This window comes from Neoarius graeffei, chromosome 10 (genome assembly GCF_027579695.1).
Source record: "Neoarius graeffei isolate fNeoGra1 chromosome 10, fNeoGra1.pri, whole genome shotgun sequence".
Classification (NCBI taxonomy): Eukaryota; Metazoa; Chordata; class Actinopteri; order Siluriformes; family Ariidae; genus Neoarius; species Neoarius graeffei.
The window spans coordinates 64,328,976-64,551,475 of record NC_083578.1 but is presented as its reverse complement, the minus strand read 5'-3'; the positions used below and the strand labels follow the sequence as shown (position 1 = coordinate 64,551,475).

Below are 222,500 nucleotides of genomic sequence, written 5' to 3'. Positions count from 1 at the left end.
TGAGATAAAATAGGTCATAACAGGGTCTGATTACCACAGTTCTAATTACGCTAATGGTTTTATTACTGGCATTAATTTAGCCCTCATCAGTCTTTTGCCAGTGATTAGCGTAAAGTTGAGGAGATGTTCAGTATGCTGTTCTCATAGAAAATAATTATCTAAATAGCCTAATTATTAATGTTGAATTGTCAAGTCAAGTTTATTTGTATAGCGCTTTTAACAATAAACATTGTCGCAAAGCAGCTTTACAGAATTTGAACAACTTAAAACATGAGCTAATTTTATCCCTAATCTATCCCCAATGAGCAAGCCTGTGGTGACGGTGGGAAGGAAAAGCTCCCTCAGACGACATGAGGAAGAAACCTCGAGAGGAACCAGACTCAAAAGGGAACCCATCCCCATCCGGGCAACAACAGACAACATGACTATAACATTAACAGTTTTAACATGAAGTCAGTTTCGTTGATGTTATAAACTCTTCATTGATGGAAACTTGAGTGCAAAACTGTTCATGACAACTGCAGTCCTAAAGTTAGCAAGTCAACTGTAGTCCTCAGCCATAAAAGCATTACTGTAAGTGTCCAGAGCGTCCTCCAGGTGTGACTTTCAACTGTCCACATGGGGCCGTCCTCCACAGGAGCGATGCAATGAGACTCCAACCAGACACAGGGCACCAGGATAGATCAGGCAGGTCCGAAGAGCAGAAGAGGTCAGCATCTCGATCTCAGGATTGACATGTAACTCAGAGGGACAGATTTCTTTTTTTTGGGGGGGGGAGAGAGAGAGAGAGAGAGAGAGAGAAAACACAGGTTGTCAGGTATGCCCAATGTCACCTGAATAAGTAGGAACAGTATACATATTGCACTGAGTACAAGTAGGGACTCCGGCAACTAACTATGACAGCATGACTAAAGGGGAGAGCCAGAAGGTAACACAGGCATGAGGGAGCCCCGGGACATAAAGCAGCCAGCCACTACACCGTCAACAAACTCGAGTGAGCAAGCGAGTGGGGAACTGACAGCATCCATACATCCAGAGGTGGAAAGAGTACTAAAATATTATACTCAAGTACAAGTACTGTTACTCTGATGAAATTTTACTTAAGTACAAGTAAAGTTACCAGACAAAAAATCTACTCAAGTAAAAGTAAAAAGTAGATCATTTAAAATGTACTTTGAGTAAAAGTAAAACGTTACTTTTAACAATGGGTGTTTTCTGCCTCCATTGTGTTGTGCAAAAATGAAAAAGAAGAGGAAACAAGGATATATGTACATCTCAACCCAGATGTTTTATTTAAAGGAAGTGTATCAAATTGAATGCTTAGGATAATGCTGCATTAAAACTGAGACAAACAAAAAAGGTCAATACACATAGTCATGTCATTTACATCGCCCTGACCACACACACAGCATTGTACACGAAATATGAAAGTGAAATGTTGCACCGAAATCTCATAGCTTGCCTGTGTGCACTGTGTGTTATTGAACAATTCAATTCAAACATTATTTGTTTTGCTTAGTATTCCTTTCTGGCCTGTTGGATGTAGAATGGTAGGAGGACTGATCACGTCAGGTTGGCGAGCTAACTTGCTTGCATGATTAGCCAACCGAATAACAGACTAGTTACTGTTATGTTACAGTACCAACAGGTTGCTACTTCAACATTAGCAATGCCATCCACTATTTTTGGAATATAACCAGCCTATTGTCGGTTTTACTATGGAAAGGAAACATTATGATCAGGGGCGCAGATACGTTTTTTGAACTGGGGGGGACAAAAAACTGGGGGGGACAAAGCTGCCAGCAAACCAACCCCAACCCCGATATGCCTGTCAAACTTGTTGTGGGTAACCATAGCAACCAAGCTCGAGCTCGCAACCTGTGCAGTCTGCGCAGCTCAACCAACCGAATATCAGTCTTTGTTTTATGTGAGTTGTTGCAACTATGTATGTACTGCTGTGCACCTCAATAAACCAAATGGTAATTAGTCTTTTGATTTTTCCATGAGGTTTGCCTTATGCAAAGAAAGACAGCATAGACGTTTATTCCTCCCTATAAGTGGGGGGGACCGAACGAGGTGAATTTAAATCTGGGTGGGACGAATCCCACCCGTCCCACCCTCTATCTGCGCCCTTGATTATGATGCCAATGACAATACTTACCTCAACATGCTTGCGCAGATTAGACATCGAATTTTTGTATGCCGCAATGGTTGTCTTCTTGGGCACACATAATCTGCATTGCATAATGAAACTGTCACGCCTTTTCTCTACGAAGCTGAAGTGATCACGCATGTAGGGCCAGGGGTGCACTTCATTACTGGAAGAAATTGCGTTTTCTGCAGGGTCGTCCACCACAGGTTCCTCGGTCTCCTCCATGTCCGCAGGGGCGCTTTATCAACACCCGTGGCCCAGGGGCTAGGCCCCTCATAGGCTACCTGTCAACCCTACCCTTACCGTTGGCCAGGAAAACACTCTTATTTTATTTGCAATACGTGTCAAGCATTTACAGTGTAAGCGCGTAATTAGCCTAGAAGCCTACGATAGGTTACGTTTGGCTCAGCGTAGCTGCGCAAGGCCCACACTCACATCGCTCAACACATCCGACCACAGAGGGAGAGAAGAACGCACGCATTATCATTACAGAGCCAGTTCTGATTATTACCACGGACAGGACAGTGATACTACGTAACTTTCACGCAGGGGCATGGCCAGAGATAACCACACAAGCGCGCGTGCGCTAATGTAGACCTATGTGTTGTAAACATAAAACGCACACACCTACAGACAAGTCCTTTTAAAAAATAAAATACATAAAAATAGCTCGGCGGCATGAAAACAAACATTCACTGCAAGACAAGGTGCCCGAGAATCGCCATCAGTTTTTAATGTCTATATGGACTTTGTTGTCAGGATTGCACAGCATGAGATATCAAAACTGTACCCAGATACAGGCTTCAAGTTCAGATATTGCATTCCAAATGAGGTATCCACAAGAGAAATGCGTACGAAAGCACGAGCATCAGGAGAGGGTTGCATAACAGAGATTCTATACGCAGATGATCAGGCCATACTCGCTGGATCCATCGAGGAGCTTCAGAATATTCTTCAGTTGTATGATAAGACCTACACCCGCTTTGGTTTACAAATATCATATGTCAAAACAGAAACAATGGCTTTTAACGTCAATGAGGATATCAAATGTAAACCAAGTATCATTTCCCTTGGCGGCACTAATATTAAAAACGTCCACACCTTTAAATATCTTGGTTATAATGTCAGCAACTGTGATGAATCCTCACACTTCCTGCATGCTAGGATAAGTGCTGCATTCATGAAATGGAATGAACTGAAACACGTTTTAACCGACCACCGAATACTACTAAAAACCCGTATAAAGTTCCTAGTGGCATGCGTTCGATCTCGTCTCCTGTACAGCACACAGGCATGGCAACTATCATCCAGTGAAATTCACAAAATTGAGGTAGTGTGGCACGGCTTCCTAAGGAAAATGATTAAAGGTGGATATAAACGAAAGAATGCCCCTGACCAAAAGAACACTACAAATGAAGATATAGACTGGAGCTACAAGATGTCCAATGCTGACCTCCGGAAACTGACAGGAACCCAGGATATAAAACTATCCTGCTACGTACAACAACTAAAATATATTGCTCACGTTTGCCGGATGGGCAATAACCAAGTGCAAAAGCAGCTCCTGTTTGACAAAAATGGTTACAAATGGACGAAATGGGAAAATCTGCTGGGCATAGACACCCAACAGATAAGACGTATGATGATGGACAAATCAAACTTTGAGCAACTGCTGCAACTGCTACAGCAGAAGCACCCCTAGAGAGTTTAACTTTTGACAGGGGAACATGATGATGATGATGAAGGTACTTGGCTCGGCGGCCACATGAAACGTAAACACCATGGACAGCGGCCAAACTCATAACTCTACAGACCGAAATACACAAAACCAAGTCCTACTAGGGTCTATTTTACCGATCTATGTTCAAGCATCATGCAAGTCTTCCTTCTCCTTGAATAAGACCGTGCATTCAACTGCCTTTTTGACATGACTGCATAGAAATACCACTTGCAACAATATTTCACACACTCCATCAAGAAAAAAGTTAAACATGATGAACACGGGCATACTGTTTTGAGCATACGATTTTTAAAAAAGAAACTAGCTACATCAAAGTCCTTCAATAAACCCATCCTTTAGCGCAAATGAGCTTAACCTAGTTCAAAGCATGACACTAGCAGTAGCTGCATAAGGCAAAATCATGTGGGCCTTTCGTCAACAACAAGCCACGGCGGGCAAACATTAATAATCAAGTGTTCTTACCTTAAAACGTTGTCTTGACCACAGAACTTCTCAAGTATTTCACTTAAATCCACACGGGTTAACAACACACCCAACACAGCTAGCGAGAAATGTGGATCTGCGCTAGCTTTGTATTGCTATTCCCCTCAGTATGCTTACTCTGTCTGCTGCCCGAACTGTGAACATTATAGGCTACAATCTTTTCATCAATTTCTTCAGTAGATGCCGTTTTAGACATTTTATTATCCCCATCGAAATATGCTATTATACTAACAGGACTATAACTCAAATCATACGACACGTATTCAAATCACAACTGATTTATTTTACTGTTGGACAGATCATAGCATATCTAGCCTAGCTGCACATAGCCTAGCTGCTGGTAGGCTGATAACTGATAAGTAGCTGATATTCTGAACAGATTGGTGATCCTTACCTTAAAAAAGTCTGTGACTTTAGGCAACGAGTCTATCATTACCTGCATCTCTCTCTTTTTTTCCTTTTATGCGCCCCGCTAACATGTGAATGCTTCATCTTTCAAAGCCTCTAAATTTGTCTCAGTAGTCTGTAGTCTGCAGTCTTTGGCGCGCTTTCGTGCGTGACGTTACATTTTATTCTGGTACAGTTGTGGGTGTTCGTTTCATGAACCACATCCACCATGTCTCTTACAGCAGGCTACTGTGCGCTCATTTATTTCTAACCTTATTTCTATCCGTACATTAATGTAGGCCCACGATTCCGATAGTTTATTATTTTATTAATATTACAAGGCCCCTGATTGGCTGTGGCCCAGGGGCTTGAGCCCCCCTTAAAGCGCCGGTGCATGTCCGCCATCATCTGTGTGAGACTCGCGCGCGCGACAACTGTCCTTCCCGTGATTCATTTCCAGAACGCATTTCCCCTTCTCCGTTTTAGCCTTTTTTTATTTTTTATTTATTTATTTTTTTACTCAGTAACGGTTGTGATGTAAAATGTACCAAAGTACACTACTTAAAAGAAAACATACTTAAGTAAAAGTACACTCTTTAAAAATTACTTGAAAAAGTATAAGTACACAAAAAAGCTACTCAAGTACATTAACGCGAGTAATGTAATTCGTTACTTTCCACCTCTGCATACATCCCAGTTTACCAAAACACTATATCTGAGTGTCGGAATTGTCTTTTAATAAAGGTAGAATTTGCAGTATATTATTATACATCATAAACAGTTAACCAATAAAAGTAGTTTATATTGGTTTGTGAATGTAGTCCATTCCTAATCTTTTTTCTTAGGGACTGTTAATTATGCAATCCTGATTCTCAAACATTTCCGCTGTGTATTGCACTACTTCCTGTTAGTATGTTTGGCTGTTTTCAGTACTGCTTCAATTTGACCTTTTAAACTTGAAGTGGTAAAAAAAAAAGTGAATTAATGACACCATGCACACATATTCACACTGAGTCACTCTGAAGCCTATTCATCACAGACACACTCCTCATATACAGCGCTGCTTTAGACACTGCGGTATTCCATTTTCTCTTGCAGGAAGCTCAAAATGAAAGATAGAGACAAGAGAATGTGCAGAATAAATCTACTCATACACATGGAACATCAAAGAGCTGACAATAAGCCCCTACACACAGACACACTAGCCTGTGTAGGCCTGAGAGCTCCTGAAGGAAAGCTTTCACCCAGAAAAAAAAAATCTAGCGATAAAAAGTAGTATAATGCTTCCTTCAAGAATGCTATTTATTCTTGTATTCATTAGTTGTTTACAAAAATGTCTATATTACATGGACATAATGAGTGATATGTGATCATATACATTGCATGTTGCACAGAATGTTTTTCTCGCTGTCCAACAGAAGCATCTCAGAACTTTTGGAAGAGTTCTAAAGCGAAAGGGTAAACAGTACTAAGTGTGTTGAAAAGACTTCCCATATAATCTTTATTGTGAATTATCATTGTTCTTTTTGTCCCCATTGCACAATCTTTCTGATTAACCCCCTCGGACACAAGGAAAAATGCGATGGAACTTCATGTGTACAACTGTACACATTGTGTCCAAAAGGGATAAAATAACAATGTTTACGAGTTGCAAACAGGTTTTTAAGAAGTGCCCGTCTTTATGGTGTCCATGTAAGAGCATCCAAAACAGCAAGACAAAGGAGTTCTACAGTCACTCGACTTTTGATTTATATGCAAGCAATAAAATGTGACTAGATGTGCTGTTATAGAAAATAATCTGTGACACAGAGTAAAGGGCTGTCATCTCCCTGAAGTTGATTATTTTCCTATAATGGCAGATCTCAAAATGTTTTTTCCTCTTACACCACAGCTAACATTTTTTTTAATCTATTAAGGAATGACAAATCATACTTTTTTTATCCATTTAGAGTTGGTTTACATCCATGAATAACAGATAGGTGACCTGCCCAGGGTGTATTCAGTCTCTCAGCTGGAATTGGCTCCAGCTTCCTCTGTGGCCCTGATGGATAAGTGGTATCGATAATGGATGGATGTTAAATTACTATTAGTATACTTTCTAACTATCTGTTCTGCAGTAATATGTGAGTTTCCCTCAATAATAAATAGTGATCTATCTATCTATCTATCTATCTATCTATCTATCTATCTATCTATCTATCTATCTATCTATCTATCTATCTATCTATCTATCTATCTATCTATCACTTCCAGTATTCAAACTCTGACACCAAAATTTAAAAAATCAATTAACAAAAACAAGAGTAACAATTACATCTGTGAGGAGGAGAATGTTTATTTAAAATTTACTCTGTGCTTTGTATCAGTCAAATATAACGATGTTTCTTTCAGTTTTCCAGAAGAGGTAAAGTCTTTAAGAGAAAGTAAAAATAGAGAAGTGAATGTTAGTATGGAATTGAGTCTTTACAGCTGCTATGATGCATTTGATAGCAGGGGCTAACCTCTTAATGCTTAATAAACATAAAGTGCAATTGTTAACATGTGTCACAGAAGGATGCTGGAGGAGGAAGAAAGTGTGGAATATACTTAAAGAAAACGTGGGCAAACAATCACTGTGAAAAACAAGAAGCATAAGCATGGACTAAATGCTGACAACAAGAGGAAATCACAACAAAAGCCTGACAAACACAAACACAGAAACTGGAACTTACATAGGGTACAAATCAGGAAGAACAAGTGTTGCCAGGCAAAACAAACCTCACCCGGCAGCACTTATTTTATACCTATATGTTGATAATGGCAATATTTCTCAATCATCAGCTGTCAACTTATAGCCCTTTGAAAACCCATGACCTTGAGTTTGACCTTTCAAGGTCACTCAAGGTCAAAGATCATGGTGCCAAATGAAAGCCCATATGGCACTTCCTATAAGTTGATCATGGTAAATATCTGTCTACCATCAACCATTTTCAAGTTATAGCTCTCTGAAAATCCATGACCTTGAGTTTGACTTTTCAAGGTCACTCGTGCCCCTTTTCCACCAAAGCAGTTCCAGGGCTGGTTCGGGGCCAGTGCTTAGTTTGGAACCGGGTTTTCTGTTTCCACTGACAAAGAACTGGCTCTGGGGCCAGAAAAAACGGTTCCAGGCTAGCACCAACTCTCTGCTGGGCCAGAGGAAAGAACCGCTTACGTCAGCGGGGGGGGAGTTGTTAAAACCAACAACAATAACAAGACCACGAAAGGTCGCCATTTTTAAGCGATGAGAAGCAGCAGCTGTACAAACGCGAAGTCATCCATTATTATTATTGTTGTTGCTGCTGCTGCTTCTTCCGTGTTGTTTTTGCTTTGATATTCGCGCCAAGGTTTATGTAAACGTAGCGCCGTAACTTCCGTATACAGCGACGTAATGACATATACAGCGACGTAATGACGTGGCTCCACTTAGCACCGCAAGCGATGGAAAAGAAAACTGGTTCTCAACTGGCTCGCAAGTTGAACGAGTTGTGAACCAGCACTGGCTCCGAACCAGCCCTGGAACTGATTTGGTGGAAAAGGGGTATCAAAGTCAAAGCTCATGGTGCCAAATGAAAGGCCGTATGGGAGTTCCTACAGTATATGCTCATAATAGTAAACATCTGTCTATCTGCAACCGTTTCTGAGCTATAATGGAAAATTTTATTTTGACTGATGACCTTGAACACCCCCCCCCCCGACTTTTAACTCCCAACTGCAGCATATAGTTGGAAGCAGAATTGAAATATGCACATTTTGGTTTTGGTTTGAAGTCAAAATGATGAATTTCAAGAAAGTTATCGCAAAAAAAACAAAAAAGAAAAGATTTTGACCTTTCTGGTGACCTTGACCCAATTACCTCCAAAATTTAATCAGGTAATCTATGGACCATTACCCACCTACCCTGAAAATTTGAAGTCAATCGGTGCAACTGTCTAGATGCTAGATTGTTAACAGACAGACACACAAACAAACAAACCACACTGATTACAATACCTCACCCCACTTACTCCTTCGCGGGAGAGGTAACTAGGAACAGGTGCATGTGATCATGGACATATGATGTGCTGGGGCTGATGGGTGATGTACGGTAGTTCTTGGTGGCCATGTTGTAGGCTGCAGTGCAGTACAGTCCAGAAGCAAAACTCAATGCCACTTTTGGCACTCACGTGACATTATGTTGCTGTGGTTTACACAGAGTAAAGTATGTTGGGCTCCATCACACCACCCAGTTTTTGATTATTTTCCTACAACTTCCTTTTTTCCTACATTCTTCTTGTTTTGTTCCTCACTTCAAAAATTAGGGTTTCTCCAATATTGTGAAATAAGTTTTACAAGGAAAAGACTGGGCTTCCCCAGTGATAAAATATGTTTGGAGAAGAAAAACCTATATGATTCATTTAGAAAGCTAGCCAAACTTTTCACATTGTAATTAATGTCATAGCATAAGGAAGACAGTCCTCAAATTTTACAGACTCAGCTTTACATATCTTGCCAATTTGAATTGAAGGACTGCTGAAAAGTCCAACATCGCTTGATGCTTAAATATTATGGATGGCTATTTGATCATTTGTGTTAACCATGGTATAGCAACTAATCATACTATATAATTACTCATTTTAAGACTAATCCCAGAAGACTATCTTCCTTCTTGTTTCCCTTTACTTTTAGTACATTTCTCTTAAGAATCTTACAAATCCATCCATACAATTAGATGTATCCAAGTCATCTCTCAGCATCTGCCATCTTTCTTACATTTTGAAAACAATCTAAAACCAAACTTTGTGTGCACTTTACTCTAAAAAGGCCATCAAACCCCCATCTATCACTTTACCCCAGGTTTAATACATTCCTTTAAGCTCAACTCCATCTCCCACCTACTCTTTCTCTCTGCCCCCACAGTCCTCTCTAAATCCCGATTCATCATTGTCCAGCAAATCAATAATCAATCTACAGTGGGCTCCTCCACTCTCAGTCTATCCATCTCCATTGGCCAGTGTGCTCCTCTCTGTCTGGATGGATCATAATTTGGAAGGCTGTAATTGCTAGTCAGATATGGTCGAGGCCATTAAGGTCAATACGGCCCAATGCTCCTCTAATCTCCTCTCTTTTTTATCTCTCCATCTTTCTATCTTTTTTCTCTGACACACTATGTTTTCAATGCCATTTTTACTCACTCTGGTGCTCTAGAAAACTAGTCAAGTGTTAGTAAGAGAAAAAATGAAAAAGAACAGTGTCTGTTTTGTGAAGGCATTATTTCCCTAGGAACATAACTATGATAGTATTAAATTAATGTCAATTAAAACAAAACATTAATTGTATCAACTCTGTAGTAATATGCCAACACCGCGTTATAACATTTGTAACTACAATGTAATAACGGTGTAATGCCACTATTGTACCATATAATCATGAGTTTCCCTATGTAAATCTCATGGTTTATAATTTAATGTTGTGTAACATCTGCAGAAGTTAGGTCCTGTTATCAATTACATTATAGCAACAATAAACAGTTGTTCCCTCGCCCACATCTTTTCTATGTCTTTCCCAAAAAAATGCAGCCTGTCATTTTTCAAAAAAACCGGAAGCCATGGCCTAATGGTTAGAGAAGCAGCTTTGGGACCAAAGGGTCATTGATTTGATTCCCTGGACCAGCAGGAATGGCTGAAGTGCCCTTGAGCAAGGCACCTAACCCCCAACTGCTCTCCGGAATGCTCTGGGTATGTTGTATGTCGCTCTGGATAACAGCATCTGCTAAATGCCTGTAATGTAATGTAATGTAAATTCCTCAATCCTGAAGATTTTCCCATGCTGGAAATTTTCATATAGCATGGTGACCTTAAAGCGTTGACAGTCAAGACTCCATCCATAAATGTTAAATCAATATATCCTAACAAATAATTTTCACCAGATGAATGATTATATATTTCTTTGTTAAACAGGGGTCAGGTTTTTTTGAAATTTGTTTATTATTAGTCGAGGATTATGTGAAGCATCCTCCATACAAGTCCCTGTGTATGCACTGTTAATATAGTAACCAAAACATATTAGAACAATTAATATGTTCTAATATATGAATTACATTAATATTAATTTATCGTGCGGGAATTACTGTCTGAGCCGAGTCGTTATACAAATGCAATGCACACCTATCAGATTTGAGAAATGAACTGTTCAACTGCACTGTGGTATGATTTGATAAAATGCATAGCTTGTAAGTAGACTCGTTCCAATATAAATAGTTCTGTATTGCAACAAACACAAAACTGTGAGGTTCTGACTTGAAGCCTGTGGTGAACGGTCTGCTAGTGGGACTTCAGAACGGTTTTCTCAGAAAGACAATGTTTTCTCTGCTGTGCCACCAGGGGAAACAAAATCAGTGTGTTCTTTCCTGAAGAAGTGAAGCATTCAGCCACAACCAGTGCTTCAGCAGAATGATGTGCTGTTAATTAATTTACTTGGAGAAAACAGCATCCCAGCACTGTGCTTTCTCACTGCTGTTGCCCATGCAAACATGCAGCTATACAAGCATCAATACGGGATGTGTTATCATATCTACAAAGGCTACTGCTGGCCAGAAGATAAATAGTTATTCAAATGCCTTCTTTTTCAACCCCTCTTTTAAAATTTTAATATAAATGTTGCATAAATGTATATATTCCCCATTGGCGCTGGTCATACAGCCATGGACAGCTCACAAAGTGTACACACAAGCACAGCTTCCAAGCTATGCAGTCGCTAATTTACCACCAATGAGTAGGAAGAAACCCTGGCCTTCATGATTCCTTCACAGCTAATTGGCTGCTATGAAAAGAGGCCCCCCAAGGAAAACAAAGGGCTCTTGAAATATTAATGCCCTTAACAACTTTGGAAAAGCACCCACTCCAAAAGCCACTGCCATCCAACTCCCACCTGATTTTTAGCTCTTTTTTCTTTCTCTCAAACTCACCCACTCTCTTTCTCGCTGTCTCTCGCTTGTTCTGTGCACAGCTTGGGAGCCCAGTGAGTCATAGCAGACCCAGTACTGGCTGCTAAAAAAACAGTAAGGTAACATATGCCATGTCAGTGCACCAAGTACACTATGTAGCAAACCCAATATACAGCATTTTAGACTGAAATGATAGCACCATCCTAAGAACATTGAAACATTTGCTATGACTTCAAGTTATATTTTATATATTACACACACCAGTATGTTATTATATAATCCATCTACATATGAGCAATCGCATGCTCTGATAGCCTAGTAGAAGACTAGCCAATCAGCTCATATACTATGAGTAGAGAAAAACAAAAATGGCGGAGCGTGTTGCTGAAACAACTGAGGATGAAAAATTCTACTCAAAAACAAGACCCTAAAAAATTGTTAAGTATTCGAAAGAAATAGCTAAAAGAATATAGTTTTGTTTTGTCCCCCCCCCCCCAATATTTCCTGTTCCACACTCCAGCCCAGTTGGTGGTGGTAATGCATCTTTAAGTTGGTTTGCCAAAAACCCTAAACAAGAAGACTCCCTCCCCATAAATTAATATGCAACAAAATATGGAAATGTATTTGATGGTAAGAATGTATCTTTATTTTTCCAGGAACGATTAACACATTTTTCACAAATTGGTACAGCCATTTTGCCAGTTTGTTTACATTCTAAACAGAAATTATTTTCAGACATGTTGTATAAAGTTTTTTAATTAATTGACTTTGCAAATAAAATGCTCTGTTTCTCAAAACGCCAGTGAATGTCCATCCATCCACTATCCATAACCGCTTTTCCTGTGTAAGGTCGTGGGCAAGCTGGAGCCTATCCCAACTGACTATGGGCAAGAAGTGGGGTACACCCTGGACAAGTCATCAGATCATCACAAGGCTGACACAACCATTCACATTCACACCTACGGTCAATTTAAAGCCACCAATTAGCCTAACCTGCATGTCTTTGGACTGTGGTGGAAACCAGAGCACCCAGAGGAAACCCACACAGACACGGGGAGAACATGCAAACTCCACAGAGAAAGGCCCCCGTCAGCCACTGGGCTCAAACCCAGAACCTTCTTGCTGTAAGGAGATAGTGCTAACCACTACACCACCATGCCACTCCTCCAGTGAATGTGGACATAATAAAAACAATCATTCCACTCAATTTTGTCGTACATGGCTTATAGCCAACTCAGCATTCCATGCTTTATCGGCTATCAGCTCATGTATGACTCGATTTCGAGGAATAACCAAGATATATTATATACACATACAAACACACACCCTGTCAGAATGCAGGCACTTATGGATGCATGCAGAGGGGAGAGCGGGAGCATCGCAAACTGCAGCCAGAGCTGAATCGAAGAACGGGAATCGTAGTCAGGGACGGGCGGAGGTCAGTTGACTAGCAAAGAATACAATGTAGAGAAAGTGAGAAGATGAAGTCGAGACTAAATGTAAGCACTGGTCAAAATGGGACCTCAGGCAGCCGCCAAACCGCTCAGTAAATCAAGTACAGGACACTAAACAATACTTCACACTGGCTGTCTGTGAGAGCTGAGTATTTATAGGCAAGGTGATTACTGGTGTATTGGAGACAGGTGATGTTATTTAGAAGTCAGGTGACAGAGGGCGCTGTGACTCTTGGGAATTGTAGTCCGGAGTGGCCATGTTTGGAGGCTGCTCCGAACTCAGGTTTTCAGTGCCATTACTGACACACCCTTTGTAAAGATTAGTAAGAAGGGTTAGGGAAAAAAATCATACTTTTGGTGAAGTAGCTTCATCTCACACTGAAAAAAATGAGAAAAATCCACCCATTAATTGAAATAAGTTTATTCAGAGAAAAAGAAATCCCTCATCAAGAAATAATTATTTTCAACAAAAATACATGTGCAAACATTATTGGTACGCCTCAAACTTATCATGAACACAATGTAACTGAAGTATGTTTCCCTTTTAAATTGTACATTGTTGAGTTGGTTGGAGTGTGGAGGAATTTCTGGCTATGATAAAAAGGTGTCAAAACACACGATTCACTCCAGCTTGCTATGTATGGGGCTGTGTAGCCACAGACTGGTGAGAGTGCCCATGCTGATCCCTGTCCACCACTAAAAGCACCTATAATAGGCATGTGAGCATCAGAACTGGACCATGGAGCAATGGTAGAAGGTGTCTTGGTCAGCTGGGTTCATGTGCATTGCTTAAGTGAGGAAGAGATGGTACCAGGATGCACTATGGAAAGAAGGCAAGCTGGCAGAGGTAGGATGAAGCACTAGTGTTCCGCTGGGAAAACTTGGGTCCAGGTATTCATGTGGCTGTTACTTTGACATGTACTGTAGCACCTACCTAAACATTGTTACGGACTAAGTACACCACTTCATTGCAACAGTATTCCTACTGGCAGTGGCCTCTTTCAGCAGGATAATGCACCCTGCAACACCACAATAATTGTTTAGGAACATGATAAAGAGTTAAAGGTGTTGTCTTGGACTTCAAATTTCCCAGATCTCAATCCAATTGAGCATCTGTGGGATGTACTGGACAAACAAAGTCTCATCCATGGTGGCCCCACCTTGCAACTTACAGGACATAAAGGATCTGCTGCTAACGTCTTGATGCCAGATACCAGAGCACACCTTCAGAGGTATTTTGGAGTCCATGCCTCAACAGGTATGGGGTGGGTTTCCGAAAGCCTCTTAAGGCTAAGAGCGTCTTTAACTGCTTCTTAAGAACCATAGTTAAGCTGGACGTGGCTTTCCCAAACAGTGTCACAGTCAAAGTAGTACTTTAGTTTGCTTTTAACTTATGATGGACCTGGATCACTCTTTCACAAGAAAGAACATCTCACTCACAGCCGAATACACAGAATGCGGATGCGCCTCCAAGGGACTCTCACAATCAATGGGCAGAAACTGGTGTTGAATCTGCTGCTGGTGTTCAATTATTTTTCTTGTACATTGCAAGTACATCAAGATAATTATTAAATAAATATACACAAAACATGAATACATTTCAATATGTTATGGACTTGCGTATGGATATCCTAATGTCACATTGATATCACAACATTTTAATCAAATTTAACTCCATTAGGCAAGTGATTATCTAATTTAGTGTCATTAATGAGGCACATTTCTGCACCTGTAATATAAGGGGCAAAACATTGCCAACTTGGAATTGTGAATAACAGAAAAAAATAATCATGGCTGCACTCCATTGAATCCACTCTGAAACTCCACTTGTCTGGCCAGCAGGTCTAGTTTTGCCCGTTTAAGGCCCCTTTGGTCATGCAGGTCTTCTTTTCAATGTGATCAGATCCCAGCTGCGCTGATACTCATGGCCAGCTGTACTCTGACTGACTGCAGTCTGGGAAGCAGTCAGCCGAGAGGGTCAGAGGAATGAGGAGTCAGCGGGGCCATGGGGGGTAGGAAGGCACTGCGATCTGGAGAGGTGATGGGATAGATACTGTACCTCCTTCATATGCCAAATACCACTCAGCTGCATGCCAATTCATAAGGGAAGTTAAGCTCTTGATTGGGTAACAGTGAAATGAGCAGGCACAGGGAAAACATTTTACTGAATTATTTATCATCTTATTATTTGCTCATTCTTTCACATGTACATTTGTTCATTTAATTAAAATAACATACTTGGAATAAAAAATGTTATTGTCCAAAAAATGTAAGAGTTTCAATTATTAATTACCACATTATATATGTAATGTTTAGTGATGATACAATATATAAACATATTTTAAGCACTTTATATTTCTTTTTTTTTATTAAAAACGAATGCCACGTGACCTCATCAACTGGATTTAGCAACTACTAATGCCTTTAGCAACTACAGTACAAATGCCTTTAGCAATTACTCATGTCTATATCGAGGATGTACATTGCAAAGAAGCTCTTAGCAAAGTTGCTCTTAAGACTCCTTCTTACAAATGTATTTGGGGAAACTACATACAGAGACACTGTTCATTGCTTAAGAGCGTCTTTAAACTCACTCTTTAGCCTTAAAGTGTAACATTATTAGGAAACCTGCCCAAGAGCTGTTTTGGTGGCATAATGGGAAGCTACACAATATTAGGCAGGTGGTTTTCATGCTATGGGGCTGACCAGTGTATATTCTCAAAAATACACGTTTTCAATATCCAAACATTCTTTTCCCCAGTTCAGCTCAAGCATTTTTTTTTTCTTTTTGACTACTCTATAAATTCCTGTTAATTTACTGTTTATTGACTCACCTATTGATTCAGAACCATTGATAAATCTTAATTTAATCCCCTCACTGAACAGGTGCAGTGAAAAAGGCCTAGTTGAGTAAAGTTCCATTTTCAATCATCAGCTTTATATCCAAATTTTGAATTCATGCATGTGACAAAATGGCAGACACTTTTATTTATATATAGTTTTTTCAAAGCTTCTTGCTGTTACTCATCAGTGCGTTCTGCTGAAATGTACTGTTTGCAATATGCAATTAATGAGTTGTTGAACGCTTTGAACGAATCCCATTCTAAATGTAATTGTCTCTGTTCCCCAGAGGCACAGGGACAAGCCTGGAGACGAAGCTGTCAGTGAAACAGGGCTGTCTTTAATCTTCATTTGATGACTTTCACTCACATTCACAAGCCACGCTATAATTTAACACGAGAGCGGTTGGTGTGTGTGTGTGTGGGGGGGGGGGGGGGGGGGGGGTTGAGGGGTGGTGTGTTTGTGTGTATGTGTGAAAAAGAGTGAGGGAAAGAGAGTGGGCTATAGGCAGGGAAGCTGCAGTGTTTCAGACAGACCTACTTCTGTCAGTCATGTCCCTCCTATTTCTCACACTTGGGGTGGAAAGAAAAGGGTTTGGGGTTTCAAACCACTTTGAGGTTCTGAAAGTGGTATAACAGTGGTAAAACAGAAGACGAGTACATGACTTAGAATGAACAGATGTGTTCTAAACAGATATGCACACAAGCACTTTTTATACAGATATTCTGCAATATTGCCAGAGAGAAGATCCCTCAAGACACCAGCTTTGGTTGTTTATACTGAACCAAATAAAGCTGCACCAGTGTGTGTTTTTACACAGCATGTTGGTGTTCCAGAATCACTACAGGTGTGACACGTGACACAACGGAGGATCTAGGGTGACATATAACATACTACGCTTTGGAAATACGAATATCCCGAGCATATTGATGTTGCTTTCAAAACAATAATGGCAGGTGAACAGAGTGTTGAGGTGCTTTTGTTAGCTGTGCACATTGACACCACTCGTCAAAAGTAAGCAATGTTGTGGTATGATCAGAAATATGCTGAATGTAAAGAGAGTAAAGAGAAGTAGGAAGCAATTTGAGGCAGAAAGGCATGTGGACCAGAGACACTGTTGATGGAGACGTCTGAATTCATTTTGGTCTTGGAAAGAATAATGTCAAAAATGTCACACCCCTGTTCCACCATGCCGGCTGTCCCTTTTACACAAACGTTGACATTTACACAAATGTTGCTGCGCAACAGAGCGTTTTTACTTTCACATGGGCACAAGACAGTAGTCAGATATTAAGCTTGTGGGACAAACAAAGACCTCATGAATGAGGTGGCACTGTGCAATACTTTCATATTGTTCCTAAAAACTAGACTGTCTTTCAGATTTTTCAGGTTTAGGTCATCTCATCTCATTATCTCTAGCCGCTTTATCCTGTTCTACAGGGTCGCAGGCAAGCTGGAGCCTATCCCAGCTGACTACGGGCGAAAGGCGGGGTACACCCTGGACAAGTCGCCAGGTCATCACAGGGCTGACACATAGACACAGACAACCATTCACACTCACATTCACACCTACGGTCAATTTAGAGTCACCAGTTAACCTAACCTGCATGTCTTTGGACTGTGGGGGAAACCGGAGCACCCGGAGGAAACCCACGCGGACACGGGGAGAACATGCAAACTCCGCACAGAAAGGCTCTCGCCGGCCACGGGGCTCGAACCCAGACCTTCTTGCTGTGAGGCGACAGCGCTAACCACTACACCACCGTGCCGCCCCAGGTTTAGGTCATAAAAAGAATTTTCCCCGACACCCAGTTATTTTTGCTTAGTGGACCGAAAGCTACTGAATTTGAATCACAGACTTCCAATTTTATTAGTTTTTTTTAACAAAACAATTAATGAATTTAGGGCCACATGGCCCTAAATTCTCTGCTTTTTTTCTTGCTTCACCATGACCCAATTCAAGATACTATGTCATGCATCACATGGTGGGCTTTCCCCATTCACACAAGGCATTGTGGGATACAAATTTGAAACAGGAGAGAAAAATGGAGGATGCGAATGAAATGTGAAAGACCAACTACAGCAGTGGCGGCTGGTAGTCTTTCAAACAGGGGAGGCTGGTCAGTTACGATATTTCCAGATTTTAAAAGAAAAAAGAAAAAACATCAATTTTGCCCATACTCTTGCCTCTGATCTGGCTGATTGTTGGCAGGGTCACAAACTGTGAAATAACAGGTTCTTTTGGCCCATTAGCCTACTGTCCAATATACATGATGGTGGTGTTGGGGGGGGGGGGGGGGGGGGGGGTATATTTTAACATTTTATATTTTAAAATTGTGGCATGTTGTTTAAAAATTGATCATGATTGAAAGCAGCTCTTTGTCAGGAACCTCAGCAGTAACAGCAGAGTGTTCTGGAATAGGCACAAGCACTGACCTTGGGGAGCCAAACATAGAGCTGGGTGCCACACATTTCATTCAATAACACTTTCCCTATATTTTACTTATTTTGACTGAGAAATGTTTTATTGACAATTTAATTTTGATAACCCTTCACTTTTAATCCAGGTCTGTAGTGTGAAATGTTCTCGGCTGTGTTTTTGTTTAAAAATGTTTTCCAAATTGTAGCTGTGTTTAATTCATATCCAGAAAAATATATATTCCAATATAATATACTCAGCATAAACATTTTAAATAGATTCTATATTTTTGGACCATCCATGACATATTGCTAAAGTAGCCTATTTACTGTTGTGGATGTGGGTCACTTGCTGTTAGCCAATTCACTTTCTCGTACCAGGAGAGTTGAGAGGAACGAGTATTATTCCCTACCTTTTTCACCAAGTCAATTTGAGGCGTTGGTCTACCCTGCTCTTTAATTTTAAATTTTTCCTCGAAAGGAAGACTGGCAAATGGCTTTGCCAAAATTAAATCAGCAATGCTTGGCATCCGTGCGCAGCTTTCTTGTTAGCTGACTAGCCCCCTCAAGTTCAAGTTCAGTCACTCAAATAAACGAAATTTCTGGAACTAAGATAGCAAACTTGACAACACTATATTTACACTTTATTTACAATGAAAATATATACAAACTAAAAAAGCTGGTAGAAACCATATGTAATGAATGAAATCGAAATGTAAGCTGATCTCTTACAATACACCACAGCACTTGCGAATCCGCATGGGACTGAACTGAAATTCACAGCTGCCTGTCTATATTTGAAACGAGCTGTCAATCAAAGAAAATATCCGGCCGCTTTCACCAATCACCAGTCTCCTCGCGGAAAACTTTGCCATGTCTCTCCCATGTGAGGCTCGGAGTCCGTGGGTGGGCATTTTCGCAGTATTTGTCCAATAATCATCTTGCATTTTGAGATTGAAAAGCGCACCGCTCCCAAATGCCATTGAAGTCCACTGAGGCTGGGAGTCCGGTGGGCGGGCGTTTTCGCAGTATTTGTCCAATAATCGTCTTGCATTTTGAGATTGAAAAGCGCATAGCTCCCAAATGCCATTGAAGTCCACTGAGGCTGGGCTGCATCGCGCTGTCACGAGGGGGAAAAACTCACGCACACATTAAAGTTATAACGGAATGATTTCGCACTGTAGTTGGGTTGAGCACATATATTTCTATGATTCTGGATCTGAAATAGCAATGTTATAAGGTCGGCTATAACATAAGCCTAGCGCAATTCATCCTACACGATGTTCGTCATTTTTAGAGGAGGCTGAGCCTCCCTCGTTGTCTTAGAGCAATCGCCCGTGAACTACAGTAACAGAAAGTGAGAAGAAAAGACATAATGTTGCGAAGGAAAGGAAACACAGGACCAAACTAATAAATATCAGCAGTCAATGAGCACCTCGGTGCGATCAGCTGTTCGTGTAGCCACAGAATGATGTAACTGTCAATGCACGATCAAGGTAAACCTGTAGATGGCAGTGATGGAACACTGGATGCCAGCTGCCATAAAACCCAAAAGAAGAAGAAGAAGAAGAGGAGGAAGAAGAAGGAGGTAAACCTGCACATGCGCACACGGACTTCCTCTGTCTGCTTGACTGTGCAAAGCGAATGATTTCATGCACATTATTTGCTAGAAAATTTCCTCAAATTAAATAACTTCCCAACCACAGAATTGCCTGTTTTGGGTTTTTTTTGTTTGTTTGTTTTAAATATTGCAGAAATAAACATGTATCACAATGACCAAATTTCAGAGGGAAATAAATTTCACTGATTTTATGAAATCAAAAGGTTGTATAGCTTTAATTCATCCTTCATAAATGCCTGGTCAGGCTACTAGTTTGTTCACATTTTAGGAAATAAAATAAATTTCATAAGTAGAAAATATCACTGGCAGGTAAAAACAAAAATAAGAACATGCTTGAGTAGGATTAAATAGAACAGTCACGTGCACATCTTTCGTTCTGTCAGAGACAGAAAACACAGCCCATGCTGACAGTGAAAAAATAATAAATTAAACAAAAAAAACAACTTTCTGGCTTAGCCTGTGCCCACTTCTGGTTTAAATCTCAGTACAAATGCAGATGAAGATATGTCTATTTGGAGCACTATACACATCCAGATCCAGATATTGGTATTGTGTTACACCTCTAGTATGGAGATGGATGTAGGACAGTGCTCATAATATGCGAGATATTTGGAAAGATGGCACCTCAGCCCCCAAAAACCACTTACAGCAGTCCTTTCTATCGTATCCTACCACTCTCGCCTGAGTTTCCCAAAAGCATTGTAAATTTAAGATCATCTTAACTAAGAGAGAAAGTGTTCAATGTGATGCTCACACTACCATTTAACAGTTATCTTTGTGCTGTAATGCTTTTAGAGAACTCGAATTTCATCTTTTAGGGGAAGGCGGGCTGAAGATTTGTGATCAGTTGTTCTCTAATTCTCCCTGTAAACTGGGAGGACATAGTGCTGTGTACAGCATGATAGAAAAAGAGCACAGATGAATGAAGAGGTCAGGAAGAGATGTAAGGACACACTATATTCTGGTGCATCTCACTTGTGAGACCTTCATCCCTTCGAGCAAGCATTCACACACACACACACACACACACACACACACACACACCCTCCTTATCGGCACCCACACAGTTGACAGTGGTCTCACTCTTGGAGTGAATTAATAACCTCATGCAACACAGTCACAGCATGTTGTCCATTTAATCCCAAAACTCCAAACAGCCTCATTGCTCATGCCTACAGCCCTCCTTATCCAACCCAATGCTGATTTTCTGACATTTAGATGGGGTCTGGATTCACAAGGCTTATAAAACCTACTCTACTAAAGTAGGCATATAAATCCTGCAAAAAATATGATGAAACATAGCAATGAAATAGTTTCAAATTTTACACAGTGCCTTAGGTGCTAAGGTATAAAACTACTCTTGCATGTGACCGAATCTAGTTCCAGCCAACACTCACATGAAAAAAAAAAAAAATATATATATATATATATATATATATATATATATATATATATATATATATTAGTATGTTTCACTGCGAATCACCCTGATTTCTATTAATTGGCTGGTTATTTTGGCATTCTTATCTGTACTGTGTTTATGTTTATGCAAAAACACAGTGACAATGTAAGCAGCTCCAAAAGCCCCCACGCTGGGAAGTGACAGAGAGAAGTAGACAGGACTTGTGAAAAGACTCTGACTATGAGACCATGATTCATTCATGTAAGACTGAGTGGGAGACAAAAAGATGGATCTCTGCCCTCCTACTTCTGACAGTCTACAAAACCAAAGAATTAAAATTCCACCACTGGTTCTCTCAAGACAAGACTAAAAACCATTTTTACTTTGAACAAATAGCAGCGCAGTACCGTTTAATATTCTCACCCATGTACTTCTATTGATTTTTATCAGATAGTCGTTTGTAAATTTGTCACTGCATTGCAGGGTTGGCTGGTATAAATAGGTTAGAAGGGCGAAGACTCTCCCTCTATTTCATGGAAAATAAATAAAGAAAAATAAGGTTACATTTTTTGCAATTCACATCATCTTATTTGTTGTCAACAAATGTCATGGATATGCTACAGGTCAGGATTGTAGGTGAGGTGGAATTTTTCAACCTAGGTTAGAATTTTTATCCTAGTTCATAATTTGCTACTTGTATTAGGGAGACCTACTCTATCTAGGGTTAGGTTGACTTTGTATTTTGAACTACTTGATAATGTAATAGGCGGCACGGTGGTGTAGTGGTTAGCGCTGTTGCCTCACAGCAAGAAGGTCCTGGGTTCGAGCCCCGGGGCCGGCAAGGGCCTTTCTGTGTGGAGTTTGCATGTTCTCCCCGTGTCCGCGTGGGTTTCCTCCGGGTGCTCCGGTTTCCCCCACAGTCCAAAGACATGCAGGTTAGGTTAACTGGTGACTCTAAATTGACTGTAGGTGTGAGTGTGAATGGTTGTCTGTGTCTATGTGTCAGCCCTGTGATGACCTGGCGACTTGTCCAGGGTGTACCCCGCCTTTCGCCCGTAGTCAGCTGGGATAGGCTCCAGCTTGCCTGCGACCCTGTAGAAGGATAAAGCGGCTAGAGATAATGAATGAATGAATGAATGAATGAATGAGAATGTAATAAGACTGGACTCATTTTATATATATATATATATATATATATATAAAATGAGTCCAGTCTTAATCATAATGCCTACATAATCTTGTTTAAGTATGAAAAAATATATTTTAAGAAAATGCTAATTCAGTAGATAGGAATAGGTCGACAGACAGACAAGAGGAAATACTAGGTAGGTGTAGACAGAGAGGAAGTGGATGGAAGAAAGAGAGAGACAAAAGAAGTGATGGAAAATCCTTTTTAAGAATCTTGGATAACCCAAAATTTTACCGAGGTTGGAAATTATGAACTATGTTAAAAAAAAATTTAACCCAGGGGGAAAAAAAATCAGGGCAGCACGGTGGTGTAGTGGTTAGTGCTGTCGCCTCACAGCAAGAAGGTCCGGGTTCGAGCCCCGTGGCCGGCGAGGGCCTTTCTGTGCGGAGTTTGCATGTTCTCCCCGTGTCCGCGTGGGTTTCCTCCGGGTGCTCCGGTTTCCCCCACAGTCCCAAGACATGCAGGTTAGGTTAACTGGTGACTCTAAATTGACCGTAGGTGTGAATGGTTGTCTGTGTCTATGTGTCAGCCCTGTGATGGCCTGGCAACTTGTCCAGGGTGTACCCCGCCTTTCGCCCGTAGTCAGCTGGGATAGGCTCCAGCTTGCCTGCGACCCTGTAGAACAGGATAAAGCGGCTAGAGATGATGAGATGAGATGAAAAAAAAATCACCTAGGTTGAAATTTTTGGACCTGTAACAGATATGTTTTCATTTGGTAGAACCACAAACAACAAAGCCAGCAGTTGAAAGAAAAAGAAACACATATGGGCCTGATTTCTTTCTAGCTCAGACAGTAGATTCAAGTATCCTATTGTTGACTGTAGTTTGAGCATCCACTGATGCCAATATATTTTAGCATGCATCGCTGTCACGTCCATAATCTGTTATGATTGGCAAGGCACATGTGAAATACAGTAGTGAGGGTAATGAACACAAATAATGTGATCACTTTCATGATTTTTTTTAAATGCTTTAGGAGGAGATACTACAAATAAACCTACTAAACACATGTTATCCAATCAAAATACAAATTACTCAAAAGGTGTAAATTATATTACATTAATGGCATTTAGCAGATGCTCTTATCCAGAGCGACGTACAACATACCCACAGTCGCCTGGAAAGCAGTTGGGGGTTAGGTACCTTGATCAAGGGCACTTCAGCCATTCCTGCTGTTTCAGGGAATTGAAGCGGAGACCTTTTAGTCCCAAAGCTGCTTCTCTAGCCATTAGGCCATGGCTTAAATGAGCAAACAGTAAATTTTGTATTGCTTAGTTTGAATGACAGTTCTGAAAAATGGCAAGCCTAGCCTTTCTGTTTACTGTGCTTGCTATTCAGTGATGCTATAAGATGACAATCTGTGCTATAAGGCTCAACTCAAGATTTCATAATAGCACCTGCAAGTTACTGATGGGTAATAAAAATTTGTTTTCGCCTTTCCATTCAATATACCACAGAGACATCACTGATTCCATGAATATAGCATTTCAATCAAAGGTTTATATGAATGAAGTGCAGTGACATACATGGTGAATTGGACCATACAGTGGTGCTTGAAAGTTTGTGAACCCTTTAGAATGTTCTATATTTCTGCATAAATATGACCTAAAACATCATCAGATTTTCACACAAGTCCTAAAAGTAGATAAAGAGAACCCAGTTAAACAAATGAGAGAAAAATATTATACTTGGTCATTTATTTATTGAGGAAAATGATCCAATATTACATATCTGTAAGTGGCAAAAGTATGTGAACCTTTGCTTTCAGTATCTGGTGTGATCCCCTTGTGCAGCAATAACTGCAACTACACGTTTCCGGTAACTGTTGATTAGTCCTGCACACCGACTTGGAGGAATTTTAGCCCATTCCTCCGTACAGAACAGCTTCAACTCTGGGATGTTGGTGGGTTTCCTCACATGAACTGCTCGCTTCAGGTCCTTCCACAACATTTCGATTGGATTAAGGTCAGGACTTTAACTTGGCCATTCCAAAACATTAACTTTATTCTTCTTTAACCATTCTTTGGTAGAACGACTTGTGTGCTTATGGTCATTGTCTTGCTGCATGACCCACCTTCTCTTGAGATTCAGTTCATGGACAGATGTCCTGACATTTTTCTTTAGAATTTGCTGGTATAATTCAGAATTCATTGTTCCATCAATGATGGCAAGCTGTCCTGGCCCAGATGCAGCAAAACAGGCCCAACCATTATACTACCACCACCATGTTTCACAGATGGGATAAGGTTCTTATGCTGGAATGCAGTGTTTTCCTTTCTCCAAACATAATGCTTCTCATTTAAACCAAAAAGTTCTCATTTGGTCTCATCTGTCCACAAAACATTTTTCCAATAGCCTTCTGGCTTGTCCACATGATCTTTAGCAAACTGCAGACAAGCAGCAATGTTCTTTTTGGAGAGCAGTGGCATTCTCCTTGCAACCCTGCCATGCACACCATTGTTGTTCAGTGTTCTCCTGATGGTGGATTCATGAACATTAGCCAATGTGAGAGAGGCCTTCAGTTGCTTAGAAGTTACCCTGGGGTCCACAAACATGTGTTGTGAAGATCAGACTTTGATAGATCCCTGTTCTTGAAATAAAACAGGGTGCCCACTCACACCTGATTGTCATCTCATTGATTGAAAACACCCGACTCTAATTTCACCTTCAAATTAACTGCTAATCCTAGAGGTTCACATACTTTTGCCACTCACATATGTAATATTGGATCATTTTCCTCAATAAATAAATGACCAAATATATTTTTGTCTCATTTGTTTAACTGGGTTTTTTTGTCTACTTTTAGGACTTGTGTGAAAATCTTATGATGTTTTAAGTCATATTTATGCAGAAATATAGAAAATTCTAAAGGTATCACAAACTTTCAAGCACTACTGTACATCAGGACAGGACTGCACAGTATATCAGCCAGAAGACCAACATGAGAACTGAGAAATGTATTACTGCTTTGCAGAAGGTTTCTATTAAGCAGGCCATGTAGTGTGGGTGAAAACAACAGCCCAAGGCATACAGGCAGCAGATGCACTGATGCAAAGCTGACCCCACTGGACCTACAGGACGCATAACTCCGAGCAGTGGTCAGGGATAATACAATCTATAGACAAAAACTGTCTGGAAGCAAATAAGAGAGAGAGAGAGAGAGAGAGAGAGAGAGAGAGAGAGAGAGAGAGAGAGAGAGATTCAACAACCACTTTCCCAGGGGCTGCATTGAATTACTCCTTTAAACCAATCTATCAAATTACACTCTTCAATCAATATTTGTCAAGGTGTTCCTATAAAAGGACTCAGGGTACTGACCTCTGTTCACTCCTACTCTGATCTCTTCTCACCAAGGCCATTCACACACCCTCTCTCTGACAGCTTCCCTCAACTCCTAGCAGAAATTGATGGTAATAAACACTGACAAAACTCAGCTGATACCTAAAGCCCTGCTCCCAGTGGGAACTGCAAAGCCTCAGGCCTGCACACGGCCACCCTGTCCCTGGGGACATGGACCACTTTTCCACTATTCTCCATCAAGGAGGATGAAAAGTAATTGTATTCTTTTTGTTTGTTTGTGTGTTATCTGTTTGTTATTCAGCATGGACAGTAAAGGCAGCTCTTAGAGTGAAAATGGGTTTTATGTAAGGAGTAATAACCTAAATGGATTTCCTCAGCACCAGCAAGGCCTGTGGCTATTTATCTCCCCCCTACACTAATTATTCATTACAGCTCTGCCGGAGGAAAACAGGCAAAAACCCACAGCCAGATAACGGCACGAACAGCTTGCAAAAATTACTTTCTGCTTTCGCCTCTTAAAAAGATTTGCGCACTTCAGCGCCTTTCGTTCCAGAAGAGATTTCTCGAGGAACGCCCACAGTTGATAACTCTAACTTCTATTCTCTACGCTGAGAGAAACAGATTTGCATTTATCACACAGACGCATAGGGGGAGAGACACAGCGCTTTTCGTGATTGTTACCAGTAGGCTTAATGTGAAATGTGCACATGCTAATTGCCATCAAGCAAAGCGATGATTTGTTTAACTGTGTTCTAGCATGAGCCTACAGTGTAGCCTGAAGACACTGACAGTGTGCTATCAATCTCTAGCCAGAAGGTGGGGCTGCTGCTCTGCTTTCACTTATGTTGACTTGTTCCAACGTTATGATTAACCTTCACCTCATGGGCCAGAGTGTCACTGCTCTGACACTTTTCTCTGGTCGTGTCCCCTGACCCTTGGCTAACCTTTCCCCGAAACACACACAAGTCTTGCTGTACCAGAGACACCAATCAGCTCGGTGCTACAGTGTTGTCAGGGTGACAAATAGACATGATGGGCGTAGGTCAGGCGTAGGTCATATCTCTACAGGAAGTAATAAGGCTACTGTATAGAGATGTGCCTTATGTTATGTCATTTATGTCAACGTATAGATGTATGGTAAATTTGTAGTTTAATAAACTGTACTTGGAGAACATACCAGATCATAAACATTTACTGACATGGTCATCAAATTTCAAAAGACCTTTTTAAGACAGAAGGAAAATCAATAAATGCTCTGACTGTGCCTACGCTGGTTCCAGCCTATCAAACGTAAAGTGAATAATCGTGTCCTTATGTACTCAGCTGAATTATGTAACATTTTAAAGAAAGTCTCAACAAACTGAGTATATGACTCTGAGCGTTATAACAAAGAGAAACTTCTGGTAGTCTGAGTGCTTGATCAAAGTCCATGAAGCAGTGAACCACACGTATGTTAGCTGAACACAAGGTTGGGTTTGACCTTGTCTCAAAGCTCCCCAACCAGCATGAATGCAGCTCTGCAGTGGACACAGAGCTTATAATGCTCTCATGTAGCAAGACTGCCATCCAGTGTTTAAAGACTGGCCTGCAACCACAGCCAATAGGGCAGCTCTTTTTCTAATCAATGCTTTTTTTTTTTCCAGTTTCTCTCAGTTGCATCAACACACATTAAATGTAATCAATATTTTTTGAATTACTCATTCAAAACTCATAACAGAAGTGCATTTGGCAATATATTATTCGTCCTACTTCAAATCAATAAAAGCCATTTGTGAAGACAATGTTCTCAAAAGGTTAAGGAGTATTCTAGCAAATGGTGAAATCCCACATATCATTATTTCAACACGATTCCTTGTGCTAAAAAATGAACAGATATTTGTTGGGGCAGTAGTTGAGTTCAAGGTAACTTGGCATTCTCTTCTTTTTTACAGAAACGATGTATATGATTCTTGAGCTGACGCGAGTCTCCCTGACAATCCCATCATAGTAACTCACTGTAATTCAGTCAAAGCTGTCAGGTTCAAATTGGCACTAAATTTCAAATGCCATATTAAAATATGCTGACAGAAGTAGAGTCAAGGACCAGCCCCCAAATTTCTGGTCTGGCTAAAAACTATAAAAAGAGAAGCTTTTACACTTAAATTATCTTTTAGCCAAATATTTCAAAAGGATTTAATCAGTCTCAACAACACAGAGTCCTGCATGAGAGACATGTTGCTTTTTCATATGGTTCTGACAGTCACATAGATTTGTACAAAAAAGATTTTATTCTCAAAAATATCTGATACTTGAGAGTTCAAGACCATACTAAGTGGTATGTCAATACTGATGTCTATACTATTTAGGTAATGTACAGACAGAAAGTGGTTTGGGACATGTGAATGTCTTTTATCTGCTTCTCGCAGCTTTCAGATGAATCTGCATAGTGAAGAATGCAGCATAACCCACAATGCAAAATGTTCTTCTCAAGATTATAAGTATGGGGTACTAACTGAAAAAATGTTTAACAGTCTTTTCTGACTGTTTTGTACATTTGAGGACATTTTAATACATTTGGACAGTGATTAATGTAAAATAATGTTACAGTGTAAATTAGTCATAACAATAAAAACACTGATAGGTGAAGTGAATAACATTGATTATATTGTTACAGTGGCACCTGTCAAGGCAACAAGTGAACAGTCAGTTCTCAAAGTTGATCTGCTTGAAGCAGGAAAAATGGGCAACCATCAGGGTCTGAGTGACTCTGGCAAGGGCCAAATTTTGATGGCTAGACACCTGGTTCAGAGCATCTCCAAAATAGCAGGTCTTGTGGGGTGTTCCTGGTATACAGTGATTCGTACCTACCAAAAGTGATCCAAGGAAGGATGACCGGTAGATTGGCAACAGGGTCATGAGCACCCAAGGCTCATTGTTACATAATGGGGAGCAAAGGCTATCCCATCTGGTCCGATCCCACAGAAGAGCTACTGTAGCACAAATTGCTGAAAAAATTAATGGTGGTGATGATAGAAAGGTGTCAGAACATAGTGCATTACAGCTTGCTGTGTATGGGGCTGCGTAGCCAGAGACTGATCAAAGTGCCAATGGTGACCCCTGTCTACCGCCAAAAGTTACTAGTATGGGCATGAGAGTATCAGAACCATGGAGCAATGGAAGAAGGTAGCCTGGTCTGATGAATCATGTTTTCTTTTACATCATGTGGATGGCAAGTTGCCCAGATCTCAACCTAATCAAGCATTTTTGGGATCTGCTGGACAAATATGTCCAAACAGTGAAGGCCCCACCTCACAGAACTTAAAGGATCTGTTACTAACGTCTTTGTGCCAGATACCACAGAACACCTTCAGATGTCTTGTGGAGTCCATGTCTCAAAGGGTCAGTGGTGTTTTGGTGACATAAGGGGGAGTTACACAATATTAGTCAGGTGGTTTTAATGTTATGGCTGATCAGTGTACATATTGGTGTTGAATATTAATATTAAAGGTAAATGTTCGATATTAAGGCAAATCGGGGACAGCACTGTCTGCATTGTGTCTTCTCAATGATGCACAACTCTGAGAGGGTGGGGGACCCTGCGAAAGGATGACACACAGCTGGCATATGACTGACACTTTTTACTTCTACATTCAACCTTTTTTTGTTTAATAATTACATTTATACATGATATGGTTGGAGTGGAAGAACTCGAGTGGCCTGAACAGAGCCCTGACCTTAACCTCACTGAACACCTTTGGGATCATCAACATGGCCCAGGCCTCCTTACCCAACATCAGTACATGACCTCACTAATGCTCTTGTGACTGAAAGGGCACAAATTCCCAGAGTCATGCACCAAACTCTAGTGGAAAGCCTTACCAGAAAAGTAGAGGTGCTTATAACAGCAAAGGAGGAATAAATATGGAATGGGTTGTTCAACAATCACATATGAGTATTATGGTCAGGTGACCATAAATGTTTTGACCATTTAAGCAATATCACATGAGCAAGAGTGCAATAACAGCTCAATTGTGAGTATGATATTGCTTTTATACAACAGTTTTATAAATAACATTATCAAATAACTGACATTTCAGACACAATAGGACCAAATAATTTGTTTATTTTTGCTCAGCAAATGGAAACAGAACCTGAAGGATCCACACTCACTGATAGCCAATTGGCTAGCAGGCTAGCTAACTCATAATGATTTGTACATTCCAGTTAAAGGTACATCTGGTGAAACTGGTGTCCCTTCTAACTTATTATCTTAATCTAATGAGTTTTCATATTTTAAGTCAGAAGTTATATTCATGAAAATGGTACCATATACAGTACCATGTCTGCTGAGGATGTCACTAACTCTACTGTAGTAACGGTTTCACTGGGACTCACGCTGGAACTGGAATTTTACACTGTGAACATAAGACAAGTGGAGTGATACAAACAGTAAAACATCCCAGAGCAGTTTTTAGTAAATACCCGTATAAGCACTCTTGGAATGCCATTCGCCCAATCAAATTAGTGGACTGTAATGAACTGTTATATAAATAGTGTATATAACATTTACATTTATATTTAAGGGCGGCACGGTGGTGTAGTGGTTAGTGCTGTCGCCTCACAGCAAGAAGGTCCGGGTTCAAGCCCCGTGGCCGGCGAGGGCCCTTCTGTGCGGAGTTTGCATGTTCTCCCCATGTCCGCGTGGGTTTCCTCCGGGTGCTCTGGTTTCCCCCACAGTCCAAAGACATGCAGGTTAGGTTAACTGGTGACTCTAAATTGACCGTAGGTGTGAATGTGAGTGTGAATGGTTGTCTGTGTCTACGTGTCAGCCCTGTGATGACCTGGCGACTTGTCCAGGGTGTACCCCGCCTTTCACCCATAGTCAGTTGGGATAGGCTCCAGCTTGCCTGTGACCCTGTAGAAGGATAAAGCGGCTAGAGATAATGAGATGAGATTTATATTTAACATTTACATGTAATATTTAACAATTAGATTTACATATGTTTACATTTTTTTGCTGAAATTTAAAACTATTATTGGACATGAATAACTTTCTAAATGCTTCAGAATGTCCTTAAATATTTAAAAAAAAAGTCAGACAGAAGAATTAAAATTTTACATTTGGAAATTCATACATACAGTGCCCTCAGCAATTACTGTTAACTCCACAAAAAAAATGGTTCGCTGACCACAGAATCAAGCTTCTGCCATGGCCATCTCAGTCCCCTGACCTGAACGCCATTGAAAACCTGTGGGGTGAGCTGAAGAGGAGAGAGCACAAGAGAGGGCCTTGGACCCTGGATGATGTGGAGAGATTGCGTAAAGAGGAATGGTCTCAGATACCCTGCTCTGTATCTCTAACCTTATAAAATGTTATAGGAGAAGACTCAGTGCTGTTTTACTGGCAAAGGGAGGTTGTACAAAGTATTAAATGCAGGGGTGGCAATAATAGTGGCGCATGTGGTTTTGCAGAAAATAATTATTTCTTGATGAGGGATTTGTTTTTCTCTGAATAAATTTATTTCAATTAAAAGGTTGGATTTTTCTCGTTTTTTCAGTGTGAGATGAAGTGACTTCACCAAAAGGCGGATTTTTTCTAACCATTTTTACTGATCTTTACAAGGGGTGCCAATAATTGTGGAGGGCACTGTAATAGTATTTTTCTCCCAGAGATGACAAAATTCCAAAATGTTACATCATGTAGCTTTAAGTACTGAAAAGGATATTAAAAAGATTGTTCCAGGATTAAGTAATAGTGACAGCAAATCAATTAAATCTTTTATTGAGAGAACTCATTAGACTTATCTGAATTCAGAGTTATCTGAATAGAATAGCATAAGGGTTTGATTCCACTCAACACAACCTGACTTGTGCAACCGGTGTAAACTATTCTTTGAGCAAAATGCATCCTTGGAATTCAAAATGAAAACAGTACTGTATGTTACATGATACTTTAACTGGGTATAAGGCTAAACTACCACATCAAGACAATATTGCATGCATAGGCAATGCTTGTGTCGTGGCAGACTGTGTTGTAAAATATATTTTAAAACTTGGAGCAGACCTCATATTGCCCATTCATACACCAGCTGATGCTTATGCTTTTTTCTTCTAGCTTACAGCTGGCCTACACTATTGCAGTCGATGAGGGCAACACTGTTATTTATTCATTACTGTATTCATTGCAATCCTGCACAGCAACACTGGATTTCATTAGGAAGGCACTACAGCTCTCCATGCACAGAACTCAATAGTGAAGCCTGGGATTACATTTTAATTTAGGAAAGCCACAAAGCCGAGACACTTGCTTCTGATGGTATATGGTACAGGCAGTGATTGCACAGTGACACAGTTTTAGTTGTGTTCTATATTCCAGCACACTGTATTTGAAATGAAACAATAACTATGATGTTAATGTGCAAAATGTCAGATTTAAATTGATAGTCTACACACAAATGGTGCACAAAAATCTACACAAACCCAGTCAAACAATCCAATGAAACAACATATCCAGCCTGACTAGTTCTGCTAAAAGTATATCCCTTAAGACTACGCATTTGTTTTACAGGAGAAAAAGCGCAATTTAAAAAAAATTATTAATTTCCTTTCTTACTCTCACACGTTAAATGTAGAAAAGTGTCACTGATCTTTGCACTACTACATGAAGTAACAGCAGTGCTGATCTGAGAATGACAGCTTGTGTATAAGTATATGCAGTCTGCCTCCACGTTTTTGGAGTAGGCAAAAAGAACTGTCAAGCACCTCACTGGGCTTGGAGGAGGAGACCAAGAACTGTCACAACTATTTCAATTACCAACAGCTTCATCCATCATGTAACACTAGGACACCAGGAGTCTGTCAGCATTTGTGACTCAGTATATCTGTATGGAACCCTATTCACAGACAAATTTAACACCTGAATCCTATATCCACTTCAGTACCACTACACGGATTTTAACTAAATGTACAGAACAATCAAATATCCCAAATGCAAGACAAAACAGACACAGTAGTGTGCTTTCTTTTGTCATATTTGAGTAGCTAATCTAATTAATATTGTATGTAGCTATTATTAAGTACCACATTAATACCACAGGACACTATTTAGATCATTTCAAACAAACAAGGATGTTCTATAAGAAATTCAAACAAACTCAAATGAGAAAGCATGATGTGGTTTTATTTTTGTTGGATTTAATACAAATGAAGCTCATATAAGAAAAGGTAAGAACACAAAACACTTTTTTTTTATCTGAATTTAGTCATGTGAATATTACAATTCAAAATTGAGGACTGTAATTTTATTTCACAAAATAAAACGTGATAATGAATGGTACAGTAATACTTAATCTTCTTGTTCTTCCAGCTTGTCCCACTTATGTGTGTGGGGTCGCTGCCATGTGGATCTTGACATGTCATATTAATTGGAGCATAGTTTTACACCATATGTCCTTCCTGCCACAACCCTCCCATTTTCCAGGCTTGGGAAACGGTGGCTGGGTTCCCAGACAACCAACCACTCACACATCCACACCTATGGGCAATTTAGAGTAGCCAGTTAACCTAACTGCATGTCTTTGAACTGTGGGGAGAAACCGAAGCACCTGGAGGAAGCCCATGCAGACACGGGGAGAACATGCAAACTCCACACAGAAAGGCCCCCGTCAGCCACCAGGCTTGAACCCAGAACCTTTTTGCTGTGAGGTAACCGTGCTAACCACTACCACTATACCATGCTGCCCTGTATAGTAACACTTAACAGTAAGGAAAAACAGTAAATTTTGTGAGGCATTGTGATGAACTTTTATTTTAAGCATTTTTAATGTTGTGTTGATGCAATACACCAAACTCATGGGCACCGCCATCTTGGTTTTTTTAGCGATATTCATCACCGGTCCAAGTGTTTTGCTGCTGTTGTTTCCAGCTCGCTCACTGTTGGTTCAATCAGCTTGAAACTCATAATTCCCACCTAGTGGTCGAATCGCTCATGTTTACTTGTTTTTCCAACAAAATCAGCTGTACACTTTGCTGTCTAGTGCCCGCGAAAGATCGGATCACTGAGGAAAATTGTATCCTTCCTAAAAATCAGTGATTTTCCTGTTTTTTTCATGGAGAAAAAATGAGGAGGTGTATAAATATCAGTAATACTGTTTGGAAGAGAATTAACAAAAGTTTGACCCTATTATACACAGTGCATTCAGGCACCACCATCATTAGTCATGCTTGGTGTCCACAATTTAAAGTGAACATACCTGCTCAATTCTGGCTTTTATGTTTAAACACAAAAGATGGACCAATTTCATTGATGTATTACTTTTAAGCCTTCTAGGTACATAATTGTGATCTACAAGAAGCAGCCTTTATCTGTAATTCTTACCCTGATACTCAAAAATCTAAATCTCTTTTTTGGTTTATTAATTTCTGATTGAGTTTTTTTCTCATGAATGGAAAATTAAACCAGTGGAAAATGATTGCTGGTTTGTGACCAGGGCAACAGACAGAAATTTTATAAAAACACTGGCTTTTCAAATGTTCACAACTTTGGGGATTTTTTTAGACATATTTACAAAATTAAACAAGTCTTCCATTCAGATCTTCATGTTCTTTAATTTGATACATTACACAACACTATGACAACCACTTAAAAAAAGGCCCGTCATTGCTACTTTAAAGGTCTGCCCAGAGGAAAACTCAAAAAGTATCCAGAAGGATTCTAAATTGGATCTTTTTTCTAAAAGTGTAGAAAAGGGTGCCAATTTTGTTGCCTGTCAATTCCCAATAACCAGCCAGCTCTCCCCAGCATACAACAGCTACCAACTGAGGAGAGAATGAGGGCTCTTCCAAGTGCTTCTTCCAAGTCAGTTACATGTTTTCAAACTGCTGTGAATGAAATTGTCGCAAGGCAGCATAACATACTCAGAGGAAAGCGCCATCTACCTTCTTCCACATACATGAGCTAACAGACACTGATGATTGGCTAATGTCATTCTGATATGCCATCCCTCCCACCCAGACAACTTATACAATGCCAAATCCATATGTTCAGACACAAAGAACTTCTAACTGTGGATGGCAAAGCTTGGGAAATGTCATCTGTCATGAATAACTGAAAACTACTGTAAAATGCTACTTGCCAGTTATTGTGCCTTTAGTGTGACATATGAGGTCCAATTTAAGTAAGAACTTAGCTGAGAAGAAAATAAAAGTTCTTTTTTTCACCACTGACTGATTTCAAGTTATCCAGCTTAGTCTGCAGAGTGATGTACGAGTTGTGGCTGATTCCTTCTTTTCCAATGGCAAAGTGATTGACAATGAATTAAAAAAGTTATTTTTTGACTACATGCTAAACCAAGCACAGTTTTTGGCTCAACTTTGGGTTCCACATCACATTCCATATTGTTTAGTTCATGTGCATCTAAAAAGTTGATTAAGGCAATCAGGTCCTCTTTTTGACAACCAAGAGTTTGTTTTGCTCCCTTTTTAAACAAACATCTTGTGTGTTCATTCCTTGAACTACTAGTGAACATGAAGCATCACCTGTAATTGTCCTTACTACATAGCAGATGGTGCGAGGAAATGCAGAGGAGTTTGGTTGTCTGACAGTTGTTAGAATGCAGGCACTTACACATGTATGCGCAGAGGAGAGCAGGATACAGACTGACAACTAAGCCAAGACGAGAGACTAGAATCAGAGTCGATAAACTAGCAAGGGTCAGGCGATCGCCGAACAATGTAGAAAAGAGAAGGCAGAGTGAAAACGTGAGAGAAATAGCAAAAGTCAGAAAGGCCTTTTCTGACAAGAAACAAGGCTTAGTATGAACGGAGCAGGCAGACCAATACTTCACACTGGTGTGTTTGTTTGAGGAGCTTAAATAGAGGGACAGGTGATTAAGGAAATGAGAAACAGCTGAGTTTCAATAGGCTGGAGACAGAGGGCACTGTGTTTCATGAGAACTATAGTTCAAGGTGTCCATGTTTGTAGTTTGTTCCTTTTCAACAGGTTTACTGACAGAACCCCCCCCCCGGAGGAGCTACCTCCGGGAGCTACATTCTTTCTCAGATGACCCCTACCTCTGGGTACTGGTTTGTCGGGATATTGGGCATGAAATTCTTGTTTGAGAAGCGGGTTGAAAATGTCTTTGGCCATGACCCAACTTTGTTCCTTAGGTCCATATCCTTCCCAATCTACCAGGTACTCAACTTGGTCTCTTCTTCGTCTTGAATTGAGGATCTTATTTACCTGGTAGATAGGCTCTCCCTCTAGATTGAGTGTAGGGTGCTTCTGGACTGGTGTGTTGCTGGCAAGGGGGTCCAGGATAGCAGGTTTCAGGTGTGATAAATGGAAGGTAGGGGATATTCGGCTGTGAGGGGGAAGTTCAAGATGGTACAATACCTCATTAATGCGGCGCAAAACCTTGAATGGCCTGATGTAGCGTGGTTGGAGTTTTCTACAGGTGTTGAGTTCTCTCAGGTTCTTTGTCGCCACCCATACTCTGTCGCCAGGGGAAAAGTTCGGAGTTTCTCCTCTATGTTTATCTGCATATTCTTTATACTTGGCGCTGACTGATTCTAGACGCTGATGGACCTCCTCCCAGATAGTTTGACTACATGTGAAGCAGTCAGTCATCGATGGCTTGTACCTGGCTGGGTGTGTCATCCCAGGGAAAACAACAACAACAACAACAACAACATTCCTCTCTGCATTTAACCCATCTGAAGCAGTGAACACACACACACACACACATGCGTGCACACACACACACACACACACACACACACACACACACACACACACACACACCCAGAGCAGTGGGCAGCCACACTAACAGTGCTCGAGGAGCAGCCAGGAATCAGGTGCCTCGCTCAAGGGCACCCCAGCCCAAGGCCGTCCCACATCAACCTAACCGCATGTCTTTGAACTGTGGGGGAAACTGGAGCACCCGGAGGAAACCCACGCGGATACAGGGAGAACATGCAAACTTCACACAGAAAGGCCCCCGCTGTCCGCTGGGCTCAAACCTAGGACCTTCTTGCACCACTACACCACTGTGCTGTCCCCAAACAAGGGTGGTTGGTAGCTGAGTATACACTGAAAGTGTTAACTGGGTAGCTGAGTGTTTGAGCGAGTTCTGTGCATATGGCCCATGGAAGGAAGAATGCCTAGTCCCCCTGGTTACGCATGCAACAGATCCTCAGGAAACAACTGATTTCCTGATTTGCTCTCTCTACTAGGCCATTTGACTGGGGGTAATAGATTGACGTGAGACTTACAGATACTCCCAACCTCTCCATGAAGCTTGTCCAAAAACGTGAAATGAATTGGGAGCCCCGCTCACTGACTATATCCTTGGGGATGCAATAGTACCTGAAGACTTGTTGAAACAAAAGCTCTGCAGTTTGAGAAGCTGTGGGGATGCCTGGCAATGGGATGAGTTTCAGTGCCTTTGAAAATCAGTTGATAGTCACCATTATAGTGTTGTTGCCTTGTGAGGGAGGGAGAGCCATGATAAAGTCAATGGCTAAGTGTGACCAGGGTCTTTGAGGAATTGGGAGAGGGCACAACTTGCCAGTGGGAGGTCTCGGAACCTTCACTTGGGCACATTCAGAACATAAAGTGATGAACTGGTTGATTTCCATGAGCATGTTCTCCTACCAGTATTTGTTTTTTAACATTTGGTGCATGCGTTGACTGCCAGGATGCACTGTAGTGGGAGATGCGTGAGCCCTGGTGATGAGTCTGCTGTGAAGAAGACTCATCAGTGTGGGAGATGAACAGGGTTGGTTTGAGGTTGTGACTTCCTTATTTCCTTGTCCAGCTCCCAGGGTGATGGATTGTATGAAACACTGTGGTGGGAGGATAGGGTGAGAAACTGAATCTTGGTGGGATGGACCAAAAGCCTGGGATAGGGCATCTGCTTTAGTATTCTTGGAACCTGGACAGAATGAAATTGTGAAGTTGAAATGGGTGAAAAACAGTGCCCACCTGGCCTGACGTGGATTTAACCTTTTGGCTTTGTTGAGATATTCTAGGTTTTTGTGATCCGTGAGGATTATGAAGGGGTGAGTAGCTCCCTCTAACCAATGTCGCCACTCCTCGAGGGCAAGTTTAATGGTGAGCAGTTCTCTGTTCCCCACATCATCATTCCTCTCTGCTGAAGATAGTTTCTTCAGAAAGAAAGCTACTGGGTGTAGCTTCTGTTTTTCCCCCAAAGTGTTGGGAAAGAATTGCCCCTACTCCTGTATCCAACGCATCTACTTCTATGATGAACAGCTTAGTAGGGTCGGCATGCTGGAGTATAGGGGCTGAAGTGAAGGCAAGCTTGAGCTGACTGAAGGCTTCTTCTGTCTCTGGGTTCCACTGTAGGCGCTTGGGCCCCTTCTTCAGCAGCATAGTTAAGGGAGCCGCCAAAGTGCTGAAACCCCAAATGAACTGGTGGTAGAAGTTCGCAAAGCTCAAGAAACATTGAAGGTCCTTTATGGATTTGGGTGTTGGCCAGAAAGTGACAGCTCATACCTTAGAGGAGTCCATGCTTACTCCTTCTGTGCTGATGATATAGCCAAGGAAGGAGATTTGGCTTTGATGAAACTCACACTTTTCAGCGTTGACATAGAGATGGTTCTCCAATAAACATTTGAGAACTGCTCTGACGTGTTCCTGATGACTTCTTATAGCTGAGGAGTATATCAGGATATCATCAATGTAAGCGATGGCATATCTACCCAGCATGTCCCGTACCACGTCATTGATAAGGCACTGGAACACACTTGGCGCCGAAGAAAGGCCATAAGGCATTATCCGGTACTCAAAGTGTCCAGTGGCAGTGCTGAAGGCTGTCTTCCACTCATTGTCCTCCTTTATCCTGATCAGATTATATGTGCTGCATAGGTCAAGCTTCAAAGAGATCCTAGCAGACCTGAGTTGCTCCAGAGCCACTGGGACAAGGGGAAGAGGATAAGCGTATTTTACAGTGACCTGGTTTAAACCTCTGTAATCAATGCAAGGTCTTAGTTCACCTCCTCGTTTCTCCACAAAAAAGAAACCAGCAGATGCGGGAGACTTGTAAGAGCAGATATATCCTTGCTTGAGGGCCTCCTAAATATACTCCTCCATGGCAACGTGTTCCTTTTGGGATAGAGGATAAATATGACCACGTGGTGGTGACATACCTAGCAGTAGGTCAATCGCACAGTCATAAGGCCGGTGTAGTGGTAGCCCGCAGGCCTTCCCCTTACTGAAGACCTCTGAAAGATCCCAATAACAGTCAGGAACGTTGTCCATGGAGTCTGGTTGAGGACTTTCCACTGAGGTGGAAGATACTTTGATGTGAGGACAAGAGAGACAGCTCTGGAAGCACGTGGGTGACCACTGAAGAATTTCCTTACTTTGCCATGAGATCAGAGGGTTGTGCAGCTGTAGCTAGGGATCTCTAAGGATAATGTCATGATCAACTGTTGTGGTCATGTACAGGGAAATTAACTCCTTGTGCAATGCTCCTACTTGAATCTGAACTGGATTGATGCATGTGGTGACGAGACCGTCGCCTATGGGTCCTCCATCGATGGTCCTAATGCTGAGTGCACTGTGCAGAGGGGTGGTAGGCATGTTGAGCCTCTGAATGATGGTACTGCCAATAAAGTTCCCCTCTGCCCCAAATCAACAAAAGCAGAAAGGACGTATGTGGAGGACACCACCTTTAGTAAGACTGGAATCTTAAAGGATTTTGAGTTGAATTTCTCACCAGACACGTAGGTCTTGCTGGTGTCTCTGCTCAAGCTACACGGGCTGGACGGATAGGACAGTGCCGAATGTTATGCTCGGAGCTCCCACAGTAGAAGCACAACCCCTCCTTACATCATCTAGCATGCTCAGCATGGGTTAACCTGGTGCGTGACACCTCCATGGGTGAGCTGTCCTCAGAAGGCTGAACAGACCTGGCACTTTCTTGTATAGAGGGTCAGTGTTTTAACAGTTGGTCGAGACAAATAGCTAGGTCAATGAGAGAGTCCAGTGTGAGGTTCTCATCTCTGCAAGCCAGTTCACTAATGATCTCAGGGCACAGACCTTGGCGAAAAACTGCTTTCAGGGCTGGATCATTCCATTCACTGGCAGCCGCTAATGTCCTGAAGTCCAGGGCATACTCAGCAACACTTCAAGAACCTTGAGAGCTGGCAAGTAGACTTTCCCTGACCTCAATCCCTTCTGGTTCATGGTCAAAAACTCTCTTGAATAGGGAAAGGAACTGTTCATATGACGTAGTCTGCTCACTGCCCTTGTTCCAAATGGCAATTGCCCAGCAGAGTGCTTTGCCAGTGAGAAAGGATAGGAACTTACCAATCTTGTGTTTATCAGATAGATTAGGCATGGTGGCAAAATACATAGAACATTGCAGTAAAAAACATTTACATGCAATGGCATCTCCGGTTGGGCTAGGAGGAGACTCAGGGCATACTAGGAGGGCCTGTGAAATCACAGTTGCGAGTTGTGTCATCCAAGTGTTGAGGTCGGTGAGCATCTGTTGATGTTCTCCTAGCAAACTCCCCTGCGCGTTCAGAGTAGCCTGTTTAGCATCCTTCGCTCCATCCACGTTAGGCGAAGTATCCTGTTAGAATGCAGGCACTTACACATGTATGCACAGAGGAGAGCGGGATACAGACTGACAACTAAGCCAAGACGAGGGACTAGAATCAGAGTCGGTAAACTAGCAACGGTCAGGCAATCAGCGAACAATGTAGAAAAGAGAAGGCAAAGAGCAAAAACGTGAGATAAATAGCAAAAGGTCAGAAATACAAGAAGCAGTCAGAAAGAAACAAGGCCTGTTATGAACTGAGCAGGCAGAACAATACTTCACACTGGTGTGTTTGTTTGAGGAGCTTAAATAGAGGGACAGGTAATTAAGGAAATGAGAGACAGCTGAGTTTCAATAGGCTGGAGACAGAGGGCGCTGTGTTTCATGGGAACTGTAGTTCAAGGTGTCCATGTTTGTAGTTTGTTCCTTTTCAACAGGTTTACTGACACCAGTTTGGTACAGACACATAGGAACACAGCAGAGCTACTTTATGTATATGACCACCAAAACTGGCAGATACGCACAAAAAATACCCAAATGAAAATATACATTTTACACAGAAGTTTTACAAAACATAATTTCAGTTTGAATGCAAAAAGTGGGAAGTCAAAAACCGTCTAAATAAGGTGCTCATTTTCAAAAGAAAGAAATTTTAATACTTTTTTGTTGTCATTTTGTTTTTTCCAGTGAAATTTCTTTCTTTCATATGATGTTTCATTCAAACTGCTTGTGTTATGTGTTTTTGCAGAATAACCACTGATTTATAATTGTAGCAGCAGTCACTCAACTAAAGTTTCCTAATTTGTTGTTTGTAAATATAACATGAACACTGGAATAATTGAATTTTGAAACTGTAATGTAAGGACTTTATTAAGACATTCTTGGAACATTGTGGAAAACTGTGTCCTTCACAGTTTTCTCCATTATAACTTTCTTGTATGTTCAGAAGTCCTGTGGCTGTCCTTATGTTAAATAAGAAATCACAACCTCGTTCCTACAATCACAGATTTGACAGGAAATTAACACCATATTCATTATTCTCAATCACAATTTAATAAAGAACCAGTGAGACAAACTGAAATATGCATGTTATGTTTTGTTTGTGAATGAAAGATCAAGCCCAGGTGTTGTCACAAGCCATTTTTTAAACTACTAATATAATGCTAAAAGTGTCCCTTTTTATTAATTTTTATGTATTTTTTTCTCACTATTTGGTCATGGTTGACTTGCAGAACAAAAACAGAAAAAATGTAGTTATATAGAACATAACAAGCTCATGCTCTGGTCTACTGTGTGTTGCCTTTTATATTTTTGATTGCCATAATAGCTCCAATGAAAGGTCACGGCAATGCAGGGTGGAGCCTGAGATCAAATGGATTAATTGAGCAAGTTAGCTAATCTTACAGAGATAGTTTAAAATTAGTTTCGTTCACATTTGTTATCGGCATTGTGAGGGTCATAGCTAGCCAAGCTACCTGTCTTGGTTCATGAGAACATTTTGTAACCTGTTTTTCTCTTTATACTTACAAGGTCATATGACCATGGCTTCTGGAGGGTTCCCCTCTCAGAGCAGCTCACCAACACCTTGTTCCTCACGGAGCACAGTATGATATATTTACTCATTTATCAGTATTGACATATTATATGTGCAAAGCCTGTGTAATGAAGAAATAGCTGTATTAGAAATAGTATAGAAGGAATCATTTTTGTTTTTGCTATTATGTTTTGTATTATTTGATTTAATGTATGAGCCGCTCTTCATCTTTAATGATGGCAACACCAGGCTCTTGTTGAACCTGATTTTTAAAAAAATTGGTGTGTAATAATTAGTAAGCAATAATTATAAAAACAATAAAATATGAGATAAATCATGAGTGAATGTGGAGTTTAAAATAAAATACTTAAACCTAGAACAGCCAAACTTTATGCCATAGCAAGTACACTATATGGCCAAAAGTATGTGGACACCTGACCATGATACCTATCCATCCATTATCCGTAGTTGCTTATCCTGTACAGGGTCGCAGGCAAGCTGGAGCCTATCCCAGCTGACTATGGGTGAGAGGCAGGGTACATCCTGGACAAGTCGCCAGGTCATTGCAGGGCTGACACACAGAGACAAACAATCATTCACACTCACATTCACATTTACGGTCAATTTAGAGCCACCAATTAGCCTAACCTGCATGTCTTTGGACTATGGGGGAAACCGGAGCACCTGGAGGAAACCCATGCAGACACGGAGACAATATGCAAACTCCACACAGAAAGGCCCTGCTGGGCTCAAACCCAGGACCTTCTTGCTGTGAGGCAACAGTGCTAACCACTACACCACCGTGCTGCCGACCATGACACCCATATGTGCTTATTGAACATCCCATTCCAACACTATGGGCATTAATAAGGAGTTGTTCCCCCATTTGTTGCTATAACATCCCCCACACTTCTGACACTAGGCTTTCCATTAGATTTGGGGATTTGCTCATTCAGCCATAAAAGTGTTAGTAAGCTTGTGCACTGGTGTTGGCTGAGGAGGCCTGGTGCACAGTCAGTGTTCCAGTTCATCCCAAAGGTGTTCAGTGGGGTTGAGGCCAGGACTCTGTGCAGGCTCTGTGCAGGTGAAGTTCTTCCACATCACCCTGGCAAATCATGTTTTTATGACTTCACTTTGTGCATAGAGGAATGGTCATCATGGAACATGTTTGGACTAAGCACCTGAGCTACAGTTAAGAGAAACTACAGCATAGAAAAACATTCTAGATAATTGTACACTTCCAATTTTGTGGCAACAGTTTTGGGTAAGACCAACATATGGGTGTGATGGTCAGGTGTCTATCACAGAAGTAGGCTGACTGTAACTTCTTTGCAATAACATGATTATAACATTTCATGAAGTTCTCCTAATTTCAGAGTGAAAACTTTATTTTCAATCATAAACATGTGGATGACACTATCATGCTTAGCTCATGTTAGCTGACTGTCACCAACATCACCTTTAGCCTCACAGAACTTGGTTGACACCTTATGTGATGATCTATAATTCATCTAAAAATATCATAACTCTAAAATCAAGGCAAGAATTCATAAAGAGACTGGTAACATATACACTCAATCTGAAATATACTCAGTGCTGACAGTTGCATATCTCGGCTTGTTAGCAAACTGACGCATAAAAAATGCGACAAAATTTGGTTTGCAAACTAGCTCGCTAGCTACATGGTTAATTGACTGACAAGATACTACTAGCCAAACAAATAAAATAAAATAAAATGAACCTTTCATGAGGTTGAGGTTTTTCTTCACATACAGCTTCTTATTTTTTTATTTTTACAGCAAGGATAGCACTTTATCTCTAGGGAGGGTATGAGGTGTTCAGGTAGAGATAGCACCTTTGATTCTTGGCAGCAGCACCTTTTGGTGGATGGGAGCACTTGTTCTCACCTGGCACTCAACTCTCACAACTGGTTCCAGGTCCTCTTCCCAGCCACCCCCTGACTAATTGGTTCTGCTGGTGGGCAAAATGTTGTGAGAGGCTGGCACATCATGACTTGCCAGTTTTTAGACCCTTGGAGAGATGGGCTCCACCAAGCTATTCCCTTTGCCCTGCAGTCAATTTGGACCCAAATGTACTGCTTTGCTTTCCTTTGGGCCACACCAGTGAGGCCGAGAGGGGAATCCTGAAGACTGGGCTCCAAACATTTTTCCCAGGCATGCACCCTGAAGAGACCACTCCAGTGTCGCTGTGTTCACAGCACCGAAACCAACATGGGAGGCAACAGTTTACGAATTATAAGCCAGGACCGATTGGCATAAGTTCAAGAGCTGCAGGTTGTCTCCAATGGTGGGAGGGACTATTGCATCCCACTGGTCAGCTACTGCCTGCCTCAAGCTGGGCATCCCCCAGACAGTAAGGTGCTGACCTGCCACAGCCTGCCTACTTCACTGGGTGTGTGGAGCTCAAGAAAAAAAAAAAGAAAAACCGGCAAGCAGACTGTAAACCTTGCACCAGGCAAACAAAGAAAGAGGAACCATCCAATTCTATGCTTTGCCAGTTGGAATGTCAGGACAATGTGTCCTGGCCTCTTCAACAACCAGGTCGATGACTCAAGAAAAATGGCCATCATTGGCCAAGAGCTCAAAAGGCTTAACATTGACATCACTACACTACAGGAAACTAAACTCTCATCAAATGGCAGCCTAAAAGAACAGAACTGCACATTCTTCTGGCAGGGAAACAAACCAGACGAACCACATCTTCACGGCATTGGATTCACAGTGAGAAACTTTCTCTTGTCCTCAGTCGACCTGCCATCTAGTGGCAAAGCCCACATCCTCTCTGTCCGCCTGTCAACCCCCTGAAGTCCAGTGAACATCATGAGTGCCTATGCTCCCACGCTCTGCTCTTTAGCAGAGACCAAAGACCAATTCTATGAGGAGCTCGACACTGCCATCAGAGGTACTCCTGCCACAGAGCACTTCCTCTTACTTGGAGATTTCAATGCCCAAGTGGGATCAGACCATGAATCTTGGCCCTACTGCATCGGTTGCTTCAATGTTGGCAAGATGAATGAGAATGGTGAGAGAGTGCTAGAGCTCTGTTCATACCATGATCTCTGCATCACAAACATGTTCTTCTCCACTAAGCCGATCCATCGAGTTTCCTGGCAGCACCCCAGATCCCGCCACTGGCATCAGTTGAATTTCATGATCACACGGAGACCCTCACTAAACAATGTTCTCAAGACACACAGCTATCATAGTGCTGACTGCGATACGGACAACTCTCTGATTGGCAGTAAAGTTCGTCTTCAGCCTAAACAGATACGGAACATCACTTCAAGCAAAAGGGACACCCACGCATTAATATATCCAGGACAGTGATCCCTGACCTGTGCAACCGTTTCTCCCTCTCCATTAAGGAAGCACTCAGGCACTGCTCTGCTGATAGTGCTGAAGGAAGATGGAGCCATATCCGTGACGACATCTACAACACCACTATAGACACCTTTGGCATGAGTGAAAGGTGGAACCCAGTTGGGTTCAAAGAGGGCATTGTTGATCTACAGCCAATTATCGCCACCGATAATTGCCGTCATATGTATGATGCCATTAAGAAAGCCTTACGCCCAAGAATCAATAAGCTTGCTCCACTGAAGTCTGCTGCTGGCAAAATCATCAAAGACCAGAGCAAACAGATGGAGAGGTGGGCAGGACACTACCAGGAGCTGTAGTCTAGGGAGAATGTTATCACCCACCTAGCTGTGAGGAAAGGCAGGTAACTGAGCAAAGAAATAAAGAAATAAATGTGACTAGTGTGGCAGTGTGCAGCACTGCTTAGCCAGAAAAATATAATGTTGTTTGGTTTTGTTCTGATCAGTGATGACTTGTTCTTTGTATCTCTTGTGTGTAATAAAATTAGGAGTAGTGTGATTTAGGAGAAACAGGGTTGGAAGATTTTTTTGGGGGGGTGGGAGGCACAGATGGACACAAAAGCGATGACAGAAATGTATTGTAATCTGTATTTTGGGAAAAAGTCAGTCGTGAGGTAAGAGTCTGATTATACGCTGTGACTAACCATGCAGTCGTGACACTGTACCAGCTCATCAGACATCGAAAATTTTGTATAAAGCAAATATTTTGGTATGAAAAAAATACATATTTTATTTCCATTAATGAAGGTTCAAGAGCCAACAAACAGTTATCAGCTAGCTGGTAAGAGTTTGGAGGGAAAAACTCCAAACCAAAAATACTGAAAAAGGCTTCAAGAGTCACATGTGACAGTCCCTCAAATACAAGATGAACTGATTAAACAGGTAGAATCAGCTGTAGCTCCTGCTCATGAAAACTATATCCAGAACAACTCACTGTGGAGAGGATGATGGATAACACACACACACACACACACACAGAGAGAGAAAGAGAGAGCGAGACTTGATGCACTCTTGCACAAACTTTTAAAAATAATAATTTAATAAAAAGACATTATGAAATAAAATCAAATTTGTTGTTGACACAGCAATATAGCTTAAGTTGGGCAACACTAAAAAAAATAAGCATCATTTTGCTTTCTGTTGTAAGATATTATTATTTAGTTAACAAATCTCTCTTTTTTGGAGAAATTATTCATGGTACAAGGTAGTTTTTTTTATTATATGCTATTTATTCATGAACATTCTACTGATTTACAAGCAAAGTCTGTACATGTAACAGTCTGGGTGTAAAAGAGAAGATAAAGGTTTATTTAACACATGGTTGTATTTCACCATTACTTTTGAAAGTAAACAGTATTTTATGTCGCAAAATTGTTTTAGGTTTACAAATTGTTACAGTAAAAAGAACAGGATTGGTGTGTGTTCCTATTTATGAAATCTACAGGGTTTTGATAGTTTGGATTTTGTTTTTTCATTTTTCCATTTGCAGGTTTTGTTTGTTTGTTTGTTTGTTTGTTTGTTTACTGTTGCTATTTAACAGTATTTCCCTGTAAATTTCACACTTCATTTTTTTGTTTGTTTTTTTACAGTGTGAAAAGTAATTGTTGTTGAAAGGTGACATACTCCTTTTCCACAAGTTGACACAGTCCTTTGAGGTCTTAATGAAATGTGTGTGACATGCTTTGTTCAAAATACCACAAGAAGTTTTGGTCAAAAGCACCACAGCTGCCTTCTCACCCTGTTAAACAGCCCTGTTCAAACCAGCCAATCTGAGTGCCTGTCGATTTCTCACCATGTACTGTAAATTAACAGGGTTCATACCAGTGGCGGCTGGTAGTCTTTCAAACAGGGGAGGCTGGTCGGTTACGATATTTCCAGATTTTAAAAGAAAAAAGAAAAAACACATCAATTTTGCCCATACTCTTGCCTCTGATCTGGCTGATTGTTGGCAGGGTCACAAACTGTGAAATAACAGGTTCTTTTGGCCCATTAGCCTACTGTCCAATATACATGATGGTGTGTTGGGGGGGTATATTTTAACATTTTATATTTTAAAATTGTGGCATGTTGTTTAAAAATTGATCATGATTGAAAGCAGCTCTTTGTCAGGAACCTCAGCAGTAACAGCAGAGTGTTCTGGAATAGGCACAAGCACTGACCTTGGGGAGCCAAACATAGAGCTGGGTGCCACACATTTCATTCAATGACACTTTCCCTATATTTTACTTATTTTGACTGAGAAATGTTTTATTGACAATTTTGATAACCCTTCACTTTTAATCCAGGTCTGTAGTGTGAAATGTTCTCGGCTGTGTTTTTGTTTAAAAATGTTTTCCAAATTGTAGCTGTGTTTAATTCATATCCAGAAAAAATATATATTCCAATATAATATACTCAGCATAAACATTTTAAATAGATTCTATATTTTTGGTCCATCCATGACATATTACTAAAGTAGCCTATTTACTGTTGTTGATGTGGGTCACTTGCTGTTAGCCAATTCACTTTCTCATACCAGGAGAGCTGAAAGGAAGGAGTATTATTCCCTACCTTTTTCACCAAGTCAATTTGAGGCGTTGGTCTACCCTGCTCTTTAATTTTAAATTTTTCCTCGAAAGGAAGACTGGCAAATGGCTTCGCCAAAATTAAATCAGCAATGCTTGGCATCCGTGTGCAGCTTTCTTGCTAGCTGACTAGCCCCCTCAAGTTCAAGTTCAGTCACTCAAATAAACAAAATTTCTGGAACTAAGATAGCAAACTTGACAACACTATATTTACACTTTATTTACAATGAAAATATATACAAACTAAAAAAGCTGGTAGAAACCGTATGTAATGAATGAAATCGAAATGTAAGCTGATCTCTTACAATACACCATAGCACTTGCGAATCCGCATGGGACTGAACTGAAATTCACCGCTGCCTGTCTATATTTGAAACGAGCTGTCAATCAAAGAAAATATCCGTCCGCTTTCACCAATCACCAGTCTCCTCGCGGAAAGCTTTGCCATGTCTCTCCCATGTGAGGCTCGGAGTCCGTAGGCGGGCATTTTCGCAGTATTTGTCCAATAATCATCTTGCATTTTGAGATTGAAAAGCGCATAGCTCCCAAATGCCATTGAAGTCCACTGAGGCTGGGAGTCCGGTGGGCGGGCGTTTTCGCAGTATTTGTCCAATAATCGTCTTACATTTTGAGATTGAAAAGCGCATCGCTCCCAAATGCCATTGAAGTCCACTGAGGCTGGGAGTCCGGTGGGCGGGCGTTTTCACAGTATTTGTCCAATAATCGTCTTGCATTTTGAGATTGAAAAGCGCATAGCTCCCAAATGCCATTGAAGTCCACTGAGGCTGGGCTGCATCGCGCTGTCACGAGGGGGAAAAACTCATGCACACATTAAAGTTATAACGGAATGATTTCGCACTGTAGTTGGGTTGAGCACATATATTTCTATGATTCTGGATCTGAAATAGCAATGTTATAAGGTCGGCTATAACATAAGCCTAGCGCAATTCATCCTACACGATGTTCATCATTTTTAGAGGAGGCTGAGCCTCCCTCGTTGTCTTAGAGCAATCGCCCGTGGTTCATACGAACTGGTGTAAAGATTCACAGATGTTAAATATTGCACTGGTACATTACAATTACAAAATGCATAAGAGTTGTGAAGCAATTATGACTGAAAGGGCATGGGCATTTCTCTACTGGTAAATTCTGATACCACACATTCATCTATGTTTAGCTGTTCAGTAACTCGTGAACAACAGACCCAGTGTACTTTTAGCTTTGGGTTCACCTTTTGGTCATCTGCCCTAAATAACTATAAATGATTTTAACATAATGGCATTTAATCGATTCATGACCTCATATGCATATAAATAGGGCCACACTTCTCACCATATCATCAAGGCTTTGCAGATGTGAAAGTCTTTCAAGGAGATGTAATTCTGTCAAGCAAAAAAGGACCAGATGCTAAAATAAACAAAATCTCTTCATGAGCCATGAACAGCACATTCTCTCACACACACACACACACACACACACACACACACACACACACACACACACACACACACACATTACTAAGCGGTTAAAACTAAATGCATTTACAATTTTATACACTTAACAGATTTTTCTTTTGCTGCTTAGGTTTGTCAAGTATAAAGGTAGTCCAGCAGGTGGTGCTGCTACTAACAATCAACTTATTTTGAAATAATTTCCTTTCAAATTAGTTTTTACTGATATGATTTAAGTTTCATAAAGGGATCAAAATGACTCTTTTAGGAGAAAGGCTTGGGGGTCAGGGTACGTGGTACTTCAGTTCCGTTAACACATATACGTACCTCAAATGTACTCTCTTATATCACATTAGTAATACACCTTCTTAATATTTTGCATCATATCAAATTTTTGTCAATCCAGGAAGAGTAACTGTGCCTGATTTTCACCATTATTTCACCATTGCTCATAGCAAATTATTTCAAATTTTCAGACAAAATATAATAGCCGAGCTCCATACTTAAGAGAATATCGTAATGCATCAACATGATTTTTGATGGGTTTTGAGACCGTACGACATCTGTATGCAGGGACGGACTGGGACCAAAAAAAGGCCCTGGACTTTTTCCCCAAATAGGCCCACCCACCGACCGGGGCGCGCCAGGGCCCGCCGGGGGGGGGGGGGGGGGGGGGGGGGGGGGGTCTATATGGTTTTGAAATAATTGAAAACCCACACATACTATTTTTTTCAGTATTTATTTAAGAACTGTTTGAATGTATATTGAAGACAGTAGCACTGATCATTCTTTTTCAGAATTTTCAAATTAAAATCCCTCACACATTTAAATTTGAGGGTACACTGGCGTGTCTGAGATAGAGTCAAAATGAATGGTGGCCTAAATCTTTGTGAAACTCAATTTCATTCAATTGTTATTCTGTAACATCCCATCTGTCATATCAGAAAATAGAATATCTCAACTTTCATTTTATCAAGGAAAGGTTGAAATTAGGTAGGCTAACACAGAAATTAAATTGCCTAGGCTACATCAAAGCCTATAGCCATAGCCTATAAAATCAAATGTGTAAATGTGTGTTATTGTTTGTAATTTTTTTCATGATACAAATTAGTTTTAAACTCTATAGAAGTTTGATTCCCCTGTCTTCCATTACAAGTTATCATTGCTGCAGTTTTATTAGGTTCCAGGCCAATGCATTAATTAACTTGCGGCGCATAAAGAAATTAATTTGCGGTCATTTACCGTGTTTCCTTATTTTTAATGTAGCCTATTTGTCAAATTCACTGCGTGTTTCTTTTGAGGACAATAAGCCATTATTTATCATCATCACAACACAAATCAAATAAGTAGAAGCTGATTATCAGAGTAGTCAATTGAGTAGCCTACATAACGTCACTTACCAGTACCTCCTCTTCTTCCTCCTCCGGCAAGTAGCCATGCCTACGTTCGTGCAGTGAAGATCCCCTTGCTGTCTCTCCCTCCACATCATGATCCGCATCATGTTGCTCAGAATCTGATTCGCTGTCTATCTCCACATCAACGTTACTGCTGCTGCTGGCGGCACTAGCCCCACCACCGCGGTCAAAAAGCTCTGTAAGCTTCCTACATTTTGAAGCTTCATTCTCCAACAACTTTGTTTTTTTCTCTTTTAATTTCTGCCATCCACCTTTTTCTTTGCGTTTTCTGCTCGTGTCTTCTTTGTTGGCTTTTTGACAGAATGTAGGCCTATGTTTGATTGACAAATTATCGTTACAGCACCATCTGCTGGTAGGCCTAGGCGTTAGACTGTTAGACAGGGCCGGTCGACCGAAAAAAAAAAAAAGACCAATTATCGGCCGTAGACTGGACGGCCGTTCTGGACTTTTCCAGAACTCACAGATTACCAGTCCGTCGCTGTCTGTACGTACATACAAACAATGTCCGTGTACCACCACAGGGAACCTGATCATAAGTGCAAGGCACCATATCTCAAACACTTGACTACCGGACAACAAAATTTGTATCTTTATTTATATAAGATAGATGGGGTTTTATCCAGTGCTTATTTTTAATTTGCTTTTTTTAATAACATAGGATTATTTACTAACATATTTTATGGAAAATATTCACGACAGTTTCATATAAAACTAGTTGAAACAGTTTTATTAGTCCACTAACTTGTTGGACAATTGGCAGATGTAACCAGACATCTGTTTGGCATATCAAGTTTGATATTCAATCATAACTATATAGTGTAGGTACAGTCCCTTTTTGAAACTACATTTCCCATCAGCCCACTTCCGCGTTGGCCTGCGTCATCCCGGGGCGGGATCACCAACACCACGTCCTCTATGAAGACATAAATAATGGAACGACACTTCCACTCTTCCTCTTTCCGTCGCGGGACCAGCGGTCTGCGTACACAAAGAGGCTGCTCACCCGAGCAAATTTAAAAAGACGTCTTTTCTTTCTTGCAAGAATCAGAGTTTCGCGCTTTTCTTTGTTTACCTTTGGCCACGGTAGACTCTAAGATCGCGTGATTTTAAACTCAGTGATTTACAACCGGTTTCATTCATTAAGTACGTACGACTGCAGCTCAAAGCAGTTAATTTATAATTAGGAGCGACCAGAATTCCTCCTGATTGAAGCGCTGTGCACATTGTTAATAAGAGTTTTTCTTCCCACGAGCCACAAAGCACCGGATCAAGAATTCTCTGCTTTCCACAGACGTGCTCCACGGGCTCCTGTGAAACTCAACTTCTCCACGTAATTCCCTGTGCCTCACGTGCTCCACAACGGTGAAAAACTCCAAAGTCTCAGAAAATCTTCTCATAATCTCGCGTAGAAGTGGGATATTAAGTAAGACTGGCATTTTTGGGCATAATTATAGCTAGTCTTAGGAATTTGCTTTTATTGAAATAGTGTGAATTTAAACCCAGGTTTATTTGTTACACTGTTAAACACGCAGCGTGTTGATTTATTTTGTTCTATGTTCTCTCAATTGTTTAATAGATAGGCTGTGCATGCTTCTCTTTACTCCTACTAACATATTTAGTTCTCTTATTATACATCTGGACCGCATCAAGACTTCAGTGGATTTAGTAGCGTTATGAGCTAACATTCCTTTGTCTACTTAGCAACACAAAGCTAATCTAGGCCTCCACCATGTGGAATTAGCTCCACAGGCTAATCTAGGCCTACACAAACACACCTTTAGCTAGCTCCCCTTTGTCTTAGCTTAGCCACATGAGGTTAATCTAGGCCTTCACCATGTGGCCAAACACACTTCAGTTAGCATCCCACGCTAGCTTCTTTCTTTTGCTAGGCCATAGGCCTAGCCACGTGGTCAACTCCTTCCCCACAAACACCCTCCTTAGCTAGGCCATAGGGCCTTTCACAGGCCAGACACACACACACACACACACACACACATACACACACACACCTCACTGTTTGTATATATTCCATCTGCTATTATCCATTTTTATCTTTGTTATAATAAATTCATTTATTATTGAAACTGTGTGTTTTGTGTTACAATATACTCGAAGTCCCCAATCTCCCAAAGAATTCAGAAAGGTGCATATAAGTTATGTAATACGGTAAGTGATCATAATAATTTAAGTGATTCACTTGAATGATTCACTTGAATGATTCACTTTAAATGATTCAATTTAAACGATTCAAATGAGACTGATTCAATTTAATTATTAGCCTTCAAATTTAATATGAGACTGATTTAATGAGATTGATCACTCAATTACCCAAATGCACCCACATATTAAATTGGTGCCCCGTGTGAGGCGATTGGTTTGTTGACTTCTTGAATATTGTTGCAACAACAAATAAACTATCAGTTTGTTTAAGCAACTGCTAAGGTATATCCCCAGGTGTGTTAAAACGGTTAACAGTAGTGTGATAACCATATCACAAAATACTAATAACCTATTGATAACTTAGGATAAGAGAGCACTGTCAGCAAAAACAGCCTTATCAACTGATTAATTAATTACATAGTTAATGTTAATTAATAAAAATTAATTAATAAATTAACTCATTGATTAATTAATTATCCAATATCCAAGCTAAGCAAAATGGCATCCCCTCGTGTCTCAAAAATTGACGACAACGCTCAAGACGTGTCTCTCCTTGAGGTCATCGCAGACCTCATTCACTGCTCTGCCTCCGAAAAGGCAAACATTAAGTACACGAGTAAGAGTGAATGCCAAAACAACATAGATAACTCAATAAAACATATGAGAGATGCAAAAGAAACAACTTTTAGTGTCCAAGCGGCACTCGGTAAGCTATTCCTGTCATACTTCCGAGATACTGATTCAGAAATCAGACGCCTCCATGGAGAGGTTGAAAGGCTGACCACCAGCAACGCTGAGCTGGCGGCCAATAATAATGATTTACATAGGGAGTGTGAGCTCTTGAAGAACTCCCTTGAGGATGGCGCCAAAAGGCTAGAGAAAGCCGAAATGGCTGCCAAGAGGGCTGCCGAGGAGCAGACCCCCCAAGAAGAGCGCGAGGGGCGTGAAAGACCCCCAACAATGTGCCAAAGTTCAGAGCGGGAAGAGGCGTCCAAACCGGACACCGTAGATTACCTGGTCGAGGACCAGACACCCCGCCAAACTCCATCAACTCGCTACACGACTTCGTTGCTTAGCCAGGGTGGAGCCATACTGTGCTCATCCCGAGCGCAGGACCATAGCACACCCAGGTCAGTGTGCTACAGTACCCCTGATCAATCTTCGGATGAATCAGGCTATGAATCTAGTGCGAAACGGGAGCAACACTGTGGCAGCGGGGGCGTGGTCTAGCATCGGTCTGTGACAGGAGGGCGGAGTCAGGGAAGGTAAGTGGCAGAATCACTACACCTGTTGTTAATTAATGTGTTTGTGTGTCTTCCCAGTGACCGCGCCCTATTTAAGGGGAGAGAGCGAGAGCAGAGGGAGCTCTCTCCACAACCAGACGGCTGATGTGTGTACGTGTGTCTGAGTGTGTGGGAATAGAGATAAAAGCTGAAAAGCTGAATAAAAAAGAGTTTTGTGAAATCAGTTCTGTCCTGCCGTCCTTCTGTGCTCCACCCACCTACACGAACTGCTACAGTGGTGCCGAAACCCGGGATGAGCACAGAAGACAACAGCCCCATGGAGTCCTCCACCTTCGCCGACCTGATCCACGCCCTCGCCACGGCCCAACAGAGCCAGCACCAGGCGCTGCTCGCCCTCCGAAAGGAGCAAGAACAACGGTTCGAGGCCCTGGTGCTGGCGCAACAGGAAGATCATCAGGCGTTCCGGCACCTCCTCATGTCGGTGGGGTCCACCATCTCCACCGCCACGGGCCCTTCCCCCCTCACCCTCACGAAGATGGGCCCACAGGACGACCCCGAGGCATTCTTCACGCTCTTTGAGCAGGTAGCAGAGACCTCAGGGTGGCCGGTGGAACAGCACGTGGCACGCCTCCTCCCCCTGCTAACGGGAGAGGTGCAGTTGGCCGCGCTACAGCTCCCCGCCAACCGCCGGCTGGCCTACGCGGACCTTCGCTGGGCCATCCTCCAGCGGGTGGGACGCACCCCGGAGCAACAACATCAGCATTTCCGCGCTCTGCGCTTGGAGGAAGTCGGCCGGCCATTCGCGTTTGGCCAGCAACTCTGGGACGCCTGCTGGCGGTGGTTGAGGGCCCACAGCTGCAAAGCCGAGGGACTCATCGACCAGGTGGTACTGGAGCAGTTCGTCGTGCGTTTACCAGCGGGAACCGCAGAGTGGGTCCAGTGCCACCACCCGGTGTCGCTGGATCAGGCAATCGAGCTGGCGGAGGATCACCTGGCGGCTGTCCCGATGGCAGGACAGCAGACGACCCCTTCTCTTCTCTCCTCTCTCTCTCTCTCCCCTCCTCCTGTGTCTTCTCCTCGCCCCATTCCCCCACCGCGGAGGCAGGGGCCGGCGCCACCTCAGCTGGCCCACCGCACCCGCGGTGCCCTTCCGTGTCTCCCTTCTGTGTCTGTCTCTCCCCCCCCCTCAGGTGAGTGAGCCCCAGAGCACTAGTGCAGAGAGGAAGCCCAGGCCGGTTTGCTGGTGCTGTGGGGAACCGGGCCACCTCCAACAGCAGTGCTCGGTAATGGAGGTGGGCGCTGTGGCTTGGATCCCCAACTTGCCAGGAGCCGCCCTCGATCGGGCCGGAGCGTATCGCATACCGGTGAGTATCCAAGGGGATACATATCAGGCGTTGGTGGATTCTGGTTGTAATCAGACCTCAATCCACCAAAGCCTGGTGCAAGACGAAGCATTGGGGGGAGCACAATTGGTGAAGGTGTTGTGTGTGCACAGGGATCTTCACAACTACCCTTTAGTGTCAGTCCACATTTTTTTCCAAGGGGAAAAATTTATAGTGAAGGCGGCAGTTAATCCTCGCCTTACTCACTCTTTAATTTTAGGGACTGATTGGCCGGGATTTCGGGATTTAATGACACACTTAGTAAAGAGTGGGTCCTGCCATTTGACAGGGGGAGGTCCCGGTGTCGCTTTGGCGGGAGCAGCTGTCACAGAGCCGTCTACGTCATCTCCACGTCAGAGGAGCCGCTGGCTCCTCCTCTCTCTATTGGGGAATCCCTCGCGGATTTCCCATTAGAGCAGTCGCGAGATGAGACTCTGCGGCATGCGTTTGACCAAGTGAGAGTAATCGATGGTCAAACGCTCCAGCCGAACGCCACCCCATCCTTCCCCTACTTCGCAATTATGAAGGATAGATTATACCGAGTGACGCAGGACACTCAAACTAAAGAGCGAGTCATGCAGCTTTTAATTCCGAAGAGCCGCCGGGAATTGGTATTCCAGGCGGCTCACTTTAATCCCATGGCTGGACACTTAGGGCAGGATAAAACACTAGCCCGAATAATGGCCCGATTCTATTGGCCGGGGATTCGCGGCGATGTCCGTAGGTGGTGTACGGCATGCCGCGAATGCCAGTTAGTAAATCCAGCGGCCATTCCAAAAGCGCCTTTGCGCCCTCTACCGTTAATCGAGACCCCGTTCGAAAGAATTGGGATGGATCTCGTCGGGCCATTAGATCGGTCAACACGAGGGTACCGCTTTATATTAGTTCTAGTGGACTATGCAATGCGATACCCAGAAGCAGTGCCTCTTCGCAATATCTCAGCACGCAGTATTGTGGAGGCACTCTTCCGTGTCATCTCCCGAGTTGGAATCCCGAAAGAGATTCTGACTGATCAAGGCACCTCGTTTATGTCACGAACACTGAACGAACTGTATGGGTTATTAGGTATTAAGCCGATCCGCACCAGCGTGTATCACCCACAAACGGACGGTTTAGTGGAACGGTTTAATCGCACCCTTAAAAACATAATTAAAAAATTTGTAAGTGAGGACGCACGTAACTGGGATAAATGGCTCGAACCCTTGCTCTTTGCAGTGCGAGAGGTCCCCCAAGCCTCCACAGGGTTCTCCCCGTTTGAATTATTATATGGGCATTTTAGTTGTGCTGCAAGAAAATTGGGAGGAGGGACCTTCACCAAGCAAAAATGAAATTCAATACGTTATTGACCTGCGCGCAAAACTCCACACACTCACACACCTAACCCAGGAGAATTTGCGGCAGGCCCAAGAACGGCAAACCCGCCTGTACAACAAGGGTACGCACCTTAGAGAGTTTGCACCGGGAGAGAAAGTACTCGTACTGTTGCCCACATCGAGCTCTAAATTAGTCGCCAAGTGGCAAGGACCCTTTGAGGTCACATGGCGAGTCGGGGACGTCGACTATGAGGTGAAGCGAACGGACAGGGGTGGGGCACTACAGATTTACCACCTCAACCTACTCAAACTCTGGAACGAGGAGGTCCCCGTGGCGTTGGTATCGGTGGTTCCGGAGAAGGCGGAGCTGGGGCCGGAGGTTCAAAAAGGAACATTAGCATCACGTCCCTCTCCGGTCCCCTGTGGAGACCACCTCTCCCCGACCCAACTCGCGGAGGTTGCCCAGTTGCAGACCGAGTTTTCGGACGTGTTCTCGCCCCTGCCCGGCCGCACTAACCTCATAGAGCACCACATTGAGATGCCCCCGGGGGTGGTAGTGCGTAGCCGCCCTTACAGGTTACCCGAACACAAGAAAAAGGTGGTTCGGGAAGAACTTGAGGCCATGCTTGAAATGGGCATCGTCGAGGAGTCCCACAGTGACTGGAGCAGCCCGGTGGTCTTGATACCCAAGGCCGACGGGTTGGTCCGGTTCTGTGTGGACTATAGAAAAGTCAACGCGGTGTCTAAATTCGATGCGTACCCAATGCCTCGTATTGATGAGTTGCTCGATCGGTTAGGCACGACTCGTTTTTACTCGACAATGGATTTAACAAAAGGTTATTGGCAGATCCCCTTGACTCCATTATCCCGGGAAAAAACGGCCTTTTCCACACCGTTCAGCTTACACCAATTCGTCACACTTCCTTTTGGGCTGTTTGGGGTGCCAGCTACGTTTCAGTGGCTGATGGACAGGGTCCTCCGCCCCCACACCACCTATGCGGCCGCGTACCTAGACGATATCATTATTTATAGTAATGACTGGCCGCAGCACCTACAACACCTGAGGGCCGTCCTTAGGTCGCTGAGGCGAGCGGGTCTCACAGCCAATGCGAAGAAGTGTGCGATTGGGCGGGTGGAAGTACGGTATCTGGGCTTCCACTTGGGTAATGGGCAGGTGCATCCCCAAATTAACAAGACCGCAGCGATTGCGGCCTGCCTGAGGCCCAAGACCAAAAAGGGGGTGAGACAGTTCCTGGGGCTGGCTGGCTATTATCGTAGCTTTATACCTAATTATTCAGACGTCACCAGCCCGCTGACTGATCTGACTAAAAAGGGGGCACCAGATCTGGTCCAGTGGACGGAGCAATGCCAGCGGGCTTTTTCTAAGGTAAAGGCTGCACTGTGTGGGGGGCCACTTTTACACTCCCCTGACTTTTCTCTCCCCTTTATGTTGCAGACGGATGCATCGGACAGAGGGCTGGGGGCCGTTTTGTCCCAGCAGGTGGAGGGGGAGGATCACCCAGTCTTATACATTAGTCGGAAGCTGTCGGTGCGTGAGGGGCGCTACAGTACCATCGAGAAGGAGTGCCTGGCGATCAAGTGGGCAGTCCTCGCCCTCCGGTACTACCTGCTGGGACGCCCTTTCACCCTCTGTTCGGACCACGCGCCCCTCCAGTGGCTCCACCGCATGAAGGATGCCAACGCGCGGATCACCCGTTGGTATCTGGCACTCCAACCCTTTAATTTCAAGGTGATCCACAGGCCGGGGGCGCAGATGGTTGTGGCGGACTTCCTCTCCCGTCAAGGGGGGGGAGTCGGCTGCGGGCCGGACGGCTGCCCGGCCTGAGTCGGGCAGTGGGGGTATGTGGCAGCGGGGGCATGGTCTAGCATCGGTCTGTGACAGGAGGGCGGAGTCAGGGAAGGTAAGTGGCAGAATCACTACACCTGTTGTTAATTAATGTGTTTGTGTGTCTTCCCAGTGACCGTGCCCTATTTAAGGGGAGAGAGCGAGAGCAGAGGGAGCTCTCTCCACAACCAGACGGCTGATGTGTGTACGTGTGTCTGAGTGTGTGGGAATAGAGATAAAAGCTGAAAAGCTGAATAAAAAAGAGTTTTGTGAAATCAGTTCTGTCCTGCCGTCCTTCTGTGCTCCACCCACCTACACGAACTGCTACAAACACCAGAGTAGCTTAGATAGTGAGTGCTCAGAAGAGCCAAGAAGGTCGCACAAGGATGTGCACCAAACCCTTCGCTTACGGCAAATTGACCTACTTGCCCAAGATGTCGAGCGATTCGATCCCGACAATAAAAGAACTAATGTAAATGATTATTTACGAGAAATAGACCGATGCCTGATGGACCTACTGAACGCCACAAAGCGAGAGAAACTCAAACTGATCTGGAAGACCTCCAGTAGCAGCGTTCGTGCCTTTTTAGAGACACTACCCCCAAACGTTCGCGATAGTTACTCGAAACTTCGCAGTTACATGAGGGAAGAATATGCGCCGTACACGGATGAAACCTCTGCGACATTGTGTGCATTACAAATCAAACAAAAACGGTCTGAGGCGCCTCGTGAATATTATAGACGGCTACGTACTGCCTATTTCCAGGGTAGTAGCGCACCAGGCTTGGAAGAAGATAGAGGTTTCAAATCCCTCTTCTTACATAACCTCCACCCAAGTGTGCGGACTCAAGTCACACTGACGTGTCGACAGGGTTTCCACTCGATGAGGGAAATTAGGCGACTAGCCCAAATGACCTGGGAGACCATTGTCAAAACCACAAACGGAAACGATGATGAACCCAGAGTCCTTAGTCTCCAGAGTGCAGACGGGCCCCCGCTAGCCTTAGAAGGAAGCGAAGCTCCAAAAGGGGGACCCCCCTGGAGAAATCCCGGTCCAAACCGCCCCTTGCCGAGCCATCACAAGGGTGAGTGGAAAAATCGGCAAGGTAAGGCCAGGAAGGACCGAAGGCAAGTCCATAGTGACTATGGCAACCGCCCATCATGTAAAAAGGGTCGTAGGGAACAAGGCGGTTGGCAGCAAGACCGTCATCCCTGCTCTGGCCAGAGACGGCAGGAGCGTTCCGACCGTAACTCTAAACGTAGGGGTAGAGATGACTGACACAGTGACTCAGACCAACCTGGTAAGTTCCGCGCAGAGCTGGAATCTTTAAAAGCCCAGTTGGTTGAGATTAAAGAACTGTTACAAAAGAGGTCAGACCCCTCAACAAAATAAATCGAAACGAGCGTAAAGAACAAAAAGCCTACTATGACCGAAAAGCCTCCCATCACATATCAAATAGGCGACAAAGTCCTATATTTTAACTTTATCAAGCCAGTAGAAGTCTCAAAAAGTTCCTACCACATTGGTCGGGACCTTTCGATCGTAGGAAAACCGTCCCCCATTGCGTATCGCATTAGGACATCCAGGCACAATCAAATGCTCTCATATCGATTTCCATAACAATCAAATCAAGCCTTTTGAACAGTCCTCACTCCAAGAGGGGGGGGACAACAGCTAGGCCCATCCTGTCCACCTAGCTTGTACGCCTCACTCATCCATAAGCATACACTAACATTCCTGGTCAGACTTACCAACCCAATAAAGTAATAACCCTTCGGTATAACATGGTAGATAAAATACTAAAATCCGCTATTATTACTAGTGTGTATTCATCGCAAATACACCTGGCATATAGTCTTGGCAGTGCTATCCTCATTTTTGTGAATCCACAAGACTTTGGGATGTGCACCTCCACTAAAGACATCCATCCACTAGGTCTGTCCAGGCAACCCATACATAACACTACATGCCAAGATGGATAAGATGGTCTGTGTCCCTGACAGCTTTAGCCGCAGTAGCGCACGCTTTCTGGCCAGACCACCCACTGCTATTACACCCTCCATATGATTAGGTTTACCAACACAAACACTAATACTTCTGTTCTTTCTTTCCTTCATTTCTTCTCTTTTCTTGTTTTTTTTAATATGCATAGGAAATTAAACACTACATGTTTCATGTTTACTGTTTAATTTTTTTTTTTTTAGATGTGACTTTGACCTAGTTAGCTAGAGTGATTATATGCCCAAAATGCCCATAGCCTGAGTATATGCCCAAAATGCCTCTGCCTCCAACTGTCTTACTGGAACTCATGAGTTTACACAGTTTTCGCAGGACACCATGGACTGTGCAGAGCAAGGCTACCTCAAGGACTACGGACATGCGGACTGTACAGTACTGTGCTCTCAGTGCTATGACTCCATCATACCCCTGAGACCAAAAGGGGGATTGTAGGTACAGTCCCTTTTTGAAACTACATTTCCCATCAGCCCACTTCCGCGTTGGCCTGCGTCACGCCAGGGCGGGATCACCAACACCACATCCTCTGTGAAGACATAAATAATGGAATGACACTTCCGCTCTTCCTCTTTCCGTCGTGGGACCAGCGGTCTGCGTACACAAAGAGGCTGCTCACCCGAGCAAATTTAAAAAGGCGTCTTTTCTTTTCTTTCTTGCAAGAATCAGAGTTTCGTGCTTTTCTTTGTTTACCTTTGGCCACAGTAGACTCTAAGATCACGCGATTTTAAACTCAGTGATTTACAACCGGTTTCATTCATTAAGTACGTACGACTGCAGCTCAAAGCAGTTAATTTATAATTAGGAGCGACCAGAATTCCTCCTGATTGAAGCGCTGTGCACATTGTTAATCAGAGTTTTTCTTCCCATGAGCCACGAAGCGCCGGATCAAGAATTCTCTGCTTTCCACAGACGTGCTCCACGGGCTCCTGTGAAACTCAACTTCTCCACGTAATTCCCTGTGCCTCACGTGTTCCACAACAGTGAAAAACTCCAAAGTCTCAGAAAATCTTCTCATAATCTCGCGTAGAAGCGGGATATTAAGTAAGACTGGCATTTTTGGGCATAATTATAGCTAGTCTTAGGAATTTGCTTTTATTGAAATAGTGTGAATTTAAACCCAGGTTTATTTGTTACACTGTTAAACATGCAGCATGTTGATTTATTTTGTTCTATGTTCTCTCAATTGTTTAATAGATAGGCTGTGCATGCTTCTCTTTACTCCTACTAACATATTTAGTTCTCTTATTATACATCTGGGGCCTCATGTACAAAGCTTGCGTACACACAAAAAAGCTACGTACGTCACTTTCTGCGCAAACATTCGTATGTACAAAGATTGACTTGGCGTGGAAAAGTGCGGTACTCTACGCAAACCTCATGGCTGGCGTACGCACATTTCTGGTGCATCTTGGTACTTGGCGAAACTTAGAGGCAGAGCAACGCAACTACATTTAGGCCTACTCAGTCAAGAGTCATGACATGGCGATAAGAGGCATCCAAAAATGCATCGGAACATCAGGATGCGTGAATTGAAATGTATGTCAGTCATACGACATTGTCGAGACACATAATGCGAGACTGTTGGGTAAATGCCAACAGATCCATCAACCATCCCTTCCATATTGTAATTACGGGAAATGAGAAACCCCAGCAATATCATTTCGATATTATTCCCATTGACTATTGGTTAATTAATTAAATTAAAGAATGCACATGCAGGACCATGCATTGCAGCTAGCTTAATAAATCTTCCTCGCGCATTTGCCGCAAGGTGTCAGACTGAAATATTATTATTAGTTGATGTTGCGTGGGGTAGCCTTATCACATAATTACCAAGATCAATATATGAAACGATTTTCAAGTGCGTACAAATCAGACACAACCGCGGTGTGTGGGGACCAATCACTAGCATGCATCAAATTAAATGAGGATATAAAAGCATGCGCAACATGTGGCGATAACCGATAGGATGACAATGGCGTGGTTGGCCTTATTGGAAGACGCTGAAAATGGTCAGATTAGGAGGGAACGGGTGTTCCGTGATTACACCAATTTCCTGGCTCACGATGATGACTGGCTTATCAGCCGATTCAGACTTCCAAGAGCCATTCTTTTGGAGCTCTGTGCTGAGTTGGGCCCGGGGTTGGAGAGGGAGACGGCGAGGAGTCACGCCTTACCCGTTCCTATCCAAGTCCTGACCACACTTGGGTTCCTAGCAACAGGCTCATTCCAGAGGGAACTGGCCGACCGGTCGGGAATGAGCCAGACAGCTCTCAGCCGCGCTATTCCGTCTGTGTTAAATGGGATCATCCGACTGTCAGCCAGGTACATACGGTTTCCCTATGATGTGGCAGACCAAGCACAGATAAAAGCGCAATTTGCAGCAATAGCCGGTTTTCCAAATCTAATCGGAGTGATCGACTGCACGCATATTGCTATAAAGGCGCCATCTGAGGGTGAATATGCGTAAGTGAATAGGAAACATTTCCACTCTATAAACGTACAGATTATATGTGATGCCCAAATGCGCCTGACAAATATCGTGGCAAGGTGGCCTGGGGCGACCCACGATGCATTCATCCTGGCGAACAGCTCGGTGGGAAACAGGCTGGATGCCGGCAGAGTGCGTGATGGGTGGTTACTTGGTAAGCAATCTAAAACACTTGAAGTGAATTCACTTGAAATATACACATGTTGGATAGCTTATGCTGGACCTATCCCAATTGCTCATAGGAGACAGCGGCTACCCACTCCAAAAATGGTTACTGACCCCCCTAGCCAACCCACGGACTGATCAGGAGCAGCGCTACAACAACCTCCACGCACGGACGCGGTCAGTGGTGGAGCGCACCACTGGCCACCTGAAAAGCCGGTGGCGCTGCCTTGACCGGAGTGGGGGGGTGCTGCTCTATCAGCCCGACAAGGCGTGCCGTATTGCGCTGGTGTCTGGCGTGTTACACAATGTGGCGCAGCGGCACGGCGTGCCAATAATGGAGCGAGACCTGCCGGAGGACCCAGACCCTGGGCCTCACAACGAGGTGCCACAGCGACATGGCATACAAACCCGGCAGCGCTTAATAGCCACAATGTGAAAAGGTAAGAGCAGACGGGACACGGGACACCATTCATTTTTTAAGATATTCTTTTAATGTGTTATTCAGTTCCTTCAATTCCTCGCGGATTCCCTCGAGGTTGTCATTAATCGCCTCTATCCCCTTTAAAATTTCCCCCTGGGACTCAAGGACCGCGCGCGTCAGCACCCGGCCTGTGGACCCGGCGACAGGGGCAGGCGGTGGAGAAGGGGGGCAGGTGACAGTGACGCTGGATCCGCTCGGCTGGGGGTCCTCTTCCTGCTCGGGTGGGATGGACTGGGGGCCTCCTGTTGTTCCCTGGCACCCTGCTAGAATACATTTGTCATTAAAATCCTATTGTGGAAAATATGTGCACATGTTTTATTTCTGGTTACATGTGGCTAGGAATATTGGGCCTACTAAGAGAGGAAGACATTTCCTCAAATACAGGGTGTCCCCGAAAAAATGTACACATTAGAGCACTAAAGGTGTTTTTTTGTTTTCAAAACCCATGTAACTCAAATAGACACTCATTGTGGCGCAGGCACTGCAGACGATGCGAATCATACCGTTATCTTGGTATAGGCTACATTCACATTCAATGGCATACAATCAGTGACCGTTGCATGTCTCATAGCATACACTTTGAACATCACTTTAATTGGAGGTGACAGAACAATTAAGTGATGTATGTGAATTCTATTACACTGTGCTAAAGGCAGGGATTAACGCGAATAAATGTTAATGTTAAATGTTAATAATAAATGTTAAATGTTAATTTGATTAACGCAAGATTTCTAACATTTAATTAACATTAACGCGTTAGTAAAAGTTGCCATGTCTTTTACCTAACGCGGGCCTTACTGCAGGTCTATTTATACTAATTAACATATTCAGTGTGGAATAATTGAGGGAGGAGACGGGGCGGGGAACGGGGCTCGTGCATGTGCGCCAAATTCCACTTTGATTGGGATGTACAACAGGAGAGTGCGTGGAAACCTTCGTACGCACTGATTGATACATCCGGATTTTTTTGGTCGTACGCAAATTTCCCGATTTTGACGTGCGCACATATTTAGTGGGAAATCCACGCAGGTCTTTGTACATGAGGCCCCTGGACCACATCAAGATTTCACTGGATTTAGTAGCGTTATGAGCTAACATTCCTTTGTCTACTTAGCAACACAAAGCTAATCTAGGCCTCCACCATGTGGAATTAGCTCCACAGGCTAATCTAGGCCTACACAAACACACCTTTAGCTAGCTCCCCTTTGTCTTAGCTTAACCACACGAGGTTAATCTAGGCCTTCACCACGTGGCCAAACACACTTCAGTTAGCATCCCACGCTAGCTTCTTTCTTTTGCTAGGCCATAGGCCTAGCCACGTGGTCAACTCCTTCCCCACAAACACCCTCCTTAGCTAGGCCATAGGGCCTTTCACAGGCCACACACACACACACACACACACACACACACATACACACACACACCTCACTGTTTGTATATATTCCATCTGCTATTATCCATTTTTATCTTTGTTATAATAAATTCATTTATTATTGAAACTGTGTGTTTTGTGTTACAATATACTCGAAGTCCCCAATCTCCCAAAGAATTCAGAAAGGTGCATATAAGTTATGTAATACGGTAAGTGATCATAATAATTTAAGTGATTCACTTTGAATGATTCACTTGAATGATTCACTTGAATGATTCAATTTAAACGATTCAAATGAGACTGATTCAATTTAATTATTAACCTTCAAATTTAATATGAGACTGATTTAATGAGATTGATCATTCAATTACCCAAATGCACCCACAATAGTAATGATGTGGTTCACTGCTGAACACCAGGGCCCCAGCAGAGTCACACCATAATAAATGTCGTGGTGTTGTTTCTGGCACATGGCAAAGAAAGGAATAAATATGTATTCGTAACTGTGATGCATATCTCATTATTGGTATCACTGTCACAAGACAATACAGTAATTTATTGATGCGAACTATATATATATATAACATTACACAGTGGCGCAAAGATATGAAGTTTATCTTCAAGTGGTGAATGTATATTTCACGAGTGATGCTTCGCTCACTAGTGAAATATTTTTCAACACGAGAAAATAAACTTCATATCTTTGCTCCACTGTGTAATGTTCTTTATATTATATAGAAATATCCACAAAAATACTCAAGTAAATCAAAAGAATTTTAATTTTGAACCGGTTCACCATTTGGACAACGTGAGTCTTGTCAGTGGGAAAACACTGGGAGTGACATCATCGGAGTGAAATATCAGAAATTATTATACATACAGGACACATTGTTGATGGAATAAAATCATGTATTCTATTCCCTTCAAGTAGGTTTCATTCATTTGGTTTGATAGCATGGAATATTGTTAGCAAATCACTTATCCTACATATGTATTATATCACTCTACCCAATGGAGAATGAGCGTTGAATATAGTTTACGATATTGCATGGTTGTCAAGACAATATGATGTCACATGTCGGAGCTGATGCGAATATTCAATGAGAGAGTTTTCTGCTGCACATGTGCAGAAGCATTTCTTTGTTCGCCGTTGGCACCCACAGTAAACTGTTGCAATGAATTAAAAAGCCATAAGATACATATTACACATAAAACTCCCACACTAGTGAGCGACTATGACAATTTGTAAACAAACATGGCCACCAGGTTTGTTCCATCGAATGTATATGTATAATAATAATAATATTGGCTGGCTTTTTTCATGGCATATCAGATATATTCCATTCAACTAGCATGATTCTGAACTCGTCTTTGACTCATTCTATATCATGCTAGCTGAATGGAATATATCTGATATACCATGAAAAAAGCCAGCCAATATTATTTAAATATGTCACTCAGATTCGCATTGTATTTTGTATGAAAAATGTGAATTTTTCAAGACAAGAAGATAAACCTCATATCTTCATGTCAATATGTGATGTTCTTTTGATAAAAAGTACCCAAATTTATCAAAACAATTAATCGATTTCTTCATGAGTGAGGCTCTTAATCAAATATACCATGCACTGAGAGGCTCCGGTTGAAATTATGGATTCTCTGAGATGATTGACATAGTACTATTTTGTGAGGGGCACAGCCAGCCACTGAAGAGAATCCATAATTACTGGAGCCTCTCACTGTATGGTATGTTTGATTTATATCCGTCATTAAAAAAAAAGTCCAAACTAAAAGTGTTGAGATTGAATCTAGGCATAAACTCACTGGAGGCAGCCATGTTTGTTGTTTACATCAGAGTGACCTTCGACCTGCGCGTGTGCAATGTACCATGCTATCGCCTGCCTCGCTAAGCATGATCATGATACATAGATCTACACACACAGAAATATTCACAGAGCCACAGCTGTGACTCAAGTTGGCCGTATGGCTTGAAATTGTGATGTCAGTTCATGGTATATCCAGGACATACCATGACTGACTCTCACCATATCCTTTTTTTTTTTTTTGATGTCACAAGATACATTGCTTAATCAGTGGTGGAACTATTTTATGTCACGTGAGCCATCCTTGGCCAATCCCTGCACGGGAATTTTTTGATGAGGGATATAATTTAAAATATGTTACAGCTCTAGTTCTCAATGTCCCAGATGTAGTTTGTATGAAAAATACAAGGGGCATATTTCCCAGTAAAACACTCTTGTCTTTGTAATACACTACACTACGCAATTCAATTGTTCATATGCTAAAATATTATTATTATTATATTCACGTTGATTTTGTACCCTTGTATGATTTTGCTCATACACTCATCAGAAGCTCCATTTTTAGACAGTGACTAAATATCTATATTAGGGACATAGTACCTGAGCAAACACATAATCCCAAATGTACATTTTAAAATTAGTTTTTCAGTATTATTTTATATTATTTATTTTATCTAAAGAACAAAATTATTTGACACTGTAGGTGAGTCTAGGCCCCTACTTCAGCCCCCATTATTTATCTCAGCCCACTTGAAATGTTCTCAGTTTTTCTCCAATTCAATTAAATTCCTATCATTTTGAAGTGTGATAGTTGACAAAAGCAGCACTACAGCAGTAACCTATCCACAAACTTTCCCCACACTCTTCCCCCTCAATGTGTAATTGCTTGGTCTGAACTGAAACAAAGATGAGAAGTACAAATCTCTCCAAATTTTTTTGCTCATTAATGAGTGTTTCTATAAAGCTTACCTGGATTTGGTTAAGGTGACTTAAAAACCTTCCTCTCTATGAAGTCCTTGACTGATTGGCTAAACGTAATGCACAGACCACAATTATTTCTGTTCATTTGTGTTAGTACAAGGAGCTAAAAGAAGAACTTTGACAGCTGGAGCTACGAAGATGCCTTGATAGATATCTCCTGGATTTATGGAACAGGTTTTTTCTAACATTATACCATGCCTTAGGTCTTACCTAATATTATTACTTTGCATTATCTATAGCTAGAACGCTATAGTTGTGTTGTTTTGGCCAGATAAGAAAATGAACAGGTAGTCAAAACAAAATAAATAGTCTGATGAGTAGAGTGCCTGTGCTATCCATACTAAATAGAGTTCATGCTAAAATAGTTTTACTTCTTTATTACTTTATTACCATCACTTTATTACCCATCACTGCTTGGGGGGCTTGATTTACAAGTTCAGGTGCCTGAGAATGGAGGCTCATACACTATGGAAAGAAAGTCAGTCATTTCTTTTTTGAAATCTCATTTATTTTGAAAAGAAAAGGCCAAAATGTCTGCTTGCTTGTGATAGTACATGATCAAGTCAAATGAAAATCTAAAGAGGGCAACATAATTTTTAGAGGACTTTTAGAGGAATAAAGTGGAGATTATGGAGGAAAATTATACACTTGTCAGACCTACTTGCAATGCAAAATGTAAAAAAAGAAAAAAAGTGTTTCATTAGATTCACACTCAAAAAAAAGTGTAGGAGCTGAAGTGAGAGTGCAGGATGGTGAGGCCTGAAATGCAGAGAGGAAACAGGGGAAACACCTCAAACTAGCACCAGATGAGCAGTAAAGGCAAAATTACCTTAAGATTGTGCTTGTAAGTAGTGTGGTGTAAACAGTACCAGCAGTTTACTGGCCTCTCTTAAGTAAAACAACCTCCATGAAGAGCATTTGTAAAGCTGACTGACCCCCGTTTCATTGCATATGGAGAGATGCTGTTTGCCAGTTTGAGAGGAATGATCCTAATGATGTTCTTCTTTAGAGGAACAGTCTTTATTTCAAAATTTATGAAGTGTATATATGGTATGTAGCATATATATATATATATATATATATATATATATATATATATATATATATATATATATATATATATATATATATATATATATATATATATTTGTAATTATATATTTATATAGATATTTATGAAGTGTATGTATGTATATAGTATATATATATTTTTGTACTTATATATTTATATAGATATTTATGAAGTGTATATATGGAATGTAGTATATATTTAATTTTGTAATTAAATATTTATATAGATATTTATGAAGTGTATATATATATATATATATATATATATATATATATATATATATATATATATATATGGTATGTAGTATATATTTATTTTTGTAATTATATATTTATATAGATATTCATGAAGTGTATATATGGTATATATTTTTATAGGTGTATTAATGTAGTTTGGATTTCGGGGTAGTTAAAAAGGGGTGGGAAATTAAAAAAAGGATTGTACTTCTTCCCACTCCTTTTTCGAACTATGTGCGGTGTTTTATAATGTCTTAGCTCTTTATGTTATTTTATTTATTCTTTTTTTGTTGTTGTCACTTTCTCATTTTCTTTCTTTTGTATGTACAAATAGTTACATACATTTTTTATACATGTTCGAAATAAATAAATAAATAAATAAATTCAAATAAATTCATTCATTCATTCATTCATTCATTCATAATTACAAGGCAGATTCTGATCAATATTTTCTGGTAAAGAGTAGATACAGCGCCCTCCACAATTATTGGCACCCCTGGTTAAGATGTGTTAAAAGCCTTAAAGTGCATATCCTGGACCAATTTCGGGGGGGTTTTTTTATATGAAAGTATGTCCCTTTTCACACTCATCCAGAAGGGTAATTTTGCACAAGGCCATCTGCATAGGAGAGGACCCAGGACTCTGGATGATTTAGAGAGATTGTGCAAAGAGGAATGTTCAAATATCCCCCTCTCTATATTTTCCCGTCTTGTGAAATGTTATAGGAGAATAGTAAGTGCTGTCTTGTTGGCAAAAGGGAGTTGTACAAAGTATTAACATCAGGGGTGCCAGTAATTGTGGCACACATGATTTCATGTAAAAGAATTTTTTCTTAATGTGGGATTTTTTTTCCCACTGAATATGCACTTGAAATAAAGGTTGGATTTTTCTCTTTTTTTGCATTGTTGTCCTATATTATTTTTAAAAAATGAATTTATTAGAAGCCTAAGAACATATCTTAACGAGGGGTGCCAATAATTCTGGAGGGTGCTGTACATGGTTCATCAATCGTCATTAAAGGGGCTGGAATGAATTCCCAGAATCCAGTTCATTGTTTTTGTTTTGAAAGCACATGACCACGACCTGCTAGCTCTCAAAACATCTGCAAATATATTGTTAGTGATCCCTTCAAAACCCATCTTGAACTTTTTCTTCATCTACATGTCATATGCGGAAGCATTGTACAAAATATGCCTTATTTGCTTTACTTACACTGTAAAACATTTCAGCCTTGTTTAGTTATGTCCACTTCTCTTTAACTCAATGAGCTCTGAAAAGTGTTTTAATTTGAACTAATCTGTGCAAGTTTTCAAAGGTTAGACTTGAATTACTTAGTTGTCTTGACTAACTGAGACTTTTTCTGAGTTGAAACAAAGATAATCGTCAAATTGAGTTAACTTGCATGTTCAAGGCAGCAGATGCACTTGCGTTTCCAAGTTAACCCATTTTGAAATGTTTTACAGTGTACTCACCTTAATTGAGACTGGAGAGGGCAGCAAGACCCTGCATGTTCCTCTAGGATCTTTTTCCCCCCAATGTCCTGAATGAACTGTTGCTTCACCCTTGTGAAAATATATAAGTCACATAATCACTGTATGTACGTGCATATGTTCAGTACAAAACATGATACTGTTCTTTAAGTGTGAGTAATAGCTGCATTTCACCACAAGGTGGCAGTACTGTCAAAGAAAACATACATATATACATTAATACATACATCTTGACTCAGCTCGTGTCGAGTGAGAAATCATATTAGGGTTTTTCTAATTCGTTACCATTATAGAGTAATAAAAACACAAAACAATTTAGTTTATTTGAAAAGTATTATGATTTACCTTGGGAATGGAGAGCCAATGGTGGTTTGTCGTCGTCGTCGTCCACAGAAATGAAAAGAAACCTTTTGTGACATTTCGCCAAAAGAAGAAGGAGAAGCTGACGATGAAGTTCAGTTGGAATATATAATATCTATAAAATATACAAGTGGTTTCGTGTTTAGTTTGAACATATCATGATTACTGGATCACACAGGTAAGTAATGAATAATACATTCCTCATTATGTGTGTTCAACAAAATTAATCAACTTCCAATGCACAATAATTATTAGGGCTATACGTGCTAAAGAATGATTCCAGTTTCAACACTAAATTGTCTCCTGCGATTAGCTGCTAATTATGACTATATACATTATAGATTTGCATTTGTGTTGGTTGAAACCTGAAGTGCATTAATCTATAATAAAGGACTAATAACACCCTGTTTATTAATAAAATATCTGTTTATTGTTGTTAGTCAGATGATTAACAAGAAAACAGCTTGATTTTTATTCCTGGCATATTTTGTAGGACAATGCTGACTTAAGGTTCAGTTGATTAACCTGACCATAAATAAATAAAATTTCATATTATTCATTATTAAATTATTCTACCGAAATATATTTTTGTCAGTTTCAGAACTATTGGACGAACCTCACTTTCAGTATCCTTAAAAATTTGCTGACAGGTTCTGGGCTGCATAATCAAATAGGCTATTATTTATCTCTCAGACTTTTTTTTTTTCGTTTGTAACACTCTATTGTTAAACATATTCTGCAAAAAAAATAATTAAATTAATAATAATAATAATAATAATAATAATAATAATAATAATAATAATAATGTTTGGGAAAGGAAACAAATCTGTCTAATATAAAATGAACCCAGTAGGCCTCGCCTGTTTTTCTATTGCTTCAGTTCCACTTAATCAAGTGTGTATTGCAAGATCTCTCGTGCATCTGGTAGAAGTGTATAAGTTTAAGTATCAGTTTCCTCTCCTATAGGCGCTGAAATACACTACCAGCTTCACCCTGATGTTTCAAGTATGAAGTGAACACTCCAGCTGTGGAATGAGGAGACTGACAGGGATTCAGTTTCCATTATATTCCATGAGATCCACCTTCAGTCAGCACTGGGCGTGAATTACTCATATGATAAAACATATGAATTACTAAAATAATCTCGCATCTTGTTGAAATGACAAACATTTTATCTGACGAATAGTCTATTCCATTTAAAAAAATTAAATCGTATGCTTTACTGTGCTCGGATTTGTACTTTCAGCTAGCTATATTAATAATTATGCAAGATATTAGTGTTTATTAATAATAATAATAATAATAATAATAATAATAATAATAATAATAATAATAATAATAAATTGCACCATTATTGCTGTTGTGGATGCTGTATTTAAATTTGGATAACATCATAAAGGTTGGATATAGAAATAAAAACACAAGATCAGAATCTAATTATAAAATAACATTTATTTCTATCAAAATTCACATAGATAAACGTACAGCAGTAACAATGAAGCAAGATTTCATTCACCACGAACAAGTTTTCTTTTTTTTGTACGGTTTTCTTCGCAAATGACGTTGAACTTGATATGATAGTGTTTCGGGATGTAACATATTTTGTCATATTTTTGTAGGAGCACAACATATCAACATAGCACAAAAAGAGTCAGAGAATCTACTTTAGTCAAGATTTTTAACAATAATCTTAACATGTCTTGGTAATTTAACATGGCACAATTTTACAGAGTGTCAACTAAAATAATGACGTTTGAAGACCTGTATAATAATAATAATAATAATAATAATAATAATAATAATAATAATAATAATAATAATAATAATAATGTCTCTTTTTAAATGACGGAGAAAATTATTATTTTAATTGCACCATTATCTCACGGAGACTTGATCCGTTCAGTAAATAATCTAATAGAATTGTAACAGATATTTAAAGAATTCAAAATAGGCAATTTACATGAAAATACTGGTTACTCTTTCAATTGAACTCCATATGATTAGTGTGAACCAGGTGAGATCTGTTTAAATTAGAGCTTTTTGGTAACCATTATCAGCACAAACGTCAACAAAACCCCCAACACTAGATGTGTCACTTTATGCAAGTTGAATAATTCTGTCAGGTGAGTAAATCAGAAATCTTTATGTACAAAGAATGTCATTAGGAGTCATTAAGTAGCCTATATAAGGGATTTAAGTCTTTCTTTTTTTTAACACAGAACACTTCTCTCAAGAATGGGCCACGTTAGCCTTTCCACTTTTTTCAGTACTGTTTTTACTCAGTGAAATAGCTGCTCACTGTTTTTCTGGAGTGTTGTTAACCAGGGGACCATAAAGTCCATTTGTGTAGCTCTGGTCCTTATGTAAAAGAGTCCTGTCTCTGATCAGGTCACTGAAAGCGTAGTCCATTGGTGGCCTAAATCCCAGAGTGGGCATCAGGCCTGCTGTGGAGTAAGGGGTCATAAAGGTGAGCCCTCGGCCATGTGCCGAGTAGGCCAGGCGGAGTGGATTCAGGCCCAGAGGTGTGCCGAGTGGGTATGTGCTGGGGTCAGCGCCAAAGTGTGGACCATTGGGCTGCAGTGGTGAAAAGGCTGACCGGTTGCTGAGCGTCATGGTTCCAGGTAACACAGGCCTTGGAGCAGAAGACAAGGGCTGCTGGACACTCTGGAGCACCCTCTCTGCTGACCAGGTTTCCTCTGGAGGTTTAGCTTGTCCACTGTTGTTGAGGATTTGCTCAATGGCCTGGACAACATCTTTCCCACATCCCTGGAGGACGAGCTCCAAGACGCTGCGTTTGTGCGTGGGGAACACCCTGGTCAGGATATCAATAGCATTCATCTGACGGGATGAAGTAGAGGATGGCGATGGCTCTTGTTCATCTTTGTCTGTGTCTGAGTCTGAGCCAAGTGGACTTATCGATGGTGGTGTATCCTCGCCATCTTTTATGGGTTTGGGAGCTGGAGAGCTAATGTATGACTCTCCATCACCGTTTTCAGACCCAGAGCCATGGTGTACGTCTGGGGATGAGATCCCAGGTACTGATTCGGTGTCAGCAGATACAGACTTTCCAGCTGCAGGCTGTGGGGTCACAGATCCTGACAGTGGAGTCTTAGGGAATAATTCAAACTTCTGCATGTTGGATTCTGGAATAGGAAAAGTCAGGGAAAGGGGTGGGGGGGTGTGGGGAGGGGGAGTAAACACTGATTAGATTGACACTTTGCAAAGACACTTTTTGTCTAAGTTGCCAAAAAAATATTGATCTACCAAAAGACTTTCTTATAATGAAGAAAGTTAAGGATAATATTGTGCTATGGGGAAAAGTAAGATGATCAAGATAAGACGCGGCTTTTCTCACCAGAGTTGTCGTTGCTAACTTGGCCAAACACTTCGTAGTTCTGTCGGGGCGGGATGATGCCGTTGGCTGCGGCCAGTGCGAGTCCTTCTGCCGTGCCGTAGAGGAGCTGAAGCTCTCGGGCTTCGTTTTCTTCCTGCGCCTGCTGTCTGCGGAGCGCCACTTGCGCGGCCATCACTCGCTGCCTCTCGGCTATGAGGGTGCACTTTGCGCACATGCAGTCCTTCCAGCGACAGTAGCGTTTGTGTCCTTTGAGCGCCGAGACGACGCCGTGATTACGGCAGCGCGCGCACTTGGGCGTGCGGGGATATTTCTCCGTGGGGCGCAGCAGCAGCGGCGGGCCTCTCAGCAGACTGCTGGCCATGGACACGGGGATGGAGGCGGCTGCAGCGGCTCCGGGGTGAACCTGTGTGCCCGCCTGAGCGCCAGGAAGCTCCGGACGAAGATCCATGATCTGCCCCCGACTGGATTTAGCTTAATGTGATCGTCGAGGTTAAACAGCAGCAAGTGATTTCTTCAATTCAAGAAAGTCGGACGGAAAAGAAATGAACCGCACAAGCATCCGACAACAAAGATTGTGAAATCAATCAATCAATTATTATTATTTTTTTTACAAAACCTGATCTCTTTTTAAAACCACGTACGTCACCAAAGCGTTTCTAGTATTTGTCTCAATCAGTCCATTAGTTCAAAATGATCTGATTGTTTCTCTGCGTCCTTGCGTGTGCCCAGAGTGATTAAAAATCACTTTCACAAACAAAAGTTTCCAGCTAAAGATCGATCAGCCGAGGGAAGGGCAGTAAGTGTGAGTGAGCTTGTTCTCTCTGCTCCAGCCTGAGACACTAACTTCCTCCAGAGATCGCCAGTGGATACAGATCCCTCTCTCTCTCTCTCTCTCTATTGTTGCTCTCGGACGTTTTCATTAGACAAATTTGACAACAATGTGGCGCCTGTCATTGGCTAAAAGAAGAAGGTGCAATCTGATTGGCTTGTCTGCTTTTCAACTGTGTCCACCTGCGTCCTTTTCTCAAATAACAAGCATCACGCAGAGCAAAGATATAAAACTTTTATGACAGAAATGCCAATACCAAAAAACAGGACAGAAAAACCAGACAGAAATTTGAATTAGCATGCATCAATAAATATCACAATTTATGACTTTTCGTCCACTAGTGTTTGTTTGTTTTTTTTAAAATAGGAAACAAGTCTAATCATAACTCCTAATTTTACTTTTCGACCAGAAACCTCGAGTGATTTTTTTTAATTTCCATGAAACAAAGACATTTTTTAAATAAAAAAAGGAAGACCAGACAGATAATGACGTCAGAGTCAGAGAATAAGGTAAGTTGCCAGTAATTTATTTTAAAGATTGAATTTGCTGTCTCATATTCTGTTGAGTTTATTTTGATATGACGGTATGCCAAGAACAACATTACTGTTTTCATATTAAAATTAAACCGTATGAAAATGCACTTACAGTTTGCACAATTTTATTTTAAGTATTTTTAACTCGGACTGATTATATTTGCAGGTATAATAAATCGTACTATTTTTTAAACGTGTTTTTAACGTGTTGTTTGAAACTATGTTTAATGTAGATATAGATTTATTTAAATTCCAATTTTATCCATTTAGCATGACTCACTCTCTTTCATTTTAATAGCCTGGATGCAGCTTTATTTTCGGTAATACGGTGATTTTTTTTTTCAAGTTGTGCAAATACTGACATGACAGTGATATCGTAATTTGTGGTTTATTATGAGAAATGTTCGTGCTAAGTGTCATATCAACCCTAAAGCCGCAACCACAGTTAACTTTACACATCGATCAAGGGCTTCACCCACATAACCTATTATTATTATTATTATTATTATTATTATTATTATTATTATTATTATTTCCCTGTTACAATAAATATAATAACATACAATAAATACAACTAAATACCAAAAATATAATAGAAAAAAGTTATAATATGGTAAAATACTGCAGATTAATTACAAAGGAGTATTCACAGAATTAAACTCTCAGTTGTTACTCTCAGCCTTTTTGTTTTCAAGTCGATGAATTAAAGATCAGGTTAAATAATCACCTAAGGTGACTATAAATCATAACATTGTGATTCCACTTTCGTTAAGTGTGAATTCATCTGAATACGAAACATGAGGAAAGGTTTGTTTTTAAATTATGGCTTAAATTCAGGTATGAAAATGTGAATAAACGAAGCCTACTAAAACGGATTTTTGGATCTTCACAGACTGTGTGTGTTGGATAACTGGAAAATAAACAGCTTGTTTTGGGAGAGAGCTAAAAAAAAGAGTCGGGTCGATGATTTTTATTGAAAGAATTAAATTTCACAAGCATTATTTTAAAAAGATATATATTAGGGTGCATCAGTTGCCCTCACTTTCATAAAATCTGATGCATTTTTGTTTGGATGTTCCTTTTCACCAGCAAAGACATCCTGTAAAATTTTTTGACCATATTCAAAAGTCTAATGGCGGCACCATGAGATTCATTTTTTGCCAAAAAACGCTTATTTTATGTTTTCGCGTAAGGTTTGAATCACAATGTTGGACTCCATTTATTGATTTCTTGTGAGCCAGAGATCATGTTAAGAACCTTTGCAAGGGATTGAGAAGCATTAATGTGATTCATAATACATTTGTATTGTTTAAAAGTAGTTGAACAATGATTCAATGAACAGCTAAAACTCAAACTGTGCTTGATAATATATTTAGAATATAAATGTGTATCTAAGATATTTGGTATACTCTATAAGGTGCCATAATGTTTCATGAAAAGTGATCGAAATTTTGTCATAAAAGTCATAAAATAGCAGCTTTTTCCATAACTTTGAGCTCCTGGTGCCACCATTAAACTTTTGAATTTTGTCAAAATATTTTACCCAGTGTGTTTTCTTACCAAAAGGAAGATAAAAACAAAAATGCATCATGATCGGAGGAACTTTTCATTTTTAGGGGGCAACTGATGCACCCTAATATATAAAATACACGACTCGAGACATTTTAACTACTGTGTAATTTAAAAGGTCCTGGTGTAATGGGAATGTGTAAACCGAGCAGTTTGTGCTTTTGAATGTTGAAAGCATGTAATATACAGCACTGATGATGCAGAAAGGAAAAAAGTCACACTTAGCCAAGCTCAGAAATTTCTCCAAACAAACTCCCCCTCTTTTTTATTTGTTTGGCGATTATTTTTATTTACAGAAATATAGAAAGAATTGTTGTGCTCTGCATTTATTAAATCTGTTTCATAGCATCTTTTCCACTTGTGTATGTTTTTTAAAGCCTAAGCTGGACTCTGCCCATGTGCTCCTCAACTCGCTCCCCTGCGCCTCCACTCGCTTCTCTGTGTTTACATACGGAATCACAGTAAGCAAATGCCATCTGTCACAGCGCCACTCTCATCCACACCTTTAATTACTGAACCAGCACCACTAATAGAGACGATATTAAACTAAATCTTTTTGACATTCAAAGTAATTATCTCGGCAGCTCTCTCGCAAGGCTGAAAATAGCCATCAGTAGAAGCAAGTCGGTGCTGACTGTTAAATCGAGTCTGTCTCACTGTCAAACTGAGGGCAGATCTGTTTACAAACACTTACTTCAACAACAAAAAGAGTATGTATGTATGCATGCGTGTGTGTGTGTGTGTGTGTGTGTGTGTGTGTGTGTGTGTGTGTGTGTGTGTGTGTGTGTGTGTGTTGATTGTTAGGCCACTAAAGGTTAGGAAAAAGGGAATGTTCTCATCGAACAGACGTTAATATGACAATTATAGGCAACATTTTTATTTGTGTGTATAACTACAGTAATATACAGTTATATGACTAAAAATGTTTACTGTATTTAGTTAGAACACAAATGCAGTTCCCTTCCAAACTGTAACTATTATACAGAATAAATATAGGATAATTATTTTTCATTTTAGGCTCATCAGATGTAAACTCACACGCATGTTTGTTTGGGGTTTTTTTAACCTTCATTTTGAGGAGTATTATTTGGATAATTAATTATTTTTTTTTAACTTCCAACAAAGTACAGACACGGAAACAGTGTTCTGCAGAGAACCTTTAAGAATTCCCTCAGAGGGAGGACCAAAGAACCTTCAAGGTTCTTAGGAAAAAGGAACATTCTCAGAGAACAGACGTTAACATGACAAATAATTATAGGCAACATTTTTATTTTTGCGTGTAGTTGTATAACTTTTTTTTTACATGACAAACTCTCATAACTTTCTCATAGTGTGTGTAAAAGATTCCAACTTACACGGACTACTTCAAAACTTAACTGAATGGGTATCTTTGAATTCCAATTAAATGCCCCCGGGGCAATTAAAAGTGACTGTGAGCACTTAAGAAATTCAACATTCTTTCAAACAGTTCATCAGACCTGTGCATCAAAAACCCATACAGGCCTTTCATCCCCTTTAGAAACTCCACAGATGACTGAGTTTTACACCTTTTTGAAAGAGGCACAAAAGGGATGCTTGACCCAACATATGTAACAGCATGTCTCTGTTCCTCTAGTACCCTGGTGAGCCTTTGTGGCGACCTTTCTCACCGCCGCCGGCCGGCCCGAGCGCGCTTAGAGCTGCATTGGCTCCCGGGAGCTCCTGCTGAACCGGTGAGAGTGTGCGAAGCGCAGCAGAGGTTAGAGTAGCAGATCCAGGGGGTAGACGAAAAACCGGTGCGCATTTACACGCTTCATCTCATCACCAAGTCCTCATTAGGTTGTTAACCTCTTGTTCAGAAGAAAAAAAGCTGCCGCTCGGTGCAGGCCTCTCACCCGAGCTCAGGCATCCCCCTCGAGGCACAGCACACAGCATTAATAGTGCGCAAAATAAGCCTTTACAATGGCTAAGAAGGAAGAGCATGCAAGCTCTTTTTCCCCCTGATTTTATTCAAAGTTTAAAAATAAATCCAATAAGCGAGCAGATCATTTTCTCTTCGCAATGGCTGATTTTTATTTTTTAACACTGGTCTGTGTATGGTCCAAAAGCTTTCCCCTGCTGAGCAGCATTGAACATTTTAATGCTCTGTACAGTGTCTTGGGTTGTCCTCCAGTGGCATGCTATCTGAAATTAAGGTATGTATTAAGGTCATTTGGGAAGCTTTGCTAAATTAGCAGCAGGAAAGCTGCGCGCCTGCGTGCGCGCGTTTCAGGTACCAGCCAATTAAAACTGTCCAGTCCTCCACATCTGCCTCCCTTTACAAAGCGAAGCGAACAGAAAAGAAGGAGCTCGGTGAAAGAACGCTCATTGAGATCACAGATGGAGTATAGGTTTTTGCTAGAAATTTGAGAAACACCATTGTCCTCAAATCCAAACTCAATGTGTTCCTGCACAATGGCTGCGGCTTTGAGCTCTGCCGACTCAATTGCCCTTGTTTTTTAAACTTGAAGTGTTCAGCACAAAGACTGGCCTCCTAAATGTCACAACCGCTCTGAGTGGGGCTCCACTGCGCGACTCGCTCAAAAAAAAAGGAAAAGAACACAATTATGAAGCAATAATTACTCTGCTTCAGTTCGCACGCCACTGCGTCCATTCAAACCTCTTTAGCCCCATTTAATTCTTTATCCACGCCGCCATAATCCGAATACCACAGCTTGATTTTTTTCCCCTTTTCCTTCAGCAGAATTTTCTCCTGAGAGGAGACTGGGAAAGGGAACTGGGAGAAACTGCAAGAACTAAACTTTCAACTCCCCACAGATGTTTAGCAGATTATACAGTATAAAGACAAAACACAAACTGCCAGTGAAATTACCCAAATAATAACAACTTACATTATTATTATTAACAACAAAACCTGCTTGACATCACAGCCTATTATGTTCACACTCATATTTGTTATTCACTGATTTCGGTATTGCTTGTAGCAGGTTACAATTATTATTATTTTTTAAATCTGGTACTTTAAAAAAAAAAAACATTCAAAAAAGTCAACACACAGCAAAATCCCCACTACTGAATGAATACTTCTTAATTAATTAATTAATGACTTCCGTTTTCTGTTGACTCCAAAATGTGACTAGAGTCATTTTTTTTTAAAACACAAAAACATTATTTATTTCAAGACCTATTTGTCTGGTTGGCTGATTAACTAAATCACGTGTGCTAGATGAGGTGTTAAAAGTCTATGGTAAATATGAAAGACTTATTAAGACTGGAAGTTTTTTTTTTAATTAACAGTTTTATTTTAACAACAGTCTCTTATAAGAACATATTTTAAGAATTTGTGTAGACAAATACTTGTTCGTTTTAAGCATCTTGAAATAAAATGCAATAACCTGTGTATTAGCTCAAAACTATAATAAAAGGCTAATAACTGAATTGCATTTTGCAATTTTGGGGGATAGAAAAATATTGCACTTACTTTTATTAATTAAGATCTTGACATTGGATTTAGTAAAATATTTCTGAAGTAGCTACAGATTGTAACATGGGCGTAAAGTATGATAATACATTCCCGAATAAATGTGGAATGATGTGAATTTTTCTATCGTAGGCTTAAATGTGTGTGTGCATACCACATACTGTATGTATCCTTAGTATGCAGTTAGGCTCTGCTTAATCTCAAATACACCGTTTCACTGAGGCAGCACATTATATATTATGCCCCAGTAGTTCTTTTTTCTTTCTTTTTTTTGGCATTTTGTTATTTTTAGACGATCACATTCAAGCTTTACTCAGTAAGGTGCAATGTATAAAAGGATGTGTAATTTGGGAGAAGGGATTTTCAGGAAGAGGAGCGCAGTGCTGTGTGCACCATGGGTAAGTACATTATTAGTAAACACTTAAATTAAATAATTGAGAAAAATGTTTACTGCAGAAATGTGTATAAAATATATTTGTCATGTTGTAGTAATGCAGTGTATTGTTTTAAAGATGAAAGAAAAGTGCATATTTCTCTATATTAGTCTGGGACAATATTATTTGGCAGATGTAATGACTAATGATGCTTATAGTTTTAATTTTATTAAACCAATCTATCCACAGAATATGGATACTCACACAGAAGATAGTACTATTTAACTATGAGTTTGTCAGTCAAGTTGCATTTGGATGTGACTGTAGTAGAGTTGTTAAATCTCACCCCTTCTCTGTATATTTAATTATTTAAAGCCATTGAGTTAGGTTTATTTTTGTATGTTAAGGAATTGAACCATCTGATGACACACATCATTGTCTGTGTATGTATGTATTTTTTTTAATGTTATGAATTAAAGCTTTTTGATGTATTGAAAGTTGTGTTTTTCGTACTTGCATGGTGTTGCCTTGAAACGACAAAAATCGGATAGGGGAAAGCAGAACAAACAAAAACAAACTTGATGCCTAAAGCATTTGTTTAAAAAAAGATCAGAAGAAAGAACGACGGATAGGATGCATATGGTTCATTTGGACGGATGGATGGATGGATGGATGGGTAATCCTACATCCGATAAGCCGACAAGATTGTCCAATCTACACATGACTATACAGAATAACGAAATCAATAATAATAATAATAATAATAATAATAAAATGGCACATGGCGAAAGTCGCAGAGAAATGAGCTGCTTTGTGTTCGGGTGTTTAAGCCGCATAGATTCCGTTTCTTTGAGGGTCTTTGACATCCAGCACGTCTGAGAAAGTAAACTTTGAGTGACCCGCCAGGTTAGTTTAGTCTGGGATTTTAGCATGGCGGCCTGTGTGGATGTGAAAGGCGCGATGCTGTGGGATCAGGAAGCCGCTTCAAAGGGGGGGTAGAGCGCCTGCCTGAGGAATTGTGTTCTCCCACCGAGGGCCAGCATTCTTGACCCTTAAAGACTGGTTAAACATTATTGAACGCTTCCCCTTTGTCATTGGAGCATCACGCAGCCACCCCAGAGTGAGCAGCTCAGTCCGTGCTGAAGGAAGCTGCAGTGTGGGACAGAACTGCATGGTCCAGGTAGTGGGCGGGGCCTGCACATGATTGACAGATGCCTATTCTTGGCGCTGATTGAGATGTCCAAGAGTTTGACTGCTGATCACTTATAATATGGAAGAGAAGATTAAAGATCACCAGCGTTCAAAGGCTGCTTCTCCATAGCTTGAAAGGACTTCTTGTTCTGCCATTGTGGTTAAAAAGCAAATAGTTCCCAAAGTGTAAACAAGTTTTACTTGATATTGATTACTAAAATGTGAAACTCGAGCACGTTGTTCATCTTATTGTGTTGGCAACTAACACAAACGATAAAGAAGTGCAAGATGCATGTGCAGCAGTTTTATTAGCAAAATGTCTCAAAGTTGTTCGGCGTTTCAAAAAGTGGTTTTGAACTGCAATTAAAAATAAACATCTTTTTTTCCTCTAGACTGTGAAAAATTTCTAGCTTGCTACCAATAAAATCATATTAGCCTTGCATATATATCAACAGCACATGCTCAGTTGAAGCTTTAGGTCTGTGGCATGGGATTTCACATCATTAAAAGTATTTGAACAATTTTGTGTGTAATTCTACTTTAATGGTTTTTAACACGTCATTAAAAAGTAGACTGTGACTTTTAAACACCAAGCTTATTATTAGAAGTGTGGAAATATCTGGTCTCTCTTCACTTTGCTCAAAACACATCCTCCCTCTGCAAATAAAAAGACAAGTTGGATCAAGTTAAATGTAACATCAGTCTATTCCATTATCAGTACTTCTGACCAGCCCATTAAGACTAGTTGTGTCTGTACAAAGCCCACGTCTGCACATATTAGTGAAACACTCAATGATTGAAACAGTAATATCACACATGACAGGAGCTGCACAATGGGCATTAGTGCCTCAGGTTAAAGGAGTTACCTGTCACTTCTGCACCAATAAGCATCACAAACTTCATCTTGACAAGCTGTGTGGCTTATGTGCCAACGCCTTTTCCTCTGCACGCAGACATGATACTCAGACAGACACACACACACACACACACACACACACACACACACACACACACACCCTGCAAACCAGCACACAGTACTAACCATGCAAAAGCAGGACAAATGAGTTAAAGCCTAGCTTTTGTTATTTTCAGCATATTTGAGCAAGCAAAAATCACAACACATGCTGAAAAACTCAACCATTTTTCAGTAAAGAGAAATGCTTATTAGGAATGGTCATCAAGCTTTTGATCATAAAGAGCATGAGAAGTGTTTAGTATCAGGATCTATTTCCATCTCCTGACTTGATGAGATTTTGGCCTCAAATACTGACAGAATACAGTCTAATACATTCACTTCATGTTCACAGACTATTTCTAATCTTAAACACTGTCATTTTTGAGTTTCTCTTGCTCACCTGTTAAACACTGAGAAATGTAAGACTGGTTTTGAGTCATGTGAGTGATTGAAGGAAATGTGGGAAGGATTGAGACATGAGGAAAGAAAGGAAAAGGGAAGACAGAAGCCTGATTCAGTGAACAAATCTTGAAATTCTTTGCATGAGAACCATACTGAGGCAGCTTTGGAGTGAGAAGTATATTAGGAAGAAAGGTTTAAGAAATTTCTTCAAAATGAAGATACTGCAAAATGGCAATTGAGAAACTCCTGATTTTAAAAAAAAAGAAAAAAAGAGAGACACAATCTAAATAAAAAGTGTTTAGGTTATGACCCGATTATTGCTCTCAGTTGCTCTAATCAGCAAAGCATTTTACTACACACTACACTTTAGTTACATTTTGTACATCTTCTTATATGAAAACTTCATTATCATAAGTCATGCAAAACTACTGGCACCCTTGATGAAGATGAACAAATAAGATATTTAAAATAAAGTGCACAGATGATAAATTCAGGCTTTAATGCAAAAAAAAAATTACTATGGGAGAAATGCTATTCTCAAAACCAAGAATAAGGAAATAAATAGATTCAAGTGTATTTCAAGAAAAAGCTTTGTAGCAGCTCCTGAGTTCAGGTTTCACTGTGGTCTAAAAATGTGTTTGATCCCAAATATTTTTCATCCATCACCACTGTGGAGATACATAAAAAGTGATTGATAATTTACCCAGCAATTCAACAAACACAAGCCCAGGAACATATTGCCTTACCTGGTGAGGGATCTGGTTAATAATGCACAGGAAGGAGTTAGAAAATGCATATCTAGTCACATATTGGTGTTCACAAGTTTCAACAGGGCTTCATCACCACATCCACTTCAACAGACCATTAGGAACAGTTGCCTGAAGAAAGACTTTATTGACAGTTACAAATAAACTAATCTACCTTGATTGCCTAAATGTCGCTGGGGCTTTGTTGTAAAATAACATCAAAACGGAAATTCATTTGGAAAAACAAAAAACAAACAAACAAACAAAAAAAATCACACTGGTACACACAACGAACAATTTACAATAAATACATTACAATATATGTGTTTCTCATATTGTGAAATGTAGCTTATTCATACATATCATTTTTGTTCATCTTTATCAAGAGTGTCAATAATTATGGCCCTCACTGTATGAAACATTTCTTGTAAAATAGCTCCACCGTGTAAGGAGGAGCACGCAGGATACATTACATTTTAGAACATTTACTGAAACGGTTGCTGCATGCTAAATAGAAGCATCACCCCACACAAGCTAATGTGCAGAATGCCAAACATGTTTCCCCAACCTCTCTAAGCTCCACACAAGGTCGTTGAGACAGGCTGAGGACTCGCACTTCATTTCGCTCACTCAAACTTCTTCTATTTGGTTGTGCGATGAACGGCGCTGCAGATGGTGCAGTAAGCATTTAATCTCTGAGCTGAACAGGGAAAATTAGCCTTTGTGGCAAATAATAGACAGAAGTCTGGAAAAACACAGCTGAAAAACAAGACAATGAATCAATTTTATCCAACCATTTGTTTGACTTTCATATGGGCATATCTGTCTAAACCCTCCAGCACTTATATATATATATCCACAGTCACTGAATATGAGCAATAGCGCATTCTGATTGGCGACTCTACTACTAGGCTATCAGCTCATATACCATGAGTAGAGAAAAATAAAAAATGGTGGAGCATGTTACTGAACCAACTGAGGACGAAATAAAAACTCGAAAACAAAACCCCCCAAAAAACACAAAAAAAGGCAGCAAAATATGGAATAAAAGTATTTGATGGTAAGAATGTATCTTTTTTTATTTTTCAATAATTATTATTACAGCATTTTTCACAAATTGTTACTGTCATGTTGCCAGTTTGTTTACATTCTAAGCAGAAATGATTTTGCCAGACGTTTTGTCTAAAGTTTTTATTTACTGAATTTGCAAAAAATAAACATGCGCCATTTCTCAAAATCCAGTGAATGTGGATAGAAAAAAAAAGTTATTCCATTCAATCTCATTGTACGTGACTTATAGCCAACTCTGCGCTCCACGCCTCGTTGGCCATCAGCTCATATATGACTCGATTTCATGGAATAACTGTTGAAAAAAAAATTATATATAAGCAGAACTCATTTTAGTTATTCCCAATGACGGGTCACTGCAATTACAGGTCATAAATAAAACAAAGCCTCCATTCCAGGTTCTGCTTCATATGAGAACCTAATACATCTTTTTCACCAGCTTTACAAACAAAAGAAAACATTGTTGCCTCGTCTTGATGAACCAGAAAACTTACACCCGTGACGAAAGAGGTCATTGCAAATGGAAATGTATTATCTCCTGCCAGCAAATCATATTCCTGTTGAAAATACAACAAATGAACTTCAAAGATTCCACTTTGCTCATTTCCCAAGTGACACCATTAGATCTAAAGGTCATTGTGTAACTTATGATTGGAATTAAGTTACACAAATAACTATAAGCTAAGGCACAATAAATGTCCCTAATCCTTTTGCACAAGTTCAGCCACAGATGACCCTACAGTGCACGCCTTTTTAATTTGATTGTAAGGAATCAACCTTTTCTCTGTATTTCCGAAATCCAAATTATTAGCGATCTCTCAACTCTTTTATTGTTACCAAATCCCACAGTGCCATTAAAAAATAAGCACCATGAAATTGACAAGTTCATATGTACATTTTATAATGTATCCACCTAAAACTAATACAGCATCAAACCTAAAAAGGGGAAGGAACCAAAGCCATTTCTGATCATCAGTGAAGAGGAGATGCAGATAACTGGCACTCCACAGGGCTTGGCCAAAGAACAAAGGAACCAATGGAGTGGGGGGGGGGGGAATAGTCCAGAGTTCTTCAGGAAATATCTCTTTGCTTGTCATACATCAACATATTTGGGTATTTATTTATTTACTTATTTGTTTGCTTGGACAAATCAGGTCTAAAAAGCAGCCACAGTGGATCGTTCTCACCTGTAATGCCATTCTGAGTCTCCACGATTGTTTTGGTTTTTGTTTTGTTACCTTTTCAGTGGTTGGAGAAAAAAAATGACAGTTCTGTGTGTGAGTGAGTGTCAGTATCTCTGTGCTTGTGAAAGCTTCAGTGTGAATCATAACAAACACTCATTATTCATGTACAACGTACTGTGAGTGTGTTTGTGTGAGGCTGTTCTCTGTGGACACCATGCTAAAGTTCTTCATTGTTTGTGTGATTTGTCCAAGTGCACTCAGTCCTACTCTTTGGCCTCCAGAAAGAGGGTCTCTTGAGGGAAGAGTTTGGCTTCTGACAATGTCCATGCCGGGTCTAACTGAGTTATCTGGTGAGAAAGAGAGAAAACATATTTGAACTACTGTAATTTAGAAAAAAAAAACACAAAGACAGTCAACAGTATTGTAAAATATTACATATGCACAAATAAAATTTACATTCATTAATCATGTCATGGTCAACTTCGTACTATACTTCCGTCTTATATGTCAAATCTATGTGTAGGTGATTGCCTGCTGTGTGTGGGCTATGGTGTGCAATGTGTGGGGTCTGTGTCTCTGAAACCATGAACCAGAGTTGCAGTAATCCGATCACATCACCATGAGCGCCGAGTGTCCCGTTTCCCTCCGAGATAGACCCTGTTTGTTATTACACATGCACCAATCCAAAACAAACACACAGCCAGATTTTTTTTTTGGGGGGGGGGGCATGTGGTGGACCTATAACAGTTTAATCCATGCTAACCTACATGACAGCAACTCTATGGTGTGGTGCCATGATCACAGAGCAAAAGTCTCTGAAGAAACATACTAAGATTTCTCAGACCTAGATCTGAGAAAGATGGAGAGAGAGAGAGAGAGAGAGAGAGAGAGAGAGAGAGAGAGATATGCAAGTTGATTGCAGTGAGCTAATAGCAGGAGGTTCTCCTCTTACATAGGGCCTGTGTTCACACCTGTGTGTTCCAAACTGTGCGGCCACTGACAGCTCATCACAGGGCATTAACTGCAGCCTGATTAAGACCTCTATTCCAAGCTCACCAGACCTCCTAATCTTACCCTCCACTAGCATTGAACAGAGCGGGTCACAGAGTGACCAGAACATGTAGGGAGCAGGAAGCCGTGCAAAGCCTAAGACTGAACTGTACTTTCAGTGTTACAGTCATAAGGCATCACAGCAGAACCATCAAGGAAACTTTAAAGAAACAGATGAAACACTTTGTTTACTTGACCTCAGTAGTTTACTACATTACCAATAGGTGCTTTCGGACCAAATATTTCTAGGGACTCATTGAAAGAAACTGCCCTCTGGAGAGCTCCCTCAAAAACTACATACCGGCAAGGGCTTTTTTTTTTTTTCTGTTTGTATTCACACTGCCATTAGGAACGCTGAAGTAATGTAAGGCGGCTTATTAAGAGTGATGTTGGCAGGAAATGCAAGCAAACATTTTTATATTCAAAATCACGATGTTTTTCCTCTGTCGCATATACACTCAACAAAGCCTGTCCAAGGTGGGGTTTTTTTTCTATTTTTTATGCTAACATTAAGAACTGTTGTTTACACGGCTAACATTTTACATGGATTTTTAAAAAATGGTGGTTGCCGGTGTTCCACTGGCTCATGTTCAACCAATCGACGTACACTTGTGTCTGGACCCTTACCCTCACAGAACACTTACGTTACTCATGGTTCCTCTTGTGTTGAGAGAGTATCTACCCTGAAGTAGGAGCTATGAAAGTCCCTCAAAACGGCGTTCTAAAAACTATGACTGTTCTCAGTCTCTGCAGTGTGGACACACAAAAAACGAGAAACTTCCTACAACAGTTCTAAGAACTATGAAAAAGTTCCTCCGGTCTGAAAGCGCCTAATGTCACACCCACAAATTTCTATGATGAATGTAACCAGACACTTTAAAGATATGCTTCAGTGTTTTCAATTTAATCTGCAACTGTATATCTGTTTACTAAGGGAAAGAATATCAGTATGCTTTCCTGTATTGAGGAAGGAATGGAAAACCTGTTTATCCAGAGTTGACATTGATGGTTATTTTTCACCTTAGCTACAAATTACATAGCTAGCCATAACACGTGCAAAATCCTGCTAACTACGAAAGGTCTTGCTCACTCTGACCACAAATCAGGAATGTATTATTGCTAAAAATAAAAGAAATCTGTGCAGGGTATCATTGTCTATTAGTGCCAAATATGTTTCCTCATCACAGTTTACATCATCTTTGTGGCAAAAATACCACCATCATTCTAGCGAATATCTGTGACAGCAAATATCACTGGTTGGTTTGGGAACTGCAACTAGAAACAAATAACTGGGAAGGATAAAAACAAACATACTGCTGTTCCATCAGTCTCACACAGTCACAACATAATTTCATGTCTTACTTGCATAAAACTAAATGCTGCTCAACATGTTCGCATTGCTCAGTCCCCCCCCAATTTCACCAGTTCTAGCTGAAAAGGAATGAATTCTGGCCGTTTTGTGACATCATTGCCGGTGTCAGCAAAGGGTTAAAATGGAAGTCTATAGGCATGGTCGATGGGTTATAATGGAAGTCTATTTTGTTTAAAGTGCACCTGACAGCAAAAAACATGTTAATTTGTTAATTTCAGCCATATTGAGTTGAATAAAATGACATTTACTTCACACATCGTGCAACAGAATAGTAACAAACATCGTTTTGAATGGCCCGCCACGCAGATAAATCGATATCATTGCGAGCCAACCCACGGCCGAGGAAGAAGGCGGGTATGACGTCACATGCAGAACCGCTGACAGACATTTTCTCAACTTCTCGTTGTTCACCAGTGCTTTGCAAGTGAATATTTTTGTGTCCAAGTCTTTTATTTTGGTGAATATGCCTGCTCGTTGTGTGGCTGGATTTTGCTCCAACACCAGGGAAGCCGGGTATAGTCTGTATACCTTTCCCAAGGATCCCATCAGACGCGAAGAGTGGGCAAAACAAGTGCGCCGGACACGGGAACTATTTGTGCAAGTATCAATATTTATAACAACAAAATGATATTTTCATTTGAAAACAGACTGTATCTTGGGAGGAAATGATGTCAGGATAGCTTTGTGTATAAAATCAGTCTATCATCTAAAATTTCCAATCACCGACGATATTAGAGTAAAGTAGGAATTTCATGAACATGACCAGATTGAATGAAGTATGAGGTTTTATTTACATGTAGTATACAGAGCCTTTGGTCACAAAAATATAATGAAAGATACTCCCAAATTATTATATGCAGTAATCCTGTTATATCATCACAAATTACAGATTGAATGAAGTCTGAGGTATTATTCACATGTACATAATATTATAGTATACAGAGTTCAGTAAAGTTGGAAAGATATTGGCAGATTCGAACTTCTGGGATCAATAACTCTTAAGTGAAACGTTGTTAAAACACAAAACACGCATATTTTCAACCGTAGTAAGATAGACAACGAGCTACAACCTAACTTTCATCAAAACAAGCCATCCTCGGAGCCACACCAAGAACATTAGTGTTTACGTGCAGCCGGCTGTGAGAGCAGTGCGCAGGGACCGTCTACAAAGTGCAACACCGAAAAAAAACATTACAAAAAATATTCAATAACTTCACTATGATACAGTGTAGTGTCACCAAACTCACTACACACTTCATTTATCCCCTACAGATTACACTACAACACTTATTTGGACAAATAATGCATTTGTCAGGTGGTGTAGTGGTTAGCGCTGTCGCCTCACAGCAAGAAGGTCCGGGTTCGAGCCCCGTGGCCAGTGAGGGCCTTTCTGTGTGGAGTTTGCATGTTCTCCCCGTGTCCGCGTGGGTTTCTTCCGGGTGCTCCGGTTTCCCCCACAGTCCAAAGACATGCAGGTTAGGTTAACTGGTGACTCTAAATTGACCGTAGGTGTGAATGTGAGTGTGAATGGTTGTCTGTGTCTATGTGTCAGCCCTGTGATGACCTGGTGACTTGTCCAGGGTGTACCCTGCCTTTCACGCGCAGTCAGCTGGGATAGGCTCCAGCTTGCCTGCGACCCTGTAGAACAGGATAAAGCGGCTAGAGATAATGAGATGAGATGCATTTGTCATAATTTCTGGGAATTTTTAATGGGAATATTAATCAATAACTTCACTATGACACAGTGTAGTGTCACCAAACTCACTACACACTTCATTGGTCTCCTACAGATTACACTACAACACTTGTATCATAATGAAGTTATTGATTAATATTCCTATTAAAAATTCCCAGAAATTATGAAAAATGCCTCTCTTTCAAACCAAGTGTTGTAGTGTAATCTGTAGGAGATCAATGAAGTGTGTAGTGAGTTTGGTGACACGACACTGTATCATAGTGAAAATATGCGTGTTTTGTGTTTTAACAACGTTTCACTTAAGAGTTATTGATCCCAGAAGTTCGAATCTGCCAATATCTTCCCAACTTTACTGAACTGTATACAGAGCCTTTGGTCACGAAAATATAATGAAAGATACTCCAAAATATTTATTATATATAGTAATCCTGTTATATTGTCACAAATTACAGATTGAATGAAGTCTGAGGTATTATTCATATGTATTCTGTGTCCGAGTCGGAAATCTAGCCTTCTGCAGGCAAATTGTCCAGATACGGCTCAAAACGATAAGGCAAAATGCCACCCACTGCTTTGTCTTCATGTAATCCGACATGTCCAGTGTCAACCTCAAAAAGGGCCTCAGTTTCTGAAGACTGGTCAGAAAATCGCTCCATTTCGTCGGCCATAGCTGCCTTGAAGGCCGAGCAGTCGTTCTGCATGTGACATCATGGCAAATATGGCGGCCACTGACAGCGGCTTGGTGTTTGGCCAGATTGACACAATTGCACACAAAGAGTTTCGTTCTGTTGGTGGTTAGTTCTATCATGAAAGTGATTAGTGGTGTTTGTAGTTTTATTACAGAAACCTATTTTAAAGCATAATTTTGCTGTCAGGTGCCCTTTAAAATAAGTCAAAAGCGATCCAGTGAACTTCAGTTTGGCATGTGGAAATGCCTTGTTGATGAGAGAGGTCAAAATAGCCAGAATGATGTGAGCTGACAGGAAAGCTATGGTAACATAAATAACCACTCCTTACAACAGTGGGAGCAGAAGAGTGGATGGGTTACAACATTGTGTTCCGTTCCTTTCAGCCAAGAACAGGAATCTGAGGCTACATGAGCACAGACTCTCGAAAACTGCAAGCTGAAGACTGGAAAATGTCATCTGGTCTGATGAATCTCGATTTGAGCTGCGACATGCAGATGGTAGGGTCAGAAGTTGGAGTTAAAAGCATGGCTCCATGATGGTGGTGTAGTGATATGAAGAATGTTTTCTCAGCACACATTGGAACATATCAGACCGGTCAAACATCATTTGAATGCCACAGCCTGTCTGGGTATTACTGTATATCCCTTTACAGCTACAATTTACCCATCTTATAATGGTTACGTCCCGGATAATAACCAGCATGTCACAAAGCATTTCACACTGGTTTCATGAACATGACACTCATGTTCAGTGTACTTCAATAGCCGTCCCAGGCACCAGACCTGAATTTAACAGAGCTTTGGGATGTAGCAGAATGGAAGATGAAAATGCAAATGACAAATCTGTGACAATTATGTGATGCAATCATATCAACCTGAGCCAGAATCTCAAAAGAAATGGTTTCCAACACCTTGTAGAATCGATGCCATGAAGAATTGAGAGCAAAGCAGGGTCCTACCCAGTATTAGTGTGTTGTTCTTTAAAAAAAAAAAAAGCCCAGTGAGAAGAGATTTATTTTTATGCAACTCTTCAACACTGAAGCGATACAATAAAAAGTAGTTCTGCTCCATAGTTTAAAAAAAGTTGTGTGTTATTTGGAACATTTTCTGAAGAGGATACCTTGTGTGGTTTTTCAATAGTCTTGCATGACAGCATTCTACAAAAATATGTATTTTCCATAAACATTTGCTGCCTGCCGCAATAATTGTTTTCTCAGTATAGGGACATGTACATGAAAATATTGTTCAAACAAATTAAGTCCACACACACACACACCGGTCCTCTGATTGTTTTTTGAACAGCAATAAAAAGAGAGTCATTCATGTTCATATCAAGGTGTCCCATTAGAACAGGGCTGCAAGCCCTCTAACAGAGATGCTGTTCTGCACAGCCCTGATGGATGTCGGGAAGATCAGAGAGGCTCCCAAGCAGCTTGGGTCTCTCAAGGGATACAAGTGAAAGTACACCAATAACAGCACATTTGCTTTGTTACCCCCAAAAGTCACAAGTGTGAGATAGCTGCCCTTTGTTCCTGAGCATGACCTGAGGGTGCAGTGCGACACGGGGAGGAGGTGGCACTTGACAGCAGGAGAAGGGTGAGACAACACCAGCACAGGCTGGCAAAGGGAGAGAGAAGGATATACAAGACAGAAAAGATAGAAAGGCAAGATGGTACTGCAAAAAAAAAACACCACTCCACACTTTCTCTCCCCTCCTCCTGTGTACCACTTCACAAATACTACCAATGCAAATGAACCTGAAATGCTGCTATAACACCCAAGCATCAGGTAGAATCAAATGAGGATAGAGGGGGGCACAAGTGTGGCTGTGTGCTTTGATGACTGTTCTCTTTAAGAGGCGGGGAGGAGAGAAACAAGGTGTCACTCTATGGCAAGAGACAGATGCCATGGGTGATTGTTTACATTGGTATCCAATTAACAGACCATAAGAGCAGAAGCATCTGTCAACAAACAAAGCTGTTGCTTTCCTCTGCTCTGCGCATCTCGCTCTTTATCTCATCTTCTCTTTCTCTCTCTCGTCCCCACATCACTTGTTTGTTTCTCCAGAACCTTCTGCTTGCCCTTCACCAATTATATTAGACTATTCTAGGTAACAATGATCATAGCAGAGTAACACACACACACACACACACACACACACACACACACACACACACACACACAGAGAGCAAACATCTGAAGTGAGCTCATTTCAGGATGGGCTCATTCATCTCTCCGTAATCCTGTGAAGGGTTATTTAAAGGAAAGCAGTGGCTGTGTGAGTGAGGAGAGTCTTGCATGGGTGCGAGCTGTTTTATTTAGGCTCTGATGATGTTGATGGCAGGTAATCCACCTAAACCTTTAACAAACTTATCCCGAACAGCCCCACACAGGCCAACAAAAACAAGACCGACAGCCACCCTGGTGACCCAAGAGGCTGAGAAAAACAGCAAGGCAGAACTAAAGAGAGAAATAAAAAAAGAAAGAGTCCTAGAATCTGACCTTCGCCAGGTACACCAGTAGTATAATGGTGTGTTTACACGTAGCCGGATATCTATGAAGACGCATATTTATTTATGCGGTTGCACCTCTCATTTACACGTAAACGGAGGTTTCAGTCACTGAAAACGGATCTCTTTGAAAACTCCGGGCAAAGTGGAGATTTCTGAAAACTCCGTTTTCATGCCTGCGTGTAAACAGTGGAAAACGGAGTTTTAGGTTTTCCCAACGTCACGATATGCGTCACAGAACAATATTTGCGTCAGGCGCTCAATATTTCGGTTTGATGGTCTCATGGATGCAACAAGGGTGGTTGTCCTTTTTACATATTTGCAAACACTTTTGGTTTGTTTGCATTTGCAAATAGGACTACAACTGCTTTATGAGGAGCAGAGGAGAAGGACTGCGAGGAGGGTCGCAGTTTTTCAGGCACTTTTCCTCCCACCAAGACAAATTCAAGACGATTCTGATAGGCTAATATGGCTTTATACTTCTCCTTATACTGCCACCTATATGTTTGGCATGCTCATAATAGCACTTAGCCGCGCATCTATGCAGATCCGTGTAAATGCAGATATTTTGGAGAACGGTCTGGTGTAATCGTGGATATTTTTGAAAATGGAGAGGCGGGGTTATCCGTTTCTGTACATACCCGGGTACGTGTAAACTAAGCATAAGACTGGGTTAAAGTGCACATATACTGACTCCTACAGAGTTCAATTTACATCGACAGAGTTTAATTAGGTTCAGCCCTGTTGGAGCTAATTCAGTCCTGCTAATTTCACTGTGTAGGCTGTGAAAAAAAAAAAAAAAGGTTTGATGAAGGCTGTATCTAGAATCTAAAACACCGGTGTTAAAAACATCAAAGAACAAATAAATGAGTGCGAATATTTGTTTTATGGAGAAAGTCAAACAATACACTTTTATTTTCCGGCAGTGACGTAGCTTCCATGCAGCAGAAACAGGATTTACTACCGTCATCTGCAGCTGCCAAAGCGGCAAAATTAATTTCAGTAAAAGAATGTTGAAGGATTACCATGGAACAACCTAATTAAAATCACAATACAGTTCTTTCACAATAAAGCAGGTGGATATTATGAAGACGAGTCTACAGAGCAAACCTACACAAGGCAGACTGAGGAAAAAACAAACTAAATTAGAATGGCACAGTTGAAGTTTAAACTAAATTAACAATGAACTCAGCAGCTGAGCTCTCAGTGATGTAATTCTGGCTTTGTTGAGCTCGGCACCACCACTTCAAAAGGCAGTCAGATAAATATTGCAGTTCATTAGGCTGAATCAAAAGAACTGGCCCATACACTGCAAGGAGTCAGGGGAAAATAAACAGCGCATGGGCAATAAACTGGCTTTGAAACAGGGCAAAACGTGCAGCTGAAACAACGCGTTTGTAATGAAGCCATTTAGGGCCCTTCACCATTAATTAAAATCCAATACGCAGGTCTGACTTAGCACCGTGTTGTGAAGTGTTTATTTAGCCAATTAGGAAAGCAGTAGGGGATCATTATCAGGCTGCAGGAGGGTAGCAAGGGTGTCAGCGGTAGCTGAAGTTGGTGCACAGCTAAAGCGGGGGTCACAGGCAAGAGAACTTGTTCCCTGGCAGAGTGCACAGCCTTGCCTCCTGGCTAGCCTTTAGCATGGCTGCGCGAGAGGCTCTACACATCACAGGCGAAGGGCCAATCTAAACACACAAACAGAACCTCATGCCAACATCAGAGACGCCAAACTTAAAACACACATTGAATCATGCTGGGATGGCTTCACTTTCAGACAGTGAAAATAGCTGCTCAGGACAGAAAGAGTATGGAGAAAACCGTTTTAAAAACCATTACAGAAGTCATCACGAACATCAAAAATGAGAACTTGTACGGACTCCCAACAGCAGCCGAGATGGCTGCGCCACGGTATTGAAGGCAGTATGAATAGGGTATGACGGCCTATGGAACTCTGGCATTGCATTAAAGAGCATATGAATAAATGGAGAATGCAGAAGCTAGTGCTAATCCCTCCTCGAGCTCTCCCTCAACGAAGGCAGGTGCTCAAAGAGAAGGAGAGAACAACCAGGACCTGACAAAAGGACGAGCACCAATGCAGCAAGGACGGATAGAGAAACAACAGCGTTCGGCCACTAGGTACTTCCCCCACCTCACAGACCCCATCTCTGTTTGTTCACTCACTTATTGCTGGCAATTAGCTTGGTTTCTGGGTGTGGAGCTGAGAAAGAGAAAGAGGGTGAGATGAAGTTTAAACATTTGTGCTGAATTACAAATGCAATAGTGCTGCAAGCTCTAATCCTGAGGGAAGGATGGGGAGTCTGTGGAAGAGATGATTTTAATTACAGCAAGGAGAACTAGAGAGAGGGAGAGAGAGGAGGAGGATTAAACTTGGGCACTGTGTTCACAGCGAGAAACACTGCCAGTCTTTCCGTGCTCAACTCTGTAAACTCACTCCAACGCTGGATACACTTTTCACCACACACACAGCTCTCCTCCGATTCTTAAACAAAAAGCTCATGTGGATGCAACATGAAGTGGTGGGTTAGCTTTATATTCTATATATACACACATACCAATAAGGTGCCTAAGACTTTACTGTGCAAAAGTCTTCGGGACCTTATTGTTTTTAGTACAAACTTTGTTAGAGACTTATTTTACGACCTCTGCATTATGGAACCAGTGCAAAACACTCTAGATTTCCAAACATTAGATTTCCAACACAAAATTAAATGTTACAGAAAAAACGTGTTTGTATGTCAGTAAAGAAAGCAGCATACTACATAAACCACTTTTCAGACAAAAACATAATGAAGGCTACTGGGTTTTGCTGCAAAAATATGAAGGAAGTGCGACAGTCAAAGTCTCCAGAAGAACTGCAGCTGATTCTGTAAGATTCTCAGCAAAACTTGCAGCTCAGTTCCTTATAAAACTGCACTAACTGTACCTGAGACGACCATTTTTTTTTTAAGCAAAGGGCCGTCTCACCAAACATTGAATTTTTTCATGCACTACTGCTTACTGATCTTGATGGTATTTTTTTTAATGTTGAAACATTTATTTTCATTATTTTTGAATGCATCTTTGCTCGACAGCATTTCATTGCATGTGCCTAAGACTATTTGCACAACACTGTGCGTGTGTATATTTATATACGTATAATACTCATGGTATATGTATATTTATGTAAATATTCATTAATATAGTGTTAATATTTTGCTATATGATTACACGTGCCTAATGAGAGTGTTGACTTGTGCTTTTTTTTCTTTCCATGTGTGTGTGTGGGTTTTTTTTTTTTGTGGGGACCGTCCTCCAGATCCCCATGGGCTCAGATGGCATGCTGTCTGGGCAGGCCTGCACACTTCTCCTGATTAATGGAAAGCCCATTTCTGTTTCCATGCTGTTAATTAGTCAGGTCGTTAAGGGCAGTGCTCGTTATCTACCTGCCGCAGAGCAAGCACACCCAGCTCTCTAATGACTCTGTAATGTTGTAGAAAAACCTACTCACACAGGAGAAATGTGCTGACTGTATCCTAAGTAGCCAGTGTTTTTTCCTCCATCAAAGACCCTAATTAATATTCTGAAAATTATGCATGCACTTGTGGATAGATGTTTAAAAAAAAAACACGAAAAATGCTAATTAGTGACGCACAGATTTTAATTACTGTGCAGGTGTGTGAGTATTTGTAGTGTCCTACAGTACAGAAACACATGCCCGAGCGCGCATGCACAAACACTAAGGGATTAAAGTCGAGCAACAAACTCTAGCCACATGGTGGAATTAACTAGCCAATTATACACTCTATTTTTCCTGCTGAGCTGTAACACTCGCACACACAATGACGTGCGCACACACACATCGAGTGCCTGTACTGTAATTACTGCCCCACAGGTGGACAAGAATTAAAAATGATTTAGCATTAAATATAGACCTTCTAATATCACCAAAGAAGATGTTAAGTTTGTTAAGGGTGAAGGAGGACTTATGGCTGGAAAGCGATGGTGTGTGTGGGTGTATGCAGACTCACATTTCTACGGGGGAAAGTGGTGAGCAGTTTGAACTCATCTGATGGATAGCCTTTGGAGGCCACAAAGTCGAAAAGAACCTGGAGCTTACAACTGCCCAGGAAACGCCTCTCCAGGAACTCTCCGCTGGGCGTCCGGATACGTAGTTTACTGATTGGTTCTCCTGCTTCCTCCTTGGGCTCTGGCGGTAAAGTCTGCTCCAGTGAAAGACGGATGGCCTGGAGATAGGTATTAAGACAGCAAATTTCAGTTACTATATACTCAAATATTGTAGCAAAATTGGCAAAAAAAAAAGGAATATAAATTACATGCTCAAAGGTGAGTCTGCTGTGTTAAATGCATCACTACTATTTAAACATGGTTATTTATAGCACATGCTGGATAGTGTACAATAGATTCAGCTTGAAAGGGGTAAATTAAGTCAGAAAGCAGAATCATAGAAAATGAAAACTAAACAGATGGGTAAAGATGAGAGGAAAAGTGACGGTAAGAGACAGAGAGAGAATGGAGGAGGAGTGTAGTTGGGTCTCCTGTGGCTCAGAGCAGGACCTTCTGCTCCCTGGGGATTTTCACCTCCAGCTTGTTGTTCCTGTTGTGACACTGGGTAGCATATGCTGTGACAACATGTGCAGCCTTTATTTACCCACCGTAATGCAATTATATTTCATCAAAGTGTACAACAGTAGCTCATTAGCAGCTGCAGGCTTTGTGCTGCGCGTGTGCTGGCCCTGCTCCCTCAGGTAGCGGCCCGCGTGGTAAGGGCTCTTTGGGGGACAAGCAACATCCCTCTCTGGACCTAACCCTCTGCATGTGTGCGTGGGAGTGCGCGCGCACGTGTGTGTGTGTGTGTGTGTGTGTGTGTGTGTGTGTGTGTGTGTGTGTGTGTTGTCCACCCAACCTTGCACACAAAGAGCACTTCGGAGCATCTCTTTCAATGCCAAAAACAAACAGAGCATATATGTGTGTTTGTGTAGCACCTGACATAAGGCAGAATAACGACATTACCACTCCCCTCTTCTTTTTCCTTCTTTCATCTGCATCGGACACAAAGGAGTCCGAATCACATACAGCATTTCTCTCTCTCTTGTCCTACACTGTTTGCCTGAATCCATTGTCACTGCACATATGCAGAGAGGGGGCCGCTGTGTCTGAGTGCGAGAGTGTGCCGGCAAGTTTGGAGAGACTCCAGGTGGAGAGCATCATGCTGCTTTTGTTTATTCATGCACAATGTCAGAAAAATGAAGCATTAGGGTAGCCAGAATGCGTGCGCACACACACACACACACAGTGCCTATAAGCAGCTGCTGCCCACTACACGCTACGCAGACTCCCTTTAATATCTTACATCTCTATCTTTGGCACCAGAGATAACCGGAGCAGCAGAGAAACAGATTCTAGCACGGCTGGTTTATTTCCATTTGGAGTGATGCAGGTTAAATGTAAACAGGAGTATCCTTGGAGCATGTTCACAAGCACGATTATTACATCACATGAACCAGGCCCAGAACAGTAAAGAACAGGAAAGAATACACAAGCTTTCACCCATTTCAATCTAGGGATTCACAGTGAAAAGGCATGAAACTGATGTCATATGCGTGACAACAGAATATTTCACAAAACTGGCAGAGAATAAATAACTACTGCAGGTGCTGGGTGCAGGTGATTTTATCTGTGTGCGCGTGTGTTTCCTCTGTGGTGTGCACTGTAGTGAGTCCCTTAGGGTTCATTACAGACAGCAGGTGAGCAGCCTTAAAAAGTCTCCCTCTCTCTCTCATTAAAGCGCATGCACACATACACACACACAAACGAAAACGACCTGCCACAATTACTCCAGTACCATCTTTGTCGACGTGCTTTATACATTAAAAGCTTAATCGAAAAAGGGCCTAAATGAAGCTAATGCAAGCCATTGTGAGGTATCATATATCTGAAAATACACTGTTGCTTACAAGGGGTTGAATACACCATGGCAATAGAGGGAGCACTGAATGTAAAAGAAAAAGAGAGACTGAACTAAGCTAATTATAAAAGTCTTTGTGAAAGCCTGTTTAACTAATGTGACAAATCATCTCATATAGCAGGTTCACATCAGCGGACAAGACGCTTTATATTACTGAGTAAACAGACAATAAGCAGGCCATGGGGAGGGCCAGGAAGTCTGGGTTATCAGCTTTCCCTTTAAACTCAAGCCTGCTTTGTGTGTGTGTGTTGTGCTGCCATTGTGCAGCAGGGATTTAATATGAACCTGTGTGTTGTGCTTTTCAATTCATTAAAGGGACAATAACATTTGTGTGTGCCACAAACAGCAGAATGGTGGCTTTCTTGGTCTGGAAGAACTGCTTTTCCGGCCACAAGCGATTGCCTGAAATCCTTTTTAGTCCCGGCTTTAACATGTACATTTTAGTGCTACAGTCTTTAAAAGGAATGCAAACAACCAGAGAATCATATACATTTATACATATTGAGAATGTGCTGTCACAGGATAACCAGCTTACAGTGCTCGGCGTAAATAAGTGCACCCCCTTTGAAAAGTAACATTTTAAACAATATCTCAATGAACACAATTTCCAAAATGTTGAAAAGACAAAGTTTAATATAACATCTATTTAACTTATAACGTGAAAGTAAGGTTAATAATATAAACTTAGATTTCACATTTTTCAGTTTTACTCAAATTAGGGTGGTGCAAAAATGAGTACACCCCACAACAAAAACTACTACATCTAGTACTTTGTATGGCCTCCATGATTTTTAATGACAGCACCAAGTCTTCTAGGCATGGAATGAACAAGTTGGCGACATTTTGCAACATCGATCTTTTTCCATTCTTCAACAATGACCTCTTTTAGTGACTGGATGCTGGATGAAGAGTGATGCTCAACTTGTCTCTTCAGAATTCCCCATAGGTGTTCGATTGGGTTCAGATCAGGAGACATACTTGGCCACTGAATCACTTTCATCCTGTTCTTCTTCAGAAATCCAACAGTGGCCTTAGATGTGTGTTTAGGATCATTGTCATGTTGGAAAAGTGCACGACGACCAAGGGCACGGAGTGATGGTAGCATCTTCTCTTTCAGTATAGAGAAATACATCCGTGAATTCATGATGCCATAAATGAAATGCAGCTCCCCGACACCAGCAGCACTCATGCAGCCCCACATAAGGACACTGCCACCACCATGTTTCACTGTAGGCACCATGCATTTTTCTTTGTATTCCTCACCTTTGCGACACCATACAGTTTTGAAGCCATCAGTTCCAAAAACATTTATCTTGGTCTCATCACTCCAGAGTATAGAGTCCCAGTAGTCTTCATCTTTGTCAGCATGGGCCCTGGCAAACTCTAGGCGAGCTTTTTTGTACCTGGGCTTTAGGAGATGCTTCTTTCGTGGACGGCATCCATGCACGTCATTCCTCTGCAGTATACGCTGTATTGTGTCACGGGAAATAGTCACCCCAGTTTGGCTTTCTACTTCTTTAGATAACTACAGTGAACTTGCATGCCGATTTTCTTCAACCCTTCTCATCAGAAGACGCTCCTGTCGAGGTGTTAACTTCCGTGGACGGCCTGGACATCTCTGTGAGATGGTTGCAGTTCTATCTTTCTTAAGTTTTTGTACCACTTTTGCTACAGTATTCTGACTGATAAGTAAAGCTTTGCTGATATTCTTGTAGCCTTCACCTTTGTGGTGGAAAGAAATTATTTTCGTTGGGGAATTCTGAAGAGACAAGTTGAGCATCACTCTCCATCCAGCATCCAGTCACTAAAAGAGGTCATTGTTGAAGAATGGAAAAAGATTGATGTTGCAAAATGTCGCCAACTTGTTCATTCCATGCCTAGAAGACTTGGTGCTGTCATTAAAAATCATGGAGGCCATACAAAGTACTAGATGTAGTAGTTTTTGTTGTGGGGTGTACTCATTTTTGCACCACCCTAATTTGAGTAAAACTGAAAAATGTGTAATCTAAGTTTATATTATTAACCTTACTTTCACGTTATAAGTTAAACAGATGTTATATTAAACTTTGTCTTTTCAACATTTTGGAAATTGTTTGTGTTCATTGAGATATTGTTTAAAATGTTACTTTTCAAAGGGAGTGTACTCATTTACGCTGAGCACTGTATGTAGAAATATTTTAAATTGTATTTGCCAAACATTTATGCAAATATATCCCTGGGCTGAAATGTACCCATCATACACAATCTACGGTACTTATGCATATCGCACCTAGGAATTTTATAAATGGATCATGGCCTGGCCCCCAGTACCTACTGCTAATATCTAGAATTCAAACCAGACCCATAGTGTAATGATGGCCCATGTTCCACATGCACCACTGTACAGCACGCATGGGTTCACATCTCACTGGACTGAAACTTAAAATCGACAACTATCCGCTGCATTTTAATCACACCCACTTCTGAAAACGATTCAGAAATTCATTGGGTATGGCCTTTAGTGTCATTCTGTGACTCTTTAGTGAGATTAGGCATCACTTAGCATAGAAACCTATGAATATGTCAAAGGAAGAAAAGTTCATGAAGTGTGAAGATAAGAGAGCAGTCATAATGAGTGACTCATGTAGACTCTTAGCAAAGATAAACCTGTGTGAGATCTTCCTAAATATCTTAAAAACATTTTTGGAAAACACTAAATTTGCCACCTCTTCTTCTACTGACATCTTCTCCAACTTCTATATGGGCTCAATGGATTTGATGAGTCTCTTCCGTACTGCACAACTGCTCACTTCTTGTCCAGACAGGCCTCTCTCTTTTAATTCCATTCTAATACTTTTCTAAACCATCCTCATTTCAGTCTACCTCTTTTTCTTTTTCCTTCACCTCTATCACTCTTCTACCAACATACTCCTCCTCTCTCCTCATCACATGACCATACCACTGCAACCTCCTTTCCTGTACTTTCTCTGATCTCTTCCCCACTTTCGTTATCCCTCTAATTCTTTGGCTTTTAATCTTGTCCCTCCTCGTCACTCCACACATCCACCTCAGCATCCGCATTTCCGTGGTATCCAGCTTCTGCTCATGAACCTTCTTCACAGGCCACGTTTCTGCTGAATACAGCATCACTGGTCTAACCACTGACTTATACACTTGTCCTTTCACTCTTGCACTTATTCTCCGGTCACACAACACTCCTGATGCTCTCTTCCAGTGTTTCCATCTGCACTGTATTCAATGCATTACTTCTTCATTCAATTCACCATCTCTTGGCACTGTTGAACCCAGATACTCGATTTTTTTCCACTCTTCATTCTTTCTCCTTGCAGCTTGAGTTCGAGATCTTGATCTTGTTGAAACTACGGTATTCAAGTTTTCTTTCGGCTCATCTTTAATCCTCGGTCCTCTACTGCCTTCCTCCAATTTTCCAACTTTTCTTCTACTTCATCACCAATCAAAACAATGTCGTCTGCAAACAGCATACACCATGGAGGCCAATCTTGTCAAAGGAACTTGAGGAAAATATTGCAGGAATAAACAGGAAAAGTAAATTTGCCACCTCTGCTTTAAAGATGAGCGTCAATGCAAATAATTACAGTTCTTCTGACTGATCACCTTTATAAATGTTTCTACCTTGATGGAGAGTGCTCTGCCAGCATCCACAGGACATGAGGGTTCACCTAATGATTTAAAGTGGATGAAAATGATGAAAAATCATATGCCACGCTGTTTAGGGTCACTGGATCTCAATCTGATTGTACACATTTGGGCAATTTTGAAGCAACCGGTCAGACATCGCTCTCCACCACCATCTCCAAAACACCAACTGAGGGAATACATTTTGGAAGAATGGTGTGCATGGTTTCAGAGACTCTATGCCAAGGTGCAATCAAGTTATTCTGATAGTTTGTGATGGTCAAAAATCTTACTAATACTTTTTTTCCCCTAATCCAACAATTATCTCTCCGTTTCATTACATTTCAAATAAAGAAGCTGACCTTTAAATAATGACAAGAGATGTAAGAATTCTGAATCATGCCTGTTTATCTAAACTGTACTAAGTCAATTATCTACACACAGACATTGCCTTATCCTTAATCAGCCTGAACTGTGTGGCACGGTATTTCTTCTGTAGTGCTAGACATGTGCATCTTGCTGGACCCAATGGAGAAGGGTATGACCTTAGCAGTCAGAAATTAATCTCTCAAGCTTAGACAGTTCTTTGTTTATAACAGCATTCCTCCAAAAAGAAGCAAGATGTTTAATTAGCCACCCTCTTTTATTCTGTCAGCTTGAACCTTCTGAGGTTCATTAATTTACAAGGTTAAAGTTCACCTAGATGGTGAGCTCAGCACAAGGCACGATTAACACTGCAAACAGAAGTAAATTCTTCCTCAACAGCTCCTGGTCCACAGAAAAGTACCTACTCTGCAGCAGGAAATTAAAAAGGTCCTGGAACTATGGCCTCAGAATTAAATTCAACCCTGTTGGAAAAACCTTTGAAGTTTCTCAAATCATTCTTGGGTGAATCCTTGATGAGACCATGTTTAATGGGTAACTGCACGGTCCATCTTATTGCATAGTAATATAATCTAGAACTAAGCTTTATCTAAGGAAGGTAACTGAAGCTGTAAAGCCAGTCCTCACCTCCCGTTCTTCTTCTTGCTCTTTCCTGATTTGTTCTTGACGTACTTGTTCTGCTTCTTCTCGCTCCTGTGCTTCTCTCTGCGAAAAGGTAGAATTTACAGATCCATATAACTTGCACCATTATATATGCACGTTTAGATAAAATACAACTGCATTCACAAACCTTTTTGCGATCAGCCTCTAATGACAAGCGATATGCTTCATCTTGCTCTCGCTTCACCATTTCTCTAGCCTCACGCTCATCCTGTGAAGGGAAAGTGAGCCTGTTATTTCAACAAGCTAGACAAATTACAGGAATTCATAATTGTTTATGTCCACACATCACACAACAAAAACATTCCTGATGGCAAGAACACATCCAAGCCATAAATTATAACCGAGGTACAAGACAGGCATCAATGAGACTCTTTGATGTACGAAGCAGCATTGTGTGGTTGCTATTACTCACAATAGAGAAAACATCTGACTGACAATCTGAAAAACTGAGGAAGACTGAAAGAGTATCATATGGGTTCCACGACATACACTAGAGGGCCCTTTTATTCTATTGTGTGCGTGTGTCTATTGGAAAGATTCCTGTTTGTTTGAGGCCACCCAGCTGTGCATCGGCCTGCTGAGTTGTAAAGAAGTGGAAACTCTACTGTTGCCTTCGTGTGGTCAAGCCCCTGCCATTGTTTCTGGGCTCATGAAAAGCTGACAGATCAGTTCTTCAGGCCCAACCTTGTGGTGATATGTGAAAGAGTGTGACTACAGAGGATTGAGGAGGAGGAGGGTGTGAGCATGCTGGGTGATCAAAGACAGGGCCAATACATATTGAAATTTTACTGAGTGAGGGGAACATGGCAAGGCCATTTTTTCCTTGCTCAACTCAGAAGGACTGGGGATCATGTCATAAATTAGGTATGACATGTTAAAGGAGCATTTTAATGAGCCAGAATTATTAATTAGTATAAATACAGAGGTGATTATAGAAAATCTCATGTACTAATTGGTCGAGAAATTCAGATTATTTCTCGATGATCACTTCAAGCAACTTGTCAAAATGGCAGCCAATAGCTTCGTCACCGTAAGTGAGGAAGAAATACAAATTATAAAAAGAAAATGCTGTTCCTAAAAGCATTAAAGATACTACAAAGTTTGGTCTAAAACTATTCCAAGGTAAGTTGGAATTGTGATTTATTTTATCTATTTCAAAACAAAAGTATTTTATGCGAGTTGGCATAGATGAGTGACAAGTCTGCATGCGCCTTTATTACATTTGCATGCCACTTTTGAAGTTTGAAATAAATGCTTTTTTAATATATTTAAGTCAGTCACCTGTATATTTATACTGAAACAATGATCTGCCACAGGCTCAGTGAATAATGACAGAGACGAAGTTGAGATTATTATTCAATGATATTCACTTCACCTTTCACAAATAACTGTTAAATAATCACTTTAAAAAAAAAAAAAAGCCCCTAATGCCATTTACAGTCTCAATTAAAAAAAAAAAAAAAAAAAGGAAAAAAAAAAAAAAAAAAGCATGGTCCAGTGTCCTGGAGAAAGTCCGTTTCTAAAAACGACTCCATACACAGTACCAGTCAAAAGTTTGGACACCTTCTAATTCAGTGTCTTTTCTTTATTTTTATTCATTAAAAAAAAGACACTTCATGTCTTAAGGTAATGATGGACATCATTTCTCATTACTTAGCTGAGTGGTTCTTGACATAATGTGGATTACTACAGTTGTGGAATAGGGCTATTTAGTGTATTTTTATTTACTATTTGATTTGAAACACATTAAGAAGGCAAGAAATTGCACTAATTAACTTTTGACGAGACACCTGTTAATTGAAAAGCATTCCAGGTGACTACCTCATGAAGCTGGTTAAGAGAATGCCAATAGTGTGTAAAGCATCATCAAGGTAAACGCTGGCTACTTTGAAGAATCTAAAATATGAAATATTTCTCATCTCTCATCTCATCTTCTTCCGCTTATCCAGGGCTGGGTCACGGAGGCAGCAGTCTGAGCATGGAAGCCCAAACTTCCCTCTCCCCAGACACCTCGGCCAGCTCCTCGGGAAGAACACCGAGGCGTTCCCAGGCCAGCCGAGAGACATAGTCCCTCCAGCGTGTCCTGGGTATTCCCTGGGGGCTCCTCCTGGGGGGACATGCCTGGAACACCTCCCCAGGGAGGCGTCCAGGAGGCATCCGAAAGAGATGCCCGAGCCACCTCAGCTGATTCCTCTCGATGTGGAGGAGCAGCGGCTCTACTCCGAGCTCCTCCCAAGTGACTGTGCTTCTCACCCTATCTCTAAGGGAGCGCCTAGCCACCCTGCGAAGGAAACTCATTTCGGCCGCTTGTATCCGCGATCTTGTTCTTTCGGTCATTACCCAAAGCTCATGACCATAGGTGAGAGTCAGAACATAGACTGACCGGTAAATCAAGAGCTTCGCCTTTTGGCTCAGCTCCTTCTTCACCACGACGGACCAGTAAAGCGACCGCATCACTGCGGAGACTGCACCGATCTGCCTGTCGATCTCACACTCCATCCTTCCCTCACTCGTGAACAAGATCCCGAGATACTTAAACTCCTCCACTTGAGACAGGACTTCACCAACCTGAAGAGGGCAAGCCACCCTTTTCCGGTCGAGAACCATGGCCTCGGACTTGGAGGTGCTGATTCTCATCCCAGCCACTTCACACTCGACTGCAAACCGCCCCAGTGTATGCTGAAGGTCCTGGTTTGAAGAAGCCAACAGGCCAACATCATCCGCAAAAAGCAGAGATGAAATCCTGTGGTTCCCAAACAGGATTCCCTCCGGCCCCTGGCTGCACCTAGAAATTCTGTCCATAAAAATTATGAACAGAACCGGTGACAAAGGGCAGCCCTGCCGGAGTCCAACATGCACTGGGAACAGGTCTGACTTACTGCCAGCAATGCGAACCAGACTCCTGCTCCGTTCGTACAGGGAACGGACCCATACTCCCGAAGCACCCCCCACAGGATACCACAAGGGACACGGTCGAATGCCTTCTCCAGATCCACAAAGCATATGTGGACTGGTTGGGCGAACTCCCATGAACCCTCGAGCACCCTATGAAGGGTATAGAGCTGGTCCAGTGTTCCACGACCAGGACAAAAACCGCATTGTTCCTCCTGGATCCGAGGTTCGACTATTGGCCGAATTCTCCTCTCCAGTACCCTGGAGTAAACCTTCCCGGGGAGGCTGAGAAGTGTGATTCCCCTATAATTGGAGCACACTCTCCGGTTAATATGAAATGAAAAATTATATTTATATATATATATATATATATATATATATATATATTTTTTTTTTTTTTTAAACACTTTTTGTTTACCACATAATTCCATATGTTATTTCATAGTTTTAATGTCTTCATTATTGTTCTACAATGCAGAAAATAGTTAAAATAAAGAAAACCCTATGAATGAGTATGGGTGTACAAACTTTTGACTGGTACTGTATAACTTTCCCTTTCAATCATGTGCCAAAACCTAGTGGAAAATTCACAAATCAAACATTCTCTGTGGCAAAAAGCGGAATAGGTTATGTGACCTTGTATCTCATAATAATATCTATTGATGTAACAGACATTATATTGTAATGTACGATCTAATTTGTGTGTGTGTGTGTGTGTGTGTGTGTGTGTGTGTGTGTGTGTGTGTGAGAGAGAGAGACACCCATTCTATTTCAGGTCCCACCCATCAACACGTCAGTCAAACTACCTGTTCACACCTTCTTTTTTCAATGTCAGAGTTCTCATCAAATACCATCATGTTGTAACATACCGTGCATTCGTGTCATTCTGCTCCAGGTCCTATCCCATCAAAATGTCAAACAACCTGTCTGTTCATACCTCCTTGTCTTAATTTCCCAGTCGTAAGGGAGGTTGAAGGATGAAAAGATACATTACAACATACACTCATACAATTAAAACATTGTGAAGTGTCTCTCTTATGACTGTCAGGATTGTTTGCATGTTTCCATTTTACCTGGTGTAGACATTTCACATTCTCTTCAGGCTGAGAAAACAAATCCTGAGCTGCCCATTGTACTGCACTGGTTTTACTGTTTAAGTACATCTCTTTAAAACATATGTTACTTATTTTAATTACGGTACACAGACAGGGACATGCCTCGCTCGTATTCTCACACATTGAAATGTAGGAATGCAGTTGGGATTTTGGCAGGTAAGTGGATGCTGTCTGGTTATGTTAGCTGGCCCTGTTTGGAAAAGAGCGCGCGTGCGTGCGTGTGTGTGTGTGTGTGTAAAATAAGCTAGACATAAGCTAGACAGCCTGAGTCAGCTGAACACACATTACGCGTAAACGCAAATAAAAATAGATGTCTTGTATCAGCAAATTCATTTTCCATTTCCAAATATGTCTATAACAACTTTTATTAATTTAAGGTACTTGTAAAAGCTGTACTTCAACTCTTCCGGCATGAAGCGCTCTTAGTGGCAAGCAAAACCGTCGCACTGCAAATGTGATCAGTTCACACCCAGTGCACTTCAGAGTTCAACTCCCAGCTGATGCTGGACTGAATGTGGCAGCTATCGGAGGTGCTGGAGGACTCTTGCAGTAATTACCTCCGCTCCATTACCCAGATAACACTCCAGCACCCTATCCATCACTTCACATTCCCTTCCCAGCCAACTGAAACCATTAATTACACCCAGGGAGACAGTGCAGAGCCTGGGCAAGTGGAGCTGGATGTTTCCATCACAAACCATCCATGTATCAATGTGTGTCAAAATCTCACTGCACTCTGAGGAAAGTTAGCCTGATAGAAGGGCAGCCAATGGGACCTTTCACTGGCATTGGTGTTAATGGCGTCAATGTTCATGAATAACAGAAGCGTATAAGAAAGCGTATAATCTCGCACCTTTTGCCAAGTGTTCCTGGGATGGGCACCACATCCACCAAGACCCTGAACAGGACATGCAGGTACTGAAAGTGAGTGAGTATATTTCCTTTAAATTTCACCACTGGCAGCTGATGTGTCTTTTAAATGGTGGCTTAATACTGTGATACTGTAAAACTGTGTAGGTTATCACATCATGAAAATTCCTAACCATAACACTTCAAAATTTCAGATGTATAGAATTAAAGCCACAAAGCAAACATGGCTTCTGCTACTTTTCATATTTAATGATTGTCTGAAAACTCAAACACTGTTGAGGTGTTTAAGACAGACAGATGTCATCACAAATCAAATCACCTAAACAGCCACAGGGGATGACTAACCCATGCTTGTTATTTGAATATTTCCCAGTAAACCACAGACAGCTCCAGTCACCCACATGGTATGTAGACTGAATAAAAACACCTGGGTGCTTGTGGGTGGAAGCACTTAAATGAACAAGAAGTTTTCAACCCACGCTGCCCGTTTCCAACTGCTAGAAAATGTATTGAGCAATGACTTGATTTCTTAGGAATACTGACCAAGATACAGCTCAAATGACAGCAAAACGTAGTGCTGAAAGCTCAAGTCTAGTAGTTAATATGACATGTAGAGAGCTCAGTTTCTCTTTGTAGTACTCCTCTCATGTGCAACAGGCACAAAGGGTAAAGCCGGTCCTTTAAAATCCCTTAATGCAGATTTTTGAATGGACATCCCACACATGCATGTCTTATCTTTTTGTGCGAGTTTGTTTGCACAGTGCCCATTGATTTAAAGCAAGCGGTGACCATACGCAGCAAGCGCATATAGAAATGACATCCTGTTCACTTTGTCATCACTACAGACCTCCACATGATACCAAAGTAGCTAATGCATTGTGCTTCTTAATACTCAGATGAAACACACACACACTCTCTGAGCTTGTATTGTTTCCCTCTGTATGACTGGGACAATTCAAATTCTTCAAAACGGTTGCTTTTTTGTTCCAACTTGCCTACAAAGCTTTCTTCTACTATACGTTTGTATGCAAGTGCCGAACAAACAGAAGTATCCGTCCTCTGTCCCTCAGTTACACAAATTTTATATATACAGTATATGCAAATAATTTAGAACACTTAGATTCAATCATCAGTAAGAAACTTCAGGAAGGACACGATCACGGCTGTGCCTCTCACCTCATCTCGGATGTCCTCTTGCTGCTGGGCTGTGAAGATTTCCATCGCGCCCATCAGCCTCATCATCAGGTCATCCACTGTAGTGTTACCTGTAAAGACACATACACACATTTAACACAGTTGACTAAACAGAACAAGATTGCTTACAAACATTACTTCAGAATATTTCTATACTGTACTATTAAGCAGAAAGGTAATTCTAACCCTAACCCTAGAGTTCCAGCTAGGAAGACATGTAACCCTGCACATTCATATAATTATTCAAGTCAGCCAATCATGCAACAGAAGTGCAACAAATACAAGCATGCAGATAAAGGTCAAGAACTTCAATTAATGTTCACATCAAATAAGACTGGAAAATGTTTCCTGGTCTTGTTCCAAGTTACAACTGTCCAGTTTTGGCAAGCCTGGGCCTGCTGTAGCCTGGTTCCTGGTTGACGGCAGTGGAACCTGTTCTGGTCTTCAGCTGTTGTAGGCCATCTGCCTCAAGGTTCAATGTGTTGTGCATTCTGAGATACTTTTCTGTTCACCATCATTGTAGAGAGTAGTTACTTGAGTTACGGTAGCAAAACCAGTCTGACTGTTTGGCACCATCAACCATGCTCCAGTCAAATCCACTGAGATCACATTTTCCCCCATTCTGAAGTTTGATGTGAACAGTGCCTGAAGCTCTTGAGATGCATCATCTGCATGCACACACATACACACACACACACACACACACACACACACACACACACACACATACATACATACATACATACATACTATTCAAAAAAGGTAGGGGATATTTTATTTTGAGATCCAAATTTTCACATATACAAAGGGATACGAAAGCATGTTGTATAGTTCCTTACTGAGGAAGCATTTCCAAAGAAATTCATCACCCAAACACATCAATGACACTCTCATGATCAGCACGGGATGCTACTGATGATCAAGGGGGTCGTGCCACAAATTTGCATGACTCTGAATTGGAAGGTTAGAGCCACTCCAAAGGAAGATTTTGAAGAGAAAGCATCAGATTATCAGTGGTTGAAGTCGTTAATTAAACAGAGACCATGCGCCGTCTAACACAGGATGAGAGGTTACGTGCCCTTGGCATGCTACAGGTTGGCACAAGACAGGTCGTTGTGGCAAGAGCATTGAATGTTTCCCAGTCTGTCATCAGCAGATTATGGTCCAGACATCGTGCTACAGGGTCTGTTCAGGATAGACCACGATCCGGTCGACCAAGGGCAACAACTCAGGCTCAGGACAGATTCATCCGCACTATTGCCTTGAGAAATCGTATGGTAACAGCAAATCAGATAAGGTCTCAACTTCGAAGGGATACTGGCTTGGTAGTGAGTGGCCAGACCATCAGGAATTGACTGCACAGATTTCACTTACACGCCCGACGTCCTCGTGTCATTCCCTGTTTGAGGGATCGTCACATTAGGGCCAGACTCCAATGGTGTCGTCATCATCAACGCTGGGATAATCGCCGATGGAACCACGTAATGTTCTCAGATGAGTCGAGGTTCACTGTGGACTTCCTGGACAGACGCAGGAGGGTTTGGCACCGACGTAACGAACGTTTCCATGACGTTAACGTCATTAGACATGATCCGTATGGGGGTGGCTCTGTAATGGTGTGGGGAGGCATCACTGCTGCCGGCAGAACAGACTTGCATGTTGTTGCTGGACGTGTCACAGGGCAGTACTACCGGGACAACATCTTGGCACCCCATGTTGTGCCGTTTGCACGTCGTTATGGCCGCCGTTTCATTTTCCAAGATGACAATGCCAGATGTCATAGGGCCAGGATCGTTACAGATTACCTCCAGCAGCAGAATATCACCAGATTACCATGGCCAGCACTCAGTCCGGACCTTTCCCCCATCGAGCACGTCTGGGACATTCTTGGACAGCGGCTACGCCAACGTCAACAACCTTCTGCCAATGTCCAAGAACTTGCTGCAGCATTGCAACAGGAATGGAATAACATTCCCCAAAATGACCTGGGACGTCTCGTTAGGAGTATGCCACGCCAAGGGGGTTTTACCCGCTACTGACTCGATTTCAAAATGGTGGTAAATTTGCTGTGTGACCCTGTGTTTGTGTTGACCCTTATTCTGGAGAATCTGTCCTTTACTGACTGTACACAGGGTTTCGAATAAATTGACAAATGTTTCCTTAATGCTTTTCTGTCATTTGTTTCCTTCCTGACCTCATGATCTGCATTTCATTCTACTTGTAAATCCAATATCCCCTATTTTTTTTGAATAGTATATATACACATATACACACACACATATAGATGCACACATACATATTACACACACACACACACACACACATACATATTACACACACACACACATGCATATTACACACACACACACACACATATATATATTACAGACACACACACATATATTTACATATATGTGTGTGTGTGTGTGTGTGTGTGTGTGTGTGTGTGTGTGTGTGTGTGTTAGTACCAGTCAAACATTTGGACACACCTACTCGTTCTCAGGTTTTTCTGTATTTTGACTATTTTCCACATGGCAGAACAATACTGAAGACATCAAAACTATGAAATAACATATGGAACATGCATAGAATTATGTGGTAAACAAATACGTTTTTTTTAAAAATGTTTCATATTTTAGATTCTTCACAGTAGCCAGTGTTTACCTTGAGGACGCTTTGCATACTATTGGCATTATCTTAACCAGCTTCATGAGGTAGTCATCTGGAATGCTCTTCAATTAAGTTGTCTCATCAAAGGTTAATTAGTGCAATTTCTTGCCTTCTTAATGCATTTGAAATCAAACAGTAAATAATAAAAATACACTAAATAGCCCTATTCCACAACTGTAGTAATCCATATTATTCTATCCACATTCACGTGCGCCGATTGGCTACTCTACTACTAGGCTATCAGCTCATATACCGTGAATAGAGAAAAACAAAATGGTGGAGTGTACTGCTGAACCAACCAGGAACAAACTTAAAAACTCGACCCAAAAAGAAAACCCCCCAAAATACAAAAAAAAAAGCAACAAAATATGGAATAAAAGTATTTGATGGTAAGAAATTCTTTTTTTTATTTTTCAGGAATTATTATTGCTGCATTTTTTACAAATTGCTACTGCCATTTCGCTGGTTTGTTTACAATCTAAGCAGAAATTATTTCGTCTGATGTTTTGTATAAAGTTTTTATTTATTGAATTTGCAAAAATAAAAAAGCTCCGTTTCTCAAAATCCAGTGAATGTGGCTAGAATAAAACAGTTATTCCACTCAATCTCGTCGAACATGGCTTATAGCCGACTCAGCGTTCGCACCTCGTTGGCTATCAGCTCATGTACAACTTGATTTCATGGAATAACTTAAGAACTGCTCAACTAAGTAAAGAGAAACAGCATCCATCATTAATTTAAGACATGATGTGTATTTTAATTAATAAAAATAAAGAAAATCTACTGAATTAGAAGGTGTGTGCAAACTTTTGACTGGTACTGTGAATGCACATACACACAAGTTTTTGTTTTTAATGACAATGTTTGAGTCTAAGCCGCTTATTTGATGCAAACATTATCACTTTAAAATGTTGATTTTTACTTCTTTTTTTTAATCCCCCCAAGTGTTAAATAATATATCTGTGTAGATATTAAACACAAGCATTATAACATTTTCATTGTTTTTTTAAAGCCAACACTCCTGTTTTGGTGATAGGAGACCTATACTTGAACCTATATTGCTATAAATTATGAATCATATAAATGTCATATTACCAGTTGTTAGTGAAAAGATCTTTTTCTTGATGATAAAAAAGGGTATAATGTGTGATCAATGATTTGTTACTGCACTTGCACTGCTTTCATAGAAATGTACTAATATACTTTTGAGTAACCCTGTTTTATATCATATGCAAAAATACAGAAAATGATTTGAATTGCTTGCATGAGAAACCTTTCCGCATCATCCACACTGCACAGTTACCTTGAATAACGTTTAAAACTTCATTTGATGTCCTTTTGCCCATGACTATCAGTAAGAGGGGGAACTGGTCAATTTTGTACGTCCTAATGGTCTGTGCAACAACACTTCCAAAATGCCGTGTGCACATAGTGAGTAGTCTGTAAGGGAAAGTGAGAAAAGAACAGAGATGGATATACTTCAGAATCACTCTTGGATAGGTGGAATAAAGACAAACAGCTATATAGCAATATGACCACACAAAATCACACATCTCGAGAAGAGGGCTCAATGTATTAAATAAAACTATTCTGGCTTTTCTCTTGAGTGACACCTCTCTCGCTCTAAACATATCACACAGACAAATTAGTATTCCACTCCTGCCTTGTTGAATTTGATAGGCCAAGGAGGATTTCTTATTCCATTACAAAGACAGAACTTTAAATTAACATTTCACTGAAGGAAAAGGGTAGCGTGCAGGCTCGCAGAGCTCACAGTAAATGTCATAATATTAATGAATTGCTATAGACTGAATGCAAATATAGATTAGATTCTCTCTTCTTCCTTTAATAAGTGCAGCCTTAATAACAAGCTGGTAAAATAGATTGATGGAACAGAGAAGAATGATGGGTCAAGGAAAGAGTGAAAGAACAAGCAAAGAGTACTTTATTACAGGAACGAATAGAAAGTTGGATGAAATTATTCAGCATTACACTGAACAGGAATTAAAAAGTGAAAGAAAAAAAATCCCAAGAGTGCTCTGAAAGCACAATATCCCACGCTGGCAACTATGCCATAAATCTGGTAAAATGTGAAAGAATTGAACGAAATTGCAGTATGCGTATTACTGACATATAACAAAGAATCCTGTCAAGTCTCATGAAATTCCTCCAAAGATTGTGAGAGGAGTTGATTTCAGAAGGCAAGTACCCTTCCTGGGACAGAGGGACAGACATCGCCACGACGTAATCCCCCTTCGGGCCTTTCGGCCAGTGGGGGATAAAAATTGTGAGGGGAGATGATTTCAGAAAGCAAGCACACCTTGATGAAATTGCCAAAGTACAAGTTTGTTAATAATGAAGGGCATAACTCTGGTAAAATCTGCCCAAATTAAACGAAATTTCAATATGCGTATAACTGTCATATAACAAAGCCTTTTGCCAAGTTTGGTGAAATTCCTCCACAAATTGTGAGAGGAGTTGATTTCAGAAGGAAAACACACTCATGAAATTGTCAAATTATAATTTTGTTAATCAAGGGCTGTAACTGTGGTAAAATGTGACTGAATTTAACGAAATTACAATATGCGTATTACCGACATGTAACAAAGAATCCTGCCAAGTTTCGTGAAATTCCTCCAAAAATTGTGAGAGGAGTTATTTCAGAAGTTGAGCACCCTTCCCAGGACGGACGGACAAACGGAAATCGCTACGACATAAGCCATCTTCAGGCCTTTTGACCAGCGGGGGATAAAAAGCCAGACAAAGTGTGTGTCAGTAAGTGCGAAAAGGTATCATAAAGAAGCATTTAATCTACCATTTTCTTTGAGAAATGTGGAGTATCATTCCTGCAAACTAGTGGAACTCAAACAGGCATTGGAAATATTCGATACAGTTTGTCTCAGAATCATTTTTCACATACCTAAAAAAAAAAGCCATCATACAAATACACTTGCAATATTTCCAGGCATGCCATCCACTGCTGACTTTTCATTTTCATGACAGCGGAAGAAATACGTGAGAACATAGAGTTTTCATAGCTCCTTGGGGTGGTTCTTTTTTTCCCCCCCAACACGGGCAACACCTGGCATTTTAATCGTCTCATCATGCACGACTTCCTAATGGAAATGACAGCTTTGCCCTCTTTCAGATATTCTCATTTCTTAGTTTCATATTTGAGTGACAACTGTTCCATGAATACTTTTCTGTACTGTTGCATGACAGGGTGAGGCAAGTTCCATTACGAAAAAAAAAAGCCCTTACTAATGAAATAAATCAACTGTTCAAAGTGATACAAATATAAAAACAACTTAATATAACAAGCATTCTGTCTCAGGAGTGTTAATTACACAGAGCTATACTCAGCAGATTTATGCATAATTAATCTACAAGTTATAGTGTGTTAAAAGACTCAGGTAGAGAAGCACAGCAGTTGTTCTTACAAAGATGAAACACTGAGCCTCAGAGTACTTTTCGTACACACACGCGCACACACACCACCAATAACTGAGAACTCTGCCAATCATCATTCAGTTAAACTCAACTCAGGAGCGTGAGAATGTGTAAGTGGGTGTCTCAAGACATGACTTTGTGTGCGCACACAAAAACACACAGTCGTGTGTGAGTGTGTGTCACCGTTCCCTTCATGAATAGGCCCAGATGTTGTCCGCCTTTAATCTGCGGTAGAAAGGCTCAGCTGGGGCAAAAAGCACTAGGGGAGAGTGGGAGGAATGAAGGTAGGGGCCCAACTGAAGGAGCTCCTGCAGGAGAAGGGTCACTCGCTGCCTTTTGGAGACAACCTGCTCCAGGAGGAGGCCTTTGGGGTGAAGCCTAGTGGAAGGAAAAGCTTGGGCCTGCCCTGCAGCAAAGCCTGCTGGGACCAATCAAGACTCCATCTGCTGCCTGGCCAGGCCCTCCCTCCCTTTACCTCTCTCACCTTCCTTCTTCTCCTCCTTAGTCATAGGAGAGAAAAATTCCAAAATTAAAATGCAAATCCTAATACAAGATAGTACTGCCAGTAGCTAGCTGTTGGACAATTAGTCTACAATTTAAAGTGGAGACACCGTAAAGACGAGGGTTTTATTTTTAGTAGTTGGCGCCAACTCCTTACACTCAACCACATAGTAATAAACAGGTCTTCTCTATTGATCCAATTCCCTGAAATTAATGGAAGTTATTTCTTGTACCAAGATAAATTTAAAAATTATTAAAAAAAAAAAAAAGCCTCATGTACAGAACTATTTCCGTGAGTGATAAGCTGGAAATAAAGTGCTGGTGAATTTTTTTTTCCTCTAGTGGATGTGCTAATAACTCTTTCAGATCTCCCTCATAGTCCAGCGATCTGAAATGCCTGCTGCACACTAATGAATGTAGCTCATTTTTATTATGCGTGTTAACATTCCCTTCCCATAGCCACAAGCATATTGTATAGTCAAGTTTAGTTTTTGCCATTCATATCAGTAGTGCTAATGACTGGTTGATCATAGTGATAATCACCAAAAAACTTAAATGACATAGTAGCATGGGTAGTGATTGTACACTGTAAACACAGCCACAATTCCAAAAAGATGGATTCCACCAAAATAACGAGGCTAAGGAAATAATACACTTAAATCAACAACCACACTACAATTACAGTTACAATTTCAAATACGTGCCAAAAGAAAAGAACGAAAAAAAAATCAATCATTCAAGATACCAAACCATGTCACCCTCCTCCACCTTTGCCACAATGAAGAGATTCATAGCAGTGCAGTGAATAAGACCTAGGAGTATAACTGACCCTTTACTGGGGCAGATTAATGCAGATTGCCCTGTCGGGGCCTCAGAGAGTAAACACAACTGCTTTTGTTATAGAAGTGAATAAGAAGGGAGAGAGGCGAGAGAATGGGGGAAGGGGAACACCTCTCATTAAGAGATCATCCATTTTAGGTGTGAAAATGCTTCCGATCTCCATTTTTCAATGGCCTCTGAGGAAGAGTGAGCGTCAGTGCATGTGTTACCTGGCTTTGTTAGCTTCTTTAGTGACGTCCCAGGCCCATGTGATGAAATTCTGGCTCAAATATGACACTATGGACTCTGCACACATCATTTGGGAGCAGAAGACATTGCTGAGAACACTGTCATCATTGTGGAGGTAGATGGCCAACAGCTTTCTCTGAGGAACAGAAAAACAGAACAATAAAAATAGGTACCCTTTGGGTACATGTGGCTACTCCTTATGAATAAAACTGTTTTCTGATACCATGTCCATATAGTAAATACAGTATAGCATATATATTTACTCGATGAGGCAATAGCCACAAAAATGAAGCGCAATCCAAAAATGAACAATTTTTTTTAATCACTGAAGTAAAATATACCAAGTGTCTGTACTTTATATTATTCTACTCTTACCTCTACAGTTTTTGAAACTGAAACCTCAGAACCGAGGCTGACATACACGCGTTATCACAATGACCGAAACTCTTATTTCTCGGAAAAAGGTCCGGCGCTAGAGCTCAGTGGTCTCAATACTCTTTTCGACAATTTCCTGTAACAACTCGGAAGTGCGTCAGATCTACATCACACATGGGACCAGTAGCCGAAGAAGGAGAGGAAAGGGGGACAACCTGGAGTATATTTTAAAATAGAAACGCACTTTCCCTCTGTAATAAGCATAAACATGTCTGAAAGCGATTCTTTAGTCTAGTCCAGGGGTTTTCAAAGTGTGGGAGAGTCAGCCCCCCCTCGGAGAGCAAATAAACAACAGCGCTCCCCTTACAATTTTTGTTGTTGCTATACTTAATGTTCCAGTCGTATTTAAAAAAATGGTTGTTGTACACATTTTTCTTTTTCACATTTTAAACATCTGTGCTTTTTAAAACATCTTGTTTTACACATTTTAAACATCTCATAGCATCGTTAGCTAGCACCTCTTGGCAGACAACACACTGTGGCAGTGGAGCATCTTCAGATCCAGTCCATGAAAATCCAAACTTTAAATAATCGTGGTCATACTTCCTTCTTTTTTCAGTCCCCCCAGGATTTCATGGGCCTTTTTTGTGATTGTTGCAGGCTAAAATGTCTGATGTTGCGGGGGTTTCCAAAAAATTGCGATGAAAGTTGCGGTGTGTTTTAGGTTTTTGTTGCGTTTACATTGCGTGAGGAAGTGAAAGTTGCGAGAAATTGTTGCAATTTTCTCTTTTTGTGATTAAAATTGAGTGATATGTTAAATATTCAGTTATTACTGAAAAACTATTGATTAAAAAAACAAAGACACTGAGAAATGGTCCTATAAACATCTTTACCAATATAAAAGATTACCAGGACTACAAAAATGCAGAAAAATAGGCTTTACTTGTCCAAATGCACCTGTTGGTTCAAAAGTTAAAGTGCAGAGAACCTCACAGCACAACATGAAGTTACCTTAAAATATAATATAAATGCCTCAGCTTTCATGCAAGAAAAAAAAAACTATTAATACTAGTACTGTGTGCAGGCAGTCTCTCCTGAAGACTAAATTAAACAAAATAATTATAAACTAATAAAATAAATGGCTCAGGCTTCATAGAAGAAAAAAAACAACAATTTGAACAGAATCTCACAGTATGATGCTGAAGCTGCCTAAACAATGGAAAATAAAATATCATTTTGGCAAAAATGTTGGCATCCATTAATTTTTTATATTAAGTAAAAAAAAAAATAAAGTGCACACAGTGCTTCACTGTAAACATAACATACTTTCAGTAACAGAATTTAAGCCTATATAAACACTGACTCGGACATCATGCAATGTTGCCAGATACTGCTGACGTTTTCCAGCCCAAAATATGTTCAAAACCCGCCAAAATGCACTTGAAACGGCCCATCTGGCAACACTGCGCGCATGCTGCTTCTCTTGAACGTATACATGGAAGTAAGGCAGAAGGTAGTTTGTCAATGTCACCTCAAGACGACGCCAACGATTGGTCAACTTTGCGGGAAAGTTGCGGTGATTGGATATAATTGCAACACCGCCCTGAATTCGCGGGGATTGGTTGAATTTGCGCTGAAGTTGCAAATCGCAACATCCTGGAGGCTCTGTTTTTTTGCTTGGCCCAGACTCTGTCTCCTCACTCACTGTAGCTTTAGGTACTAAAAATCGATCCATTTTGTCTCTGGCAAAGGCTAGCTGAAGTTTGCTAAATGTCCGCAATAGTAACTTATTCTGGTTTATTTTTCCTCACGTTGCGCCCCCCCTGAAGAACTCTGGCGCCCCACACTTTGAAAAGCCCTGGTCTAGTCCATTTATTTCAAATGGTGAACCGAATTGTATACACTCACCAGCCATTTTAACAGGAACAGCTGTATGCGTATGCGCAGTGCACGACTGTTACACTCATTCTTACAACGCGATGATATAGTGGCTCCCGCCTCTATGAGGCAGTAGCCACAAAAATCTCTCATTTATAACAGTCAAGGTGGAGAACTTTCATTTCACTAAGGCCCTGTTGAGAGTGCCAACCAATGAAAGCCAAAGTCTCAGTGGGCCTATGAAGACATTGCTTTCTCTAAGCCCGGCTCAGCATTCCTCTTATTGTAGGAAGCTTTTCAACAGCATCACTCCGAACATGGCGCACTAGCATCCATATGCAGACAGGTAACCCCCAGCACCCACAGAGGCCAAACAAAGAGTCAAGCTAATACCCAAACCAAATCAAATCAACACGAGGTAAATAAAACTTTCTTCAAAAGGTGTTGGCGACAAAACAAAAAGCGAACAAATCACTTTATTTGTTTTGCATCAAATGCCAACGGCCTTCCTCTGCGACGCAGGTTAGTGGAGAGTGCTGCACGCAATATTGATGGACACTGGAATCCGCACATGTTTACACCATCATGCAACGGACTGAGCAACTAATTAAAAAGCAAACACCGTCTCAAACATGAAAGGTTTCCCGGGACGATGTAGGGGAATAAAAAAAAAAACGCCAAATCACAAAACACTGGATGGTTTTCTCTCGCTGACCCCCTGACGTTTTCTCTTCGTCACCGCTGAGGGATTTCTGAGCAGCGCGGTGTGGAAAGCAGGTCTAGCCGTGACACGAGGGAGTGTGAAAGGAAAAGAGAAAGTTGGGGTATACAGTGGTGTGTATGGAGCGAGGGCTAGAGAGTGCTGCTGTGTTTGCACAGCGATTAGTGCTTTAGAATAAGCAGCATGGCTCCTAGTGAGAGAGAACTCGGGCCTCTTTCACTTCTTCAATTCATCACTCTGAAAAGATTAAACACTCATGCTGGGTAGACAAGCAAAAGCAGTCTGGACGGAGAGAAAGTTTCTGCACACATACAAAATTACACACACACACACACACTTTTCTCCAACACTTGCTGCCTCCAAAGAAATACGTACGGAGTGTGAGAGAATGCGTTCGCCTCGAGCTGTGAAGACGTTTTGACCTATTGAGGCTTCTAAGATTTCCTGAGCGGAGTGAGAAAAGGTATTCTCTCTAATAACACTCTTTAGCTAGCTCCCTACATTTCACACCCCTCTATTAAGACCGGCCCCTCCTCACCACTTTCATCACATTGTTGTGCCGCACTCTCTGAGCTCATCTTTTGTGGGGCTTTTCTCTAACCTGCAGAAATCAGGGCTCTGTGAAAATTACTAGGTCTGTGCAAGGCTAGAAACTGACCCAAAAGCTCTCGTCCAAATCCTGACTTCCCTGCACCTGCTCACGATGGCACAGGTAGAGGGGCTGAACAAAATGAAGGAGGGAAGAGGGAAGGAAAAAGGGAGGAGAGGAAAAGAGGAAGTAAACTGATCTGTCTTGTGAGCAGGCGAGCGCTCGTTTTCACACACAGCTGCCGTCTGACAGTGTTCACTTCCCAAGGCCCCTTTAATGGCGGGCACTCTGAAACTGCCAGCGGCAGTTAGGCTGCTCCAAGGATTAAACCTAAAACAAAAACTCACTGCCAGGAGACTTTGCACCTCAAATACAGCTTATTATTATCTGCAACATGAGAGTGAATTCTCCCATAAGGGCACTCAGGCCAGATACACCAACTAAGCTAGCTAATTTACAGAGCAAAAAAAAAAAAAAAGTTTACATGCAAAGGCATTCCGCATTCAAACGTACACTAAATAACATAGAAGATCCTTTAAAACCTGTATTATTGTCATTTTAGCACAAGGCTTTAGTGTCAGTCTTGGAAAAACAAACGGAGAGTATAAATTTAACCCTATAACTAGAAATAAAGGGAAAATAAACACTATACTAAAGACTCATTTTCACGCACCTGCACACATACACACATCTGTGTTACCTTTGACAAATATCTATTTGAACGCACTGCACACAGAGTTTAGTCGAGGACATTTTTAATTAGTCAGCACAGTGCAGCACGAGAAAGACGCTGGGGGAAAAATGATCGGTCTCTACAGCTTGCAGAAAAGCAAACAGTGGAAATTGAGGAGTTCGTATTACTGCTATCTCATGACCTCAGACCAGCAAGTACGCAAGTCCTGATCGATTATTTTAACAGACGCCACTTGGGGCAGTTGGGGGTGGGGGGTGGGGTGGGGGTTAATGATCAGCTAATATTTAAGTCACTATAGATGCAGATATACGGTACACCTCAAGCATATCAAAACACAACTGTCAAACAAGATTGAAAGTCCAGAGGAATTTCTTTTTCTTTCATCTGCCCTTATCGTTCTGTGAATGCAGAATCGTGTCTTGTGTATGACGGAGGCGCTGGAGGAGCAATGAATTTTGATGCGCGTCTTTGTGTAAGCGAGAGTGGGGTTACTGTGATTAGCTGGACGTTAAGGGGATTTGGGAAGAAGCTTGCTGCTGATGGGTGGCCTGATAGGAGAGCCTTACTGCTGATCCCCAGGGCTGAACTCGAGGGCCCTCAGCATTTTCATTAAGGGCGGATTGGGAGCATCTCTGCCTCTTCAGAAACACTTCATCAAATGTAGTGTTTTACTTAGTGATTAGCTTCGCCAGCCTTTGAGACCATGGCAAGGACACCCACACGCACAATATATCCGTTTAATGAGCAATCGGAGAAGGACATGGTCTTTTATCAGGGGACTGGGGTGAAAGTTATTACTAGTCGTCGAGGGAAAGCAAAAGACTGGAGAGGAATGAGAGAAGACGACTGACGAGCAAGGAGAGATAGATGAAAAGAGATAGATGGTAAAATGGAAGATGATATAAAGGGTCAGAACACTATTTTTTCCCTGTCAGGTTTATTTTCATTGACACTATGTACAGTTTCTTCAGAGAAAGCAGCAGCCATATTGAGGGCACTACAGGAGTTCAGCTGGGTAGCGGGCAAAATGCCAGTCTAACCTCCCCCTTGTGCTCCGAAACCCCCCTAACATCTTGCTGCTTCTTCCCTGTCTAATAAAACTGTAATCCACACAAGCTGTCAGTTGATACAAGCCTCCTTTTGAGACCGCGGCCAGAGAAGCAGCACTGAGCCGCTATAAATAAAGCTTCATCTGTTCAAAAGGGAAACAGGCAAGTTTTAATGGGGAATTATAGCAACGAAAGGGACTCGCTGTCAATCAAACCATCAGCAAGGTTTATACACCTTAAAAGGTTAGAAAACTCCATATGTGTGAGGTGTAGGGATTTGAAAAGATTTTAGATTTTTTTCACTAAAGTTTGTGAAACAGACATGAGTCAGTCTCTTTTTTACAAACTCCTAACAATGCTTGACAGGTTTTCTTCATGCCACATTACTACAACTGCAGAACACAAGATCTTGTATTTATTTCTCAGCTAAGTGCTGTTATAGGAGAGAGTGAGATGCAACACTGAAATGAAAACTGAACATTTTTGTCATTCAGTAGACATATGCAGCGTGTGTGTGTGTGTGTGTGTGTGTGTGTGTGTGTGTGTGTGTGTGTGTGTGTGTATAGTTTGACACAAGCAAGCGTTTTAATGGGAAATACTCATTTTTTCATATGCGCAACAACCGGGACATGGAGAACCAAAACCTTGACATAAATCTCTATGTGTCATTTGTGAGGATATCAATGAATTGTTTTGATAAATTTGGGTACTTTTTGTTTGTGAATGTTTCTATATGAGTGATTCCACGCTTATGGGTACTGAAATGGAGACATGAACTTATTTTTAAAAATTCACCTAAAACCATTTCTTTTTTTTACCATCAGGTCACAAAACATGTAATCTTTAATGAATGATATGTTAAAAGATAACTTTAATTTTCTGAGATGTAATAAAAACATATTTATATGCCAAAGTCAGAACGTAACAGAAGTGTTGTGGACATATATATTCTCAATTTTAACAATGTAGAATTACTTTTTGAAACATAGGAAGGTGATGTTTTAGCAAATATAATTAATAAACATGTGTAGTAGAATAAACATACACATTCTTTCAATAAGATTAACATGGTATATAGCTAGATTGTAATTAATTTGTAACAGACGCGAGATGGACAATCGTAACAGAAGTAATGTAACAGACATCATTTTGGAACTCATAGGCTTGACTTTGGCATATAAATATGTTTTTATTACATCTCAGAAAATTAAAGTTATCTTTTAACATATCATTCATTAAAGATTACATGTTTTGTGACCTGATGGTAAAAAAAGAAATGGTTTTAGGTGAATAAGTTCATGTCCCCATTTCAGTACCCATAAGCGTGGAATCACTCATATAATAAAAAGAAAATCACATGTTGGCTTGAAGATATGAAGTTGTTTATCTTCTTGTGTTGAAAAACATTTTTCATACAAAATACATTGCGGATCTGAGTGACATATTTGAATAATATTGGCTGGCTTTTTTTTTTTTCATGGTCTATCAGATATATTCCATTCAGCATGATATCGAACGAGTCAAAGATGAGTTCGATATCATGCTAGTTGAATGGAATATATCTGATAGACCACAAAAAAAAGCCAGCCAATATTATTTATTTATTATATACATATACACGGGCCACTTTTTCCATGGAATAAAAATATGTCTTCTATTCCCTTCTAGTGGGTTTATTGATAGCATGCAATATTATCATATCGCTTATCCTCCGTGTATTACGCCACTCTACCCGATGGAGAATGAGGGTGCAATATTGTTACAATATTGCACGTTGTCAAGACAACATGACTTCACACATCGGAGATGTAAAACTTTCACGTTAGCAAGCAAGTGACAATTTGTAAACAAACATGGCTGCCAGATTTGCTTCGTTAAGAATGGAAGGTTTTGAGAGAATTTTGGCTGTCAGGTAGCTCCGTTCTGGGCAGCTGTCAGTGTTGATGTGAAAAGTAACTAAGTAAATTACACAGGGAAAATAATAATCATAATAATAATAATAATAATAATCAGCTTGACTGCGCTAGCATTGGCCTTCGCTAACACTACACCAACTGGAAGATAACAGGACTGCCACGTTAACAGCACCAGTTTGCGGGTCAGCTCATATTGGCCTTCATTAATGCTCCTGCTACACCGACTAGAAGGTAACTGGACTGCCGCACTAACAGCACTGAGTCACGGGTAAGCTAGCGTTGGCCTTCGAGAATGCTGAAAATGAAGTGTACACTGTAAGTATAATAATAATAATAATAATAATAATAATAATAATATTGGCTGGCTCTTTTTCATGGTCTATCAGATATATTCCATTCAGCTAGCATGATACTGAATGAGACGAAGACGAGTTCAGTATCATACTAACTAAATGGAATATAGGTGGCACGGTGCTGTAGTGGTTAGCACCGTCACCTCACAGCAAGAAGGTTCTGGGTTCAAGCCCAGTGGCCAACAGGGGCCTTTCTGTGTGGAGTTTGCATGTTCTCCCAGTGTGTCTGTGGGTTTCCTCCGGGTGCTCCGGTTTCCCCCACAGTCCAAAGACATGCAGGTTAGGTTAACTGGTGACTCTAAATTGACCGTAGGTGTGAATGTGAGTGTGAATGGTTGTCTGTGTCTATGTGTCAGCCCTGCGATGACCTGGCGACTTGTCCAGGGTGTACCCCGCCTCTTGCCCATAGTCAGCTGGGATAGGCTCCAGCTTGCCCGCGACCCTGCACACGATAAGCAGTTACGGATAATGGATGGATGGAATATATCTGATAGACCACTCAAAGCCAGCCAATATTATTTAAATATGTCACTCAGATCCATGATGTATTTCGTCTGAAAAATGCAAGTTTCCCAGTTAAAACACTTGAGCATTTTACATTTTATATATATATTTCCATTAAGTTAAACACCACTTCATTGCAAAAAGAAATGGTACCAATTATGCAATACTCCCTCATACTCAATTTCTCAACTACACACTGAAGCTATCATGATGTACTCACATCTCTGGCTTTGCCATAAAAGGCCTCTTGAGATGCTGCCTCCAAGGAACCAATGAAGAAGACTGGATGGCATTCTCCATATCTAACACACACACACACACACACACACACACACACACACACACACACACACACACACACACACACACACACAGGTGAGACCTATGAGCTTTTAGACTAAAAATAGTTAGTTAAAGTAACATTCAACAATAACAAGACAAACACTGCCTTGTGACAGAAATGTGCCAAATTCATGAGTTTATTAATTTGATACATTTTTGTCAAAAGCCATTTGTATACAATAATTCTAAATACACAAAATAATCTAATCATGTTCCTGCTCTTTAGATAGCATGAAATGCTGCCAACTAATCACTTTTATTCAATACACAGGTGTCAATCAGGGACAGCTATATTGTTATCCAAGATGGTAATTTGCACAGTGAAGTATGGAATAAAATAGTAGATAAAACAACAAATCATAATAATAAGTAGATCTAATCTAAAGCTACAGACTACATATTTAAATTTGAATATGTAGATATATATAATTGAATATCTCCAAATTCATAACCATTTTTATATGTACAATGTACATCAAATCTAATTAACTGTATTTCCACAAACATTAAAAAACAAAGTTTTTTGCATTTTCCCCCTTCAGTCTAACTCCAATATGTCTATTTCTGGACATCCACATACTTGAAGTATGAATGTAAATAATTCACAGGATTCAAGTACAACCCCGATTCCAAAAAAGTTGGGACAAAGTACAAATTGTAAATAAAAACGGAATGCAATAATTTACAAATCTCAAAAACTGATATTGTATTCACAATAGAACATAGACAACATATCAAATGTAGAAAGTGAGACATTTTGAAATTTCATGCCAAATATTGGCTCATTTGAAATTTCATGATAGCAACACATCTCAAAAAAGCTGGGACAGGGGCAATAAGACGCTGGAAAAGTTAAAGGTACAAAAAAGGAACAGCTGGAGGACCAAATTGCAACTCATTAGGTCAATTGGCAATAGGTCATTAACATGACTGGGTATAAAAAGAGCATCTTGGAGTGGCAGCGGCCCTCAGAAGTAAAGATGGGAAGAGGATCACCAATCCCCCTAATTCTGCACCGACAAATAGTGGAGCAATATCAGAAAGGAGTTCGACAGTGTAAAATTGCAAAGAGTTCGAACCCATCATCTACAGTGCATAATATCATCAAAAGATTCAGAGAATCTGGAAAAATCTCTGTGCTTAAGGGTCAAGGCTGGAAAACCATACTGGGTGCCCGTGATCTTCGGGCCCTTAGACGGCACTGCATCACATACAGGCATGCTTCTGTATTGGAAATCACAAAATGGGCTCAGGAATATTTCCAGAGAACATTATCTGTGAACACAATTCAGCGTGCCATCCGCCGTTGCCAGCTAAAACTCTATAGTTCAAAGAAGAAGCCGTATCTAAACATGATCCAGAAGCGCAGACGTCTTCTCTGGGCCAAGGTTCATTTAAAATGGACTGTGGCAAAGTGGAAAACTGTTCTGTGGTCAGCCGAATCAAAATTTGAAGTTCTTTATGGAAATCAGGGATGCCGTGTCATTCGGACTAAAGAGGAGAAGGACGACCCAAGTTGTTATGAGCGCTCGGTTCAGAAGCCTGCATCTCTGATGGTATGGGGTTGCATCAGTGCATGTGGCATGGGCAGCTTACACATCTGGAAAGACACCATCAATGCTGAAAGGTATATCCAGGTTCTAGAGCAACATATGCTCCCATCCAGACGACATCTCTTTCAGGGAAGACCTTGCATTTTCCAACATGACAATGCCAAACCACATACTGCATCAATTACAGCATCATGGCTGCGTAGAAGAAGGGTCCGGGTACTGAACTGGCCAGCCTGCAGTCCAGATCTTTCACCCATAGGAAACATTTGGCGCATCATAAAACGGAAGATACGACAAAAAAGACCTAAGACAGTTGAGCAACTAGAATCCTACATTAGACAAGAATGGGTTAACATTCCTATCCCTAAACTTGAGCAACTTGTCTCCTCAGTCCCCAGACGTTTACAGACTGTTGTAAAGAGAAAAGGGGATGTCTCACAGTGGTAAACATGGCCTTGTCCCAACTTTTTTGAGATGTGTTGTTGTCATGAAATTTAAAAATCACCAAATTTTTCTCTTTAAATGATACATTTTCTCAGTTTAAACATTTGATATGTCATCTATGTTCTATTCTGAATAAAATATGGAATTTTGAAACTTCCACATCATTGCATTCCGTTTTTATTTACAATTTGTACTTTGTCCCAACTTTTTTGGAATCGGGGTTGTACAACCAAATATCCTGGTTTTCTGAATATCATACATCTCTAGACATCTCATATCCACTTCACATGCTTAAGAGCATTACCCATCAGAAAATCAAAATGATAAAAAAAATTGATTATCAAAATAAGAACAGGTCTTTTTTGTGCGTTACGTTTCTTCAATAATTAATAGGTTTTTAAACATGTTTAATATAATTCTACATCAGTAGAGCATAACATGACAAATTTAAACTCTCTCAAATTTTATAATAAATGGTAAACTGCCATCAGACCACTAGGTCAAACATATACGGATTCCCATTTATTTATTTAACAGTACAACTGCCCCAAATAATGTCGCACCTTGCTTGTATTTAAGACCATTTCTAAACAACCTCCAGTAAAACTGTTGAATGTTGACTTGTCCTGCAGACTCACCTTGATGAGAACTCGGAGGTAAAGTGCAGTAAAGCATCGCCCTCATTTTCACTGTTTTCTGGCACTGAGAAAACAGAAAAAGGACAATTCATTTTATCCTGAGATACATTAAGCCACCAGCACTGATATTCATGAAAGAGAGTAACTGGGAATTGTAATTTACTCATTGGCGACTTTCGACAACTCGAGCTTCCCATGCCAAAGATTTCAGACTCGTCTACTCCAAATTCAGGAGCATCCTCAAAGTCGTCTCCTTCGCTGTCACTGACCATGTGGACATCTGTACACTGTAACATAAACAGTCATTTGCATTAAATCTATTTCTATTTGCATCCCAAAGACTAAGTTTTGCTGTTGTACGGTGTATGCTCTAATCTATTTTTAAACCATTAGGGGCAAAAAAAGGATACTTGTTTGCCATTGATATTCAATGGCCAGAGTGGGGGAAAAAAAAAAAAGTTCCACAAGCTTTAAAAAATCTTGGGGACTGTAGTATGAACACAGAGCAACTCAACTGTGACATCACAGTTGTTACGCCACCCATTCGTGCAATAAACACACTTGTGTTCCCACAATCAGAGCTGTGAGGCAGTCTTGGTTCACCCGATACTAAAACAGGACAAGTGGTGTACAGGCCCAAATAATTGTTGGAAGCCCAAACCAATTTAGATGTTGTAATAACGGTTTTCTTACCAAAACGCACATCTGGCAATGAACACATTGTGGTAAAAGTGAAAAAAAAAAAAAAAACACCACCACTGGTCAGGGCAATCCTTGTGTTTTCCTGAAGGAATACTTGGAACGAGTGAATAATTCCAAAAACAAAACGAGACATAATACAGGGTTTCTGCAGGCTTGAACAAGTTCAATTTAAGACTTTTTAAGACCTTTTTAAGACCATAACAGGTTAAATTTAAGACTTATGCCACACAAAAAAAATAAAGAAAATTGGGGGAGCCTGAATTACTTTCGAAATAACAAAATTTATCATCATTCACCAATGAACTCATTACATCCCTAGGGTGCGCTCTTGCATTAATGAGGAACTAAGTTGCAGTGGAGCCAAAGACATCCCGCAAATCACTTGAGGATGAGGCATTCGATTCCGTACGGTTTGCGTGTTGTAACGTTACAGTTTGCACGGAGTTAGCTGATACACCGCCTCGAGATGTGCTTGGACCTGACAACGGTGAACAAAATTGAGTGATGACATGCGAATGTTGCAGACTTTTATGGGCAGCCTGGTGCTTCTCCGCTTTCGCGTGCGATTCCGGTGCCTTTACACCCAGGGTGCTGAGTTTGAGTGTTCTTTTGCACAATGTGCAGTACGCCTCAAACGGATTGTTTGGTACACATTTTAACCAGTCTACGAAATCATTGCGTTCAAGCCAGCAGTCGTTAAACTTGCCTTTGCCCATTTTGCTACAAACCGTGACAATAGGGCTGTGCGATATGGGAAAAAATGAATATCCTGATACATTTTCTCCATTTCACGATATACGATATACATCTCGATATATTTAAATCTCCTCTAAAGGACCCCATGAAATCTAACTTTTACTCTTTACTGTTTTCACTACAATCCCTGCAGATTAAATAACATTCTTGGTTAACTTTACAGGTGGTTTTCAACAACACATTTTAAATTTTCATGTTGGTGATTAATCACAATTGAATTGAAATAAGACTATTTTTATTCAACAAAGATGTGGCACAAACTGCAAAAACAATCTTGAAAATTGCAACAAAGGGGCAATACAGAGCTGCTCAATTCAATAAAGTGCAAGTTCAACACTGAGAAAGACATTTCGCTTAAATTTCGCTCATTCATTAAATTATTTTAAAAAATAGATCTCCAAGCTATTAATCTGACTACTGAGAACCACTGGAACATTCACAACAGAGAGAGAGATTGAGGGAGAGAAGAGAGAGATCTGCAAAACATAATTTTTCTCTTTGCACACTTTTGAACTGAATGTTTTCTGGCTCTGCCTCTCAGATGTGTATAATTCCGGTATTGCCTTCTCTGTAAAATGTCTGCAACCAGGCAACTCATGTTTGGGATCGAGTGTGTTTAGTAATTTTTGGAAGCCTGGTTTTTCCACTATACTAACTGGGATCATGTCTTCGGCAATGAAGTTAGTGATTGCATCCGTTATAGCGCTCCATCTCTGACTCGTTTTCTCAGATGGGGTGGCTTTGGAGAACGAGGCCGCTATGGTCATTTGTTTAGCTCGTGGGGGGTTTTAGCTCGTGGGCAAGTAGTTCGGAGTTTAAGAGACTCTTCATACTGTACCGGATGAGTTTTCAGGTGACATTTGTCGTGCTGCTGCCTTTCGTGATGACAGGTTTTTTTTGCACACTTTACAAACTGGCATTTACTGTTCCACGTCCTCCTCGCGATATCCAAAAAATGCCAGATGACTGACCCCTTACTAGTTCTTGTAGGAACCAATTCGTCCGCTTCCATTTTTAATTTGTCTCTGAAATTGACAGAGCTTACACGGTAGCCTACGCAACACCAGCAACTGCACGAACTGAATCAGCACTGTAAACCGGAACCAGGAAATCTTCCCGCCGGCAGTGTTGCCAGATACTGCTGACGTTTTCCAGCCCAAAATATGTTCAAAACCCGCCAAAACGCACTTAAAACCGCCCAATCTGGCAATACAACCGAAACTAGAAAATCTTCCCGGAAGTTCCTTTCAGCACCTAGATGCCAACCAATCCCGGGTGACATCTAGGTGCTGAAAGGAACTTCCGGGAAGATTTTCTACGTGCAGAATTATTCTGCACGTAACCTAGGTCTTAAATTACCCAAATGAGATTTTAGACCAACAGTGCAAAATATCTCTGTATTTTAGACTTTTTTAGGCCTAAAATTGAAAATGTGTAATTTTAGACTTTTTTTAGACTCCGCGGACACCCTGTTAATATTTAACTTACTTCAGAGATGAATGACAGGAGTCAACAGTATCTGCTGGTAGTCTTCCCTTTTACTAATTTCAAACTTTATATATCAAGCAACTTCTATCATCAACCTTAGATATCACAAAGTACAAAGCTTTAATGAAATTAATTCAACTGTAACTGTGATGAAAATAAATGGGGCTTTTCTCACAATTTTCTCAAAGGCCGTGAGTATTTCTGCTCCAGCGTATTATTACTTATTCTATCCACATTCACTGGATATGAGCAATCGTGCACTCCGACTGGCTACTATACTATGAGGAAATCAGCTCATATACCGTGAGTAGAGAAAAACAAAATGGCCAAGCGCATCAAGTCAGATATTTCACTTTATCAAGTATTTAAAAGAAACAGAAATAGCTAAAATAATATGTAGGGTTTTTTTCCTGCCCAATATCTCCTGTTCCACACTCTAGCCCAGTCGGTGGCGGTACTGCACCTTTAAGTTGGTTTGCCAACCACCAAAAAACCCTAAAGAAGAAGAAAATGGCGCTCCGCCATTTTGTTTTTCTCTACTCACAGTATATGAGCTGATATCCTCGTAGTACAGTAGCCAATCGGAGTACACGATTGCTCATATCCAGTGAATGTGGATAGAATAAGTAATAATATGCTACAGCAGAAATACTCATGGCCTTTGTATATATGTATAATTAATATTTTATATTTATATAGATATATACACACACACACACACACACACACACACACACACACTAGTGCATCTCAAAAAATTAGAATATTGTGAAAAAGTTCAATATTTTCCATCAGTTATTTAAGAAAGTGAAAATGTTATACAACCCCAATTCCAAAAAAGTTGGGACAAAGTACAAATTGTAAATAAAAACGGAATGCAATGATGTGGAAGTTTCAAAATTCCATATTTTATTCAGAATAGAACATAGATGACATATCAAATGTTTAAACTGAGAAAATGTATCATTTAAAGAGAAAAATTTGGTGATTTTAAATTTCATGACAACAACACATCTCAAAAAAGTTGGGACAAGGCCATGTTTACCACTGTGAGACATCCCCTTTTCTCTTTACAACAGTCTGTAAACGTCTGGGGACTGAGGAGACAAGTTGCTCAAGTTTAGGGATAGGAATGTTAACCCATTCTTGTCTAATGTAGGATTCTAGTTGCTCAACTGTCTTAGGTCTTTATTGTCGTATCTTCCGTTTTATGATGCGCCAAATGTTTTCTATGGGTGAAAGATCTGGACTGCAGGCTGGCCAGTTCAGTACCCGGACCCTTCTTCTACGCAGCCATGATGCTGTAATTGATGCAGTATGTGGTTTGGCATTGTCATGTTGGAAAATGCAAGGTCTTCCCTGAAAGAGACGTCATCTGGATGGGAGCATATGTTGCTCTAGAACCTGGATATACCTTTCAGCATTGATGGTGTCTTTCCAGATGTGTAAGCTGCCCATGCCACACGCACTGATGCAACCCCATACCACCAGAGATGCAGGCTTCTGAACTGAGCGCTGATAACAACTTGGGTCGTCCTTCTCCTCTTTAGTCCGAATTACACGGCATCCCTGATTTCCATAAAGAACTTCAAATTTTGATTCGTCTGACCACAGAACAGTTTTCCACTTTGCCACAGTCCATTTTAAATGAGCCTTGGCCCAGAGAAGACGTCTGTGCTTCTGGATCATGTTTAGATACGGCTTCTTCTTTGAACTATAGAGTTTTAGCTGGCAACAGTGGATGGCACGGTGAATTGTGTTCACAGATAATGTTCTCTGGAAATATTCCTGAGCCCATTTTATGATTTCCAATACAGAAGCATGCCTGTATGTGATGCAGTGCCATCTAAGGGCCCGAAGATCACGGGCACCCAGTATGGTTTTCCGGCCTTGACCCTTACGCACAAAGATTCTTCCAGATTCTCTGAATCTTTTGATGATATTATGCACTGTAGATGATGATATGTTCAAACTCTTTGCAATTTTACACTGTCGAACTCCTTTCTGATATTGCTCCACTATTTGTCGGCGCAGAATTAGGGGGATTGGTGATCCTCTTCCCATCTTTACTTCTGAGAGCCGCTGCCACTCCAAGACGCTCTTTTTATACCCAGTCATGTTAATGACCTATTGTCAATTGACAGAATGAGTTGCAATTTGGTCCTCCAGCTGCTCCTTTTTTGTACCTTTAACTTTTCCAGCCTCTTATTGCCCCTGTCCCAACTTTTTTGAGATGTGTTGCTGTCATGAAATTTCAAATGAGCCAATATTTGGCATGAAATTTCAAAATGTCTCACTTTCGACAGTTGATATGTTGTCTATGTTCTATTTTGAATACAATATCAGTTTGAGATTTGTAAATTATTGCATTCCATTTTTATTTACAATTTGTACTTTGTCCCAACTTTTTTGGAATCGGGGTTGTATATTATAGACTCATTACACATAAACTAAAATGTTTCAAGCATTTTTCTATTTTAATTTTAATCAGTATGGCATACAGTACAAAAAAAAAACATCTCAAAATATTAGAATATTTCATTTCGAGTTTGAGTAAAACAGTATGAACAGTGTATCTCTCGGTCTAGTTCAGTACACACAACCACAATCATGGGGAAGACTGCTGACTTGACTGTTGTCCAGAAGATGATCACTGATGCCCTCCACAAGGAGGGTAAGCCACAAAAGGTCATTGCTGAAAAGGGTGGCTGGAAAAGGTGCACAAGCAACAGGGATGGTTGTAGTCTTGAGAGGATTGTCAAGAAAAGTTGATTCAAGAACTTGGGAGAGCTTTACAAGGAGTGGATTGAGGCTGGTGTCAGTGTATCAAGACCCATCACGAACAGACATCTTCAAGAAAGGGGATACAACTTTCGCATTCCTAATATCAAGCTACTCCTGAGCCAGAGACAATGTCAGAAGTGTCTTATCTGGGCTAAGGAGAGAAAGAAATGGACTGTTGCTCAGTGGTCCAAAGTCCTCTTTTCAGATGAAAGTACATTTTGCATTTAATTTGGAAATCACGGTTCTAGAGTCTGGAGGAAGAGTGATCCAAGGAGGCACAGGAATCCAAGATGTTTGAAGCCCAGTGTGAAGTTTCCACAGTCTGTGATGATTTGGGGTGCCATGTCATCTGCTGGTGTTGGTCCACTGTATTTTATCAAGTCCAAAGTCAACACAGCCATCTACCAGGAGATTTTAGAGCACTTCATGCTCCCATCTGCTGACGAGCTTTTTGGAGATGCTGATTTCCTTTTCCAGCAGGACTTAGCACTTACCCACAGTGCCAAAACTACTACCAAATGGTTTGCTGACCATGATGTTACTGTTTGATTGGCCAGCCAACTTACCTGACCTGAACCCCATAGAGAATCTATGGGGTATTGTCAAGAGGAAGACGAGAAACACCCGACCCAAAAATACAGATACGCTGAAGGCCACTATCAAAGCAACCTGGGCTTCAGTAACACCTCAGCAGTGCCACAGACTGATCACCTCCATGCCACACTGCATTGATACAGTAATTCATGGTAAAGGAGCCCCAACCAAGTATTGAGTGTATAAATGAACATACTTTTCAGAAGTTGGACATTTCTGTATTGTAAATCCTTTTTTTTGATTGATCTTGGGGAATATTCTAATAATTTGAGATACTAGATTTCTGATTTTCATGAGCTATAAGCCATAATCAACAAAATTAAAAAAAAGGCTTTAAATATTTCACTTTACATGTAATGAATATAGAATATATGAAAGTTTACCTTTTTGAATTAAATTATGAAAAATAAGGAACTTCTTCATGGTATTCTAATTTTTTGAGATGCACGTATATATATATATATATATATATATATATATATATGAGTGATTCCACGCTTATGGGTACTGAAATGGGGACATGAACTTATTCACCTAAAACCATTTCTTTTTTTACCATCAGGTCACAAAACATGTAATCTTTAATGAATGATATGTTAAAAGATAACTTTAATTTTCTGAGATGTAATAAAAACATATTTATATGCCAAAGTCAAGCCTATGAGTTCCAACAAAATGATGTCTGTTACATTACTTCTGTTATGATTGTCCATCTCGCGTCTGTTACAAATTAATTACAATCTAGCTATATACCATGTTAATCTTATTGAAAGAATGTGTATGTTTATTCTACTACACACGTTTATTAATTATATTTGCTAAAACATCACCTTCCTATGTTTCAAAAAGTAATTCTACATTGTTAAAATTGAGAATCTATATGTCCACAACACTTCTGTTACGTTCTGACTTTGGCATATAAATATGTTTTTATTACATCTCAGAAAATTAAAGTTATCTTTTAACATATCATTCATTAAAGATTACATGTTTTGTGACCTGATGGTAAAAAAAAGAAATGGTTTTAGGTGAATTTTTAAAAATAAGTTCATGTCCCCATTTCAGTACCCATAAGCGTGGAATCACTCATATATATATATATATATATATATATATATATATATAAAATTATAAAACAAACACACACACACACACAATATCAAATGATCAGATATAACCTTGAACTGCCATCAACCTGGCAATGGTAGGTGTAAAAGAAATTAAAAAATTGATAAAATTAAAACCAAAATCAAATCAGAGAGGTGTTGCTGAATGAGTGTTTTTGCGTCACACCTCTTCAGTCGGTTCCAAAGTAGTGGCTGGGGAGGATCTCCTGCACACGCTCAGCCGATGACATGGGTAGCTGATCCCAGAGGAGGCCAACGTCATCTACACACAAAAACAACATCAGAGCCATTAGCTACACAGCAACAAGACGCAAGCATAAGCAATCAAAGCTCAAGCACAAGCCTTGGGCTTAGAGACTGGAAACACTAGGGGTAACCAATCAATCAATGTGTTAGATGACAAGGAGCTGACAACAGGTGGCCAGGGTCATGTAACCAAAACATACCCTTTAAGTGAATGTTACTTAAGTACTGCACTTGTTTACAGACTTGGTTTTGATAAAATGAAGGTTTCTGATTCGATCATTGCTCTCCACGGAGGTGAACAGGAATTATATCTCTGATGATTTAAAAAGCAATATTTCTATCAGCTGGTCTGCCTGCAGCTAGAAGATGGAGGGGTGGGGTGGAAGTCTGGTTGTCTCATTAACTCTCCATCTGCAGTGGAAATGTCAGCAGGCCTGCACACTACAGGGACTTATTAAGACCTGTCTGCCCTTCGCACCTCCCCAACACTGCGAAACAGAATGCTTCATCCTCTCAGCTCACATCAGCTTTATCAACACATACCTGCCATTATGGTTTATCGCCTTTAATGACACTCACCTGCTCATTTTCAGGACTCACGTCAGCTTTCTCAACACTTGCGTGTCTGTGTAACGCAACTACAAAGCAAGCCTCATTAATTATATTGATTCTAAGATCAGCTTTGCCATCAGGGTGTCATCTAATGACCTACCTGTACAGCAAACATCCACCAACCTACATAAAAGAGTAAAAACTCTCACACTTGTGAGTTTAACTAGTTAAAGGCTAGCTGATAGGCTGACTGATTCCCATAGGGAGAGATCAGATCCAATGGTGGAAATGAGAAAAGAAAGGATGCATTGCAGACAGCATGGGGTTGTAATCAGTCCTTTTGGAAAGTGCTTCAGCTCGCATGGGCCAGCTGGGTACTGCAGAACTGAGGGGTCATTAACAGCAACAGTAAATTAACTGCTGGGTTTGAACTAGAAATGAATGAAATCTACATTGTGATTTATTTATATGACCAAAAGGTATGCAACACCTTATACAAATGCTCTGTAGTCTATTTTTGCTGTTGTTCTACCAAAAAAACAACAACTGGATTTCCAAACAGCATATTGCATTCAGAGGAAAGGTTTTGTGTTTCCTGCCTTTCAAGGATAACTAAAATAAGTTTACTGTACAGAGAGGACACGGGTAGGTAGAGTACAGGGGGAGCAAACACTTAGCTCAATTGACTTATTAAAAAAAGTCATCTATATCCCTCACCCTATATACCAAGTTTCAAGATATTATTTGTCTCATTTTTCCAAGTTCTGCTGCAGGAAACCAACCCTACCTCTTTACACTGACCTCAGCAGCCCATGGCATAAGCCCACCGGACCTTAGGTCCAGGTGAGCTAAAAATTTAAATTTCTCATATTTCTTAGTTTCAAAAGGAACATATACATTACTTAACACATATACCAACCTTCAAGACCACACCGCTCATAGTTTTCAAGTTCTGCTCCGGAAACAAAACCTACCCCTAAGACTAACCCGAGAGACTAAGTCTGAAATTGTTTCCATGGAAACATGAAAAATTAAAATTCATAGTATGAAAAGGCACACCTGCATCACCTTGTTAACATGTATACCAAGTTTCAAATCCGCATCATGAATAGTTTTGGATATATGCTCCGGAAACGAACATTGCTCTTAGAAACCAAGTCAAAATCTATTTTTTTTTATGTAAAAATTTGAAAAATACTTTTTTCAAAAATCCAAAATAGCAAAAGGCACCAGTTCACATGATGCTTGATATGAATACAAAGTTTCATGAAGATCTCTTCAGTAGTTTTAAAGAAATGGCCCAAAAACGAAAACATGACCGGATGGACCGAACCCGTTTCTATATCCCCCGCCAAACTTCGTTTGGGCAGGGATTTAAACACCCCCAAAAGACTCTCATTGTGAGTTATTCAGTGTATCCCTGGAAGATACACTAAGCAGTGATTACACTCGAGTAAAACAGTTGCGGGGTATGTGTTGCTGTAGCCATATTAAATTGAACAGAACTTTGCAGAGCTCCAAATGGATAACTGCTCGATAATGACTCTCCTCCCTAAGTAATCAAAAACACAAGAACACTGGCTCTGGCTTCTCAATAGCAGGCTTCCCCTCCTACTATCATAAGAGTTTAAAATCAAGTTTCATCACTTCACCGCACAATAGGGATTGAAAGAAAGGGCAAAAAGAGCTGGGTATATTGGAGACAGAACATATGAAGTAGCGGCCCGTTTCATACTTAGTGGTCCTTTCTTCCTCTTGAGATGCTGTGAGACAAGCACTGCAGACTAGTTGTGTGCTCATGAGCCGCAGGCTACAGAGAGAGAGGTCACCCTCCCACCCCTTTTCCTGAACCCCTGCTCCAGCAGCACACAATGAACTCTCCTCCCTTCGGATTCTCCTAATTACCACTTGCATCAAAAGCTCATGCACTGGGGTGCATGCAGAAGATTTCTTTCCCTCTCTCCAAACAAACCTTGCAAACTACCTAATTCTTTTACTTTTCCATTATTTTCTTTGAGTCTCTCTATCTAGCAGTAAGGATGAGATAATTGCTGTAGACAGCTGCACTTGTCTGATCTTGAGCCCCACCAACACCTCACCCATGTTCTTTGAAATTAAGGCCATAACAGACTGTGGACAGGAGAGAGAGAGAGAGAGAGAGAGAGAGAGAGAGAGGGAGAGAGGAAGGAAGGAAGAATGACGCCGCTCCCCAAACACCTGTTGGGACCTTTCAGGTTGCCAGTAGTGGAAGTGGCTATCCGAGTTAGCTGTGAACTTGTCAAACTACATCAAGCCCTGCGTCATGAATGGGAGCTTTAATCACACCTGAATTCTCAATCAGCACAACAGAAGCCGATAACCATTGCCTATTAGGCAACCAAAACTGTAACAGGGGCTGAAAGGCAAAGCAGCTGTGGGGGATCAAAAAACTCCTGCTTGAAGCTTGGCCTCAGAAAGCACCACAACATGCAAAAGGACATGTAAAGCCTGTTCAAAGTCACATGGCACAGGCAAAAAAAAAAAAGTCAGAAGTGGCTGGTATGGTGGCGAGAATGTGTATGAGAAAGTGTCCATCACCCTGCAGACAGCAATCTCAACTCAGGGCTCTGGGCAGCTTAGCATTGAGCCCTGTCACTAAGGCAACCAACAGCCGCAATAAGCCTCCTACTTGAGTCCACAAGGTGAAGATCCCATAAGAGGAGAGAGGAATATAACCCCTCTGAGAGCAGCCGCAGTAATACATTAGCAAACACCATGAAACACTGAATAAATGTCAGCAATTATGGTGGAAAGTACTCTAATAAGGATGTACCAGGGGCTGTCAATCATTCCCTCAGGTGTTTCATAAGGCTGTTGGTCAGAAGTGATCAGCAGGGAAGTCAGAGGCGAGCTGCAGTGCCAGCTCAGACAGAAGCATAACCCTGGATCACATTACACTTTGACTTGAACACTTTTAAATTTAAGAGTCCGTTCGCTTTCATCGTTGGTATTCCTCCAGGAAAGGTGGAAAGAAAAAACAGCAGCTTAACCCACAAACCTTTCGTTAGTTAGTTTCTCACTTCTTGTTTGGGAATAGCTTGTCTTAAAAAGTGCATATCACGGGTAAATTCAGGAGCAAGATCAATGTAATTCTCCTATTTTATATTAAACTTTGGCCAAATATCTGTCACATTTTGGATTTTGTGCAATTTTTTTTACCTTGCGCAATACCAGAAAAATTCAGTTGAAATCAAGCCATTTGAGGCGAATTGGGCCGCCTCTGAAAAAATTTGGCATTTGGATTTCCTGGGAAACATTGATTTTCGTGACGTCACGTGTGGGACGCCTCTCTCCAAATCCTACGTCAGCACTGGTTTATTTATGAGAAAACGACCTGGTGGTTTTCTGCAAATTTCTTCAACGTTATCATGTAATTACTAAAATGGTTAACAGATGTATCGTAGGAAGGTGTAGCAACACCAATCTTGATGGGATTAGTACTAATCGTTTCCCACATTGCACTCAGGTGACAATTCCATATTTCAATGCAAAATCGCTAGCTGCTAAACTTGGTCTACACAGGCTGTGCACTGAAATCGTGCAAGCTCTCGCAGCCTGCTGGCGCTTCCGCAGGTGACGTCACGAATCTGGCTCCAGACTACCTTGGGATTTTTCCAGACGCGTTTTATTTTATTTTTTTCTGCTGTAGACAGATGGCCTTGTGCAAAATTACCCTTCTGGATGAGTGTGTAAAGAGACATTTTTTCATATTAAAAAAACAAATTTGGTCCAGGATATGCACTTTAAGAACAGCAATAATCAATGTTCAATCATGCTGGATCAAAAAGTAAACGCAGGATGCACTAACGTTTGTCTCAGCTCAAAGAGAGCTGCAGTAACAAGTAATCTTTTTATATGAACATACTGGACAGTTGGACCGATGCCACAGGTAACAGGGCACTGCCAACAAAAATGTCTGTAATATTCTCCTATTACATTTGTGAAATAAGCATCTGCTCATACATTTCAAACAATCCAAACATTACTGTTTCATGCCAATAAGTTAATGGACTGAATTCCCAGAGGAAGAAATGCCTTATATCATATATTACACCATGGTTAATGGATGGATTTTTTTTTGGACATCTTTAAAATTATTCTTCTAATCTATCTTTTCATTCTATTCTATTTTTCTAAGTATCAACTACAGCTCAAAATTAATAATGGAATTGAATAAACAGACCAAATGAGTTCAATCAAGCCTTCTTCTAGCAAGTAAATATTTGTTGAAGATAAACAGATGCTAAATTGCGTGAGTGCAGATTTCTCTTACTCTCAGCAAAACTTACTAGAAAAATTTTATTTACTTTCAACTAGCTAGATACAAAATAATCATAAAATAACTAGCTTTAACTCGATATAATAATAAAATATGAATTCATCTGATAAATAAATTTGACGTGGGAAATCTCTGATGAGTAAACTGACTATCAATACAATGATATCCTCCAATTTATCTCCCATATAAAATTGAGAATAAAATAAAGAATTAAATGAGAAAGCTAGAGAGAACAAGCAGTGGTCAATGAAAGCAAGCAGCCATCGATTCAGGTTTCTCGTACGGTAAATGTAATTCTAAGCCGTGGCTGTGTTGTGTACTGGTACAAATCCTGAGAGGAGTCTGGGTTAATGAGATATGCACAGAAACAGCCTGTCTGCCACACAGGAGCTTTTCACTTTAATACACGGGCAGATATTTCAATACAAGCCTTGGCCATTATTAAGAGCTAATGTTTTGAATATCTTCTCCTCGTCAGCATGGTGGAAGGTGAACCAGAGATGTGGCCAAGCACGAGCCTGCCACACATAGCCACTTACCAAGCAGAGCCGGAATTAATAGTTTAATGTGGCCTAAAGAGTATTCATGAGCGGCAGGCCTCTTCACTCAAGCCAAGCTTGTGGCTTCTGGCCTTGACTGAGCACACTTCAGGCCCTGAAGTGGCCAGGTTGAAGTGGGCAGCTTCTGTGGTAAGAGGGTGTATACTAAATGACCTCATTTCTCCTGTGCTTTTTGCTACTAGATGACCATTTCACACACACTTTAACAATACACACAAAAAATGAAACAGGGAACACATGTTCGTCAAAAGAAAGGACATGTAAAAACAACAAATCACTCATTCATTGTCACTATCTGAATGCAAGCAAAACAAAATACAGAATAAAACCTCAATAGCTTCACTTAGCAGGGTGTGTTTGGTTTAGCTACACTGTTACAAAGTTCACACAAATATACGGATGTCAGGTTTAGGGTTGTCGGAAAAGCAGATCAAACAAACTACTCAAAAAATATATATATTTTATATATATATATATATATATATATATATATATATATATATATATATATATATATATGAGTGATTCCACGCTTATGGGTACTGAAATGGGGACATGAACTTATTCACCTAAAACCATTTCTTTTTTTACCATCAGGTCACAAAACATGTAATCTTTAATGAATGATATGTTAAAAGATAACTTTAATTTTCTGAGATGTAATAAAAACATATTTATATGCCAAAGTCAAGCCTATGAGTTCCAAAATGATGTCTGTTACATTACTTCTGTTACGATTGTCCATCTCGCGTCTGTTACAAATTAATTACAATCTAGCTATATACCATGTTAATCTTATTGAAAGAATGTGTATGTTTATTCTACTACACGTTTATTAATTATATTTGCTAAAACATCACCTTCCTATGTTTCAAAAAGTAATTCTACATTGTTAAAATTGAGAATATATATGTCCACAACACTTCTGTTACGTTCTGACTTTGGCATATAAATATGTTTTTATTACATCTCAGAAAATTAAAGTTATCTTTTAACATATCATTCATTAAAGATTACATGTTTTGTGACCTGATGGTAAAAAAAGAAATGGTTTTAGGTGAATTTTTAAAAATAAAGTTCATGTCCCCATTTCAGTACCCATAAGCGTGGAATCACTCATATATAGACACACACACACGATAGATAGATAGATAGATAGATAGATAGATAGATAGATAGATAGATAGATAGATAGATAGATAGATAGATAGATAGATAGATAGATAGATAGATAGATAGATAGATAGATAGATAGATAGATAGATAGATAGATAGATAGATAGAGAGCGTTTATTTTTAAAGTCTAAAAAGCTAAAGAAATAGGTTTTACTATGTGCGTAAAAACTCACCAAGTATTTATTTTACTGTTACACATTCGTTAAGGGTGTTCTCTAAAATTAACTGCTTCAGTACATGATACCAGTGGCACAATTAATGAGGAAAATGTTCCCATGGTGTTATACGGCAGATTGTTCTAGATTCTCTGAGTTTAGTGTTAAGGCGTCTTCTGATCAGTGGGATTGTGTGAAACTGAAAGGCAGGGAGCAGTGCCCGGAGTGGGAAAGGTCAGTGACACTCTACTACATGAGCTTAAATGTCCACAAGCAGAGGACAACAAGAGGGGAGATGATGTGTGACATCTTAATTAGTCTCCTATTGGAAGATGCCAAAAGCAAAACAGAGATGGTTAAAAATACCAAACTACATTTATTTTTTAATAACGGAAAAAATGTCTAAAATAAGTAAATTACATGGATTCAAACAAGGTGTTGGATGTTAGTTACTGTATGCTCATAAAGCTGACATGCATTAAACACAGAATCAGGGAGGGAAAAAGTCTTACCGAGTCATCTAAGGCTGAAGCAGGCCATCCATCCCACTGCTGATGTCGTACCGGGATGTTTGTCAAATCAGAAATGTTCCTCTTAACCTGAAAACAGTAAGCACAACCAAATCAGGTGAAAATTGCTTAAAAATCGACATATTTAACCTGGACTGCCTACATATCTAGGCAAAGAACTGCATAAGTAGCAAATAATAGCTCGCACCTCACAGGGAGACATGGCTTGGAAAAAAATGAGGGATGAAAGGGAAGACCAGCATTCCATGGATCCCTTGCTAAATACCTGATGCCAACAACCCAATCTAAAATGGACAGTATTGCTCTTTGGTGTGTATCTGCTCTTAATAACATTGCGTGCCTTTCAACAGTTCGCATCTGCTCTCGCCCCAAATGCGACTGTTGGTTAAAAAAACCCAATGCCAGTCTGATGAGCAGCAGGCAAAAATGATCAAAGCGTGTACCGCTTGGATCTGGACTAGTGTAGATTTGACTGCATTCCCCCAGAGAAGCAGCTGTAGAAGCAGAGCAAACTGGCCATTGTGCTGGAAATCCCATGTTGCACATGACCAAATCCCAAAGCAGGCACACAGAGTCGACATGGAACCTTAGCCTGGACACATACCGGTACTCGTGTCAATGGAGGCAGAAAACTATGATCACATCATGGCAGGAAAAATTTTAAGTTTATGAGCCGTATTCTGGGGTGTGGCTGCCTGGAAAATGTTTTACTAATGCGTTAAAGCAATATCTCAAGGCTAACAGAAAAAAAATCTTTAGGCTTACATAGCAAACTGCTTTTTCATGCTAATTTATAATGTCAAAAAGGAAAGAGTCATGAGTGCTTAGGTCAGTTACGTACATAAGTTTTAAAATTGAGTGCAGCATCTCAAATTAATGCCTAGCCCACTACAGACACTTAAACAACCAGCAGCCCACACACTGGTCTGTGAGCAATGCTTTATGAAGTGAGCAGAGGTCAGCCAGGTTGGCCAGTGTTATTACAGAGTGTAATATCTGTGTTTGACCAGAGGTCTACAGGGATTTGGCTGCCCAGGCCTGACCGGCAGGCAGTAGTAAACACCCGCGCTTGGCTGTAATGAAGCGTTTGGGGTCAGAGGGCATCTCGGCCCAGGAGAAAGAAGAAACTAATGCCAAAGCAGAGGTCCTGGCTGAGAGGAGTTTAGCTGTTCAAGAACATGAATCCTCCATGGGGCTCTGCCATTTTACTGCTCACTTCCCTCAACCTCTCATTATGAACACTAGTCAACTGTCAATATTGCCTCTACTTCCTCTAGCACAGGCTGTCCTATAACGATAAAGATCCAAACAAAAGCTGTTTATTAGTGTTTGATTTAGGGTTTTAACATGGATGCGGGTGCATCAGATTGCAGAAACAAACTGGGGGAAAAAAAACAATCAAAATATGTTCGTGTGTGTGGAAGAGATTTGATAGTATATTAACCAACAGAGGAATTTTCCAAAGGCTCGAATTAAAATTAAATTGAAAGTGAAAGCCATTTGCCCATTGCTGCTGGTATATTCACAAACCGCAATGTCATTAGTTATTCATGAGCAACGAATTCCACCTCTTTTACTAGACGAGGGCTTTCGATAGCTATAAAAACACGCATTACAAAACTAAATGGGAAAATCTCCTTCCACTCTCTCTTCACTATCTATATATACACAAGGAAAGATAAACAAGCACATCTACCATGTTTATTTACCACTCATTCTTAAATCAAAGAGATATCTGAATGAGATATTCTGAGCAGCTGACATTTGTATCACCTCAAGCATTTATCTGCAGGCCACAATGAGGTTTGATTAAAGCACAGCAAAAAAGAGCCAGACCTATTAAATTCTAGTTGCACTGACATTTCATTTTAAATGTCAAAATAGACTCTTCAGCAACGGGAGGAAAACTGCAGTGCATTGGGAGGGAGAAATGAAGGAAAAAAAAAGAAAAAGGCTGACATTATCTCATAAATACTCCGAGATAGACATTTCAGCTACCATCAAGAAATCCCCTCTTCACACTGTATGCAACACCAGGGATTTGTGTTGGACATGTTCATATTTATACAGTACCATTTTGAAAAATCCAGAAAATATTTTTGCAGCTCAGCAGATAATTATACACTGTGTACTCAATCAAAAATTTTGAAACTATCTTTTCAGATGTGTATACATATTCCATAATAGAGCTGTGTATGATAATACACACATTTAAATGCCACAGCCTCTTGTCTTTTACTGCCCCCTAAGTGACGGAACCAAAACTACATTATTTCACGTATCTTACTGGACATTATTGGTTTCTTTGCTTTTCTTATTTCATTGGAGTAAGCATGTGTGCCCCATTAAACATGCATACTCGATGTCCTATTGCATATCCATATATCCACATAGAAGTATATAGAATCTAAAGCTGAAGATAAAGAATGTTGTCTTCTACTAGGAACATATAGCATTATAGGAAATCTAATAATAAAAAGAGAGAAAAAAAACATATCATTAATAGTGATAGCACGGAACTGAATATTTAATAAAGCCAAATTTTTGTAAACTAGTGTATATTTTCCACTCATAGGCAAATAAGTGCGCGCGCGCGCACACACACACACACACACACACACACACACACACAAATGATCCAATCTCTCTAAATGCCAAGTACTGGTAATCCCTGGCTGGAGAGGAATCAAAGAGAAGAAAAGGTTGCCGTTAAACAGTCACAAGCTCTTCACCACCAGATGCCTTTTATTCACACTCTTTTACTCTCCATCTTTCTTTCTTCCTCTCGGCTCGTCTCTCCAGCTGCGGGAGGGGAAAAAAATAGCAGTGACGGAGAAATCCCTGGGACAGCTCGTCTGGTCACGGACTGTGAAGCCCCATCGGCCGGCCTTATTCTCGCCACCACTTTTCTGGCAAACATTTGCTCTGAGGCTTAGCTCAGGCCGGCACTTAGGGTTTGGGAATGCCAATCAGATGGAGAGAGAGAGGGGCCCGGGGACGAATGGAGGCAGGGAAAAGGATGCGTTCCCTGGGAGCCACAAGGCAAAGCAAGAGCCTTTGGCAAAGACAAACAACAGGACACTCTGAGACTCTCTCTCCTGCTATTGATATGCACAAGTAGAAAAACATCGGCTGGTCTTCAGCAGCAAAAAAAAAAAAGATGGCTCACAGGAGCCTCCATATGTAGCTGTGTGGTGGTGAATAGGCATGAGGGCAAAGCTAGGATTCAGAGAGCTCCGTGTTGCTGTTTTGTTGCTTTTTCACACAGGTCTTTATGGACAGTGTCTTTAAAAAAAAAAAAGAAGAAAATTATGACACCCTACTGAGCTGGTCTCTTTTTTCTTTTCCTTTGTGTTATTCTATTTTTATTAAAATACAAATAATTTGAGACCGTTTCTCAACATCAAGAGTGGAACATAATGTCCCTAAGAGCCTAAATCCAGGCACCCACTATGAAAACATCACAAGGCAGCATACACTTTCCTAATGTGAACATGATTCATGGTGGTAGTTAGATGCCAAGACATCACTTTCACAAGTAAGTTTTGTACATGCGTGTTCTCTACTACCCCCAAATCCCCCAACCCTTATCCTTTTTTGAAGGGGTTTCAAGCTGGAAAGCCTGAAGACTATGCCACAAGGCTGGAGCAGCCCATTTGATTTGGCTTTGTCCAGCAAGGCCTGGTCATCCTTTCGCGGCAGGTTGCCCTCCCCAGTTGTTGTAATCCCAGCAGCAACACTTAAGGTTCACAGTGGGTGCTCATCAAATCCATCTGCCGGGGGAAGGGGAGCACTCGCCGCTCACACTTTAATCTCTTCAATTAGCACCATTACAAACCTGTCAAGTAGTCTGATTACTGTAATGGTGACCAGAACCATCAAGGCGAGCAAGAGATGCTATGAGTACAGAGTTTGTCTGAAATCTTATAATGGAATGAACCAAACAGCAAGTAAAGGCAAGAGATGTTGAATATGCATTGATCCATAGTGTCATCCATGGGGTCTTGCTTAACTGATTCATACTTCAAGCAAATGAGAAATCATTTAGTATGAATTAAATCATTACAGTATTAAACAAGATGGATTCAGGCAATGCTGCCTACATCGCTTTTAATGTCAATTACTTGCTTAAAAATTCTGCACGTGTTTGTAAAATTACATCATATACTGTACGTCAATGGACTTTACAAAAACTTCCACCATATTATCAATACCTTCTCACCAATTCAACATAAAAGCAAACCCCAAATCTGTCTCAAATGAAGTTTAAGAAAACAAATGAACATCACAAATGTGTGTTTCTTTCTAGCGGCAGTGTGTAGGCCCAACGTGACTCCCCCTGCACAGGAGGGGGCTAAAGCAGGCCGGTCAATCTGTGGGGAGCTTGTTACACTTGATGTAGAGCGTGCTACCTGCTGTGAATGATTAATGGAGGCACTAGCTAAGCGCGGCGTGCAGGTTACTGGGGCAGGCTGGGGAGAATGTGAGGGAGCCGAGGGTGGGGCTGTGTATTTGGAATGGAGGCAGTCGGTTTTGTGCTCCTTACACACCAACTTTAAATACTTCACTGCAGTCTGTTAAACGAAGACGATGAAAGACTGTTGTCCACACAGATCCAATGTGAGAGGGAAGGGAGTTGATTAGCCATTGCGGTGCGAATCCACCTCCTCCTCTAAGTAGCAGCTCTGGCAATAGCAGCCACAGTGATGAGTGAAAGGCAAACACAGAACTGGAGTGCTCCAACGTAATGATGAATATTTCATCTGCTTCCAAATCCACTGTTTAATTTCACATAGAGAAATTAAGCATCTTCCTTGCAACCCTACTCCACAAACACATTCCCCCCCAAATGTCTCCCCTATAGGCCAATTTGTCCTGTGATCAAACAGCTTTGGGCCGTTTAGGCAGACCGTGGCTGTGTGGACAGACTGGAGAGAAAAGGCTGACCAGGAGAAAATCTGCTCTCTTATCCACACGGCAGGCAGACACACTGTACACAACTACCAAGCCAATCTAGAATCATGTTGTGACTTTTAGGGTTTTATTGCATGGGGAGTGTTCCCACTCAAAATTTCTAATAAATTTTGTTAAAAACAATTTTTTGCCAATTTGTCTGTCTGCAAACATATTACATGTATGGGTGTGTAGGTTTTATATTTATTTATTTAATCCACATTCACTGGATATGAGCAATCAGTCGCATGCTCTGATTGGATACTCTACTACTAGGATATCAGCTCATATACTGTGAGTAGAGAAAAACAAAACGGCAGCGCTTGCTTTGGTCATCAAGTATTGAAAAGAAACAAACAGCTAAAAGAATATAGCCCCCCCACACACCAATAGTGCCTGTTCCACACTCCAGCCCAGTCGGTGGCGGTAATGCACCTTTAAGTTGGTTTGCCAACTGCCAAAAATACCCTAAAGAAGAAGAAAATGGCAGCGTGTGTTACTGAACCAACCGAGGACGAAATAAACTCTACTCGAAAACAAAACCCCAAAAAATACACACCCAAAATTAATTAATTAATTAATTAATTAATTTTTTTAAAGCAACAAAATATAAAATGAAAGTATCTGAATACAATAGAATAGAATAGAAGAATATAATACCTTTATTGTCACTGCACAAATGTACAAAGAAATTTAGTTCATCATAGGAGAGTAAAGCCACTGCGTACTTGCGCGCCACCACTCTTGGGCACTTCAGCCCAAGCTCGTCGTACATCATGGCTTATAGTCAACTTGGCATTACACGCCTCGTCAGCTATCAGCTCATGCATGACTTGATTTTGTGGAATACCTGTTAATTTATATATATATATATATATATATATATATATATATATATATATATATATATATATTTTGTGTGTGTATATATATATTACATAGAAGCAAGATGCAGTGTGAAAGAGATGTAGAGATCAGAGAGGGGTGTGTGTTGTTGTCTCACCTCCTGTATGGTTCTGCTGCCAGGGAAATTGAGGCTGTACTCTCTCTGAGCTTCCCGGTGGCTGACGATCAGCAGGTAGTTTTGATTTAATGACTCCTGCTGGACGCTGCACAGCAGAGGGGAACAAGAGAAAAAAAAAGCGACAGTGAGTTAGAGTCAAGCAGAGGGACGAGTCAGGGCTCGCATACTACTTCTCCCTGCCATGAGGAGAGCTTCCCTCCATTTCCCAAGAGCTTGTGTACTCAGACACACCCCAGGTACCCTGCAGCTCTCATAACCTCACCACCACAACCGTGGATACCTGCTGCTTGTCAGCCCCAGCTCAGCAGGGCAGTAAAGACCTCCATCATCAGGGCCATCTGGAGCATTGCACCATTATAGTGGTCCGAGTTAAAGGGTCTAAACACCTCACAAAGTGCCAGAAAGTGAGTCATAGATTCATGAGGGACAGCGAGTAGGCTCCAACAGATGTGGCAGGAGAGCGCTTGGTTAATCACAAACGGTGGAGGTCAAGTAGCATTTGGAGAAAACGCTCTGCTTGTGCACATGAATATGAATCATCATCTTAGAGAAGTGGTGGCCAGCTAATCATGGTTCAAACACAAGCTGCAAGCAAGAGGAGAGCCGGGAATTAATGTGTGGCATGCACATTAATTATGCAACTACTGCCTTAAGCTGAGGAGCTTTGGACACGCTTATGTTAACAGAGGCTCACATTTACTGTAATGACAGCATATTTACATTGACTAAAACTGTGGAATCAATATGTAAATGTAATGTTTGTTGTAGCTAGCAGGGAAGATTGGAAATTGGCACATTCGGAGGAGCAAATGCATATATGATGATGCACAGGCTGTGGAGTAAGAGCCAACCCAAAGCTTTTTCAGACAAAGGTGAAAAAACAAATAATACCTGGATGGCTTATTTTTCAAATAGTATTTTGTATCTAATGAATACAAAACACTCACTGAAGTGTAAGGGGTTTATTGGCTAACAAAGCCTAAAATCATAACTGCACAAAATAAAAGAAAGAAAATAATCTGAATTTGGAACTTCACCCCCCCCCCCAAAAAAAAAGCTACTTTAATTACAATACACGTTTGTTAGATAAATAAATACATTTTTATTTATATATATATATTATATATTTATATATATATATATATATATATATATATATATATATATATATACACACACACACACACACACACACGTACATACATATTATTTATATATATATATATATATATATATATATATATATATATATATATATATATATATATACACACATACACACACACACACACAGTGGCGCTTGAAAGTTTGTGAACCCTTTAAAATGTTCTATATTTCTGCATAAATATGACCAAAAACATCATCAGATTTTCACACAAGTCCTAAAAGTAGATAAAGAGAACCCATTTCAACAAATGAGACAAAAATATTATACTTGGTCATTTATTTATTGAGGAAAATGATCCAATATTACATATCTGTGAGTGGCAAAAGTATGTGAACCTTTGCTTTCAGTATCTGGTGTGACCCCCTTGTGCAGCAATAACTGCAACTAAACGTTTCCGGTAACTGTTGATCAGTTGTGCACACCAGCTTGGAGGAATTTTAGCCCATTCCTCCGTACAGAACAGCTTCAACTCTGGGATGTTGGTGGGTTTCCTCACATGAACTGCTCACTTCAGGTCCTTCCACAACATTTCAATTGGATTAAGGTCAGGACTTTGACTTGGCCATTCCAAAACATTAATTTTAGTCTTCTTTAACCATTCTTTGGTAGAACGACTTGTGTGCTTAGGGTTGTTGTCTTGCTGCATGACCCACCTTCTCTTGAGATTCAGTTCATGGACAGATGTCCTGACATTTTCCTTTAGAATTCGCTGGTATAATTCAGAATTTATTGTTCCATCAATGATGGCAAGCCGTCCTGGCCCAGATGCAGCAAAACAGGCCCAAACCATGATACTACCACCACCATGTTTCACAGATGGGATAAGGTTCTTATGCTGGAATGTAGTGTTTTCCTTTCTCCAAACATAACGCTTCTCATTTAAACCAAAAAGTTATATTTTGGTCACATCCGTCCACAAAACGTTTTTCCAATAGCCTTCTGGCTTGTCTACATTATCTTTAGCAAACTGCAGACGAGCAGCAATGTTCTTTTTGGAGATCAGTGGCTTTCTCCTTGCAACCCTGCCATGCACACCATTGTTGTTCAGTGTTCTCCTGATGGTGGACTCATGAACATTAACATTAGCCAATGTGAGAGAGGCCTTCAGTTGCTTAGAAGTTACCCTGAGGTCCTTTGTGACCTCGCCGACTATTACACGCCTTGCTCTTGGAGTGATCTTTGTTGGTCGACCACTCCTGGGGAGGGTAACAGTGGTCTTGAATTTCCTCCATTTGTAAACAATATGTCTGACTGTGTATTGGTGGAGTCCAAACTCTTTAGAGATGGTTTTGTAACTTTTTCCAGCCTGATGAGTATCAACAATGCTTTTTCTGAGGTCCTCAGAAATCTCCTTTGTTTGTGCCATGATGCACTTCCACAAACATGTGTTGTGAAGATCAGACTTTGATAGATCCCTGTTCTTTAAATAAAACAGGGTGCCCACTCACACCTGATTATCTTCCCATTGATTGAAAACACCTGACTCTAATTTCACCTTCAAATTAACTGCTAATCCTAGAGGTTCACATACTTTTGCCACTCACAGATATGTAACATTGGATCATTTTCCTCAATAAATAAATGACCAAGTATAATATTTTTGTCTCGTTTGTTTAACTGGGTTCTCTTTACCTACTTTTAGGACTTGTGTGAGAATCTGATGATGTTTTAGGTCCTATTTATGCAGAAATATAGAAAATTCTAAAGGGTTCACAAACTTTCAAGCACCACTGTACATACACACACACACGGGCGGCATGGTGGTGTAGTGGTTAGCACTGTCGCCTCACAGCAAGACGGTCCGGGTTCGAGCCCCATGGCCGGCGAGGGCCTTTCTGTGTGGAGTTTGCATGTTCTCCCCGTGTCCGCGTGGGTTTCCTCCGGGTGCTCCGGTTTCCCCCACAGTCCAAAGACATGCAGGTTAGGTTAACTGGTGACTCTAAATTGACCGTAGGTGTGAATGCGAGTGTGAATGGTTGTCTGTGTCTATGTGTCAGCCCTGTGATGACCTGGCAACTTGTCCAGGGTGTACCCCGCCTTTCACCCGTAGTCAGCTGGGATAGGCTCCAGCTTGCCTGCGACCCTGTAGGACAGGATAAAGCGGCTAGAGATAATGAGATGAGACATACACACACACACACACACACACACACATATATTTTATATTCCTCTAGTCAAGTTTATATTTGTCATATATTTAACCTAAAGCTGATGTCTATGCAGCATCCTAATCCTATATTCAATTATACTTTCTATGTTAACTATTTTAAAGACATCGTAAGCAATCACCGTTCAAACTGAGCAATTTTTTTTTCTATCATCTATTTCTAATTATAAAAGTCATTTAAAATCAGATCTGTGTCCTTGTTCAGCTTTTAGGTTCTCTCATAGCCAGCTTAACCAGATGATGCCAGCTTCCATTTTTCAGAAGCCTGACCTATGTATATAGGAACAACAAATTGTGGGTGAGGAATCGCACCTGTCAAACATATAGGCTTTGCTTCAACAGTCACAGCAATCATCCTAATTACATTCCAACATTCCACATATATGTAGAAAGGTTCAAATTCTAAATTAAAATTGTCTTGTGGACCATAATTACTGTAAATGAAAAGATGCAAGGGGAAAAAAAAACAAGCTAGTGTCTGTTATTCTACCAGGGGACAAAATAAAGCAATACACTCAGGGCTATAAAAACACAGCTACTATCCAAATGTGCTAATGATATGCAATTTTTCATCAAGGAGCTAGAAGTTTGATGCTGTAATCATGTCTCCTAGAAAAAAAAATTAAATGCTTCACAGTAACAAAGGCATATGCTCAACTTTTAGGTTTCTTCCTTTATATTTCACTATTAGAGTATATAATCCAATTATAATATATCTTAAATATAAAAGCAAATCAAGTCCATTTTAGTTTCAGGTTGTAATGCTACAAAATATGGAAAATCAAGTGAGTAAAGACAAGAACAAGGATTTGAGGCTACAGTAGGCATGGGCTCACAGACACTGGACAGTTGAAAGTTGCAAAAAAAGACAAGTGTTTTTTTAATCTTTAACTGTCCAGTTTTGGTGAGCGTGTTGCCAATGTAGCTTAAGATTCATGTTCTTCTCAATCTTCTGCTTTTCTGTTGAAGCCATTCTGTGTCAAGGCTTGATGTGCTGTGCATTCGGAGATGATTTTCTGCTAATCACAGTTGTAAACCGTGGTTATTTGAGTTTCCATAGCCTTCCTGTCAGCTCAGACAAGTCTAGCCATTCGCATATGACCTCCCTCTACCTGCAGAATACCCCCCTGTATTTTTTGTTTTTCTGCACCATTCTTTGTAAACTACAGAGACTGGAATGTATTAAAATTCCAGGAGGGATTTTCACAGTAGTAATGAATTGCAGTATTGCAGTCTGTTTTGTTGGGAATATACGAGCCATGAATCTACATTACAAGTGTCCTAATATAAGAAAACAACAGATACCTGTCAGTCTATCAGTACTATTTTTCATTTCCGTGGTATAATTAGTTATAGAGGGAAATATTTTAAGTTGTCTCCTCTCAAAAGCTCAAGCAGCAGGTTAATCTGCCCAGGCTTAACAAAGTTCAGCCCTCAGAGCTCCCATCAGCACCTGGTCCTGAAAACCCCCACCATAACACAATGCACTCTTAGCTCTTCACAGACCACACTGGAAATAAAATGTCACTGGCTGTTATACACAGAAAACAAGCCTCTGTGTAAATGAGGAGCAGTCTTAACAGATTTTATTGACAGATTAAGAGTGGAGCCACCATCAGTGCCTAGAGTACCACGCAGGAATAGACTTCAGTAAAGCCTATGCCTCTCATTTCCCTTCATTCAAGCCAAACAAAAGCCAAAAAATAAACTCTGTTTGCTGATCACGGCAAGTCACCACAAGTTTAAATTAAAAATACATTTTTAACAATTTATCCATTTTAAAAAAGTTAAAATATTGTTAAAAATAGGCGTATCTGGCCGCAGTCATTTGCATTGCAACCGGATATCCACTTGCACTGTAGCTCTCCCGCTAGTACACCATTTACCTGAGTGACACAAAGCCATCAAATAAAGGTTTTTAAATAAATAAATAAATAAATAATTTTTTTTTTTTTAAACCCGCATCCCTGGGTACTGGAGTGAAGCTTCTCGCTGCTGTGTGTGTGTGTGTTCACTGCTTCAGATGGGTTAAATGCAGAGAAAGAACTTCACTGTGCTGTGATGTAAGAAATAAAGGCTTCGAATTCTAAAACTCTAATCAGTAATTTTCTGTAACCATGATTTTTACTGGCAACAAAATACACAAAAATCAACAGACTTCACGTTTATGAAGTGTGAATCTCACTCAGCTGGATAACACACATGCAGTACTGACACAGATACTAATAAACAGTGTCTGTTGTAATAGCAAGATGATTCTTGCCATCTAAAAAGACTGTTTTTCTCAGTGAATAAAAACAAACAAAAGTATGTCACAGAAAAACACAAGAAAAATAAAAAAAAAAAATTGGGGGGAAAAAAACAAAAAAAAAACCAACCACCCCAAAACAAAACCACGGAGTAGCCAGTGATGGAATGTTTATAGTCAGCAAAACAGCTTCTCAAAGGCTGGGTATGTGTGTGTGTGTTCACTGCTTCAATAATCAGGCTTATTTTTACATCCAAACGCTTGACACCTGGGCATCTTTAGGGTTGTTTACAACAATTTAGAAGCGATGTATCCACTAGCTCTCAGCCTCAGTAAGTCATGCGGTGGGTAAGTGACGTCACAATCTCAGATTCTCTCGCGTAATTTGTACTCAGAGCGTGATATTTGAACCTCGGGGAGAATAAGATGGCAGCACCCAGGGACATTTTATTTTAAAAGAAAAAAAACAAACAAAGAACATACTGTATGGCTATTATCGGTCAGTATAAAAGTAGTTTATTTTTTGGGTTTTGCTTGGCTTTAACTAACACACACACACACACACACACACAACACCACCACACTCAGGTAACAGTTATGTAAAGATACAAATCATATATTGCATCTTATTTCATATCAAACTTCCTACTAAAATGTGTTATATTGCTTCCCTTGTTGTAATAAGACAAGTCCACATACTCGCTGTTGTTAAACAGTTTATTTTGTGCCAGCCCACCAGATTGCTCAGGCCTCCGTATCTCAGCAGAGATCAGAGTTTAAAAAATTCAGATAAATACCAAATGTTCAATGACCCATTTATATTTGAAAAATCTGGAGTTCAAATTAAAATAACCTTAGACACACACATCATCTGGAAGCAACAGAAATAGATGATTTGCTTTAAATTATTCAGCAGGCTCGATTATTTATGCTGGAGATTAACGCTTTGCATAATGCTCCATTTTTTGATATGAGAAAGGGAGGTGCATGTTAGCATGGGCGGGTGTGTTCATTATGCTTGGCTCTTCACTGGATTTCTGTAACTACCTTGGACAGAGTCTCTCCTGAAAGTCTCGCAGCCGGCGCTTTATTTGCATTCAAACAGAGGAGAGAAATGAGCAGGCTCAGATGCGCGGATATGTTTGATTAATCTGTTTGGTGACGGCGAACTGAGATGTGCTTTGCAGTAATTGCCTACAGTGGCTTTTATTTGTTAAGTAATGTCCCATTTTCACAGCCTGCACCCAATTATAACAGCGAGACGCTGCTCGTGATGATGAACTCTAAACAAGCTGAAAGAGTAACGGCTAATTCGCATACCGTGACTCTCAATGCAACCGTGGATGCAAATGAGGCAAAACGCTTAATGCTGTGTATGCCAGAATTTCATATTAGCAAATATATTCGAGTTGATCAACACTTTTTAAGGACGTGACTTTTCAACGGACGCTTGTCTACAAAGTATTATCCAAAACACTGACAGGCCGTGAAGAAAGGCAGTCTACATTCGGGTTTTGGGTTTAAGCTCCAGCTGCGCCATCTGCTGCCCATGGCCAGACACCCAGGAAGAGGAAATAAAGACTCGTGTTCACACAAATGTTCCTGACACACAATGCTCCTCTCAATGTAGCAATATTGACTTTTCTCAGTATTCTTTGAGTGTTTTGTGCTACTAGACACCAGTGTAGTGGTTCAAATGGATGCTAGGGCATTACTTAAATAAATAAAAATAAAATATAATCAAGTATTGCCAGGCAAAACAAACCTTGCCCGGTAGCACTTATAATGAATAGGAAGGAAGATATTACAAAAAAATAGGTACCCTATGGGTACATGTGGCTACTGCTCATTAATAAGATTGTTTTCTGATCCCATGTCCATACAGTAAATATAGCATATATATTTACTTTATGAGGCGGTAGCCACAAAAATTAAGCGTAATCCAAAAATGAAAAATTTAAGAATCACAGAAGTAAAATATACCAAGTCTCATCTCATTATCTCTAGCCGCTTTATCCTTCTACAGGGTCGCAGGCAAGCTGGAGCCTATCCCAGCTGACTACGGGCGAAAGGCGGGGTACACCCTGGACAAGTCGCCAGGTCATCACAGGGCTGACACATAGACACAGACAACCATTCACACTCACATTCACACCTACGGTCAATTTAGAGTCACCAGTTAACCTAACCTGCATGTCTTTGGACTGTGGGGGAAACCGGAGCACCGGGAGGAAACCCACGCAGACACGGGGAGAACATGCAAACTCCGCACAGAAAGGCCCTCGCCGGCCCCGGGGCTCGAACCCAGGACCTTCTTGCTGTGAGGCGACAGCGCTAACCACTACACCACCGTGCCGCCCACCAAGTCTCTGTACTTTATATTATTCTACTCTCATCTCTTACAGTTTTCGAAACTGAAACCACTGAACCAAGGCTGACATGCACACACCGTCACCATGACCCAAACTCTTATTTCCCTGGAAATGGCCCGGCGCTAGAGCTCAGTGGAACGCACTTTCCCTCTGTAATAAGCATAAACATGTCTGAAAGCAATTTCTTTAGTCTAGTCCATTTATTTATAATTTATATTTCTAATAATAAATTAACAGAGCAAGGAAGTTATCATCAATGGGGTTTAAAAGTAGGTGTGGCCAAAACCCCTTCCTTTGCATATGTAAACGAACCAAGAAACTATCCAGTGACAGCAGTGTATGCAATTGAGGCAGGTAGCGATCCAATCAGCGTGTTTGTGGGAGGAGTCTTTCCGAGGGAGCACTCCTGCAGTCTGAGCTCAGAGTTGTTGTTGTTGTTGTTGTTTTTTTTTACCTTTTTGGTCACCGTGACCTTGACTTTGGCCAGATGACCCTCAAAATTTTGGAGGTTCTATTTGAGACCAATGCCCATCTATCCTGAAAGTTTCATGAAGTTTTCCCGTAACATCGTTTACAAACAAACAAACCCAACCGAAAACAAGCAATACCTCACCCCTTGGTGGACTCCGTCCCGGGCGAGGTAATAAAATATTCTATTTACATTCAGATTGTGCTGATAAAACAGATTTCACTAAATGATTACCTTGTAAAGCTATCAGCTTCATCTTTGGTCATCATCCTTTCTCAAATATAATTAGCTAAATCATGGTAAAGGTTTTAAAAAAAAAAACTTTTTGGGATGAAATTGTTAAATTTTTGAAAGAGAGCTCAAACCACAACCTAGATTTATTTTTTGTGGCATTTACAGTTAAAACATTTTAAAAAATAAATTAATAATAATAATAATAATAATAATAATATATTGTGACATGCAAGAAAATTATCAAAAATATTTTAATGAATTTAAAAAAAATTAAAAACACACACACACACACACACACACACACACTAGTATAAACATTACTTTGCAAACACCAGAACTCAGACTCGCGCCATCTTTGGCTCAACTTTGTTATGCAGTATAACAGAATTGTGTGCACTCTTTATAGTCCACTATCAGAGGTGAACAGTAATGAAGTACATTTACTTGAGTACTATACTTAAGTACGGACCCGGCGCCGTGGGGGGGGCCAAAGGGGGCGTCGCCCCCTCGTGGCTACAGCCCCGCCCCCTCAACGGAGACTCAGATCACTTGTTTTCTTATGAAAATATAATGTATTATAGACGTATTAATAATTTGCATTTTCAAATACGAAATATTAAGTGGTTGCGCATTGCACAAAAATACATTTCACATAAATCACTACTAAAACTGGCACAGTAGAACAAATCTGATTGGTTGTTATGACACTTACAAGTGCACTGTCTCTGCAATATCCTGTAATATGCAGTCAAGTTTACGGGAGTAGTCTTTCCCCCACCGAATTAAACGAATTCAATCACAATATTGTGAATCCATTTTCTTTCTTTGTAGGCTAAGTTTATCTCGGTTTATGTTAGTGTATGTGTTCATATATGGTCCGCTTTGTGCGCAAATAGCGTAAGAATGTGTGTCGTTGACATCACCCCCCATGCAGCGGGGGTGAAAATTCATCACTTCAGAGTGTTTAGTCCCCTACACGCCTAAACTGGGATCGCGGATTAAGTGGTTAGCGTTGACTCGGTGCGAGTCAGGAAGGCTATTACTGGTGCAGCCGCGGGGTCTGTTAATTTTTTTAAATTATGATTTTGGCCGCCGAGCCAAGTACCTTAGACTTGCATTGACGTTTTGTTTTCATGCCGCAGGGCTATTTGTATGTATTTTAAATTTAAAGGACTTGCCTGTAGGTTTGTGTGTGTTGTTTTATGTTTGGCATCTTTCCGGTTGTAACGCGTGTCTGTGAGAAAATCAGAGGGGAGGGTTAACAGGTGGGCACGGGTGTTGATAAAGCGCAACTGCCCTGGTAATATGTCACATGATTTTCCCGGACTAAAGCAACCTTCGGGGCCGTGGTTTTGTGGTTGGCACAGTTAATTGTTTGAAACATGTTGTCAGACCGCCATCATTATTACACACTATATGAAAAATATTTGCCCCCTTGCGATTTCTAATTGCCCCCTTAGTAAACTGTTCCTGGCGCCGGGCCTGCTTAAGTACACTTTGAGTATCTGTACTTTGAGTATTTTTTTTTGGAAACTTATGACTAACTTCACTACATTTGAAAGACAAATATCGTACTTTTTATCCCACTATATTTCCGTCAAGGTCCTCGTTACTATGAAGCAGCTTTGAAAGTGGATATTTTTTTCTTTTCTTTTCTAAAACGTGATTGGTTTTTTCGCAGGTGACACTCAGACAGTCTATCAGTAATCACTAGGGTCACATCATGTCCATAGACTGTATAAAATCAAGTTCAGTGATTTCTCAGCAGCATTATTTGAACACGTTCAGTCGATGGCAGAATGGAAGGAGGCGGTTCTTCCGGGGAATGCACGCACTCATGGTTTTACCTAGAACCCATGTTTCAGATTTCTGAAAGGATTAAAGATTCGTTTCGTTTTAAATGTTTGCTGAAAATGAACCACATCATCACGGCCTACAAAAACTCGCCATCCAACCTGCGGAAGCATATTGAGGGATGTAAACGTTTTATTCCAAGAGAAAGCTTGCAACAAAGTTGTCTGTGCTTTTAGAGCTAGCGGTAACACTACAATAGCTATGCAGTCCGGTTAGTCAAAGGACTTTCTATGCATTTGCCCGCCAAGTTGCCATAGACTGGTCCACGGCTAACATTAAAACACAGAGCTAGTTAACTTGGACACTGTTAGTTAGCATGTAAAAATGGAGGTACGCTGACATGAATAACGTTAACTTATCTGAAGTCCTTTCAGAAATATATGTTTTAACATAATCTTGCCAAATACACAATGTAGAAATCTTTCTTTTCTAGTAGCGTTAGCTACCCAATATGATTTTGAGTTTGAAAAGAGTTTGCTAGCATGTCAGGTGGAGTTTCACTGACTAGCTAGCTTAACGTTAAACCACCATGATGGCACAGCATATGCTCATTTTGTGAATTCACATTCCTGTCTTTGGTAAGGACATTAGGTTTTGTAAGCGTTGTAGCAACAATACAATGATGGGTTGACAGAAAATGTACTTTTAGTACTTAAGTATTTTTAAAAGCAAGTACTTCATTACTTAAGTAAAAATTTAAGATGAGACAACTTTCACTTGTATCGGAGTAACATTTGACCAGTGGGATCTGTACTTTGACTTAAATAATGAAACTGGGTACTTTGTCCACCTCTGACCACTATACAACTATAGAAGGCTACTTTGGTTTAAACCATAGAAAAGAGCAAATTGTATCTTGTGAGAAACACATTTTTGAGTAAAACATACTCCCTATTTAATCTATTCTTGCAAAGGATTATTTATTCAAAACATTTCTTATGCAAATGTAACAGAGCCAGCACTTTTCAACACACTTACACAAAACTTGTGACCAAGATGGTTATCTTGTATAAAATAAATGACTGCCAAAATACACTATACATTGTTCTGTATCAAGTTCTCCTCATCTCCTCTACATTGTTGCTCCTTGTCATGTTTATTGCATCTGCATCTACAGCACTGATCACTTCTCATACTTACAGCTAAAAAGTGTGTTTGGCAGTTTCACACATACACACACTTGGATGCTGCAATGGCAATATTAAGCTGATATCACAACAGCAATAAATTTATGATTAATCTTGCAGGTGCAGGAGCATTACAGCCCAGCACATCATAACACCAATGACTCATCACAGACGCGCCGGTCATAACCGGTTAGTGCCCACAGCTGCAAAGGCAAAGATCTTTCACAGCTCCAGAGGAATATCATGTGGTCTCTCTAGCTAGGTGTGACAGTTATTTATAATGGAAGCTAACAGCTTGCCTGCTCACTTGGCTTGAGGTCCTCTCCTCATTGTACTGCAAGGCAACACGTTTACTGGTAGCAACAGGGCCACCTTACACATCCAACTCCTATGCGCACACTCGTTCTCCCCATATATCCGAGATCCCACCCTGACTCCACAAAAATAGCGACGAGGAGATAATGAAGTGCTGAGGCTGGAGATCTACAAGGTTGCGGTCACTGGAAAGTGTGCCATTTAAAGTGAGATTACTGAAGGATATGAGGATTATGTTCCTAAACAGCTGGCCAAGAATAAAACACTCTAAAGGATAAACAGTAGGGTTATGACTGTGAAAGTGTTTTCAAAATTTCTACTTTCCTGATGTTGCATTTGGTGAACTTTTATTCATATATTACTTTTTTGAAGTTATTTTTATTGGGTCATGCAAAAACCTCCCGCACCCAACATCACCTCGCTTTTGATAAATACATGTATATTAAATAAATCATGATTATAAAATAAATTCATTACACATCTTTCAATGAATTTATTTTATAATCATGATTTATTTATTTAATATACACGTATTTATCAAAAGTGAGGTGATGTTGGGTGCGGGAGGTTTTTGCATGACCCAACAAAAATAACTTCAAAAAAGTAATATATGAGTAAAGGTTCACCAAATGCAACATCAGGAAAGTAGAAATTTTGAAAACACTTTCACAGTCATAACCCTAATAAACAGTGCTCTGGCTAACTGGGGGGAGTTTTAAAGGAACAGTCCACCATACTTCCATAATGAAATATGCTCTTATCTGAATTGAGACGAGCTGCTCCGTACCTGTCCGAGCTTTGCGCGACCTCCCAGTCAGTCAGACGCAGTCAGACGCGCTGTCACTCCTGTTAGCAATGTAGCTAGGTTCAGTATGGCCAACGGTATTTTTTGGGGCTGTAGTTAGATGCGACCAAACTCTTCCGCATTTTTCCTGTTTACATAGGTTTATATGACCAGTGATATGAAACAAAGTTCAGTTACACAAATTGAAACGTAGCGATTTTCTATGCTATGGAAAGTCTGCACTATAATGACAGGCGTACTAACACCTTCTGCGCGCTTCGGCAGCGCATTGATACGGAGCTCAGATATCAATGCGCTGTCGAAGCGCGCAGAAGGTGTTAGTACGCCTGTCATTATAGTGCGGACTTTCCATAGCATAGAAAATCGCTACGTTTCAATGTGTGTAACTGAACTTGTTTCATATCACCGGTCATATAAACCTATGTAAACAGGAAAAACGCAGGAGAGTTTGGTCGCATCTAACTACAGCCCCAAAAAATACCGTTGGCCATACTGAGCCTAGCTACATTGCTAACAGGAGTGACAGCGCATCTGACTGCGTCTGACTGACTGGGAGGTCGCGCAAAGCTCGGACAGGTACGGAGCAGCTCGTCTCAATTCAGATAAGAGCATATTTCATTATGGAAGTACGGTGGACTGTTCCTTTAAGGAAAACGACTAGTCAGATTTTCAACATATCCAACATGATGTCCAAAATGTTGGAACAAGAAACATTAAAACCATAAACTAATAACAGTTCTAACACTGAACACACTTTATTTTAATCGGCCATAGCTATGGAAAATGACTGCACTGTTTAATCCTAGTCTCTGTCTCACATAGCCGGAATCACTTCACAATAGACGCTGATAGACAATTTTAAGCCTTCCGGGGGTCAACCAGCATGCGTTCTGGGCCTTTCCATTGGAATACTTGAGAGCCAGGGAGCTACCTTGACAACCAGGAGGGCGTGGCTTCCATCCCTGAAAAGTTTAGCCGTGTTGAAAATTGCCGTGGGTCAAGCGCCGGATGAATTCATCCTTCGCAACCATGAAGGCATCAGTGAGCATCCTTGAGGCATACGTGGGGCTTACATGGGCTACAGTAGCATTCCATAGCAACCATCGAGCTCAAAATGTTCATGGAACAACATTCTGTAGAAAGTGAAGTCGCCTTATTTTGTCTTGCCGTAGCTATTCTGTATTGCATGCATGAAAACCGTACACGCTGCCGTCATTGCCGTGAGGCCATATGTCACTGCTGCCATTGGTTTTACCGGCGTCTTCCGTTGTTACCGTCATGACTACCGTGGCTTCTTTTACATATTTACTCCGCCCAAATTTATGCGACAGATCATCTCCAAAATCTGCCTGGGATGGCCATGGTAGCCCCAGTTCTCACGGCTCAACCGGCTGTGTGTGATGTTAGCATTAAAATGTTTTCATGGTACTTGCTTCACAACAGAATAATCGTTTAGGAATTACACTATATTATAATAATAATAATAATATTTTTTTTGCTCCTGGGTAGAAAGGTGATATTTCTTTTGCTTATACTGCAAAAGTATGGAAAATGGCTATTACTCCTCTCAAACTTTGTTTTTGGACATTGTCATTTTGAAATTTACCCATTTCAAGCGAATTTGCAACTTTTCGTTCACATTTTTTAAAAAAAAGGTACATTTCAAAATCTATTGTTAAGAAAAGATAATGATAATATGATGGGCGACTTATAAGCGTAAATCTCAAAAAAAAAAAAAGCCTCACTTCAGAATCTTTTGTAGTCATTTTGTATAATTTTAGTATAAATACAAGTTAATTTTGATTTGTATGTTGTGTTTTTTGAGTTCATGAATGACAGTTTGCCTGGTTTCTAAATAAAAATAGATAAATTTCAAAATACCAAATGTTCTAGTCACAAAAGTAAAGTTTGAGGGGATTAATATCCATTTTCTGTACTTTTGAGGCATACTATTCGCTTACTACCCAGGAATAAAAATTGTGTTACAGTGTTATTTGGTATAGAGGGTGACTAACGTGTTCCTTGTTACAGCGATCTGTGGCTTAACAGGAACAAAACGCAACAAGACAGAGTCATCTATATCCCCCGCCCTATATGCCAACTATATACCAAGTTTCAAGATATTGTCACCTTTTTCAAGTTCTGCTGCAGGAAACCAACCCTACCTCTTTACACTGACCTCAGCAGCCAATGGCACAAATCCACTGGACCTTGGGTCCAGGTGGGCTAAAAATTTAAATTTCTCACATTTCTTATCGGCGGCACGGTGGTGTAGTGGTTAGCGCTGTCGCCTCACAGCAAGAAGGTCCTGGGTTCGAGCCCCGGGGCCGGCGAGGGCCTTTCTATGCGGAGTTTGCATGTTCTCCCCGTGTCCGCGTGGGTTTCCTCCGGGTGCTCCGGTTTCCCCCACAGTCCAAAGACATGCAGGTTAGGTTAACTGGTGACTCTAAATTGACCGTAGGTGTGAATGTGAGTGTGAATGGTTGACTGTGTCTATGTGTCAGCCCTGTGATGACCTGGCGACTTGTCCAGGGTGTACCCCGCCTTTCGCCCGTAGTCAGCTGGGATAGGCTCCAGCTTGCCTGCAACCCTGTAGAAGGATAAAGCGGCTAGAGATAATGAGATGAGATGAGACATTTCTTATCATCAAAAGGCACATACACATTACTTAATCAACACATATACCAACTTTCAAGACCATACCACTCATAGTTTTCAAGTTCTGCTCCAGAAACAAAACCTACCCCTAAGACTAACCTGAGAGACCAAGTCTGAAATTGTTTCCATGGAAACATGAAAAATTAAAATTTCTCAAATTTCTTAGTATGATAAAGCACATCTACATCACCTTGTTAACACGTATACCAAGTTTCAAATCCAGATCATGAATAGTTTTGGATATATGCTCCGGAAACGAACACTGCTCTTAGAAACTAAGTCAAAATGCATTTTTTTGTACAAATTTTGGAAAATACTTTCTTTTTTGAAAGTCCAAAATAGCAAAAGGCACCAGTTCCCATGTTGCTTGATATGAATACAAAGTTTCATGAAGATATCTTCAGTAGTTTTAAAGATATGGCCCGTAAACAAAAACGTGACCGGACGGATGGAATCAGTTTCTATATCCCCTGCCAAACTTTGTTTGGGCAGGGGATAACTACAAATGTACTCATAGCTTCACAGTTTAACAAAAAAAAAAAAGTTAGGTTTTTTTAAATCATTTTGTTCAGACTATAAACCAATACTCTGAGGATTTTTGTTTATGCACCATTAGATTTTCAAAGCATAACTTATTCGTTATGTAAGTAGCAGTCCAACAGCTTTCAGACAAAACCTTTTGACCGATCAATCATACACACCATTATTCAGCCACTAATCATAACATGGGTCATACAGCCACAGGTTTGTGTGCATAATCAACTCATCTACAGTGGGGCTTGAAAGTTTGTGAACCCTTTAGAATTTTCTATATTTCTGCATAAATATGACCTAAAACTTCATCAGATTTTCACACAAGTCCGAAAAGTAGATAAAGAGAACCCAATTAAACAAATGAGACAAAAATATTATACTTGGTCATTTATTTATTGAAGAAAATGATCCAATATTACATATCTGTGAGTGGCAAAAGTATGTGAACCTTTGCTTTCAGTATCTGGTGTGACCCCATTGTGCAGCAATAACTGCAACTAAACATTTCCGGTAACCGTTGATCAGTCCTGCTTGGAGGAATTTTAGCCCATTCCTCCGTACAGAACAGCTTCAACTCTGGGATGTTGGTGGGTTTCTTCACATGAACTGCTCGCTTCTGGTCCTTCCACAACATTTCAATTGGATTAAGGTCAGGACTTTGACTTGGCCATTCCAAAACATTAACTTTATTCTTCTTTAATCATTCTTTGGTAGAACGACTTGCGTGCTTAGGGTCGTTGTCTTGCTGCATGACCCACCTTCTCTTGAGATTCAGTTCATGGACAGATGTCCTGACATTTTCCTTTAGAATTGGCTGGTATAATTCAGAATTCATTGTTCCATCAATGATGGCAAGCCATCCTGGCCCAAATGCAGCAAAACAGGCCCAAACCACGATACTACCACCACCATGTTTCACAGATGGGATAAGGTTCTTATGCTGGAATGCAGGGGGTTCCTTTCTCCAAACATAAGCGCTTCTCATTTAAACTAAAAAGTTATATTTTGGTCTCATCCGTCCACAAAACATTTTTTCAATAGCCTTCTGGCTTGTCCATATGATCTTTAGCAAACTGCAGACGAGAAGCAATGTTCTTTTTGGAGAGCAGTGGCTTTCTCCTTGCAACCCTGCCATGCACACCATTGTTGTTCAGTGTTCTCCTGATGGTGGACTCATGAACATTAGCCAACGTGAGAGAGGCCTTCAGTTGCTTAGAAGTTACCCTGGGGTCCTTTGTGACCTCGCCGACTGTTACACGCCTTGCTCTTGGAGTGATCTTTGTTGGTCGACCACTCCTGGGGAGGGTAACAATGAGTCCAAACTCTTTAGAGATGGTTTTGTAACCCTTTTCCAGCCTGATGAGCATCAACAACGGTTTTTCTGAGGTCCTCAGAAATCTCCTTTGTTCGTGCCATGATATACTTCCACAAACGTGTGTTGTGAAGATCAGACTTTGATAGATCCCTGTTCTTTAAATAAAACAGGGTGCCCACTCACAGCTGATTGTCATCCCATTGATTGAAAACACCTGACACTAATTTTACCTTCAAATTAACTGCTAATCCTAGAGGTTCACATACTTTTGCCACTCACAGATGTGTAATATTGGATCGTTTTCCTCAATAAATAAATTACCAAGTATAATATTTTTGTCTCATTTGTTTAACTGGGTTCTCTTTATCTACTTTTAAGACTTGTGTGAAAATCTGATGATGTTTTCGGTCATATTTATGTAGAAATGTAGAAAATTCTAAAGGGTTCACAAACTTTCAAGCCCCACTGTATGCTAAAACAAATAAAACCTGAAACCTGTCTTTATTTTACCATAAATAGGTTTCGAGTTTCAAGTTTACTCATAAGTAAAACTGAAACCTATATGTGCTAAAATCTATTTCTATGAAATATCGCATTTATCTGAAAGGAGGTATTTTTACTGACTTAAAGCTAGTTATTGAAAACAGGGAAAATAGGTACAGACCTCCAACTTACTGCAGGCTTTGCACTTTATACTAGGTAAATATTTTATGGATAACACACAACTAATATTCCATGCAACAACCACTTTTTTTCAATATAATTCCAAGTTTCTAAAATTAATGTCAATGTATGATGAGGTCAGGCTTTACTTATTTACAGTAAATTGAAATCGCTGACTATTCAAATACATTTCCACGTGTAAATCTAAAATGTCGAAATTTACCAACTGACTAACAACAAACCATTAATAAAGCCTACAATTATAGTACAGCAACACTCAAATTCCGATCATGAACAGTTCAAGTTACAACAGCATCAGGACCTAATCAAATGTTTAACACCTGACAAAAGCGGGAGAACGTGTGAATGTGACTTGTTGACATGTTTTGAACAGAGCATGATTATCAAAACATTATGTTAGAGCGCATTATTAACTTTTTCTCTCGTGTCTGTTCACACATCGGAGTACAGTGTCCACACAAGTCGACAGAGACACCAGTTTACACACAGTCACATGTCGCTACATCGCTGGGGTCTCCCGCTGGGACTAACAGCAGCTCTAATCAACACAGATAATTAAACAAACGAACGCTTGCACAAAAAACACACACACAAATCTGATGTCCTTCTCACACTATTGCTCATGATCCTTTAAGCGGCTGGAGGGTTGAACAACACTACTCGCTATTTTTAGCTGGCAAATATTGTGTTTAATGAGTGCGAACACTTTTCCAAAAAAGTAATAACTGTGATAAATAATATTAAGACTTTGAAATCTATAAATACAAAGCAATCTTTGGAAGAGATTCATTAGGTCACATGAGCACCTGGGATTTATCAGAAACCAAGATTGACCTTCGTATACCGTAGAAAGAACAACTGCAGAGCTGCTGATCAATATGAATGACAGACAGATGGCTGAGTTTTAAACAGAATAAATTATTATGAACTGAATATGTTGCATCATCAAATATTACATTTGGATAAATATTTATAAAGGGTTGTGTATTTGATATAAATATAAAATGTGTAAGTACAGGAAACACCAAATTGGGGGTGGTATGTTGAAATTGGAATTAAAACTGAAAACAGTGATTTGTAAATAAATCATTGACCTGTATTGCACATTATTTGATATTTTTTCCTCATGAATTTTATTGTTTTTCCAAAATAAACACTTCAATTTTGATTATTGCAATACATTTGGAAAAAGTTGGGACAGTCAAGCACTGACCACATTATCCTGTTGCCATTCCTTCTCACAACACACAAGGTGTGTAGAGACTGATGACACCAAGTGATGAAGCGTTTCAGGTGTTATTTTGTCTCCTTCTTCCTGCAAACTGGTCTTAAGATGTGCAACAGTACGGGGTCGCGGTTATATTTTTTTTGTTTCAAAATTCTCCACACGTTCTGTCTTGAGGACAGAGGGGACAGGCACCCTCTTCTTCCACAGCTACGCCTTTGTAATGTGTGTAGAATGTGGTTTTGCATTGTCTTGTTAAAATATGCCTGGAAAAGATGTTGTCTTGAAGGCAGTGCATGTTGTTCCAAAATCTCAATGTGCTTTTCTGCATTAATGCTGCCGTCACAGAAGTGTAAGCTACCTTTGCCAAGGGCACTGACACACTGTTGCTGGTAGCAGTCTGGATGGTTCTTTACGTCTTTGGTCCGGAGCACATAGCGTCCGTTTCTTACCAAAAAAAAAGACCTAGATTCATCTGACCACAATACACGTTTCCACTGTATGATGGTCCATCTCTGATGCCTCGGAGCCCAAAGAAATTGATGGTGCTTCTGGACACAGCCAACAGAATGCTTCCTTTTTGCACAGTAAAGCTTTAACTGGCATTTGTGGATGTAACTCCATATTGTAGTTCTTGACAAAGTAATCCCGAGCCCATGTGGTTATATCAGCTAGAGATGAACAATGGTTCTTGATGCAGTGCCATCTGAAGGATTGGAGACCACCGGTGTTCAGCTTGGGCTTATGCCCTTGCCCTTTATGCACTGAAATTCCTCCAGATTTCTTGAATTGTTTAATGATATTACGCACCGTAGAGGGTGAAATAGCCAAATCCCTTACATATGTGTGTTACATTAACACGAGTGTTTTACTGGGAAATAAACCACTCGTATTTTTCATATGAACTACATCCAGGACATGGAGAACTACAACCATGACAGATTTTCCAATATCTTCACTCATGAGGAAATCGATGATGAAATTTGGGTACTTTTTGCGAATGTGTCTATATAATAAAAAGAAAATCATACGTTAGCTTGAAGATATGAAGTTTATTTTCTCGTGTTGAAAAATATTTCACTCTTCTTTTGCTTCGCTCACTCATGATATATCCATTCACCACTCGAAGGTAAACTTCGTATATCTTTACACAACCATGTTATTTCCTCTATATACAATTTCTATAACCTAAAAGATTATAGAATGCCCCATGAAAGCCCAATATAAAAAATTGTTTTTTTAAATCACATTTAGCAAGCACAATATTCTCCACGAAGAGATGCTATTAACACACAAGTAACTTTGGTATGTGTGCATCACCGTAATGGAGAAATCTGATATGAACCAGCAGGATATCATGTATGCTTGTTTAGAATCTAATATACAACTCACCATGCCAATATTAAAGCCCAACTCTTACTTCAGTTGTATTAATAATTTAACAATTATTCACCGAAGGCGAAGTGAATCTCTGTGAATTATAACAGAGACGAAATCGAGGTTATTACTCACCAATATTCACTGAGCCTGAGGTGGATAATTGTTTTAGTAGAAATACACAGGTGATTATTTCAAAAAAAAAAAAATAATAAAATCCTAAAAACATTTCAAACTTTCAAAAGCAGCATGCAAATCAATTGACGCACGCAATTTCCTATAAAATCACCTGCATATTTATATTAGAGAGACATAACAGTGGAACAATTCTAAATAAAAAGTGCAACATCTCGACTATTCAGTATTCAAGATGCTGCACAATTTCTCAGTCACTATTTAAATCTAAGCAAATTTGTGATAGACCATGTTAACTGCTTTGTACAAAAGGTCGGATTTTCCATGAGTCTCATCCCTTCTATTGAATCTAGCGTTTAGGCCACATGCTGATGGATTTGCTCTAGCATGGATCATCAGGTTTTCAGACAAACTCATGGAGGCCATGCCAGCTCGAGTGCACACTGTCATTAACACAAAAAGGGAACATAAAACACTAAGAAACTCTGAAATTCACGTAAATATGATTCTTCTTTTCACTCCACTTTTTGCTGATAATAAGCAATTATTGGATGAGGTTGAACAAAATATCGTGATTCGTTAGTGGCGAGCAAGCAATTAATTATTTGCCGATGCCAAAGGCAGAGGCAAATAATTGCTTGCAAGACACTAACAAGTCATGATATTTTGTGAAAACCGAGTTCAATAACTGTTTTATTCAAATTATTTTTAAAATACTAATTATAAAAAAGTTCACGCAAGGAGTCAAACGATAAAGAAATTGAGTCAGTCATGCTGACAAAAGTGTGAAGCAACTGCATGAGTCGACCATTATTTGCAGGCAGTTATTTGCAGTTTGCTCAGCCAATCAAAATGGTGTAAAAATTATTTGAATGATAACAATTTGCAATGAAAGCATTTGTTCTATATTGAAAAAAGAATGCAAAACAGATGCAGTGGTCTCAGACATTTGTGGTCTCATGATCACAAATTCCAAGCAATATTTACATGGCTGACAGTTGTGACAGGGCAATTTTTCTTTGGCTTTTGTCCCAGACAGTTTAGTTAAAAACAAACGTGACTCAGAATAACTCCTGGTTCTGTTCTCTGTCCAATATTGCAAAAGGAATCACAGAAGTATTCACTGATGCAACACTGTCTGTCTCTTGCATGGACATAGACAGCTATTTGGCAGGATGTGTCAGTACAGCACACACTATGTGACTGATAATTACTGCAGTACTTCCAAATTGCCAGTACTTTTCCAGTACAGCCAATTTTCTCTTCTCTGACAAAACCAACATGACTTCAGCTCATGTGTGTGTTACACCTCATTAAATACAAAAACCAGGATTACAATTTCAAACATAAAAAAAGATATATGTTACTGCTTATACAGAAAAAGTGTTCAGGTCCTTAAAACTGAGCTTACAGTGCCATCTAGTGTTACACAAGTGCCAATCAATATTCCTTCACCATAAAAGAACACCAGTAACTGAACACTTTCTAATGAACTACAGCAGGGGTAATCAAATAAAATTTGTGGAGTTTCAACTACATAAAATTCCCTGCTTTCAGAGGACAGGGTAAGCAGCTAACATGACTCATTTCAGTCAACCGTTATCCTTTAATGCTTAACCATCAATGACTAGTTCATGGCCAAAAATAAGGCTACATCCACACGACAATGGCAACGAGATTTTATTTTAAAAAATATTGCGTCCACATGGGCAACGGATCAGTAAAATATCAGGTCCATATGGCAACGCAACGCTTGCTGAAAACGATGCAATACACATGCCACACCTCTACGTGTGCTGTAAGACGGTCCCATCAGAGACACCAGAACAATAGAAGAAGTAGGACGCATGCGCATAAACCCCTTCTTCTACCCGGCGTGAAGCAGGAACAAACACACAACAACAACAAGAAGATGGCTGCGACTACGCGAGGAAATCGTGCCTTCTGTGTGTACAAATTAGTTTTATTAGTGTGCATAGTTTTATATAACTTAATTTTCTTATTGTGTGTGAACATTTTAAAAAGCATTTTTATATAATTTATATAACTTTTTATATTCTGTGTGAACATTTTGAAAAGCAGCCTTATCCAATAAAAAAAAGAAATTCAAGAAATGGTTCAGTTACTTGTTTATTTAAAAGAAAAGCTGTATACAAAAGTGAATGCAATGCAGTGGTTCATACAAAACCGAGAGTGCTGCTTGTTCTACTCATGTGGTTGTGATGTCATCGTAAACAAATCCGTTCTACTCATCCAGACAACTTCGCAACGGCGCCGTTGCCAGATTTTTCCACTCTGGAACCCGTTCTCGTTTTGGATGCCCCAAAACGCCGGTGCCGTGTGGACGCCAGGCCGAAATGATAAACAATTTTATCAGATTCACCTGAATCCGTTGCCGTGTGGACAGCCTCTAAGACATCTAGTCGAACTGCTTTCACAGCAATGCTTAAATGTTACCAGTTTTGACTAGCATCCAGTGAAATACCTTGTTGGGTTGGCCAACTGATGACCCCTAACCTCAAGCAAAAGAATATCTGAATCAAATGAAGTTATCTTCAGCTAATAAAATCATAAAACAATGCAACTATGTTTCCAAAACAGTTGGGACGCTGTGTAAAACATACACAGCATCCCAACTGTCAGGATTTTGAAAATCTGGGATTTTCAAAATCATGAAAACCCTATATTTCATTAAAAATAATACAAAGACAACATATCAAATGCTGAAACTGATAAAGCTTATTTATTTATTTTTGGAAAAACATATGCTCATTTTGAATTTAGTGCCAACAAGTTTCAAAAAAGTTGGGACAGGACAACAAAAGACTGGAAAAGTTGTGTAAATTTTTTTTTTAAACTAATTTGGTTAATTGGCAACAGGTCAGTAACATGAATCGGTATAAAAAGAGCATCCCAGAGAGGCTGAGTCTCTCAGAAGTAAAGACGGGGAGGGGTGCACTGCTCTGTGAAAGACTGCGTGGGCAAAGAGTGCAACAATTTAAGAACAACATTCCTCAAAGTAAAATTGCAAGGAATTTGGGGATCACATCATTTACAGTACATAATATCATTAAAAGATTCAGAGAATCTGGAGAAATCTCTGCATGTAAGGACAAGAACATTGGATGCCCGTGATCAGATGACACTGCATTAAAAGCAGACACGTGGCTGTAGCGGAAATCACTGCATGGGCTCAGGAACACTTCAGAAAACCATCGTCTGACCACAGTTCATTACTGCATCCACAAATGCAAGTTAAAACCAGATATCAATAATATCCAGAAACATCGGCGCCGTCTCTAGGCCCAAGCTCTTTTATGATGGACTGAGACAAAGTGGAAAACTGTCCTGTGGTTTGATGAATTCATTTGGAAATCATGCTCTCCAGGCGAAAGAGGAAAGGAACCTCATTTTGTACATCTGGGCACCATTAATGCTGAATGACATATACAGGTTTTAGAGCAACATGCTGCCATCAACATGACATCTTTTTCAGGAAAAGCCTTGCTTCTTTCAGCAAGACAATGCCAAACTGCTTTGTGCACATATTAAAACTGCATGGCACCACAGTAAAAGAGAGTCCAGGTGCTAAACTGGCCTGCCTGCAGTCCAGATCTGTCTCCCATTGAAAACATTTGCTGCATTATGAAGCGCATAGTACGACAAAGGAGACCCTGAACCGTTGAGCAGCTGAAATCATAGATCAGACAAGAATGGAACAACGTTTCACTTTCAAAACTACAGCAATTGGTCTCAGTTCCCAAACCTTTACAGAGTTGTTAAAAGTAGAGGTGATGAAACAAAGTGGTAAGTATGCTCCTGTCCCAGCTTTTTTGAAACGTGTCGCTGGCATCAAATTCAAAGTAAGCATATATTTTTCAAACAACAATAAAATTTCCCAGTTTCAACATTTTATCTGTTGTCCTTGTACTATTTTCAATTAAATACAGGGTTTCCATGATTTGCACATCACCACATTGGTTTTGTTTATGTTTTACACAGCATCCAAACTGTTTTGGAAATTGGGTTGAATAATAATCTTTAGCAAGCATTGTGTAATCTGTCTATTTGAATTGTATGGATGCAGAATACTCCATTTTGTTCAGGTAGCATACTGCGCTATATATAGATTTGTAATTCAATTTTAAAATACTTTGCTGTTTAACCTGAACTTCAGAAAAAATTGATTTATTTCATTTTCCATTAATAAGCAGACTGTTGGTATAGAGAACTGATCTCTCCTTGGTCATGTTTGTTTTGAGAGATGATGGTTAAAAGCTTTAGGTAGTTAACGCCCTATCTACAAATCCTTAAACAATTATCACTGTTTCACTTGTGGTTAGGACCCAACTATGATAAATATCCAGATACTTAGACATACCTGCTCTGGCTGCTGCTGGCAGAGGGAGCGATGTCTGGGGTCAATACATACAAGCTGTTGTTCTTGGGCAGGTGTAAACTCCTCAGTACCGTCTAAAAGAGCAAAAGGTAGACCTAAGCTCACTAAGAACATACAGGAGTGTAAGAACAGCAAAACTGAAGCCATGGTGCAAAGAGTGCTAAAGCATCTTAGGCATTAAATGAATCAGTATTAAAATAAAGCTCAAGTTCAGCTGAATCAACGGCCTTAATCTTCGTCTGAAAAACAAGTTTGCTACGTTTACAACAGATTGTGACCACAACTTAAGATAAGATATTCCTTTATTGATCTCAATAGAGAGTCTTTATTTTAAGCAAACTCACACTGTCGGACACATCCGCACTCTTCCAGCCTTTTAACTGCATTTTAGACACAGGAACCTGAAACTCTGTCTCCAAAAACGTTTTGATATCTCCTGCAAAAAAAAAAAAAAAAGAAGAAATCCATGTTAAATTCACAATGAATTACACAATGCAACCAGAAGGGGGCAGACTCAACCTTCACATACTGTACAAGTTTAATTCATAGATTACTAACTGTCCATGTTTGTGGTACAACTATGTTATCTAGCTGCACTGCATTTTGGAATCTGGAGTCCGTACTCTCGTTTTCAGGAACTAAACGCAAAACCTTACTGCGCTCCCTTATGTCCGAGACGAAGATGGATGAAAAAAATTCTTCTCCTGATAAAGACTACTCGCAATGTCCCTCTGTGACATCAGAGTGTCACACAACCAGAAACTTCTCACACGAACAAATAAAATGCAACAAAAACCAAGAATTGCTAAGCCCACATCAAATATTTCAATACAACATGTATTTAACCTTGTAGTTTAGTGAATGTACTGCATACCAAAAGGAGAGACAAACATTTTAACATGCAAAGATCATTAATAGCAAGCACATATTGATTGACACCATTTAACATGGACAATACACTTGCGGTTGTATAAATTCAAAAGATATCTAAATAGAAGTCTGCATTTGATTGTTTTTTTTTTCCTTTTAAATAGAATCCATCAAAGAATTTGCCTGAAACAAGCAGAAACAACAGCTCATTACCACAGCTCTGACTCAAGTCAGTAGCAGAAATGAGTGGACACTGCTGAAGCTGCTGCAATTCTGAGAAATACAAAACACACAAAGTGCATCACGAAGACTTTTCACAAGACATTCCATTATGTCCTTCTTGCCAACTAAGCCATTCCACTGAGCCTTATATCACTGCTCTGAGAAAACTGCATATGTGAAACCCAAATGAAATTGTTAAGTTTACCAGGTTAAGTGGACATGAATGAACTGATAGGCACCGGTTTCAAATGTGTGTGATGGCCACCATGCTTACATTATAGGCTAACTAACTTTGTTGTACAACACGCCTTGAAACTTTACCACCCGGAAGTTGATTTTCCGATAACAGCACGTCCCAGAGTGTCAGTTTCTGTGAGTTTAGTTCCATATAATATATTGTGGAATATCCATGAAAAAAAAAAAGTTCCAAGAAACAGCCTTCCCCTCTCCAGCCTCTCTTTTTACTTCATAACCAGCAACATGATAAGCATTAAAATTATTCAATGATCAATAATATAATCGACAGATTAGTCAGTTACTGAAATAAAGGTTTGTCGCAGGCCGTGCATATATTTCAAAGGCAGATTCACACTCTAGGATAATTAGGATCCTAGATATGAAACTACTCAGAAAAACCACACTGCATTTCTCTCATTTCTGAGAAGTAAATTTCATTGTAAGTGCAGGAAGCTCTTGATCAGAACATGAAAGTCTTACAGTGTACATGAAAACAAAAACAAAATACGGGCTATGATACTGTATTATGGCATAGAAATATAAGAGAGGAAAAAAAAGTCATAGCATTTACCAGAATAAATACCATTTACTAGAATAAAGAAAATGGGTCACATCGAAACGTTTGCAAAAGTGTTATGTTCTGAATAAGGATCAATAAAGCAGCTCTATACAAATACAGACACACATTTTAAAATAAAGATTTTTGTGTCATACTGTGTTAAATATTTGGTTGGACCACACAAGAGGCCATTATTTTTAAATCATCAGCCAATCACAATTTGGAGTGTCATTAATTTACCCTCACATCCCCATTACTGCTTTTCTCCCCCCCCCCCATGAGTTGGAGTTGGCCAAATGAGGTCAAGTAGAGTAAATTTTAACACTTGTTCTGCTGCTCAATTCCCAAATATTTTTACATACATACACCCACACACACACATTCGTTGGCTCCTTCGATCTCGAAAGATCGTGGTGATCCGCACCAGGGGTCATCCATCAGTTGTCGAGTTGCAGCGCCTAGTATGACTGTATAGGCCAATGCGTGAGCCGCACGGTCTGCTACAGTTGCTGCAGGTGAAGTTGCTTGGTCGGGTGTCTATTGGTGCCGTCTGCAGTTTCCGGTGTTGTCGGAGTCTCCTCTCTCCACCGGGTCTCTCTCCTTTCCTCAGCTTCCCCAACAATGGCCTTGGTGGTGGACCGCCAGCTGGCACGGTCTGAGGCCGCCATCTCCAGGTCTGCAGGGTTGAAGCCGCCTGCCCTCAGGCTGCGCTTGCACACATCCTTGTAGCATAGTACGGGTTGTCCTGTGGGTCTGAAGCCTGTGGCCAGCTCACCATACAGCACGTCCTTTGGGATGCGGCTGATGTGGCCTAGCCAGCGCAGGCGTCTCTGGGTCAGCATGGCAAACATGCTGGGCATCCCTGCCTTGGCCAGGACATCAGTGTTGGTGACAGAGTCCTGCCAGGTGATGCCTAGAAGTCTTCTGAGACAGCGCATGTGGAAGGCATTCAGTCTGTGTTCTTGGCGGGAGTAGAGGGTCCATGCTTCACTTCCATAGAGGAGAGTGCTCAGCACACAGGCCTGATACACTCTCATTTTGGTGTTGGTCATGAGCATGGTGGTGTCCCAGACTCTCTTCGCAAGACGGGCCATTGCTGTTACTGCTTTGCTGATCCGCACGCTCAGCTCGGTGTCGAGAGAGAGGTTGCTGGAGATGGTGGAGCCCAGATAGGTGAACCTATCCACCACTTCGAGGGTGTGGTTGCCGATGTGGGGAGCTCTGCTGACGTCCTGGCCCATGATGTTGGTCTTCTTCAGGCTTATAGTGAGCCCGAACTCGTTGCAGGCTTTACACACACACACACACACACACATAGAGATAGATATGCACACACATACACCTCATCTGTGTGGGTTTATTCGCATACTCACCCACTGAGCACACACATACACCTCATCTGTGTGGGTTTATTCCCATACTCACCCACTGAGCACACACATACACCTCATCTGTGTGGGTTTATTCCCATACTCACCCACTGAGCACACACACACACACCTCATCTGTGTGGGTTTATTCCCATACTCACCCACTGAGCTAGTATCCTCCAGTACCACATCTACTGAGCGTGTGCGGTACTCTACACGAAAGTGGAGCAAGCGTGGCTGCCGCTCTACAATTTGCCGGGAGGGAAGGATAGGGCAGAAGGCAGAGGAAGATGATGATGGTGGTGAGGATGGTGATGACGTGGCTGACGGTTCTGTTGCTGCTGACTGACTGCCAGCTCCTAATGGGCTCGTCTGAGAGCCCTCACTGCTGAAATTGCTGCAGGAGACACAATTCACACCCATTACTTCAACAATGAAGACGTTCATAAAGATAGACATAAAAAATATATATATACACACACACGAGAAAAATCGCTATATTCCCCTATCACTGACCATTTTATTAGGAACACATGCTCATTCATGCAACTGCCAGTTCAATAGCTAAAAGAGTACTCACAATACAGACTAGGAGATATTGTGTATGTGTGTAATATCTAGAGGATATTACACAGCTGTGTGACGATATTACTGTAAGTTTATCTTCTAGTGGTGAACATATTCACGGGTGAGCAAAGTGAACGAGTGAAAATATTTTCAACATGAGAAGATAAACTTCATGTCTTCGTGCCACACTGTGGATGCGTCTATATAATATAAAGAACATTACACGGTGGCACGAAGATATGGAGTTTATCTTCTCGAGTTGAAAATATTTTAACTTGTTCACTTCATTCACTCATGAATATATTCAGCACTCAAATTTAAACTTCATATCTTCGTGCAGTCGTGTAATATCCTCTTATTTATATAAAACACATACACATCTACATACACACACATTTTATATTCAAGTTGCACACACACACACACACACGCATATACATATGCATGTACGTGTTTGAATGCATCAACTGTATTTGCTTTCCCTAATATAAATATTTCTCTAAATCTATTAAAAAAATAAACAAATAAATAAATATTCTACTGGGTATTCCCTTTATTCGGTTTGTCATCAGGCAGAAATGTCACCAACGGATGATCAGGAACGAGTGAAGAGGTATTAGAACACAAGACAGGAGAAAACCAAGTTGCCCCTGTCCCCAGCTTCACAATGGCAGCAGCGCAACTATCCAAACAGTATCCAAAGTCAATGTAAACAACCTTTACTGCAGGGATAATATGTGCTAGGCTCAACAGAAGCGCAATTGTTTAGCATAGAGGAAATCTCTTTCTCTGCTTTTTTTTTTAACTCCTTTCTATTCATACTGCTTGTGTCTGGAGACACAAAACAGCTTTTTCTGCCTCTCTCTTGCTCTCTCGGTGGTTGATGGTAGAATTCCCCCAAGCCCCCATCCCCCTGTAGCAGTAAATAATGTCTTTTCTGTGGCAGCGGGTAGGACAAAAGCTCTTCTCTTCTCTTCCAAGGTCAGCACATATCGCACTGAGAAAAGGAGCAGGGTGCCAAGAGCTGCGTACAAAGCATGGATTTATTCCACCTTATTATAATACCAAAGGTTAAAGACGTTAGGGTCCTGGGGCAGCCAGGGCACAAAAATATAAACCCACAACAACTGTGCTTTCCACTGAATTAATAACGGCCATTAAATTTTTTGTAACGAACGCTTATGAACACAGTAACAAATCCAATAATATCGGAGTTGAATCAAAGTGTAACTTTCATGATATTCTTATTTACCATTTCCTAACTCAGCTGCTGGAGGCAGTAAAACACCCTGAGTTTATCAGCTTTTTGACAGTCCGAGAGCGAGGAAGCCCAACACTCTATCCGTGTCCCCCAAGCGCAAATTAGCATTTACACATCATGGCCAGCAAAGCCTAGTGCGTAATAAGTGTGCAAGTGCTTGTGAACGGCTTAAACAACTGTGACGCTTCCTGCACGTTAGATTATATTACTACAGTTTGATGGATATTTCAAAATCATATCAGAGTGCATGACTTATATATTGTCGCAATAACACTTGATACAAGATTGCTCCTATACTCCCTAACACTTATCATTATGGTTATTGAATAAATGTTAGAGCATTTACTTTTTTTTTTTTTAAACAGGAATTCCATTAATGGCACTTTTCCCCCATTAACAGAAGTGAATAAAGCTTTTCTGGTGCTAAATTATAAAATGATGCTTCCCCCCCACACAATTGTTAATTGTATTATGATACACTCACCTATACACCAGTCATGTGGAAACAGTACATTGCATAACATCATGCAGAAACGAGCCAAGAGCTTCAGTTAACATGCACATCAAACACCCCACTGCGAAACAATGTGATCTCAGTGACTATGGCATGTTTGCTGGTGACAGACAGGCTGGTCTGAGTATTTCAGAAACAGTTGATCTCTTAAGATTTTCTCTCTCTCTCTCTCATACACACACACACATCAGTCTCTAGAGTTTACACAAAATAGTAATAAATAAATAAATAAATAGAAGAAGCAGAATAAGCTCAACTTATATAGTGCCTTTCTGACACCCAACGTCGCTTTACAATTACAAAAAAAAAAAGTCTACCAAAAGAGGGTCAGGATGTAATTCCAGTGGCGTAGCTGCCCACAATCCCACCAAAAGGCACATGAAGGTATGTCCCAAACCGCCTGCACAGCCACTACGATGCCACCAGGCAACATCACTCGGAACCAGGGCTCGAAATTAACTTTTTTTCTTTGTGTCCCCCAGTGGTCCCGAATTCTGTGTTGTATTGTCCTGAATGGAAGCAATAGTGTCCCCATTTTTTTCCTCTCTGAAATAACCAGTGGTTAATATTATCATATGAAGTTACTATTATATTTGTAACTATGCGATTTTGAACCCTTTATATCATTTTTACAATAAGTCACAAGACACAAGCGACACATGTCCTATACATCATCTACTTCAAAATTACAGTTATTGCATTTTCAGTTTATTAAACTTTGGCGATCTCACTGTATGAATAGATACCCGTTTATTTAAAGGGGCCAACTAGCTCATTCAGAAAATGTTTCAACTCCCTACATCTGCAGTACACTTTAGTTGAAAATAAGACCCCTTTTATGTTCATTTCATCTACTTGTACCTTGAATATCTGTTGGCACTTATAAGGCCAACTTATAATTTTCACCATTACCGTTATCCATTTTTATGAACTTTCCGTTATCCATTTCATGAACTTTCGCTGCCGAAACGTGGGTGCAAATGTTAGCAACATCAGCATAGTGCCAGGTCCTAGCCTAGTTGTGCTGCTGACTGACTAAACTTTCTGAACTAGAAAGACACCAAGAAAACTCACTTATTCTGTTGAACGGTATCTTCCGTCAATATCATCCACATCATTCCTGTTGTATTTTATAACGTGTCTAACAGTGTTCATTAAGTTCATTCAGTTGCTCGCGTTGCCTGCAGACCAGGCGATGACACTTTGGATCCTGAAGGTCCCGGAGACGTTATGTCTGGGCTTTCAGTTTCTTCCCCGCGGTCGGTCCGCTTCAACCACTTCAGCATTTTTGTTCTGGCAAGAGTCGGCGCAGCGTGTGCGGTAGCAATTCCATTCCAAGTCCATATAATGCGGACACCGGCCGAAGATTCTAGAACAGAATGCGCTGCTCTGTAGCCTACGGATGCAGGTGCATCGAAAGTGAAGCTACTATGTATTTTTCGCTGTTAACGTTTTAAAATTAAAATTGACAAATTAGGTGAATGTCTACGTATGGTTTACGGCTTTGTAAATACTATTAATGTAGAACTTTTTTTTCTAGATCTATTTTTTCCCATTGTCCCGAGATTGTCCCAGATATGATAATTTTGTGTCCCGATGACATTTTTTATGGTCCCCTGGACATCGGGACACAGTTAGTTTCGAGCGCTGCTCGGAACACTGCGCCATGAATCCAAAAAGCAAGCACAGTAGCACCGCCACACAGAGCGCTAGACAACCCCGATGTTAAAGAGAGCAACGAGCTCACTGCAATCCATATTGAGCAGCACAGGCATCACCCATGGCGGACCAAGGCCTGAAGGAAACCGATGCCCAAAACTGGGTCTGGAGCTACACCACAACCAGCGGGCAAAACATTTAAACAAAGAACAAACAAACATCAAACCATACAAGCACAAAAAGAAAAACAAAGGGAAAAAAAGGAAAAATAAAAAGCTCCAGCGAGAAGCGGCAGCCAAAATGTGCACAGCGTACTCTCAACCAGAAACGGAAGATAGTGTGGAAAAACAAAAAACATCCAGCTCACAGCAGTTCTTTGGGCAGAAACGAGGAGAGAGTTCAGGCTAGTTCGAGCTAACAAGAAGGCTACAGTAACTCAAAATAATGCTCTTTACAACCCTGGTGAACAGAAAAACATCCAAGAGGTGCATGGGCTACAAGAGCAGAAGACCACATTGGATTCCACTTCTTTCATCCAAGAACAGGAACTGGAAAGTTGAAACTGGAAGTTGAAGATTAGTAAAACATCACCTGGTCTGAAGAGTCTTGACTTTTGCTGCAACATGTGGATGTTAGGGTCAGAATTTGGCACCGACAGAATGAATCCATGGACTCAACCTGCCACATGTCAACAGTATAGGCTGGTGGTGGTGGTGGTGTAATGATGGGGGGGGGGGGGGGGGGGGGTCTTGACACATATTGGACCTCTTAATACAAATCCATCATCATTTGAATGCCCAGGAATATTGTTGACTGCAACCCCTTATGGTCACAATAGACCCATCTTATAATGCACCGTTTCCCAAAGCACAAGTCATCTCAAACCAGTTTCATGAATACAGGCACCTCTGGAATGTGGTGGAACAGGAGATTCACAGCATGAATGTGCAGCTGACAAATCTGCTGCAAATTATGTGATACAATCGCATCAACATGGACCAAAAGCTCAACAGAATGCTTCCAACACCTTGTGGATTCCTTGCCACGAAGAATGTAGGCTTTTCTGAGACAAACAGGGCAAGGAGAATATAACCACAGGCTGAGAATTGCATCAACATATCACCCAGACCTACATCAAGCACACTGTGGTTTAGCTTATTAAATGCACCAACAATGAGCACGTACATGCTCAAGTGCCAAAATGTTCAAGCTGAAATGTGGATAATGGTCCCATGACTCCCTTTAGTGAACAGAAATCCCATTTATTTATTAAAAATGGATCCAAGTGCTATTATACTGCTCACTGCAATAGCACTAAGGTAATAATGAGGTAAGCCTGAGGTTGCTGCTGTACATTTAATAAAATGATACTCATGCCTGCAAATCAGAATATGAGAAAGACAGACCTATAACACAACAAAACAGACAACACTTTTTTTTATATATAAATACAAGGACTCGTCAACTAGATCAGACTCCATTATCCTGTATCGGAGATCTATCTCAGAGCAGAAATATTTAAGTTATTCCACAAAATCGAGTCATACACGAGTTGATCGCCGATGAGGCATGTAGCACAGAGTTGGCTAAAAGCCAAGTAATGAGGAGATTGAGTGGAATAACTTTTATTCTATCCACATTCACTGGATTTTGAGAAAGAGCATTTTTATTTTTTGCAAATCCGATAAGTAAAAAAAAAAAAAAAAACTTTCTCCAAAACGTCCAACAAAATTATCTCCACTTAGAATGTAAACAAACAGGCAAAATGACTAGCATTTTGTGAAAAATATGATAATTCTTGAAAAATAAAAAAATATGTTCTTACCATCAAATACTTTTATTCCATATTTTGTTGCTTTTTTTTTGGGTTTTGCTTTCCAATAGAGTTTTTATTTCGCCCTCGGTTGGTTCAGCAACACACTCTGCCATTTTGTTTTTCTGTACTCACGGTATATGAGCTAATATCCTAGTAGCAGAGTAGCCAATCGGAGCACGCGATTGCTCATATCCAGTGAATGTGGACAGAATAAATATAATTTATTCTCCTCCAATTATTTTCCTCTAAAGTAGCGGTATAATATTTATGTAATTAGCTATATAACATTAACTGTAAATATTTTTTTAAAAATTAAAGCAAACCCTACAAGAGAGATTGCCATAAATCCATTTTACGGGATCTGTAGTAATTTTTTAATTTGTGCTTCATCAACATTAATGAAGGTCAGAGTCAGTCAAACTCGTCATTCAATAAAAACCACAAAAGTATAAATGTCAGCCTCATACCAGAAGTACGTTTTTCTCCTATCAATAAACAGCTTTGTGATGTGTAAACGATCTCCAACTGCCCTCTGCTCAACTTCCCACACTGGGCTTATCAAAGATTCTATTTAAACTTTTTGCTCCTTAAAAAAAAAAAAACAAGAATCCAGAAACGGTTGTTCCATTGTGTGCACCTAGATGGCAGCCTCCACCCACCCAATGCTTGGCAGTGGGAAGCGTAGGCCTCAGAGTTCGGAGTCTGGAGCCAGCTGGCAGCATGCGCCTCAATGGGGTCACTTCAGTGAGCCATGCCACCCTCCAGCCTGCAGCACTGTGCCAGCCTCCAACTAAAGGAGATGGCTGGACGTCGTGCTGCCAGACTCCATTCATAATTATGGGCCTTAAAGAAAAAAACATGTTCCCGTGCCCAGAGCGTTTGCGCTTGCTCGCTCACACACACACACACACACACACACACACACACACACACACACACACACACACACACAAGACACAAATTAAACCGTCAGGCAGAGTGTGTAGTGCTTGAATATATCTGTTCTTAAGACTCGGCTGCATTCATGAGCACTGGAAGTTGGAGAGAGACACGGACTGAGGACACAAGGCCCTCACACAGGCTGCTTTTGTCGCTGAAAGTTTCAATTCCTGTTTGTTACTGCCGTTGTCCATTTCTCTTTTAAAACAAAACTGGAGAGGAATGCTCATTCAGCCTCATAAGAAATGCAAAACAAACTGAGAAAGAGTTTTCTAATTTAAGGTGTTAGTGGTTATGTTGTTCACGACTATGCCAACGTGGGTGCTCGCGTAACCTTTCAGAGCACAAGGACAAGTATAGAATCATCTTGTCGAGCAAGTCACAGAGCCAATCTTAACGTTTCCACTGACAAGGGTTTGAAAAACTTGTGATTTAGCCACAACAGTCACCATGAAAAAGGAGGAAGCAGAAGGGAGGAAATATTTAAACACAACTCGGGAGTTATAAGCTTTTATGTATGACATACTCAAGGCATACTGGTGTAGTGCAGTGTGACTTAGGCCCTGTCCACACGGCAACGGATTCAGGTGACTCCGATACAACTGCTTATCGTTTAGGCCTGGCGTCCACACGGCACCGGCGTTTTGGGTGCCCAAAACGCAATCTTTTTGAGAACGGGTTCCAGAGTGGAAAGATCTGGCAACGTTGCCGTTGTGAAGTCGTCTGGATGAGTAGAACAGATTTGTTTACGATGATGTCACAACCACATGACTGTGAGTGCTTCACGCCGGGTAAAAGTGTAACGAACTCGATGCGAGTTGTCAACAAATCCTATAACTTGGTTCATGAAACGTGCTTACAAAATATTTTCACTGTGAAAATTTATTGTGTAATGGTGCAAAGTGAGAGAGAGAGAGAGAGAGAGAGAGAGAGACTCTGCCCTTAGGGCAGAGTCAATCCTGCCAGCAAAAATAGGGAAAAAAAGGAGCGATCTCACCTCTTCAGATGCGGGTTTAAGTCCTACAATACATTCCTCAAAAAGGGCGTAGAAGAGCAAATTAATCCATCAACGTGTAGCATTCAATTTATTCCGGACCATTAAAGACGCCGCCTTCCGCGTAGAATCATACGTTATCCTCGCCGCCATATTGGATAGGTCAAAGCGGAGAATAAAGATTAGCTGCGTTTAACTGTACCAACAGGTTTGCCGTCCAAACGAGATCACATGGGATTACCTTTCACAGGTGAGACTGGAAAAATACTTTTCATTGTATTTGGTCATTATAATGTAATTTTACGAACAGATTTTCCTGACTTTGTGGCTAATATGAAGTCTCGCGCATAATAGTTTACGCGCATGCGTCCTTACTTCTTCTATTGTTCTGGTGTCTCCGAAGGGACCGTCTTACAGCGCCCCTAGAGGTGTGGCATGTGTATTGCATCGTTTTCAGCAAGCATTGCGTTGCCATATGGACCTGATATTTTACTGATCGTTGCCCATTTGGACGCGATATATTTTTAAATAACATCTCGTTGCCGTTGTCGTGTGGATGTAGCCTTACTCCATCAAGCCCTACATCAGGTTAAAGTCCGATAAAAAGGCTCGCCACTTTGTTGTTCGTTCCCCACCGTTAACAAGATTTTCAACTAACCATCACATAAATGCCCAGAGCAAATCTGCCGTGGAGGTTTTCCTTTATTGTGGTGCTGACGTGTTAAAGATGAGGGCAATTCATCAACAGCAGACTTCCGAAAGTCAAAGTGGCAAGAAGTTCTGCAGCTCAGGGCTAACACTCAGATTTCATACTCTGACTTATATTTTCTCTCCCCTATTGCCTCGACATTTATCCACTTACTTTATAGATCTGCGGTGCTCGTGGACTCCTGCATGTGACTCATGTGTTCAAGGACCCAACCGAGACATTAATGTGGACTTCTAACGGCTTTCGATCATCTTTGAAGATAACAGCACAAAGCGTCTACTCCAGTCACTAGAGAACTGTACAGTGTGTACACTGATTAGAGAACACCGTGAAGTGTTCTCTACTTAACTTTCAATCAAAGCCCACAGCTGGATGTTATTACAGTAAGAGTAAAGAAAAAAATAAATAAGTAAATGCTGCCATTTTTAAAAGGAGGACAATTTCATTTCTCATGCATGCAAATAGTAACCACCTATTTTGATGGTGAGTCACCCCATCTGGTTGTATTAAATTAAATGTGTTACTTCTTGCACATAGACGCTTATACATTGCCTTCATAAAAAGGCTTCACACTCCATTCTCTCCCTCTCCCTTTGTGTTGAGATCATAATAATAATAATAATAATAATAACAGCATCATGCATTAAAGAGAAGTTTTTAAAAACTTGCTTCAGGATTGAAATCAGCAAAATGTTTGGTCACAGGTACCTTTGCAAGATGCCGTTTTCTTGTGGGATCACACCGTTAATGGCTGCCTGTTAAAAAGAAAAACAGCAAAAAAAAAAAAAAAGATAAAAATGTTTAACATTTGCAGTACATTTACAGACAGCGGTATACAAATAAAGTGCCAGAGTTAATAACAAAAATGCCTACAGGTTTCTAAATGGGAAACATTTGTGCTTATAAATTCACAGGAACTAAAATACTGTGCTGTTAAACACCATGAAGCCAAATTCATTGAGGACTTTTAATTTCTGGGTAACAGTATAAAGTGGCTTTGCTCTTCTCACATGCAAAAGGATATCAGTTATTGAAGTCAATTAAATAAAAAAAAAACACTTTGATGGCATTATGAGGTGGGCTTTACTGTTGACTGTAAGCGCAATATATTTGTTATCCGTCATTATAACACGGCCATGGAAATACTGATACCATTCATCCAGACCACGTCCTGTGTTCTGTAAGCAATCTTAACTAATCTCCAGAGATTCTTCAAAGTCCCAGATTTATCTGAGGGTTGATGTAACTTGAAAAACTGTTAATGCAGGCCAGTCTGTAACCATTACATTTCATGACCGGGTAAATAAATAAATAAATAAAATATTAAGCTAAATAATTCATTTATTACATTTTTAATACCTATTCCACAAAAAAGTGGACAAACTGATAAAGCAGGTGTGCAGTTTGTCAATTTACAATTAAACAATAACTTACAATGAATCTGCACATACGGTCACAAACAAAGGATATACTTTACAAGCGACTTGAATTAATCAACATAAAAAAATATAGCATATTCTGTAAAACGTTCATGCAGTACACAGATTAATCATGGGCAGAATGCAGAGACGTGGGCTGCACATTTCCTTCCTTATCTGAGCCAGAATGCACCATAATGGACTTCTGCAAGTGAGTGTATGTGGGCATGTGTGTGCATGCGGATGACTGGTCAAGTGTACATTAGGGGAAATTTAATGGCAGTGATGATCTAGATTCTATGGACTCAGTAATGTAATCTTTTAGATCACATAAAAGTTGTTTGATCCACAATGTGAATCATTTCTAATTCTAGACTATTTCTTATCGAACTGTTTTATTTCGTTTCATAAGAAAGAACACTTCATTGACTAGTCTTTTCATTATTTAATAAATAAAAAGAGCCTATAAGCTGTGCTTTTCCACCTACAGTAATGAAAGTTTATTCATTATCTTGCACATAGAGCCAGATTACTAATTAAAGGAAAGGAAAGCATGTGGTGGTGGCCTTGTTTCCTTTTCCTTTAATTTGTCCCTCATCTGTGTCTTCATTCAAAAAACTGTTAGGCATCTGTGCAATTTCAGCTTTTCTTGCTGAGCAATCAAAGGCTCCAACGGCTGCCCTAACCCCTACTGCTATCACGTTTATTTGATCTATGTCAATAAAAAACTTGATAATTAGAATCATAAAGGCTCACAATGCCACAGAGAGGCTAAAGAAGAAAAGAAAACGGAAATGTCGATCGCAGAAAAACTGAGGTTATCTCAGCTGCAGTCAAAGCTATCACAGTCAGGCTCACTAAATTAGAAATGGATAGACTATGAGTCATTAAAAGTAAAAATGTAAATCATGTATGCCATAGAAAGATACCTCATATGATTACTTGTATTTTCAAATGAATCATACTCTAAGCTGGAGTGCTTGATTTTTGCAATCAGATTACATAATCTGAATGACATTCAGTCTGTAAACACATTTATACTTGGATATTTCATGTGTCAAACATCAGAACTGTATCTTGAGAAGGATTATCCACAAAAACACTCGTGTGCAAAATCTGGATAAGATGCATTTCACAGAAAAGTAAATCAGACTAAACCCACATCAGGAAGTCTGAGACTGCTTTTAGACAAATGCATCTCAAAGCCATATTTGACAAACAAAACCCCTCCGAATATGCAATAATCCTGAAGTATGATGCATTATAATCCTGACTATACCTTTAAGATAACCACAGCACACTCATTCATTCCACTTTCACAGATAATCAGAGGAAAAGAAGTCAAGAACAAAATATCTGACTGATATACGAGTTAGGTGAATTTGAAGATATACAAGTTTAATTTGCTCTAACATGGTTTCACACTAGTGACAGTACATGAGAGAGATATTAAGCCCTACAGAGATTTAAATGTAGAACGATTACACCATATGTTACCTTCTGCAAAGTAACCAGTAGGAAATAACCTGAGGTAATATACGGATCAGCCAGAACACTAAAACCACCTGCCTAATATTGTGCAGGTCCCCCTTCTGCAGCCAAAACAGCTTTGACCAGTCGAGGCATGGACTCCACAAGACCTCTGAAGGTGTGCTGTGGTATCTGGCACCAAGACGCAAGCAGCAGATCGTGCAAGTCCTGTAAGTTGCGGGGTGGGACCTCCATTAATCAGGCGTATTTGTCCAGCACATCCCATAGATGCTCAATTGGATTGAGATCTGAGGAATTTGGAGGCCAAGTCAACACCATGAACCCCGTCATGTTCCTTAAACTATTCCTGAACGATTATTGCAGTGTTGCAGAGCGCATTATCCCGCTGAAAGAGGCCACTGCCAATAGGAAGATCACTGCCATGAATGGGGTGTACTTAATCTGCAGCAATGCTTAGGTAGGTGGTACGTGTTAATCTAACATCCACATGAATAGCTGAAGACAAGCTTTCCCAGCAGAACATTACCTAGTGCATCGCACTGCCTCTACCAGCTTGACGACTTATCATAGTGCATCCTGGTGCCATCTCTTCCCCAGTTAAATGAAACACACACACACCCGACACCCAGATCGTTACGCTTGCCCATTTTATCTGCTTCAAAAGACATCGACATCAAGAACCGATTGACGGTCACCTGTCAGTGATTTTAATGTTCTGGCTGATCTCTGTGTGTGTGTGTGTGTGTGTGTGTGTGTGTGTGTGTGTGTGTGTGTGTGTGTGTGTGTGTGTGTGTATATATAAAGATACTTTATACAAACCATCCAACAAAAATAATTTCTGCTTAGAATGTAAACAAGCCAGTGATGTAACAGTAGCAATTTGTGAAAAAAGCTATAACGATTCTTGGGGGGGGGGGGGGGGGGGGGGGGGGGGCATTCTCACCATCAAATACTTTTATTCCATATTTTGTTGCTTTTTTCTATTTTGGGGGGTTTTGTTTTCGAGTACGGTTTTTGTTTCGTCCTCGGCTGGTTCAGCAACAGGCTCCACCATTTTGTTTTTCTCTAGTCATGGCAGGCTTGTAGTATTCAAGTCCAGGACTTGGACTTGAGTCCGACTCATGCCCTAATTATAAGGACTCGTGACTCGACTTGGACTTGAGCACTGATGACTCAGACTTGTGCATTAACTGCATTCGGACTCAAATTGGAGACGAGGACTCAAATTTTTTCTTTATTTTTTGTAACATGCCATAATAATTTGGCATAAGATATTTATAGCTACATTAATTTTTATACTAATTTCACGCAAGAGCGTTACACCTGTGCGCCTTGGCGCGTGCATCAGATAGACTCTCGGGCATGCTCTGGACAGCACGCGTGCCAAGCAGACTCTTGTGCGTGCACCATAAACGACTCACACCTGCACAGGATTAAGGCACAATCAGTACGCCTATATAAAAACTGAAAACACACTTACTTTGCGAAGTATTGAGTTGCGTTGCTGACACATTACCAAGCCTCATTTCCTTGTTTGGTTTCCTGATTTCCTGTTTCTCGTCTTTGATTCTGCCTCGTCTACGATAGCCTGTTTGTGCCTCACTTGACCTATTGCCTGTTTCACTGTTAAGATTTTGCCTGCCATTCTGGATTGTTTACCTGTCTTCACTTGTATTAATAAACACACCTTCTGCACTTACATCCGTCTCCCAACCATCTCTGACAGAATACTTCGCACTCCCTGACAAAGAGAACGCACATTCACCTATTCATACGTCATGTTCAGGAACAAACTCACGTTAATGGTGCTAAAACAGCCACCGTCAAATGATGCGGTTGGAGTCTTGTTCTCGGACTCGACTCAGATCAATAGTGAACTCGACTCAATTTTTTTTAATGCCTTGGGCTTGACTCGGACTTGAACACTGAGGACTCGAGACTGGACTAGGACTCGAGGTTTAGTGACTCGACTACAACACTGACTCACGGTATATGAGCTGATAGCTGAGTAATAGAGTAGTCAACCAGAGCGCGTGATTGTTCATATCCAGTGAATGTGGATAGAGTAATAAGCAAATATTGGACGAGGCTGAACAAAATATAGTGATTTGTTAGTAATGACCAAGCAATTATTTCCCTGATGCCAAAGGCAGACACTAACAAATCACGATAGTTTGTGAAACCGAGTTCAATAATTGTTTTAGCATTCAAATTATTTTTTTTAAATGATCATCATCATCGTTCGGCTGTGGAGCAGGCGACCACTGGCTTCCTCCATTTCAGCTTGTCGTTGGCAAGGGATTCAATTTCTTTGTTGGAAATGAGATCATATCCTTCACCCATGACTTTCCGGATGTAGGTCGAATATAAGGTGGCTTGTCTACCAGGCCTTCGTTTGCCATGTTGTGGGACATACAAGGCATAAGTCCTTGCTGGCTCGTCTGTGTTCAGATGAAGTTGGTGACCGAGGAAAGACAGTTGGCGGCATTGTACAGTGTTAATGAGTGGCTCCACCTCCAGGCGTTGGTATATGGTCAGGTTAGAGACTGTCAGTGCGTTTGATGCCAAGCATTATCCTGTAACATGAGGTTGGGTATGAGTTGATTTTATTACTCATGTCTTGTGAGATAACCCAGGTTTCACAGCCATACAGAAGAACGGAGAGACAGGTTGTTCTAAAGAAGGCGAGTTTTGATTTCAATGGGATCATGGTACTTTTCCAGATCTTCTTATTTTTTTAAATACTGATCATAAAGTTCACACAACGAGTCAAACGATAAAGAAATCAGAAACCCATTGTCTGTCAATTTAGGGAAGCGAGCCTTGTTGACAAAAGTGTGAAGTAACTGTGTATGAGCAGACCATTATTTGTAGGCAGTTATTCGCAGTTCGCTTAGCCAATCAAAATGGTGTAAAAAAAAAAAAATTTAATGATAACGATGTTTGACTCTTTTTGTTTTCAGCATTTCAACTTCTCAAAATAAAAGCCAACAATTGGGATCATTTCATTTAGTTTTATAATATTATTAGAACTGCGTCAATATCAGGAACACATTTGATTTTTCTTAAAATAATTCTTCCTTTGCACAGCACACATCTAACCAAACCAACGTTCTTCTGATGAACAGCAAATGGTTCTGCTCTACATGGACATCGGCCCACCTTAAAATACGTTCAAGCATTTTAAATATCAAAAATAAATAAATTTTTTGGCCATGTGTGTGTTTCCGTGGCTGAAAGTTGCATGACTTGTCCTATTCCTGTATACAGGGGCTCTTTTGTATGTTCCATCAAGCTTCCAGCTCCACACACAGGAAGTTATCACATTTACAGGTGCAACTAACCACTGCAAGGGCACAGCCATGGCTGTTTGAAGAGCTGCCAAGAATACGAGCAGCTTGTTGCTAAATATAGTGAAACGCCACCCCAGATTACAAGAACAGATATTTTGTGGGGGAAAGCCATCATTTTTTTTTGTCTCTCCTTAAAGCTGACTCTTTAGATCTTCTCTAACAGCGCACATAAATATGGGTTAGGTGAAACAAGCAGTAGTAGCACCAGCGTTTCAGGTTGAGTGTAGACTGCTGAGTCACTTGGTACCAGAGTAAATATTCAGTACCGTAGCACTTCACGGAAGTCAATTTCAGTCACAATATGACACACTACATCTGTTATCAGTGACATTTCTGATAAGCAGCATACCTACAACAGAAAAGCTTTCCGGGGATAACTTCACAGTCACAAGTTGATTTTTAAATATGTTATCATCAAGATCCGGCACGGTGGTGTAGTGGTTAGCGCTGTCGCCTCACAGCGGGAGGGTCCGGGTTCGAGCCTCGTGGCCGGCGAGGGCCTTTCTGTGCGGAGTTTGCATGTTCTCCCCGTGTCCGCATGGGTTTCCTCCGGGTGCTCCGGTTTCCCCCACAGTCCAAAGACATGCAGGTTAGGTTAACTGGTGACTCTAAATTGACCGTAGGTGTGAATGTGAGTGTGAATGGTTGTCTGTATCTATGTGTCAGCCCTGTGATGAGCTGGCGACTTGTCCAGGGTGTACCCCGCCTTTCGACCGTAGTCAGCTGGGATAGGCTCCAGCTTGCCCGCGACCTTGTAGAAGGATAAAGCGGCTAGAGATAATGACATGAGATGAGATGAAAAGTTTGTAATACTGAAATGGACCTACTTGTCGCACCCACGTTATATGCAAAATTTTAGGCACATTCTCCTTATCATGAACTTCTTCCAATTCACCATCACCGTTCACTGACCAAGTTAAAGGATCACAAACAGAGGCGATTATTTCTTCGGAGGTTACCGGTGCATCACCGTCAGTGTCCACCCACTGACTCGCTACGTTTTCTAAATCTTCATTATGCAGTTCATTCATGTGTTACCAATCACCGATGAGGTCATTTGTGTCACGCCATGGGGCACGGGGTATAAAAACGCTGCCAGTACACTTTAAATAGGTGGCAAGTTTAGTGGTAACAGCAGTCATTTCATCCTTTTATCAATCCTTTGATCATTGTTCTCGAAAATTGTTACTTAAGCGAGGCTCGTTAAGCCTTTGTTTTATGGTGTTAACACTCATTATTCTATCCAAATTCACTGGATATGAGCAATCGCATGCTCCGATTGGCTACTCTATTGTGAGGCTATCAGCTCATATACCATCAGTAGAGAAAAAACAAAATGGTGGCGCGTGTTGCTGAAACAACCAAGGATGAAATAAAAACTACTTCAAAACAAAACCCCAAAAAGTACAAAAAAGCAACAAAATATGGAATAAATGTGTTTGATGGTAAGAACTTATCTTTTTAAATTTTTCAACAATTATTATTTATTATTATTATTATTACTACATTTGGCGGCATGGTGGTGTAGTGGTTAGCGCTGTCGCCTCACAGCAAGAAGGTCCGGGTTCGAGCCTTGTGGCCGACGAGGGCCTTTCTGTGCGGAGTTTGCATGTTCTCCCCGTGTCCGCATGGGTTTCCTCCGGGTGCTCCGGTTTCCCCCACAGTCCAAAGACATGCAGGTTAGGTTAACTGGTGACTCTAAATTGACCGTAGGTGTGAATGGTTGTCTGTGTCTATGTGTCAGCCCTGTGATGACCTGGCGACTTGTCCAGGGTGTACCCCGCCTTTCGCCCGTAGTCAGCTGGGATAGGCTCCAGCTTGCCTGCGACCCTGTAGAACAGGATAAAGCGGCTAGAGATAATGAGATGAGATTATTACATTTTTCACAAACTGCTACTGTCATTTTGCCGGTTTGTTTACATTCTAAGCGGAAATTATTTTGTCGGACGTTTTGTACAAAGTTTTTATATATCGAATTTGCAAAAAATTTTAATAAAAAAAAAATGCTCCATTTCTCAAAATCCAGTGAATGTGGATAGAATAAAATTATTCCACTCTATCTCATTGTATATGACTTCTAGCGCCTTGTTGCTATCAGCTCATGTACGACTTGATTTCGTGGAATAACTTAATAATTAACAAGACTGCAGACTTGATTACTTATTGTTTGTCTCTGTGGGAAAGACGAGTGCATGGCTCAGTGTGTCATGTCAGCAGGCGAATGACGGATGTAACTGCAGGAAGTGTTTATTTACAAACAAGCAGGCAAACAGTTCAAAAACATAAAGACCAGGGTTGTGAAACGGTAATAGTCACCCAAGGCACAAACAGAATGACGGAGGCAAAGACAAAAGGCGGAGTTCAAATACACAAAACAAGGTCAAAACCAGAAAGGCAATACACAGATACAAGACTTGGTAACATGACACAAGGTACAGCACGTGTACTTTGCCAGGTCTGTGTGTTTAGAGAGTCCTTATAAGCGCACGCTGCAATTGCACTCTAATCTGGAACAGGTCCATAGTAATTAGTCCTAATGATGCTATGTGTGTACGCTGCACACTGAGTGCCAACACACATGGATGTGACAGTGATTTTTTTTCTGTCACGAAAGTCCGGGGGCACGAACTTGGTTCATTATATGCGAAAGTTCGTCGTAAAAGAGTTCGTTATAGTGAGGTTGCAATATATATTGCTAGAGCTCAGAAAGGGGAATTTTCACAAACAGTACTGACAGATGTTTCATTTTACTTTGCCTCTCAAGTCTGATTAGTGCACTGATGACATGGCTTTTCTTAAAAAAAAAAAATTAAATGTATGCTCTATTCTCAATGCATCATGTTCAAAACAGATGCATCTCATCTGTTCAGAGTCCATGGTGTTAGTCAGAAGTGGTAATATGAAGCACTTTGAACTTCTAACCACAGACTAACCATTAAAAGGTTAAGAATTAAAAGATAACCAAATTTTAGTTTCGAAGACCTCTGGCCAAGACAAACCAAAATGACTACATCAACCCAACAGAAAAACAAAAAACAGTCCAAATTGCAAGATGTTTGGTGCTAAGAATTTGTGCTCAGTGTAAGAAAGTTTAAATAACACTAGAATCGTTCACCGAGCACTACTGTTGTAATGTGTAATTCCATATGTAGTCCTCTATCTTGGACCAAAAAGACAAACCCATGAAACCCACACAGAAAAGTAGGTCGCAGCAATAAGAATATGGTTTGAGGTAATTGACTGTAGCTGGAGATTTTAGTGCTGTATATTCAGTACATATGGCAATTAGATACACATTTACTGACTGCTGATAAGAATATTCATGCAAGTACATATCAGTGGAACGGGACCACCGCTAACTAAATTTTAGTGACTAAGTATCGACAACTGTAGTGACAGCTAATGCGACTAGAAAGAAATACACTACCGTTCAAAAGTTTGGGGTCACCCAGACAATTTTGTGTTTTCCATGAAAAGTCACACTTTTATTTACCACCATAAGTTGTAAAATGAATAGAAAATATAGTCAAGACATTTTTCCGGCCATTTTGAGCATTTAATCGACCCCACAAATGTGATGCTCCAGAAACTCAATCTGCTCAAAGGAAGGTCAGTTTTATAGCTTCTCTAAAGAGCTCAACTGTTTTCAGCTGTGCTAACATGATTGTACAAGGGTTTTCTAATCATCCATTAGCCTTCTGAGGCAATGAGCAAACACATTGTACCATTAGAACACTGGAGTGAGAGTTGCTGGAAATGAGCCTCTATACACCTATGGAGATATTGCACCAAAAACCACACATTTGCAGCTAGAATAGTCATTTATCACATTAGCAATGTATAGAGTGGATTTCTGATTAGTTTAAAGTGAGCTTCATTGAAAAGAACAGTGCTTTTCTTTCAAAAATAAGGACATTTCAAAGTGACCCCAAATTTTTGAACGGTAGTGTATGCACAAACCCAGCAGCTGAGAAAAACAAGAGACACTAAACAATAGATCTAATATGTTCTAATTATGCATTGATCTGAAAAAAAAAAAAGTTTATATACGTACTGTAAGATACACTCACTGAGCACTTTATTAGGAACATCTGTACACCTACTCGCACCTAATCAGTGCAGTGCATAAAATCATACAGATACAGGCCAGCAGATTTGGGTAATGTTCACACCAGCCATCAAAATGGTGGGGAAAAAAAAAAAATGTGATCATGTTGGCCATGGCATAATTGTTGGTGCCAGATGGGCTGATTTCAGTATTTTATTAGTGCTGAGCTTTAGGGATTTTCACAAACAAAAGTCTCTCGAGTTTACTCAGAATGGTGCAATAAAGAAAAAAAAAAACATCCAGTGAACAGCAGTTCTGCTGATGGAAACGCCTTGTTGATGACAGAGGTCAACGAAGAATGGTCAGACTGGTTCAAGCTGACAGAAAGACTACAATAACTCTGATAACCACACTGTACAATTGTGGTGAGCAGAAAAGCATCTCAGAATGCAAAACACATCAAACGTTGAGGCTACAGTTGGCACAGGCTCATCAAAACTAGAAAGAGGAAGCCTAGAAAAATGTAGCCTGGTCTCATGAATCTCGATTTCTGCTAAGGCAGGGCTTTTCAAAGTGTGGGGCGCCCCGGGGGGCGCCAGAGTTCTTCGGGGGGGGCGCAACGTGAGGAAAAATAAACCAGAATAAGTTACTATTGCGGACATTTAGCGAACTTCAGCTAGCCTTTACCAGAGACAAAATGGATCGATTTTTAGTACCTAAAGCTACAGTGAGTGAGGAGACAGAGTCTGGGCCAAGCAAAAAAACAGAGCCTCCAGGATGTTGAGATTTGCAACTTCAACCAATCCCCACGAATTCAGGGCGGTGTTGCAATTATATCCAATCACTGCAACTTTCCCACAAATTTGACCAATCGTTGGCGTCGTCTTGAGGTGACGTTGACAAACTACCTTCTGCCTTACTTCCGTGTATACGTTCAAGAGAAGCAGCATGCGCGCAGTGTTGCCAGATTGGGCGGTTTCAAGTGCATTTTGGCGGGTTTTGAACATATTTTGGGCTGGAAAACATCAGCAGTATCTGGCAACATTGCATGATGTGCGAGTCAGTGTTTATATAGGCTTAAATTCTGTTACTGAAAGTGTGTTATGTTTACAGTGAAGGACTGTGTGCACTTTACATTATTTTTTTTTTTACTTAATACAAAAAAATTAATGGATGCCAACATTTTTGCCAAAATGGTATTTTATTTTCCATTGTTTAGGCAGCTTCAGCATCATACTGTGAGATTCTGTTTAAATTGGTTTTTTTTCTTCTATGAAGCCTGAGCCATTTATTTTATTAGTTTATAATTATTGTTTAATTTAGTCTTCAGGAGAGACTGCCTGCACACAGTACTAGTATTAATAGTTTTTTTCTTACATGAAAGCTGAGGCATTTATATTATATTTTAAGGTAGCTTCATGTTGTGCTGTGAGGTTCTATGCACTTTAACTTTTGAACCAACAGGTGCATTTGGATAAGTAAAGCCTATTTTTCTGCATTTTTGTAGTCCTGGTAATCTTTTATATTGGTAAAGATGTTTATAGGACCATTTCTCAGTGTCTTTGTTTTTTTAATCAATAGTTTTTCAGTAATAACTTAATATTTAACATATCACTCAATTTTAATCACAAAAAGAGAAAATCGCAACAATTTCTCGCAACTTTCACTTCCTCCCGCAATGTAATCGCAACAAAAACCTAAAACACACCGCAACTTTCATCGCAATTTTTTGGAAACCCCCGCAACATCAGACATTTTAGCCTGCAACAATCACAAAAAAGGCCCGTGAAATCCTGGGGGGACTGAAAAAAGAAGGAAGTATGACCACGATTATTTAAAGTTTGGATTTTCATGGACTGGATCTGAAGATGCTCCACTGCCACAGTGTGTTGTCTGCCAAGAGGTGCTAGCTAACGATGCTATGAGATGTTTAAAATGTGTAAAACAAGATGTTTTAAAAAGCACAGATGTTTAAAATGTGAAAAAGAAAAAAAATGTGTACAACAACCATTTTTTTAAATACGACTGGAACATTAAGTATCGCAACAACAAAAATTGTAAGGGGGGCGCTGTTGTTTATTTGCTCTCCGAGGGGGGGCTGACTCTCCCACACTTTGAAAACCCCTGTGCTAAGGAATGTAGATGGTAGGGTCATAATTTAATGGCAACAGCATCAATCCATGGCCTTGTGTCAACAGTCCAGGCTGGTGGGGGTGGTGTAATGGTGTGGGAAACGTTTTCTTGGTACACTTTGGGCCTATTAATACCAATCAGTAATCTTTTCAATGCCACAGTCTCTTAGTGTATTGTTGCTGATAATACAATGCCCACAATTTACCCATATTCTAATGACTACTTCCAGGATGATGATGTCACAAAGCAAAAGTCATCTCAAACTGGTGCCATGAATATGAAATTGACTTCAAAATGTTTTTCAGTGGCCTTCCCAGTCACCAGAACTGAATCCAGTCAAACACCTTTGAGATGTGGCAGAACAGGAGCTTGGCAGCATGAAAGTGCACCTAAAAATCTGTAGGAATTGAATGATGCAATCATGTCAGCATGAACCAGAATCTCAAAGGAATGTTTCCAACATATTGTGCAATCCATGCCACAAAGAACTGGGGCTGTTTTGAGAGCAAAGGGAGGCCCTACCCAGTATTAGTATAGTGTTCCTAATAAAGTGTATGGCGAGGGTAAATATGAAGAATCTCAGAGGAATCTGCTGTAATCTTTATCATTGGCACTTCAAATTCGGGTGGTGCATCGTTTTCCACACAGCAAGAACACGGACATGTTAATTTGGGTATTGCTGAGGAATGAGTGCATCAGACAGCAGCATGACTGCAGTCTTCTTACTGATAATATTATACCTTGTAGGTATAGTGTTTGAGGTTATGGCAAAATTATCCCATACTTAATGTGTGTTAACTGTCCTCTAGACTCCCAAGAGCAATTATAACATAATATTGGCGGTTTGATATTTTTGGTTGGTGGACTGTTTTTCAAACAAGTAGTGACTAATGTCTTTAAAACCATCAATGTTGTGACTCAGTCATGAGGCAGATGCAGGATCAGGCCCAGTCACTTTCACTGCCGTGTTAGGAATGGCCCATGACCCAAATAATATCAGGCCTGGGGTTGGTTCTGTGGTGGTCCCCTGGGCTCTTTTGGTGGTGGGACAAATTGTGCATAGCAGTCAGTGAGTGAGTAAGTCTCCACTTATTTAACTTGAAAGATCAGATACAAAAAAAAAAAAAATCCAAAACTAGACAGGATGATAGAATATACTCAAACTGCTTATATCGGCTATAAAACAGTGTTTGCCCTAAGTTTACTTTTTTTTGGGGGGGGGGTTTGCTGGATGAGGATGGTCACCTGCAGAACCCCTCTCCGCGCCTCCTATTACAAAGCATTTGGACCTGAACAAACAGTTAAAGGAGTCTTCAGTTTATTTTAGAACAATAATTAGAACACTTTTTACAACAGAACTGCAATCCTGTTCTGTTTTTTTTTTTCTTTTTCGGACCTTAAAGTGTGGGTGCGTGTGTGTATGTGTGTTGGGGGGGGGGGGGTTTTATAATGGTAGAGTTGTGTTTTTTTTGCATATGTCAACACATCACCGGTGCATTTCAAAAAATGTACTAGAACTTTCTGTGCTCTAACACACAATGGATCCATGAGATAGTCATCTCAACACAGTGAACACTGAGGCTTTGTTGTGCTGTGGCTCTGTTTAGACCTGGTATTAACATCCTTCACTCGAGTGTTCCAATCACAAGTGGACAACCAAGATGAAAAACCGTTCACAACCTGGTATTATTATGCATTTCGAAAGCATCTCTACAAACCATTCCTGATCACTTTATGACTGGGCTACCAAATCTGCCGTCATGAACCTGAGTCAAAACCAAACAAAAACTCAAATTGTGTGTTTATAATTAGTTGTCTCTTAATTAAATCAGCAGGTGCTTAGTTTAGTTGATAAAATATTCAAAAGCATGGATTAGAGAGATTGAGGATTAGGATTTTGATTTCAGAGTTTGAGAATTCACAGAAAAAAAAAAAAATCTGTCCCTCACAATGCAACTCTAACAAAACTGACCAGTGCACACAGCTGTAAACTCAAATATATATTATTTAAATAATATTGGCTGGCTTTTTTTTCGTGGTATATCAGATATATTCCATTCAGCTAGCATGATTTTGAACAAGTTGTAGATGAGTTCAATATCATGCTAGTTGAATGGAATATATCTGATAGACCACAAAAAAAAGCCAGCCAATATTATTATCATTATACATACACATTTGTTTCTGATGTTCAACGCATCTTTCTCTTTCAAAATTCTCTCAAAACCTTCCGTATTTAACAAAAAAAAAAAACCTGGCTGCCATGTTTGTTTACAAATTGTCAAGGTCGCTCGCTAGTGCCGAAGTTTTACGTCTCTGACGTGTGACATGTCTTAACAACCATGCAATATCGTAAACCATATTGCACGCTCATTCTCCACTGGGTAGAGTGACCTAATACATGTAGGATAAGCAATATGTTAACGATATTGCATGCTATCAAACCAAATGAATGAAACTTGCTACAAGGGAATAGAATACATACATGTTATTTACCAGCTGGGAGGTCCATATCGTGAAATGCCGTGACCGAGGTCTTGAAAGTACTGAGCAAGGCCCTCTGGGCCGAGGTCAGTATTCAAGGCCGAGGTCACGGTATTTCACCATACGGCCCGACCTTAAGCTGGTAAATATTATATTTATTTTTTTCTTTACCAAATTCGAACAGAAAACGAGAGCGCCCGAAAGGGAAAACCGAGCTGAGCCGCCATTTTGAATCCTCATTCACAGCTGTAATGCAAATTGCTTTCTCCTCAGTATACAAGTGCACTTCCATGGCAGGAAAAAAAAAAAAAACTACATTTTGCCGCCTATGTAGTCCCCTATTTATACAAATAGGAGTCATTCAGGATTCAGCCATGTTTTTGCTCGGCGTTAGCAAGTTACAGGTTTTTAGCTTTCTCCTGAAATGTTTTATTTTATTTTGTCTTCCTCAGGGTAGTAAAACTCGCTTTTGCTGTGAACACTGTCGTTATCGCTATCCATGCTGTAAAATTAATGCTATTTTGAATCCTCATTCATGGCTGTAATGCAAATGGCTTTCTCCTCAGTATACAAGTGCACTTCCATTGCAGGAAAAATAAAAAAAAATTACATTTTGCCGCCTATGTAGTCCCCTATTTATACAAATAGGAGTCATTCAGGATTCAGCCATATTTTTACTCGGTGTTAGCAAATTACAGGTTTTAGCTTTCTCCTGAAATGTTTTCTTTTATTTCTTCTTCCTCAGGGTAGTAAAACTCGCTTTTGCTGTGAACACTGTCGTTATCGCTATCCATGCTGTAAAATCAATGCTATTCTCCTGAGAAATGCTGGCAAAAATTTATAAGATTTTTGATAATCTTATAAATAAATCTTATAAAAGAAAAGATGAATGTTGAAAAAATTTGCAACTATGTCAAATCAAATCAAGTTTATTTGTATAACGCTTTTAACAATAAACATTGTCGCAAAGCAGCTTTACAGAATTTGAACAACTTAAAACATGAGCTAATTTTATCCCTAATCTATCCCCAATGAGCAAGCCTGTGGCGACGGTGGCAAGGAAAAACTCCCTCAGACGACATGAGGAAGAAACCTCGAGAGGAACCAGACTCAAAAGGGAACCCATCCTCATTTGGGCAACAACAGACAGCCTGACTATAATATTAACAGTTTTAACAGGTTTAACCCTCAACTGTCCTCATGGGGCCATCCAAACTATGTTTGTTGTTGTTGTGAACGAGCGAGTCGCCAGAGGTCCATAACCAGGGTCCGTACCGTAGGATACGGACCCGCTCGCCAGCCAATCAGAGTGCAGGATTTGGACCGCGAAAAAAATACATTTATGTTATTTACCAGCTGGGAGGTCCGTCTCGTGAAATACCGTGACCGAGGTCTTGAAAGTACTGAGCGAGGCCCTCTGGGCCGAGGTCAGTATTCAAGGCCGAGGTCACGGTATTTCACGATACGGACCGACCTTAAGCTGGTAAATAATATTTGTTTTTCTTTACCAAATTCTAACAGAAAACGATAGCACCCAAAAGGGAAAACCGAGGCAAGCCGCCATTTTGAATCCTTTCATGGCTATAATGCAAATTGCTTCCTCCTCGGTATACAAGTGCACTTCCATGGCAGGAAAAAAAAAAAAAAACTACATTTTGCTGCCAATGTAGTCCCTATTTATACAAAATTGAGTCATTCAGGATTCAGCCATGTTTTTGGTCGGCGTTAGCAAGTTACAGGTTTTTAAGCTTTCTCCTGAAATGTGTTTTTATTTTGTCTTCCTCAGGGTAGTAAAACTCGCTTTCACTGTGGACACTGTTGTTATCGCTATCCATGCTGTAAAATTAATGCTATTTTGAATCCTCATTCACGGCTGTAATGCAAATTGCTTCCTCCTCGGTATACAAGTGCACTTCCATGGCAGGAAAAAAACTACATTTTGCCGCCTATGTAGTCCCCTATTTATATAAAATTGAGTCACTCAGGATTCAGCCATGTTTTTGCTCGGCGTTAGCAACAGTTAGAGGTTTTTAGCTTTCTCCTGAAATGTTTTCTTTTATTTCTTCTTCCTCAGGGTAGTAAAACTTGCTTTCACTGTGAAGACTGTCGTTATCGCTATCCATGCTGTAAAATTAATGCCATTATGCTGAGAAATGCTGGCAAAATTTTATAAGATTTTTCATAAAAATCTTATAAATAAATCTTATAAAAAAGATAAATGTTGACAAAAATTGCTACTATGTTGTTTGTTGTTGTGAACGAGCGAGTCGCCAGAGGTCCGTAACCGGGGTCCGTACCATAGAATACGGACCTGCTCGCCAGCCAATCAGAGCGCAGGATTTGATGGAAACTGGACCGTAAAAAAAATAAATCTTTTCATTCCATCGAAAACAAGTGTCTTGTATGTATAATATTTATTTATTTTATATTTAATAATGTTCCTCTATTTGTGTTTCTAGAAGACGTCCAAGTAACAGCAGTTTCAAACTCATGTATGGAGATTAATTTGCGTATTTTCTGATCATTTAAACCCTTGATGACTTTGGTACAGCAGATATTACACTATAAAGCCAATAGTTTGTGGACACATTACCATCACACCAATATGTGCTTGTTGTATATCCCATTCCAGATGTGCGCCCCCCTTTGTTGTTATAACATCATCCACCCTTGGCTTTTCGCTAGATTTTGGAGTGTGGCTGTGGGGATTTGCTCATTCAGCCACAAGCGTATTAGTGAGGTCAAGAACTGATGTTGGGTGAGGAGGCCTGGGGCGTAGTTGGCATTTCAGTTCATCTCAAAAGGTGTTCAGTGAGGCTGAGGTCAGGGCTCTGTGCAGGCCACTGAGGTCCTAGCACTCCAACCTCAGCAAAGCATGTTTTCATCGAGCTCATTTTGTGCACAGGGGTATTGTCATGCCGGAACAGGTTTGGGCTCCTTAATTCCAGTGAACGGAAATTGTAATACTACAGCCTACAAAGACATCCTATAACTATAACTGTGTGTTACAACTTTGTGGCAACAGTTTCGGTTATGTGTCCACATACTTTTGGACATATACCGTAGATAAATGTATAAGGTTTCCTTTTACAGTGCTGTACATCGGCTAAAAATACACCGCGAAAATCTTCCTCTTCCAAACTCTTTACTCATATTAAAGCCCGTCACTGCAAAATTATATTAAAAGTGACATCATATCATTTGTTTTTCTGTATGAAGAAGTATTAAAAATCCAGTATTTTCTTAAATGGGCTAGTTATTTCACCAACATGCTAAATATTGCTATAAATAAAGAATAGCTGTGGGACTGTGTAGACAATCTCAGCAAATACCTACTCTTTGCTACAGATGTAGGCTATGTTGCGAACAATAAGAAGCAGGCATATGAGAGGAGACTTTCCCTGTGTCCGAAATCGCTCCCTACTCACTATGTAGGGCACTATATAGTGAGGATGCCATTTTGTAGTGCTGTCCAAAACGATAGTGAGGATTATTGCACCCTATATAGTGCACTCAAAGTATCCCACAATGCAACACGAAAAGTAGCATACAACCGATGGTCACTAACCAAGCAATATATCCCATCATGCATTGCAGTCATGCTGAAAGAAATCAAATTAAAAAAGTCTCAAATTTGATTTGATAAAAGGCAGCGGCAAAGAAGAAAGTACTCAGCCTTGATTTTTAAAAGAACTGAAAGATGCAGGTACTTTGTATTGATTAATGCAGGAAATACGCTCAGCATAACATTCATTTATCACAAAAATACATGCTTGTATTTATTATTTTGAAAACCCACCAGCCGGCTGATCTGTCACGTTTTAATTGTGTGACAATAATGACGTAAATACCAACGCGACGGAGAAGTGTCCAAAAGCGTTTTTTCATTTTCCCAACAAGCTCACTATATAGTCCTCTATATAGTAATTCCCTATATAGGGAGTAGGGAACGAGTGAGTGATTTCAGACACAGGGTTTGTGTGGCTGGTATGCACATTTTAAACGGTTGAAATTTAATTAAAGAATGAATGGAAAACGCCTAAGCTTTGGAAAAAATAAAATCAGTCTCGTGTGTATCAACAGCATGGGTGGGCAAAAAAAACTCAAGTTCACATAAAAACCTCAAACCTAGCAACAATGGTCACTAGATCTCTTGATGTTGTTGCAGATGTATAAGGCACATTAAAGGGCATATTCTGGACCAATTTCATGTTTTTTTTATCTGAAAGTATGTCCCTTTACACACTCAACCAGAAGGGTAATTTTGCACAAGGCCATCTGTCTACAGCAGAAAAAAATAAAATAACAAAACACGTCTGGAAAAATCCTAAGGGAGTCTGGAGCCAGATTCATGACGTCACCTGCGGAAGCGCCAGCAGGCTGCGAGAGCTTTGCAAGGTTTCAGTGCACAGCCTGTGTAGACCAAGCACTCCAATTTCTCTCTCATTGTCTGGTCTTTTGGGAAACGATGAGTACTAATCCCATCAAGATTGGTGTTGCTACGCCCTCCTACGATACATCTGTTAACTATTTTAATAATTACGTGATAACGTTGAAGAAATTTGCAGAAAACCACCAGGTCGTTTTCTCATAAACAAACCAGCGCTGACGTAGGATTCAGAGGGAGGCATCCCGCACGCGACGTCATGAAAATCAATGTTTGCCGGGAAATCCAAATGCCAAGTTTTTTCAAAAGCGGACCAATTCGCCTCAAATGGCTTGATTTCAACTGAATTTTCCTGGTACTGTGCAAGTTAAAAAAAAACTGCAGAGAATGCAGAATGCTACAGATATTTGACCAAAGTTTAATATAAAATAGGAGAAACATTGATCTTGCTCCTGAATTTACCCGTGATACGCACTTTAACATTCAGACTACAAACGTAGTGTGGCCACATGCATCCCAGACCACCTCCACTAAGGCCCTGTCCACACGGCAACGGATTCAGGTGAATCTGATAAAACTGTTTATCGTTTCGGCCTGGCGTCCACACGGCACCGGCCTTTTGGGTGCCCCAAAACGAAATCTTTTGAGAACAGGTTCCAGAGTGAAAAAATCTGGCAACGGCGCCGTTGCGAAGTCGTCTGGATGAGTAGAATGGATTTGTTTACGATGATGTCACAACCACATGACTGTCAGTGCTTCACGCCAGGTAGAAGTGTAACGAACTCGATGCGAGTTGTCAACAAATCCTATAACTTGGTTCATGAAACTCGCTTACAAAATATTTTCACTGTGAATATTTATTGTGTAATGGTGCAAAGTGAGAGAGAGAGAGAGAGAGAGAGAGAATAGCCCTTAGGGCAGAGTCTTTAGTCCAAACACTGCGGAAGTAGTACCAAACCGCGCACCGCCCGTGCGCTTTCCAAAAACAAAAACAATCCCGCCAGCAAACATAGGAAAAAAAAAAGGAGCGATCTCACCTCTTCAGATGTTGGTTTAAGTCCGACAATACATTCCTCAAAAAGGGCGTAGAACAACAAAGTAATCCATCAACGTGTAGCATTCAATTTATTCCGGACCATTAAAGAATTCTGGAGGATATCAGAATGTTGGCGTACCGGCTTCCATCTACCCCCATTCATTCCTCTTTCTGCGTCTTTCGTTTTACGCTACTGATTAATAATCAAAACTTTATGTGGCTAATGCTACAGAAGAAGGGGTTTATGCGCATGCGTCTACTTCTATTGTTCTGGTGTCTCCGATGGGACCATCTTACAGCGCACGTAGTGGTGTGGCATGTGTATTGCATCGTTTTCAGCAAGCGTTGCGTTGCCATATGGACCTGAAATTTTACTGAACCGTTGCCCATGTGGACGCGATATTTAAAAAAAAAATCTCGTTGCCGTTGTCGTGTGGATGTAAGTGTTGCGAGTAATTGGCTCTCAAGACTCATTTGAGTCTGTTCACAGCTGTACTTAGCGCCATCCACTTGTCAGCCAATCACCCAAGACGAATGTTATACCAAACATGCACAGAGCCTGTGATCAAACATTCTTTGACTTTTTTCGAGCTCAAATTACTCTGCATGCTGTACTGACCACACTCACTGCTTTAAATCCTAATGTATTAGTCAGAGTGGGTGAAACTTACCACCAAGTCCCAATTGTTCAGTTCTAGGAGAGTGATTGCTTCTGCAATATTGTCGATCCCAGTGCATGCCTGAAACAACAAGCAGATGTGACTTCCCAAAGTACAACAGAGATCAATAAGGGATTTTAAATCACTCATAACACATTTTCTAGCAGATAATAATGATGATCTAGATTTGCAACATAAAACTCTAAATCTAAGTACGATCTATGAGCAATATATCCTTTATACTATAGAACCGTGGAGTTAAAGTTAGTTCAGATATGAAAATCTGCATCCTGCTTTTCTCAGCCTTTCCACCAGTTGTTTTTGTGGTCACGTGACCAGGTGTCGCGTCTTCAACCTACTAAAACCTTGTCCAAATATAACAACATGCCCGTTAATTTCAGCTTCCTACACACACGTTCAACTTGTTACAGGTTATTAAAGAACTATTATTCCATCCAAGGACCAAATTCACCTTAATTAACCCGTTCAAACAATAAAAAAAACAGTTCTGGACGAGTAAATATAGCTGTATTATCTACAAGTGGAGAGCTGTAGCTATGCTAGCTAAAATGTCCAGTCATAGCTACAGAACTAGCAGTCGTTATGGTCTCTTCGATTATTTACTAGACGTTCTCCAGAGACTGAATGAAAACCCAGGTAGCATTGGGTATAGTTTATTCCCCTTGAAAACTGCAGTGAGCCTTTACTGCATCCTAAAATAGCTGAGCAGCGCTAGGAGGTTCGCCGGTTGCTGTCAAAGCCCAACAATGAAACAGTTAGCCATCAGCGCGAGGTCTGGCTTCAGAGCTTTTGGAAAGCAATGCTCTTAGTGTCCGAATTAGCACTTAGCTTGTGGTGAAGATATGCCGTAGTTTTATGAGTGGTAACGTGTTCGAACGCTCAAAGAAAGCCTATAGACTGCACGTTAGCTTGATAGCTGCTAACAAATGAACTGTCAGTGACATAGCACCTAGTTAGCGGGCTATCTGGTCTCCTCACACTGTTACTGTCAGTGTTAGCACACAGTACTGTGCGTTTATGTGATGATGAACTAATTGCTCAAAGTCAGCAACCAAGCTTCCAGTCAGGAAAGAAAACCTACCTGAAAGTCAGCCAGAATCATCTCTCTGTCCATGTTGCTACCACTGTCGGAGGCCATTGCAGTGAGTGGCTAACGCTAGCTAGCTGTTCTACAGTGCCGCTACAGCTGTGCTCTGCTCTGCTCGCTCACTTCTTTGGTCCCTCTGCTTTAGCACACACACGGTCTGAGACGCAAAGGGTGAACAGGGACTGCAAAAAAATATCGGCTTTCAACTTCAACCCACATACGACCCCAGAACTGATTTTCCTACAGCAGAGAACACGGGAGCAAAACCCGCACTTGAGCTCCCACTTCTTAATCTGTAGTTGTTGTTTTTTTTTGTTTTTTTTTTTCCAACAGATTTTCTATTACAGTCACTTTTTAATCCAAGCAACGGAAACAACATACGGCAGTCGCGAAGACTGTCGTAAAACGAATCAAGGCCCAAGACAGAGGTGTTGGATTAACCCAGAGAGCACACGGAAATGCTGAAGGTTCTCGGTTATTAAAATGACTATTCCTATTTCCTGTACATGCTGATAACAAGTGGCCCACGTCAGAATATATACATTTATTTATAACATATAACTTGCATATTTGTTTGCTGTACTTGCATGTTTCAAGACAGGTCAATCTGGCCTTCTGTTAGCAAGACACTGATTACTGTAAAAGTACATTTAATGGAAATACTTTGGGAATAAATTCCTGCCTAATTTTCTTAGTTTTACATTGCTTTTTAAATAAGGACGTGTTAAATAATCTCATGTTCAGGAACATTCTGTTTTCATTTACATATAGTCTGATATTAACTGTATAGGATCCACTGGAGGTTATAGATGTAATATTCACCAAGTCCATGACCATTTGCCAAACTTTAGACTAAAGATGTAAGCAACTACAGTGGTCATGAATTGCCTAGGTTTATATAGAGAAAGCTAGAATTATCATTCTTTCTACCCTGAGGAAACTTCACTATGGTTGTACATTATGTCATGTTAACCATGACATTATCATAATTTTATGGCACTTCATACAAATGGTTATTCAATTTAAACTTGATAGTAGCTCATATAGGTTTATTGTTCATTATGCCCATATTTAATGATGATACTATCAAGGTTTTCCTGAAGCGCTTCATAGAAATGATTGTTCATATATGTTAAACCAGAACACTACTGCAACATTACGACAACGCATTATGCTAACTGCACCAATATAAACATGGTACTACGATAGGGTTATTCTGGTGCATTACGATAGCTGTATTTAGTACTTACTTAAACCTGATACCATAAATGCTTTACTACAGTGCAATATCCATATTGTTATCATTGTTGCATATGTAATTAATTCAACTACCTTATTACATATTTAACCATAATACTACCATGATTATATTATGTAAAAATAAATAAATAAAACGACCATTGTTTTACTACAGTGCATTATGGTAATTACCTTTGCTACATATGTATCCATGATATATTACAATAATTTTACTCTGGTACATTACGCTAGCTATGTTTATTACTTATATGACCATGATTACTATCAGGGTTTTACACAGTGCAATGCAAAATGTACTGTCATGGTTAAATATGTGATAAATGCAGCTACTGTGAATTTACTGTATATTTAACTATGGTACTACAGTAGTTTTACTCTGGTGCACTATGTTTATTATTTATTTAATGATGGTACTCTCAAGCGTTTACAACAGTGTAACGTACATCGTTTTACTATGGGTAAACATTTTATGTAATAAATGTTTAACTACCATACATATATTGCATATTTAACCAGGATACTGCATTATTTTTCTGTGATGCACTATGGGAACTGTGTTCATTACTAATGATACTACATCATGTGACATTATGACACTAATTATCATACATATCATCGTTACATTATGATACTAATTTTAATTTTTTAAAATGTATTTAGCTTTGCCATAGTGAGATATATATATATATATATATATATATATATATATATATATATATATATATATATATGTACATACATTACAGCTAGGAAATCACTACAGATTGCGCCAATTACAGTGGACCCATTGTACCTATTTTGCATATCTTTGAATTGTGGGGGAAACTGGAACACCCAGAGGAAACCCGCACAGACACAGGGAGAACCTGCAAACTCCACACAGAAAAAGGCCAGGAGATTCAAACCCGGAACTTTCTTGCTATGCGGTGACAGTGCAAACCACTGCACCACCATGCTGCTACAATATCTGTTTATGTAGTAGCTATCAAGTTTAGTACAGTAGTTTTACTCTGGTGTAGTATGGTACTCTGCTTATTAAGCCTATATATTTAAATATACTATTAGTTTTACTGGGCGGCATGGTGGTGTAGTGGTTAGCACTGTCGCCTCACAGCAAGAAGGTCTGGGTTCGAGCCCCGTGGCCAGCAAGGGCCTTTCTGTGCGGAGTTTGCATGTTCTCCCCGTGTCCGCGTGGGTTTCCTCCGGGTGCTCTGGTTTCCCCCACAGTCCAAAGACATGCAGGTTAGGTTAACTGGTGACTCTAAATTGACCGTAGGTGTGAATGTGAGTGTGAATGGTTGTCTGTGTCTATGTGTCAGCCCTGTGATGACCTGGCGACTTGTCCAGGGTGTACCCCGCCTTTCGCCCGTAGTCAGCTGGGATAGGCTCCAGCTTGCCTGCAACCCAGAACAGGATAAAGCGGCTAGAGATAATGAGATGAGATGAGGTTAGTTTTACTCTGGTGTAGTATGGTGCACTGCTTGTTATATATTTAAATATACGATTAGTTTTACTCTGGTGTACAATCATACTCTGCTTATTACACATTTAAGTATACTGCAGTAGTTTTACTCTGGTGTAGTATGGTACTCTGCTTATTAAGACTATATATTTAAATATACTATTAGTTTTACTCTGGTGTAGTATGGTACTCTGCTTATTAAGCCTATATATTTAAATATACTATTAGTTTTACTCTGGTGTACAATCATACTCTGCTTATTATACATTTAAGTAGACTACAGTAGTAGTATGGTACTCTGCTTATTAAGCCTATATATTTAAATATACTATTAGTTTTACTCTGGTGTAGTATGGTACTCTGCTTATTAAGCCTATATATTTAAATATACTATTAGTTTTACTCTGGTGTACAATCATACTCTGCTTATTATACATTTAAGTAGACTACAGTAGTAGTATGGTACTCTGCTTATTAAGCCTATATATTTAAATATACTATTAGTTTTACTCTGGTGTAGTATGCTACTCTGTTTATTAAGCCTATATACTTAAATGTACTATTAGTTTTACTCTAGTGTAGTATGCTACTCTGCTTGTTATATATTTAAATATACTATGAGTTTTACTCTGGTGTAGTATGCTACTCTTCTTATAAGCCTATATATTTAAGTATACTATGAGTTTTACTCTGGTGTAGTATGCTACTCTGCTTATTAAGCCTATATATTTAAATATACTATTAGTTTTACTCTGGTGTAGTATGGTACTCTGCTTATTAAGCCTATATATTTGTGTACTATTAGTTTTACTCTGGTGTAGTATGCTATTCTGCTTGTTATATATTTAAATATACTATGAGTTTTACTCTGGTGTAGTATGCTACTCTTCTTATAAGCCTATATATTTAAGTATACTATGAGTTTTACTCTGGTGTAGTATGCTACTCTGCTTATTAAGCCTATATATTTAAATATACTATTAGTTTTACTCTGGTGTAGTATGCTACTCTGCTTATTAAGCCTATATATTTAAATATACTATTAGTTTTACTCTGGTGTAGTATGCTACTCTGCTTATTAAGCCTATATATTTAAATACACTATTAGTTTTACTCTGGTGTAGTATGGTACTCTGCTTATTAAGCCTATATATTTAAATATACTATTAGTTTTACTCTGGTGTACAATCATACTCTGCTTATTATACATTTAAGTAGACTACAGTAGTAGTATGGTACTCTGCTTATTAAGCCTATATATTTAAATATACTATTAGTTTTACTCTGGTGTAGTATGGTACTCTGCTTATTAAGCCTATATATTTAAATATACTATTAGTTTTACTCTGGTGTACAATCATACTCTGCTTATTATACATTTAAGTAGACTACAGTAGTAGTATGGTACTCTGCTTATTAAGCCTATATATTTAAATATACTATTAGTTTTACTCTGGTGTAGTATGCTACTCTGTTTATTAAGCCTATATACTTAAATGTACTATTAGTTTTACTCTAGTGTAGTATGCTACTCTGCTTGTTATATATTTAAATATACTATGAGTTTTACTCTGGTGTAGTATGCTACTCTTCTTATAAGCCTATATATTTAAGTATACTATGAGTTTTACTCTGGTGTAGTATGCTACTCTGCTTATTAAGCCTATATATTTAAATATACTATTAGTTTTACTCTGGTGTAGTATGGTACTCTGCTTATTAAGCCTATATATTTGTGTACTATTAGTTTTACTCTGGTGTAGTATGCTATTCTGCTTGTTATATATTTAAATATACTATGAGTTTTACTCTGGTGTAGTATGCTACTCTTCTTATAAGCCTATATATTTAAGTATACTATGAGTTTTACTCTGGTGTAGTATGCTACTCTGCTTATTAAGCCTATATATTTAAATATACTATTAGTTTTACTCTGGTGTAGTATGCTACTCTGCTTATTAAGCCTATATATTTAAATATACTATTAGTTTTACTCTGGTGTAGTATGCTACTCTGCTTATTAAGCCTATATATTTAAATACACTATTAGTTTTACTCTGGTGTAGTATGGTACTCTGCTTATTAAGCCTATATATTTAAATATGCTATTAGTTTTACTCTGGTGTAGTATGCTACTCTGCTTATTAAGCCTATATATTTAAGTGTACTATTAGTTTTACTTTGGTGTATGGTACTCTGCTTATTAAGCCTATATACTTAAATGCACTATGAGTTTTACTCTAGTATGCTACTCTGTTTATTAAGCCTATATAGTTAAATGCACTATTAGTTTTACTCTGGTGTAGTGTGGTACATGTTGAACCATGACACTAGCCGACTGTAAATGTAATAGTTTATTTCAAAAGCACCGCTGTTTTAAAAGCAAATTGACAAGTCACAATTGAATGATTTTCTGCTTGTCGGGCGTAAATGAGCTCCGTGTGAATTCGTGTTTGACACTGTATCTTCCTGAGACTTTGAAAGGCAACAGTAAAGTGCATCTCAACGTCTCCTTGACGTGAGCACAGCCCTGAGTGAAGCCCCGCCCCTCTGTCTCTCCCTGCGTCTGTTAGTCAGAGTGGGCGGAAGTTTCAGTCTTTTATTTCAAAAAATGAGTGATGTCAAACAACAGGAGAGGACTGACTCTCTCTCTCTCTCTCTCTCTCTCTCTCTCTCTCAACGTCAGCTGCGTACAAAGCAGTTTCTCGAATCGAGACAATGTTTCTCCGACCCGCCGCTGTGATGCTTCTTCTGCTCATTCAGGTGCTCGCGATATTTCCCTGTGATATTTCCGATGCCTCGGTACGGGACAGGACTGCGCTATTCTCCGGGCTGCGGGACGAGTGTGAGTGCGACCCAGAGAGCTTTACTGCGTCCTGCGCACTTAGAGCATGAATCAGGACCGGTCCAGTCAGAGCAAGAGCAAGTCGGTCATGTGTGTAATTTATGGTCTCGAGACAGCTTACCTGCTCGACTGTATATTGGTGAAAACTCACTGTAACGCAAGTGTAAACAGGAGTGAGTGAGTGAGTGAGTGAGTGTGCACCGCACTGAACCGCGCCGCGCCGCGCCGCGCCGCCGCTTAACGACACTCAACCGACTGCGGCTCAGTTTGAAATGGGCGGGAAGCTGCACGAAGCCTCACAGCACGTCCCTTCTACAAGTCATTGGACGGCGGCGCTCGTATAGCCTCATTTGTTCTTTCATCCGTTTTCAGACGTGTGATTGGAGGCATCGAAAGGCTCCTGTATGACAGCAACTGGATGGCATGTTTGGGTTTTTTTTTGTTTTTGTTTTTTATTATACAGCCTGCACCTGCATATCAGGACTATTTGAAGTGTATTTGTGACCTACAAATAAGCTTTCTTTCTCCCTGAAGGACTCCAAATCTGCTGCGTCACGTCATTCGGGTTTCATCCAGACCGATTTGTTTTCTAGATTATTATTATTATTATGATTTATTATGATTTATTATTATTATTTTCCCCCAGATATCAAGTGGATGCAAGACCAGGTTGTCCTAACACGAGCCAGGCTGCTGCTGCCTGTGTAGGCGACACCGCGTGAAGCAGAGACCAGGAGAAACTGTCCTGCTCAAGCTGGCTCGTGTGTGATTGTGCAGCACGTTTTCGGCTGGTGGTGACTAAATAATCCTCCTCCTCGGATAGAGATGGCGTGATATCCCTGTTTTTCCGCGCTGAGAGCGATCGCTACAGTGGAACGATATTAAAGTTGAGGTGGGCGGACCTTGGCATAGCACCATATTTTGTGTGTGTGCGTGTGTGTGTGTGAGAGAGAGAGAGAGTGAGGGGGGCTGGAAGAAGAGACTATTTACTACAGATCCGTGCTGATTTGCGTTACAACCAGGATTGGTCTTCAAAAGTAACATCACAGCGTTTGAACTGAATTTGTTAGAGTGATACATTGTATTCGTTCACCCTCTGAACATCTTGTGAAGATCATGGCTGAAGCCCCAGATGTAGTAAACAGGTTGTCCACTGCTGCTGCAAGAGGAGACTTAAGAGAAACTGAGCAGATACTGAAGAGCAACATTAACGTGAATGCGAGGAACAAATTCGGCAGGACACCACTGCAGGTTGGAGATCATCACGCACTACTTACACTTAGTTTGAAGCACGAGTGCTTCCTTTTCTTTCTCCCCCCACCTTTTTTTTAAATTTGATCTTATTTATTTGATTGAGTAGCCTACCTTTTATTTATTCACCAGTCTGAATTCCCTCGAAGCTTTACTGCTTTAAAAATAGTGATCCATGAAAAGTGAATATTAATCACATCTGGGCTATCACGACCAGCAACTCTATCCTGCTACATTATTTTGCTATTACTGCTGTTATGACCAGATATTTACTTGTCAGGTTTAATTTCGGTTCTAAACGCTGCAAAACATTACTAAATATGAACATGTAGGCTCATAATGTATATATTTGAGGGGAAAATACCGAACATGACATTTCTCCTGATTTAAGGCCACTGCTAAGCTGCAGAATTATTAGCTCAGGGCAGTGTGTTTCCAAATTATCCTCAAAGATCAAAATTAGAGTTGTCCTACTCCAAAAACTATCAATTATGGATCTAAAATATGATTATGTCAGTGGTTTTGATATATTTATTTATTTATTTTGCTTAGTTTGCTCGTGGCCTACATTAAAATGATCTAGGACCTCTCGATAATGTCTCCCAACATCACACTCCTTCATGTAATGATTGCCTGATCCAAAATATAAGCTGTATTTATTTATTTATTTATTTATTTTTATCGACTTACTTATTTATTTGTAAAAATTAATATAGGATATTAATTTTCATGCATTAGTGCTGTTAAATGAATGAAAGGTGACACGTGGCTGACACCCTATATTCAATAAGCACTGTTCAATATGAAATATAGCTGCTGCTTACTCATACTTATACACTGTATTTACACAAATCCATTTTTCAGCTTCAAAAATGACTACATATGTTTAGGGGAATCCCGCATGTCGAGTCAAACAATATGCAGTTCAGTCTGTGTAGGCTAAGCCAACATTGCTAACTGCCTGTTTCAGATGTAGGCTAATCGTCTAGTTTAGATTACAAGTTGATTATTTATTGGGCAGGTTATTTAGTTTGTTTTTGCACATTTCTCAAGCATATACGTTTGGGATTTGTTTTGTTTTTCACTGAGGACATTTCTGATCACTCAGGAAAAAAACAGATTAGCTTTCTTACAGAACAAATGAGAATTTTTTGTTTAAAAACCTTTAAAAATAGCCCAGTGAATAATAAAACTGTAATGGTGTTTTTAGTTATTGTGTATCAGTGAACTTTGTAACCAAAGCTCGCAAAGCCTTTGATTAAAATTGATTTTTTTTCCGGAAAATCCCCAGAATCTATGCAAGCTAAGGTGAAAATAAAATTTGATAATCCGAGTAGTAATACCCAAAAAGGCCTACATATTGCGTTGGTAAGAAGTTACCTAATTTTATTTTAATCAGTCAAGACAATGAAATTGTAAAAATAGGCTTTAAAAGCATACCTACTTCTTTCCTGATGAAGTCTGATGCAACCTTGGTCACGTATAGGCCGTTATGTATTATTTACAAATAATAGCATGCTCTATGAATAGTTCTTATTCATATTAAATAAATGTATAAATGCAACGTATAAATATATTCGTTTTGGTAAGTAAAAACAACATTTGCATGTTGACTTTTTTTAAAAATAGCATCTTTATTTTGCAGATAAAGGCAGGTGGAAAAAAATAGATAACTTGTTGAAGTTACTAAGGTCAATAATATGTTTAGAACAGAAATGTTACACACAGGTTTTGTTTTTATATTCTTAGAGGGGGGGAAGCAGTAAAAGTACCTTTCCTTGTCAGTGGGGTTAAATAATGACTCTAAAAACTAATTAAAGGTACAAAAGTGGTGCATTTATGTACTTGAAATATTTTTAGAGGTAAGCTATACATTCACGTGAGCATGTGAAACACGTGTAGGCCTCTATGGGGACAAAAGATGTAGGCTGTTCTGGAGGGGTACCGGCCCAGGGACAAGGAAAATACAGTTTTTTTGTGTGTTATTTTTTTATAATGTTAATGTGCATTACACGCAGTGTATGTATAATTTCGTTTATATTGGTTTAACCGCAGTGCGTAAGCATGGGAGCATAATATGTGTGTGTGTGTTGTTTTTTTTAAAGGTGGTGAAACTCGGCTGTCCTTCTGTAGCTGAAGCCCTGCTGCGCGCGGGCGCTGATCCAAACGTGCCCGACCCCAGCGGAGGACTGAGACTGGCACACGACGCGGCTCGCGACGGCTACACGGACATGCTTGAGGTGCTGCTGACCTACGGAGCAGATGTCAGTCTCCAAGACGACGCTGGTAATCTGCCGCTGCATCTGGCGGCGCGTGAGGGGCATCAGGATGTAGTGGAGCTCCTGGCACCGCGCACCGCACATCCGTTTTTGCCCAACCGTGCGGGTTTGACGCCCCTGCAGCTGGCATCACAACATAACAAAGACGTTACGGCGCGCTGGTTCGAGAACTACCGGCATGTGCATCCACAACCAGAGTAGGTCAGAGTAGGTCGGCCCGACAGGAGCGGCCGCACTGTGCTGTGACAGAGGTAGTGTAGACATACATGCTGAATGAGCGTTTTCATAGTCTTCGAGAAATATTCAGCTAACTACCTCTTTTTTTAAAATCTGACATCGGGGCAATGAAGATGTGGGGAAAGAGTTTAAACGAAGGCCATTTTGAAGCAGACACAAGGCCAAACGTTTTTACAGGCCTCGGCTGCTTTCCCTGAGTGTACTGTTACATTACATATGATAATCATTATCATCATCATCAGGTGTTTCTAGTTGGTTGGATTATTTTTTTTTTTTTTTGGATATTCAAATTGGATTTGTTTGGGATTTTTATGTGAAGGTGTCATTAGACTACTCCCGGAGTGCGCCACTCTCTCAGAAATAAAGCTACTAAACTTGTCGGTGGTTGGGATCATCAAAGGTACATGTTTTCTATCTTTAGTTTATATATTTTGCACCGAAAAATTTCAGAGTGTACCTTTAATTAGCTTTTACAATAACATAGTACTAAACTTTTGTTGTGGCTGGGGTGGTAAAGGTTAAGGGTGCATTTAATATTGGCCTATCCTCTGGGAAACGTGAACACAGTGTATCTTTAAAACGATTCATTTAAGGAAAATTAAAATGGACCGGGTTTTTAGAGTAAAGTCCTTATATATATATATATATATATATATATATATATATATATATATATATATATATATATATATATATATATAAGGTGTATATTTGAGGGTGCCATCCCAATTTAATACGCATTTTGCTTTTTTTTTGTTTGGTTGTTGTTGTTTTTTCTGAGAGTAGGTAAAGGCTGAGAGTAGTAAGGACCAGTTATGTTCCTTAAATAATTTGAAAAGTTTCCAGATAAAACATGCTAAAGATACAAAACATGTCACTTTGATTGTTCCACTACACCAACACAGAAAAAAAGTACAGTTTGTTACCTTTATTACTGAGTGAACAGAGTATATAATAATAATAATAATAATAATAATAATAATAATAATAATAATAACTTAATATGGTGCGCGCTGCTGCCCAAATCCGCCAACTTACCTGCTAATTTTGTTCATTTTCAATCCTGTTGTAAATTTAATCCCAATAAGACAAACGCCCGGGAACTAACTGGTTATTCAGTGAGTTTATTTGATGACCGAAAATACAATTATGTCTCAGATCGGAGCGCATTTCTGCTTTGAGATGTTTCTCTCCCCTGTTTTCCTGAAATCATTGCACTATTGGTCTCTGAAGGCCAGCAGCAGGTCCCCTTAACCGGCGTTTTGATGCCTCGTCCTTTTGCTTCTGTTTGTGAAATAAATTGCACTTTTGCTTGTAGATAAATAATGCATTTTTTATACTTGTTAAAAATGTAACTGTGAACGAATGTGTTTTTATGTTGTTGTTGTTGTTGTTGTAAACAAGACATTGTATTTTCTCAAAATAAACCAAAGAAAATCGATACACGATTTCCAAAAAAAAACCAACCCAGCATCCCTTATGTGTTTAGCCTCAGTGTAATTCAGTTTGTCTTATTTAGCCTCGCTGATTCCCAGTAGCCTGCAAGTCCAAATGTCATATATTAAATTGGATTAAGCCTACTTGAACCTAACTAATGGTTGTATCATTTAATTATATGAAGACAAATAAAACGGTCGTTTAAACGTGTGTTGGTGTGATTATTTCTATCAATATAATTAATATCCGATTTGAAGTTGGTAATGAGTTAGTCTATAGGCTCTGTGTATGTGTGTGTGTGTGTGTGTGTGTGTGTGTGTGATAGGCCATGCATGTTACATGGCTTAACACAGCTTTAACCCTGATATAGTCTACGATAATAACTAATAATAAGCATGTAGATTTATCCAGTCAGGTTCAAAATCATGTTTTTATGAGGCTATTCTATAATCTGACATCTGTATGAAATATCTTGCAGCTGTTTTGTTTTGAATGTATATGAATCAGATCACAAGCTTCTCCGAGGCTATAGGATCAAACTGAAACGAGGTGTCACAGTTGTGTTTTTGCACATCACGGCTGTTGAGGCGCAAATTATTTTTTCTTTGTTTATACCTGAAACGAAAACAGCTGTAAATGAGTTGTGTGGGGTTTATTTCTTTCATGAAAACTAAAAAGTCAACAGAAAGGGCAGCTGTGGTCATACTGCAGCTGAAGCTAGCTCACTTTCCCATTTTATGAAAAATATGTTTGTTTTTTTTATCTTACTAGTGTCAATAGTCTGATCTGTGTTATGCATACATATAAATATAATTTAGGGCTGTTATTTTATATTTTACAGAGTAAAAGTAAAAAAAAAACGGAGAGAATAAAAAAATCCCCGTCAGCTTCTGGCTGAGGAAGTAAAACAAAAGAAGAAACCCGTTAGATAGATATGACTGAGGAAATACAGCGTTAGCATCAGGCTACAGCCTGCCGGGCATGCCAGGGCATTTCTGGTGCCATCGAGTAAATATAACCTCTCGAGTTATCCAGAGAAATTAACATAATTCATCAGGGCAGTGCACTGAAGTTGGGCTTTTTGAGAATGGCTTGTGACAGTGAAGCTGAGAGAGAGGTGGTGCTCTTCCTGGTTGGGTGGCTGCGATAAAGCTGTGGTAAGTCCGTTTGCTCCATCACCGATGAATATAACCGACGCATTACCGATCAAAAAGAATAACATGCTCAGTTATACAGCTGATTATAATATAGAAATAGAATTACTATATCAATTCATTCATTCGAAGCTTGAGCTGTCTAAAGATCCTATAATAATCCTCAGCTGTTTGCAGCCCACATTACAAACATCACACATGGTCGTTTTAATAAATGTTAGCTGTTGCTAACTCAACTGTAGTCTATTAATAACATTATTATGGTACTAAACCAGACATAGCCCTATATATACACTCTAAGTAGTCGTAGGGACCTAGTCATTTGTCATTTTTGCAATTTGGATTTTATGCACATTGTGTATGTATGTTTTTAATAGAAAGGGCATATTGTGTGCCTTAAATCTTAAATCTTGTGTGCCCCACATTCATAGAAAAAGGGTTATTAAACTATGATTGTAAACATTTCCTTGTTTCTTGGTTGGTACCCTTATCTCTTATATATATATATATATAAGAGATAAGGGTACCAACCAAGAAACAAGGAAATGTTTACAATCATAGTTTAATAACCCTTTTTCTATGAATGTGGGGTATTTTGTTTTGGCTCAAAAACAGAATATTGAAAAGGAAACACATACTGGTTTCACATTGTTAGATAATTTACATTTTTACCTAATATCTACTGTAGATTCTATAGCTTGTTTTTCCCCCTCCCCCCTTCTCTCTCTCTCTCTTTTTTTTTTTAGCTCAGCTTGTTCTGAAGGTAAAAATACATTTCCTTTTACAGGACCAATCTATTATAAGGCTGTTTTGTATTTAAATTAGTGCTTTCACTGATATTTCAAAGGCTTTGTTCTGGGGATGGTAGTGTACGTTTTGCAATTTCTGCATAATTAGTCAACGTTGCAATAGATAACTTGTCCTAATATTTACTCCATTTCCAAATCTTTAC

General features: G+C 40.3%; 3 protein-coding genes across 4 annotated transcripts; 1 reads left to right on the top strand and 2 right to left on the bottom strand.

Annotated features, from left to right (window-relative positions):
- Positions 1-73,563: 73,563 nt before the first annotated feature.
- On the bottom strand, positions 73,564-75,071 carry dmrta2 (DMRT-like family A2). The gene is made up of 2 exons (XM_060930855.1): positions 74,624-75,071; positions 73,564-74,411 (listed from the first exon to the last, which is right to left on the bottom strand). The coding sequence occupies exons 1-2, from the start codon at positions 75,069-75,071 to the stop codon at positions 73,564-73,566; spliced, it is 1,296 nt and encodes a 431-aa protein (XP_060786838.1).
- A 10,376-nt stretch (positions 75,072-85,447) lies between these two features.
- faf1 (Fas (TNFRSF6) associated factor 1) lies at positions 85,448-210,071 on the bottom strand. Its single transcript, XM_060932117.1, has 19 exons — positions 209,618-210,071; positions 208,528-208,596; positions 188,215-188,261; positions 179,209-179,444; positions 176,134-176,225; positions 175,772-175,863; positions 150,683-150,788; positions 144,709-144,795; positions 137,356-137,451; positions 129,902-130,025; positions 129,739-129,802; positions 126,982-127,063; positions 118,664-118,818; positions 114,967-115,103; positions 110,976-111,064; positions 105,050-105,130; positions 104,887-104,964; positions 98,282-98,497; positions 85,448-87,281 (listed from the first exon to the last, which is right to left on the bottom strand). The coding sequence occupies exons 1-19, from the start codon at positions 209,672-209,674 to the stop codon at positions 87,198-87,200; spliced, it is 1,992 nt and encodes a 663-aa protein (XP_060788100.1). The 5' UTR covers positions 209,675-210,071; the 3' UTR covers positions 85,448-87,197.
- Positions 210,072-214,937: 4,866 nt separating this feature from the next.
- Positions 214,938-219,598, top strand: cdkn2c (cyclin-dependent kinase inhibitor 2C (p18, inhibits CDK4)). Of its 2 annotated transcripts, XM_060932116.1 has the most exons (3): positions 214,938-215,108; positions 215,837-216,441; positions 218,547-219,598. In XM_060932116.1, the coding sequence occupies exons 2-3, from the start codon at positions 216,307-216,309 to the stop codon at positions 218,919-218,921; spliced, it is 510 nt and encodes a 169-aa protein (XP_060788099.1). In that variant the 5' UTR covers positions 214,938-215,108; positions 215,837-216,306; the 3' UTR covers positions 218,922-219,598. The 2 variants fall into 2 exon arrangements, with proteins under 2 accessions (XP_060788099.1, XP_060788097.1); XM_060932114.1 differs by having other exon boundaries at positions 214,938-216,441.
- Positions 219,599-222,500: the final 2,902 nt, after the last annotated feature.

Bases quoted from the DNA above. Each gene is read 5' to 3' on its own strand.
- dmrta2 (XM_060930855.1), bottom strand. From the start codon at position 75,071: ATGGATCTTCGTCCGGAGCTTCCTGGCGCTCAGGCGGGCACACAGGTT. The intron at 74,412-74,623 runs GTGAGAAAAGCC...TTCCTATTCCAG, and splicing joins AGTTAGCAACGACAACTCTG to AATCCAACATGCAGAAGTTT.
- faf1 (XM_060932117.1), bottom strand. From the start codon at position 209,674: ATGGCCTCCGACAGTGGTAGCAACATGGACAGAGAGATGATTCTGGCT. The intron at 175,864-176,133 runs GTGAGTTTGCTT...TTGCTCTTTTAG, and splicing joins GTGCGGATGTGTCCGACAGT to ACGGTACTGAGGAGTTTACA. The intron at 150,789-175,771 runs GTATGTCTAAGT...TCTGCTGTGCAG, and splicing joins GCCAGCAGCAGCCAGAGCAG to CGTCCAGCAGGAGTCATTAA.
- cdkn2c (XM_060932116.1), top strand. From the start codon at position 216,307: ATGGCTGAAGCCCCAGATGTAGTAAACAGGTTGTCCACTGCTGCTGCA. The intron at 216,442-218,546 runs GTTGGAGATCAT...TTTTTTTTAAAG, and splicing joins TCGGCAGGACACCACTGCAG to GTGGTGAAACTCGGCTGTCC.